The 241209-nt window shown below is 41.4% G+C and overlaps 2 protein-coding genes across 4 annotated transcripts; both read left to right on the forward strand.

Moving 5' to 3' along the window:
• The first annotated feature begins 25015 nt into the window (after positions 1–25015).
• SERTAD4 (SERTA domain containing 4) lies at positions 25016–29752 on the forward strand. Its single transcript, XM_086460972.1, has 3 exons — positions 25016–25196; positions 25749–25864; positions 29000–29752. Exons 1-3 carry the CDS (start codon positions 25016–25018, stop codon positions 29750–29752), a joined length of 1050 nt encoding a protein of 349 aa, XP_086317098.1.
• Positions 29753–81924: 52172 nt separating this feature from the next.
• HHAT (hedgehog acyltransferase) lies at positions 81925–240753 on the forward strand. Of its 3 annotated transcripts, XM_086460600.1 has the most exons (11): positions 81925–82018; positions 83368–83435; positions 85098–85211; positions 85857–86051; positions 87327–87539; positions 91656–91827; positions 102800–102950; positions 120703–120738; positions 161234–161435; positions 175586–175730; positions 240662–240753. In XM_086460600.1, exons 1-11 carry the CDS (start codon positions 81925–81927, stop codon positions 240751–240753), a joined length of 1482 nt encoding a protein of 493 aa, XP_086316726.1. The 3 variants fall into 3 exon arrangements, with proteins under 3 accessions (XP_086316726.1, XP_086316727.1, XP_086316728.1); XM_086460601.1 differs by lacking the exon at positions 85857–86051 and having other exon boundaries at positions 81934–82018; XM_086460602.1 differs by lacking the exons at positions 85857–86051; positions 87327–87539 and having other exon boundaries at positions 81934–82018.
• The last annotated feature ends 456 nt before the right edge of the window (positions 240754–241209 follow it).

The following is a 241209-nucleotide window of genomic DNA, read 5'->3' on the forward strand; positions in this document are numbered from 1 at the left end:
TTCTGATTCCAAAACCATTCAGATTTCTAAGACACTGAAATCTTAATTTAGACACAGCAGAGATTTCTAGTAGTCTGTGTTGGGCATATTAGGGAAGGGGAATCTCTTTCTACATTGTGTGACTTTTCCCAAGGTATCCAGGTCCAGTCTGCTTCTCAGAAGGAGGTTTGGCTTACTTGGATTTATACTGTACAAAGGCTGGGAACTGAATGTATAAAGAATGGAAATGAATGTTTAATTTTGAGGCAGTAGAATACAGGTTTGCCATGCAAAACCAGTCACACCAATAATTGGATTCACCCTGGGTTTCTTATGAATTAGTTATAGTATCAATAGCTGTCATGTTTTTTCTTCCTAGATCTCATTCTTATGATTTGTTTGTAATTTTTTCTTATTGCTTTATGCAAACCTCTACTTTTGTATTTGAAATCTGCCTTTAGATACTGGGGTTTTTAAAACCCTGTATAAGGGCTTAGACATACAGTGTGGTTTTGTGCTTTCAGTTAGGTGTTAAGCGTGGAACAGAATTTCTAAAGAACAAAGTATTGGAAACAAGTCAGAGGCATTTGTCTTTTCCTCAGAGATGTCTGTGCTTTTTTTTCATACCTTTTTGTTGTTTACCTTTGTCTAAAGTACAGTAAGTACTTGGAAGAGTTTATCAAATTAATTACTTTTCTGCGTGCCAATATACCACGTACAGATTACAGTTCTTGAATTGAATCTGTTTCCTGTCAGTGTAGCCTTAAATAATTATAGTACAGTGGCATTCTTACAGATTCTATTCTTGAAAAATATTGCATCCTTTTCTGCATATGATCTATTTGGCTCAATGTTTAGAACATTCCACATAGGTTGTCTTAAAGTATCATAAATATGAAAAAGTTAGTTAGTTCCTGTCTGTGGTGAGGGCAAGCTTGTGATGGGCAGTCCAGGCAAGCATGACATCACTGGGCAGAAGGATAAGAGGTTGTACAGCATCTGCAGGACATCGCTGTCTCCCACATACATGGAGGCAAGGAGTCAGCAGAGCCATGCTTCTGTTCTCCGTTCAGCCAGGTGGCACAGGGAAGGGTGGTACTGGTAAGATTCAAAGCTTGGTCCCCATGGTGCTGCCTCATGCTCAAGACTTAAGACACCCACGTTGTAACCATGCTGCGAGGTCTGACTGCAAAGGCAGAAGTTAGGCCAGGTGTAAGTTCTGCTACTGGAGAAATATGATATAATTCCCAAATCAAATTAAAATCTTCGCATTAATAATTAGATTTCAAAATATGGTGAGGCTTTGGAATGAATGTATGTGCTCTTGCTGGAGCTGAACATTGTTTATCGAGAGAATACTTGAGCTGAAAACAGATTTTATGGCATTTACTGCAGGAGATATTTTCACCTGTAAATTTTTGCAGCTATTCCTGATGGCAGATGCAGTGTCAGCATCAATATCTTCCCATCTTTCACACCTTTGGAGCAATTTTTTTGTTGTCTAAAATTTGTGTTTGTGTTACTGATTTATTCTCTTTTCTCCCTAATTACTTGCTCCTGCAAACTCCCCAGCACCCTGAGAAGCTGTCTATGGCAGTCACTGGACCTTAGAAGTCAAGGGCACTCTGCACCTCTTACAATAAGGTACTGGTGCAAAATTTCTGTGACCTGTCCAACTCCCTAAGATTTCTGAAATGCAAACCATCAGTTTTGATATAGTGAAGCAGAAGAAAACTTTTTTTTCCCCTTTGAAGGAGACATTTTAATGTAGGAATTGAATACAGATGGCTCTTACACATATAAGTTCTAACAAAAAGTCTGCAGTAAAATAAGAGAATGAAGTCTGAGGGGAAGCCTTTTGGCTTGAGTTGTTCCAACTTGAAACTAACAGCAGAATGCCCTTTCATTTAACTGAGAGTTGTATTGAGCACTTTACTTATTCATCACTTTTCTGGAGGAAAAAACCCTGTTCTGTTTAACGCAGTCTTTAAAATTATGGCTTGTCACTTGTAAGGCAGAGTGACTTCCTCCTGAAGCCAAATTCTCAGTAACAGCTAAACATCCCTTTAATTCTGCCACTGATGTGCATGCCTGCCCACCCTTAATGTTAACGAGAGGAGCCCATGGGCATTGACAGGAGAGTGGAGCTGACCCTGAAAGTGTGAAGTGCAATAGGATCGGTAGATTAGAGCAGCGGTACAGCATGGCACCTGCAACACAATCAAATGTGATTTCAATTATGAATGGAGGTAAAAAAAAAAAACCAAATCTCCGGATACTGTCACAAACTTATTATTTAATCATTATCTCCTATTTTTGTTCCTTCTTTTCCTCAGCTTCTGAAATGTTTTTAAAACTTAATATTGAAAATGTTGAAGCAATCCCTAAACATCTTGATCATTTTAACTGGAATATTCAGCAAAGTTTATTGTTAGAGTGAGCCATCAAGAATGTTCTGTATTTTTGGTCTATTTAACTCAACTGCCAAGTTTTGTGGTGCATCACAGCTGGATTTCAGACTGTTTTGTTACGATGGTAGTTTTTGAGGGGAAAGTCACAGGAGCGTTTGCTTATCAGTGAATCAACGCCTGATGAAGAGATGTCATCTGAGAGTGAGAGCGTTGAAATAAGAGACTGCTTCATAGAGTGGCAGCAACAGAGACTCAAATTCCACTCTTGGAGCCTTGTGGCCCTCAGAGAGCCTTACTCAGAAAAACTGTGATGTGTGAATTGTGGGAGTTCAAACATTCAGAGCAGCACAGGTCTGTGTGGGCATTCCGTGGCTTTTAACCTCGTGTGTCTTACAGATGTAAGCAGGATAGATGGTGGTTATTTGCCTAGGGTGAGTACCAGCTGGCCTACAGTGACATGATGTGTTTAGCCCGAAGAACTGCCCCTCCTTAAGTTCACGCAGGGTTTCTTCCTTTCTGCAGACTATGCAGAAATCTTAATGCATCTAATGATTCTGCTTGTATTATGCCTACCTGAATAAAGCACAATTATATTAATGCTAGCAAGCTTAGTTCATATTAATATGGTGTGACTGAATTAATAAATTGGTCTGGACCAGGTTTTGCTGTGCAGGCTTATGCTGGTATAATGCAGAAGTGAGATCCTTATGCAGATCCTTATCCAGGAGTCAGGAAAGTGGGTAGTATTGCTCCTGTAGGAATGAAAAACAGAAAACAGCTATGCCCAGAAAATGGGCAAGGCTGGCCAAATAGCAAGAGGAATTCGTTCACATCCTTGGAAGCATCTACTGGTCAAGCTGGCATAAAGCCTGCAAAAGCTGTCTGTCGCTGAGGACCCTACTCAGGAAAGCAGAAGCAGTAATACCATACCACTGAAGGAATACCTCATGGACATTCAGGGATGTAATTAATGTCATCCTTTTTTCTCTTACATCTGGGGACAGGAGTCTTGCCCATTGTATCAAATTAATTTTTGGACGTGTTTTTGCAAATCCTATGGATGTTCACTGCATGCCAAGGGTCTAAAGTGGATTGCGTTGTAACTTTTGGTTCGTTTCCAAAGCATGAGTTTGAATGAATTTACAGAATTAACTAGAAGCATTATTGTAGCTTCGAGATGTAATCTCTAGGCCATAGTGCAAGCAAGGAGCAGAGCTTTGAACAAGTTTTGATAGTAAATTTTGCAAATAGCTTATTATGACATTTTAAGAACATTTCTAAGCAGTTGAATGTATTAGGGAATATTTACAAAAAAAAGGAGATAGAGGAATGATCTTTTTTTACTATACAGCTAGTTTGCTGTCCTTTCCAGTAAACCACAAGGTTCATTAGTGCTCAGTACTGTTTTGTTTACAATAACTCTTTTTAATGTGATTTTCATGAAAAATGTAATTAGTGAAACCTTTTATTCAATTTTTCCCTTTCTTTGGTTTGTTATTTTTTTTTTTTTAGGAGAGATTTCTCCTTATATAGTATATATACTTTCTTACAGAGCTTTCTTACCTATTTTTATATAAGATGATCTAACAATGTAAAATGAAATGCTCTATGAGCAACCTGTATCACTGTTACACAATCTAAAGTGCTAATATAATGACTAAGGGCCTGAACCTACTGCCTTTTACTCAGGTCCTGGTTTAACCACATGTCTTTCATGTTGTGTAGTACCTTTCCCTATAGGCAGTTCCATCTGTTTCTCCGGGATGACTCGGAGAAAGGCACTATTAACATGAATAGCAGTGGTAAAACTGAGCCTCCTCTCCATTCTTAGCGGGACATCTGTCATGAGTAAAGGCTGCTGGCTCTGTCCCAAAAGTGTAGTTATAGATTATAGTTCCCTTGATCTTCAGTAATTTTGAACTTGTTTTCTGGTGACTATAAGCTAATAACTGATCTTAGTGAATACAAACATTGAATCGTGCTGTTATCAGCAAGATTATTAAAATATGTTTCACATTTTAATTCATTCTTTCATTGGGATATAAGGAGTTGGATTTGTGAAGCATTATGTTGCATAGACACAGCACACATTCGCTGCATTTTTAAAAAATATGAAGGATACAGTATGTAGCATTTTCTTGCATACTTTTATACTGCCTGTATGCCACCGATGCACTCGGTGCCTTCTTTCTTTTGTATAAAACTAATATGTAGGGAAACTAAAGTGATGGTGTGTAAGCAATGTCACTGCAGCTGAAGAGATGTCTTAACCTGATTATCCTAGTACAGGAGGTTTCAAATGGCAGTTCAGTTTAACACAATGCATTTCTTTGAATTTGAAGTTTTCCCCTTCCTCACCCCCCTTTCCAAGAAACCTCCTCATACGACTGTTTATTCTTAATTGATTCCGGTGTCTGATGTAAGTAAGTCACATGGTGTTAACCAAAGAACCAAGTCTGTTTCTAATTCTTTGGACAAATAATGTTTGGACTTGCTATTACTTAAAGACAGAAATGATATAATGGATCTCTTTGGACAAACATAAAATAGGCTTCTGTAAATGTGACTCACAGCTGAGAATTCAAGATACCTCCTTTCTGACTGCTTGTGCATTATTGTATCAGTAGGAAAGTGTTTGAGTTGTATTTCTTTGTGCATTTTAATCAAAATCCCACCACAAGCAAAAATATAAGTCAGTCAGTGCTGTCACATTAGCTTGTTTTACACCCATTTTATACCTATACTCTGAAGTGTGCAACTTTGAGAACAGGTTTGGCTTTTCTGTGTCTGATGTCCTGATACTATATGATAACTGTCTGGTGTATGCTGGTCTTACAGAAACAGACTGATGCTGCATCGTATGTACATTTCCTACCAGTGTCCCCTCCTTGTATAATTTATGTAATATAAATACAGTTTTCAACTACTGTTTCAACTTGAAATTCCTTAAATTTCAGTGCATGTATAGCCTTAAACATTTAAGACACCAAGCACAGTTTTAATGGGAATAGGTTATATTTGCAAGTCCTGTTTTGGCACAGAAGTCAGAGAATTATTTTTATATACCAATCAAAGACTGTAGAAAATGGGTATATTGCCTCCTAATTATATGCATTTAAAAAAAAAAGAATCTTTGCTAAAGTTTTTAGAGGTGAAATATCAGTGCTCATTTCCTTTCTTGAATTTGCTTATTTTGTTGTCATACTTTCATTTCTGTACAGAACCTTGGAGCCCCTAACTAATGTCTGTGACTGAATTTACCCCTATTTTCAAAATTCCTTGAGCTACTTTTCTTTTCAGCCACGTTTTTAAGTTGAATAAGCAGTAATTAAAATATTCTCTAAATTTTTTCATTTTCTTTTTACATTTTGACAGAAGCATAATTAGAGTGAATGACTGTTTGCAACTGTTTACGCAGTTTAGGACTTTGTTTGAAACTGTCATTATAATCCAGATGAAGACATACGTTTCATGGCATTTCGGTCTACTGAGGTGAAAACGGGAGTTCTGGAGATGGATGTGCAGATCTGCATATTGGGTGTCAGACTGTAAATCCCCAGAGGGATTTATAAATGTGTCACGTTTTATCTACAGTATGTCCCGTTGTGTGTGTCAGATACTTGTTTTGTTTTCTTTACTATTACCTAGCAGAAAACTACTTTTGTAATTTTTGTGCTACTGTATCTTAATCTTGGGGGTTTCCAGTGTGCAAGATTAGTTAATGTTGTCAGTTCTGTTTTTGTAAAAAAAAAAAAAAAAAAAAAAAAAAAAAAAGCTGGAGACTCAGCATACACATCTCCTTACTATTCTGATTTTGGGGAGAGGCAGAATGCCACCAGCTGTTTTGACTTATATTTACCTGTACAGCACAGGTAACTGTAATGCCATGTTAGTTTGATTAGAACATGCTATAGTATATTTTCAAACCATGGATCTGTCACAACATCAAAATAGTCATTTTGCGTAGTTGAAGCTTTGCAGCTGTGGATTTGTATTTTGTTTGCTCTCTCTATTTGTATTGATTACTCTGTGAAATGTATTTTTGTCAGTTTGAGGACTGGAATGGTTATCCGTTGGTTATTTCAAAGTATTTTCTGTATGTGGAATCAGTTTTTTGCATGTGAACATAATTGCTGGAAAGTATTTGGAAAAAAAAAAAAAAGGAAAAATCACTTTTAAAACCGGTTGTTGTCACTTTCCTTTGGAATTCACTAGACTGTAAACAAATGTAATAGACTTCCCTGTTCAGAAGATAGTAACACTTGGTCAACCATTGGAGCTGCTGTCTGTGTTAGAGAAGAACAACTTTTTAATTTTGGCGAGCTAACTAATCCTAGCCCTTACACACTTTCTGGCTCCATTTCCTAAGTTTCCCCAATTCCCTTTCTGTTCCTCACAGTCTTTGTTGATGTCATGAATCTTCTACTTGGAGAACTTTAAATTAACCAGTGTGATAACGTTCTGACAAATATGATGTGTATACTGGCAAATAAAGACACACTCAGGTAATCATTCTGTTCGACTTCAGACAGTTTTCTTCTGGGGTCATCTGTGATTCTCTCTGCTTCTTTGTCCCACATATGTATCTCAGAAAAGATCTCCTCTAACATATTTATGCTTAACTTCCCCTTTCTAAGGAATAAGTAGGCTGAAATAATTGAGGTTTGATTTAAACATGAAAGAACACTTTCCATAACTTAACAATTATAATTTTACTGTGACCCAGCTTAGAACTTCTATACTATCCTCCAATGATTTTTATGATACATATCAGGAAAAAAAAAAAAAGCTTTCTGGGCTCTCATGGCAGCTCTGCTTTAGGATGTGCCTGAATATATGTATGTTTTAATACGTATTAGCGTCATGAAAAAAAGCATTGTTACAACATAATATTAAAGCATTTTTTTCCTGTCCTAAAGGTAAGAAGACTTAGCTATAAAAAGCTTCTGTCATTTCTGCCCATTCCTGCAGACAAAAGGAGCATAGCCCAGCGACTTTTACCAGATGAAAGTGGATAGAGGGGTGCATCTTTTTGCTGTATGATCTGGACCCATCTTCATCCTCTATGCAAACCCTAGGACTTCTACAAATAAGATACTATGGTATTTGCCGCTGTTAAGGCTGGCATTTTCAAAAGGAGGCTGTACACTTAAAAATAACTTGTTGTTCCATATGGAGACTGGTACATATTTGGTACTTGAACAACTTCGAGAGGAGTGCTTATGTTGTCTCCATATTCTTTTGAAGATGTCACAAGACATTTGGTACCCTTGTCTATGAGAAAAAAACCCGCACAAATATTTTTCTCTAGATTATATGATAACTCCTAAAAGGTGATAATATGAATTATTAGATATTTGTTTTAAAAGTGAGGATTTATGAAGCTGTGAAAACATGGCAGAATAAGTGAAATAGGTACGTTGTCTGTATGGTGATAGTGGTTCACCATTTATGAACAGCCATTTTCTACTCAAAGATCACAGAAAAAGAAGAGTTAATGCACCTGTGAACCAAATTCAGCTTTCAGCTGCATGTGTGGCACCTTTCATGTTTCATGCATGTAGCTGAGCCAAATTACATGTAATGCTCATAGTTGTCAGTTGTCTGGGCAACAGTAATTGCTTCAGACAGGTAGAGCCAAGTTACATCACTTCTATGCAGATACACCTTTACCTGTCAAAGGTTTTCCCTGAATAGTTGTCTTCATGTGGCATATTCCACATCAGACAGTGTTGAAAATCACTTTGAAGTCACTAGTTTCTTGTTTCCAAAAACTCCTGTGGATGAGGGCTATTTAGAGGTTTTCCTGCTGAAATTTCTAGCATGCATTTTTTTTCTCTTAATATATTTGTTTTTACAGCCCAGCAGTGCAGTTCTAATTTAGTGGTTGATTCATATTAGACATTTCATTTTACTTATAAGTTACTTCCCCAAAATTAATGAGGCCATTACTAAGGCATTTTGTTACCTGCTAATCATTTTGAGTAGCTACATTTCAGCATAGGGATTCTAAAAAACAAGTTTGCTGTTGTATCGGCACTAAGAATAGTAAGGATAGAAGGAAGCAAAAAATGCAGCGATGAAATAAACTCTCATCAAGTAAGATCATGCAACAAATCAGCTGGGCTTTAGATAAATGATTTATTATTAAATTCAAAACCTAATAGGTTTGTGTGTTCTGAGTGTAGTTTACACTGGTTTGTTTTCCACTTAATTAGAAGCCTTACATTTCATCTTATTAATAATGAAAATCCTCTTGTCAAATTGTGTAAGATCATGTTGAACTAATATGTATATTTTAGAGGCAGAATAAAATCTCCCCTCATAGCCTTTCATGTTACTTCATTGCATTTTGCAAAAAAATGACGTTCTGCTTTTAATTTTGCTAGTGTGAAATACAAAAACTTCAAATCTTCTTTCATTTCTGTTTAAGAAAGTCCTGATTTCAAGAACTGCAATGTAGTTCAATCTCTAGAGCCCGCTGTTTACAATTAAAGGTTAACTGTGAAGAAAAATTCAGAATACCAGGCCAACTCAGCTTTATAAATGCAACAAATAAGAGTATAAAAGATAATAATCAGTCAGTAATCAAAGCTTAAGTTATATCCCGTCGTATCAGTTCTTGTTGCAGTGGTTCAACAGTTCAGAAAGGGAGCAGGCTCAAACACTCCAAAGGAGACAAGATTTGTACCCTGTTTGTTGATCAGAGTTAAGCACACATTCTCCATGATGTCACAGCGTTTTCATCTGCCTATGCAGAGACGTAAAGTACCAATAGCCTAAAATGTCAGTCACACAAGCCTTTGCTAATTAATGTCTTCAGCAGAAAATGTCTGGCATGCTTAGGAAATCAGGGAGGTATAGAACGTAGAGATCATTCGTATTTTTATGTATTTTTTTAAAAAAAGCAGGAAAAAGAAAAGGCATTTAATCAGCTCTTTTAAAAAGCTCCAAATCAGTCACCTAGGCTAAAGCTCATGAAAATGTAGCCAGATCAGCCTCAGTGGCAAATCATCGCACAAGCTCATTGCAGTTTTCTGAGATATAAAACACTTCAGAGCACACGAGCCGGGCCAATAGGGTAAGTAATAGCATTAACCGCTCAGCCTTCCCCATCTGTTATGCATACAGCCGAGCCGACAGTTGGGATGGAGCTGTTCTGTATGTTTCCTTATTTCCAAGTACATGGCTTTTTAACTTCGCTTCTTCACAGAAGGCTTGCCAGTGAATACAAACTACTGTCATCGACAGCACTGGTATGTGTTGTGAACTACTAGCGTTGATTGGGAAATGGCAGTTGGGCTGTTTCCAGACTCTTGAGCTGTACCTGTTTGTAAAGCAGGGCGAGGGCGTGGTGGTATTTGTTGGTCTAAGCCTGGGACTGGGAATCGGGAATACTCTTTAATTCCACTATTGATGCAGACTGGCTTTGTAGCCTTAGCTGAGTTACTTGGTGCTTATTCTCGTTGCCAGTCATAGGATCATAGAATGGTTTGGGTGGGGAAGGACCTTAAAGATAGTCTAGTTCCAACCCCCCCCTGCCAAAAGTCCCTCCCCACCTTCCCTGTAGGCCCCCTTTCAGTACTGGAAGGTCGCTATAAAGCCCCCCCAGAGCCTTCCCTTCTCCAGGCTGAACAACCCCAACTCTCTCAGCCTGTCCTCTCAGGGGAGGTGCTCCAGCCTCCTGATCATCTTCATGGCCCTCCTATGGACCTGCTCGAGCAGGTCCATGTCTGTCTTGTGTTGGGGGCCCCAGAGCTGAACGCAGCACTGCAGGTGGAGTAGAGGGGCAGAATCGCCTCCCTCAACCTGCTGGACACACTTGTCTTGATGCAGCCCAGGATGCCGTTGGCTTTCTGGGCTGTGAGCGCACACTGCTGGCTCAAACCCAGTTTTTCGTCCACCAGCACTGCCACGTCCTTCTCTGCAGGGCTGCTCTTAATCCATTCTCTGCCCAGCCTGTATTTGTGCTTGGGATTGTCCCGACCCAGGTGCAGGACCTTGCAGTTGGCCCTGTTCAAAAAAATCAATTACAAAATGCATAGCAATGTCATCATTTAAAATTCTGTAGTTTTAACACAGCTGATGTTAGTTTGGGGGTTCTCCTAAACCTCCAACAACACTCCCTCTGTTTTTTCCTTCTTCCGCCCCTAGAATGATTGTCCCACAGCAGGACCCTTGCAAGGACACAGGTTGCCCTTGTCAACTGACACAAGAGTCACTGTAAAAGGATTGCCACTGTCGGTGCTTGGACCCTAGGGGGTCCTTTGAGAGGGAGGGTGGCAGTACGTGACTAATGTGGGAGCACCAGCACCACTAGGAAGCTGGGAGAGAACAATTGCTGAAGGCAATTCAAAAGCAGGTGTTTCTAGACAATCTGTAAAGATCCAAGGATGCAGTACTCAAGCCACCGCACATCTCACCCATTTGCTCCTCCACTTCCTTCTTGGCTTTTCCATGGAATGGGGTGATCTGCCCTTAGGGAAGCATTTCACTGCCAGAAATATTTCAAGGAATTGTTCATCTCTGAGCGCATATCCCACTCTCTCTAATTATTCATAACGTTTCACTGCAAGCTTTCTCAAAAGGTAGACGTGTGGCATAAGATCTATTACATCAACAGCCTACAATGCAGAATACACTTAAGCTGTTTGTTGTCATTCTGGGCAATCCAAATGAAGCATTCCCAGTAAATGCTGCAATCAAAAGGAGAAAAGCTGTAAAATGATTCAATTAATTTATAGTCCATGTACCCACTAGACGACAAACATTTCTGCCTTGTACAAAACCTTAGAAATGTTGTCGTTTATGAGAGAGCTGGATCTGAAAAAATGTTAACACATCACAGTGATCTGCAGTTAGATCTTCAGCCTTCACTTGTATCCACTAACACTCTTTGTCATCCATTTGTCAGTGGATTTCTCAGCAAGTTATTGCACATGATCTTATCTGGTTTCTTCTCTGGATGCAATTTGGAGATATGCTTTTCACTGTAATATTTCCTTTTGTAAGTGGATATTGAAACATTTAACAAATACTGATTGCAGTGTAAAGTCCTGTGTCAAGTGAGTGTATTGATGTTTTTAACCTAACCCTGAAATGAGCCAGTTTGAGAATGAAGCCTAGAAAGCAGTTCAGGTCACTGCTGCTCACCAGTTTAAGGGAGGAGACAAATACATCAATCCTAATTTAATGGGAGAATTTTCAGGTAGATGGTAATTGAGTTGGAATTTGGCCAAAGCCTTGAGGTTAAAGAACCTACTCTTATGAAATGTGTTAGAGGACCTTTAATGAATGCAAACAATTGAGATCAGAGTTTCATCTCTTCTGCAATGGATAGCAGAAGATGCTCATTTCCCTCCAGAAACACTATGCTGCCTGTAATCAGGCTGGGGCAATGAAAAGAATATGCCACCTTCTGAAACACCAGAACCCTTTTCTCATCAACAAAGATCTCAGTGTGTTGACCTGTAGGAGGAGTAGCTGGCTCATGTATTTTAGCAGTAATCCTCACATCAATACGGAGAAATAGCCACTAAGCAAGCAAAGAAATCCTGAACTAAATTGAATTGAACTGCATTGAATTCAACTAAGTTGGGGTTGTTTTTTCCCTTTTTTGTCTCAAAAATCCTGCTGATTTGCAGAGTAATTTCAAACAAGTTTATTAAGCTCTTCATGGATGCTGGACAAGAGGAAGGTCTCCAGACCTGCTGCTTTCCATAGATAGCTATTTCCACATCCATCGGTTCTTTTGAATTTCTTATCTATTTATTTCTGATTATAGCTAATGGTTGGGGAAAAAAAAGAAGCATGACCGGAAGAGTCCTTTACAGCATAAAAATGAAGGAAAATTGGTGCTTTACAGATACTAGAACTGTTTGCCTTTGAAGCTCTCCAGGTGAAAAGAATTTTGTCAGCCTGCTGAACCCCAAAATGTAAGTTATTGTATGAACAGAAGGAATTATATGTTGTTATTTTAAACCACCTTTAGCGTGTGAAACTCTATCAGCTGCAATAGGAGTGCCTTTAAAAGCAACAACCTCTAAAATGCATATGAAGGTATTTACTTCAGAGATTAAAAAAAAAAAAAAACAAGTCAAACTTTATGTGAGTGCTTAAGTCTTTCAATATGGAATTTCATCACTGGTGCATTGTGCAGGACAGCCCTGGAGCAGCAACAATAGGTAACCAGCTTGATTGTTTTCATTGATGAGAATGAGAAAAGAGCAAGTCCATTCATTTAGATTTTTTTTAATGCTGTCTGTTAAAGTTAAATTTTTGCTAAACTGGCAGAGATAGTGTTTTGTTTGTTCCGTCTTTAACTATGCAGTTACTTTTGTTTTATCCTTAGTGGGTGTGTAGTGTGTAGCACACAGACATAGAAGGGCCTGACATACCAAGTATCATTATGTCCTGTGGAATTATTAAAAGCCTTAATGTTTATACCTGTGTGTGGAATTGCTAAAGTGGTACCAGGTGACTCAGACTGAGGCGAACCAGTAGCCTGCTGCAGAGTATAGTGGCCCTGAGAGTGAATCCCAATCCTAAAATCTGCATTCAAATTTATATATTTAACTTTGGGCTTTTATTAAAGTGGTTACTTCCTTTGTACAAGTATACTTTGAAACACAGTATGTGTTCCGTATTACCCGGATCAGATTTTGGGAGGCAAAACCAACTATATTTAAAAACATACACAGTATGTAAACTGAATAAGAAACTTAATTCTAGTGCCCTGCCTGAGTTTCCCTGCGTTCCCCTAATGCTTTCCTCTCCATCCTCTGTACTTAGAAACAAATAAAGAGCAAAACCTGGGTGAGTGGTTAATTCCTTCAAGATGTCATGGACTTGGAATCCAGATAAATAATATTCTTGCTTTTATATTTGATTTTTGGTTTGGATTATTCAGGGATATGTATCCTTCTCTCGGAATAATTTTGCTTTTGGAATAATGTCAGACAACAAACAGTCTATGGTTTAACTTACTGTGACCCACTCTGGCTCCCAGAATAATTTCTCCTACCAATTTATTTCTCAATCGTTGTCTATGCTCTGCTGGTTTTTAACTCCTTTTGTGCCTCTCAGATTAGGAATTGCTGCCAAGATATTTTTATTGAGGACCTTTTATTTTTGATTTACTGCGCTTCTCTAAGTAAAGAAATTGCTCTCATTGCTGTAAAGTAGTAGGAAGCTGCTAATGCTTTTTGAGAGCAGAACCACGCACAGGAGGCTCATATAATTTACTTTGTAATTGAATGGTACATTTCTCAGCATCCAGATTTTTAGCTCTCGGGATTTCTTTTTTAAGACGATATATCCTTCAGAGGTTGCAATGTACTCCTATTAAAGACAACTGGGGTGTCTTTCCCTAGCTCATAATAATAAATTGCTCAGGCAGACTATTGCCTTCAAATCACCCGTCCAGTTCTGCATAATCCTCCGGTAACTTTGCGCAAACTTCTCCCAGGCTGTAACAGAAACTTGGCACCTTGCTTCTGGGTGTCCTCAAGTTGGGCTGGTGCCGCTCAGAGCTGTACCCTGCAACGTTGCTGCGAGCTTGTTTTTGTCTTTGGGCTGATCTTTCTTCTCAGGGACAGGTTCTGCCAGCTTTATTCAGGCTGAGTAGTCCCACTGCACTCGGTGAAACTATTCATGGAGCGAGGTGAGCTTGAGGAACTGTTCAATGGGAGCTGGGCTGGCACCATCTGGTCCTTGGAAGCGGGGAGAGGAAAGTCTTTTCCTCCTTTTGTGAAAAGCAGAGAGCATGTGTAACTGAGAGAGATGACGAACAGGAATGTGTTGGGCAGAAGCAGACATGGAAGGAAATTAATCTTTAATTCATTATCATGGAACACCAGCTAAGCTGGAGCTAAAAAATACTTCAGAGATTTAACATGAGATCTGAATTTTATTTTAGAGTTCATATTGCAATTCCATTGCAATGACAAAAATGAATCAACTGAATAATTGAACTGAAGCTGATCATTATTCAGTTTTTCTTGGTGGTTTGATGGATGAACTGATAGTGAAGTTTAAAAATCTCTCTCCTTTTAGCAAAAAAAAAAAAAGTCACTGTTCAGCTCCCAAGTGTGTGCTCCAGAAGGACTGGGTATACAGTGACTTTGCTATTGCTGCTGGAGATGAAAGTGGATATGGGCTCTGGAGTGAGTATCCATATACTGTACACAGTGTGAAAATATAAAGGAATACACAAGTGCTTCCCTGTATCTCCCTCCTTCTGTTTTTTGAAATTTGGGGAATACTGCTTTCCATTGAAGTCATGAGTATTGCTGCACAGGTTTGTTTAAAGGAAACAAAGCAATTGCACGTCCCCAGCCGTTACTCATACCAGTTAGAAAACTTCATGGGACTTAGCTTGGGCATCTCCCCAGTCCCTGGAACTTAGATGTAGTCCAGGACATGCCATATGGATAAACAAGAGGGTTGACACAGCTGTGCAGTTGCTACATGGAGGTTTTGGAGCAGGCAAGCAGGAATGGCTTTGGGTAATTGCCATTGCACCAGATCCTGCTCTTAAAATGCTGTCCCTCCCACACATCAACACTGTCTTCCGTTCTGGACGTGAGAGACTACCCAGGTCCGTGACAGAGGAAAGAAGGTAAACCCTCTTCATCAGTGCTGCGTCCAGCATTTGGTTTTCTGTGCTCCTTCTGCCTGAATCTGCCTCTGCATACAGGAGGGGTTAATGTCCTGCGGAGCGCTGGGTCGCTCTAGATTGAATACGCCTGTGGTTTCCCCTTCTCCATACCCTTATCTGCCCCTTCTGCCAGGGGCGTGCACAGGAGACTCCACCAGGACACGTGGGCCTTCCTGGTCCCTGGGAACATCATCCACGTTGGAGAGCGCTATCCTTAGAAACAGTCCCTACTCGTGGCAGTAAAAGTGCTCCTGAAAAACGAAGTGTTAATAAAGACCAACTCCCAGTGCTTGAGGGAGAACCACTTGTGTGCATCAGAGAGCTACGAGTCCCAGCCTTGATGAGGACATATGCCTCAAACCAGTTCTCTAAATGAAAATTAATACTCAGAATAACTTCAAGTTTTTTATGCTACTGTTCAAGTAAAAGGAATAATCACTTTCTGTAGCACCAGCTAAATAATTGAATGCAGATCTTAGCGGAATATTATTGGTCCAAGGACAGTGGAAATCTGCGTCTCTGCTTTTGCAATGACAAATTGGGCAGAGGAATGCTTTTCTTATAAATGTCTGTGATCTGCTTATATTAACTCTCTCATTGCCTCAACTGCGTTTGTCACCTCGATTTTGTCTGTACAAGATTTCTTATTTTACCTCACTTTCCTTTATTGCATAATTATTTTTTATAAGTATTTTATGTTGCTTTTCCCTGGTTCTAAGAGATTACTTTTTCCTTAGCTATTAAATCAGTAGGTTGGACTTAATGAAAACTGAAATTTAATTGTTCTATTTTTTAAAAACTTAGTCTTTTTGGGTCTGCATTGTAAATTGAAATATATATAAAGTCTTTTAAATTTTGATAAAGTTAATCTTCTTTTGTTTGCTTGCTTTTATAGATCATAAATGCTGAAGTCTGAAAACACAGACAAGGAGACTGAGAAATGAACGGAGAAATTAATGAATACTGTTAAGTCTCAAAAAAAAAAAAAAAGATTCCAGTCAAAGTTCTACATCAAAATATGATATTTTCTCCTAACACTGTAATTTGTGATGCTACCCCAGAAAGCCTGATTTTGGGAAGATGTCCCCAGCACACAGAGGTGAATGACTAATCCATTCCTACCAAAAGTGTCTCTTACCAATCACAGGTCCTTTGTGCTGCCCAGTTGCCTCAGGAGCTACATCGTGCATAAAAAATGAACACTCAACAGCACTGGTATCATAATTTTATAATATTTTCATTATTTAGACATTTCTCTTTTTCTAATGCATTTTATGTGCATTTCAAGTATTTATTATGGAAAGAAAATGTTTTAAAATACATTTTTAAATCAATCCTTTAGATCCCATTCAACAGTGGGCTCTCCCCCATCTCTTCGCTTCCCAGCTCCTCACCGCAGACGTGCCGTGCTGTTGTGGCTGGGAGACCTTTAGCCTGTAACTAAGCTCGTTCTTCCTAACTTGCAAAACACGTGAGAGTGATTCCCAGTGTCTCTCCCTACGAACCCAGTATCTCTCCCTAGGAAGGTGCTTCCTGCGGGCGCCTCCTCCCAGACGGCGGGTCAGTGCCATTTCCCCTCGTGCAGCCTCGGCAGAGCAGCGAAGGGGAGACGCGGCGGTGCCCGGGTGGGATCAGATCCTGGCTGTCCTTGTGTGGCTGCAGCTGCTCTGGCCACTTCAGGGGGGGCTTCCAGAAAATGGGAAAAGCTGAGCACCGCGCCTCATGAGGCTGAGAATGGGTGTCGGCCAGTTGATTACCATGACTTTTGACCTGTGGATAACTACATGTTTTCTATCATGTGCCAGCATAATGAATTTATTCCTAGTGATGGGTCATTTCTTCTTCTTTATGAAGTCCATAGATTACAGCATGAAATGCCTGGGGAGTAACAAGACTCTGCTACCTTTTGCCTTTCTTCCCTCATCCACTCTTGTTCCTGTTTCTCCCCCTCCCAGGCTTGGTGTTTGTCCCTCTGCATCTTCTTCCCCACAGAAGCCGCCACTTCCCAGCTGATGCCTTCTTCATGTCACTAAAATAACTCACTGTGCAATTATGAATATTAAAATTCACCCATTAACACTGCAGTGAGACGGGTCTGAGGAGCTCCTACCTCCCAGCTTGCTGTGCCACCCTGCCAGCAGATTCGGGAAGGCAATACCACACTGGTTGATCCTGGTTTTCTTCCCAACCCTGACAGCTGGTTATAACTGGTTGAGCAATGGCTGGAGTTCAGCACAATTCAGATGTCTCAGACAGTCTACATAAACATCGTTCCTACTTAGAGGTCCTGTTGGAAGGAGTGTCTGTTGGGCACTTAGTGAATTACAGGCTTTAGAAACTACCTGGCAGTGCTGGAGACCTTGAACCAGACACAAAACTTCCACTAATGCAACCTTCAGCGTCTTAAGTAGGCACTTGGCTGCCATTCGGTTTTAGGCACACTGTAAAGGGACTTTCTAAAAAAAAAGCTGACTCTGGACCAGAGTCCCCATTTGTTTCATCTCGATTTGGAGCGGTTAAATAGGAATTTGCAAAGGAAATGAATAAGAGAACCAGCTTCTTTCATTTAAAAGGCTTGTCTAAGTAGAACCAAGCGACAAAGGAATTCAGTGTAAGGTTTGCAATTTTTTGTCGCTCTTGTCTAACCAGATTTACATCATCAAAAACAAAACAAACAAACAAACCCCCCCCCAACCAACATGAGAGAGCACGAGCGTTTTAGAACGTGTGCATTACAAGTGATACAGAATATGCATTTATGATTCAAAATTTTAAACAGCTGAGAAATAAATATGCAAAGTAGATTGTTCTGTTTGCAGATGGTAATCCTGCCACACTGATTTTGCTCAGCTGTCTGATTTTTCAATGTCTGCATTCCTGGTTCCTGGGGTTCCTGATTAAGAAATAAAATATGAGTCACGGTGCATGGTTACCTTCTGCACAGCTGAAAGGGTAGCTCGGTGACTGAAACGAGATTATTAGAGGCTGATCCTGCCCTGCTGAATTCAATGTAGTAATGTCAGGGAATTGGGAAAAAAAAAAAAAAAATCCCTTCCGCGCTCAGCCCCTCATTTTTGCTGCTGTAGGATAAAGGTTCCTGCCAGCTCTTGTAGGTCGGCTTGTAGTAAATCGTCTGCCTGGCCCAGCTCTCCCGGGGGTCTCCGCGGGCGGGGATGGCTGGCGGGCAGCACGCTGCTCGGCAAGGTGAGGCGCATCCCTTTCCCTCCCTCTCCCGAGGATGACTCAGTCGGTTATTAAAGATTTCCAGCTTCCAGCTAAAAATGGCATCAGAAGCGGTGCCCTGGAGGGAAGAGGGGGAGACGTGAGAAATGGGTTCTGTTCCTGTCTCCGCTTCCTAACACACGCACACACATGCGCGCACACACACGCAGAGCTGATGTGCAGCTCGTCTGGGAAAAGTTTATTTTGCAGTAAGAGGGGTTAGTATTCTGCTAAAGGCTTTTGGAAAGACTGGATCCAATTTTCGGAGCCTGTTGCCAATATTTGTGAGTCATTTCCTTGGAATCCTACCTTTGGTGTTTATTTCCCTTAGAAGGAAACTTGTAAAAGAATAATAATAGCTCTCATTCTTCGTGGAAAGTAGCACACAGCAAAGTGGGAGACAATTCGCTCTTTGTTCCAAAACACTTTTTTGTTTGTTTTGTTTACTTTCTTCGGCAGACAAAAAGTGAAGGCGGCAATATAATTAACCCCATAAACCATCTAATTTACGGTGCCAGTAACGTGTATGCGCTGCTGCACCAGAGGGAAAGTTAAGTGGGGAAGCAGTTTTAATTGGTACCTCTTTTAAAGAACGAGTGACGAGAACTGCCTTGTGATTTGGGAAGTCTCCTTATGTAACAGCAGAGCTTTGCTTTTCCTCAGCCCTGCCTGACGGCTGGGACCCCTTTTCCTCTCTGTCTTCAGTCCCAATAACAACATCTAGAACCTATTCAGTGCCAAAGCCCGTTACAAAGCTTAACTGATCAGAAATACTGCCAGTTAGGGCTTGCGGCAGTAGGAGCACCTTCTACCCTCAGGGTACCGAAGTGCTTTGCAAACTGAACTCCCACTGAGCTGAGCGGATCCCGGACGGAGCTTTGTGTGTCTAGCAGGGCCACGCAGCCATCAGCAGGGTGGAGGCAGAGAGCATATGAGACATTTTGGCTAAGGACACTGGAAAAAATATTTATGCTTACTGAAATAAATACCATGGGGCTTTATTGTTCTCTCAGAGCGGGCAGGCGAAGCAGCCTTCAGGAGATGGCTGCAGGAAACTTGATGTCACCTTTTCTCTTATCTGCCAGAGCTCTGTGGCAAAAAAAAAAAAAAAAAAAAAAAAAAAAAAAAATTAAAAAAAATGCAAATTTGCTTGCATTTTCATATATTTGCATGAAATCTGGAGCAAACTCTAACTCTTAGAACCACCATTCAAGAGTTCATTGCATATAGGCTACCGAGAGTACTGATAGGTGACATATACCTACAAAGAAATAAACCAGGAAAAGTCTTTTATGTTGGTATAGAACCTCCTCTAGTTCTGCTTCATAGAAAACAAGCAGGAGAAAGCCCAACTGTTAAGAATTGAAAAGAGCATTTTCTTTTTAATTTTTTTTTCTCTGAAGAAATGCTTGCTAAGAAAATCAGGGGACTCTGACAAACTGGGACAGAGTAACTCTGAAAAGTCTTTCTGGGAAAAAATCAACTGAAAAGTATGAAAAGAAAAAAAATTAGCATGTGGGAATTAGGAAAGTTAGAAAACTATTTACTTGAAAATCTGTCTTGAGAAAGAGACACTTGAGTTGTATAATCTAAATTAGGACAGAAGTGAAGTGAAGATACCTTTGAAATGGTTTCATAGAAGGGCTGTATCTTGACACAGAAATCAATTTCTGCTTTCAAGTTAATTCCTTTTCCAATGAACAGCAAGTCCAGCTCTAGAAAAAGAAGGGGGAAAAAAAAGGGCAAAAAGAAAAAAACAGTGGATTCCTTGAAATTCCCTGAAGTGAGGGCCAAGAAATACAGGGAAAAACACTAGACTTGGCAGGTCTATGGTTTATCTATACCTTCAAAGGATGGAGAGCTGAATTGACCCTGTTGGCACACAGACCTGTTGTTCTACCAGTCTAGTTATTTCAGCCAGTCTTAACCCTTTGCTTTCGCCCTTGTATCATGCTTATGTTAGACGGTGTTATACGCATTTCTGGTAGGAGGTGCAGCTGAAGAAACAGAAAATCATCATTGCCCAGGGCTCGCACTGTCTTGCTGCCACCTGTCCTTGTCTCCTTCTTCCCTCTGCCTCCTCCCTGCAGCCTCCGGCTTGTGGCTCAGCGTCTCCCTCACCACAGACCAGGGACCACTCTGTGCACTGGCACGATGAGATACTGCCGTTCTTCTGAGCTATTTTATACCGACAAGAGAAGGAGGAGATCTCTCTGGGTGCTCCCAACCTATGGCCTGTCTATTGGAAGTAAAATTTTCAGTTTAAATCCAGCACGGCCAATTCTAGATACTTTTCCACTTCTTGCAGCCTTGCTGCTCGCCTTGCCCTGAGTGCAGCCATTGCTTTTGACTCTTTGCTTTCGTTTCCTCGGATTGGATTGCCCCAGCGTGCTGCAATTCAGTGTCCCCAGCGTTTCCACTGCTCATTCATAACATTACTGCAACTCCATGCACATCTATCCAGACAATAAACCTTTTAATCAAGGCCCTCGTAATCTCCCGTCTCTGTTTGCAACTTCCTCCTCCTTGAACTTGTGACATATCAGCCAGTTTGATCTACTTAAACACAAGCTCCCAACATCCTCTTCCCTGTCCACTGCTGTGGTCAGAGCCAAACCACCTCCTGCCTTTCCTCTGTATTCACCTACATCTAGTCTTTTATTGTCACGTGCTAGGTTGTCACAGCTCCGCCTAAGCTGTCATCGCTCCACCATTGTCTCTACTGTATGGCTCTGCTCCCTTTGCCAGCGATTCTGGCGTCCTCGTGCGTTTATCTGCTGCTCCCAGGGGAGCCTTCATGCCCTCTTCCATGATGCTCTTGCCCACAGGATGCCCTGCCTCCCTCAGCTAAGCTGGCGATACCAAACTTTGTTGCAGCAACCATAAAGTCTATATGGTTTACAGTGAGCTTAGCCTGCAATGGTTTACACGTGATGTAGTCGGGGTTTGTTATTTTTGATGTACGTACACCAGTCCAGGTATGTGATTGTGCCTTTCCCCTTCCTCTCTCTGGCTGTCACTTGCCTTCTTAGACTGTGGGTCTGCACAGCCTGCGTGCAGTGCTCATGCAGTGGGATTTCTGATTGCCTCGGCAGCGTAAATTTTCTGTATCGCCAGCAAGGTAACAGCTACCAAAATGACGGCAAGTTTGTTTTCTAAGCACTGCAATCCAGATGTTAACAGTGGTATAGTACAGTTAAGAAATGTCTCCTCAAGTCATGTTGTTGTGCAATGGAAACGCTCCAGAATATATGATAAAGGCTGAAACCACTGCAGTACTTGGGTACAAACCTGGGAGTTGAGAAAGGAAGAGCCATCTTAGGTCTATTCCCTCATCTTTATTGATCTTGGTGAGACCTGCAGCATTATCGTCACAGGCATTTTATATTTAAGTTTGGGTTTTTAGAGGCATTCTGGAACTGTATAAAAAGCCCTTTTCACTGATATCGCATCAGGCTTGTTATAATGTGAATGGCATCATTACAGTTCTCTCATTAACATCATAATGGCTCTGGAGGAATAGTGAGTGAAAACCCGAGCAAATGGAGTAGCGTAGCAATGTGTAGTAGTCTTACTGTGTAAAAATGCATACGGAAAAAAGTTTGACATTTTAACCTTCAGGCTGCTGTAGATGCCTCGGGGTGTCCTCACGCTGCATGCATTTGGCTGACAAAATGGAAAAATTGTGGTAGCCTAAGGATGGAGGGCTGGGTTCAATAAAGAACCATGCCTGGCTTCCATGCCACTGAAGCCCACACAAGGCTCCCAAATGAATTTTTCAAAATTGAATCCAGCCCTAAGTGTCAACCTTTTGCTGTAATTTTGTATAGTAAATGTATTGTATGCTCAAATGTACATCTTTCATCCTTTATTTCCAGTGGCGTTAATGGAAATGTAACAATGCGTATGCTGTTCTGCAAAGTCTCATTGAAACGAACGGGATTTTGGATGAAATCCCTCCATTGCATACGATAATGTAATATAAATGGGTCGGGCTTACGGCTGGAGGACGATGAGGTCTGGTTCTATTTCTGGCTCTGACACTGATTTGCTGCGTGACTTCTGGCAAGAGAGTCAGGAGTGCATTTTGCCACCCTTAATGGGGAAAAAGAGTAGGTTGGCTCTTCAGGAGCAATGCCAGAGGCCCCGTTTATGGAGCTAGGTCCGGTAGTGCTTTTTCAGTAAATACCACCTCGTACTTCAGCCTTTCAGTTTTGCCGTGTCCAACTTTACCTTCGAGGGGGCTGACTTTTCCCATGTGCTGAGTACTCGCAGCTCCCTTCCCACTCAACTGCAGCAGCTGGAAATGAGTGCTTCTGAAAATCAAACGAGAACAAATAGCAAGCCCAGAGTCACAAGCCCTTTTAAAAGCCTGGTTCTCAGCTTCTGTGTGCTGAAGCAATTCCTTCACTACAAAATGGGGCTTATTTTGTAGCTGAGTGCCACCCATACATCTTTGTAACACATGCTGAGACCTACAAGCTTGGTTTGGGGCTTTGGTTTTCTACTTGTTTTTTTTTTTTTTTTTTTTTTTTTTTTTTTTTTTTTTCCTAGGGAAGCTCTATTATTTATGCCTTGGTTTCACGCAGTTTGGAAACATGGAGAATGTGCATGGGCAGTAGCTGTTTATAGAAGTTAACTGGCCTGCCTCTATTAATTTTGCATGTTGTAAATAGCAGAAGCAGTTCATTTACTTTACCGGCTGTCCAGAGAACTCAGTTTTTCAAGATAAATCAGCAGCATTGTGCAGAAGGCATCCCAACACTTCCCTCCTTCCTTCCCTCCTTCCTTCCTTCCTCTCTTCCTCCCTTCCCTCCTTCCGTCTTAAGCACAGAAAGACCTATTTGTGATGAAATATGGTTTAAAAAAATGCACAGTTGAAATCTCCAATTCTCATAAAAAAATTCCACAAAGAGATGCCGAATTCATTGCGAGCAAAGAAATCCTGACTTTCCAAGAGCAGCAGCCCGTTTCTTCCAACCCTTATTCTCTAAGGACAAACACTGAGTGTTGACATCATGCCAACATGGGAAGATTGATGTCTCCCCATGAGTGAGTCCTCGGTGCAGATTAATGAGAAGAGTCTATGGGTGCTTTCTAATGACGGCGTAATCTTTTCAGCCACAAAATACATGACTTTTTAGCTGGTTGTTGGGCCACTTTTTGGCCCTTAGCTCAGCAGGCTGACCCACTTCTTGTTTTGACCAGTCTTGCCATGTGTTGCTACTCAGCTGGTAATAAAAGGTGTGGGGAATAAATAATATATATTGTCCGTGTCAGGGATAACGTCCAGTGGGCCAGTCTAGTGGCTTGCCATTCCCTGTGTCATTGTTTCACTGCCCAGGAAAAGCAAAATGGCATTAATGGGCTACTGCAAGAAAATGACGGAGGGCCACGTGCAGCGCATGATCAGCAAATTGATCTGAGGAAGGGGTCTCAGGACCCTTCAGTACGACTGCAGCGGGGTCTGGAGGCCTTTACTCAGGCAAACTGCTGGGGGACTTCAGCTGAATTCCCCCTTCACCTCCCATTTTCTGCCCCGGTGAGGAGCGTCGGGCAGACCCACACATGTAAGGAACAGAAAGTCAGCGCACGCTGGAAGCCCGTTTCCTAATAAAGAGGCAGCCTTGCGCATTCTTCCAGGATTTAAGAAAACAACGGGCAGATGTGAATGATTTATTTTTCCTCCCTCTTCTGCTGCGGTTTATTTTTTCCTCTTGTCAGGGAGCGCTCAGCTGCTAACACAAACAATTGCTGAGATTCCACCTGCCCACCTGCGGCCCCTCCTTCCCGCTGCTTCCTCGGGCCCTCATCTTCCTCCGGGAGGGCTGCACCGAGGGGAAGCTGCATCCCGCTTTCTTAGAGAGAGGAGGAGGAAGGCGAGGGAGGGGCCGGGCCGCGTCTGGGCGCATTGTTCCGCGCTCCTCTGCCAAGAAGTAGGTGACTATGAACTCATCCCTTGCCCCTCGCAGAAAGTTTGCTCCCTCCCCTCCCCTCCCGCCTGCTGTCGCGGCAGGAGGCAGCTCGCAGCCTGGCGCTGGCCCTGGAGTCCCCGCTCCTGCTTAATATTCCGCCTGCTCCGCCGATGTTGTGCTTGGCTCCGGTGGGACCGCAACTCACGGCTTGAAACCGGAGCCAATTTTCTGTCTTAGTCTCGCAGTGTTTTGACTGGAGGCAGATCCAGTTCAGTCCGATCGGGGCTAGTGGAAACAACTACCTAAGTCTCCGCTGTCTGCTTCGTTTGGGAGGGAAGAGAGAAGAAAGAAACGCGATCCCCAACTGCTGGGCGCGCTCTCTCGCACACACACACACCCGCGCACACACACACGGACCCGCACCGCAGGCACACGGACCCGCACGCCCGTGGGTGCCGGGCGCGCCGTGCCAGCACCGCCGGGAGAGGATGGGAAGCGAGTGAGCGGATCCGCGCCGGTGTGTGAGCGCCGCCGGGGCGGGAGCGGGGCCGGGGGGCGGCGGGAGCGGCCCCGGGGGGGCGGCGCGGGGGGGAGCGCGCACAAACTCCCGGTGGCGGGGACCCCCGCGCCTTTTGTGGGAGCGGGCTGCGGTGGTTTTCCTGCCGTGTGAGGGGGGGGGAGGAAAAAAGCCCTACGCGCGTGTGTTTCCTATATACGTGTGTCTAGAGGTATGCCTGCCAAGGGGGCGGACCGCGGCGGGGCGGGGGGTCAGGTGAAGGGGGTGCCGGGCGCTCACCGCGCTGCTTCGCTTCCAGGTGCCGTCGCCCGCGATGACCCTGGTGCTGCCCATGCAGCGGCTGGGCCGCCCCATCGCCGCCGAGGGAGCCGCCGACCTCGCCGCCTACCGCGCCCTCTGGGAGCCGCCCTGCTGCGGCCGCCCCGCCGCCCCCGGCCCCGCCGCCGCAGCCCCGCCGCCACCGGCCCCGCCGGCCCCCGGGCCCCCCGCCGCAGGTAGGCAGCACCGCGCCGAGCCGCCGCCGCGGCGCCCGGCCGGACACCCGGCGGCGGCGGCGGGCGCGGGGACGGCGGTTCGGCCGCGGAGGGAGGCGCGGCGGCTCCGCCGGCTGCCTGCGGGAGGCGGCGGCGGCGGCGGGGGGCCCGGGGGCGCGGGCTGCAGGCGGGGGCCCGCCCGGGGGCGAGCGGGGCCGCAGGTGCGCGGGGCCGGGCGGGCGCCGTGGCCGCCGGGCGGCCGGAGCGGCGGGGAAGGCAGCTGCCCGCCGGGCCGCCGGAGGGAAAGTTTCTTTCCCCGGAGCCGAGCGTCCCGGGGACGGCGGCGGTTCGTCTCCCTCCGCTGCCCGAGAAATGAGCCCCCGGCCGCCCGGGGCGGCGCGCCTGGCGAGCGGCGTTGTTGGGCAGGTGAGGGGGTGTTTCTGGTCGCTGCGAGCGTATGTGAAAATATGCGGCGGAGTTCTCCTGTAGCGCGAAGGGAAATGAAAAGTATTTTGTTTGGAGAACCTCCGGCAAACCGCATGTCATTTGTCATATCTGATTTATTACCCACAGGATCACATTACAGGGGAATTTCAAATCCTGTAACAACATCCAAGATCACATACTTTAAAAGGAAATATGTGGAAGAAGAGGATTTTCATCCACCACTCAGCAGCTGTACACATAAAGTATGTTTTCTAATAGTCGTTATTTTTACTCCGAGTTTCAGATGCTTAGTAACACTCGATTGACCCATTTCCAGAAGGCTGAAATACTCTGCTGAAACGGGGAGAATGATCCAGCTGTTTGCTCAGAAACAAATAGTTGTCACTTGTTCGCATTTATTGTTTTATTGTCATCAGATTGCTTAAGAAGCAAAGGCATTTCTTCGTTTATAACAACTGTAAATGGGAATGCTGAGAATAACTTTTCTTTTCCAGATTATTTTGTTTGTAGCTAGTTTAGATCATGCTTACAGAAACAGCTCCGTAACAGCATTCAAACAGCAGAAGGGAAAAACATAAATAAAAAGGGCTCGTGATTCCCCACTCATTCACAACTTTTTCAAGGGGAGAAAATAGTAATAGGTTCCATGTACCCCAAATGGGTCACAGATCCTCTAGAAAACAGAATGGCTTGGAAAGTGAGTACAAGCTCCTTCAGTATTTAATCCTATTTATTAAAAAGCTAATAACTCCAAAAGAACAGATTAGTAAATGAAAGATTTTTTTTTTTTTTTTTTTTTTTTTTAATGAAAGCTGTCAGGGGAGGGATTAGAGCAAACATTTCCCAGGCCAGTGAATACATAAATTGAAATCTAACATTTTTTATGAGAGATTTTATGCTCTTGTTCATTAAGGGCTCAATCCTGTAGGGAACTGAATGCCTGGAGTGATGCCCTTAGGGATAGCTCGTGCCTTGAGACACCGTCCTTACCTGGCCCATGGCAGTCCAGTGCTACCCGTGTGCAATTGGCGACAGAGGGGACACAATATAATCTGATTGAAGCACAGCTTATGGGAGGCAATAGTCTACAAGAGCCCCAGAGATGGAAAGATAAAACAGATCAAGATGTGGAGCAAGTTCATATGTGATCTTTACCTGCCTCACAGAGGCAGCTTTCTGAGATGCGAGGAGAACAGAGTGCCTCGTCCCTGCCACGGGCACTGGCTGGGGATGTCTGCCCGGTGGGATCCTGTTTCCCTGGAGGGATTTCTGCAGTGGAGAAGTGAGCAGTAACGCTGAGCTCGCTTCCCAAGGACCTTACAGTAGCCGAAGGAATTTTCAGCTACAAGTAGTGTTGTCTGGAAATAAGTACCTGACTGGGAAGGTGAAAAACTGTCCTGCCCTTGATTCCAGAAAGTGTCCGGTCTGCTTCCAGAGCAATGAATAAATAGCACTGAGGGGATTGAAAAATATGCTCTGGTTGGTAAGCGTGTTTCCCACATGTCACATCACTCTCTGATTTCAGCCAGTTTTTTTCTTGGCTAGATTGTTGGGTATTTATCAGTCATTATTTTCCTCACGAATAGGAGGAATAGTTACTTATCCCTTCCTAACAGCATAAAACCCAATTGTAGCGGTATTGGTAAGATAGACCTCTCCCAGGCTTGGTTTTGTACTGTTGTAGAGGTGCATCACGTCAGAAACCCTGGGTCACCGGTTTCTTCTGTTCAGCACAAATGTGTTTTGCAACACTGAGTTCTGGGGAGGGACGATGTGCACCAGATTTCTTGGAATTTCTTACTTTCGCTGCCCAGTAAAGAAAGAGTTATGTTCTGAGATTCCTTGTCCCATGGAGGGTATGATGGTAGGGCCCAGAGCCCCTCTCCAGAGGGCTGTTGGCAAATGTTTGTAGTAGAAAGCCTTTGACAACTTGTTCTTGCTGGTGACCCTCCAGGACGTATCTCCAGGAGAATCCCAGTTCAAGGCTTACCGGGTTGCTCCAGGCTTTTATGGCTTCACTGACTATTGCTGCAGCAGGTATAAAGGATGCAAATTAACATACAGGCTTAATATGATTTAAAATGAGTCATTTATTATAGAAAATTACCCTCTCTAACAAAGAAGAGCTTCAGCTGTGAACTCACATGAAAACACGGCCAATTTTTGTTTTTACGAGGCACTGTGCTGCTTCTAAACCCTGCAGACAGGACCAGGCTGTGGAAAGAGCTAGAGGGCTGAGGAGCGCTGAATGGATGTGAAAAGCAGCTGTGCTTTAAGCTCTTTCAGTCCTCATAGCTACGACTTCCACTCTGCAAAAATGCTGTAACCATGTGGGAAAGGGAAGAATGATGAAGCCACAGATGGGGGGGATTTAGAGCAGTCTCTTTGTGCTGTGCTGCTCTCCTCCTACGCAAACCAAATTCTTACTAAAAATGAAAATTAGTTAATGGTGCTTACAGTAGCACGCGTTGCCCCCTCTCTTATTTTGATTCCCAGGGTAGCGATTACAGCGCAGAATCCGGGGCCTCCCAGGGGCAGTAACCTGCTCATGCTGCCAGTGCTGAGAAAGGGAGTCCTGGAAGGACCATGGAAGGGAGAACAAATCTGTGGGCATCGAGCCAGGATTTCTGCAAATCCCTATCCTCTCTTAGTTTCCTGACCTTGTCCCTGCCTATCTGCTTTCCCACTGGTCCCATAGAGTGCAGGGTGTAGTACGCAGGCCAACAGCTGCTCTCCAGATGCTGTGACGCTTTGAGATGGCTTTCTCCCTGCCTCCCTCCCTGCATGCACTTTTGTACGCAGGAGAAGTATAAGGGAGCTTGGCAAATGGAGACCTCCTCGCTGGAGGGCCTCTTCCACTGGCAGTGGCTGAAATGCGCCGACACTTGCTGCGTGAGGCGATGGCTGCTGGCTGCCTCTTGCAAACCTTGAGGCTGCAGGAGGGGACAGTGGCTTGGCTTCAGAGCTTTGTAGAAGCCCCAGAGGGGATGATCGAATTGGGTCCATTTGCATCAAAAAGCCCCTAGCCATTACTGGAGCAAAACTGCACAACAATTTTATGTTCTAACCCCAAATGCAAATAAAAAGCCAGATGTGTGCATCTGGATTTCACTCTCCCATCCTGGACTCGTGCCCTGCAATTGCCTCTGTGGTGTAACGCTCAGCTACTTACCTCCTAAACCGGGGTGAATGCTGTGGCCAAGAAAAAGCAGGTCTCCGCATGGGTGTGCAAAATGAATAGGCAGTTTTAGGTGCCTCAGAAAGAGAATGAGAAAAGTAGTGGCACAGGGGGAACACTTTGCTTCGTTTTCTTTCTCCTTGCCTGGAACAAAACTGGTTGCCTTCAGTTCCATATCTTCTGTCTTTCACATTTTCAGACGATCTCCGTGTTTGAGGAGCGGGCCCATATTCTTTACATGTCTTTGGAAAAGCTGAAATTCATTGATGATCCTGAAGTCTACCTGCGGAGATCCGTCCTCATCAACAATCTAATGAAGAGAATCCACGGAGAAATCATCATGCAGAACAACTGGTGCTTCTCTGCCTGCTCCTTCAGTGGCACCTCGCCACAAGAGTGGTTTGTGCCTCAGGACTGTCCTTACAGAAAACGCCTTCGGATGGCAAAGGAAGAGTACGAGAAGCTCCACACATGCTGCTTCTATCAAGAGTGTGGCAGTCACTATTTAAATCTACCCTACTCTGTTAATGCTAGTACAGAAAATACTTCCTCTTCTTCCTCCTCCTCCTCCTCCCCCTCTCCCCCCATTTCTTTGCCAAGCTGTTCCCAGCAGGTGGATTATGACATTGGCAGTGCCCCTTCTTACAGGAGTGATGACCAGATACCTGCTAATGAAATATTCATCACTAATGCCACGTCTCACAGTAATCAGGAAAAGGCAAAATTTAATGGCGAGAAAGGAAGTAATGAACCTGAGCGAGAGAGCGTCACCCTAAACTGTGAACCTGTGAGAAGCACCCATGCTCTCGAATGTAAAGGCAAATTTTATGACTATTTTGAGACTGGATGTAACGACAAGAGCAACATAAGTGAATCTTGGAAAAAGTCCTTAAGGAAAAAGGAATCTTTACCAAGTAATAAAATGTGCTGCAGCAAAGGAAGTAAAATATGAGGCATCGTTCTTGCTCTGCTGAAGCATGCGCAGCATGTTCGTTTGTCTATCGAATTTTTATTTTGAATGGATTTTTTATAGTTTTCTACAAATGATACAATCATGCCGCAGACATTACATGTAGTTTTAAATGACTGGAGAGCAGATTGCGTAAAGCGTCTCCATGATCTGCATCAGCGGGCTATTTATAAATATGGAGACTTCATAAAGAACGCAGTTGTGTTCCTGCTTAGCACTGTAGTCTGTGCAGCTATGGTGTAGCTTTTGTTACTGAAAATACCAATCAGCCAGATGGGGAAAACATATTGCTTTATATATCCCCGCCCCCAAGAAGTCTGCCATTAATTAAGAAGACCCTCCATTATGTTTACCAAGGAATTAGAAGTCTGGTAAACAAATTGATGCTACCAGCAAGGGTGATGCGCTCCTTGTAACTCAGTATTTGTTCTGACAAAGGACTGTCTTCATGGACTGGGAATAAACCATCCTTACATTTTGTACTGATACTCTTGAATTCCTGGATTCAGCGTCTTGTTCAACTGACAAAATAGGACATAGCGTAAAGAAATAACCTGTTTATGGGATGTTAATCAGAAACACAACATGCATCTCAAGTACTTGCATGTTTTCACCTCGGCTATAATAACTAATAAGGCTTGTTGTTATACAGGGCAGGTTTTTTTTTGGTGCCTTACTTTTTGTCTTAATTTTTGCCAGCGTGAAAATTAAGTATAAATCAGTGATACAGCAGGGATTTAACCTAAACAGAGAAAAAAAAATAACCCACAGGGTGGATCAATATTATTAGAAACCTTTAACCTTTGAAGTACTGAGTTCAACTTCCTATTCAAATATCTCTGTTCTTCCTTTTTGATGCTCAATTGCTTTTTGATTTGCCGTCCTTAGTAAGGGATTTAAGAAACAATAGAGAGATGTCTCTTGTAAACAAGCATTCGATGCTTGAGTGTTTCTATGGCAACTGTCTGTTGCTGGGGCTCTTTTTTTTCCTTCTTCGTATAATGAAGTTCATGAACCAGTGGCATGTTTTATACTTTATTCTGTTTTGCATAATTTCTCTCTTTTAGATTGCAAAAGCATGCGGGAGTTTTCTATGACTTTTGCCATTGATTTCAAAAAGACAAGAAAAGAAAGCAAAAAAGCACAATGGTTAATCAATAATGTGGCGATAAACACAATTTTATCTGAATGAATGTAAGGGGTTTAATTTTAAAAAAGAACGTTTTGGAGAAATGAGCTGGGATTTCAGTGGCTAAGGACAACATTTAGTCATCCCTAGGTAGACCGTTTGCAAAAGTGTGCTGTTTCAAGTGCCCAGGAGGCATTAGTCGGGGTTGGACCGAGAGTATTGGGAGCCTTAGATCCACCACATTAATTAGTTCCCACAGTCCCCATAACAACTGGCGGGATGTGCTCGGCAAAATACCCACGTCCAAGCCACGGCTGACTTACAATAGCTGCCTGTTCCCACAGCATCATGCACTCAAGTGACATCTTCTCCACTTGGTTCTTGTCCAAAGGGTGAAATTCACCTCGGTGCTGGGGGACCAGCCAGCTCGGCGCCGGGCACAAGGGTCCCCAGGGGAGGACACCGCCCTGCACTGCCCCCGGCTTGGCGCTGGAGTCAGCCGGGTCTCTGGGTCAGAGACCTCCTGCTCTGGGTTTCATGGGTTCAGGCTGAGTCCTCCTGGGCCATGGTTATTTTGGGGGGTGTGTGCACCCCACAGCCACCTTTGCAAACTGGGCAGTTTTTGTGACTAAGGCCGGTGGTCACAGGAGAAAGCTGTCCCCCAGCCAAAGTGACCACAAAGACAGTAGGACGTAAATCAATGATAACCTTTATGCGATCAGGTGAGTTGGAACTGATAAGTCTGTAAGGGTTATCATTGTGAAGAATGGCAAAGAAAGAAAGTATAAGTCCCACCTGATTTCTCCAAGACAGAAGCTTTTTTTATTAATAATAATAATATTAAATATAGATCTCATTCATACAGTGTATGAGTAGGATCATCGTTTAGACAATTGTCCAGAAGGACCAATTTTTTAAAAACCCTGATTTTTCTTCTGTTATACCCGGATAGTCTAGTAACATCTGCTCTTTTCCAATATTTGATAAACACTTGATGTTTTAAGCTTAAATATTAGATGCTTGTATACTAATGTGTTGTTGTAGTAAAGTGAAATTTCCTTGATATATATTTATTAAAATGACAAAATTCATTTTAATTTTACATCTCCAATGGCTACTGAGTCCTTTCCCCCATGTTTCCCTCCCTCGCCTAAGGAACTGCCCTTTAATCAAACTGCTCCCTGCTGAAGAGGTTACGCTGCAGCTGACTGTGCACCTCAGGCTGAGTCCATAATGGAGCTCAGCCTTCTCAGGTTTTCAGGAGCCTTTAGGACAGTCTGAAGCAACAGACTTCTCTGTGGACTTGCACGTACGGCCAAGGAAAACGCCTGGCCAAACGCTGTCCAAACCACAAATGAGGTAACGCTTCTGGTGGGGCTGAAAGCGTTTTGACCCCAAGGGGCTCCTTGGTCTTCAAGAACAAGCCTGCGCACATAACCTATTGCAGAGTCTTCTGAGATGAATTTGCACCAGCTGAAGTGATGGATCAGCAGAACACTGTCTACTTTGGCATCTCCAACAGCTTCTTTAGTTCCAGAGACACCTAGAAATTAACCTGTTGCAGCTCTGGACAGTCTTACTGCGTGTTGTCAGGGTCTGTAAGGGATGAAATGTTGTCTAATGAAGGTTGGCCTAAGGACAAGTGCTCTTTTATGCCTTTCTCTGGAACCTGCCTCACAAAATAATAGCAAATACTGAAAGTAGATGTATTGGACTCAGGAGTCCACTGAGTTATCCTGTTTGCTTCAGAAGAGACAGAGGTGTTTCATGTTAGAAAAGGGAGTTGGAAACACCCTTGTCCAGTTGTCAGAAATCCAATAGACTTTGATAGAATTTCTAACCTGGGCTAGGCTGGATGGATTTCGTGGTTTAAATTTGGTTTGATTTATGGCATGTGAAGAGTGTAAACCTGATAGGCCTCTTTACCATTACACACTCCAGTACTAAGGATGTTTTGCTAGTATCACAAATTTTCAAGAAATGGTTCAATTTCAAGATTACGCTATTGCCTTTCATCTGTGTGTCCCACACATCACTGCTAAATGAGTGCTCCTGAACTTGAGCGTGGCCTACCTGCCTGGAAGAACTGGACAGAAAAGCTTCTCTCTACAGAGATTTTCCCTCTCTGTCACAAGGTGCTTTGCCCCCTGAGTGTAAGACTATAAAGTACTGTGGCTTTCAGCAGGCTAATAATGGTACTTCAATAATACATGGAAAACAGCAACAGAACAAGATGTTTCTGTTGTCAGGTATATTTTACTGTCACTAAGAACAGAATTGTCATTTTCTCTTCAGGATCGCTTTCCACCAGATAATACATTTCCCTTGGAAATGCATAGTTCATTTATTTGGGTTGAAAAAATTATGTTCCTCTTTCAAAACACATGGCATAATATCATTGTGCTTCATACATACTTAATACTTCTGGTAAAATTTTACTGTTTTTACTGGATTAGCTAATCTGTTGAAACAGCTTAGCACGGTTACTTAAGCATCCCCAGCACTCAAATAGCCTCAGCTGGCACCGATTTGCAATGCCAGCGTAGCAGCTGGCTCCACAGAGAACACAAACGCAGGCTGAGCCGCAGAAATGAAGTGCTTCTTTCAGTCCTGGTGTTACACCCCAAAGCAAAGGTGTGGTAAAGAAACTTTTTTTCACATTTCATCTTCCTGTGCGCCCTCCATCCTCCTTTTACGCCTCTGATCTCCCGACTGTCCTTTCGCTGAAGACCACGACGCACCACCAGGGCAGTACGCTGGGTGCCACCACCCTTCGGGTTTGTGCCAGGGAAGCAGGGAGCTGGTTCAGAGGTGCAGCATGATCTGAAGGGGAATTTAAACAAACTAAGCAGGGTGCAGTGTGTCTCCACCACTTTGTGGCCCCTCTGGAGGTCCATGCCAGTTGTGACCCACCCAGCTAAATGGCCTTTCCAGCTGCTGGTAGCTCAGATTGCCGCCACAGTAGTGATCTGGTGATTAAAGGGCTATGGCCAAAGCAGAGACGTGAAGGTGATTTCTAGCTTGCGTTTGACTCGTGCCCTTTCATTGCCTCCTTGAGATAAAGGCTGTAGCCAGAGGTGTAGCAAATGCAATTGCTGCTTACGCCTGCCAGGAACTTTGATAAAAGAAGTTTCTTAAGTTGTATCATGAAAAGAGCAGGTCAGTCACATCACAGAAAGGTTTAAACTGCTGTGGGGTAAAGGATTTCAACTGGCATTTTATTCAGTGAATGTCATTCCCACAGGGAAGCCTCCCAAAGGGGCCTAACCTTTTTCTTTGCCTGTCCTTGGCTTTGCAACCTTGAAGAAAGGGGCTGCCCTCACTTTCTGGAGGTAACCTTTTGGCCTCCTCAGTGCTGGTATGAGTTTTTCTGCAGCTGCATGGAGCACCCCAGAGGCTTTTCCTGGCAGGGTGTGCAGAGCCTGCTAAAAGATCGCAGCCGGGGAAGCGCTGCGAAGGATCTCGCTGGAAATGTTAGGAGATGTGAATCTTCCACAAGGCATCCCATGTAACAGCCAAGCCGCTCAGTCACAACTACTTGGAATACACAGTAATTTCCTGTGTTTTTTCAATCTCACTTTAACTTCTCTGACAGATGGGGAAAGATGACTAAACCGAGGGAGTTTACAAAAGTTCGTCTTGTGGTGTTTGCAAACTGTCTCTGTGAGGTCCATTTTCTCTAATGTAAACACAGCGGTGGCAGGGTGCCGAGTGCCTTTGCAGCAGTTAATCCTGCTCAGCTGAAGGCTGCTAACGCGAGGTGTACCCAGCCGGCCGGGTCCGCGCTGGGGAGCTGAGCACAAACCAGCCCTGGGGCTGAGGGGTCTTAGGATAAGACCTTCACTCCTCTTGGCTCTTCACAGAGAGCGTGAAGCAAAGCAGCTGTGGCTATCAGACCAGACTGAATTTAACATTTGGGGTCAGTGGCTTTCTGTGTCAGGGGGCTTGGGGTCAGGTGTGGAAGGTTAGATTAAACTCCAGGGGAGTAATCATGTGAAAACTTGCATTTGGGGCTGTAGTTGGCCTGTTGTTGCTCTCCCTAGTCTTTAAGTCGTAGCAAGGAAGTGAGTGCATACTAGGGAAGGTGGTGTTTCAATTCCTCAGCTTTGCAAAAGTGGTGCAGACTGCAAGGTATGCAAAGCTTTCTCACCCGATCCAGCTGAAAGGCCAGGTAGGCGAGCACATTAGCTTCTTTTAATCTCTGTGTTGGAGTTCCTCTCTGAGGAATGCAGGGAGTGCAAGGAGAAGTTGTATGTGTATGGGTTGGGTTGTATGTGTGCACTCAGAAGCATGCACAATGAGCCAAAAAACTCCAAAGCCCAACAAACCCCCCAAAATAGGGAGATACTGAACTTGAAAAATAACTTTTATTCCATGGCTAATAATTCTTCTCAATTAATACAGAATTGTTCTTCAATTTACTGTAGAGAGCATCTAATCTGTCATACTGGGATTGCAGAATGGAGGTAAATTGTCTGCTCAAGGTCAGTCCATTAAGTGCTACCTTCTGCAGTGGCACTTTCCCTGTGGAGTACCCCACCGGGCTCATCTTTCTGTACTGCGGGCTGTGTCTGCCCTCTGAAACAACGAAAGGCCCTGGCTGTTGCAAAGGAGGGTGATGGAGTGGCAGTGGTCAGTGGCTGTGCCTCCTCCATGAGAAACTGGCCCGTAGCCATCATGGCTGCATGTCTCCAGCAAGCTCAGAGGGACCCCCCAACATTGCTTCCCCTGCCCCCTCGCCACCTTGCGTTTCTAATATAGAACTTTCACTCATAGGACGGGTGTCAGATGCTCACTGGCAGTTTGCTGGCTGATATTTCGGGGACTTTTTGTAGCCAGGTGACGTGACAGGCGATCAGACTTTCATACTGTGTTACTAATTTTTGGAGAAGTTGTGCCTGGTCGTATGAGCTGACCAACCTCTCCTTTGGTTATTGTTGGTTTTGTCTTCCCCCTCCCTGCCTCATTTTCTTAATCAGAACACATTTCAAATGGCAATCCCCCTCCTCCACCCCATACAGTGTGGGACCGGCTACTAAGTATTTGTCCCTTTAGTTAGGGAAAGCCTCTGCCAGGGGGAGTTGGAGACAAGCAGCAGATTATTTTCAAATCCAATTTTATTCTCCAACTCAAAAATCACTTCTGTCCTCAATATATGCATAAAATCTGTGCTCTATTCCTTCGTCAACCCTAAAAACCCTTGTAAATTTTTTTGCCTCCATCCATTGCTCTTTCAGGGTGAAGTCCTCTGTACTTATTTCTGTGAATAGGCCCCACTTACTAGCCACATCCTCTTAGCCGCACGGCTGCCATGGGGCCATTTATTCCTTCAAATAAAATAGTGTGGTTTTGGCTCAAAATGCAATTGCCCTTTATATTACAAATCATCAGACAGTGCACATACATTAAGTGTTGCTACCCTGTAAGTGTAATGTACTTTCAATGTTATGTTTTCCTCCAATTTATCTTCTATAAGTCTCAACAAGTATGACCAAAGCAACCTACATTTCTTGATTTCTATTAACATTATCACTATTATTATAATAAAAATACAGTTTGACTAATTTTTAAATCTTGAGCAGCCTACATTTCACCATTGGGGGCTGAATACATGTTATTCCTTCTTTGACCCCTTCCTCTGTGTGACAGATTGGATTCTGGTTTACCAGCAGACTAATTAGCATAATAGTGATGTTTTATTTTGTGTTTGCTATGAGAAGTAAGGTGCGTAGTGTTAACACAATCCTGAAATGCACCTTCGTTGCAGAATTGCTCCAATGCTGAAGCTTTAAAATAACCTCTGTAGTCATCACAGTCATGAAGAAAATCTTAAAATGTGAGTAGGGCATAAGCTACTGTCAGATCATTTTCCGTATTCTGCATGCAGGCTGAGACAAGGATTTTTATTGTATGAATTTATCCACCCGTTGAAAGCGCTTGTTTGCTAATTCTGAGGCTTAAAGATGACAGTGTAATGTCAGCTTTTGAGGTATTTCACTAGTGACCATTATGAATAAGACATTCGGCTAACAAGATTGCCCCACATTCCCAGTGGTCTTCTGAGCCTCTCAAGCTGCTGGTGGCCCCCAGTAGTCCCTTTCCAGCTGCCAAAGCTCCTTTTTCCCTTTGAATATTTCCATGTGCTATCAATAAAATATCTTTCAAGGCTCTAGAAATGCAGGGACAAGACAAACTCTCTTTTAACTGAATATCAACATAAATAATAGAAAGGCAACCAAGCTGATGATAGTTTTATTCTTTAATTTTGAATATATGAAACCTTTTTTAAAAATTATTATTTGGAAACTTTATTTAAATAATGCAACCACAGCATTTTCTGTCTATCATGAATCTGACACCCATGCACTAAAAATCCTCCATGATCACATAGCGCTATCCTGGTGGGTGCCAAAATCAGAACCTCAGCGGAGCCTCTGAGGTTTGACTGGAAATTTTCCCACACTGCCTCATTTTTCCCCTTTGCTCAGAAGTGCTGAGAAGATGCATGTGGAGGGGGAGGGGACCCAAGAGAAAAATGTAAATCATGGCAACCTGACTGTCAAGAGGGTATCACTTTTTAATTCCTAGCTCATGTTCCCAGCGGCAGTGGGGCTGCAATATTAAATTGTTTCCCTTTACCTCTTGGCTTCGTTTACAGGTGCCAGAAGAGATGCAGCCCCAGCCCTTCAAGCACAGCGGTAAGGGACCTTGCAGCAGAAAGCTTGCCTAGAGGTTTTGTTCCCCTTTGATAGGTCGGGCTGGTGCTTATTGCTGGAGCAGCTGGGAAGAAATAATTAGCATAACAAAGAGCTATATTATAGTATTGCATTGTGCATTTTGAGCCTTCAGATACCTTGACATGTTCGGTTGTATGTTACCTAAATCTGAATTCCAGGTAGAACTGGAAAAACACAAAATAAAATGAAAATAAATAGATCCTTCCACCTTTAAAGTTAAAACAATTTGAATACTCTAATTGCAAATATAGAGCAATGTTTTGAGTGTAGCCACACTGCAAGTGCATTCATCTAAAACCAGGTGCCTGTGGCCATCGGTGTGGCTGCCCGGCACGTGTGGTGAAGGAGCGCAGTTCTCCCCGCCTGTCAGGAGGGTCCAAGGGGATGTAGGGCGAATTCTTCCTGGTGTACAGGAGCTGATGGACTGGAGTGTGTGGGGCACGTGGGCTTAGACCAGCAGAGAGGAGGTGGATGGCCCCAGCCTCCCCCGCAGCCGCTTTCTGCCCCTCTTGGCCCAGAGGTGGAAGGGACATGCATAGACAGTGGGTTACCAAGGAGAAGGCTGTGGGTGCAAACACTTCATATTTTGCTCCGTTTTCATAATTTGCAAAGGGCAAAACCACGTTGTGGGTGGCGATTTGTACTGGTTTAGTTGCCCCAGAGGTTACAAACCCCACAGAAAGCTGCTCTCCCTGCCTGGGTGCCTTCCCCCGGGCGCTCCCAGGTGTGCTGCACTTCTCCACCTCGCTTGCAGCAAAGCTGTCCCACACGTCTGCCCTGTGGCAGAGGCTGGATGGAGCTGCTATGGCCTGTGGCGTTCGCAAAACCTCTGCTCCCTTCCCTGGCTCGTGTGAAATAAGCTGCTTTGTGCCACTTATGTGTGCCATGCCCACCTGCGGTCTGGCTGCCCACTCACTGCAGCATACCTCTCCCCTCCCTTTCCCCCCGTTTTGTCTGGTTTTTGGCTGCGGAAAATTCCCCACCCCAGGAGTTAGAGGAAATGCAGAGAATGAAGTAAAAGGAGCAAAAAATATCCTGGGGAAGGTTTTTCAAATCTGATCCTCCCCTGGGTCTAATGTCAGTCAGCCGCACTTGCAGCACAGAGCTGCATCATGTTGTCAGAAAGAGGGATTTAAAATCTAACCTGCATATGCAACTCTTTCTTTGCTCCCTTGGATTGAGATTCCCTGGCAGGGCAGGAGAGTAAATCCCAGCTTAGGAGGGCGGCTCTGTCAGCCCTGCAGGCAGTCTGTATTGCAGCGGGGAGCTGCGTAAGCTGTGTCATCTGTGATGGTGGCGACTTCTGCAAAACCTGAATATGCTTCACCCAGAAATTTGTATTCAGCACAACCTCATCAAGTAGGGAGATGCAAGTTGAGCAAAGAGCATGGAAGATCCTGGTGCTTTGTCCTGGTTGTGCATGGGATAGGAAGGCTGCTGAGCCTCTAACAGTGATAACTTGGGGCAAGAGCCGGAGGTAGGCTTTGGAGGAAGGACAAAACCCAGGGCATTGCAATAACTTGTTATGGTTCTTAAATGGTTGTGGTAGTTTTAGGAAGCCATTACTTTCAAACGGTTACTAAAAACACAATGTTGTTTAGGCTTTATGCCTCTGATAGTTATAATAAAATTTATCAGAGAAACATATTTGTCAAAACTAATGAGACATTTTACATTTAAAAACACACTGACATTGTGTTGCGCTTTCCTTCACAAGTAACGTCTAAAATAAGAGTTGTAGTTGAAAGAGATTCATGAGGAAAAATTACATAGATCTATTCTTTTGTTTACTTTGTGCACTTGACAGCCCCTGAACACACTCAGGTTCTCCGCTTTGCCTGTACAGTCTGTCAGTCAGTTTTCTGACATTTGTTTGAGCCTTTCACATAGCAGTGGGGAAGACGGAACTGTTTTTTGTAAGGAAAATATGTCCGTGAAAACACAAAGGGTGCCGATAGATTCAGCGGTAGGGAGTGTCACTGGGTGATGCTTTACATTCATTCATTTCAGGGGGAAAAAAAAAAAAAAGAAAAATATTTAAACAGACTGTTTCTTTCTGCAGCAGAGAATGCTTCTTTGCAGCCCGAGAGCATAAAACACCACATGAGCACTGCTGAAATTTTAAAGAGCAAGAGCTGAAAGAGCAAGAATCTCAGGTAAGCTTGCTGGAGGTTTGGGAGCGTGGGGCAGTGCCAGTCCATGGTGCTTTAATCCTGTCCTCACAGTGCACAGCCACAGACCCTGAGGCAGTCTCCTCTGTCGACAGTAGATGTGGTTCGCCCCATGTGTGAAGGGTATCTTTCTTGGGATCTGCAATAGCGCTTACTCTGGGTTGTGTGGAGACACCATCAGGTCTGTTCTCTCTGAGCCTGTTTCTGCCACAGCTTCAGAAAACTGGTTGTTCCTTTCTGTGACAACCGTATAGCTTCATCAACCATATCTATTGCCAGTGTCTGTTTTCTACAGAACACACTACTTACATGGGAAAACAGGCTCTACTACTTCTCTTATCCTAATTTCACTCTTTCATAAGAAGTGTGCCAGACTAAACAGAGGACAGGCACATAGCTAGTCTGGTACACCTCCAGTGAGACCAGTAACCCAGCTCAGTAACCTGGCGTAGGGGCAGACCCCTGGACAAGGCTTATCAGAGGAGATCTGCTGGGCCACATACCATAGCAGGACACCCATGTAGTAGTTATTTCCTCCTCCTCACAGATCTGGACTGAGGAAACAGAAATCAAGCAGGATTGTGAAGGTTTTGGGGTCAGCAAGAGCAGCTGGCTGCAGCACTTTAAACCCTTGATGCTTACCAGACCCACTTTACTTCCTTCAGGCCAAAAGTATACTACAGAGGTCTGTAAGACATAACCTTCCCTGAGAAACAGGAGAAGATTAGAAAGATCAGAGAGCTCTGTGTGTGGACTTTCTGTAGGTGTATGTGTATGCAACCTCTGACATCCATGAAGAATGGCAGATATTTGAAACTGTTTGGTGACAGCCAAATCTGCACAGTATGGAAGACCTCTGTGGCCCAGCCAGGGTGTGGCTAAGTGGTCTTCTCCGACTGTCCATTTGTCCTTGCATTTCTCCTGGATGCATGCAGATTCTGCTTGAAAGAGCTGCTGATGTTTGAGTGGGACTTATTGGGAAGAAACAGCTGCCTTACAGCTCTCATATCATTGTCTGGAAAAGAGCTGCAGTCTTGCTGAGGCTCCCGAAGCGTGGCTACATGCATTCAAAGGTGCTCCAACAGGAAGATGCATCTTGGGCGCAGTGCTCCACTGTAGGTGACCCCATAGGCCTTCCCTCCTGCCCCTGCTTTGTTCCCTCCTAAAGGCTCTCTGATGCTCAGAGGCTGTTGAAGGGATGTGAACACAGTATCTGCTGTGCCTTTGAACCTGGGAAGCTGGAGGTGATTTGGTGGTGTCTGAACTACAGCCTTAACTCTTTTTCTTTTTTTTTTTTTTTTTTTTCCTTTGCATCAACACCGCTTTGACTCAAATTCTTTCAAACTCCACACTCTTTGGGCAAGAACTGCTGCCAGACCCTCTGCTTTGAAGCAGAAGAGAAACACCTCCATAATTTCCCTAGCCAGTGCCAGAATATGGAGGAAGTCTGCCACGGTGCATGCCCCGATCCTGCTTTGGGGAATCACTTAGAGCTGTTCCTGTTTTGACAGAGCTCATTTACCTCTCCCTAACTGCTGTAATCTCTTAAGAGTGCAATTCAGGTTGTTAATATGAGTACCTTCATAAAGAATTTCCATATGCAAATTCCCAATCTGAACTTTGCTACAACAAAGTCTGTGTTGCTGGAATATATTTCTCTGCACCCACAACCATCTTATTTTAATCCTCTGTGAACCATACCCTCTGCGCACCATACCCTCTGCTACCTGCTCTGAGCTGCTTTCCGCAAGCTGGAAGTTGTAAGCGTGAGTCTAATTTCACCCTTCAGTAAGCAGGGAATTCAGAAAATTTAGAAGTGTTGGGATCAACACCAGTCGCTCGCATTTGTGATAGCTCTCGGAGTTGAAACTGTGTGTGTAGCCGTGTAGCTGCTACGCTGTCGTTTTCTCTGAACAGGAACGTGAAACCTCTCCGAAGTGGGCTGCCTGCAGGCAGCGGTAGGTAGGCTCTGTTCAGCGTGCCAGAGGGAGGCTGGGCGTAGCTTGTCGGAGGACACCCACATGTGCACACACATTCGCTGGGCTGTTTCCTGGAGCCCTGGCCTTGTTCTGTCTTGTCTCTGGGCCCTTTAAAGCAAGGGTCATTAGGACTGTTCACTCTGGCATTCGTTCATCTCACATCCTTCTCTGTATTAGACAATGTCTACCTTACAATGTTTGATCCTGGTCCAGCAGAAAATATTCCATTAACGTGACTTGAAGAGAGGAACGTATTTTTCCCGGCCTCACTCTGTGAAGTTAGTTGCGGTGTGCTGCTTTGTACATTACGACCAAGTCAAACGTCCTTTCATCGGCACCAGCTGCAGCGCTTTATGCCTGAACCCGGGACATGGAGTAAAAAAACTAGGGATCCAAGTCAGAGCAGGAGCTGACCTCAAGCTGTCCATGGGGCCTCAGGTCGAGTCTGCAGCTATCTCCTGTCATACTAAGCTGTGAAAAACAATTATCTCAAGAAAGCCTTTCTTATATCTTTACATCTCATTAGTTGGTGGGTCCTGCTCTCTGTCATGCTGGCACCTCATGAAGAGTCAAAAGCAGGAGCAGGAAATGACATGATGAGTCAAACCACAGAAATTCAATGTCATCTGTCCAAAGAAAGACTAGATTGGTTTAATGGTGGTTGGAAAGGGCATACATGGAAGTATGCTATTTACTCTCTGCTGATCTTCATCACAGGAAATGATGGCAAACAGAAAAATAGATGTGAATTTGCGAAGTGACGTAAGGGCAGAAAACAGCAACATGAAGCTACCAGTGGGAAAGAGGACTATTTAGGATGGCTCTTGGCTATAGACTGGAGCAAGGTGAAATTAAATGTCAAGTAAATATCAGTAACATCTGCTTGAGTGTGGAACAGCCTCCAGAAAGAAACTGGGAGAGCCTTTGCTTGAGCCACTCAAAACTAGCCTGAACAAGGCGTGGGGAGAGACACACTACAGAGAACAATTCTGCAACTGCCATAGGGCTGCAATGATCTAATAGTTCTTTCCCACCTTTAATCTCTGTGATCCTGCAGTTAATCATCACATATTCATTGTGAAATCTCTGCTCAGACCATTTGTTAAGCCTCTATCTAACTAGTGAAATTTTATATTCTCTAGAAGAGGACAAAGCTTGGAATTTTAATCCAAAGTTACACCAGCCAGTGGGCTTGGAGCCATAATTTTGCAGGCAGAAATTTGGATCTGGATCCAAACTTTGTACCTCTACAATGGGCAGATCTGAAACGCAGCTTCTTTGTTTCTGCCTTGTGCCGCTGTAGAAGCTGCTGCCAAGAGATATAGATAGTGAATCAGAGACAGGTTCTTTTCCAGAGCAGTGACAGTGACTAGCAATTATGAATAGCTTTGGACCTCTTGAATGTAAGGGTGTGAACGAACAGAGGCTGTTTTTCTCTCACGCTGTTTTTTCCCTTACATCCTCCCCTACCATTTCTTTACAAGTGCAGAGGTTGGGACTTGGGTGCGATGAAGACAGAGGTGGCCAGAAGAGAGTCCAGACCGTTTGTATGATAAAGCTGCCTTCCTGGAGCTACAGGGAGCGCTTCCTCCAGTTTGTGAGCTGCAAAGCATCAAGGTGGCAGGGGCAGCTGTGATCCAGAAATTTGTTTTTGTCACTCTGAAAGATGGTTGTAGATCCATTAGCAACCCCCTAGCACTATGTAGGCTTACACAGCAATTACTTCTACATCACCCTGCTGGTTGTAAACTTTAAGAATACCCCAGAAATAATACTGAGTTTTGGGCTGATTCCAAGCAATGATGAGCTGTAGCCTGTTGCTCTTCATTAGTTGTGGAGCCAGGTGCAAAGGAAACCAAATAGCACTGCTGTCCTCCCCCTAGTTGAAGGCTCATTGCTGGTTGTTGTCTGTAAATGGGAGAATGTGGTGATGGCAAAAGGCCCACCAACAATGAACTGGAAGGAGACAGAGAGGGGAGAGAAATGTTCTGTAACTGGCTCAGGAATTGAAACGTATTTCTCTGAAATTTGCTGCCTCCCTCCTCTGACTCCAGTCATGGACAAGTAGCTTCTCATTAGAGTTTCTGTCTCCCTCCTTTATTTCACTGCCAATTTCACATCATTCTTCTTTTGGTTTTCTTTGAGCTGGTCTTCTCCCTGATGGTACTTTTCCATATGTTCTTACCGTAACCACAATTTTCTGAACATCTTGATTAATAATTCCCTTTTCCTTGACACATTACCAGAGGGTCCTGACGAACAAACTGCGTAACTCTGACTTCCCTTGCAAGCTTAGTATTCCATGCTGTCACGGTCCACTTGGTGGACTTGTGATGGTTCATTTGCTGTGATCTTGAAGTGCAAAATTAAGGCGAACCACGCCAAAGGGGTTTGCTTCCATCAAACAGTGAGACTTTATTGTTTGCCCATAAAGTGGCATGTGATAGGTAAAGAGGGTGAAAGGAAAGGGAAAAAGTAAAAGTGAAAAGAGGAAAGAGATTGATAGCTACCACCACGGGTCCAAGGCGTCCCTATGGTCCCAGGTCCAGGCAGTGTCCTGCTGGTCTAACAATCGTTATGATCCTTGGTGGGGAAAGCTTCCAAAGTTCGGGTGCTGAGGAGCCATCTTTTACGCCAAGTAACACGCCTTGCTCCTCCTCTGTATCTCTGCCTCTTCTTATCTCCATCAATGCTGATCAGTCTTTCGTGATGGCAGTTATGCGGTCCACCTTATCAGCTCGGACTTGTCCCATCCCAGAGAACGGCACAGCACTCTTCATACCGTGCAGCTCTCCCTCCTGGGGTGTTCGTACCACATTTCATTCTCGGGATCAGCAACTGCGTCTCAGGCAGGCCGTTGTAGACTCATGTCAAGATGTTAGCCTAACTTTTGGGGTACCTTATTGTCCATATTCTTGATGACAATGTTGAGACAATGCTGTTTTCCGGACCAACTCTTACACATGCTCACTACATGCAGCGCAGATAAAAGAAGTCAGCTTTTTGCATAAAAGTTGATACTTTTTTTTTTCTGTGCTTCCTGCGATGAATATGACAGGATATGGTTCAAGAATGCACTAATGTCTTGATGATTTTTTGCATCTAGATTATGCACATTAGTAACATGAGCAGTTCCTGGGTATGAATAGATGAGCTTCTCAAGGGATTTTTTGCTGTGTCAAGCATGGGAAGCAGGTGAAGCTGGAGGAACTGGAAGGAAGCAGTTTTGCTTACAAAGGCTGTCATTCTGAGTTTGGATGGGTTTTCTTTCACCCAGAAACCTTTTCATGATCTGAAGTTTGCAAGTGGGTTTTGTATGTGAGTTCATTTTCTTCCCAGTGTTGCTTTTGGGGTGCAAAAGGGAGGCTTGGAGGAGCTGAGGCAGTTGGGTTTTGGAGACAGTGCAATGCTGGTAATACTGTCCACCATCCCCAGCCCCTGACTGATTGCTGGTGGCTCCAGGAGGGAGAACCAGCAGCTGGTTATCCACAGACTACTTCAGGAGAGGTACTGCATAACATTCTGCAGCTTCTGCAGATCAGCTGATAAAAGGCTAGAAAGAAACTCTGCAAAAAAGAAGACAAGAAGAAAAAATAACAGCGTTGCCTTACCCAGCCTTAATGATGGCCCAGAACTCTTACTGGGAAGGCCAGACGACCCATAAAAAACCCCACAGTTCAGTTATGCCTGGGAATAGAGTAAACTGAGATCAGCAATAAAGCAGCTTTTATACAAGTTGGGAGGATGCTGTAACATGCCAGGGTATTTTGCTAGTAGTGCCTTTCAGGGCTGTGTTATGGCAAGTTACGTTTTGCATGGGCTATGTCCAGAAATGATCTTCCTTTTGCGTTTCTTCTTTTTCCATTAATAAATTTTCTGCTGCATTCAGCCGTGGAGCAGAGGCGATATATTTGCTTGCCAGGCGTTCTTAAGCAGTGGAGTTGGAAGTCAGGCTAAAGGAGTCCTAGGTAGAAAGGGCAAAGGAGTGTGTTAGCATAGTAGTACTGCATCTGCCAACAGATACACTGGTTAGCAAAAGTTATGAGCTAAAATCCACCCCAATATTTTGTACTGGCTTTCTTAGTGGCCCTCAAAAGAGGGTCTTTTCACCATCTTTCCAGTTATGTGTGGATTACTGATGCGTGCCTTTCCTGACTTCTTTCATCATCCTTCCCTTCAGTGGACTTTTCCTGGACTGCTTCAGGAAAGATCCTGTCCTATTTAAGAACGCTGTCTCTGGGCAGGAAGCAGGGATAGCCTTGCCCTTGCACATAACTAACTTCCAAACCCACAAATTCAACCTCATGATGAGCGTGTGTTGAAGTGGAGCTCTGTGTCTGTCCTCAGATAATGGCCCAATTCATCAGGAAGCATCATGAGCACCAGGTCTGGACCACAGTGTTGGGTTAACTCTGTTTCCTTCTTGTCCTCCTCTCTCTTCTTTCTCCCCTGTGGTTGATCCAATTTATGATTGTGGTGGGTTGATGCCCACCCAGCCATATTCTCACTCCTCCTCTCAGCAGGTCAGGGGGAGAAAGCAAAATGAAGAAAAGCTCATGTGTCAGGATAAAGACAGGGAGATCGCTTCCCAATTATTGTTATGGGCAAAGCAAACTTGACTTGGGGAAGATTATTTTATAATCAATTAAAATAGATTGGATAGTGAGGGAAAAAAAAAAAAAAAAGACAAAACAGCACCTTCCTTCCCTCCTTTTTTTCAGACACATCTTCATTCCCAACTCCTCTACCTCTTCCTCCCACCGAGCAGAGTGGGGGATGGGAAATGGGGGTTGTGGTCAGTCCATAACGATTCCTTTCTGTCACTCCTTCCTCCTCACACTGTTCTGCTGCTCCAGCATGGGTCTTCTCCATGAGCTGCAGTCTTTCATGAACTTCACCATGGTCTCTCCACGGGCTGCAAGGGAACACCCTGCTCCACCATGGTCCTCTCCAGGGGAATCTCTGCTTTGGTGCCTGCAGCACCCACTTCTCCAACCTGGGTGTCTGCAGGGCTCTTTTGCACATTTTACCTCACATGCTTTCCCTGAGGCGCCACTGTCTTGGCTGCACGGCCCAGCTGTGCCCTGCAATGGGTCCACTGGAACCAGCTGTGTCTGTCATGGGGCAGCCCTGGCTTCTCCTCACAGAGGCCACCCCTGTAGCCCACCCGCCAGCACCTTGCCACAGACACCCAGTGCAATGACTTTCACTCAGATGGTCAGAAAGTCCTTTCCGAGGGGCTGAAGTCAAGTTTTTGCTCTCTATAACCCAGCAGTGATGTGTAGTGGGGGCCTGGGGATGTCTGCTGCTGCTGCCTCCAGCGAGTGCTGCCAAGGGCACTGTGGTTGGAGACACCAAGCACAGCATGTGGGCATGCGCCAGGGCAGACACTGCCAAGCAGGACTTGCGGCGGAGGCAGCCAGAGGTTCAGTAACAGGGTGTCTCTGGAGAAGGGAGAGGGATGTTTGAGGTGGGCCATTGGCGACGTGAACCCTGGGGCCGCAGCTCCCTCGTGGCGCAGGCACTGCTGCACGGGGCGCACCAAGATGTGGACACGAGGGCGTGCAGCGCGTACAAAATCATCATGGCCAAACCATTGCCTTGGCCTCCCAGTGCTTCAGTCCTGAATACTTTTTTTTTGCCTTTTAGGGCTTTTTTACAGGCTGGGGACCTTTGTCACTTGTGTGCATGGCCAGGATCAGAAGTATTCTTCCTTTAGAAGTCACCACTTGCCACTGAGTAAGTCCCTCTCTGGTACTTGCTGTTGGTCAAGTCTTGCCCATGCTGTTGCACCCCAGGGAAGGGTGATGCTCAGCGGGGATTTCTCAGAGCTGAGAGGAAGAAGGTGAAGGTGTTTGGGTTTTTGTTTGTTTTTTTTGTTTGTTTGTTTTTTTCCCCTGGCCTGAAAAGATGGCAGTGAGAGAGAAGCTCTTGAACAGGAGAAGTATTTCAGGGGAAGGCGGGGAGGAGGCATGTGCGGCTGGAGGAAGGCCGGGGCTGAGGCTTTTTGGATTTCCTGAAGCTGTGGGATGTGGGAAGCACCATGGGTGACAGACTTGGATGGAGGCGAGGAAACGGCCCAGCGCGCAGTGGGCACCAGCCCAGGAGGAGGGTTGGCTGCCCTTCTGCGGGAAGCGGTCCTCCCCTGCGCTGGGCAGGCACGGCTGAGGTGTGCTTCAGCTACCAGCTCCAGCAAAGCTAGCACCACGCTCTGCTGGCTTTGCAGGGCTGGACTGGTTGTTCTGGCACAGCGGGGCCCTGGCAGTCTCCTGTCCCCCGTTTGCAGCCCAGTGCAGCCTGTCCCGCAGAGCTGGGGGCTCCCACCCTCCTGCCGGGGAGTCCCGGGGGGCTGTGCAGCCCGGGGTTGGTGTGCACACCTGGGCAATGATGCTTTCACAGCTGCAGGAACCAAAATCACTAACTGTTCGCTGGCATGTCTTCTGACTGCGTTTTATGTAAGAAACCCAGAGCTTGAGCTCTTTTTCTTTCTAATCAAGAATTCATCAAGACAATTGCTGTTGAGCGTGGTTTAAAGTAACATGCTCCTGTTGAAGTTTTAGTTTTGCAGATGGTTGCATTTTGTTAACAGATACTGGCATGAACCAAGCTCCTGGATCCAAATACCTCCTAGGTTTTAGATCTGAATCCTGTATATTCAGAACCCTTCTACTTAGTAAACCAGAATATTAAATGGCATCAAAGTGTGGCCGTGAGCTAGAGATTTTGTCGGTGAGGTTTAACCTTTGCAGTTTCAGAGCCAAAGGTTTGCATAAAGGAGAAATTCTAGGGTAAATGTAAATAACACACAGGTCTGGAGGATTAGCTGTCTCTTGTCCAGAAATGCCACACCTCGTAATTAAAGAAGAGGCTGTTAGTATTCGACATAGGAATGCAGAGGGTGTGGACCATCTCAGATTTACAGGCTATCAAGTTTATGAAAGAGACTAAATGCTGTTTAGTGTTACAAAGGTGTTAAGACCTTTGTTCAGCATTGCCCCAAAATTCTGGCAAGCCTCTGATGGGAAAACACTTTGCAAGTAAGATCTTGCTGGAAAAAGAATCAGTAGGAAAAAATCAGTAGGGAAACTCCAGTAGCTTCTGAAATGACTGCTTTTCTTCATGCACTGCAACAGGATAATGGTGTATAGGCTGAATGTCAATGTGTGTGTGTAAGTTGCCTACTGTGAACTGGAAAGTTTGACTGAATATTTTAATTCAACTTTACAAGTGTCCATTAAAATAGAAGTACGTGAGTGAAATTTAGTACCAAAGTAAGCGCAACAAAAGCATTTCAGTATGTGAAAAACAATATCTGTGATGACGGTCTGACTATAAGCACAGGGCTGAGGAAATAATTTTGGTCGTGTCCTTTCCAGTGCTATACCTCAGGATATTTATAGCTTTGTAGAATAATGAATATTAACACTTGTCATCTCACATCCAAAGTGTCATGTTAAAAAAGGGATTTGAACTCTAGAGATTAATGCAGTGAAAATTATGACAACATTTGGCTCAATGAAAGAAAAGCTCTGAGTTAACCATAAAAGGCTCAAAATGGAAAGTTTTGGGTTTTTTTTTTGGCCAGACTGCCATGGTGACTCTGGGCTCCATGCCATTGTGTCCACATCTCGGGTCTGGCTAAGGCTGCCTCCAGGACTCTTCTACAGCTCAGTCATAACACCTGTCACTAAATTGAGTGAGTTTTATAGTCGGTTTGGTTCTCATGAATGGGCTATAGAAGGGAATAACATGCACTAACAGGGTACTAGAAACTGATCAAAGACCTACACTTCCACAGCCGTGCTCACTAGAAGTTTGCACCAGCTCTCCTGCAATGAAGGCAAACTAAAGAGACTTGATTGCCTGATGTTCCCGTCTGGTGAATATGCTCTTTTTCGTTCTTTTGCATGGGTGAAAGTTTCACTTTTCTGAAATCATTTCAGAAATCCCCTCCTCTCGAGGCAATTGGACTTTTAATGGGATGAGGAAACATTAGCTACAGTGCTCTGAGTGAAGGGGGAAGCAGCTGACTCAGATATCTCACCATTATAATTCAAAGCTTGACCTCCAGTTGGACGGTGTTTCACTTCCATGCTAGGACTGGATTTGGTTGTATCATTACAGACACACCATTGTAAGGCCAGATTTTGCCCAGCTGCTACACGGGTACACAAAGAGCTGAGAAAGCTGCAGGGAGCCTCTTCGTTGTGTGTTCCTGGACAGCGGCCAACCTCACGTCAAAGGTTGCTCATTCCTTGAAAAAGCACAGGGCTTGCTCCATCCCCCAGCAATGCTATGACAGAAAGGTGTCCCAAGGGAAATGGGAAGGGCATTTCCAATGTCCCAGTTTGTGTGACGGAGTGTACAAGGTAGGCTGGAGAGGGAAATCTGCAGTGACAGAGAAGATACACAATGTCTGAATGTGAGGGTGTGGAAAACCATCTCTCAGGGACAAGATGTAAGGTATGACAGAGCTTTTAATGGGTGAGCTGCCATCCAATTTCTAGTAATCTTTAGTAGTGTGTCTCAGTATGTTTCTGACTGATTTTTACATGCATTTGCAAAAACTCCTGAAACTCCTCTACAAGCTGGCCTGCCTCTGACCAGCACAATTCTTTGTGTGTGTGCGTTAGTTTGCATCAAATTCAGCCTAATTCTTATGTAAAAATTCCATGGGAAAATCCAGGAATGACTGCATAACTGATTTGGTATGGCACTGCGCTTTAATTGTTTTCAGATTTCAGTTTTCAAGGCCAAGAAACCAAAACCCTACATAATGTTTCATTTCTATCCCTTTGCAAACTGAGTCTCTGTGGAATGCACAACTGTAGCACTCAGCGCTGTATATAGAAAAGCACTTTCAGTGTCCTGCAGATGTCTGCTCAGTAGCTTCCATATGGCAAATTACTTGTTATTGGACCAGATTCTGCTCATGCTTGTGCAATTCTGTTGCAGTTGGCGAGGAGGTAAGGCAATCACAGCTCGATCTGGCCCGCTGGGTCAAATAAACTTTCTGCACACTCGAGTAGGGGTTTCAAGCTGAATAATGTTGCTGGAACAGTTTCCAGCCCTCACTTATGCTGGTGCAGCCCCGCCTTTCAGAGCACTTGAAAGCCTTATGGGTTTGGTAATAGATTGAGAGTTCTCTGCCACCTGAGCACTGGTCTAGGGTGGAAACTCTTGGATGTTCCTGGCACCTGAGAAGCCTTTATTGGCCCAATGCAGTAAACTGGTGGTCTCGGTGAGGCGAAGGACCAGATAATTATAGAAACAGAATCTTCCTCCAGAAACTGTTCTCCCTGTCAAGGCTGAAATATTTTGGCAGAGGCAGCTTCCTCAGTGTCTCTCAAGCTCTGTATTTTTTGTGGCTTAAGAGAACACTGCACTCGCTCAAGGTTTTGAGCCACCAAACTCCACTCTGTTTTCTATTTATAATATTTTCCATGTTGTTTTTTTTGGTGAACTTCTGTATGTATGTCTGACATGAAGACCAAATTTTGAATTTAGACTCTGCAACCCAGTCTTGCCAGTACCGGTGTCTGTGCAGCCTGGCACCACACCCATTTGGTTTCGTGCTGGTGGCACTACGATATGAGGAGAATATGTTTTGTGATGGTGTTGAGTGGTGGCTGGAAATTGTTACATTCAAAACATCATTTTGAGATATTTTTTGATGCAAATGTGCTGGCTTCAGGTGAGTTCAGCCTAACAAATGCAAGTTCATGAGAGGCCACCTGAGGATACCCTAAGCTTCAAAGGTCTTTTTTCTTGTTTAATCAAAATCTTAGCACTAATCAAAATTTTGTCCAATTATTGTCCAAATTTGTCCAATATTTTGTCCAAATGTGACCTAAAGTTTTTAGACAGGTACTGCAGTTAAAGATGAGTTCAAGCAAGGCATTAGGGCACTGGATAGGTAAGGCAGAGATCTAGTGATCCTAACTTGTCCACTTTTAAAATACAGACAGTGGGGACAAATAAATAAGAAGGTTTGTTCTTTTGGCTACCTTGTTTTAGTTTGCAATTTGCAAATCATATTTGTAGCTCAGCTAATTTGGAAATGGCAGGAAACTCCAGTCTACTTATGAAGAGACACTCGCCATCTGCAGTCTAGCAGTACTTGCCAACTGTATGTTTGGGACACAGCAGCCTAGGCAGAAGTGGTATCATCTGACCCCAGTACATCTATTTCTCTGTTTATGGTGTTGTAAGCATGTCAGCAGAGCAGCTCTCAAACATGGCACATTTTTAAACAAGTAAATTATAGCACTAATCTAATGGCTGATTTTGTTTTCCTGACCTACTTAATTAAAAAAGTGTCTAAAAATGGAAACACTGTTTAGCTTAACACGAAGACAGAGCTGGCTTTTTTTTCCTCCTAACATCTGTGTCCAGAAAGGAAGAAAAATCCTGTTTTGACTGGCCTTCCTCCACCAGTCTTTTTTTATTTTTTTTAATTTCTTGTCTAAAGCAAAGTAAGTTACATAAACATTCCACCTCTTTCCATAAATTGGCTGCAGTTTCTGAACAATAGAGTTACTGTGAAGAGAAGAAAACCACAGACACACCCCACAACTGTTGGTCACACAGCCAAAGAGAACTAAAGACGCATTCTTTGAAAGTACCAAAAAGGAAATCCATGGTCTTAAGGCAAGACCTTTTATGTTATGTTTGGAAATGTTTCTCATTTCTCTCTTTCTTCCCCCACCCCCGCTTCTTCTTTAGCTTTCTTAGTTCAACATGTTTGAGGGAGTGAAATGGCTCTAGACAGAACTTTATTCTTTGTCGAGATGTGTTGATAGTATTTGTCAGTACTCACTAACCTGAGACTGGATAGTGAAAGAAAACTGGAAAGTGAGATTTTAGAAAGAGGAAAGAAAACATGTTACTAATAATGCCTTTGAGGCTTCCTCAGTATAAAAAAACACTTCACTTACAAGAAGAGAGAGGCTAAGACAGAAATTTCTGTTTAAAGCTGATACTTCTCAGTTATAAAAGTAATAATTCTCTTCAGAGAACAATGACTCTATAGAAACAATTGTTTGCCTCTCTGAAGCATCTCAACACATTTTCCAAATGGGAATTCACACCCGTCATAGCCTGTGTTCCCTAGCTGGGCAAGCCAATGCACTGGGACGTTAGATGGTCTTGTCAGAGTCACGCTACAGCAATAAATACACCCTGAATTACTCTCCTCTGCTGTATCCACCAGCCTGCACAGCCTTCTAAACACTGAATACCAAGTGGTTTGGCACTGTCTGTTGATATTCCCTCTTGGAGGCTCCGGGATTATGATCTCAATGAAGGCAAAGTTGCTGCTGATCTTACTGGGAGTTAAGCAAGCGTAAAGTCAGCAGAATCCTGCAGGCACCAGGAACGCACAACAAAGAGATGCCTATAAATCAGCGACAAGGTGTCTACTCGCCTCCTGCTTACTGGTATGTGCTGCAGATATAACAGCAGCCCTGCACACAGCTGTAAAACCCAGCTGCTCTCTAGCCAGTGAGAGGGCACGGCGGAGTTTGCCGGCTCGCCTTTGCAGCAGCCCACGCTCTAGTCTCCCCCCGGCAGACCCAGCTGGGCTTGAGCAGCCGCCCCACTCTCCTGACGGCTGCCAGGGCTCCCTGCTGTATGCCAGCCCTGCTGTTGCAGCCCTCCTCGGTGGGGGCACTTCCCCTTGTGCCTCCATCTCTTGCTCCAGGGCAAGTTGGAAGCAACATTTCAAACTGCCTGCAAGGCATGTGCCTGTGTTTCTGAGCACACCTCTGTATATGTTATGGAACATGCTTTGTTGAGGAAAGCAGCAGAAGGGAGCAAATGTTACACCATTTAAGGAAGAAAACAATGAAAATAGCTGTTCTTCTATTAAGGCACCAGCAGAAAGCTTGTTCACTTTTCTTCCAAAAAAAAGAAAGAAGAAACATTCAGAATGAACTTCAAATGTGAGGAAACAAAGAAAAGTCTTCTGAAAACTGAAGATAGATTTTTAGAACCTCAGATGGTTCTCTGCAATTTTATTCTGTAGTCACAACTTGCAGTTGTTTGTGGCATGGCACTACTGAGGCATTTAGGCAGGATTGGGCCCCTCTGAGATCTACAGTGTACATAAGCTGATTCCAGGCCTCCAGCCTAAGACAGAACGCAAACCAAGGAGAAGAATAACGAAGAATTATAATCATTTGCATGCTATTAAACCCAGATATATACAGAAGCTAATCTTGTTTCAGACCCTGCAGTGGCTGGTAGGTGCAGTACACAGCATGTGGACTGAAAAAAAGGTTATTTTTTTCTCTTTGCCTGCCAAATCATTTCTCTACTCCACCCTTGGTGTCCAACTTTCCAATCCCTGAGTCAGTGTCTGAAGTCAAAACAACCAGCTGGGCCTCACTGAACCTTTCACTGTGGGAAAGCTCAGCTCAAAATGGCTGCATTGTTTCTCTGTAATCTTATCCTCAGTGTTTAATATCCTCAGCAATTCACAGAATTTTCAGGATTGTGCTTTGGCCCTATGGGAAATGCTGACCTAAATGGTGTGAAGTTTTTGCTCTTATGTTATACGGGAAAATATTATGAAAAAGTAAACTATCCATTTACTATCTCCATCAATATGTTTTACCTACCACTTTGAGCAGAAAGCTGCAGAATTGAACTACATACGCCTTTCTTCAGAATAATTTGTTCAACAGAATCTGATAACCTGCTAAGATGAAAGACATGACACTGGAAATGTACCTGTCATAAAGAATGTGTCATAGTAACATCTGCTAACAGAGAATAGTTGGTCCCAAGATTTTCAATCCGCCTTACAAAATTACTCATGGGCAAAGCATGCCGATTCTATTAATGTCTAAGGATCCTTATATAGCAAAAAAAAAAAAAAAAAAAGAAAAAATGTGATTAAGAGCAGGATTACAGGACACAGGAAGAATCTGAGAACAAGACGTATTAATTTTGAGGATGAAGCTGTGTTGTAGCAACACTTCCAAAATTTTTAATATTGAGGTAGAGCAAACAAGGGCCATGTTTGAAAAAACTCAGGAGGATCTCCAAATGTAAAAGAAATAGAAAATGTGGCACTTCAGTATGAGCGGTGTGTTACATTTTGAAGGTTGGAAAGAAAGCTCTGTGAATATTTGCTGTGTGTCGGACAAACAAGTGTGCCTCCCATTGAAGAGCCTGTTTTAGTGGTGCTACCTAGTCTCATGGGTGCACTTGTTGGAGCAGGCATCAAGGCAGGTCTTGGGGGGCTGACCTCAGCTTTGGCAAGGAAAACCCGATGAGAATCCTGTCAGTACAGTCTTATTCTCAGCTGTGAGCTGAAGGCCAGAAATCCTACCTTTGGTGGTGAGGTTTTAATATCAGGCCAATATTGTGACAACATCTTTGAAGCCAGTTGCATGGTGAGGACATGTTTGTGCACCTGTTGTACAAATTGCTCATGTGTACCTGGGATGGCAGTGGTCAGGCAGGCTGGGAAACAAAGGCAAGACTTTTCACAGCCAAGGTGGAGGATTAAGAAATGGATGTTAAGGCAGTATCTGTGATGATCGGCTTATGATGATGATAATATAGGAAAATCACATACTGGAGAAACTCTGAAAAGCTGAAGGTCTTCTCAGTTGTTACAGATGGGTAAGTACTGCTGGAGAGTAAATCTTACAGCAGACAGCTGCAGCCTTCTGCTGCTGGACCTTGATCCCCAGTCTATGCCTGTTTCCATCCCCTTCCATAGCCTCACTCCTATATATGGTCTTCTCTTAGTGGTAAGCATTTTTTTGGCTATGGGACATGTAAATGTTTTTTATTTGACAGTGCACATTTCTGATCTAGTCTTGGGGATGGGAGCCTAGGTCTTGAGATAGCTCATGACTGGGTATTGTTGTGTGTGTTCAACTTGGAGAATTAGGCAATAGCATCACTGATGCACAATGTATATACTCAAATATGTAAATTAGGTTCTTGCTGTTAAATATATGGCTTTGAAAGATTTGGTCTTCCCATTTAGGGTTTTTTCCTCCCTTAGGAAAGGAACCCATTTTAGAAAACATAGATATCAGATGTCCAGTTCAAGTTTTCACTGCTATTTAATTTACATGAAAACTCATCACTGCCTCATTCTTCTGTAATTCAATGTTTGCAGAGTTCTCTTCCCCATCGCTTTTGAGGGGATCCCTCCTCACCAGCCTGAAATTCCAAAAATCAGTTGTGTTACAATTGCATAAAAAAAAGAATGTTGCAATCGCGGCCACAGCAAATTATACCAAAAGGTCTGTGGCTGATCTGTACAAAGAATGTGAAAGCCCTTCCACAGCTATTTGCTTTGGCGTTGTCCATGCCACTGTCCTTGGGCACCGCGTGAGGAACTTGCAGGCGCCTTACAGGCGATACTTGGGCTTTTGGCTTTCTTAGGAGCAATCTGCCAGACAGATCACATGGATTGTGCAACTGAGAATTCAAACTGATTAGACATGTGTTTTTAAGTGAAATTGGAAATGAGGCGATCAGTAAAGACAGATGCTGCATTATGTATAAAAATCTGCAACTTGATTAAACTGAGTTTCACATGACAATAGGTCCTTATAGTGATGTTAACAGAGGAGGACTTGCCCTTCTATTGACTTTTCCTACTTCTCCTGTTCTATGTACTGCAATAGCCCTTAGCCTCCTTAATCTCCAAATCCAAGCCCTCATAGTTCATTAGAAGGCTTTATCAGTTATTGTGATCCTTAAATCTAAGTGGCCCACCATAAATATTACAGCAACAGTTAAACCCTTGAAATCTGTCTACTGGCACAGCTGACACAAAGTCACATCTCAAGGGCATGATCTGCCCTGGAGATATGTGAGGTAACCAGGCACACTGCAAGGTCTAGGAAGGACAGCGTGTGATGACCTTAGGCATCATGCTACTGCAAGAGACACTCGAGGTCACTGCTTACAGTCAAAGCAGATGGGTGTTTGTACTGCTTTACAGCTTCTAATTTCTAAAAAACCCCACCTTTCCTAGTGCAAAATTGCAGCCTGGTAGAGAAATATTCACATAGTCATAGGCGAACATCCCTACCTTTTCAAAAATCTCTGTATGTGTGATAGGCTGTGGGCCAGTCTAGTATAGCTACCCAAAATCCTGATACCAAAGCTGCAAGACATGTAGTCCTGAGAGAATCAGAAACATTCACTTTTTAAGCTAAATTACACACAAATATCCTAACACAGTTCATGATTCCATTAAATCTTTATTCCATTTCCTTGTTAGTTGGATGAGGCAAGTTTGTGATGCCCTCAGCTGTACTGTGGTGTGCTTGTATTCCTCACTGTGTTAATTTTTCTGCCAGGTATTTTATTTTCATTAGAGAGAGTTTATACTTTTACTTGTTTAGCTTTAGCCAGAAACGTCAGCTCTTTCTACTTGAAGTCTCCAGTCATGCACTTCTACTGTTTTTCCTCAGACCAAAACATAATCTTTGTAAACGTTACTAACTCCTACAGCAACAAAAACATGTTGTATTTTCCAGTAAAACATCTCAGGTGCCAAGCACAATCCAACTGGCAGTCTGAAGAAACTGTCTCCCAAAAAGGTTGGTGAATATGTGCAAACATGAGCTGTTTTTCTAAAGGCACTTGCCAGAGACCTTCTGACACACCAAGCTTAGAAAAATATTTGGCATCAAGCCCTTCCAGAATTTCTCCATTTGCAGACAGTGGAAAATGCCTTCTTTTCATGTATTCAGATCTTCTGGGTCAATGTGTAAGCAAAGTCTTCTATCTTTAGTTCAGCAATGGCTGGCAAACACACCCACTCTTTTAGCTTTTACTCATGACACAATTCTTTGTTTAGTTGGACCCTTTCAGTCTCCCAGCTTCTCCCTTGAGAGGATATTTTCTAGGGCAGGAGCTGTAGGATGGATGAGATCTTTGGGCTTTTTTCTTTACCCCGGGGGTAGTATGGTCCCCTGCACCTCTAGCTTGCCACTCCTCCTGTGACAAGGAACTGAGGGCATTCCATAACAGAGATCATATACCTCTGCATAAAAACCATATGGCACATACTGTGAACAGGTTCAAAGACTGCGAATGAGGATTTCTCAAAGCCAAGCAGACGTGAAGTGTCATGGAGCTAAGGGAAGAAATGAACTAAGGTTACTCTTTTGTAACTTTTGTATCTCAGCAATCTGTCTGTATTCTTGGATGTCTCTGTTCCTTCCCATCTGGCTTGCAGGTCTTCCTGTAGACTTCCTGTGAAATTTCATCAGTTACCTATTATACACTATATCACATGGCGTGGGCTTTCCTGTATTGCAAAGTGCGAATTTATTAAGTTAAGCATGGTACAAATTCTGAAGCAGGTCACGGAATGTCCACAGTAAGCTGGTAAGTAGGTCAACAGAGCAAGCCAAGTCCATAAAAAGGCTTCTCCAACTATGCTTTCCAGGCATATCTGCCACCCGGTTCTGAACTACAACAGAATATCGCTTGTTTTTACAACTGCTTCATGAAAAATGCAGTGTTGGTCTCTGTTAGAAGCCACTGACCCAGCATGCAGCCTCTCAGATTAGGCTGAGACTAGATAAACCCCAAATAATATTTAAACCCACTGGTTTATTTCTGCAGAAGCCAGAGTGCAGCATAAATAATCTTTTATTGCTAAAATCTTTATGCAAAGCAACACCTTTCTAGCACCTCATCAGATATTTTTTTTGCATAATTTCCTTATCCTGGCAACACAGGTGACCAAGAAATGCAAATTAAAAATAATTTAGGGTTAAATTCCAAAGAACAATTCCTTAAACAAGACATTTGTAATTCCAGTTATTGTAAATCATGTATGGTCATACATCCCACATGCACTGGGGGCAATTTATTCCATTGCTTAAACATCAATTAGTTTATAATTACAGCACTTGAATATTAACAACATCTGTAGGGTCAAGCGCAAATCCTGCAAATATTTCATCAAAATCCTTGATGTTGCAACTGTCTGGCTACTACATAAATAGGCCAAGGTCCAAAGGCTTTGCTACATCATTACCCACTTAACGAAACCAATGACCTTTTTCTGTACAGAAGGTAAATCTTCATACCCATTCATACCAGCTAATAGGGCTCCCTTATCAATTAGGCTCTCAAGGGTTCTCTCTTTTTTTTTTTTTTTTTTTTTTTCTTTTCCCCTCTTTGAATTGCTGTTATCACCCAGAGCCCTCAAGTGCTCAACTCTAGACTAGATGGAGGCCAGGTCTGCTGACATACATTACTCCAAAGTGAGCTACTACACAGGCAGGTAGCAGCATACTTTAATGTAGGCAAATTCTGGATGTAAAGTTTTCCCATGAACATAATTTCTCGGTAGCAGCAGAAATAATTACTCAAAGTCAGAGTTATTGCTGTGTGCTCTGACTGAGAGTAAATTAATAGAAAGTGGTTTTGGTTTTGTGTTTTTTTTTTTCCTTTCACTTGTGGCTGATAATGAAATGCAAAGTGTCTTCCCGAAGGGTCTCTTCATAGCTATGTAGAACCATAAGAGACTGAGAGATATGGTCCTTCCCTCCTTCTGATTTACACCCTCCTATCATTTCTGGCAGTTGTTTGTCTAATTTGTTCCTAAAAATCTACAAGGATGGGAATTGCACAGACTCCTTTGGTAACCTGTGGCAGTATTAAGCTACGTCTTTAGCAACTGCCTGCTCCCCACTGCTCTAAAGCAGGTTTGGCTCTTCAATTTGCTCACTCTCCAGACATAGCAGGACACTGGTGACTCATCTTAAAGCATGCAGATAGTACGTGCTTTTCAGGGAAGAACATATTTGGATGAACAATCTGTAAAACTGATGTTTCTTCCTTTTTCAATTAAACTGTTTGGCAAAAATAGATATTAACTTTGCTTTCCTGTTAAAAAAACTGTTCATGAACTCTGTGGGAACTGGTCCCACCCAGCTTGCGTTGACCAGCTGGTTGTCTATGACTCTAAGTTCTCCATGGGCCACTTATTTTTCATATCACTGCAACTGTCCTCCCTTGTGTGCTTGTGCTGCCTTGCACACAGGTTGCAGCCAAGCTGCGTGCTTCGTCCCTCCCATGCACTTGGGCTGAGTGCCCGTTAACCCTGGCCGGCTGTGAGGCCAGCAGTCCTTCTAGGGGTGCACGGACATTGGGTAGGTATGGACAGGATAGCCCTCTCAGACAAATAATTTCTTGCAATTCATAACAGAAACATAAAATAGAGCATAACAGAAAAAGCAGCAAAAATAAAGAGAAGTTCTAAATGCCTACCATTTTGTCTAGTGACAAACAGGGACTGGCTGTTTCACACGGCTCAGCTGGAGTCTGTGTTTCTCATCTGTTTCCCATAGTAGTTCCCTGTCAACTACCAGATCCTTAAAAAGAAAGTCACTTTTGTCCCTTTGTTTCAATTTCAGGGGCCTTTGTTATATCCTGAGTGTGGAAATGTGGATTTTTGGCTTGTAACTGGAAACTCAAAGGAAAAAAAAAAAATCCAGAAATTAAACCACCACAACTAAAGGATGTCTGGAATTTTTTTTTTAATATGGTCTTTATACATGAATTGTTTTGTGACCATACTTTAAAACTATTTTCTTTTAATAAGCTTACTTCTTTTTATATGGAAGGGAGACCCCAAAACTCTCAGTAGGCTAAAATTCACTCAGATATTTTTTCACAACTGCCTAAAGTAAAATTCAAGTTCCTGCAAAATACTGTTTTCCCTGGAGACTTCTCTCTGTCACTGGCAGCTAAATAAGTAATAGAGAAAACAAGTGCTTCAAATAAGCTTGTTTGGGGGCTCTCTCCACAGGCAATGTAAAATACAATGGGCTTGGGAATTTTGTGTTAATTCCACTTAGAATAACTATGATAAAACTGTGGGCCACTTAGCAAAGCAGGAATTTCCCTAAGTGCAAATACACTTCCAGACATCCCCCAGAGAAATTGAAAGTCACAGGAGCGAGAGAGAGAGTAGTGTGGTTGTTAGTGACAAGCTGGGCAGTACGTGGCCTCCATGGCCCCATGCAGCCACTCTGGAGGGGTGGCCCAGGGTAAGCGTGTCCAGTGGCCCCCAGCAGAATCATCTTCAGGGCCACAAAGACAGGACTTTGAGATGACACTTCAGGCACAGGAGTTGCCAGGAGGGGAGAGTCCACTTTGAAGACTGGAATGGAGAAACAAGAGAGGAAAGGAAAAAGAAATGTTTGGTACAAAATGGAGACAGTCTAGGCTAAGAGTGTCTCCTGTGAAAACGGGTAGTGTAATGAGAGAGGAGAGAGTCACTTTTACTGAACAAGCAGCTGGGACAAGGGTGTGATGAAAGACAATAAATCCAAACCAGAGGTCTGGCTGGCAAACTTTGATCCTCCTCAGAGATCTGGTCTTTTTTCTTTGCAGATCAGAGCACTGAAAAGCTTTGTGTAAAGAAAGAGCCATTTCCATTTTTCTGGAGATCAGGAGACTGTAGAATATTTGCAGGCAGAGAGACCTTTAAAAACATTTATGGTGGCATGTGTTTGTTCATTTGTTTTTCCCAGTGGGGTTACAGTTTCCATTGTTATGTGCTGCATTTAGGGTTTGTGATCTATGGCAGTTGTACAGTTTCACTCCGGCAGAGTTTTATTTAAATATCAGATAGTACTTTAACTTAATAGATACATTCAAAATCCTAGAAGTATTTTTCCCCCGCTATGTCTTGAATTGCCATTGCCATTGCCATGCATATGTGTATCCTGTGAATCCTGCCATGCGTATGCTTTTCCCGTTTCTTCATGCGTATTGTGATGATATGCTATGATAGCAAGTTCTGGTAATAAATTGGAATAATAAAAACACTTTTTTTTTTTTTCTTAGAAAGAACCACACTCCATTAGCAAAGATGGTGAGAGCTTATTCTTTACTACAGCTGGTCCTTTCATGCATTTATCTAACAACATCATCAGTTCTTGGATGACATTCCCTTCAGTCAAGCTACGTGCTTGCCTTTCTTAATTTAAAGCTTGCTCAGTGAACAGAGTCTCTGGTAGGAATCCATCAGTCGGCAAGTTTGTTAAAGGTGTGATGTTATCGGCAGTTCAGTTTCATGATTTTCCATGTGCTGCAGTACTGTACAAGAAAAGCAAAGCAGCAGGGGAAGCATACATGTTAGGGAAGATAATAGCATAGCAGAAAGCTTCCTGATTCTCAAACAAGTGGGAATGCCTTCTGATAACATGGGATTACAGTGGATTTGCAACCAGTACATTGGTTTTACTAAGTCACTGTATCGTAGCTTTTTCTCCCCATTGTCAGCTGGTTGAGTGATGTTTGCCTGCTCCATTTCAGATGGGAGGCTGGAAGTTGGCGTAGGACATTGCCTGCCAAATCTTGTAAAGCAACAGTGACTACAAGGCACGGAGCTAGATGAAGGGGGCTATATGCACACTCTTTTTGCACTGTGAAGTAGAGAGAGGCTCTGTGGGGAGAGTGACATGAGAGGCACAGCATAGGTATGCAGAATGCTGCTCCTAGCTTCATACTGCTGTGTTGGGGATGTACCTATACCATGAGGCCTCATATTAAAGCACAGACTGTTTATATTTGTGTGGCACAGTGCTCTGAAGTACACATCCACCATTATCCAGAAGGGAGATGTGGCTAGAGAGCACCCAGTCTTCCACCTACTCTGCCTAGGGTTTATGGTGAGATCTTCACCATCTGTTCAAGGAGCTCCCTGCACCTTTTTGTCCTCTGTTTCCCAGGACGGAACAGTCCTTTATATCCCATTGCTTAACTCTGCAAAGTTAAACTAAATGAACAATATGAAACTAAAATACAAAATGACGTTATTGCTAAGTTGTGCCTTTAGTTTCAGAGCTGCATGCTGTGGCAGACTGTGACTGCTCTTTCATCCAAAAACTTGGATTTAGGAGGCTAAATAGTGAGTGTGTGTCCAGGGGACCAAGGAGCTAGAGGTCAGCGGCATTGATGTCACATTCACTTTGCCTCTATAAGAGAATTAATTAAGCTTCTCACAGGCAGAAAAGTGAAGGACTGAAGTGGTGAATGAAACCAGAATGAAAGGCAATTGCGCATTTTCTCATGTTTGCTGCAAATACGACTGAGTAAAAGACGGGTCATGTTCTCTCCCCTTTGAACCTAAGAACAGCTAGCGAGTCAGACCAGAAATTTACGTGTTCCAATGTCTCATGCATGATATGGGCTAATAGTAGAGCCTTGGGTAAAAAGTTTAAATACTAGACAAGCATACAGTCTTGTTTCTCTCAATGTACCCTCCCAGTTTATGGCAATCTGCAGCTAGGGGTTTCTTCAGCCAGGGATTGTATCCACATCTTCATGCTGAATAGTTTTTCAGACTTTTGCAGGGCTCAAAGACACTTCATTTACAGACCTGTCTTTGCTCTTGAAGATGTGACAGGGAAAGGCTGTAGAAATACAAATGATCAGCCCACCAAGAGCTGGTACTTACCAACTCTGTGTTGTGGAAATGAGTTTCACTTCTTCGGTGTTACTCATGACTCTCACTTATTCAGTGTTACTCATGACTCCCACAGATGCAAGAAGAGAATTGGACCTTATTAGTGTATTATACATTGTTTAACAGGCAATGCCTGTGCACACAGCAAAACCTTTAGATTTATCATATGCTGTTTTCTCATCAGAAGACAGTAGCCTCAACCTGTTGACTATAAATTTTTTTCAGAAACAAAATTACAATGAAAAGCTCCTGAAGACTGCATACGAAGTCTGTAACTGGTATTAAATGAGGAGGAAGTGCACTTCACATCAATTCCTAAATGGCAGCTTCTGGTCCTTCTCCTGATTCAATGGAAGCAAAAATTTGCAAAGGGAACAACATTTTGCAGGAGTATCCAGGGTACTGAGTATGAACATACAAGACTTCTTACCAGAAGTACATCTGCTTAGTTCATTTACCCTTTCTAAAGGGAGGGACTCTAACCAATTTTGGTGGAATAGTCAAATAATTCCACCAAGCCAAATACTAGGAGAAGGATCATTTTATATTCCTCAATTATGCAAACTTTCCTTTTGGCCGCATGTTATACATAGTTCTGTATGTGCCCCAAAGCCTCCCCCCGCCTCTGATATGGGTCTTTTCCAGTTCATAAACTCTTCAGGTGACTCTTAGAGGACTGCTTGTACACTGTCATTATTATGGTATAGGAGCTCACTGTGCTGGTACCCTTGCCAAATTCCCAGAGATTTCCTTTGAAATCAGATTGTATGATCAGATTCCACTGAAAATCCTCAGCCTCTGTATTAGCATAAGCTCTGTTCAGGTTTGAAATATAATTTGGTCCTTTATAGAAAAGCAAAATTTTCAGAAGAAAAGTAATGCTATGATCTAATGATTTAGACTCACGGTTTTTGTAAAACATAAAAAATTGGCAATAATCTTTCTTTGGTAATCCTTTCTTGGAAAAACTAAGCTTCTTAATAAATCTTAGTAGTCATGGATGGAAATCCACCAACTGCAACAGTGTTTATTGACCTTTCCAAAGTGTTAGATTTAATTAGACTTTCATTAGTACAACTGTGCATAAATCAGTCAAGTCAGCTCTTTTCCATGTTTGCACTGATGAGGTTCTCAGCTTCTTTTGGCCTTCACTGGTTCTTCAATTTAAAGGATATGTTCGCACTTCAGTTTGCAGTGTGCTGTGGAAATACCTGAGCTGACTCAGATACTGGGATCAGTTTAGTTGCAGTGGCCTGGAGACGAGCAGAGGGCTTACCCCACTTCTTGGCAGGCTAGTCTGCAGTTTGGCTATGTCCAGCATTTGAGCAAGCCCATTTGACACCAGCTTAGCCATCTCTGCTCTGTGCTACAGTTGTAGTGCAGATGTGCTCCTCAGAGGTTTAGAGGTGCTTGATCCTTTACATATTCAGGAAGCCTGCTGAGGGAGCATCTTGCACCAAAGGAAGTATGAGTGGGGTCTTCATTATATACTTTTCTCCTTTCTTGCATGCTTTCAGTGTCATACCAAAAGCAGTCATAGTCAGGCCCAGGAGGTTGTCTGCTTTTCTGCAGCAGTATTATTAGAGCAGGACAGCTATGGAAACATAACTACAATATTTATGAAGTCTTTGTCTATCCATTTCAGTCCTATGGTGGACATATATCTTTCCATATGAAGGGGAGTTGGAGTGGGAATCAGAGAAAAATATCTGATGTCACATGAAACACAGGTATTCAAACCTTTAGTTACATCACGTTTATTATGAACATTTACCTATCAAATTGCTTATGGTGCCTTTTCAGGATTTTTTTTTCCCTTAGTAACACTGTCTGAAGTTGTAAGAATACCTTTCCATATTTAAAAATATCAGCTGTAGCCATATGCCCGTGCACTTAAATACATACAAATTAGTATTTCCACAATGGGTTATTTAATTCTAGTTATGCAAACATATAGTGTAGCAAGGGCTACCTACATTTACAAAGCACTCAAAATGTTTCTGTTAAATTATTTCTATTAGCAACACAGAACTACAGTGCTTTGACAGACATTTTCTTGCTACTGAAAATCTTTCTGTGTGCATGTTGGAGAGGATGTATATGTGTATATAAAAGTACTCATGGATGTATATAGTGCTCAGAACGGTAATGTAGAAGCCATTTGACATCTCTTTGCCCAGAAGACGATACTTAGAAAAGTGTTGGGATATAAGTTTGAAAATCCTCAGAAATTTCTCACTGCAATTTGTCACAAGCCAACCGTGAGAATGTGTACATACAGTGTAGATCCCCATGAGCCATTCAGCCTCCCTGGGTGCTCTTCACACACTATGAAACACTCATTTAGACTTTCCTAGCTTCTTTCTTGGAGGCTTTGATTAGCAAATTAACTAAATATGTTGGTATTTGGAATACCATTTTTCAGGTGGGACATTAGGAAAAACTCCATTAGGAGGGTATCGTATCTCTGCAATAGGTTACCCAGAGAGGTGCTGGAATCTGCTTACTTGAAACTTTTCAAGACTTGACTAGACAAAGCCATGGCTCTGCTGAAACACTGCCTTCCTTTCCGTTGGTGTCTTCTATTTTCTTATGCAAAATACTTTGCTTTGCCCTCGTTGTTTTTATACCATCATTTTTGGTATTTCATGTAGTTTAAGATCAGAATTGACCAGTGCAATAATTTAGTCTAATCATCTGCTTTACACAGACTAAAGAACTTTACCAGAATTTCCTGTCGACTGACAGTGTACACTGTAAGGAAGGAATTCAGTCTTGCTTTAAGGATTTTGGGTGGTAGTGTATGCCTCAGTAATGTGGAGCGTTGACCCAAGAGACAACTATCCTTATGGCTGCCAATTTGCAGTTCGATACCTGAATTTTTCCAGTTTCAACTTTTTTGCATTTGTTTCTCCAGTATCTGATATAATCTTCCTCTGCAATGTTTATGGCCAGAATTAAGACATGGTTTAGTACATTTAATTCCATTAATTTCTTACAAGAATCTTTATTTTTTAACCATATGGTTCTAAGGTGGGTACAGGGTCCGGGGCTCTGTTATGATCTGTATTGATGCAGGCCTGCAGAAAGGTAGTTAAGGGACATTTTTTTTCTGTCTGCTGTTCTGGTATGAAGCAGCAGAGCAGAATTATTGAAAAAGCATTTTTATATATGTATTTTAAACAGCTGTGGCCTCAACAGGAACTTCAGGGTACATTCTTCAGAACAAATCACCAGTGTAGTTCATTTTCTACTGCTCACATTGAAAAATGTCAATTTGTACTCCTCAGCTACTGACATTCCCTTTTTGACTGAAAACTCTTCATAGCAGAGAGTGTGAGTCTTGTATACTTACAAAATCACTTGCTGCCTTTTTGGGTGCTTACAAGATAATAAGAAGTATGGTTTGTAGAGGGAAATCTTCAGAATGATTCAGAAAACTATTGATTATTATTGATTAATAAAAGTATGCAATAAAAGTAACAGTAGAAAAAACATTTCAGAATGATAAAACAGATTTTTTCATTCCTTGTTTGCCCAGCCAGTTCAGAGGGGGGATCTTTTTTGTGGTGTTTCTTAATCTGCCTGAACCAAAATGTATGTAAACAGAATTCCTGATGTGATTTGAATGACATTCCCAAATATCACTATTGTGAGGACTACCATGGCCACATCTGAAAACTGGTCAGCTGCACAGTAGATTAATCCCCAGATTTCTTAAAGTAGCCTTAGGTTTACTGAGGGTGTCATCTCATGCATTTGTTCGCCTAACACTGAAGCTAAGGTGCAGGTCAAACCCAAGGCTACGCTACTGGAACCTTTTAAGATCCACAAGCCACAACAACGCAAACTGACAGGAATCAGCTGTGCCATGAGGAATACTGTAGTGCTGAGAGGGTAAGGACAAATCCACATATGGATGTGATACCTTGGTGGGGAGTGGGGGGAATTACACACTAGTTTTCAGAAGATCCCAGTGTTGTGTCACTGTACCATGGTGATATAATGAAAGCTTGATGTAATGCTTCTGATTAGTTTTTTCATTGATTAAGTGTGCTGTCATTTGATACCCTGATGGAGAGATTTCTGGAGGGAGGGGTTGAGCCCTGTGAAACCTCAAAGCACTTTCTTTCCATTGTGGGCAGCTCAGTTAGGCTCTTATTAAACTCAGCTTTTTCTAATTTGGTGATTCACCTCCAGACATTTGCTTTTGCTCCAAACACAATATTAGCTGTAGATGTTTGTCTGTGTTTGTGGTGTGGGTTGTTTCATTGCTCATTGTTGTCTGGATTATCCTTTTCTATTGTCAGGTATCAATTAAATATTTGATCCTTCTTTGGCTATAAAATAGCTTGTAATCATCAGACTAATGTTCTTGAATTCAGGACTTAATTAATTGAGGTTTACTGCTGAAAAAATATGTATTTAGATACGTTGGAAGTAATGTGTTCTTATAACTTCTGTTTACATACAATGATCCATAAGCTGTGTAAGTTTTCTGGCATTAAGACAAACTTAGTTGAAGTGAATTCACTTCAGTATTATTTCTTAATCCACCAGAATGTGCTTCCTTTTTCCTGGAAAAAACCCTTTTCAAGTCAGTTGCTCAAAATGTATCAAGTGACGAAATGCAGATAGCAAACTGAGCATTTGTTTGAGTTCATGCTTATTACAGCAGTGTTCTGGAAAGTGTTTGTGCTTAGGCTTTTAATAAACTCCCTCTAGAGATCAATTACCATGATTTGTCAAGTTACTATGGATAAGAGGTTTTGGGGGGGTTGTTGTTGTTGTTGAAATGTTTTGTTAAACTGAAAGAGTCTTGAATGCTTTATTCAGGCAGAATAAAAAGCGAATGGGAAGCAGAACACAGCATCTCTAAGGAAAAATAATAATTGAAATAGTCTTAGTAAAAGGACTCTGCAACATTACCAGGTCTTGTAGGACAATTTTGTGTGGGTGTTTTAAGCTTGTTCACAGGTAGCCCAGAATGTAGGTCAGCAGGAGGAGACATGTAAGAAGAAGGATAAGCACCGATAAGTTAATATTCTTGACAAAGTTTTCTCACTATAAGGTTTCAGTATAATCAAAACCAGTTTAGCATTTGAGGAAAAGCACCATGAAATGGAGTAATGGAATTAGCTTTTATGTTTTTCCAGGAACCTAAACCACATTTCCTGTCACAACTGTATATTATTAATACAAGGCATCTGCTAAATCGGAGCTGGCCTAAAATGTGCGCAAATATCATATGTCTGGTTTAAATCATTTATTTTTTGACGTTTGCGGTGAAAAACTAAAGCAAGATGCTGCCTCAACCCATCATAAAACAGAGTATGATTTGGAATACAGTAAGTTTGCAGCATGGTCTCGCAGACAGATAATATAATTCTGTTAGTTTAGCAGCCAGCACTGTTACTGCCTGCATTTTTATGTCTTGCTTCCCTTTCATTTTGTATTCTGTGGTTGCAGCAATTAGCTTCCAGTCACAGAGGGAAATGAAAAGCTCTCTTGAAACTCACTCACTTTCCCAGCTCCCTGTCCTTCAGAACTGGGAGTAGAAAGTTGTTTGTTTTCTGATTTTTGGGGCGTGTGTGTATGTGGATGAGACGTAAGTCTTTCTTATGTGGTAACCCACCTTCATAGGCTTAAGGCAAAGGGCCTAAAGTCTGATAATAAAATGGGATCATCTCAGGAATATAATGTCCGAAATATAATTTCCCAGGGGACTAATACCCTACCCAGACATTTTTCCACATTAATACCCACTCTGAAAAAAAATCTATTACTATATTTCCTTATAGATTACTTCAACATATATCAAGGATGACAGAGGCTTATTTGGGAGCCAGACAAGCCTGGAAGTCTGGCACTGAGTTCTCGACTGTGAATTAGGACAACAAGATACAGAAATTCCTGCGTAGTTTCTCCAGCCTTTTCCCAAAGGCCTTCATGGAAGGACTCTGGATAGTGTCACAGGTATCTGTGTCTGTGTGCTGCTTGTGTCACGTTAGGCTCATCAGTACGCATATTTCAGACAGCGTATGTGAAATCCCACTTGATTACACCAGATGACTTACCAGAGGCCTCGAAGACCAGCACAAACTTTGGCCAAATGTAGCTGTAAGCTGAGATAACATGAGAGCCCTGACATGGAGATCAGTTCCCTTGCAGAGCTGATCAGCCTGTTTTCCAGCCCTCACCGATACTTTTTATGTTGATGCCAACTGCATCTTCCTCCTCTCATGCCCACGGTGCCAGTGATGCTTGACCACCTTAGCCTCAGTTTTCACTCTGTCCCTCCTCCTGAACAGCTCCACTTGTTCCCACAGATTATGCCCTGAAAAAATCCCCTCAGCACCCTAAAGGATTTATTCTTAATGATAAATGAAAGCATACTGAAACAAACAGTGTGAGGAGCCTCTATTCTGCTTTTTTCATTATTATAACTGCATCTTTATTCATCCTTGGTCTGTCATGATCCATCCGCCATGTTATGTCTAATTGAAGGATTCTGAGATTAAAGGAGAAAAGTGTTAGCTAGTTCATGTCTGTAGTGCTGTGCAGGTTTATATCAGCTGAGCATCTGAATTTGTGTGTGCTAAAAATCCTTTTGCAGACTAATCAAGTGACATTTCACATACAGAGGGAGTAACTTGCCTATCCAGCTGTACAGCTGGTTTGAGCCCTGAATGTTTTGTCTGTAAAATAACAATGCTACCCAGAACCCAATAGTAAAAGGAGAATTTTTATAATTTTTATTCTATTTCTTAGAAGCAGATAGGAGGATCTGAAAGCCAAGCTGAGTGTTTTAAGGTTCACACATCTAGCAGGACAAAAATTTTGCAATTAGACTTAATTAATAATTTCCTTGGTTGGTGAACCAAAACCAAATGCTGCACACCCAGTTGAGATTGTGAAAATAGAAAATATTGTTTGGAGTTTACTCTCCAATGGGACTAATTACTCTCTATATTTCACCCATCACATTATAATCCTCTTCAGAGAAAAGAAAGAATAAATATTCTCATTAAATTCTGAAACAGGCATTTTTTTCTGACAAGTTGCTCTTCCTTTGAAGAGGCTAACATCCAATGATGGAAATCGTAAAGAATAAATAAAAAAGCTTTGTAGAGAGTGATTTACTTAAAATTACTGTCAAAGAGCTTTTCATGATAATTAAAAAATTCACAATGTTTGTGATGAAAACACTATTGAAACTGCAATCTGCTTACTCACCTGGTGGTATTTTCAGGTTCTTACTTAATGAACACACTCGGTGTTTTGTTATTGTAAAGCTGCCTGAGAGAGCTGGGCTGGTAGCATTGACTCTTTCCTGAAAGACAGAAGTCTCAATTGAGCAAATCAGTCCTATTCAGCAAACTACTTGAGCATGCTCTCAATTTCCATTAATTCGAATGATTTTCTGACCTGGGACTAGAAGGACCCTAGCAGCCACACAAGGCTTTTGCTCTCGTTCTTTGCAGTAGGACCAGGTGTTTTGGGTACAGTGTGTGTGTTGGGGTGAAACTGGATGGGAACACTCTCCTGTGTGTACACACAGTTCTGACTTCCCTGTGAGAGCAGCGTGTTTTGATATTCATGGGAGAACGGACTGCTGGGTGAATGAGAGTTACCTCTTACAGAGGACAGAGGACAGTTTAACACCTTCAAAATCAAATTGTTCTGCTACTATGCCAAGTTAAAAGCAAACTCCCTTAAGAAGGTAGACATGGTCAAATGAGGTTCCTGTGGACTGTTATGAACCTGGACTTTTTCTCTCTAAGAGCGATTTCATCATTCCTGGAAGACCATTGTATAAGTGTGCCTGATGAAACACACTTCTTGGCTGCCAGGTGAAGAAGTACTCTTTCCTTAGTTAAGGAGTGTCTGTCCAAATGAAAAAAAAAAACAGGTCCACACTTAGCAGATCTATTTATATATATGATACAGTGTAAGTCCGCTGAACAACATGTCAATGTTTTAAACATCCTTCCCTGCCCTGCTGCCGCTGGCTCATGCTATCTGCTGTCCCTCAGCTGCGGGACATCGCAGTAGCTCGTTCCACTCCCAGCCTCGGAGTTTGTCTCTGTGGATACCAAATCTGGATCCATGGAGTTGCTGCCATATCCTCTATGAGTTGTTCTGTGTTACAGCTAGTGTTACCCATCAAAACTGGAATCATTGCATTTCCTTTTGATCGACATTCTTTTTTAGGCTGACTTACTCTCAATCTAATTTTCTAATACAGATACTACCTAGTGTGAGTAAGGTATTAGAGACTCTGCCACTTTGAGATTCTCTGATTCAGATGCTTGAATCGCTACATGGCCAATACGTGCTGTCAGCCAACTCCTAAAACAACGTTAGAAAAGAACTGCATTGCCCTGGGAAAGTGGCATCATCCCATCCTAATTTTTAAAACTACACTGCACCTATTTCGTGTGCTGTTAACAGATAATATGCTGTGGGCCACACCAAAGAAATATGTATCCCACTGTTAAGTCCACATGATTTTTTTTTTTAACACACAAGTTCAGACATGGTTTTCAAGCATGATGAATAGAGAACAATGCCCTGTTTGTGTGGGTGTGTGCACTGTCAAGCAGGCGAGGTTTAAGTGACTGCAGATTTTTGAAAGGGAATCAAAAAAGGTCATTTGGAAATGGACATTTGCTCCTGCACTGTTTGTGACTAAACATCTGGGATTCACAGAGGACACTAGAAAAAGGTATTAGTTGTAAACAAGATTTCTTCCACAGAAAGAGCAATACCAAGAATAAAAATGGTAACAGAGTAGAAAATGATCAAAATTTGTGCTGTGTGTACTTAAGCTGCTTTTAACAATTATGCTCTTCTTTCTTTGTTGTTTTTTTTTTTTTTCCTCCCCACTCAGAGTCTCAAAAATCGACTAGTTCTAATGAAAAAGAAAAGACACTGATGTTATACAGTAGTGGAAAACAAACCAATTTGTTGAAGATTACTGTTGAAAAGTATTCTTTGCTAATAGGTCGCATTTATTCTCTTGAAACATTGTGCAAATTTTTAAATTCTTCTGAGGCTGTAGTGAATGTTTTACATCTTTACAATAATGTTTTGAGGAATCACAGATAGCAGGCATCTCAGAATGGGAATGTAAGTACCCTCCCGAAGCAGTTTTTACCATAATATCATACTTCTCCACCTATTTTCTCCCCTCTTCAGAAAATACAAAAAAAAATTTACTTGCTTTCAAGCTATAATAATTTAGCAATTTCTTCATTTATGCCCTTCAAGAAGGTATATATCATACTTACAGTTGTTTCATCTGCCTCTTTTCTGTTGATTCCCCCTGTTTCAGAAAATGGACATAAATGAGAGTAGCTGTTGATGTGAAGAATACTGGTGCATTATCTTAACATATTTATTCCCTGTAAACATTCATTAGTTAAAAAGGAACATTTTTCTCAAAGCACTTCCCAGCACATTCTTAAAACACAATTATCCAAATAGACTACTCCAAGGGCATTAATAACCCGGTAGCTGAAGGCTTGTTGGCTTTCTTACCAGAGCCATTCTCCTAGTTTCTTTCAGTCTGGGAAAGCAAATGTGCCTTGCATCATGCCCTGAAGGATGATAAAGTCAGACTATTGGCAATAGTTAGCCTTTAGAGGGGAAGCACGAAGTATTGTTCTGAGCACAAGACAAAACCTGAGACTCCCAGGCCTGGCTTTGACTGTGACTCTTTCCAAGGCTTTGGGTAAATCACTCGATCTCTTCACCTGTTTCTTTATCTGTAAAATGGTGATAATACCGCTTTGTTTTGCCAAGTAATTTTACAAGATGTTGAAAAATTAATGCTTGAAAAACACTTTGATTATAAAAAGAGCATTCCAAGTGTAAGATTTAATATAAACAGCTCATAAGAATGGTGTTCTGCACTCTGTTATAAAGTGATCGGGACAGGTTAAATGCTGAAGTCATACCGCAGGACCTACAACTGTGTTTTTAGAGCAATCTACAATAGCATTTCCTTAGAAAATGCTATAGAAAGTGGAAACCAAAAAAGCTCCCCACTGTTTCCTTGTCGTAAGAATGTTGCAATAGAAATGGTGAAGAGCGATATGGTTCAGAATATTTTACTCAAAATATTCACGGAGTATTTCAGCTGAAAACAAACCGAAAGCTCAGTGGAGAGTTGTACTGGGCATGCAGTTGCCTCTGAGTGTAGGTCAGCAGCAGTCCTGCAGCTCAAGTGTCTTTCTTTTGTATTGCAAAGTAACCATAGATCAGGTGGCAGCAAGTCTGGAGCAGAACAAAGCAGACCATGTGAGTAGCAAAAAATGGCATTAGACGGCAGGGTTTTCTCAAAGACCACACTAAAACAAAAAGCAATTTCAACCATGAATGGAATGAAAGATCTTTATTTTTTACTCTTGTTCTCTATGTAGGGGCTGCAGCTCTGAATGACGAGGCTAGTTGAGACAGGTCTATTATCTGACCCTTCCTCTAGAAAATCCCTACTGGCGAAAAGGCTGTGAACAGCCAGGTGAATGATGGGCTAATTCCAAAGAAGTACCGGCATCTAAACCAGAAATTGAGTAAACTGAAGGCACCTGACTGAACACTGCCACTTAAAACCACTTAATGCCAGTGGTGCCAAAATGCTCTAACATTTCCCTGTTTGACCCAAAATATCTTCAGGCACCTGGAGCTCTGCTTTATTTCTTGTGCAGACTCCCCATGTCCCAGGGAGCATGGTGAAAGCTTGTAGGGTGTCTCTGAGATTGGTGACGGTCCCTCTCTGTTTCCCAAGGGCTGCTAGGAGTATGCTTGCCCCAGCAGCCAGAGCAGGCCCTGCACTCCAAACCCTCAAGGCAGCCATCAACACTTTCTATTGAAAATACAAATGGATAGGCCCCTTTGGCACAACCTCAGAACTGCCAGTGACAGATCTTGTATTCTCTTCAGCCTCAGAGTTTCCACCTGCTTCCATAACAGAACTGAGCTCATGAAAAACAACATGGTGGGGAAGAGAGCTCTCCACTTTTCCGTGGAAAGGCTATCACGCAACAAAAAAAAAGATTACAGGACACCTAGTGACAAAAAGAGAAAAAAGTGCAAGTGTGGTGCTGTACCTAATACCCGGGACTCTCACGAGGAAAAGGTTTTTTCTGTTTTTCAGTCTTCCATAAAATTGTCTTTGTATTTTGCACTAAATCTCCATTGACTCAAATGTGTAAACCACTGTGCAGAAATGATGACCCTCAATTATCTCCTACATGCAGCCTAGAGGATGATCTATCTTGTAGGGCTTGCATCGTTCAGATGGGCTGGCCCTTACTCAATTAATTTTCCATGTCAGGGTGCTGTTTTAAAGAGGTGAATCCTCTTCTCATTTTCCAGTAAAAAGCTATCCATTTGGACTAAATAAGGCAGGAAGATTATGGCAGTTCATGGTAGATGTGATGTTTGAAACCTATTCCAAATCTACAGCACTCAATGAAGACATTGTGCACTGAAAGCAGCACCTTGTCCTGAGGCAGCAATTTGATGTATTTGCAAATCATTTTGCAGTTATAAGCCACAGTTGGCAATGACCCACTTTTTTATTGTACACAATGTTATTCAGTTGATTTGTGCTAGTCACAGAACAAAATTTTGGCATTTCAAATGGCTGTAAATATTTATGAGTTAAATGCAATTTTTGCTAATATTTTAGCACCATTACATGAAGAGATTATCCACAAAGTGTGAGATGTTGCTGGTGTTTTGCACAGGCACAAAAAGAGCTTTTAAATTCTTTTTCTTGTTGAAAGGCATCATTTCAAGAACAATCTAAAAAATACTTCCAGTATAACAGAGCGTTTCTTATAATTTATATATATTTATGGCCTGTTACGTAAACACAGAAGCAAAATAGAAGAGGTCTGCATCCTGAAGTCAGGGGTTTTATGTCTTGGAAGCCCAACCTGGAGTACTGCCCTCTCTTCACAGAAAGGTGAAACACAAAATGGAGACAAATTAGGGGGAAGTCAATGGACAAAGCAAGAAAGCTGCTCAGATAAAACATACAAAAGCATTTGTTTTCTGAAATATCCTTAGAGGAAGGCTCCTCCTGACCAGTAATATAATGTTACCTTAGTTCTTAAGATGCCATCCATGTACTTGGGTAGGAAACCAGCTATAAGCGTTTTATTTATGACACAATGTGGAGACAGGTACAGACTGACCTAAGTGTGTGTATGTGTAAAGGGAACGGGACCCTGCAGCCATAAGGCCACAAATGCACCAGGGAGCCAAGGAGCATGCATGACTGTGGCCACAAATATAACAACACTGACTTGAGTATTCAGTGAATTTTTAATATCTGTATTGTGGTAGAGCTCAGAAAGAACAATTGGCAAATAAGGCATCATTGACTAGGCCCCACACGCTCATGGAACAAAAAGACAGTCCCTGAAGATAGGGCAGCCTGAATATAATTTCCTAAATAAGGGAAATATTGGCATTGCTCATGAAATTAAGATGTAGAAAAATCTGTTCATAAAAGATAGCAGAACGTATCCAATCCACTTAGAAATGTTTGTAGGAAATAGTATTTCTACCAAAAAGTTGACATAAAAGACTGAGGTCTATATCTTTGCCTGATTGCTATGAGGGAGAAGTTTCTGAGTCCTCTGCTGGTTCTGTCTGAACAGCTGGCTACTCAACAGGGCTGTATTGGCTCCATTTGTGATGTTGTGAACTGTCAGCTCCACTGAGTCCTCTCAGTGTCCTTAAAAAGGCAAAAGAAAAATATTCTGCCAAATAGATATAATCAACCTGTAATACATTGCCGCTCTTTCACAAGGACAGGGCAAACAATAGGAAGTAAGGGATAAATCAGTAAAATACAGGTCATTGTGGTAGCTGAAATGATCTTTTAGTGGCTGTTTGTATAGCAAAGAGATGGAGAGTTCAGGAAATTTGCTCAGGAGGCAGTAAAAGGCCATTCTGTCTGAATATTTTTTGTCAATTATCATATAGTAATCTGAGATGTATTTTTTTGCTACATTTATTCCATTCACTGAACTGATTAAAAGGGCAATGTTTTCAGGAATGTAGCTATGGATTAAATATAGATGTGCACAGATAGGAGTAATTTCTTATGCCACTGAAAAAGATGTGTATAATGTGGTATAATAGAATGAGATTTGCATCTGATTTACAACCTCAGTATAACTAAATTTAAAACACCTTTGGATCACTTACTGATCATTTTGTCAGCTACTTGCCCTGTTGGAGGTCAGATGGGAGTCTCGCCATTATTTGTAATAATGTAAATTATAATTGAGTAATCTGGCTGTGATCTGGCCTTTTTTTCTGAATGTCATTCCTCTATTACTTAAAAATGGTAAGAAAAGTAATACCTAAAGTAAGAATTTTTTTGAAGAATCCTTTCTCCCATGTTCAGACTGGACCATCCATTCTGACCAAGGATGACTGAGATACTGAAATACTGAGGTGTTTAAATACTCCAGTAGTGGATTATCCACTTCCTAGCTACGAGTCACGGGATGTCTCAATATGAAGGCTAAGGTACGTAGGAGTTGACTCACCATCTCCTTAACTCCCATCATTTCACACTTAAAGCTGGACAATTCTAAGGAATATTGTGGGAAAAAGAAAAAAAAAACCAACAACCTTTGTGTTTAGTAGCTGACTACTTAAAACTAAGACTACAGCATGTTAACTAAGACTCATACTTAATCAAGGTAGCACAGTTGAACCTCACCTCAGCTACAGTAACCGTATGCAAGTGGACTCTACATCCATGGTGAGAGCAAGGCTGTATGACTTCGCTTACAGTACTGCTTTCATTGAAGGGAAGAATGGGTAATCAGTAAAGAAATCCATTAAAAGGCTCTGACCAAGAACCATAGTTTTCAGGGCTTTAGTTAATTTAAGCAAAGCAGATAGTGTATTGACGAGGAAGTCTCTGAGATGTTCAACATGAATCCAACAGTGAGCTGCTTAGTTACAATACTGTATTAATTTACTGTATTTTTTTCCAAAAGTAATTTTATGAATCCCCAGTCAGAAGCATGATGGTAATTTTCCAGCCTCAGAGCATGAAACAAGTTCTCAAAGGTGCAAGGGATTCATGAAAAGGACCCCAGGAAAATGATTATATCTGCATGCACAGAAATATGAACTTTGTGATTGCAAGGATCTCTTTATAAACAATGTTTACACAGATATGGCCAAAGGTGATGGGGGAAAAAAATGCTTGGCACTTCACAAAGAGCCAGTTTCAGGGCTGGGGGTCAGAGGAGAGAGGAACCTGTAAAGATAGGGCTATCGGCAATGCTGACCAACTTGGTGTAATGTTCGCTTTCCATCAAGCCAAGCCAAACAAGACGAAAAGGGCAAATTCGCACGTTGTCTCCCCAGAGTCTGTAACTCCATGCCGGAGATCTCTGGAGGGAGGGTTCATGTTAACCTCAGTTGTGTCATATTTAACTTGGCTATTGGAAGACTCACTTGGCTCTCTTCGTAAATAACACACCTTTTATATTTCTGACTCTCCTGATTTTAATACTGCTGTTTTGCTACGTGGAGATTTCTTGTCATACTTGTGATTTCTCAAAATATACATGGCTCATCCTCCTGTCTGCTGATGAACTTCTGATCTGCAGACTCTCAGTGGGTGCTGATTGTGTCCCATCATTCAGATGTTGCATGCAGGGGGCATTACTGTGAGATTTCCAGAGGGTGAATGAAAACAGGAGGCTTGGTTCATGCTGTGAGATATCAACCTGTGAGGGAAAGCTCTAGGGCACTGCTTGTAATTCTCAGGGGGACTTTATATTCAGAAAAGCAGTGACAAGCCCTATGCTTTAGCCTGCCTGAGAACTCTGCTGCTGGATTCGTAAATACTCATTCTGGCTTCTTAACCACATGCAAAACAATTGACAAGTTATAAAAAAGAGTTTCCCCGAAAACGTGAGTTTCGGTTTACTTTTGCAGCTGCAAAATGCCTCAGCTACCCATCTCATTGCCTTTTACACCCCCACCCTCCCTTGTCCCTGTGGCCATGACGAGGCCCTAAAAGTGAGGACTTCTGTAACGAGCTTATTTCAGAAGAACTTGCACAGAAAGGCAATAGTAAGGGACCTTTTCAAAAGCCTCCTCCTACTTCTGTCCTCCTTGATTCTGGAATTGTTTGCTTAAGTTTTTGATGTATCATGTAAGTGATCATCTATAGCTGATCACTTAGGAAAGGGAGGCTGTCATCAAACGGCATTTGAACTTTACAGTCAAAACCCAATGCTTCCAACTCAGATGCTGTACTAGCTTCAGAAGAGATAGAAATTAAAAAAGGGGACATGAACATCTGCTAGAGATGGACTCTCTTCTAGTGATGCTCGAACCCTTCTGCAAGAGGCTGGTACTGCACTCTCTGCTGTTCATCAAGACCGTGGTAGGGACTGGATGCCTTCCTGCTGTCTTCCAGTAGTGAAGACAGACATGGGCTTCTTTAGCAGGTTGTTGCCTCTGCACGCTGTAGCCATCCTGGAGGTGAGTAAGAGTGGTACAAACTTTCAAGCAGAAGTGATGCTCTCAATTTGTCCCAGAGAAACACCTCTACCATCACAAATCATCATTCTGCCCAAGGTGGATTGCTCTTCTTGGCTTCAGAGAAACCTGCTGCATGTGTACACAGCATCACATCACTTTCTTGCCAAAGGGCAGATGCGCTGACGAGGCTGGCAGGCCTGTGCAGCTGCTGGGACACAGGGCAAGAGACATTTAAAAAACTGTACCTTCTTGCTAGTCAAATGAGAAGTGGGGCTTTCTGCTGCCGCTTTTCCAGGGTTTTTGCTCTCAGGTTCCTCCACTGCCTGTCAGTGACTATAGCAGCAGCAGAACTTGCTTTTATTTGTGGCATCTAAAATGGTGAGGGCCATGTTGATGTTTATGTGTTTGTGCCAGTGATGTTCAGCAGCTTAGTTTACAGCTACTCTTGCAAAGTCATTCATTGAGATTCTTGTCACGTTTTACTGTATAAAATCCTTTGAATAAGGGTGGGGGAAAAAAATCATCTAACGCAGAAGTACAGCCAGTGTGATCTTCCAGCTGGGACTGTTGTCAGTCTGTCAGTGTTCCTGCTCCATGGCCTCGGCAGCAACCTTTGTGGAATGGTAGCTGCTCACCTGGCCACAGAGCATACATGAGCTCCTGGATGTCACCACATAACTAATGACAAAGGTGTTCTTTTCAGTGTAACCTGATGTAACTTGTTATACCTCTTCCCGTTTTGAAGCTGCAGTACCGCTCCTGCATGCATACTGTTTGTGTTATGCAGCCACCTAGAGGGCCTGCTGCCTGTACCGACTTCACGCTGTTGACCAGAAACCACAAAACTGCAGGAAAATATAAGCTCTGCTGACCCTTAGCGGCCATAACTTGGCTGTAGTACTGTGGGAATATGTTTTTAAATTCAGGACTGCTGTGTTTTCGTGCTGTTATGGAGGTGTCATATTTTTTTTTGGCGGTGGGGTGGTGGGTAAGGTACTGACTAACTGGCTGAGGGCAAAAATTGGGGAAGCCCTGTCAGCAGAGAAGACGATCTGTGTGTCATAGAGGAGAATGTACCTGACCTTGAGATTTTACAGCAGTTCCACAGAGCAAATGCAGTATCTTCAACCTAGGGGCTATCAGAATTGAGTCTGTAAGCTGAAGGTGGCAAAGAGAGAAGGGAAGAAAAAGTGGAGGCAAAAGGCAAAACGATTAAAGACCACCACGTGGCTCTGATGGGCAGATGTGATTCTTGGAGACACCAGGAGACACCAGGAGTTCACCTGGAGTATCAGACACAAGCCTGGCTTTCAAAGATCTGGAAACAGGAATTTGAATATGCAAAAGAAGGCCTCAAGTTGATCAGGGGAACTGAAATACTGTTTTATAAGAGGAACTTAAAGATGCAGCAAGACAACATCCAAAAGGATATGAAATGTTTCCCCCACTAAAAAATGACATCACTGATGTCAACAGCAGAGAGGGATAAAAGTCACGTGGTGCAAGATCAGATGAGCATAAATTGCCCAAACCTTTTGGGCTGGAAAGTCAGTGTGTTTTTAACACTAAGAGCAGTGTCTGAAGTGCCAGGAGGAGGGAACCCCTCTCCCCTTGCTAAAACCATGCAGGTTGATCCATGAAGTGGTTTTCAGCACCAGCACTTCCAGCCCGACGTTCTTGCTTTGGCGGTGCTCTGCAGACATGCTAATTTCTCAAAGTCGTGCCTTGAAGACTGTAAAAACCGTGTCCCTGCGTTACTGTACCTTGCACTCCGGTGGGGGGGAAAAAGTCTGAGAGGCTGTTACAGACAGCCTTTTGGTTTGAATACAGTCCTTCATTTTCACTTCACTGATTATTTACATGGCATGTCCTGGAATAACTTTTCAGAGGCTAATACGCTGAAGAAGATGTGTTTTCGCTCTTCCTTGCAGTATTTGACTGTCTCCCAGTGCCATCCCCAGCTCGTCCCAGCTCCTGTGGCACACCCAACCTGGCGCTGTCTTCCCAGCACGCCTTTACGCAAGCGGTACTCTCTTACGATCCCAGCATCCGCAGTCAGGCTGTGATAAACGCTGCAGAAACACAGACCAGAACGGTGACTTCGCACCCCGACAGCTCACGGGTTGGACACAAGCCAGCGCCCAGGCTCCCCGCAGGCCTAACCAGACCTGCCCCGCACGTTTCACGCACCAAGGCAAGGGCGCTTCTCAGCACACGAGTTCTGCCGCGGCTCTCCAGGCACGCGTCGGGCGGGCCGCAGCGGCAGCCGCAGCCGGCGCGGAGGCGGGAGCGGGGTCTGCCCGAGCCCCCGCATCGCGGAGAGCCCGGCGGGTCCCGTCACGGCGGCGGAACCGGCGCAGGCCGCGGGCTTCGCTCCGCCGCGGCGAGGAGGGCTGCGGCGCCGCCCGGCGGCCGGGAGAGGGCGCGCAGGGGCGGGGAGCTCCGCCCCGCTCCCGCCCGCCCTCCGCCGGGGGTGGCCGCAGCTGATAAGGGGGCGGGCGGGGCCGGGGGGGGGGGTTTGTGGAGCTACAGGGTCGTCTTGGCCTGGAGCTGCCTCTCGCCGGGGTTCCATCTGTCCTCTGCGGGGCTGGAGCCTCGGCTCGGCCCGCCGGCGTCGCGGCTGCTGCTCCTGCTGCTGGCGGCGGAGCCTTCCTCAGGTAGGGCGGGGAGCGGGGTCTCTCCTCTTACTCCACTCGGTCCCTGGTCGGCGAGAGCAGCCGGGGTCCGGCCCTGGCCCTAGTCTTGCCCCAAAGGCCCCGCCGGCCCCGGGCCGCACTGAACCATCGGCCGTGGGGCCTCCGCAGCCGTCGCGGCCAGGCAGGGCTCGCCTCCCCTCCCGGCAGCTGCCGGCGGAGCCCGGCCGCCTTCTTGCCCCAGCCCGCCCCGCCGCAGGGCCCCGGCAGCGCGGCGGCCTGAAGCGCGCTCGGTGGCCGCTGCTGGCCCGGCCCGGCCCGGGTCCCACGCCGAGGGCCCGGCGTGCGGTATCTGCGCCGCCGCGGTGACCGGTGCGGGTTGTCCCGCTGCTCGGTGCCCGTCCGTCTTCCGCGGGGAAACCTCTCCCGTCCTCTCTTTCCCCGCAGGAAGGCGGCCGGCGGGGTCTGCGAGGGAGCAGCTCCCAGGCCGATGCTGCTGCCGGCCTGGGAAATGTGTCTCTACGGGGTCCTCGCCGTGGGCTCTCACCTCTACGCTTTCTACGAAGCGCACCAAGTGTCTCAAAGTAAGTCTGTGTGGCGGCTGGGCTCGTTCCTGCAGCGCTGCCCGCCCGTGGCTGGTGAGGCAGCTCGGCTTGTCTTGTCCTCTCTGGGTTGGTTTCTACTTTGCTCTTCTGTGAGGAGCACCTCTGCTCTTTCTGGCTGCAAACCAGCCCTGTGTGCGGAAGCAGCAGCCCGGTGCCAGCTGGGCAGAGAGATTCATCCCAAGGCTTTCCTGCCTCGAGTGCTGGGTGTCCTGGCACTTGGCTGCTGGGAAGAGATGAGGGAGACCTCTGAAGCTGAGCTACTCGAATGAGGGCAGTTCAGGAAAGTTGGGTGTCAGTTGGTTTTTTTGCTGGCTAATCACTTGTAGACCCTTGGAGGGGGGTGGTTCAGGAGTACCTGTGCCTCATGATGGTTCTTGCTGGGGACTGAACCTGGGAAGGCCCTAGGGCAGGTAAGTGCTGACCTGCCCAGAGCTCTGGGGGTTCCTGTGCTGGGTTGTCTGCGCAGCTTTGTGGCCGCTTTGTTTCCAGACACCTGCCTGTGCCTTGTGTAACCTCTTGGTAGCTGCTACGGTGGCTTGGTTTTGATTCAGTGAGGCTGCGTAGTGCAGAGGAGGGGTGGCATTTTAAACAGTTTAAATACAATTCGTAGATGAAAAGAAGCTGTGCTCTTGCACATTGGTATTTTAAGGGAGATGGGATACTAATAAAAGTATAGGTAGTTAGAGGGACTTGCTAGGGAAATGTCTTGCATCTTGGTAGCCTTTAATCAGCAAGGTGTTCTACACTGGTGACCCTAGCTGGCTCTCGAGAGCTTAAGGGAAGAACAGGAGTGCCAGAAAGGCACTTGCAGGGCAGTGAAGGAAGTGCAGGGCTATGCACCCACGTGTACAGTACTTCTTCTGCGGAGGTGGCAAAAGGCTGCATAGGACCAGGCTCTGGAGGCAGCTTTTCTGAGTGGCTTTGCCCTGCTCTGGCTGTACTGGTCACTATCAGGTCTGTGTGTCCCTTCTGCTCCAGTGGGAGAAACCAGGTGGACCTGAAAGAAGGGAAATGAGGATTTTGAGGAACTGGAGGTCCTGTGTGGTAAAAAGTTGGTTACTGTCTGCTGCTGCCTGTGTTGCAAGGGGGAATCAAAGCATAGGTTCTGGGCAATTCGGTGGCTTTGCCTTTGCTGTGGGGCAAGCTGTGGCCTGGTCAGGCAGCTCTCCTGGTGAGCGGTGACATGGTGATGTGCCCTTCCATGGCTGAGTGTCCATGTTGGCAGAGGCGAGGCGGGAACGTGTTGCTCTTGAGCAGCAGAGGCCACATCCCCGATTCTCCCTGCTCTGGCTGCTGTGACCTTAGCAAAGGTTTCCTCCTCTTTGCAGGGTATGAAGCTGCGATGGACAGAAAGTTTGGGCTGGAACCAGGAACTCTCTTTCAGGGCCTCAAAAAGGTAGGATGGGTGACTGGTACCAGCATCTTTGGTTTTGTGGTAGTAGTGCAAACATCATGTGTCCGTGCTCTTTGCTCACCCAAGCTTCTGACTTAGGTTCAGAGGTTTGCTGTAACTTTGCAGATTTGGATATTCATAGGTAATTTCAATCCGTTTCTAATGAGGATGAGGGAATTGCTGAGTGTCTCTAGATCTAGCAATCATAACCAAAGCTTTCTTTTCTTGATCCCTGGCCTAAGTGTTTCTCCTTCATTACATCATTTAATAACCTTCTGTTTTACTGTTTGGCCTTAAAAGCTATGATCACCCTTGACATTTCCTGCAGTTTTTTGCTGTCACTGAGTACTTTGGTTAATGCTTTATGTCAGTTAACATGTATTTTCCTCTTGGTTGGCCTGTGGTCCAGCATGAAGAACAGATTTGAAGCTTAAGGGTTTAAAGAAACATGCTTGGTCTTTTAATAAAAAAACACCTAAGAAAACTAGCACCCATCTACCCCAAACAAAAAAACAACCAATGCTCCCCCTCCATCTGCCTTGTGCCCCTTCTTGCTTTTGACCTCACATCCTCTTGAAGAAGTGCAACTAATGCAGCTAATATTGAGGATGACTTACATAAGACCAGGAATGCATATCTGTGGAAGCATTTTCGTGGTTAGGCCCACCATCACTGCTGGTAAGGGACCTTTGACATGTGCTTTCAAGAAAGACATAAAACAGTTGTGGAGATGAACTTTTCATGGGGCTACCAGCTGTTCCACCTTGCCTAATTTAGATAACCTATGTTACAGGAATCTCCAGCTGACCTGACTTCATCTGATCCCACTTAAGCTTTGTTAAAACAGGGAGTGAAACTTCTCTTCTGGCAAGGTGCCTTTTCACCCAAACTCTTGGTTTCCCAAGGCAGAGCAGAGTTGCTCCCGGAGTCTCTCAGGAGAGGCGAGGGGCATGTGCAGGGAAGGCAGTGTTTTGTTTCTCTTGCCTTTCTTAAAAGCTCTTTCTTGGAAGACTGACAGAAGTTGAAAAAAAAATTCCTGGCTAAACTTTTCATGAGTTAAGTATACTCCAAAATGGTTTTGGTATTTTCTTTCTAAAGGAAAAAGTCCTAAAATTGAAAGGATCCAGGGCAACCAGAAGTGTGAATTTGTTGGATTTGAAGAGATGGTCAGGAACAGTAGTAGCAGACTAATTTGCCGTCTCCCAAGATGGGGAACTAACACAAGGACGTGTTGGACTGGGAAGCCCTGACAAATGGGACCCTTTTTCCCAGCTGTATCTCTGTAGTCACCCTCTTCCCTACATCCCGGGGAGGAGGTGTGTGTGCATGTGGGTGCCTCCCTGCCTGCTTTGTGGTTAGAAAACTCCAAGGGCCTTTGAAGGGAAAGGCAGTGATCGCTGCTCAGTCAGGTTCAGTGCTAGTGTGGGATTTAGGAGTTGTGACGCCATCTAAAGCTCTTTCTGAATTTCATGCCATTGGAAGTCAAAATGGAGCTGTTGGAGCTCACTGCTGTAAGTGATCAGACTGAAACAAGATGTTCCCCAGATGTTGAGTTCTGTGGTGTTGGGTAACAAACCTAGTGTGTTAAGGAGATGTTTCCTTGCCCTGTAAGAATGTGCTTTTATGGCTGGATATACATACTGACCAGTTCCCTTGATGTCTCAGGACCCCATGGACTTTGAGTGGAGCTACTGGATTGAATGGGGAAGGGAACGTATACTGTGGCTTCTGGCTGGTCATCTGCTGGTATCACAAGTGTCCAGGCTCTTGGTGGAGAAGGTATGTATGGATTTTCTTCACAGCAGGGAGTTTCTGTGGGTTTCAGTTTACTCTGGGCGTGGGAAACTTGGCACTGAGGCTACTGAGTGTGAGAAATCCCATTCTGTGTTGTGAATTGTATGAGTGGGTCTGTAACATTGCACAGGTGAGAGCAAGTAGGCCAGTTGCCTTAAGTCTGTGTTTGCAGACTTCATCCTCCAACCCTTGAAAGCCTGTGCTTTGTTGTGAACCATTAACCAGTGTCATTTGACCTGTACACAAAAGAAGGGTGTAGTTATTCCTTTCCAAGACTGTAAAGTGATGACTGCTTGGGTTTTGGCTTGATTGCTAAATGGTTGCATGATAGTGGGAAATAACTGGCTTGTGGTATCACACCTTGCTAGTTTGGGAAAGGAAAAGAGGAAGTTATGTTATCCCCCAGATCAGGGAGGCTCTGGATTTCACACGTAATGCTACAGAAATGCCTTTCCTTCAATCTTTATGGATACAGCTGGGTTTCCCTATATTGTTACATATGTGTTCTTAACCTTGTTGACAGCATTTGTTTCTACTATAGACCCTGTGTAAGACAGCACAGATGTTGAGTGCTTTTTTTTCTTTAGAAATAAACAAACTAAAAATTGTTAATTTTTCTTTTTCTAACAGTATAAACCATGGTGCTTGATGGTTTATGGAATGGCTGCCTGCTGGTTGTTACTGGGAATCAAGGGCTTTGCTGTCATTTTGTTACATGCAACCATTTCATTTGTGGTGGCTCAGTTTCAGCTGTCGCTCCTGACATGGTTGTGCTCCCTTATCCTGCTATCCACTTTACGCATACCAGCTGTGGAAGAAGCCAAGGTAACGTGAGAAGGACTGGTTGAGCATCAGATCAATTATGGTGGTGTTTGTCCATTGTAGTTGCTATCTTTGTAACAGAGTACTACCCCTTCAGTTGATGTGAGCAGAGGTTGGCTTGAAAAAACTTAGTAGAGCTGCAGTGACTTATGCTGGAGCTTCTCCAGTTAGAAAAGTCATATTTCTCAATCATGCTGGCCGGTGCATTGAGATGAGAGCATGTGCCTTAATGTGTAAGTGGTGTTCAGTAGAGCTGGAATATGATAACAATTTACTGGTGCTCTAGTAAACACACCCCTTGTTCTTTGGAGGTGTAATGATACCAACTTAAGGTCCTGGTTTTTGGTTTCATATCCAGGAGTTTAGTCAAGTGTGACTGTACTTGCATGGAAAGGGGGATTGTTTCTCCAGCTCTTTGATTCGTACTAAACGAGTTGCTTGCTCACAACTAGTTGGTGCAATCTCAGTTTTGCTCTTTCTCTAATGGCTTTTGCTGGGCAGTACAGAGTTTAGAGAAACTGCTGCTCAGTTGTGAGGGTATGTCCTTGTTGCATTTACTTGGACTGATGGGAAAAACTGGGTATATGTGGTAAGGCTTGTTGCCCTGATGTTCGGGGAAGGGCAGAGGGGAGATGAGTGGGTAGGGTCTCTTTGTGTGGTATAGACAGATTTGTGAGTTGCAGAGAGGATGAAAGGGCCCACTGCAATGCACATGTAGTCAGCCCAACTGTTTGCTGATGTTTGTTTTTTGTGATGTATTTTTTTTTTGGAAACAGGTGTGACAGTGAGTGTCACAAACTTGATAAAGGCTCAGTAACATCTTTCCAGACTCAAGCTTTCTCAGGAGAGTCTCATTCTCTTCAGGTCTGAACTGCAGCTGTGGCTTCAGACCTGGCAGTCCCTCTGCTGTCAGCAGTGTTGCCAACTGGTTTGGGTATTGTATTACTGGACCAAATCTGAGGGAGATAATGGTGTTCCTGTAAGAAAAGTTCTGCTGTCATAGTTCTTCACAACCTAATATGTTTCTGAAATCAAGCTGTTGCCTCTATGCTGGTTGCAGTAGCTCTAGAGGCCCTTTCTCCATCAACAGCCAGTGCTTTGTTGTTCATGTGTGAAGTAGTGCTTTTCACTTCAGATGCTTGTTCCAGCTGCTGTTTGCTTTAGTTGCTTCCTGCTGCTGGTGACCCTGAAAGTTAGGATCTGGGTGGACGTTGCTGTCCAACCATATAGAAAACACAGCATTGCAGCATCATGATCTGGCTTTGTTTTGTCTTGCAGAGAACGTGGTACGACACTGAAAATGAGTATTATCTGCTGCTCTTCACTGTGTCTGTCCGCTGCCTCTTCTGCACTAGCTTCAGCCTGGAGTACTGCTGGCATGGAGCTGCCCAGAAGTCATCCCACTCATTCCTGTGGATGCTGGCATACGTGTTTTATTATCCCACATTCCACAATGGGCCCCTTATGAATTTTGATGAATTCAGTAAGCAGGTAACAGTGGTTTTTAAGATCATGCAGTGTTAGATTTTCAGTGCATCTGTGCCTCAGGTGAATTGAGTGAAGAACTATTGAAGTAGATGGTGATCTCTTTTCAGCTGCCAAATCTAGACACAGACACTGTACTTCAAGGAATAGATTAAAGCATGATAGGTTGATTTTTTTTTCTTCATCTTGAGAGATTTTCATACCAGTTATGAGAAAATGTTAGGTAGATAACTTCATCCAGTTTTTCTTGATGCTCTTTTAATGGTGTTTCATAATGTAGTTTACAAATAACCCTGAGTTTCTATTTATTTTCTAGTTACCTACTTGTCAAAAACTGATACTGATGACTTTCAAACAGAAGGTGTTCTTAATGTTAGTCTGTATCTGTTGTTCTTTTCTGTCTAAGTTCTGAAGTATGCTGCATGTAAAAGGGAAGGCTGTAGTTAGAAACCAGTCTTGAGTATTAATGCTTGTATGTCAGCCATGGCACAATACTGAACACACCTAAGGTTGGTAACTAACATTGAGAATAAATTTAGTCAACGTACATTGTCACGGTAAGTCTCTGTGTAATGGGTGAGTGCAGAGAGGTTGATTAGACTCCAATGTTAGAGAAGGTGGAAAGAAAGCAAAATAGTTTTTGAGGGCTGGCTGATTAATCTTCTCTACCAGACTGATCTTTGTTTCCTTCTGAAATGTTTTTCCCTCAACCAGGTACTTTGGAGAGGGGGAAAAAACCCTACAGAAAAGGAGTTTTCATGCATGTTTTGACTTCAGTAAAATCTATAATGGATTCTGTAATGTTTTTCCTCCTTAGTGATTTGAAGGATTTCAATTTTTACTTGGTCTCTTTCAACATTAAGAATTGTTTGGGTATCTAAAGGTATTTTATTTTCCACGTGATGTTACAGGAATGTGAAGACTGGACAATTTTGAACATAGCATTAGGAATTTGACTTTAAGACAAATATTCCTCCTCCCTTCTACTTTACAGAATGGTTTGACATCAAATTCATCTCTTCAACTAGGGAGCCCATGACACAAGTTGCAACAGTTGGAGAGTGTTCATAATTTTAGCATCCGGCTATTGGACTTGGTTTTTGTTTTCCTCTCCCATCAGGCAGAATAACATCTTCAGCAGCAGCTATCTAACTCTGAAGTAGATTTCAGAGTCACAGAAAGCTGCTGGTTTGTGTTGGAAATTCCTGGAGACTCCAGTTTCCCTTCATGCTGGTGTGAAAACAGCTGATGACTGACTTCGATCACTTTCTTCAGACTTTAGCAAGCTGAGCAGCTCCTTCAGTGTGAAGGACCTACCTGTCTTAGTGAATGTTTTTCCTAGTGCCTTGCAGGCTGCATTTCAAGTCTGCTTCTATGTGACAGGGGAAAAACCTCACATTTACACGCTTTATTGCTTTCCTTGTTTTCTTGCACACTTGAGTAAGAAGTGAAATCACCACCTGTGATGTCTATAGCTAACATCATTGGGATAAAGTGGCTGAGTGGAAATTTCAAACCATAAAGCTGCTTTGGATAGAAGTGTAGGCATTGCTTGTTTCTGTTTGTATTTGGAAATCTTTCTGTTGAAGCCATAGCAAATAGGCTGGGCTTTATGAAAGTGAAAACTGAGATTCTGGTGGACCCTGGAGTGACAAGTCCTGTGCTCATTTGTCTTCAGTAGCTTTGGAAGATGCAAGGCTGGGTGTTGTTATCCTAGGCTGGATGTTGTAGGAAAAGTCTGCATAGACTTGCATAGACACTGAGGTAATTTGGGGTTTTTTTACTGTTTATTGTTTTGTAGCTTCTGAAGTGTGTGGAATTCCACCTGTATTCTATTACCCCTAGCAGAGGGAGAGTTTGTTTTTTCAAGGAATGTTTCAGACCACCTATGAAACTCCACCTTGAGAGCAGCTTGGGGGTAGCTGTTATGAAAAAATCAGGAGGGGTGTGTGTCTTGCATTGAAACTGAGCTCATCTGATATGGCTCAGTGAAGACCCATGCAAAGACCATTTGTATTCTTGCTGTGAAGGAGAAAGGTTGAGAATGCTATGCGTGTATCTGCAGCAGGTTCTCTTTTAAATATGCACAGACCTGTTTGGTTATAGCCATAAAGAAGATGGAACAAACTGAACAACCTTAATGTGTTTCTCGTTGATATTTGCTGACATGCGTTGTCAGAGCTCCTACCTGAGCAGAGGCTATTGCCTTGGCAGGTGAGGCTGAAGAAGGATTTCAAAGTTTGCAGTGCTCAGCAGTTGATTCAAAGTGCACAATACAAAGAGTGTATTTATTGCTACTATCAGAAGAGACCATCTGTAGACCCTCTTAACTGAAGCTGAGATAGAGATAAGGGCACACTGGAAAGCCAAAGTCCTGGAGATAGAGACAGAGAAATTGCTGTGTGGCCCGAAGACTGTAACACCAATGCTGGCAATTGTCATCCGTTGCCAGGCACAAACAAAGGACTGACGCTTCATCAATGGCCTTGTTGAATTTCTGGGTTGAAGCAGGGCATAGCGGTTCTAGTCATGAGTTTGAACGTCTGTTGCACAAAAATCCCTGTGATTAAATGGTAGTCTCCGAGCTTTCATCTAGCTGATGCAGATGAACCTTCAGCATGAGTGTCCTGCTTCATCTGTGAGTGAGCAGAGCTAACTGCATGTTAGCTGTACTATGTGCTTGCAATTATGAGGGGGTTTTGTCTGTGCAGATGGGTCAGTTGCTTATCTTGTGCCTGCATTTTTGGTGGCCAGTTAGAGACTGGAGAAGGAAATGTTGCGCACCCACAACAACAGATGTACAAAACATGACTATATTTTTAGGCAAGCCTATGTTTGTTATTTGATCATATTCTCTTTTACTGTAGAAAGAAGGTAGAATAATGGCAATAATAGTATACCAATGTGCTTACTGTAGTTAGCGGTGTCAGAGTTCGGGGCATCTTGAGAAGTCTGTCAACTGCAAACCCTGCCTTATCTGATATTTAACTTGCACTTAACTGCCATTTGCTCAGAATGTCATGTAGGTCTTGCTGGCCTTGGTAATGCTACAGGAGAAAAATAAAGACCTGTCCTCAACCAATCCTATGCAGCTGGTAGAAGTTGGAGGTATTTTAAGAGCAAGCAGTCATCGTTTGTGTTGGTAGGGCGGCTGCTTGGAAAACCTTCATAGCTGTAGTGTCTTTAAACTTATTTCTAGAGGTTGATCAAGTTACAGGAATCAAAGTCTCACATCTGGATTCTGTTCAGGTTAACAGCACTTGCCCTTTTCTACAACGGTTTGGTGCAGTATATGTTCACATTTGGCCTCTTGTTGATTTCTGCTGCTTACTGAGATTGGGAATGGAGAGACCAGTCTCCCTCAAGAGTATATCGGGAATTTCCAGATGGTGTAGTCATAGAATCATAGAATGTATTGGGTTGGAAGGGACCTCTAAAGGTCACCTAGTCTAACCCCCTTACAATAAGCAGGGACATCTCTAACTAGGTCAGGTTGCTCAGAGCTCCATCAAGCCTGACCTTAAATGTCTCCAGGGATGGGGCTTCCACCAACTCTCTAGGCAACCTGTTCCAGTCATCCACCACCCTCATATTAAAGAACTTTTTCCTAATGTCCAACCTAAATCTACCCTTTTCTAGCTTAAAACCATTACCCGTCGCCCTGTTGCTACAAGCCCTTGTGAACAGCTCTTCCCCTGCCTTCTTATAGGCCCACTTCAGGTACTAGAAGATTGCTATAAGGTCTCCCTGGAGTCTCCAGGCTTTACAACCCCAACTCTCTCAGCTTGTCTTCACAGGGGAGGTGCTCCAGCCCTTTGATCATCTTCATGGCCCTCTGAACTCACTCCAACAGGTCCATGTCCTTCTTGTGTTGGGAGCTCCAGAGCTGGACGCAGTACTCTTGGGGGCATGTGTGGGATGTCTTACCAGGGAAGAGTAGAGGGGCAGAATCACCTCTCAATCTGGTGCCCACACTTCTTTTGATGCAGCCCAGGATACATCAAATAGTCCCCTTAGTAACAGTACTGAATAGCAAATGGAATTTAAAAAAAAAAAAAGGATGAATATTTGAACAAACCAGTCAGTTATATGCCACATAACCTCTTTGGATTTCCCCTTTAGATGAGACAAGAAGAAGACTTCAGTTTGAAGACCAATCTCTGTGTCTTAATTGTGAGCATAATTCGGATTCTCTTTTGGTGGTGCCTGGCTGAGCTGATGATTCACCTCATGTATATCCATGCTCTCTACAGCAGTGCTCTGCCTTTGGAAGCTGCATCATACTGGGCCTTGGGTGAGTATAGAAACCATAGCAGAAATCTTCCTTCTCCCCCCCCACTTCTAGAAACCCCAGTCTACCTCTGTCAATCTGTAGGTACTTAGGAATAGTACATTATGGCCAGTTACTGTCAGAAGGGTGGCCTACAAACTCTTAATATAACATGTAGATCCTCTAAGAAGCTTACAGTTGAACGTACTGAACTGCTTCCTAAATTGGGAAAAATACAGAATATTTTTTAATGTATAGTGTGTGTCTAAACTTCAGTCCGAAGTATCCCCTCCCCAAGTCATAGAATCGGGCATTTAAAAAAAGATTGTTTAGTGTAGAGGTGAAGGAGGGGAGATGTTAAGAATTAAAGTGTTTGTTCATCATCTTTTGTGTTTGATGTTTCTGCTTTGTATTTGTGTTGAAAGGTAAAATGACAGTAGTCAGGGAAAGAGCAGAGGGAAGGAATTGCAAACAAAAGAGCAGTCAGTGCCTCTTAGCTCTGTTTTCATGCTTGATTTCCCCCTCCTCTGCTCCCTCCCAGCTCCCTGGTATTTCATTACAATGCCTAACTGGGGGGGGGGAAGCAAGTGCTGATGAATGCAGTGTAAAATGGCAAGAGCTTTGGGTGCTGATATGTAGATAGATGTAGGCTAACCTGTTAAGCAACTGGTGTATGTTGTTGGTCTGCTTTTTTTCCACTGTCCTGCTATGTGCATCACCAGGTAGGAGAAACAAAAGCAGAGAAACTTCAGGCCTTAAAATGAGGTTCTGAAAAAGCCTTGATGATTGCTGAATTGAAGGAGGTGTCTTACTGTATCAGCAAGTAACAGGAATCAATACACACTGGTATGGTCCTGTCAAGCATTCACTGGAGATCATGTACAATGCGCAGTGTATGTGTTGGAGGACACTTGTGTATTGGACTCTGGTCAGTAGAGGGCAATGTGTGCACTGTGTGTGTGTGCATATATACACACCTAATATGTATTTAAATATATAATTTTTATACACTAAAAAAGTAAGAGCAGATGGAATGCAGAAAGTGAGAGGTTTGCCTCCATGGTTCATTCTACCCCTCTTTACTCAGTCACTGTTTAGAAAGTGGATTCTGAGTGTTCTAGATGTCAGTTCATTGATGAATTACATCTGTTAGCTCCTGGTGTTGTCTGTATGTCTAACAAAGCTGGCTACTGGATAAGGCAGGCAAGGCTGCAGAACTAGGGATGAAATATTCCGGCTTTTGGCAGGTTACTATGTTGATTTTTAGGAAGGGGGGGGTGGGGGTGGGGGGAAGGTACTTTCCACGGAATAGCTAAGTAGGCTGTATATCTATTTGATAAAATAAAGTGTTATGTCCTAAGAATTAAAATGCGTTTTGAACAGATGATTAGAAAAGTCTAAAATGCCTCAAAGCAACAGGTGATGAAAGCCAGTGTTAAAGCAAGTTTGGATTGTAAAACTGACTGATTAAGATCATAGAATCATTAGGTTGGAAGATACCTCTAAGATCATAAAGTCCAACAGTCAACCCAACACCACCATGCCCACTAAACCATGTCGCAGATTGCCACATCTACATGTTTTTTGAATACCTCCGGGGATGGTGACTCCACCGCTTCCCTGGGCAGCCTGTTCCCGTGCTTGACAACCCTCTTTTTTTCCCCTAATTTTCCTCATATTGAATCTAAAGCTCCCCTGGTGCAACTTGAGGCCATTTCTTCCTGTCCTATCACTGGTTACTTGGGGGAAGAGACCAACACCCACCATGCTACAGCCTCTTTTCAGGTAGTTGTAGAGAGCAATAAGGTCTCCCCTCAGCCTCATCTTCTCCAGACTAAACAACCCCAGTTCTCTTAGCTGCTTCTCACAAGACCTGTTCTCCAGGCCTTTCACCTTCTTTGTTGCCCTTCTCTGGACACACTCCAGCACCTTAATGTCTGACTTGTAGTGAGGGCCCAAAACTGCACACTGTATTCAAGGTGCAGCCTCACCAGTGCCAAGTAGAGGGGCATGATCGCTTCCCTACTCCTGCTGGCCACACTATTTCTGACACAGGCCAGGATGCTGTTTGCCTTCAAGTCTTATGATCAAGTCCTTGAAACAAGTCTTGTGGAGACCCTCCTTTTAGGATAGGTGTGTACAAAGTGTAACCATACTCTCACTAAGCTTTGTCTTTGTAGTAGTGAAAGCAGGTGTTTAAATATTATGGTGCAAATTAGATTCTGGGTCACTTAAAGTGTTTTCTCTGCAGGTTTTATCACAGTGATTTTACAGGTCTCTTCAGAGTCCAACCAGTGACAGGCCACTGTTGTGACCTGCTTTAGAGAGCCACTGACATGAGTAAGGGTAGTGGTAATATTTTTCCATTGATCCTTACTGGATCCTTATGGATCTTACCATGCTTCTACACCAGTTCTTGTACAGAACCCAACACTCCCCTCTGTTTTGTCTTCTGTATTATTAAAACCAATTACATCAGATAACTGAGTCTTGAGACCAAGGAAGCAGCTTGTTGTTGACTCAGGAAGATTAACCACATGGTCTTAGCCTTTCTGCACTGCTGGGTTTTTTGTTCATGTTTCGTATTTAACCACAGCAGCTTCAAACCAGCATGGAGCATCTACTTAAATTATGATGCCTGGCTGCCCCAATAGCCTGGTAAACTTAGCAGAAGGGCTGTGAGACTAGTTTGCAATCAACTGTAATCAGTTCTAATTAGGGAGATTATAACTGCGCCTCCATCTTTTTTTTTCTGTGGTATCTTTGAATGATGGGCAATAAATGCCAGCAGTGCAGACAGACAAAAATGCTGTGAGATTTTGCTCTTGGCATTTTAAGGGTAATGATGATGGTCAATATACACCTCAGAACTGTGAAGCTACAGTGTTCTGCATCACTCTGTGGTGTTCCTGCAAAGAAATAAAAACCCAAACCAAACATTGAGTTGCAATCCTTGTTTAAAAATGCCAGTGTACAACATTAATAAATGTACATGGCCATAAATGACAAGGCAGAAATGCTAGTTACCTGAAGTAGCATTACTGAGTGCACACAGGTATAAACTTGAGAAAAAATAATACCTGGGAGAATGTGTTTCCCAGCAGTAAGAGAAGTATTTTTCCCATGTGTGGAAGGAATTAGACAAATAAGTTTCTAAAAGCAGTAATATACAAAATGGTGCATGCGTGGTTTTGATGCCTGAGTATTTAACTGTAACAAAAGTGCAAGCTGCCTTCAATATTACTGTTTGAGTGTATAAGCTACTGTTTATATATTCTGTGAATTGTATGGTTGTTTTAAACGTCTTGCACTTTTAAACTTGCGTCCTTTTGCAACTAAACTGAAGATACTATTAGATCAAATGTTCAGGTTCTTTTTTTCCGTGCCCTTTCCAAGCAGTATCTGCATTACTGCAACAGCACTCATGGCCTATAGGTTGTGTTGCCTCATTCCTTCCAATTCACTTACAAATGCCTGGTTCTGTGTGTTCTACTCTTCTGAATATGAGCATGTCGAAGTGCAGAGTTTCTCCCTTTCTGAAGGAAGTTACCTTCCATCCCAGATAACCCAGCTGGGCTGTGTTTCTTGTGACACATGCTATCAAGGTGTCTTAAAGGCTCAGAGGGCATTGTAGCCTTGCTTCACCCTTTCCTTGTTGAATATCCTACAGTTTCTTTATTTGCTATGTATCTGGGTATATGAAGCCTGTCTCTTGAGTAAAAAATGAAAATGATGTGGCACGTGCTTTTCTGCAGTTGTTGTACATGGATGGAAGAACTGCTGTAATTGAAGTATTTGTGCAATCTCTTTAATTGCTGCTGTATGCAGGTTATATTTGTAACTGGCAGGTTTCAGGGCCTTTACCTGAGGGAGATAGGAGTGTTGGGAAATGTGAGCAGAAGACTAAAACAGTGTATGTGTAGTTCATGTAGAGGTAGAACCTTCAGTTCTCTCCCAGTCACCACTGTTTTCCTGGATTACTGTTCTATGTTTCTGAACTTGTGCCTGGCAGCTGCCAGTAAAAGCAACTTATGTGCCTGACCTGTGGATCAATAAGCTATGGAAGTATACACAGTCAGCAACCTGTTCTGAGAGAGCGGGTTGCATCATCTGTGCATCAATCCTTTAGTGAGTTGTAAAGTGTCTTGTTGCACTATGGCTCCTGGATTTTGGGGGTTTAAATGAAAAATGGTTGAGTTCTAGCTGGAGGGTCCTCTGAAGAACAGCAGTTATGTTAAAACTATTCTTTGTAGTATTTAGAAGAACTTCTCTACTAAAAGGGAAAATGAACATTTATCATTTAAGCTTTTCAGCTAGACAGTACAAAATCTCATTTAAGTTTTTTCCATGTTGAAGATTTTTAGCTAGACTTATGTCTATGATATGAGAAAAATCTGGTTACATGTGTGTCTTTCACGGACTAAAGAAAATAGAAAAAATATTATGTATATGTTTTCAGGGTATCCCCTCCCCTGCTCAATACTACAGTCCCTACGTGCCACTTAGATGTTGAGTTTCTTTTGCCACATATTCCTCCGCACATTTAAATTGTTTCCTTTAGCATTCTGCACAGACTTCTTTAAACTGCATGCTCATATTGCAGCAAGCTGTGGCTGTGGTACTGGAAACCAAATGCCATGTGGATTAACAAAAAGCTGCATCATATGGGTCTGAAAAGTGTAATTTCATGCAGAGTACACAGCTGTATTCTGTTTACTCAGTGGCCTGTGTTTGGTAGCAAGAAAAACCTCCAAGAGGAAATGTCAGTCTCTGGTGTGGAGGAGGAGAAGATGAGAGTTAGCTTTGGGTAGAGGTGCTTTTAGATATCAAAATAACTATTTTGGGTAACTTTGGGTATAAATTATTTCCAGTCATCACCCATAGCTCCAGCCCCACAAAGACTTTATTCTTCTCTGTATAGGGCAGTAGGAATCTTGCTCCCTGTCTGGATGTTGGGGAAGGCATTTGGCCATATCCTCTGGGTAGTATGAGATGGAGAACACAAAATCCATGTGAAATCTTGCACTTGTTTCTCCAGTGACTCTTGTACTGGCTTGTGTATTCCTCCAATGCGATGGGCTCCAGTGGCACCCCACTCTCCCACCTTCTGATGTTACTGCTCTCCAAGACACACCAGGCATGATGAACACCTGACAGCACAGATTACTCATGGGCTGGGCTTTGCTGCTCTCTTCTGAATGGCTTGTTTCTCAGAACTGCTGATCCTGACACCCCTGTCCTCATACCAAACCTTGGCTTCAAATCCTTCTCAGCAATGCTGATGATCTGTGGTAGGAATTACAAATGAAAAGCCAGGTGATAGCAAGCAATATGGTTTTCCAGTGGCCAACTCTTAGGTCCCACATCAGGACCAGAATGAAGAATACAATGGGACTGTATCCATAGTGTTTGTTTTTTTGACTGTATGTACTTGTTTGCCATGTATGTGTGGCCCCTCAGTTTGTGGGAGGGATGTTTATGTCTGAACACAGAATTAAAGATGACATCTGGGCAGCACAGTACTGTTACTTATTGATACCAAGAAGCCATTGCTTAGAGAATCAGAGCATTTTCTGGAATTCACAAATCATTGTGTCTATAGTCAAAAATGTTTGTGTCTGATTAGTTAGCTATTGGTGCATTGAACAATATCTGGGCATTTGTGCTTATTTAACTCTGACCACCAAATGCAGTGTTTATAGCAATGCTGTGGTTTTGGTCAATGCTGCATCTCATTCTGGTAACATCGGTCAGATCTGAAAGAATTGGGTGCTTTCAGAATGACACAGCAGGAAGACCTGTGTTCCATGATAATGGAAACCCTGATAATTGATTCTTCTTCATTTTTAAAGTTAATTGGGGTTGACTTGCTGCCTTTACATTTTACACTGTAAAATGAAGATTTGCAGGCACTGATGATAAAAGCCACTATGGATTCCAGTAACTCAGTGTCCTGGTGAGCTGCAGTGTACCAGAATAGCCCCACTGGGTCAGATCAGAGGCTTATCTACTCTAGTGAGTAATGTTTGGATGTGGTATGTAATGAAGCCTGGGAAAAGAAATAAAAATTAACAGGCAAGTAGATTGGTGGCCCTTTCCAATGTATGTTCTTCAGGGTTCTGTAGCTGAATGACAAAGTCATTGACTTGAATAGTAACAGAGAATTCAACAGCACTAGTTGAAAGATCTTAAATTGAAGTAAGTGATTTTTTTTTTCTTTACTACGACAACATAGAATATCAATGGTAAAATTCACTCTGGGGTACATTCTGTTATAGAAACCGAAATGGATGTTGAGTGTTACTAATTCATTTGTGTGTGAAGTCCGATTCTGAAAATGCAGATATTAAAAACTCACTGCCTAGATTTTCCTTATGAGGCTTTGCATTTACCCTGTTGATTCAGCACCACTTACTCGTCTCTGCTCATCTGAATGGAACTTTAGTCTCACAAGCTATAGTGAATGATGAAAGCCGGAATTCTGCATGAAAATGTGTTGTCTAATACAACTGTTGCACTGGATTAGTCCAGGATACTAACAGATACTGTAACTGTGAAAATATATTTGACTAGGAATCTGTAAATGTGCTTTGTCAGAGGTGTGTGTCTGATGTATATCTTGACGTCTGAGATGTATGCATGTATGATACAATGTGGTTAGTGTTCTGTGGCTTAATGTATTGGTCTTAACCATGTGCTATTTGTTTGTTATAGTAAAGCATGCACAAGTTAGTGTCAATTAGCTATCATTGTTTTAATTATTAACTAGGCTCTAATACTCCAAAAGGTACTTATTTTCGCATGAGCAGCACATAAGTAAATCTAGAACGTGATCTGTTCAAAGGTGGAGCCACTTGTCTTAACCTGTAATTGGTGATTTCAAGTTTTGATTTGTTGGAAGAAGAAACATTAAGTAAGTTCCTCTTTGAAAGTGAGACCTACAGAGTAGTCGGTGTAAGCTGGATGGTAGGGTGCTGGTTTTGATGTGTTGCAGTTCTTTTTCTAATAAGCCCATAGATAAGAAATCAATTTCTGAATTCATTTTAAGAAGCACGTAGTGTTTTGCTATTGAAATTAGGGTGTCTGTGCATCCATCTAAATGGTAATGAAATACTAATGGAGTAATCTAAGGCTTTTTTCTTCCATTCTGCATGATAATGACAAGAAGAATCTGATAAAATATTTGACATCTTGATGTCTGTTTTGAAAACTGGAAATACAAATATGAGTTAGAATGCTTAGTAAGATTTTGTTCTCTAAAACTTTGGGTAGTTCACTGCTTTCTATAAAGAAGTATGTGTGTGTGGGAAGGCGAATTTTTTTATAAGCTTTCCTACATGCTAAACTTCCAGATAGTATTGACAACTAATCTACTTTTATGACTGCTTTTTTACTTGTGTGTTGTGGCTTAACGTCAGCTGGCAACTGAGCACCACGATGCTGCTCACTCGCTCCCCTAGTAGGTTTGGGGAGAGAGCTGAAAGGGTAAAAGTGAGAACTCATGGGTTGAGGTAAAGGCAGCTTAACAGGTAAAGCAAAATAAGGAATTCATCATCAGACAGATGTTCAGCCATCTCCAGGGAAGTGGGGCTCCATCATGTGTAACAGTTACTCAGGAAGGCAAACACCATCACTCTGAACACACTTCTCACTCCTTCTTATAAAGATATGCTGAGCATGATGTCATATGATATGGAATATCACTTGATGTGACCCCAAATTCTGAGCTGTTTTAAATGTCTGTTTCCTGTTAGATTTGTGCCATGAGTCACTAACCCTTTTGAAATATGACTGCATATTTATCTCTGATATGTATTTTCTGGTTGAACCTGGCCTGGTACTTGACAGAAACAAGCATCTACAATCATTAATGCCGTAGGGTCAATGTAGCTGCAAAAAGGTTAGAGTTGTGCTGTTGTGCTTGTAATAAAATTGCCTGCTAATTTACAATTCTTGACTATGAGTTTTGGTGTTGGTTTATGGACAGAATACCAAGTGTGGCTTCTAGTACCTGGATCCCAATATTTTGTTGCTTACTTATGAAAGTGTTCTGTTTGGTAACTTCTGTCAAAAAACATCAGGCAGAGTTTTAAGAATATGAAAACTAAAAAATAAAAGAATTCTGTGAATATTCTAAATTCTAGTTATCCTTGAAAAAAAGCTCTATGAAACTTACAAAATGCAGTTTTGGAGTAAATTCAAGGGAGGTAAATATTTGAAGGTCTATAAATGCTTTTTAAAGCATAGGAAAATTTAGAATGTTTTAAGGATTCCAAGATGTTAAATTGAAAATATAAATTTATGTAAAAGCCAATTTAATCTGGGATTTCAAACTGCTTGACTGTTGAAAAGCATGGGTTTAAGATTGTGTGAGTACTTTAACTTGTTTTTTTTTTTAATCCCTTAACACACTTCAGTTTTAAAAAAAGTTAACATTGATACTGAATCCTTTGAATTAACTTATTCTGGGGTAAAGATAGTATTTTTGCAATACTTTTTCCCTTAGGTGTGTTTTAATATACACTTGATATAGCTTGTTTAAAATTCAAGGTAATGCTTGTGTGAGAGTTCTTTTTAAGCTTTAAATTGAACACTAGAACAAATCATGTGATACTGTTAATTTGAGAAATTTAGCATTGATCTTATTTTTTTTTTATTTCATGGTTTTAAATTGCGTGAAGCAGTGTACTTCTGGCTGCTTTGTGCTGTAATGGAGCAAATACAAAGCAGCTGGAATGTCTCAGGTATGCCAGGAGGCTTAAAGCCTGTGCCTGTTGCTAGTGCAGCTCAGCTTTTGGGTGGCTGTGGTCTTGCCCTTAGTTTTTCATGTGTGGCCACTGCTCTTTCATAGCTGGGGTGAGAGTTGAAGACCAATGAGAACTTAATCTACATATTTTGATAGAGGCCTTCACGTTGTTGATGTTGAATCTTAAGAATTGCCACGTGTGGAGTAGCTAGTGTGTGCCAGGTAATGATCAGTGATGTGACATCTACATTTGTTTAAGATATGACTGCTGTTGAGCTGTCTGCTAGTTAACAGTAATAACAACTTAGATGTATGTTATTAGAGATGGTGAAAATGCCTTTTTTCTGCAACTTGCTCATAACTTTGTTTTGAGAACTGGGAATCTATCATCATTGTGCTTAAGATCAAATGTATTGATCTTCTGGTCTCTAGAGTGGTAGTGTATGTCTCTAAGTCTCTTTCCATCGTGCAGAGCCAAAGGATTTTGAATGTTACCAGTGCACAGACAGCTGTGATCTTCATAATGGGTTTGTGTGGGTGTCAGCATTTGGCTCTCCAATGAAATTTGTCAGAAGAGAACTGGGAAACTGAATGAGATGGGAATTAAAGCAGAAAGTTGGCTGTATAGATGATTTAGCAGTAATCTAGTGTGTAGCTAATTGGCTAGTATCCAAATCGTGCTTCTGATTGTTTGTTTTCCTCTGGGGAAGAATGTTATTGAATACTAGATGACTGTTTCCCTGAAGGAAAATACCATAAGCTTCATGTCTAGGTATTTTGTTCTAACATCAGTTTTTATCTTGTATAGCACAACTGTTTCTTAATATCATGATCCGTGTGCATGATATAAAACTAAAAATGTTGGGTTGTAGTAGTAAAATGCTGGCCATGTATAGGCCGGCAAGAGTTTTGCAGTTTACAGTATTGGTGCTAGAATTTCACCCTAGGTTGTTATATATTAGATGAATCTTTAATGTTTAACTTTTGGTTGTCATCCATAGCATACTCATTACTCAGCAGAATGCAAAAGGGATATTTTGCCAAAAAAAAAGCAGATTATTTAGGTGTTCCTGGACTTGTACTGCTGGAGTCAGATTGAAGACTCCAAGGAAAGTCTGCTGGAAGGTTTTAAAGTTAAACACTGCAGTCAAATCACAAATTAGTATTAGTGAGGGAAAGCAAAACACTGGAAAGAAAGAAGATGTAGCAATTGCATTTGATAATTTTTTTTTTACGCTTAGAAATTATAATTTACTTTTCCTCTTTTGGGATTAGATTTTACTTATGTCAACTGTCAGATGGAAAAGCTCACCAAAGACAGTGGAACTTTAGGAGTGAACTCTTACCAGTTTCTATAAAGGTGTTGGCATCTACTTTTTACTGAGTATTTTCTTATGACTGTTGGTCAAATACCAGTTTATTCAGCAGAAAACATTTAGAATATTAATGAATCATCTTGCTTTGTTTATAATGTATTCTAAGATTGTTACTCATATGCGTAATAACTCTGAGAACAGACAGTATGATTTTCATCTCGCCTTACAAGATGCTGCATTTTGTGCCATACCATGGGGTTAAGCTGTGAACAAATGCTGCCAAAATTTCTACTTTGGAAAACGGGCAGCTAAAGGACCTAAGGAGGCCTTTGTCCTGTGGGTTTAAAAGCTGAAATAATGCCTTAAGCATTATGCCATGTGGAGTTCCAGTCTTCTATGCCTCAGCTGCAGCAGGAGGGATCTTATAGGGGGTGTTTTTGGGGACACAAATAATCTGACAGTACATGGGACGTTTGTGGAGCTGTCAGGATAAGTTGCAAAGATAACCATTGTTTAAACCTATTCTAGAGGAACAAATGAAGAGTGGTTGGTTGTGGCTTTTTGCAAAGATAAAATTTGTCTGTAGTAAATGTTCATTGCTTATACTGGTATGTTCTGATTTTTAGCTCAGCCTAAGTGAGTATTTGTTTTTCATAGCAGTCAATACCCACTTTCTTGAAAGTAGAACTACAGATGCTTGCTTATGCCTTTGTATTGGAATGATGGTACTGTTTGCTCCGTGTCTGTGCCATAATTGCGTGTGCTTGTGTTCTATAGCTGTTGCAAAATTAAGTATGGTATATCTCATCAACCGATGATGCTTGCTTTTGTTCTTTGTATGACGACTGTTTAGAAGTAAGCAGTATTAACAGCTTTTAAAAGTATTTCAGGATTTGCTTAAGGTATGATTTTTAACCTTTATTTTTTCTTTTAGGTGGCTTGGCTTTAGCTCAAGTACTATTTTTTTATGTGAAATACCTGGTTCTATATGGTGTTCCTGCCCTCCTCCTTCAAATGGATGGACTCAAACCTCCAGCTCTGCCTTGCTGTGTGAGCCTGATGCACAGTTTCACTAAAATGTGGAGGTTAGTCATCATTGCTTTTCAGTTTTACTGATGTGACAGTCAGTGTATAAGAACATGCATGTGTGTGTGTACATGGTCGCATACATGTTTGCTTTCATGTTCTCATGCTTCTTCTCTTACCCCCATAACTCATCTTTAGCACCTTCTAAGTGAACTTCAATTTGATGGCTACTTTTTTCACACTGTGGAGGGTAGGGACAAGCATCCCTTCCAGCATTTTCATCCTCTTATTAGAATTAAGACTCTACTTAGCTTTACTAAAATAGCAATTATTTTTTCTACATATCTATTAAATGGTTCATTTTGCAGTCTTGGTCTAAAACCCCCATTGCAGCTAGATATTCTTCCACAGAAGGAAAGGAAATGCTTGATTAATCATGCTGTGGGGAAATTATATATGAATACTTTCATATGTAGAGTCATGTAGTAGAGAAAGTTAACACATTAAAAAATACTGTGAAAAATAGTACTTATTTATAATGTAGAATGAATTTCTGGATCCCCTTTGCTTTTAATGAGTTTCAGCACAACATTTCACAAAAACGTATCAGTATTGAATCTTATGGTTGCTTTAACTCAGTGTTCACTGAAGTATTTTCCCCAAAAACTGTCTCCCAGGTGGATTCTGCTTGCTGTTTAGCCTAACAGTGGATTCACTTGACTTCTCCCCTCCCTTGTGTTTTCCTCTGCACTATCTCTAGTTCCTTCAGTGGGATGCTGTGCCCCAGACTTCTAGAAACATTACCTGAAATCATTCAGACTTATCAGCTTTTTAGTGGAGAGACTTCTTTTGGGTTATGTTAGTGCAGAGCCTAGCCCAATGGTGCTTGCCCCATTTGGTCTCCGACTGCTTTGCAATATGAATAAAGCTTTATCATTTTAGTCACAAAAGCAGCAGGCCTGCTATTATCAGAGCTTTATTGGATGAGATTTTAATTTTGTTTTCAGCTTGAAGCTAATTGTAACAAGAAAGCTTTATAGTTGATAATAGTTGGCAACTGTAGATATGTAAGCATTCAAAGAAATGCAGCAGAAATAAGAGTGCAGAGAACAGATGAACTGTTAAAATTATTCAGCTATTAGCAAATACCTTGGTTTAAATTCTCTTTCAGAGTTTGAACTGAACTTATGACCTACAGAGTTAATGTAGAAATCTGTGGTTTTTACCAGGCACTCTCCTGAGAGCAGCCTCTCTTGGCCTGCTGGCCCTTGCAAGCGGAGTTCTAAACAGCAGTGGGTTTTTTCCTCCTCTCCCAGTTATTATTCCAGGGAATGTGTGTATTGCTCTGGAGGTGCCAAATAAAACTGAACTTCAGCACGAATACTAATGGCATTGCTGTGTCAGGTGGCTGTAACAGGCCGTGGAACTGTACTCTGCGCCTGCAAAGATGTGTGGTGTATCACAGTAAAAACATTGGGTATTCTTTAAAAAATATTCGTTAGACTTATGAGAAAATTGAAACTAGTATCTAAGCAGAAAGTGTTTAACACATATGAATGAAATACTTGAGCAAATGGTAAATAGCAGTTCACATTTTTTTCCTTCTGTAAAAAAATAAACTAACTGCCAGAAAGAAACAAATCCCATCTATGAGGTAATTTTATTATTTGCTTTGAAGGCTGAAAAAAACCCCCACGTACAGCTGACTTGATTTCCTGCTCTCATAGCTGTGTGGATGGGAGAATTTCCTATGGCTCCTAGAGAATTATGGGTCATTCTCAATTATCTAAGAAATCTCATGTAGGTTGCCCTCTGAATCCCTGAATTATGATGCCCTTACGCTTTTACAGTTAAACTCTTCAATCACTACTACCCAGAGGCTTTGCAGTCTTTTTATGTGTTTTGGTATTATATAGGAAAGTCAGTGTTAGAAGTGGGAATAGCCTTTGTTTCTAAACTGTATGACTGTCTGAACAGGACAGGAAGTGTGGAAATAATAAGTTTAGCAAAAAGCTAGCAAAACCAGAAACAGTAAATAGTTTGTGTTGTGAAGCCTTGTGAACAGTGCCCCTGTGTTTCCTTAAAGTGCTAAATACTCTTTGTAATTTGAATATGTGGACTTCTAAGTGAATGTTCCTAAAAACTTTATCAGAGCAGGTGAAATTAGTGTTGATAACACAGTGCCTAGTTTAAGCTGGTAGATTGAGGAGATCTGTACCAGCCTGTTTGAATAAAATGGCAGCCTGGTAAAGCTTATTAAAGGCTTCTAGGGCCAGGGTGGGAAATGAAGTGGGGTGGAATGAGCCAGATGACAATGGAGTGCACCACTGTTAGGTGCTGGCTGGCATTGGGGAGGCTGCTTGCGAGGGAGGCTGCTTGTATATGCTTGGCTTGCTCTTACCCTTCTTGCTGGTGTCTGCCTTAGAGTACTCTTGGAAACAAGGTATTATGCTAGGTGGGCTTTCAGAAGACCCAATATTGCTATTTCTATGTCTCAAAGGTATTATCAGTGCAGACTTTGAAGGAGAGAAGATAGCCTGAAGAGAAAGACAACATGAATGTCACAATGTAGGGAATGCAAATATGCTAGTAAGGAGTCTTCCACCACCACCTGGTGTCCTTTGAGTGTAACAACAAAGCTTTTGATCTGATACATCCAGACCAGTGTCACTTATAATCAGTGTGTGCAGACATAATTCCCTGTGATAGAGCAGGTGGGAGAGCTTTCAATCAGGAAGATAAGAAAGATACCACAGTGTGTCTAAAAATTTCTCAAGAGCTGAAAGGCAAAGCAGGTATTAGAAAAACAAATCAGATACTCTGCCTCCCTATTTATGGTACCGAACAATAAACCAAATTGTGTCCATTCAAACTTAAAAATAAAAGGCTTTAATCAAAAAGGAGTTATCTTTTATTAGATTCTGCCTAATTTGCATTTTATTTAATCAAGACGGTCTCTCGAGTCAGAAAATTAGCAATCTTGTTTACTGTCTCAAGACAAATACAGGTGTTGAATGTGTTACGTGGTTTCATTTTACCAGGATAGCGTTATCTGCCAGGACATCTTTATGCATGATAAATTTGTTACTATTCAAAAGCTTGATTATAGCTGTGAAAAGGAGTTTCTGAGCTTCTGGTTTCCAGATAGGGCAGCAGTTTGACATACCAACTTTGAGTTTTTAACGTTTGCTTTATCATGAGTCATGAGGAATTAAAACTTATTTTTTGTTACTGAGGTTAAAAGCAAGGTAATGAATGGTATGAGCAACCAATGTTGTTGGAAACTTAGAAGTGCTTTTAAAGAATTGGTCAAGGCTGATATCTGCCATACAGCTTCTCGGATGGGGGAGCAAATTGTGTGGTGCAACTGGAAAAAGTTGTGCTACTGCTGAAACATGCAAATTAATTCAATATGGAAAAATATCCTAGTGGAGGAGTAAGGGCATGGAAACTGCAGATACAATAGATAGCACAGAACTAAATCATACATCATATCGGTAAATGACTTTGGCAATGTATTAGAGAAACTTGTCAGTTCATAAATTAGGACAACATTTAGCACAGATGCTGTTCATGGAGAGAAAAAAAAATAATTGTGCTTCCATTTTTATTTTATGTTACTGAGTGTGGCAAATGCTCTTCTGCAAAGATGTTGGACACACTGATCAGATGTGTTCTGACATGCCAGAGGAACAGCATGGCATAAGAGACCAGTTATCTCTGGTCATGAGCTGGTATGAAATATGCAGAAGCACAACTCCTCTGCCTTTCCACCTTAAAATTTGCACAGTCCCAAGTACCTTATCCCAAAATAATTTGTAAACAAGTGTGTTGAGGACAAAATGTGCTAAAACTTTATGCATGTTTAATATAGGTTAGCCTCAGCAAGGGTAGAGGTTCTTCAGGAAGGCAGTAAGAAGTAGTATTTGAAAGGTACACTTCATAGGAAACAATTTCATCCAGATGAAGGCAATGGAGTTGAAGTGCTGCCAGATAAAAATAAAATAATGCAATCATGGAGAGAGGTCTGGCCATTTTCAGTTACCATGTTGTAAATTCTAGATTCCACCTTGTATTTAATGCTGTGATTCTTTAGACAGGAGTCTGACATAAGTCAATGCCTCCATTTTCTTGCATGCTAATAGGTGGACTAGGAGAGTTCTATTTTGCATGTGCAAGCACATACACATTTTTATGTGAACATATGTTAAGTTTATCCCATATATGTTTTGGTGACATCAAAAAATGGTGTCTAGGTTATAAAGAAATTGTCTGCAATTCAGTCCAGTTTACTTGTCTCGTTATTGCAAAAGCATTGCTTGCCTTTTATGAGAAAAGCAGTCCATATGCAAGGTCTTGGTGAATTGCTGCAAATTATAGGTTATAGATTTTGCTGTAGGCTAATAGCATTCTTGTCTATAACCATGCTACAGAAAATGCATCTACAATTGTAAATACCACATCTGCATCTGTATCTTCCTCATCCTAATACCTTTTGTCTGCCCTCACTTTTGTTCTTTGAAACCTTCCTCTCTCTGGAAACAGTTCCTTGTGTATGTCTAACAAAGGAGTGTACAGGGGATTTTCCCTTTCTTTCAGATTTCTTTCTGGGAAAAGACAAGTCTGATACTGATGATGTGTGAGTATGAGCATGAGAGATCACTGTGAACATATGCAGTAATTTTGGAGGGATGAATAGCAAGCAAAAAAAGTCTTATTTCTGGATTAAACACTTGATAGTATTTACATCTAATTGTCTATTCTTAGTTTGTGGTGAGGACTGGAATAGATTTTTGAACAAGTAAAATGAATTTTCTGACCTGTAGGCGAAAAAAGTAATTAAAGTCCATTTTCACCTACACTTCTCGTGGTCTCAGCCCAGTTTATCATGTACTTTCTTTCTTTGGGCTTCTTCCAATTTTCAAATTGGAATAAATAATTTTGGGAGTTAACTTATTTAATATATCAAGATGAGTAAGCTGCTGAAAGGCTTTATGTTAGGAGGTATCATTAAGGAAATAAACATGATTTCTGATCCTATTTAAGTCAATGGTTGACTTGGGAAGCTTGCCTCCTTAAATTCCCGAGTAGTCAATGTCTCGCACAAGTTACTGCAAACATAATTGTCCAACTGTAACTGTGCTACAGCCGTGTGTAGATCAGGATGACATCCCTGCCTCTGGGCTCAGAAGGTGCCTTTTCAAGTTTAGGGGCTTGTACTCTAACAAACTCCTGTGGAAGGCTCTTGCTTTCTCTTTGAATATTGTAGTGCTCTTTTGCTGCAATGTTTTTGGATAATTTGAGGTAGCAGATTTTGTCTAAATTTCTCCTTCTTAGGAATTTAGTTCTCTGATTATATACTAGTAATAACAGCAAATCACTGCTGTGGAACCCATCATTTGGGGGTCATTACAGGGGAGAAAGGAAGAATGCTAAATGATGGGTCATAAACTCCTTCCCATGGCAGGTATCCTCAGGAGTCAGGTTACAAATCCTTGAATAATTCACATGAGGGAAAGAGATAGGCAGTGAGAAGGAGCTCCACATCTCCACAGCAGTGTGAAGAAGGGATTCATCATGAATCACCCAGAGCCTGGTAGAAATTGGAATGGCATATCCAGGTTTGTGGCTCAGACCTGCTGCCCACCTTGCTGTGGAAGGGGTTGCAGTGGCAGCAACAGCTGCTGCCCAAAGCTGCATGAGGACCTGCTGGGGTTCTGTGCCTGGGGAGAGGATACTTTCTGGGGATCAGAGCAGGGGTGCTGGGCCAAGCCTACTTGTGCTGTGAACAGTGCTATAAAGGGCCTAGCAGTCAGTTTGAAGAGGATCAGGTATTTTGAGGTGATTTGTTTTGTATCTATCCTATGGTTCTAGCCAGCTGTGTTTTCGAAAGCTCTCTACTCTGTGCCTCTTGGGCTTACCCAGCAGAGCTGAAACTGAGACAAGAAAAAGAGGGACAGGCTTAGGCACATTTCTCTTTCCTCTGGAGATTAGGAGTGTCACTTCTGGTATATTTCCAGCTGTTGGTATTTTCAAAGAAAAAGTTGTCCAGTGTGTGTTAGTGTATCAGGTAAAACAAATGTCTCTTAATGATCTAGCTTCTCACTGGTTTTAATCTTAAAAAAAAGTTAATGCTGCAGCATTTATATTAAAAAATCAAGAGGCACCTTTTCCCCACCCTATAATTTGAGATGGTCTCTTAAATATGAAAAAAAATATTTTAAAAGATGGATTAAATAGAATTACACCCACAGTATTGAAATGGCCTAGTGTTCATGAGTAAGGGGAAATTGTACTGATATCTTAAGAACAAAAGAAATCAATATTGCCAAAGTGTGCAGAAGTCCAACTACATCAGTGCCCATGAGCCATGTTAAGCCTTGTTTTGCAAACTTTTAACAACCTGAAGTTACAAAATCTGATTTGTGTACTGTCCTGGATTGGAGCTCAAATCAGTAGTAAAAATAAGGTGCATAAGAGCAGTTTTGTCATGGAAAGTGTGTATTTCCATATATTTGTGGATGATCCTTGATGTCTGAATGGAGACCAGTGGCGAGTGGTGTTCCTCAGGGGTTAGTATTGGGACCGGTGCTGTTTAACATCTTTGTTGGTGACATGGACAGTGAGATTGAGTGCATCCTCAGCGAGTTTGTCGATGACTACACCACACAGCTTGGTGTCAATGTGCTGGAGGGAAGGGAGGCCATGCAGAGGGACCTGGACAGGCTGGAGAGGTGGGCCTGTGCAAACCTCATGAAGTTCAGCAAGGCCAAGTGCAAGGTCCTGCACCTGGGTTGGGACAATCCTGAGCACAAACACAGGCTGGGTGATGAGTGGATCGAGAGCAGCCCTGAGGAGTAGGACTTGGGGGTGCTGGTGGATGAAAAGCTGGGCGTGAGCCAGCAATGTGCGCTTGCAGCCCAGAAAGTCAATGGCATCCTGGGCTGCATCAAAAGAAATGTGTCCAGCAGGTTGAGGGAGGGGATTCTCCCTTTCTACTCCACTTTGGTGAGACCCCACCTGCAGTACTGTGTCCAGCTGTGGGCACCTCAGAGTAAGAAAGACATGGACCTGTTGGAGTGAGTCCGTAGGAGGACCATGAAGATGATCATAGGACTGGAGCACCTCCCCTATGAGGACAGGCTGAGAGAGTTGGGTTTATTCAGGCTGGAGAAGAGGAGGCTCCAGGGAGACCTTACAGCAGTCTTCCAGTACTTCAAGGGGGCCTACAGGAAAGGTGGGGAGGGACTCTTGATCAGGAAGTGTAGTGATAGGATTGAGGGGTAATGGTTTCAAACTGAAAGAGAGTAGAATTTCTTCCTAATATCTATTCTAATTCTTCACTGTGAGGGTGGTGAGGCACTGGCACAGGTTGCCCAGAGAAGCCGTGGCTGCCCCCTCCCTGGCAGTGTTCAAGGCCAGGCTGGATGGGGCTTTGAGCAACCTGGTCTAGTGGCAGGTGTCCCTGCCCATGGTGGAGTGGTTTGAACCAGATGATCTTTAAGGCCTTTTCCAACCCAAATGATTCTATTTGCTTTAAAAAGCTTAAAGAATATTAGTTTTCATTCTTGAGAAGCTTTATACATGGTCTTTGAAGATGCTGGGTGAGAGTCTCAGAAAAGAAAGGGCTCTTTTTTTTTTTCTTTCTGTTGGTATGTAAAGGCTAGTGTTGAGTGTAAGGCAGGTCTTGCTCTATGTCCTTTCCACCTACAATCTCTGTGGTACTTCTAAGCAGTGTGATCCTGTGCAAAGTACACAGCTGCTGTGTGGAGTAACTGCTGGAGTCAGGGTGGTCGTTCGAAGAGGAGAGCCCTCCTTAGGCTATGGAGTTATATGTAACCTTTAAATGTTACACCTGCTTGCAAATATTGGAGTACTTAGGCTGCTTGCCCAGAAGTTGGGCATTTAATCACAGAAATAATCCACATTTTAGTAGTGTAATAATTTGTTTCTACGTTGAAATGTAACACTTCGATTTACTTTTTGTATTTTTCATTAACTGTTGTGATGCTTAAAGCCGAGCATAGATCTGTGACATTCTTTTTAGCTAATATGTCACCTGAATATATGAAAAATGCTTTCGTTCTGGACTAGTTAGTCATTCTCTCACTGATGGAGACAAAAGATTTAACTGCTTTTGACGTCAGCCAAATTAGTGTATGCTACAGTTTTTATCTACAGTACAGCTCAATTTGCTGGTTATATTAAAGCTTTAAAAGGCTCCTTAAATCTCTTCAGTAGAGGGGAAAAAAATTATTACTTGTTTCTTTGGAGTGTAAAAAGAGGTAGTAATGAAGCACCCTAATCCTTTCTGGGTCTAAATTGCATAATTATTGGAAATTTATTTGCGTAGTGACTGCTTTGTTACTGTAATTTGAAATTGCTGAGCTTTTTTAACAAACAAGTTAATCCTACCTACTGCTGATCACCCGTGAAGTCTGTTCTCCACAGTATTTGACATGAGCTCTGCGTAGGCGCATACTATTACTGCTGCTCGCATTTGGCAAACAGCACTCTGCCTGCTTACAACCACTGCAGAAAATGAGTAATGGCTATTAATAAATATTTTTCCGTTTGCAGTAAGGGTAGGGATCTTATAGTAATTGGACAATCGTGCTGTATTACAAGAGTCTCACTTGAGGAAGACTGAAGGAAAACTTACCCTATGGGATTTTGCCCCTAATAGGTGTTAGGTCTCATCCACTTGCCATGAGTTACCATGATTTGAAAAATCAGGGAAGGTATAAATCTCAAGTAATATTTCTTTTGAAGGGTTCTAGGAGAGATTAAAAGAATACAAATGAGATTTGCTCTTTCTATGAAAGTGTCTGCTGAACTGTATCAGCAAGTTCCAGTGTGACAGATGTGTGAGAAACAGAACTAATTTTTTGTCTGTCTTGGTTTGAAAGACAGGTGTCTGTGGAGGAAGGCAGGAGCCTCCCTTGAAATGGAAAGTGCAACCCCCTTCCCTCCAAATTATTATAATTTTGAAATTAACGGGCCTTTAGGCAAAGATATGGGGAATAGGAATAACAGTTCTTTACTAATATATATATATATATATATATATAAAACACAAGGCAGGGAAAAAAAACCAAACAACCCACTGGTTTACACTGACAGAGTCAGGAATACAACCTGACACCCTGTTAGGGTGGCAGTAGCAGTCCGATAAGATGCTGGCTGCAGTCCTCCTGAAGCGATGGGTGTAGTTCTGTGGAAGCAGCGATCAGGTAAAAGGGTCTGGTCTTCCTCCGAAGGTCCAGTGGTAGGTAGGTAGCTCTTGTCCTCTGGAACTCCAGTGCGGGGAAAAGCTCCTCTGGGAATCCAGTGGAAGAAAGGCTGCTAGGGTGTTCAAAATCTCCGTTTTTATTTGGCATGGACTGCTTGGCTCCTTCCCCGCCCCCCCCCCGCCCCCCCCCCCCGGCGGAGCATCTCACAGTGGGATGGGGAGTCGTGAGGCAGTTCCTTGATGGGCCATTAACAGGAGATAGCCCAGGAGCGAGTTATCGATGGGTCAGGCGATAAGGCATTGTTGTGCCCATTAACAGGAGATAGTCCAGAGGGGGGAGGCAGGGAGCACCGCCCCACCTGGTCTCAACAGCTCCTGAAGATGGTAATAGAAGATTTTTTTTCCTTTTGGCACATTTTACACTGTAACCCAGGATATTGTCTTAAAGCCTCCTAAGTAGGCAGACCTGTGTGTAATCTTACATTAACACTGGCAATGACTGATGCCTGCTTAAAGTTCTGCTTGTCTTTCTGGCCAGGAGATTGCAGGGGTGGGGGAAGTCACTGTCTAGAATCATTAAAACTCCTCAGGCTTTCTGATATAATGTTCTGTGTTTAAATTGAAATGAAATAACAAAACATATTAGATCATGGATTCAGTTTGTGGGCTGGAGGCCACTAGTAGTTTATGAAGTCTTTTTATGTGGTCCACAAAAGAACTTTCTCCTTGTGGCTGTCTTACAGTAGATTATTTTTGCTATGCAGGTCTCCAGCCTGAACTCCCAGCTAATAACTGAAACTCTACATATGAGACTTTGGGACTTACTGGTATTTTCTACTTGGAGGTGAAGGTGTCTCTAACAAAACATATACCAGAGTTGGACTGTATCATGCATTAAACAGGCTAGTCAGAGTCAGTCCAGGTATTTCTGCTTCTGTTGAAGTCAGTGAGGGCTTTGCTGTTATTTTGACTGGGTTAGGATTTCATTGTGGAATTCCACTATTCTCATGGGTATGGGAAGCCCTAGCTTCTCCCTGCAATGCTATATGGGAAATGCTTTGCAAGCAAAATATTTAGGGTTTGCTCTGTTCAACCTTAATCACGTATTTACAAAGTACTCTTTTTGTGAAGTAAGGTGTTTATGCAGCAGCCATATTGGTGCTGAAGCTCTACAGCACTGAGCAGGAACTCTGGATGGAGGGAGGCCTGTGGCACAGGCTGAATGCAGTGGCAGATACTTTGGTTATTCTAATAAAGGAGGAAACCAAAAGGCAACTTGGTACTGTTGAATAATTCTAGGAAGAAACAGAACAGAAATTCGAAGTATTTTATCTAAGCATGAAGTGTTAAAATTCCAGCATGTCCTTAAGCAAGTGATATCTTATATCTTCATGCATATACAAGTCCTGCTTATTATTACTGTAACAAGAAATTGCTTGTCAAAGACATGATATAAAAACATTTGACAGCCTTCATATTTTTTCTTTCAAATAACATAGATTTTTCTTTTTTACTCTTAGCTGCATTTTTACATTGAGATGACAGAAAGCTGCTACTACTAGTTTGTTCCATTGCAGATAGTTAAAACTTAAAATCAAAGCTTGCAAACAAAAGACAGTCCATTGAAGCTTGAGATCTAGGCTTAAGCAGGTTCTTAAGATCTTTATATTAAAAGAACATGGAATTCACTTAAACAGGAATTTTCGCATTGGGTTGAGCAAGGGTTTGCTTCATATGTTGCATGGCAAGAACAGAGATGTTTTGGTTTTGCATAGGAAATGGTAGGATTTGTTATTGTTTATCTTGAAGGAATGCTAGAAGAGCTCCATATGTGTGTTTGTTCATGGTTACAATACCGTATCAGTGGGCAGACTGTCAAATCTGTATGTGGGTGGGATTCACTAAGTGCCTTGCACTAATTGAAAGGTTGAAGTGAAAAATGAGAGCTCCAAGAGCATACTTGTGTGTGGCAAGAGAGTCCCTGGAAAATGTTATAATGGGACTTTCTCAGTGTCTAAAGTTATATTCCATGGTTTGGGAACTAGATAAATCCAAATGGGTTGTTGGTTTGGATTGGATCTCATTTTTCATCATGTATCGTCCTATCTTAATTTTAAAAACTAAAAACACCTAAACAGTTTGGGCTTTTTAGATTAACATTTTTCAGTTTGCTTGCTATATTTCTACTGTAAAATACCTTCTGTGACAACTTAATTGTTGGGTTTTTTCTATTTTAAGTTGTGCATCTGCTTTCTAAATGGTGTATCCTAGCATGGTGGCAGTTATATTATTTAGGAAGAAGTATGCTAGTTGCCACTGAAGAGACAGGCTTTGCTATGAAGATGTACGTTTCAAGGAAACTTGCAGAAAATAGTATGTCTGAATTCATGCAAGCTATAGACAGGCAAAAGTGTCTTAAAAATATGGATCGCTTTCCCAGACCTTTATTTAATAATGAAGATGATGATGAATCAGTTGGTAGCAGTCATGACTTGAAAAATACTTATTCCACTTGGTAGGCATGCCCCTCTAGGGGATTTGCTTTAGCAAAGTTTTATAGTTCATTGAGACACTAAATAATAGCACTTACAGAACCTACATGTAGACTTTACTATCTGCTTTCCCTGTAGTACTCTTATTCTTCAGAGAAAACACAAAAACATGTTTCAGACTTACGTGACACGCTTGTAAATATTTGTAATTTGGAAGCTTTCATCTTTGAGGTATTGCCAGCTGGGGAGGTTGCCACAGGCAGCATTGGAAGAAAGATGAGCAGAGAAACAGGAGGATCCAGAGAAGTAGTTTAGAACTGCTAAATGGTGGAGCATCTGTCAGGGGAATCTCTCCTTTACACAGTCTTCGGGGCATCCCTGCTGTAAGACATTGCTTGAGAAAGAGGGTTAATGAAGCAACTTAAGGGTGTTGTGTCAGTGAAAGCAGCTGTCATTCAATGACCTGTCTCCAGTGCAAAATGTTCTGGTGTGGGAGAGACTTAGCAGCTCACCAGCAAAATACCAGATTTATTTGCAGTCTGCTAATGGAAGTGCTGGTCTTGCAAACACTGTTCTACAGTTCAATAGGATGGGCTACTCTAAGTATATGTGAATGAGTTGACTTCCTAATGTCAAGTTTAGCCACGTTTGTAAAAGAGCAGGCTGAGAACTGTTGTTGAAACACTGCAGTACAATGCTTTTTTTTTTTAAGAGATAGTGAATGCCTACAGGATAGGGAGTACTGAAGCTATAACAACTCACTTGTTGGATTTCAACACCACCATAAGTGATTTGAAGATACTTAAGTGCAATTATTACGTTGTTTGCTCCAGTGAAATGTGGGGTAGTGCTGCTGCTTGAACTCCTTTCCTGCTTATAGAAACTACAGTATTCCTTTCTGTGTTCAAAAGTGTTCGTGTTCCAGTGGCAACATGACTGTTTTTATGGTGCCTGAGATATTTCTGTCTACAATGCAATACAGTCTGTGGGCACATAGCATCACATTTACCTGTCTACATCTGTTACTGATTTTGAACTGTTTATAAATGACAAACTGTTGACCCAGTTCTCCCCTGAAGGCAGGGCCCAAAGTTAGAATCGTGCCACTCTGCTTTTCAGAGTGGTGATGTATCTGCTTGCAGTGGGCATCTTTGCTGAAGTGCATGGTTAGCCAAATGCTTCCCAGATTGTGCTACATGTTGCATGATTTCTTGTGCTTTGTTTCCAGGAATAGCATGCAGTCCAGCAGTCCTGGGGAGGAACTGACAGGAAACAAAGCTGTGCTGGTTTCTCTTCAGCACATTGTTTAAAAATACCAATATACAAAATCAAGGTTTGGCCACTCAAATTATTGCCATTAGTTTCATAAAAAATGGTTCTAGCAATAAGAACTTAACTTTAAATTGATTCATATGATCCTAGCACATGCTTGGCACTTACGGGTTTTTTTTTTATGCTGTAAATCATTGGGAATGAGGTGTTGCAGTCAGACCTTGCTGTGAGGTGGGGTCCTTTAGCTGTCATACTGGCACTGAATTGTAGTCCTTAACACAGGTAATGAGTAGAAGTTTGCATCTAGGTAGGTGGGGGGTGAGGTCCTTAAATAGCATAGGCGGGCATAACTTGCATTTAAAAGTTGTATACTAAAGGCTCACGTAACTCCTCTGTTGAGGAACCAGAGTTTAGACCTCAGTTAAAAAAAGGCAAAGCTTTATGGAAAGTGGGATCATAAACAATCCATTGGATAACAAGTGCTTACAGAGTGTGCTGACTGGGGTGGGCATTTGGATGGTGATGCTCAGGAAACAAGAGTCCATCACTGCATGTCAATCTGTAGCTCCACTGGGAGCCAACCTGTTATGAGCTCAGGGCATGTGGCCAGGAAAGCATGGCCCAGCTCCTAGGAGAAGGTCCTGACCAGTTTTTGATCCTGATTTCTATCAGTATGTGCCAGCCTGTAATAGGCAGGTACAGCTGAAGAACTGTGCGCTACAGTGCTCTTAAGGGGTAAGTGGTGGGCACAGGATTTCAAAATAAGGTCCAACTATAAGGAAATTAGACACATGGAAATCTCAGAGAATCTGAAGTGCCCATAACACAAGGGGGAAACAGATGTCTGGCTTCTCTAATACCCTAATTGCAGCATAAACAGAAACTTGTCAGTTTTGCTCATTTGGCATTCAGGTATCTGTATATATGCCTTTTTGCATCCTGGGGACAAAAAGAGGGGGTTTGTACTGTTGTTTTTTTTTCTGGGAATCAGGGTTACAATTTCAGTGCATGAACTATTGCTACTGACTGTGGTTCATGTTTCTGTCTTTTCACATCTTTTCTATATAAGAGGAGACTCTTCCCTGCCCACCCTACCCCCCTTCCTCCATCAGCTTTGTGCTGAATGCAAATTTGGAGGCAGCTTGTTGCATTATGCATTTAGCTTTCAAAGCAGAAACTGCACCTCTGAAATAATTTTGAAAATGTACCTTGAGCAGAGATGTGTGCTTGTAGGCTGAGATTTCAAAGATTGTATTTTAGAAAAGGTCCTTGTTGGTTTAGTATATGTATATTGTTGGTCACTGATTTCTAGTTGGTGTACTGGGAAAAGATGAATTTGATTAGGAAGGATTATATGTATAATATTCTGTTGAAATGTATCCGAAACTAGAACTTCCATGCTTAACAAAAGCATTAAAGTTGTGTACAGAAGTGATTCAAAACCGCCCTTCAGAGGAACAGGATTAGAGGCATTTTTATAAAGAAAATAGTTATCAAATTGTCTGCAATGAGTAATGTGATTATGAAATGGAGGTTAAATATATCTCCCCTTTAATGTTCCACTTACTAGTGAAGATTTTGCGCTGTTCAAGAACTACCATTACTATTTTGATAAACTAGATTTTACCCATTATTTCTCAGAAAACTAAACTATATTGCTAGTGACATTTGAGCAGTGTAGAGAATTTAACTGGCAAATAACTTACTTGTATTGCTATGGATGTCCTTTCCCTTGTTATTTTAGACTTTAAAACCTTCATGTCAGAAAATGGTGCTTGTTATAGGATTTCAAAAAGCATTTTATGTACCTGAGGCACCCTAAATGGCAAGAGCTACTAGATAAATCCTGTATTTTGCAGAGAAGCTCAGGACTGAACAAGCTGTATGAAGTTGATTATAAATTATGTTGTGATATCAAGTAAATATGGGTGTAATTTATAGGCAGTAGATAATCGTGTCTGTGCATATGGCAGGTGTAATTCTGACTTAATTGTGGGGAGTGCCCTGTCATGCCCGATAGGTAGATTCCTGTGATGTTGAAGGGATCACTATGAAATTTTTAATACAATCGGAGTGTGATTACTTGTTCTCTTTTTTCACTTAGTGAAGTTGCTTATTCCACCCCCAAGCTGCAGGCTGAACACTGCTATACAAACCCTCTTTACCCCTTGTTAACTTTTCTGTGTGAGAATGGAGGGATTAATTGCAACTACCAGATCTGTTTCCATTGCCACTTCGCTTGTAGACATAAATGCAGTATGCATTTGAATATGGACAAGCAGAATGGTTGAAAGTGTCTGTGGTATGTTTTGTCAAAACCAGCCTCCTGTAGTCCTAGCTTTTCAGTATTTTTGCCTTGCACAATGTCTCTGTTCATTATCCTTGGTGCTTAAAAGTGTATGTATCCAATATCCCTAGCCTTCAATAATGCAACTATTTCTCCCACTTACAGTTTGAAATTTTTTGGCTTTGTTGTTCTTGCTTTTGGAACTAATCAATGACCCTGTCCTGAGGCATCTTTAAAATCTGGGTGCACGCTCTGGTGCTACTGTATATTCTCATAATTTTGTTAGTCATAGTGTAGTTACATCTTTAAGTGACTGCTTACACTGTTGAGAACTCAGGATCTTAGGTACTCAATTGAAATGTATCAGTACAGCTTCAAACTGAGGAATAATGGGTCCTGTCTATCTATGCAGAGTTATATCTAGTGAGGCTCTGATCTTTTTTCCTTTTCATTTATTCTAATAAATTGGCTCTATGCATGTTCATTTTTAATACTTACTGAATATTTTGTGGAAATCTTCTAATAGCTAAAGCCTCTATGAAAAAGTTAAATCTTTTTTTTAATAGCAAGCGCGTTATGTTTTAGAGTGAAAAATGAGAGAAAAGATGGCATGTAAGTTCACAGCAAACTGTCTCATTTTCTCTCCCTGTCTGAACCCACTCTGCCTCAGCTTTGTCCACCTCAACCTCCTTCAGCTCTAATCATCTCAGGCTAGTAGGACCATTCAGCTTCCATGCCTGTTGTAGGCCAAGTCCTTTGGCTTTTTGTTCAGTGTCAAAAGTGGTGATGCTTTTGTGCTCCACATCTCTGTCCACAAGAAGCTCAGTTGTTGTGTCCCTTCAGACACGACATCAGATTTGGTCACTGCCATCAGAGAATAGCTAGGAGAACTTGAAAAGATGAGCTAGGCTGAAGATGTGCAAGATGGCTGTTTAGCATACAGCTGTTGCCTGGAACTGTACAAGTTTCTTCTCCCCCCACATCCCAGCACAAATATACTGAAGTGCTTCATCCTAGGAAGAAAAGGTTTTCAGAGCTATAAATACAGACTGTGGGGAGCTCTGATACAGAAGATTGTACAACACAGAATATGTTAGTGAAGAGGAAGAGCCCAATTACAGTATATGTCCAGACAGCAGGAATGCAGGTCGATAACTAGATACAATTAATGCAGTATGATTACACAGTAAGATCCAATAATGTAAAATGGGGAATGATTTTTTTGAAAGGAGTGTGAAAATATGGGTTTAATGATCACTGTGTACATCTACCTGGCAGAATATTTTTCTTGTTGCAAGGCAGCTTTTAAGTGAGAAATTTGCTCCCTGCCTCTCAACCCTGTTTAACCAGTGGACTTTACCTCCCTGTTAACTCCAGAATTTCTACAGCTCATTATCTCTGTTATCAGGATGCCATTAACTATCTAATGACTTCTCTTGCTGTTTCAGGTAGGAGGCAGCACACTGCAAGCAATACTGTTAAAATAAATCCATGTTGTACTCAAATCACCGATTAGGTTTTTTTTGGAATAGGATGCTCAAGTGCTTAGTATATGCCAGAATGTTTTCTGTGTACAAAATGTAAGCCCATTTCAGAGCAAGTCCAGCACTGGAAGTAAGAATTTGCGGTTTCCAATTATGCTGTTATGTGCACAGTTAATCTGGGATTATATTGATAGTCCCATAAAACCATCATATACTTCGATATCTGCTGATTTGAGATACTTACCTAATACTTTCCTGTAGTGTCAAGGATTTGCTAGTACATTGTTCATGAGCTTGAGTCTCCTGGGCTGGCTGAGGGATGGAAGAAACAGAAAAGCGAAAGACACACTGGCACTAACTGCCAGTGTATGTTGTTAGTACTGAAGTTTTTAGGCTTGGTTCTTGCAATTTGGTGTGATCTAACTTATACTTACTGTCAAAAGACTTCAGAGTTGTTTCCTTCACCAGGTCTGAGCAGAACATGCTTGCAAGGCCTACTTCTTGTTATATTCTATGTGTCTGAAGGAGACATAAGGGGGTTATTTGGTTATTCTGTATCATGGAGAGAATTCACAGCAATCCCTTGCATTTAAGTGCAGTACAGAGCAGAAAAGGGGGAAGAAAGGATTCCACAGTGGTTTTGCATAGAGCATCTACCTGCATATGACAGGAAACATGCAGACTCACTGGTCATCAGGATGGTTTAAAAAAAATTATTTCTAGTAACAGAATATATGCAATTTGTGCTTTATGTGGGTTATACTAATCTGAATGTTACTGCTTTATTGAAGAAATACTTAACAAGGAATTTGAGATTTTTAACATGAATCTAAATCTTTTGATATGATGATTATCTTCAATTTCACATGTTATTACAGAAAGGAAATTGGATATTACACTTTTGCTTCTGTTTTATCTATTCCAGCAAATTTTTATTTCTTCAGTATTATTGTTTTGAAATATTTTTAAGTTGTTTGTACAATACCCAACAGAATAGTGGTTTTCTTTCAATAATTAAAATATGGTAAATCTTCTTCCTTACAGAAGTTTCGACGTTGGGCTACATCGCTTTCTGGTCAGGTAAGCTAATACTTATTTGGAATTGCAATTCCATATTGAAAAGCATTTCTGTTATAAGTAGAGATAGCTATGTGAACTCAATACTACTTGATATTTTCTATGGCAAAATATGGCAAGATCCTCTTTTGTCTTCCATTGATATATTAGTTTGAGAAACTTTTAACTATTTGGTTTGGATATCTACACAATGTCCCTCCAAGGAACCTCTTTAGGAAAACCTTGACTCAGGAAATTAGTGGCAGTGTTCCACTCATTCCTGAGGAAATCTTAATTTTTCTTGTACTGAAAAAAAACTTGGAAATTTTTTTCCACTGGTAATTCAATACCTTTGTAACTCCTAATAAGGGCTTTAATTTTATAGAAAGCTGTGACTGTGGAGGGGAGTTTTATTTTCTAAATTGAAAACTTGATTGATTTGATGCATGGGATGCACTATGTTCTGAAGATAAGGGAAGTGCAGTAATTGTCTTTTCATTTGCTGACACTGAGAGGAATGCAGTGATTAAAGCAGGGCACTTCAACAAGAAGAGTGTTTAATGCATTTGAATGCTACACTGAGGAACTGTTTTTGCTGTTTGGAGTTCTTTTGTGTGAGCAAAGTCACAGGTGTTTAAGAATGTGTTTGCATTTGTTTTTAATAACATATATAACACAATCTACTGATCTTTACAAAGAAGTGTGATATGTACCATGAAAGATGGTTTGCCATGGTCTTCAGCCCCTTTGAGAATTCATTCTATCAGTTATCCCACTAAAATGTTGCAATAGCCATCTGTGAAGAAGTTTACCTTGGAAGAATTAACCCAGTATGTGAGCCAGAGCATGCTGTTTGGGTCCCACCATAAGGATGAGGTGATGTTAGGCTTCCCTTGATTTGGCCTTGCTACTGAACTCATTATTCTAGGCTACTTTGTCATATCTCCTGGATAAAGACTCTGAGTCCTTGTGGCCTTAATGCAGAGGCTTTTGGCACTGATTCACAGACTCCCAGAGCTCTAACAGGTTGGCAGCTCCTGGGTGCTTTTTGCTCCTCTGGTCATGCACTTGAAGCATGTATCTTCTAATGTTTTCAGAACCCTGCTGCTAGCTCTTGACTGTAGCTAGTAAAAGAAGCATACAGCTCCAGACAGAATGACAAATGCCTAGAAGCATTTATCTGTCTTAGACTCAGTATCGCTTGCAAGCATTCTTTTCACTTAGATAGTTCAGAGAATAAGTATCTAAGATCCTGTTTCAGATTCAGCTTCTCTAGATTATTGGTATTGCGGCTAAATCCAGGAAAAATTGTTAATTCCGTCAAAGGTGTGGGTGCCAATTGGACAATAATACTGAGGGTGTATCTTAAAGGGCAGAACACCAGGTAGTACCATATTGAACACTATGATTTTATGGTTTACACTTGTTACAAAAAACATGGAAGATACAAGATCACACAAAGCCTATGTCACAGGGAAAACTGGGTTTGTTTTAAGGTTGCACAGGCAAACCCCATCCTGACATCTCATAACCCTTGAGCAGTAGGCTTTGTAACATTAGAACATTAGGGTTATTTTACATATTTCTTTGCATATAACATGACAGCTTGTAACAGACAGCACTCTTCACTAAAGCCATAGTGTCAATGTTGCTGAAGATACATGTTTATCAATGTGTAGATGTATGTTTTAGACTACTGAATGTATTTAAGTTCTGGTATCAGTATTACAAATAACTTACATCTGTATTTTGACCAGCAGATTGATTTTTTTTTTTTAAATATGATGATTTCCAGTTGTTAGGATTATTAAGTGATTTAAAAATATGCTACTGTTGTAAAAGGAATATAGTGCACAGTAAAGTCTCCTGGCATTGCAGACAACTGCTTCAAGAATAGAATTATGGGAAGCATTGATGTGCTGAGTTGGAGCCCCTGCTAATGCTTCTACTGTAAAATACATTTTCACTTGCTTCATATGAAGGATGTGGTAAGACATTCTCTTATACTGCATTGTTTTACATCCTGTGGAGATGCAGTGTTGGAGTTATATGCTTGTGCAATCCCTGGACCGCAAATAGCCATTGAATTTGAGTTGAATGTCCTTTTTGACTACTGTGTCATTTTTTTTCAAAGCCAAGTGTGGGTTCTATGCAGTGTGGTGTTCTCTAACCTTAGACAGCTTTAATACTTCATTTGCAGTCTGTCACTTTCCCCTGTTTTAACAACTTGGGAACCATCAGATACTTTCTCTGTAACTGTACTACTAAGGAGAAAATATTGTTTCCTTCTGTCGTAGCAGTATGAGTTTTGCTTGCATTTCCTTAACAAAAAAAAATTTTAAAAATCCTTTGTTTGGTAGATAACATTTGGACTAGAAAACAGAGGACTTGGTGTTACATCTCTGCTGTTGGTCTGCCATGTGACCTTTAGAAATTTATTGCCTTTCTCTTTGCCTATTTAGACAGTCTCTGCTTCTGAGAACTTGCTCATCTTGTCCTTCTGTGTTCATATAGTATGTCCTAAATGGTCCCCTTCACATTTTGGGTTTCTATGTGTGAAATACAAACAGTGGGGGGGGGGAAACTCAAGCAAACCCAAACAAACCAGAGTTTCAGGAATTATAGAGAATCTATGAATTTAGATTTGTAATGTTCAAGACATACTACATGATTTGAAACATAAGGATATAAAGAGATACTATATCCTTTTAAATATAAGGATGCCACCCTGCATTAGAACAGGAAACCCAGTATGACACTTTCGGATATGAAATGTGGAGCCAACAAAAATAAGTTTCTGCTAAAAGGACAATCTGAGCCTAATTACTTATTAAGTTGATGATTGAATGGACTAGGACTGTATATAGCCTGGGTCAGTATTGGGACCAGTGCTGTTTAACCTCTTTGTTGGTGACAGGGACAGTGGGATTGAGTGCACTCCCAGCAAGTCTGCTGATGACACCAAGCTGTGTGGTGCAGTTGACACTCTGAGGGAAAGGAGGCCATCTGGAGGGGCCCGGAGAGGTGGGCCTGTGCAAACCTCATGAAGTTCAACAAGGTCAAGTGCAAGGTCCTGCACCTGGGTCGGGGCAATCCTGAGCACAAACACAGGCTGGGTGATGGGTGGATTGAGAACAGCCCTGAGGAGAAGGACTTGGGGGTGCTGGTGGATGAAAAGCTGGGCGTGAGCCAGCAATATGCCCTCGCAGTCCAGAAAGCCAACAGCATCCTGGGCTGTATCAAAAGAAATGTGTCCAGCAGGTTGAGGGAGGGGATTCTCTCTTTCTATTCCACCCTGGTGAGACCTCACCTGCAGTACTGTGTCCTGCTGTGGGCACCGCAGAGTAAGAAAGATGTAGACCTGTTGGAGTGAGTCCAGAGGAGGGCCACAAAGATGATCAAGGGGCTGGAGCACCTCCCCTATGAGGACAGGCTGAGAGAGTTGGGGTTGTTCAGGCTGGAGAAGAGGAGGCTCCAGGGAGACCTTATAGCAGCCTTCTAGTACTTCAAGGGGGCCCACAGGAAAGGTGGGGAGGGACTCTTGATCAGGAAGTGTAGTGATAGGCTTGAGGGGTAATGGTTTCAAACTGAAAGAGAGTAGAATTTCTTCCTAATATCTATTCTAATTATTCACTGTGAGGGTGGTGAGGCACTGGAAGAGGTTGCCCAGAGAAGCTGTGGCTGCCCCCTCCCTGGCAGTGTTCAAGGCCAGGTTGGATGGGGCTTTGAGCAACCTGGTCTAGTGGAAGGTGTCCCTGCCCATGGTGGGGTGGTTTGAACTGGATGATCTTTAAGGCCTTTTCCAACCCAAACCATTCTATGAATCTGTGATACACAGTCAATGGCTTGTCCAAGTGAAGCATGACATGATGTATGACAGAGAATTACAGCTACATAGCTGCTTGTATGTTCTTAACAAAAAAAAATATATAACTTCTGTCCTTCCTGCTAGCTACAGCTTGAACTGTGCTTCTGATACAGTTTTTAAGATAGCTCAGGTTTAAAAATCACATCTTTTAAAATGTATTTGTTGAAAAGTGTATATTATACTGAAATGGGTAATTATGTGGTGTTTAATAGCTTGAGCTGAACTGGATTGTAGGACTACATTTATTATTACTTGTATGCTGAAATATCATGGTGTCATGGAACTACTATTTGTGAAATTAAAGTGCAGTTGAGTATGTTGGGGTCTGGGCCTTGAACATTTGTTAGTTACACCATAGTGTTTGAAGTGGGGATCCTGGAAATTAATGGGGGAAAGATCAGTAATTTCATGATGAAAATTGGGTTTTGATACTACTTGTTAAAAATGTACTACCATACTTGGAAGGTCATTTGCCCACTGTTACCGCACAATGATATTAAAGAAAGTATTTATTACTGCTTTTAGGATCAGAGAAATTATTTTTCAATGTTATTTAAATCACACAAGTACTATACAAACATAGTATTTTTTCTTATTGTGACTGCAGGAAAAACAACACTTTTTCTTCTAAATCTAAGCATTCTCAGAATGGAGGAATGAGTATGTTTTCAGAGTTCAAAATACATAAAAATAGCCTTTGGGGTAGCAGTGTAGAAGGGAAAGAACAAGAGAGAGGCTGCCTGGTGCTGTTTTCTCACTAAAGCTATTTTATCCAGGCATTTAATCCAGCAGTGAGAACAGGGCACTGGATGAAATAAAATTGTGAACATATGAGAATATTTACTGTCCTAATGCTAAATAATGTTTCCTTTAGGGCAACACTGATGAGGGCAGTGGAGAAGAATGACGGTTCCTGGAGGCATGATCCTTTTGAAAAATCTCTATGCTTTCAGCTCTGATGTACCCTTGAAAAAGTGTGACTTGTACTCATTTCAGTACAGAACTGGTTTGAAAAGACCTGTAGGACCATGCATCCCCAGTGTCTCCCAAAGGTTTCCATCTATTGACAGTGCTCATATCTCACCCCATGGTTTGCAGTTACTTGAGCTTGTTTAGAGTTATTTAGGTTTAGCTTATTACCAAATACAAAACTTGAAAATCATCCCCTTTTCTAGGTTTTTTTTCAGGTGAAGCAAGGCATAGTTTAGCTCTGGGATCAAAATTTAGTATGTGTTCCCACCTCTATTGATTTTTTTTTTTGTAGTTATTAACAGGACACCTCCATGCAAGGGCAGAATGGTCACATGGTGAGAGAGGGATTATGGTCCTAAATAAGGTATACTTATGAGAAGATAAGGAAAAGTCTGTTTGTCAGCTGACTCAACTGCTGGTTTTGTTCTCTGTGGCTTCGCACATATTTCCATGCTACCCAAAAGAGTAACAGAATAATGATATTAATGAACTGTCTGATAACTTTTAAGTAAATTTTTCTAAAAAGTCACGTTTTTCCTTGTTACTCTACTCTGTTCAGAAAGGTACCACTGAGATCAGTTCCTGTAAGGTCACACTTCTTGAAAGTGCAGACATTTCTTCCCAAAAGACATCACAACTCTTTACTGAGATGGTGAAAAGTTGTTATCTAAGTGTAACCCCTATGTGAAGTGTAGACTCACTGAAAAGCTCAACAATATTCAAGCTGTCCTAAGCTGAAGAGATCTATGCCCTGATTAAAAAACCCAAGTAGTTCTTCCTATCACTGTTTCTGTTTTCTTAAAAAAAAACCAAAAACAAAAACAAAAAAACCACCCCAAAACAAAAACAAAAAACCAAACCCCAAACCACAGCAAACCTCCCTAACAAAAAATCAGCCAAACAAAAAAAAACACCCAACAACAACAGAAGCCAATGCTTGTGAGCTTTCCCCTTCTAATGCACCCAGGTCTTGGAAACTCAACATCCAATGCAACAGTCCTTTCCACTTTGTATTGCATCCCTCCTCTAGCTCCATTCCTAGATAAGATCAGAGGTGATTCTGGGCTCCAGCTGCTAGACCCAGATTCCTTGCTGGGTGCCACGTGGGATGCAGCATAAAGCATGGTGCTCTTTTGGGAGCCAAATACCAGTGGTAATGCTACGCTCTCTGCTGCTTTGAATGCAGCTCTGCATAAAGTACTACTGATGTTCTAATACACGGTAGCTGGGCTAGGCAGCACAGTATTAAAGAGATTCCACTTTTCTTGCAAAAAGATTGATAGAGGTATTTGGATAACCACCTCTGCCATTGAAATTGCTAGGTGTGAAGTCCTATGAGGATGAATCCTTTCTCTGCTCTGTCAAGAAGCTTGGCTTTTTAGTTCACTCTGTGTCCTGGTCACCTAGTCATCCTTACTGCATGCACAACAGTCATATGAATCATAGAACAGGGATCTTTAAAGGTCATCTAATCCAACCTGCCCTGGAATAAGCAGGGACCTCTTTAGCTAGATCAGGTTGCTCAGAGCCCTGTCCAACCTGACTTTGAATGTTTCCAGGGAGGGGGCATCTACCACCTCTCTGGGAAACCTGTTCCAGTGTTTCACCATTCTCATTGTAAAAAATTTCTTCCTTCTATCTAGTCTGAATCTACTTTCTTTTTGTTTAAAACCATTACTCCTTGTCTTATTGCAACAGACCTTACTGAAAAGTATGTCCCCAGCTTTCTCATGAGCCCCGTTTAGGTACTGGAAAGCTGCTATAAGGTCTCCCTGGTGCCTTCTCTTCTCCAGGCTGAACAATGCCAACTCTGACAACAATGTATGCCCAAACTGTCTTCTGGAGCAAACCAAATAATTTCCTCAAGAACAAAAATCTGACTGTAGTTCTGAGGATTGTTCACAGCACAGACCCTTTCCAACAGATGATGTGAGTACAAGTACACCAACTTTGCCTTCCTGTGCCCTATGCCCTCCCCTAGTATTTCCCCAGAAAGTTTTACTCTTGAGACTCCCCTTCTACTTTAAGGCAAGGTTTTAGTCAGCATGTAACCTTAGTCTTTTGCCATAAAAAAATGGCCACGTGCTGCCCTCACCTTCCTTCAGACACCTTGAGAAAAACATGGAACAATTTCTGCATTGTGTGGGTTTGGACAATCTATTCCAAATGAGGTTAATCCTACCTAGTTTTGTCAAATCTTCGTATTGCTTTGCCTGTCAGTCCTAGATGACTTGTTGGAGAGCAGATGTATTTGACTTTATGTGGCCTCTATGTCTATGGGAGACCCACTGAATAAGGAGTACTCTCTTCTTTAGAGTTACCTGCAGTATGTCTATGACAATTTTACATATCTCATTGTTCTCACTTGCATCAGTGCTGGCACAAAGGTGCTCTGCTGGTTAAGCAGCAATGTATCTGGATGTAGGAAAGCAATTTAAATCTATTTGTAATTATCAAAGTAATGTACAGGGTAAAAACTGCCAAAGATGCAAGTGATGCACTCACTGCATCATTCCACTTAAATCTACTGATAGGCTTCTTGGGGAAGGACACAGTGGGTCTGGTACTTAGTTTGTCATGTGCAGGTGGGACCTACTCTGTGTAGGATATGTGCAACTGCCGTACTTGCCTCCCATTTTGGGTCCTTTCTGCCTCCAATCCCCAGCCTTTAAACCAAGCGAGGACTAGCAAGGCACGAGGCTCTTGCAAGTATGCACCAGTCGTGACTCCCTTGGATCGCTGTGCTCTTCTGGAGTGGTGCAGATAAAGCCAGTGGAAGTAGCAGAAGCAGCATTTTCAGTCAAGGGTGTCCAGCTGTGAAACAAGCTTCTAGAGCTGACTAACACAGAAACAGGCTGTTTCCAAGTTAAATGACAAAAACATCCTTTTGGACAAAAAAGTGCCACTGTAACAATACCTTCTTAGCCAGGAGCTAAGAACAAAAGTGGTTCTTGCTGTCTTTTGTATGTCTTGTAATGTAGATGTGATGTGCTGGAGACAGCCCTTGTAGTGACTCATTTGAAATTTTGTGATTAAGTTGGCACATTGAAAACACAAGTATGTAGTCTTGTTGCTAATAAAAGCAGTTGTAGTAATCATGGGATGTGATTGAATGGCTTTGCCTCTAATTTGTAAGTGGTTTAAGGTTAAAGTATTATTACGGTGGAGAGGTAGTGGTATTAGCTTAGGAATTATTTCTTGTTTAAAATTACTTTCAATATGGGCCCTTAGGGTTTCTGCAAGAATTGTTTTAAAGTTCTAAAATACAGAAGAGAACAGCAATCGATCCATCTGTAGAGAGCCCTGCATGGAGGAGCTGAAAGATACAGCTCTTTTTATAAAATATTGCAGTTACATCCAGCCGCATTGCAGACTCCCGTGAGCTCTGCTTTCTGATGTGCTGGAAGTTTCGCAATGTTTGCTGGTGTTGGCAAATTTTGAAGGGGTCAGCGCTTGTCTAGCTGTGACCCTGTTGAAAGTAGTGATAACACTGAAGTGATGTTAAAAAAAGAAAATCAGACTGGACAGTGTTTGGAGGCTTTGAAAATTTTTTGATCTACAAGATCCAGCCTTACCACTGTTGAAGTACATAGCTAAACTCCTGTGGGTTGCAGTAGGAGGCTCTGTGAAGGTTCTGTGTACTGGGCCTAGGTGTGAACGGTGTGACCATGAGGTCCAAAATGGGTTGGGGTACTTTGCTTAGAGAGGGGCAGTGTCCAAAAAAAATTAAGGTTTGTGGTTTTTTTTTAAAAAAAAACCCCAACAACAAAACAAAACCAACGCAAGAAAACTTGATCACACAGTAATGAAGAATGATGCTAAATGGCTTTAGAGCAACTACAGTCTCTCAAACACCTTCTCAGAATTAAACCTTTTTTTTAATAGAGCAAACAATCTGTTGTTACATAATGAATTAGCATTGAGTATGTTGCAAAAACAAGGCTGGGTTTTGTATAAACAAACCCAAATCTTTATGTAAATGTTATGTAAATGTGACATTTAACTTAAACTGTTGGAGCGGGGAAGTCGGGATTAACAAGGTACAGATCTCATCGTGTTTATGTGTTGCAACTGTGAATTAAAACAGTTTGTTATTTTTGTTGCAGGGTGTTTGAGTTACTATCTCTGAGCAAGAAGTATGCTGCTGGTGGAATGTGAAATATTTTGAGATTCAGTTCAGGCTGCTTTTAAATAATTTTACTGAGTAGTTTAATGGAGCTGAATCAAAGGTTGTATTTCAGTATAATAGAAGAAAGTACATGCCCAGGATTCTTGAACCACCTGAGGCACTAAGGTTTCTGAACTTATTCTTTGCAAAGTCCTGGAAATTATATCACAGGAACACTTGTCCCTGGCTTTGACTGTAAGGGTCAGAATTTGTAAGGGCCCCTCTACTCTGCCCTGGTGAGACCGCATCTGGAATATTGTGTCCAGTTCTGGGCCCCTCAGTTCAAGAAGGACAGGGAACTGTTTGAAAGAGTCCAGCGCAGAGCCACAGGATGATTAAGGGGGTGGAACACCTCCCTTATGATGAAAGGCTGAAGGAGCTGGGTCCCTTTAGCTTGGAGGAGACTGAGGGGTGAACCCATTAATGTTTATAAATACGTAAAGGGCGAGTGTCAGGAGGATGAAGCCGGGCTCTTCTCAGTGATGGCCAGTGATAGGACAAGGGGTAACGGGTGGAAGCTGGAGCACAGGAGATTCCACATTAACATCAGGAAAAACTTTTTCACTGTGAGGGTGACAGAGCACAGGAACAGGCTGTCCAGAGAGGTTGTGGAGTCTCCTTCTCTGGAGACATTCAAAACGCACCTGGTTGCATTCCTGTGTGATCTACTCTAGGTGGCCCTGCGTTAGCAGGGGGTTTGGACTAGGTGATCTTTCGAGGTCCCTTCTAACCCCTAACATTCTGTGTGAATTTGGCTGGAGTTTACATGTGATTTCAGCCTGAGGGACTCTGTCTTTTAGAACTGCAGCGACCTGTATTTCGGAGTCACAAAGCTGAATATATAAGAAATTTTATTTACACTTAAAAAAAAAAAAATAAATTGTAGTGCTTGCAGTTCCACCGAGAGCTTGTAGTTAAAGCTAAACATGCATATAAAGATTTTTATATCACCTGGAGTATAAACTTACAGATTTCTGCTTAACTTGATTTTCTTTTTGATTAATTATTTCTTCTTTCTCACTTTGCTCCCGTGGCAGAGCACAAGCTCCAAAAGGACCTTCCACTTGCTCATCCCCACCGCGGGACCCCCGCCGCAGGCTTCCCGCCGCCGGACCCCCGCCGCCAAATGGCGGCGGGGGTCCGGCGGCGGGAAGCCTGCGGCGGGGGTCCCGCCGCTCCGCTAGGGGGCGGCCTTGCGCTGGCGCTGCCTGCCGGCGGGGCGGCTGGCACGCTGCGAGGCGGGCGGGAGGCATCGCCCGGTGGGTGTGCTGTAGTGTATTTTTTGCCTAAATGCAGGTGCAAAGAGATGCCCGGTAGAGCTGCGGTTTGGCTTTTATTTCGCGCGTAGGCGGTTGAGGTTGGGAATGGGTGTTGTTTTTGCGTGTTTTAGCTGTGCTTTCTCGCTAGCGGCTTTTCACGACGTGGTGGTGTTTCAGGGGAATGACCTGGGAGTCCGTCAAGCTGCCTTTGTGTGTGTTGGAAGACGGTCCGATTCTGGGAAAGAAGCTGCAGTCTGTAACGTGACTTCCTCTGCTTTTGTGCCGCCTTTTCCTGAAAGTACCAGTTGAGGCAGGAGGTAGTTCATATGACATATGGGATTCTAGGAACACCTGCTCAGAACAACCTATCTGGGTTAACACAGTGGAAGATGACTCCCTTCATCCCTCTGGGCAGGAAAGCTTGCATGCTTCTCTCTTCCTTGGCTACTGTGTGGAGCGTTCTGGGGATTGAAGTGTTCTGAAGCCTCTCCTGAAGATCCCGGCTCTTTGGCTCATCTTGGTGCTTGGGGTCAGCTCGCTTGACTTTGCTTGGATCCAAAGTATTTTTGAGGTGGTTGTGATACAGCGTGTCAATACAATAACCCCTTAGCTTTAATCTGAAGTCATAAATTACCAAGTTCTCTCAGATCATCGTGTCTGAATTGCATCACGTTATCAGATGTGTTACTGGAGTAGATAGCATTACTGCTTATTTTATGGCTGTGCAATAGCATGGAGCGGTTTCAATCAGATCAGTACCCCTGGTAACATAGTCTGCCTTCAAGTCCCTGCCCCTGCAAGCTCCAATACTTGGTTCTAAATTCTCTGAATAGTCCAGGAGAGTGTATAGTTAATTTATATGGAGTATCTGAGTTTAAACATTTACCTTTAAGCAAGGTGCAAAGAGTGGGCATGAGAAACAAATCTAAAAGAGTGGAGGAAAGGATGAAGGTAGGAGGCTTGATTACTCACATCTAGTTACCCACGGATCAGGTGATTTGAGCGTTTCAGTGTGGAGGTGAAAATACTTTGGGAGACCTGAGTGACAGCATTAGACCTTGATATCTGTGTATCTGTCTGCAGCAGTAGCAAAGCCTGAGTAGAGGATTCAACTGCAGTTATTTACAGCACTGATGGCAATGGTAGTGTGTTCAGAGCTGTAAGTAGGATACCTGGGAGAAGGTAGAGTACACTGTTAAAAAGTGCTGCCTGTGCAGGATGGGAGGCATTTTAGTGCATGTCGAGCTGAATACGATACCATACTGAAAGCCCTGTTCTCTCTGGATTGATCCCTAAGTGGCCTGTGGAATTGCTGAGTGCAGATCACAGGCCACCAGTGTTACAGAAGGCTCGGGGATCTGTCTGCTGATACGGATGACCGGTGGTACTGCGATGTAAAGTGCAATCTGCTTCACTGTGGACAGAATTCAGTGAGGTCTGAATTTCACCCTGAAGATCTCCATGTTTTTTCTTTTCATAGATGAAGCAGGATAATGATCATCCTTTGTAAAATGCTTTCAGATCTATGGATTAAGAATGCTGTATAAGAGCTCAAAGTTGATATTTATTATAAGCTTTTTATGTAACACGGAGAACAGATGATAAAACAGGACAGGAAGTAACTATTGGATTTGGAATCATTCTATCGCAAATATAAATTTAGGATAAAAAAGGAAATAATATGCTTGTTTGCAGTCTATATGTGCTCTTAATTGCGTTTACTTGCGTTGATTATAAATGTAATGGGGAACTGCAGTAAAAAGTGGTATTTAAGAAGCTGTGGTAAAATCAATAAAGCACATATAAACTATGTCAGTTAACATCTTTGCAAATATATGTTGTTTATGATATGCAGTTTAAGGGGAAACGCTCCTTTCCTTGCTCCTAAAGAAGTTGGGCCATGTGAATCAAAATCTCATGCAGCCTTCCATCTTAAAGGTCAGGAATAAATAACTGGGTAGGATTCATATTTTTGAAGGAATGAGGGGTCAAAACCTTCAGACGTCTGTTTATCTTACTGTCTGAAATAAGAGAGTAAAGTAACATGCTGTAGGATTCCTAGTACATCACAGAAATGTAATTGCAGTACCTCCTTGCAGCGCTGAAGAATGAGCTAAGGTCATGGCGACCAATGGATAATACTTTTTATCACCTGTCATACAGTTTTTGTTTGCTTCCTCCTGGAGAAGATTTAGCATTTTCTTTCAAGCAACATAGCTGGACCCTTGAAAAGTAACTCTGCGTTCCAGCCAGCCTCTACCGTTCTGTTCTATGTGAATAGCAAAATGCAGTTTGCTTGCCTGGGTTATGTGGTGTTTCCCCAAACTTAAAAAGTATTAAATAAAGCAGAATTCCACCTTGACTGGTGTAAAGAGAGTCAGGATGTACAAGTAATAAGTATTGCTCTACTATTTTTTGTGAATACTGATATTATATAATGAACCTTATCTCCTGTAGCTATAAGGATAATGGCATTCCATGTGCTAGTGCTTTTCAGAGGCAGTTCTGGTAGATTTAGAGATTATTTCAAAGTGTATCTGGCATTTTGGGACAATAAATTGCTTTTTGAATCTGGATTAGACTATTGCTCTGAAAATATTAAGTATTAGACATTTACAACTTGTTAGTGAGGCAGAGTAGTTTTAAATACTGACAATTTTTTGACCAGTGATTAACCAGGGAGTTAACATTAGAATGTAAAATTCAGTAGTGTTTTTCTTTGAGTTCTGCTGAACTCAAATCACATATATATTTATATTAAAAATATATATATATAATAGCTTTTCTGGATGGTTGGAAAAGGGGAGCCAAAACAGGCCATGAGTTGCTCAGGTAAATTTTCTCATTTGGATGCCATCAGAGTGTAGCAACAACTCAGGAGCAAATGTTGTTCAAGAATAACCTAAGTAGAGTTGATCCTGCTGTGAAGGAGGGATTAGCTGACCTCTGCAGGATTCACGGATTGTCTTAAAAAAAAAAAAAAGTGTTCACTGGTAGAAACTTTTGCAAACACATAGCATGAAATTCAGAAGTTTGCCTGTAGGATGGTGGACAGGCTGATAGTGTTCAAGCTGTACAGCAGCTTTCAGGAGAGTTTCTGGCTGGGACACAGCAGGAAAAATGTTGCTTCTTGGAAAAATATTTCTCTATCAGTCTTTATATGCTACTTAAATAGACTGTACCTGTACTTGAGTCACCATGCCTGGAGGTATTTAAAAGACGTGTAGAGTGGCGCTTAGGGACATGGTTTAGTGGTGGTCTTGGCAGTGTTAGCTTAACGGTTGGACTCTGATATTAAAGGTCTTCTCAAACTGGAATGATTCTATGATTCTACTTACTATCTTTTGCTGAAATCAGTACTGCAAGACTGCTTTCAGTATTGGAGTTAGCTTTGTTGCTGTGTGATGACTGTGCATACAGGATCTAAGGTTAAGTGCCACCTCTTCACTGAGTGAAGCTGATATCAAATACTGAGGACTCCAAAATACCTACAGGCTTTCCTGCACTGAGGACTCTGTATAGAACTTCTGGGCTTTCAGTGTGAGTCTGGAATCTTCCCAGTACTAGTGGCATCACGGAGTTACTTGTCATTCCTCCCCCAAACGATAAGAAGCCTAGCTAAGATAAAAGTTTCCAGGAAATCAAAAAATGACCTGATTTAGATGACATTTTTGCTGAAAAGCGCTGTTATACAGAACTAACCTTTCATTTAGGATGATGACTCAAGATAAGAGGAACTTCTTTTGCATTAGAAGTAAATGATTAAACCTGCAGCTCTTGAAATGGATAGAGCTTGAGAGCAGCCTTTGGTGGTCAGTTAGTTATAGCTGACAGCCAAGCGAGAGCTTTCGCTTGTTAGACACCTGCAATTTTATCATTGGACTCAAGGCAAGGGATCATCTTCTGCTGCAATAAATTACAGATGAAATATTAGTAAATCAACTTCAGTCAAGGGCTTCCTCTGTGAATGTTCAATAAGAGTTTGTCCAATAGAATGTACTTGATAGCACCAGAACTAGTAGATGTTGGTGTGTCTTTTAAAGCTTCATTGGACAGTCAGCTGTTGAAACAGGTGTGATTATGGTAGGAGCTTTCTGTAATGTAGATCTTAATGAATACTTCATTTCTTTTTGTTTATAGTGTCTTATAGTTTTTAAACTATGTAAACAGCAAAGTGGAGGTGGTTTGCAAAGTAATCATGGAAACTTGCTTTATTCTCTCTCTCCCTTTCTCTGTGGAAATGATTTTTGATGATATTTGTGATTTCTTTCCCTCACTGTGATTTGAATGGAACCAATGAAATAACCCATAAAATTTGTATTTTAAATTGTTGGTTATGTCGCCACAACTAGTAGAGCAATATTTGTGTGATCAGTGTAAAGAGAGTTTGCATTTATTCTCTTTATTTGGGCTAGCACTGCGAGAATTAAGCGGTACCAAAAAACTGTATGTAATGCTAGTCCGCTACAGTGGACAAAATGCATTTCTGAAGAATGGGATCTTCAGATTTGCAATGGCTTTTTTCCATAGTGAAATACTGGATAAGAAAAACAGAAAAACAATTATTTGAGGTTTTTTATTGATATTTCAAGTATATGAGTGCTAACTTGCATAAGATCAAAGCATCATTATGCAAAATTATGGTATCTTTTGGGGTTAGATTCTTAAACTGGAGACAGTGTCTTCACTTTGAAGAAATGAAGGTCAACCTGAAGTTTTGTTTAGTTCCTCAGATTTTGGGAGACTTTCCTATGGGAAACCTGGTAGGTTAGAGCAAAAGTTGAACTACAAGTGTAAGAGCAACTGTGTGGGGTCAGAGCAGAGCTGACTCTGGCCAAGCACTCTGTTTTTGCTAGCAGTCAGCAGTGAACACCTGGCGAGGAGGTGTGTACAGTCGGGTCAAGCCTTGTTGGTAAACTGTCTTCAGCAATTTGTGGTTCATGAAGTTTTGGAGTCAAGAGTGGCATCTTCATGTGTGATGGTTTGTAGTGTATGCTGACTTTTCGACTCCATGGGTTTAGATTGGAATTACCGCTGTGTATGTGAAACGCCCTCTGAGGAGGGGGCTACCTGCAGTGCTTTGTTCTTTTTGAACTCTCAGAGTAGGAGCTGCCCTGTTTTGGCACTTGCAGTCACTTCACAGTTTTTAAATTGGAGAGTGTTGCTTACATTTTGGATCATATAGCCTATTGTCAAAATACGGGAAGGTTTTGCAGAGCTGATCATCCCTGAATCTACAGTACTGACAATTTCCAGGATTCCCTTCGCTTTTTGTCCTTGTTTTTATGGTCAACAGTTCTAGTTCGTTGAGATACCCACCTTTGCAAGATTTTCCCTGTCTTCTCTGATTCCAGAACTAAAGATTTGTGATGTTTTGAACTGTCTGATCAGAGCTTTGCACGAGTCAAGAGCAGTGGTTAAGGAGCAAAAGTTATAACGAGTAGTTTTGCAATTTCTTATTCATGGTTTTGATTCTGGTTTTGATTTGTGGTACTGCAGACCATTCTGTCTTATGCAGGTTTCCAGTTGCCTACAGGGGAGTAGTTGTGACAGGTAGGAATTGAGCCTTGACTTCAAGTAAAGAAATTGTATAGAAACCATCAGCATTTCACTTCTGTATTAAAAAAAAATAGCCTTAATATGAACAGAGCGTTGAATACACCAGGCAGAAATTGCTCCTGCAGGCCAAACTTCTGTTATTTGTACTTTTCTGTAGATGTGATATCAAGCTCTTCTGGTTTTTGATTCTCGAAAGTTAATAGTGGCAAGTTAGCATAGCTGTATCTAAGTGAAAAGTTGTGATTGAATTGTCTGTGGTTGAATTTCTGGGCACAATCTGTGAAGAAGAGTTAACGGTATGTGCCGACAAAACTGCAGATGTGGTACAGTGATACATAGGTTGCTCAAAGTAGACATAGCCTTATTTGCTTAATGTTACCAAGTTAAAAGACATTTCAGTGCTAGGAGGCAAGCATCTGTATTACAGAACGTTAACCTTTGTTGCTTTTTGGACAGCGCTTAAAGAAGGGTGTGCAGGTCAGAGGCATAGTGCTTGAAAGTGAGTTTCAAGGTGTCTAGTACCATACATGCCCTTAGTTCATCTCCAAATTATTTTTGTGCCTCACATTGCTGTTTTAAATGTTTTCCTCCTCTTCTGTTGAACTAAGGAAAAATGAAAACCTGATCCACCTCAAACAAGGAGCAGTGACACAAGGTTTTTATAAAGTGTTGTCAAGTGCACAGACCAAATCAGTGGGGAAAGCCTGAAATTATTTTTCTCAAATTTCTTTCACCTTAAGCATGGCTTATAACAATAGGCTCAGAGAGCAGTATTCAGGCAGAAGTGTCTCGCTTCAGCTGATGGTGTCTCTGTAGAGTTCAGAAGTAAATTACAAAAATAATGACTTCTTTCATTAAGATGTTTCAGCTGTGAAAGCAAATGTGTTGGAGTTACATGCTTTTGCTAGAGCTGTAGATACACAAATTGTTTTTAGGCTCAGACTGACAGATCATTTAATCACAGAAAGCCGACATATCTTTGTGCTGATTATGATCAGTGTCTCAGAGGCAGCTTACATCTTGACTGGATGATTATCATTTCACTGAATTAGCATAGACCAACCAGAACCTGTGCAGAACAGTCACAGCATGCCAACTCCTCTCATGTATCCTATGGAATCTCTTGAGGGCAGTACGTAGGAAACATATTTTAGTGACTTACAGATATTAAATATATAAACCTGACATTTTATGCCAGCTTATAGTAAGAGAACTTTTTTAAATGTAGTAACATGTGAATAACTGTGCATATGTGTGAATAAATGTTAGGCCACTTTCCACAGGAGTAAAGTGATTTTTTTTTTCTCTTCCTCATTATTAACTAGAAAGTTATTCATGCCATGATGTTGGGTCAGCATTTTGTGCTTTGCTGTGTCCTCATAACCTACAGCTTCAGACCTTGAAAATACATACAATTTTCTTCAAAAAGATCCTCATGTTTGTGTTGAGATTAACAGACTTTTTGTTCTGTTCTTGTTTGTTCTTCTCTCTGAAGAACTATGTGGCTTCAGGTTCTGATGCTGCCCCCAAGAACTGCTGATGCAAAAGTCTGCCCAGAGGTGCATGCAGTAGGTCCTAGTTTTGTCGGGAGGATCAATTTAAAAAATCAGCAGTCCAAATGTCCTATAGTTCAGACTCATAAGGCTGAAGAGCAACAGTGAAATTAGTGCTTCCACCTCTTGTACCTTTCCTTTTGATGTCTGAGTTCAGTTAGGAGCTCCTTGCTCATCCATGCCCGCCTCTTGCTACCTCTGCTTGATTTCTTATTTGTCAGGATGGGCCTGTCTTGAGCTTGGAGGAGGTGATACCTGAGTATCCATCAGCTTTCCTGGACCCCTCTTCTCTCCAGAGCCGTATCCCTTGGGATTCTCTTAAATAGATCTCTGGAGAGGATGGTGTCTGCTCTCTTGAAATCCAAGGCTGAGGTCCTCCTTTCTGCCCTGCTCCCTTCTCTCAGTATCCCGAAGCCCATCATCTCATGGCTACTACAGCTAAGGCTGCCTCTGACCTGCCCGTCCCTGGCCAGTTCTTCGTTGTTTGCAAGTACAAGGTCCAGCGGAGCACCTTCCTTGTTTGTTCCTTGATCATCTGTGTTGGGAAGTTGTCATCAGTGCACTCCAGAAGTCTTCTAGATTACTTGAGGGTTACTGTGTTGTTCTTCTAGCAGATATCAGGGTGGTTGAAGTCCCCCATGAGGACCAGTGTCTGTGAACATAAGGCTTATTCTGTTTGTTTGAAGAAGGCCTTATCTTCTTAATGATCAGGAGGTCTATAGCAGATACCCAGTACAGTGACACCCATCCCCAGGCAGAGCTCCATGCACTTCAGCTGCTCCCTTGCGTATTGGGCAAGTCTCCCTCCTGGCCTTCCCATCCTGTCCTTCCTGAAGAGCCCATATCTGTCTGTCACAGCACTCCAGTCACGTAACTGCACAGAGACTTCTAGCTCCTCCTGTTTGTTCCCCATGCTGCCTGCATGAGTGCAGAGGTGTTTCAGAGAGCCACCCAAGCATGCTGAGCCCCCAGAGCAGGCTTGAGAGTTTTCCCTGTAAGACCATTCCGTGGTGTTGAATGTACTGTAAGGTATACAGAGATGTACTTTAGTAGTCCTGAAACAAATTACAGAAGTGTTTTAAGCCAATATCCTTTGTTGGGCATGTTTATTTTTCCCACATTTTGATTTGGTTTTAATTTATGATCAGTATTGAGGGGGTATGGGTTCTTTTTCTGTGTAATCAATTTAGTACTAGCTCTTACAAAATTATATTAACTAAGGAAGCTCCAAATTATTCCATTTAGATGTACACTGGGTGATGAACGTGGCTTCCTATTCTTTGTTGGCTTATCTTGGTTGCAATTTTCAAAGAGCAGTGTGATTATTTTTTTGAAAGATGTCTAATTATTCGTATTTTCTAATACAAAGAAGTGAAAAGAAGCTCTAGAGAGAGATGGTTTATTTGCATTCATTTATATGTAATAAAACAGTTTGTAATCTGTCTGTATTAATTTATTCTGGGTTTAATATCATTCCATCTGTGCTTTTTTGAGGTGATGCTACTAAACAAAAAGGTATCAATGAAATATTTATATATGAGTGCCTGGCAACTATTTGTGCAGTCCACAGTTCTGCTGTGACTTTGTGAGAAATCTCAGGTTGGAAAAGTTATTAGTGGCAGCTTGCAAGGAGGGAAGCACTGAGACGGCAGTGCCAATGATCTTTCAGTCCTGCTAGGAATGGATAATACATGTTGTCAATCACTAGACCTAGAAAAGGAATTATGGAATACATAATGGGGGAACAATAAGGGAGAACGAACATAGGACAGTAGCACAGTTTTACTTGTCTTATATGTAGTACTGGCAATACAATTGTGCTGGAAAATGCTCCTGTATTTTTGATAACTTTGTGATTAATGATTTTTTGTAGTCTTCATAGAAGCACTCCGATCTCACAACTGATGTAACTAGAATCAGGATTTAGTTCATTGGTTTTAAAATCACTGTTTACCACACGTAGGGACACAAGTGTTGTCTCCTTGTTTCTGCACGTTTACCTGTACATGCTCAGTGTACAGCGCACAATCCCAGCTCTGCTGAAAAGCCTGAACATAGGGGAAAATACTGTTTAGTGACTGTAACTCTTTCCTAAATACTGTTAAATGTCTGAAATGTAAAGCCATGCTGTTTAGACTTCTCAAATAGGTGGTGGGGGGGGGGGGGGAATAAAATCTGCTCCTACTATGCAAGTTGTCCGAGACAAGACTGTCACTGTGTTGTATGTGCTTGTTTCTTTTTCCTTTTTTATTGTACGCAAGGTAATGTTGCCCATGTTTAAGATAGTGGAAAGATAAGAGCCTCAAGTAGTCCCATCTGACTTGTCGTACCTGCCCCCTCACTGATTTAAGGAAGGTGACGCTAGAGGAGGTTTTTTTCCTCCATTGCCATGGGTTGAGGAGAAGGAAGAAACAGGTCTGTTCGTTATTTCTGTTGCATACACAAATGCCTCAGAAGACATGATCTAGAGGCAGTTGGTGCTTCCAAGAGCAATGGACTTTGATTCCTCTTCACTTTATAGAAGCGGTAGCCACAAAATGTACAAATAGGCTGAAAATCACTGTCATTTGCTTTTGATAGTGACTTCTACCCATGCTGCCAAAGGGTAAATAGTAATACTGGGCATTCTGTGTTCAGAGGAAGAGTGAAATGATGGGGAGTGGGAAGATGGTGCATGGACTGAGTTCTGACAGCGCAGCAGGCTGGGCTTCTTGGCGGCAGATGGCATTAAAATGTCAGAGCATTAAAATATGCATGTCAGGAATAGGATTGGGCATGTAAGAGGTAATTATTCCACAGAAAAGTGATATTTCTATGAAACAGATTCTGAGAGGATTTAGGATGGTTGCTGCTGTAATTAGCTGTGTTAGGCTTATCTCCCTGTCTTTCAGCTCTGGTAGGAGACTGCCACAACCACTTTAGTGAACAGACTCAGTTATTTAAATAAAGGCAGAAATGGATGAATCTTCCAATCCTACCTTTCTGCTCTGGGAAAGAAAAACCTTCTTTGCTTGGAAAAGGTCTCCAGAAAGTCTCTTTCCAAGTTGCTTGAGAGCTGCTCTGAAATAGGTTCCTGTTGATCATTTTAGGTAAGAGTGTTCTTCCTCAGCTGATGTCCAGCATCTTTGCACCATTTGCTGTTACAGCAGGAGTATCTCTTTTCCTGGTTCTTAAACATAAAAACCCCACTTCCTAAGAATGGTGTTCATATATTTTGCTGTAAGTATTTTTCTAATAATCTGAATTCTGCAATCCTAGTAAATTAGAGGCTGGCCAATAAAGCACTTTATTACTAGGGGAATGTGTTGTTTTTATCTTATAAAACTAGCAGATGAGCAGTGTGTGCCGAGTCCTGTGCACTGTCTGTGATCCTGGATGTATTATTTACGTATTGCCCAAACTGATGGGCCTACTGAATATTATAGTAATAGATGTCTGTATGTGAAGGTAAAAGTACTCTGGAATACGTTGTCTATAGATGCAATATCTACTGTACTTAGTTGCTTATAGATGTTCTTTGTTCTAACGCAATACACCGAAGGACATGACTTTGCATCTGAATCTAAACCAGTTTTTTGGCTGTGAATCCTTGTCTCAGGTGCCATGGGGCAGTTTTGTGTCAGGAACACTTGGCTCTGATGTCCATTTTTCAGCAGTCTGACTGTTAAAAAATTCTGTTCCTCCCCCTGGCGCTTAATTCGACCTATGTATTATGATGGTTCTTTAGGCCATCTTGTACATCTCCTCCCTAAACCCTTGTTTTGAGCAAGAATTCCTGTACGACAAGGTCAGTGCGCTGGCATGCATAACTATCTTCTGGACAAAGAAACATGAAAAGCTGATGAAGTCTCCTTGTCCCTATATTCCCAGCTACTGTGGATGCTCAGATTCATGAGTTGATTAAGGAATTTTTCTCAGATCTTGTATTATTTTGTTATTTTTAGTATTAGGATCTCGATCCATTAATTACTCGTAACATTAGTCGTTTAAAACCTCTCATTGTATCCGAAAGGAGATAGCTTCTAAGCAGATTACTGCATTAGCCAGTGTTACTTTAACTCAGTGTTCATACCAGTCGCTTCTGCTGTGACTATATACATATATACATATATATATATAACTGAAGCTGAGAGTGAAACTGTCATCGTCTTCCAGTTCCTTTACAGCTGTTTGTCTTAAACTATCTGGGAAGTTCTCCAATGACCAGTTTTCCTTTGGTCATCTGTGCATCCTCTCCTTGTTTGCCCAGCAACTTGCACAAAAAGGGAAGTTCAGTCACTACAGTGCAGCAACCACCGTGGGAAAAGGTGAAGAAATCAGTAATGTGATCTTTGCCTGATCCCTAGATAATTACACTGAATTCAAGCTCAGAGTGCTCTGGCTTGGCCCTTGAAGTTTTTGTGGTATATATCAAAGACTGTGATGAAAGATATCTGTCTTTAAGGTGAAGGACACTTTGAATGTGACTGTGTTGTGAAGCACATACGTAAGTTCGATACTTTTTTTTTGTAATTATCCTTCCCTTTATTAGACTTTTCAAAAAAACTGCTATGCATACTGTGAATGGAGATACCTGTTAAGTACCTTACCCTGGTTTTAGGAACTGCAGGTTCAGTATCCTACTTTTTGATGTGTTTACATAAAACAAATATCTGAAATTCTTAATGTTGAAAAAGGTAGGCTATTTTCACTTACACATGTACTAGCTACACAAAATTTTGTTCAAATAATATTTTTCTTGTGCAACACCAAAATTTGTAATATCTTATTTTCAGTGTGTGTATCTAATGAGTAGAAATGAAATGTGGTAGGTTTTCATTGTGAAAAAAAAAAATAGCATTACACCGTGTTTACATGATATATGATAGAGAATTCTAGACAGCCAAACGATATCATCTTATGCCTCCTTGCTGTCAATCCCAAATTTTGCATGAGATTTTTCACAGGTTTTGAGGCTTTTTGCCTCAAAAATGAAAACTGCTCATGAAAATTACTGGAGAGTGCTGAAAATTAGTTTTGTATTGTTGCACCTAAGCTGACTTTTCTGGTGCAGCTTAATCTCTCTTTAAGTTGTCTTTGTAGCTTGTGTTCTTCTGGTAGCTGCTTTCTCTCTGCCTCTTAAATTTTAAAATTTTTGCATAACCTTTTCCATTCAGTGCGTTTAAGGGTTTGGAATTTTGAGGGTGACATCTCCATGTTATCTCTGCCTTTCTCTTTTTCTAATTCTCAGTCAGCTGGGTTTTTTTCCTAGTCTTTATCATTTCTGTGACTCAACTTTCGGGTTTGCCCCTTCAGCTGGCCTGCTTAGGTGATGTGGTGCCCTTACCTAGCCACTGTCTCAAAGTAGTTCTTGATGATGATAAAAAAAAATCAACAGTAGCAAGGATGACAATTCCAGCTAATTACAGTGTCTGCTCCCTGTCAATCAGCCCTACACCGCATTCTCCCCAGTCTGTTTTCTTACTTTCTAAAATTCCCTCTCGTTAACTCCCATGTAGGTGGCCGAAACAGACGTAGCACTGATGGACGGCGTACGGGGCATTGTGGCTGTCCTGGAAGCACTTGTTATGTCTCTGCATTTCCATGACATCCTATGGGACATGTTCCTGTATCTTGATGACAGTTCAGGGTTTCTCTAAAAATATCTGTGAGTGACGTATATACATCCAATGCATACAGAGACACTGCTAGGCTCCATATGGTTCCTGCAGGTTGTTCACTGTTACTCTGTGCAGTGGCTTGTTTGGGTGGGATAATGGGGGCAAGCTCTGCTCATTTTGACAGAAGAAGGTGTTTCGTGAGTTTCCCTGCCTCCAGAGTAAGTATTTTAGATCCAGCTACAAATTGTGAACAATTGGCTTTAAGCCTGGAAGGGTGACTTTGAGGATGGTTCTTATTATCCCTGCAACAGATTGATTTAGGTTGTTTACAACCTCCTTGTCATCTTTGTTTTTTCCTCTGGTGACATAGTATGTTTGTAGGCTGTCATTATGCAATGTTTCAATCTATAGATGGCATCCCTATTTTCATACATAGTTACAGAAGTATAATGGGTAATATAATAAGCAATTTCCTCCTTTGGTGCAGTCAAGTACTAGCTCATACAACTGAAGTGTCAGGGGAGGACAGCACAGGATTTGGCACTGGATTCTAGGGCAATGCTGATTGATTTTTCTATAGGTTTTTTTTTTTCACTGATTGCTTTTTATACCATGCAGATAGTCCCTAGCTTAGCTATCTTCAGCAGCACAATGTAGTGTGCCCTTGAAACAGTATTGTTATGTTCAGAGGGTGTGCTGTCTCTTATAATTTTCATTGCTGAGAAACTTTTGTTGTTCCTAGATAGAGTGCCATGGTGATGATGTACATCAAGCAGTCCACTTGGCACTGGATACTGTAGTGCATATTTTCACTACCATGGGCTACTACTAAGACATGAAAGCTGATCTGCAATCTCTACACTTCTGCCGTATGAAGTACTAATCACGTTCAAGGTTTGAGCCTTGTGGGGCTGAGAGACCCCGAAGATTTAATTGTAAAGATCTAGAAGGCAGCCCAGGGTCAGCAACCCTAACCCTCAAAGGTAATGAGTCCTACATGCAGGTGAAGGATTGTCTCTTCAGGAGTTTATTCTGTCTGGTAATAGAGCCCATGGTTTTGTAGTGAGCACCTACCCAAACTAAGAGCCATGGTATTGCCTATTAGTCCATAGGCAGAACAGAGTTCTCAAACCTTGCTTCATTTCTAAATGCACTTTGGAAAATGGATGCATGGTCTCCCTCCACGCCATATTGCTATGCTGTATTGCACACGTTTTCCTCTGCAGTGAGTGAATAAACCACGGAGTATGGTCAGTCTGTTTTGGGGTTTTTTAATACGGTACCAGAATGTCTTCAGATACTGTAGTGATGGGGATAAGATAAGCGTTCTTATAGAACAAGCAAGAATGTGGTTTGACAAGCACAGACTGTTTCAAATAAAATACGGAACACTTACCAGTGCCTGAAAGTAACTTTGGAACAAACAGGAATCTTTTGAGTATTGTTTTGAGTAGATATCCTATCCTGGAACACACATGACATGCAGAGAATGAACAGTGTGTTAAGATGACATTCAGTGTAACTTTCTTGTCTGAGAGAGCTAAGTGGAAAGAATGGAATCTGCATTTTTAACTGCTACAGTTATGATAAATCTTCTTTTGTTTACCTTTTAATCTGACTTAATATATGGCTCTCCATGTGTCTCTTTCATGCAGACAGTGTATGGGAAGCTCTAGTGAACCCTATTGAGAGAATATGGACCAGCTGAACCCCATTAGATCAGATTTCATATTTTAAAGGTATTTTCCTTATGCATATTAAGAATGATTGCCACATGATAATTTACCTACCTTGAAAGCAACTCTCCCTTTCCAGGTACACAGAAGGAAAGAATATCTTTTCTAAAAAAGTTACGAGAAACTTTTAAAAATACTCTTTAGCATCAGACACATCAATACAGAATTCATGTGTAAGCTAAAGGGTCTAGAGAAAAAAAGACTACTAGCTGTGTTCTGTCTATATATTCTTTCAGCCATGAAGAGATATGTATTTGTACATTGATAATAATGACACTTCATTCTTAAATCACTTGATATTTTCCAGGCGCTGCACAAATTTTAATTAGCATCTCACCTTGCTTCCAGTCAGCTCATTCTCACTGAGTCAGAACACATTAATCCTTAGTATGCAATGTTTCAGTGTAATCAACTTCCAGCTTGCAACAGTCTAAAAATCTGTTCTTTCTAGTGTACAAGCAGTTCGTAAGACTTATACATGGCAAGGTCACTTGCATTTGAATAATTATGATATAATTTGAAAACGTAATTACCATCTGAGCAGTAAAACCATTTCCATCATTATTGGTCAAATGGCAAATTTCTAAGATATGCTTAATTTCTATCTCTCATTCCTTCTTCAGCTCTGCTTTAATTTCCATAAATTGAGTCTTGTATTTTAGTTGCATAGGAAGAAAAAGATGCTGAAAAGGAACAAAAAGCCTGGTGTTTTTTTTCCTTTCTGCAGTTCAATTCCACATAGACTTCTTTTCATGATCTTTTCTGCAATTCTGCAAACCTGCTGATGAAAACAGGTAGGGTACTTGCAAGTGGTGCCAACACAGTTAGCTAGATCCTTATCTGTGTTTGCTTTGAAGCGTGTGTCTTCAACCACTTAGCTATTGGATGAAGCCAATCCTAATGCAGTATAGTAGGGGTTAAAACTTTGGGTCTATATGAAATGATTTGGGGAGTTTATTCATGTTTTATCTGTTGTTAAACTCTGAATCGTAATAACTTAAAGTGTAGAATTTGAGGGTGAAAATGTCATGCAATTATTTTCTTATTATAATACAGCTCTTGGTCATGTTTGACAACTTGAATATTTTCACACTGGATCATCTCTTGCCAGCAGCAAACATAAATGAGAGATACTGATTCATGCCTACCTGTGGACTGGTCAAGTGCTGTCGGTAAAACATTCTCTTCTTTCTCTTGACCCTTTTTCTCACATGTGCATGCAAAAATCTTCGTTGAGTTAGCTGAATGGTAGCTGGGGGGGTACAGACCTGGCTGTGCTCCTTAGTGCTCTAATAAGCCCAGTACAGCGTTACCTGACAGTAAGCTATTAAAAATTGTAAAATCCTGCCCAGGGCTTACTGGTTTCCTGCCAGAGCATGTGAGATAGGGTGAATGTTGAGCCAGGGACACTGGATATTGTGTTGAGGATGATGGAGCTTCACTGTGCAAGTCACGATACTGTCGTAGTTTGTGGCCTTTTGAGGAGGCAGAGATGGGATAGTTGAATGCTTTGTGCTAACTCTTGGATCAGTCTGTGTGCTTTCTATTTGGTGACTGGCAATCCTAAGGGGGTTTGTTTTCTGAGAGAATTCTCTAGACATAGTACCTATGAGACAGATTTGCAGCATGGAAAATGTTGGAAAAAATACTCCTGCCATCCAGGAGCCTGTAAGAAATGGAAAAAGCGGTCACTGTTTGTTACTGTTGGTTTAAGAGGATGAATATATAAATTGAAAGCTTTCTGGATCACTTTAAAAGTGATATAAGTACATGCCTGATGTTAAGCATGTACATACTGTCCCAGTTAAGCAAGACAGTTAGGTCTATGCCCAACATGAGATCAGTAGAGTTTAAATATGCCATCACTATGTAATTACATCACTTGCCTTGCCTTGTTCATTCATAATGGCTTTCTGAGCCAGTAACAGCAGAACAGTTTTTGTACTATAATTTTGTCTGAACTGGCAAAATGTTAAATCTAAGTAGTGTTATCAGCTAGAAAATTCTGAAACAGAGACAGGACAGGCTTGTCTTATATGTCAAGCACTCTGTAGAGGCTGCTGCCTGATGGTGGTTGCTATCTGCAGCCAGTCTTCCTCAGTCTGACCTGGCTGTGTGGTATCATTGATTCTTGCAGGATTATGTACAGAAAAGATAAAATACTTGGATTCAGAAAAAGGTTCTTTGCTGCTTTATTTCTTGCTGTAAGGAATGTGGAAAGAAAGCGCTTTCTTACTGAATTGCAATGACTAGACTAGAAGTGGTACTGAAATAATGCTGGAATGTTGATTTTTTTTTTTTTTTTTTTTTTAGTATTGCACTTTAGTTTTAACTAAAACAGGGCTGGAGCGGGTCGGTTGCTGTTAATAGAATACCCAGTAAATATGTGATGCAGTCCATTTCTTTCTTGTTTGCACCCAGTGCAAAAAACTCTGAGAGGCAGGAATTCAGATTGCATTGTGTAAGACTTCTCTGCCTTTTTCCCAGCAGAGTAACATAAAATAATCAATGTCTTTGTGTCATGCTGCCAACCAGACTCTTTCCTGCAATGGTCTGAGTGGTGTTAGAGTTTGTCAAGCACCAGTCGTTGGTACTTCTGTTTTCCTTCTCTCTCTCTTTCTTGAATAGGCAGCTCAGCCTTTACTACTTTTGTTTTTGAAGCAGACAAAAAGTATTTGATAACATATTTTGCTCACAAAACCAAAGATTGATCATAAAGACATTATCTTGATAATCTTACCTTTCAAAAATTCTGAGTTAAAATGGAACAGCATGGTGTTTTTCAGTGTTGCTCCTCTCCTTCAGAAAGTGAAAAAGAATAGCAAAGGTGGCTGAAGGTAGAAGATGGAGAAGAATGCCCTTGCTATTGATTTAAACTCTACCTGCTCTGCAAAACAAGAGCCATAGGAATCACAGCTAGGCTTCCTTCACAGAATGTACTGATATTTAATATTGAACTCTATTAACAAGGTTAAAAAATGCTGTATGATAGAACTAAGACCAGGTTTTCTTGCTTGATACAGCTAGCAAAGAAAAATATCAATCCTGTGCAGAGAACCTGTTGATAAAAGGGGTTATCATTGTTAAGAAATGTGTATTTTAGATCTAGAATTAGGTTTAAATCTCAATTTACAAGTTAAATGTTGCTTGTGTCGACTTTTGTCCACTCTTTGTTCTTGTTACAATAGGAGCTAAAATTTACCTCCAGTTCTGAATGGCAGCAGCCCCACCTAAAATCCTCAACCTTCTGCCAGCAGTGGATGCTTTAAAGGTTTTAACACCAACTGTTACAGTTGGCTTTATACTGTCCCCTATAGCTTTAAAGGGATGTTGGAGCTCACGTACTTTGAGTCTGTGATCGGTTCCCTTGACTTCCAACCTTCCTGCTTTCTCATCACACCAGGCAAGAGTAGAAAAGCCATTACCTGTTGGGATCTCAGGAGTAGCCCCAGCAGCTTGTGCTTTCCGGCTCAGAGGAGAGGTGATGAGGAAGCAAGGGAACAATGGCTGTTCAACAGGAGTTACCTCAGGAGGCTGTGTCATACGCTGAGCTTATCCCAGAAAGGCACAGAAAAGAGTCTGAGATACAGAGAACAGTATTTGTGTGTTTGTTCTTTAAATAAAATTTGAGCTTAATGCTGACACCTCACAGCTTAGCTGCAAAGTTAGTGCTGTGCATGTGCTCAGAAAAGGATTTAGCTGGCAGGCTTGATGTTAAGGACTGCTGATCAGTTTGCATTATATTTTCTTGATGGTTTCTCCAACTTGCAGAGATAATTACTTGTTGATCAATATGCAAGTAAAAATATCAATGGATCATGGAAGCATGGTAAGAGTTCTCATACATGAATGCTTAGAAGATTAAAACTGGACAGCCAGGTCATAATTACGTATGGCTATTCTGCCCAGCATATAAGACAAAATCATTGTATCCTGCATGTAGTATCAGGTTTTTCTAATAAAGAATTTTTAATGTAGGAAACATTGTTTTTAACATTGAAGTGGAAATCCTTTAATGCGTATACTCTGGAAATTGAACAAACTGAAATAACATTCAAATTGGAAGAAGTATCTGTCAAGTTCACTTTGCTAAATCCAATCTCCAGACTTAGTGGTTAAAGAAGTTATTGTTGTCTTACTGCTCTAAATGTGTGCTCTGCTTAATGAACCCCACCCCTGCATCCACAAAACCCACAAAACATGCAAGCATCCAGCCAAAGCATTTGTGTGAATACATGCAGAAAAAGAAATATAAACACACAATTACTCAATACTTTTTTTTTCTCTTGAAATAGCAATGAGTTGTAGCATCATCCCTTTAACTATGGAAGGGTCAAGTAATCTTTCTGATTCTGCAGTCCTCAAATTTTGAAAAGGTTTGCTTTGGCTAATTTTAGGGGTAGAACAGAGGAGGCTTGGTGCAAAAGGTACTTGGCAGTGAAAATGAGCACAGAACCCAGATGCCTATCCATCTGAAACTGATGGAAAAAGTCACACTGGCAATAAAAGAAAATGTGGTCTGGCCTTTTCCCTTAGGAGCAAATAAACTGATCTTATTTACCACAATCCAAGAAATCCAGTGCTCACCTTGGTAATAATTTGGTGCATATTCATAAACAGACGCGTTTTCCCTTTGTCTTAGGAATAACCTAGCACTCTGGACTAATGATTTGAGTATCTGGTGAAGTGTTTGTAGCCGTCACTTCATGGTTTTTAGCCAGCAGTTTCAGACTGTCACTGTCTCTATGCTAGTGAATCTGCTATAAACTGTCACATTACTCTATTTAATTCCTTTTCAACAATGTTAAAGCGTACAGGATAGAATGGAGACTGAGGCAATCATAGACTTGCCAGATGGTCATGAAGAGAGGATGGAGTGGGCTGCTGCTGTGGGACTGGGGGCTCTTTAGTTCATAGAAAAAGGTGCGAAACACAAGTGAAGAAGGCTAGCGTCACTAATAATCAACTGGATGAGCAAGTAAAAATGAGAAAGTATCATTTTATGGGCACTAAGCTTCACATTAATTCTCACTTGAACATCAGTAAACAGTACTGTGGATATACATCATCATTACTAATCTCTGCAGTGGTGCTGTTAAAACATTTGCAATGTAAATGGAAGATGTTCCAGGACATTGTCAACACACTTGACCCCAGAAAATTATATTTGGCTTTTTGGTACGCATGGATTCTGTCCATATGGCTATGCTCTGCTACTGTATGAGCTCATAATTGAGAATCATAAGTTTTAGGTAAAAGCTGGAGAGAATGGGAGACTCCTTAACCTAGCTGAGCATTTCTAGTGTACTTCAGGGCAAACAGTCAAATCACTGGTAAGGGTGCAGTTGAAATACAAGTTCCTTTTCATTGCCTCTTAGCTTTCGGTCTCAGCCAGGAGCTGATGGATGCCTTCTAGCCATGTCAATGCTGTACCCCTGCACCCTTCCTTCTGAACTTTCACAACTAAACCGTAGCTATCCTACCGTGATGTTCTTTAGATTCGTGTTTAGACTTAACTGACTGATTTGGTTTTAGAGGTTTTTCAGGAAAAAACATGCTAGTCTGGTGTTGCTGGTGTTGTTTAACCCTCTGAAGTTATGTGCTGTTTCTTAGCTTGTTAACCCCGACTGCTAAGGATGCTGTGAGTGCAAGCTGCTGTTTCATAGTCTGTTCCCAAGCACCACCAGGAATTTGTTAGGCAGTTCCCAAGCTGGGTGGGGTTTTCTTGCTCCTGCTTAGTTCCTGCCACTTTTGAGGAAAGAAAAGGAGTTTGTTTACTTTTCACAGTCTGTTGAAATCTCAAGAAGCAGAAAACAGGAAAAACCGTCACTGGTGACCCAATGTGTAAACCAGGTACTTACTTGAATACCTTTCAGAGAATTTCATGAAAACACACCAGCTGAAATGCTGCTGACAGTCTTAATGGTCTTTAACCCGTTTCCTACCTTTTCTGGCCTATGTTTGTATTTCACAATTAAAACCAGTTTTGTTGATTCATCATCTTGGGGCTTTTAATGAAGATCAGTGCAGAGAAGTCATTCTTTTATCAGCCATTATTTGTTCTCTCTTTCTAACAAACAGACTACGCTTAGACAAGTGGATGGTTATACAGCTAAGTGTTGTAGGAGGAAAAGATTTATGGTATATTTTCTAACTACCTTTCTGTGATACCCTAACTGATGTTTTTTTCCTGACAGGCTTTTACCATTCCTTTTTCCTTGAGCATGTACCTCTTCCCCCCCCCCCCCATTTCTTTCCCCTCCTTTCATATATATTTAAATTTCTGGCTGTAGCTACAACATTTCTTACTGGAGTGTTACCTTTGCATTGGGATAATTTGTTGCTGTGTATTTAAAACTTACTGGTTTATTTAGCTCTGGTCTCCTGTTGCTGCTGTCTTCAGAGGAACGACATTTCCCACTTAAGGTTTTTATCTGGATTGAGCCATGTTCCTGACTGGTGTTAGGAGAGTGTGTCTGTGCTTCCTTTACAAATGAGAAAAAAACCTAGTTCATTGTTATTTAAAGTTGCTGCTTCAAGAAAAGTAAATGTTTTGCTTCACTTTGCTTAATTAAATTCTGTATCCATTCTCACTTATATAACAATTAGGCAATGACAATTTGGGCTGATAAGTAGGGATTGTACTCTACATCAGAGAAGATTGAACTCTGCTGGTTTTTGAAGGGTTTTTGACACAGTCTGGAGAGGGTATAAAAGTTCTTTAGTGTGGAAGGTGCTGTATAATCTTAATTTAAGTCATCCCAGCTTTGCCTAGACATCTCAGTGCCTTGACTGTATTTTATGGATAGTCTTTTCCCAGAACTGTAGGCAGTATATTCTAAGAAATGTGAACTCAGGAGAGGTGAGTGAATTACTCAGCTTGGAATAGTGTCAGGAGTCTAACTCTTAAAACTTTGTGCACATGCAACTTAAAGGAATATGTAATGCTACTCAATATTTAAGCATATACATTGATATTCTTCAAGTTTCCTGCAGTATTTGAGCAATGTCTCTTCTATATTTCTGTTTTTCATTAATTACAGGCCTTCACTTTGTTTCAGAGATGCATTTGAAGTACGTTTTGTTGACATTGATTTATAATCTGAAGGTTGTAACACCAAGTCTTCACTGACTTTGGAACTTCGGATCTTGAACATTATTCTGGTCTCACAAAAATTTTTATTTCTGATGTACCAGGTGAAAGTCTCCTGACGCCTTGGTTTCTGCTTGTCTGTGGAACGATACAGCCCGGTGAGGTGAAGGTATTGCATGGTTTGGTGAAACTGCTGCGTGATATGTGGATACTAACAAAGCCCTTTCACATGCATGTGCACAAAGCGATATATAAATGCAAAGGAATCATCAAGCTCTCCACAAAGGCATCTGTGAAGATTAAACAATCTTTTCTGCTACCTAGCAAATTGCAGAGGGCTGTTTAATTCTATCACCTTTTCTCTAAGCAAAAATATTTTAATAAGGAAAATAATGTAAGTTCTGTTGTAGTTGCTACTTTTCATGCCCTCCTTTGGCAGAGGTGTGCTGTGTGCTGGAGAAGGTAGCTGTTAAGTGCACGGTGATGAGTGTATTTTAAACACCTGCATTCACAGATGTGGATGGATCTGCGTTTTGTCTGGTGTACCTGGTATACTAAGATTAGCAAGATGGCTAAATAGCTTGTGCTTGCACCTATGGAATTTAAAATGGCTTTCTAAGAGGGATGAGAAAATGTAGTACTTTATTCTTTGCATGGTCAAACCACAAATGACACATAGTACTTAACAGTTTTTCACTAACTGAACCACAAATAGTTCAGTATGTGCAGTCACATGCACAGGAAGAGTTGTTCTCTTAGCTGTATTTGAAAACTGCTGTAAGATGTGCTGCTGTGAATGCACACTTAGAATGAGAGGGGAGATGGCAAGGGAAGAGATTTGCTGCAAAGGGTTTATTTGTGTGGGAAAATTATGCCTATGCAGCCTCCAGTGCAGATATGCAGAGCTCTGAATTTTGAGCTCTCCAGTGTAAGAGTCAGAAGAAGTGAAGAAAAAAAAAAAGTATTTTGTTCAAGGTGTTGCTTATGCATTTTGTCTAATGATTGTTTAGGGCACAGTAAGCAATTCCTGGTGCGGAAAGCAGGACTGAGATCTCTGTCTGGGTAATGCTCTAGCCACAGACTTGTTTTTTCTTGCATATTCACTCTCTGAATCTCATTTTCTTTTCTGCCTGGTGGCAGCCTGGTAACAGACAGCTGGAGCACTCCTCTGGGAGACAAGATATGACGGTCTCCTTGGCAAAGAGCCTGACCTCTACCATTTTATAAGCAAAGAGTGGCAGTGCTATTAATAGATCCCTCCTCCAGCCAGGTTTTCAAAGGAGTATAGCCTGATTGCTGTACTTCGTGCTGAGCTTAGATATTATCAGCACATGGTAGGTGTGTTGTGAGTATCAGGAATGAATTGGGCCCCTGAGGGGAGTGAAGTTCACAACAGCTTCAGGGAGTTCTGCAAACTCTACATGGGAGGAGGCACAGTTTCCCGGCTCCATTAGCCAGCTGGGGACACAGCCCCCTCCGGCCCAGTAGCTGAGCTGTAGGCACTTAACTCTAGGCTGTTTGGGCAATAACTTATAGGCTTCTACCATCAGCAAAATAGTTGGGCACTGGTTTGGACTTAAGTGATTTAACCAGTCTTTTGGCGTTCTGGTCATTTGGAACCTCTCTCATTTCCATTGCGATCAAAGGTAGTTGACTGGTAGTCTTGCGTTTGACTGCAAACAGGTGGTAGGCAGTGTTTCTTTCTTTCCTAGATGTGGCTGGGAGAAAACTAAACACAGCAGTCCTTCAGTAATGAAACTTGTTCCTTTTAATAAAGGAAGCATTATGATTTAGATTAAAATTTCATTTGAAATAAATGAATCTATTTGAAAACATGAACTTCCTTGGAAGAGTGAATTCAAAATTATTTGTTCAATATTCCCCAGTTGTCTGCCCTTTGACATACAGACTTGACTCAGATCGTTTTCGGTGTTGAATGCAAGGGAAGAAAAATACATTAAATACTTTCCAGTTTTTCAGTAGGAAACTGCACACTGAGTCTTTGCCGGGAAACAAGTTAACAACTGGAACATGAACCAAAATTCAGGTCATAGTTGTAAAGCTGAGTGTTCTTGCATATGAATATTCTCATTAATGCTTTGTAACCCAAATGGACTTAATTTCTCATTAAACATTTTTGTGGTCATTTAACAAGGCTTGCCTGGAGCCACCATTAGCTTAAATAGTTTAAGGGGTCTGCATTTGTCAAGGTCTCTCTAAACATCACATTAAGCTGGTGAGGTGAGAGAATCTTACAGAGCTTTAAAAAGCTTTCCCAGCAGCCCAGCAAAATTATTAGACCGTGTAAGAAAACCCCTGAGTTTCACAGTAAGAACAAGGCTTACCTCTCCTAATGGAAATTTTGCCAAATGGTATTCCAAATACCTCTGGTTATTTTTTTTTTTTATTTCACCTGCAAATATGTGGGGCTCAGCCTTCAAAGTCTTATTTACAGGAGATGTTTCTGTGATTTGAAACAGATTTATTCATGTAGAACCCAGTCTTGCAAAGACTTACAGGTATGCTTTACTTATGTGCTCTGTGTAGCTCCATCCAAGTCAGTGACAGCTTGAACTGATGAAATAGGAATTGTAAGAGCTCACCCAGAACTGGGCCTCAAATGATTTTATTATGCAGTAGAGAAAAAGCTTGAAATCAATGATCTAAGGTCACAAAAAGAAAACACCGGGTTAAAAATAAATAAATAAAGGAAGCCCAACCCCAGTTCCAGAGAGATTTCCCCTGTAGTTCTCACCCCATGTCCTGCCACACTTTTTATTTCAATCGAATCTCTTTTGTGGTGACAATCCTTAGATAAATTAGAAGCGAAATGAATGGTAACTTGGCTGTTTAAGTTTATCCTTAAAATTGTTCAGGCTCACATTGAGCATTGATTTCATAACTAATTATGAAGAACTTTTTTATTGACTTGAAGGGTCAAATTCTCCAGGCATAATGCTGCGCAGATGAAACTTTGTATACATGTCCACAAGTGGACACACACACTGTGCAGAACCCCAAGCAATTTCTGTTGTTGGGCGAGGTAAGATAGAAGGTTTTATTATTCCTGTTTTAACTTCTACTGTATTGGCTATGTAACTGTCCCACTCTAACCAGTATGAATGCTTTGAAATTTAGAGAGGCGTTGGAATTTTTAGCATCAAACGTTCCCTGAAGTAAACCACAAAAAAATAATAAATTAATTGTATTTACAAGAAGTTTGCCATTACAAGCAAATTAACAATTTTTTCAAAATTTACATTTCACTTGGTTCTGGATAAGACGTTCCAAGACCAATAGCTGAGGAGAGGGGAAGAAAAATCATGAATAGCATGGATCTGGCTGTGTGGCCTTACTTCAGGAAGAAATTTAAACACGTGTTGAAGAAAATCCCTGGACAGAACGGCATTTGAACAGGTGCTTTACTTGCACTTCAAGATTTAAATATGTTTCAAATTACATGCATGTGGAAGTAAAAGCAGTGTATTGAGGCCTCAAGGAATTAAAGACCTTCAGAGTGATTCTTAACTGCTTTCAAATGCTCCTCTTATTGGTTTTCTAGAGTTATCAGAATAAAAACTTTACAATGTGGATGTCATTAAAAGAAAAGAAACAATGTGTTTTCCAAGGGAATGATTGTCAGATCTGTTATGATTGCTCTGTAGATTACCACTTCAAGAAAACTAACAAAATGGTTACTGGATTTAAAAGTTACTCTCTGTAAGTAAATGTGGCCTTTAAATACCTCAGCTATTATGTTTGTGTTTTCATTACTTTAGAGATTTAAATGGTACAATCTACATATTTTATCCAATTCTCTAATGTTCACTTAGTGAGTTAAAATTAAGGTAAGTTGTGTAAATGGAACAGCTTGCTCGCTGTAGATATGCTGATTTAACCTACTGTAAGTGGGACTAAAAGTAAGGCACTTGGTTAGTCAGAAGACGCATACACAGTTACGCTTCATTTGTGAAAGTAACATGTTTAATGGTATGTAAGTTTTGGGTTAAAATCAAAACAGAGTTTATGAAAATACAGTGAAGACTGACAGCATCTTTGCCTTGGGAGGGGAAGACTAAGACTGACCGTATGTTTAGTTGTCAGGTGTGTGTTTAAATAATTTTTACTATATAACATTCTCTCAGTATTTATGTGCCTCAATTCCCCCCCCCCCCCCCCGATGTTTTGAGGTATTTAATCTACCATGGAGTTCTCTTCCCCCTTCTCTTGATGTAATATGGACATCTTTTTCTTCTGACGACATGAAGGGCCTCTCCTTGTGAAGTGCCTTTTCCTTGTTGTCATGTGGCATTCACGAGCTCCTCTTTGACAGCCTGCCTAGAAATCTTTGGGTTTTCACCTTCAAATTTCACCTTTGAAGTTTTGGCAGGGATTGACTTTTGATCCCCTAAGTCGATGTTTTATTTTTGAATACTTGCCTAGCCAGCATTTTTTTTATAGCAAGCACCTTCCAGAGGTCTAATCTTCCTGTCTGTAATTTTCTTGGATCCTAAAGGTGACCAGCATTACCCATTCCTCTCAAATAACCTGGAGGGACATGACCAATTACCATCCTTAAATCTACTTGCCTCAACATCCTTTTCTCTTTGAAAAATACTTTGTTGCTTTCCTTTGTTTATCTGGCTTTGGCCCATTGACCACCAAATAATTGTTGAGTTTTGTTTTTCTGCAAATATGGGAACTAAGATAAAGTTGTTGCACATTGGCACCACGTTTTTCAGCTGACTCTGCAATCCTTGCACGTCTATGTTAAATGTGTAATCTGCTTATGAGCTGTTAAGAAATTCTGCTACGAGGGTGTTCAAGTTACGTTAGTCTGCCATGAGGACCTATGATTACTTTTATGTGCTAATATTCCCCGAACTGGGGGTTTTGAGCTTCTCTGTGGATTTTCTGTGATTAGAGATGGAAATAGTCTTAAAAACTGCGTGGGAGCTTAAGATGAGATATTTATGTAATACTGTTCTGCATATGGCACAGCAGATCAGCGTGCTCCACAGCAACCTCTCCATTTGTGTAAACCCTGAGTTTCTAATCAAGTACAGAAGGACCATAGGATAGATGGAAGGTAGACAGTAGTATTGGTAAGAAGGAAAAGAGTTGGGAAGCATGCAGATACATGACATGAAATTGTAGTAGCCATTGCCCCTTAATATCATGCTCTCTCTCCCTGCCTCTCTCCTTCCCTCCTCACAGGTTTTGTTAGTGAACTGGAGGACAGAACAAATTTCCTAATGTGCTCTAAGAGCCTCCTTTTCCCCATCACACTGAAGGGGAATGAGCAAGGGGCTGTGTGGGGCTTAGCTGCTGGCTGGGTTTAAACCACAACAAATTGTTAGCTACAAAGCATGTGTTCTGTCATAAATGATAATACAGAAGTAACATGTTCCTTCTATCTTCTGGCTTAATAATAGTATTCACTGGTTTGTTCTCCTTCACGCTTCAGTTCAAATGTAGCTTTCTGTAATCAAATGAGTACTTTTCTGCGTAAACACACAGGGAAGGTATTGAGAAGTTAGATTCTAAACTACCATGATGCTCAAAAATAAGCAAAATGCATTTTTGTAACAACAAGGGTTCTTGCAGTAGTTCTTTTTCAAGACAGTTTTGGTTCTATCAGAGAGCACAGTGGCTGGTGTGGAGCCAGGATCTGGCCCTGGCTGTATGCTGAGTTGCCTATTGCTTGCAGGCAAGCCTGCCAGTGTAAGGGTGTTAGCACAAGAACATGGCATGGATATGATGTGCATGGATAATAAGGTAGCAAATTTTTTTTCTTGATGTGTTCTGTAATGTAATAATGGATTTTTTGTGAATTTTTCTGCATAAAAACACAGGAACATACAAAATCTCTCTTCAAACTCCTTGAGAGAAATAACTCAACATCCATCAATCCTTTATGCCTACTTTAAAATTGCCAGTGGGAATGCCCTGACAAGGGAAGGCAAGACCATGCAGTCTGAGGGCAGTTAGTGCCCTTGTGACAAGAAATGGCAGCCAGCCTTCCTTCTGTTTTCTTATGGTAGCTAGCAGGGAAGGAGACAGGCGTTGCTCTCTGCTTTGCGTTTCTCCTCCGGGCAAGGAGACAGATTCTCCACAGTGCTGGAGGGGAAAGTTGAAGTGTTGGTAAAGATTATGTGACTCCTTTTGGCTTCTGTCCTTCTTCAGACAGATCTTCACAAAGATAGCGCAAGCGAATTTTCAGTTGCACAATTGCCGTGAACCTCACTAGGAGCTAAAATCTCACTGACCTTGAACATTCATCAGAACTGACTTACTGCTGCTCAATTATCTAGCTGCTGGTGTTAAATACTAAAAGCAGAAAATAGCCTATTTTTGTCTGCACAGTAATCTGAAAACTGTTCAGGCCAACCTAAACTGAGCTGTGATTGTTAATGAACAAGCTGGTGCTGCCAGGCCGTTCCTGGCGATGCAAGTGCCAGCAGAAGCTGCATGTGCTGACAAGATGGCTGGTGCCTACACGACAGCTCTGTCTCAGTGCAGGGAAAGGGACTGTACGGAAACCCAGAGCTGCTTCTGCCGTAAAAGGTACCTTTTGTGCCATGGATTTAACTCAGCACCCTGTGAGGTTAGCCAAAAGGTTTCCTTCAGGCTGAGAGTAAGGTCTCCACAAAGATGTGTCTCTTTGACGGTGTCTGGGTTACTTCGAGATGCTGTGTTTCAGTAAACAAACAACAGAGAGTGAGCTTTGCTGAGGGTGGCAGAGCTGTCAATGTCCTGTTTTGGGCTCCTCTGGGTGAAGCTCTGCGGAACAAGGTACTGCTGTGTGCTGCCATGCTGCAGGGCCACAGGGGCATGGGGGTGCCGCTCTCAGGGTTGAGGTTTCTCAGCTGCGGAGCTGGGCTGCCAGCCTTCCTCCAGCCCCCCTGTGAGGGGAACTGGTCATGACAATGGGCCCTGCCTAAAAAATGAAACAATCAGCCTTTAAAAAGGGAGAGGGAAGGTGTTGGGGAAGTATGCCGTAAGAGGGGATGGGCTGCTTTGGTCTTTCATTTCTGTAGTCCTTTGCGTAGAAGTAATTTGTCTGAAGCAGCAGAGGGCTGTGGCTCACCTCTCTTCGCCCTCTGTGCCAGAGCCCTGCAGGGGAGCCCCTGGTTACACAGTGCTAAGCTGCCCCTCTCTGCTATTAGACTAATTGATTGCAATTGCAAGTGTCTGTTATTGCCACACTGTTTCTTTATATATGTGGTAAGACTAGACTTGAGAAAAACATAGGAGGGGAGAGAGAAGAAAACCACAACATAAATAAAAACTATTGATCTCAATTTCTATTTATTTTCATAAGCTTAGTAAAAAGCACTCTTATACTGAAAATCACTGTACATTTAATCAGATGTTCCCTGTAGCAGGTTGAAGCAAAAAGGTGTGTTGCTGTTCTGCTTAGAGAGAATTTGGAGCGTTTGACAGTTGTTTTTCTAATGACTTTTCTGTTTACCTTTTAATTACTCTCATCACTTTCTTTTACCCCATTACTGTATTTTCTTACTTCGTAAGATTAGGAATAAAGCACTATGTTAATTTCCCTTTTAAATTTTTAAACTAGTATTTATCTCTGAATGTCAAAACTGATAACAAGTGATAAAAATTTCACTGCAAAAAATTTCCTTTAATTAGCTTAGCAAGTACAAATAGTCTCAAATATGAGTACAGGGCGTCGTGCTGAAGGAATGACAGCTGAGGAGAACTGTCACCAACAGTTCTCATATACCGCATCTCTTCACCGGTACCCATGAGCTGGATGGTGACTCTGTTGCCTGATGAGCTACTTCAAAGTGGTGACAGAAGTATTTTCCAGATAAAGACTGGCCAGTGGCCATGCCTTACTTGGAGAATGGAAGGGAGTGGAGGTAGCTCTCTAGGCAGGAAGGAAGTGAAGTGACCCAGAAAACGGAGTCAGCTTTCAGAGTCCCATTGCTTCTGGTATTGTTACTGAATGAGCACTGCTTTCTGGACACTTGTAAGCATCAATTAAAGACTAAGGTCCTGACTCCTGGATTCAGTTTCAATATAGAATATAATTGCATGCAGGCTGCTTCATATAGGTTTTTGGGAGTTTTTTGGTACACATGCTCTGAAGGTCATTAGGCGGACATGATCCTGAGAGCATAGTACAAGAACCAGATAGGAAATATTTTCAGTTCCTGTAATTTTTAATGAAAGAACTAAAAAGAAAGAAATTGCCAGCTTTTAAAAATAAAACATGTTTGCGTGTTTCTACATTTCTGAGAACTGGAAAACATTCTATGGGTTATGATTATATATGACTTTATGTAATGTTTTAAATTTTTTTGTTAAGTCGTACAATTTAAATTCACATGAAGATTACATGTAATTTTTTTATGTAAAAGATGACTTGCAACTACTGCAGTTTAAAAATCCTGAACATTTGCCTTTTGCAATTTTGAGAATATAGTTTATGCTATATATTTGCCTAATGCAGAGTTCCCGTGACCACAAAATTGTCTTTTTGCCAAGTAGTAAATGCGTGTATTTCATTAAGTGGTCTATAGCTTTGCAGAAACTAGGGCAAGCTCTGTAAGTAGAGAATGTCAGGTAATTATTCAAATTCTTTTTTCGTGCCACAAAGTAACAAATTTGCTCTGTAGTGGATGTTTTTCTGAGATTTCTGTGAGATCTCTAATAACATTGCTTATCTGTCATTTCACCTACAGGTACATTTATGTTCCGATGGGAGGATCTCAGTCCAGTCTGCTGGGAATGTTCTTTTCCACAGCCCTCACTTTTGCTTTTGTAAGCTATTGGCACGGAGGACAGAGTTACCTGTGGTACTGGGGTGTGCTTAATTGGCTTGGAGTAATTGTGGAAAATGGTGTCAAGAGGATACTTTCTATTTCACTTATTCAAGATTTAATTGTAAGTTGAATCTCTCTTCATTTCATGCTCTCGTTTCCTGGCTCCATGCTTATCTGAAGTTCCTGGTTACTACTTTGCCTAAATCTAGATTAAAAGTCATGGATAACAGATAAAAGACTTAGCATTCCCATACCCACCCAGTGTTTGAGGTAAGCTATATAACTAGAATTTTGCAAAGTATCAGCAAAGCAGACACTGAAATATGCGTGGTCTTAAAAGCTTCCTCTGCAGTCCTAGAGTAAGCAACTGCTTGTCACGTTGTATGTAACTGAACAGAAGCCAGTTTTAACATTTGTATTCCGATTTCACTCAGGATGGCCTTAAAATATTCATCTTCACTAAAATTAGGAGCGTATATTTCTAACCATGTGTTTCCTGAACAAATGTGGGCGTAGCAGCTGCTTGCATCTGGGAACAAGTTTACACTAGGAAATGTTATGCCACTGAACAACTAAGTGAAGAAAATATTATTTTTCTTTGAAGATCTCTGATATTTTCACTTTAGATATACTTTTGACCTTCATGCTGTCGTTTCCAAAAGACAAGATTGTCTCTGACATGCAATCCATATGCAAAAAGCAGTAGTTTAATTTTGATGTCTGCAGGTTTGCTCACTATTAAATCCCAAATCCTCTAATAAGTGTTTGAAAGAATAAATAATTGTTATGTTTTGCTTCCTTAGTAGTGATAAGTACACAGAATTTGTACTCCTATATAATGTGGTGGTGGTGGTGACTCACTCAGCAGCCTGATGAAGTCCTGGTGCTCAAGTAATTATGCTTGTTCTCCATCCCACCCATCTCTTTTTACTGTTGTGGCATCCCATCTGTGGCAACTGATACAGCTAAGTAATTTAGTAGCCAATAGCAGCGGTGCTTCCTTATATAATCCAACTGTCCATCACTGCAAATTCAGTGACAGTCAGGAAGCAGCTTTTTTCCTTCCTAGAGAATGAGTTTATCAGATCCATTAATCCTCCCTCTAGGGTGAAACTGAGCTTCACTGTCTGACCAGCTGCACACGTTTGTCTCTGGACTGGAAGACAACATAGTTTTTTTTAGGCATCCAGCTGTATGAGGAAATATAAGTGTGGGGGCTTTTTGTATTTGTTGTCATTGTATTAGAAATTTTAAAAGAACTCTTAAGGAATTAAGTGCTTAAATACCATAGAAATGATAAGGACATGGCATTATGAAGGTGGAGTTATATGTGTTGCATTAATTTCTAACACCTAATTCTAATTACAGTTAACCGATGCTGGCAGTAGGGTTCTTTTTTGTATAAATTAACTCCCTCACAATGAATCGAGTGCATTTTACCCCTTTCCTCCCCTTTGTTTTCATCCAGTGAAAGGCCTGTCCAATGTCTTCCACATCTCTCTTGTTTTCCATTTCTGTTTGGAAACATGGCTGTAGACCTTCCTTAGAAGACACTTTCACATCTTTCCCTGAAATATTTCTGGAGCAAACATTTTTAATACAACTAGTTTTGGCATCTGAATTAGTGGATTAGGCAGATCTTGCTGCATTTGGTTGTGGCTGAGTCTTACTTTGCCTTGTGCCTTGAAGGTTTCTCTACAACAACATGAGCCACACTCTTTGAGAACTACCCCTCATGGCGCTCTCCTCCCTCTTCTAACAAACTCCCATTTTCTTGTTGAATGCTGAGGCTGGGAAACAGATGAGTAGTTGGACTTTGACCTTTCTTTATCAAGGGGTGGAGTGATGTGACATTCTCTAAGAAGTAGTACATTTAAAATGAACTGCAAATTTCCTAATGCCCTGTATAAATTTCTTTTTTTCCCCTTGTAATTTGGATTTTGGAAGCATTTCCATAATCTTGTGTCAGCAAGAGGTGTGCTGCAAGCCTAGTCACTGTGGGATGGATTTTTCATTTAATCCTTTGCATTCTTGTGCTTCGCTCACTTGCTGTGTTGGCTCTTGAAGGCTATTTTTGAAAAGGAAAGTTTATTTTTGTCCCCACAATAGCAGATGAGTTTCTGGAAGAAATACAAAGCACAGGTTTATGCTTTTTTTTAACCCATTCTATTTACCGAACCTACTCATATATTGTTGTTGAAGTTGATTTACGTAATTCAGTTGAGCAGAAGGTGTTTAATCAGTAAAATAAAAAAAAAGTAAAATCCTTGAGTAAGTTTAATTTTTATTTTGCTTTGGTTTTGAAATTGAATTGATGACAAAGAATAACACAAATGATATCAAAGCTGCTTCCCTTTCCCCCCCCACTATATTGTCTCAATTCTCTTGCAAAAGAAAGCTTTAGGAATCTAAATAAAGCACATTTGAGTCTTGTCCTTCACTGAATCCTTGTGCTGACTAAGAATATATATAAAAAGAATTGGACCCTGTATTTATGCAGATTTTGTGGTAGTTTAAATCTCAGCACTTGAAACCTAGCACAATATGAGTAAATAACACTTTTGTAGCAGTCTGACAGGTTTTAAATGTCATGTCAGGCATATTGAACTAGAATGAGCAAAGAAACATGGGCATTATTTGTGAGACTATAAATCATATAAATCAGCATATGAACAAATATTTACTAAAAATAGTAAATTTCTTGACCCAGAAAATTGTATCTGAGACTTTTAATCTGAACTGGTTGCAAACCAGTGCCTGGCTTCCTGATTTCAACTTTAAAAGAGCTGATCCTTTTTCTTACGTACTTTTCAGCTTCCACTGCTCTGAACTGCTGCGTTTCAGTGAGTTATGTTGTGAGAAGTTATCTACGTATGTCTTTTTCCTATAGAGATTACTTTTTAGATATCACTAAATTAGAGCTGAATTAAGTAATATTGTCTTTTCATTAAAACATTGTATATAAACCAACAATAAACACTATGCATCATAAGCTAGGGTATATCGGGGAACTTCATATTAAACTGGAGAAGTTTCGTTGTGTTTTTGTCAGTTTGTTTTTGGTGGTGTTTTTTTTTTTTTACTTTTTCAGGAGATATTTAGAATAATACTGACCAGAGTAGTGCTTTATTTCACTGATTCTATATTAATTTCTTACAGATGAACAGAGACTCCAGTAGTAACTCATTCAAAATCAATGACAGAATTGGTATTGACTTTTAATAAATAACGTGTCAGATTTCTGAAGGGAAATGTTAATGGCTATCATTCTTGCAGTGATTTGAATTTTTTTCCTCCTATTTTTCCATAAGGAAAACAAGATTTAGATCTATACAAGAAACTAGATCTTGGTATAAAAATGGATTTAGAATTATTTAAACCTTAGAATAGCTGACAGCATCTTTAAATCAATAGATTTTTAGAAAAGAAATATTTGGAAATCATCCAGAAGATGTAGCAAGGGGACTGAAGTTGGCAGATTGTTAAAATTAATGTTTTAATCTCAATTGAAACAGCAACATTTATCATCTTAGTTCTTTTGTGAAGTGAAAACATGTCATTCAGTCTAGTAAGAATTTTTTAAATTGAGACATAAATATCTCTCCTAGAAATCGTGCTATGATGAATTTCTAGTTTAGATCTCATTTCTAGCTTTAGTAAGAAACTAAATACACCATAAACAATTCAATTAGAGAAACCAACTAATTTTAAGCATGGCTTATTTTAAAGTAGTTTATACTATCCTTGCAAGTATTTTGTTTTTTTGAAGTATAAAATACTTTGATTTCTACATTTTCATTTATGGCTGTAAAGAGGTGCACTAGTTAAGTCCATTTCAGTACACTGTAATTGCATTCCCAACCCCCTTTTTGCACAAGGGGAAATATTTTGTTTTCTGTCTATATTTTTTAGTGTGTCAGATTAGATTTGGTTAGTGTGGTAGCTTTTTTTTTTCGCCCAGAAGAATGAACTCCATACATTTGTCTCTATAGTTAAAATATAACCATTGTTTTGGGTATCAGAGATGTGGTTGATGACAGTGGCAACCTCAGTTGGGTGTGGTGAGGTGTTTTTGTCTGTGTTGTTTTTTTTTCCTGTTTACCCTATTTCTGCCAGGTGCATTAAAATTTCTACAGTTACTCATAATAAATTATGCATTATGCAATGATCCTGCAGACAGCTGGTGTGGAGCATGGGAAGTACTGACTGGTGAGCCTGACCACTGGGCTGTGGTTCGACAGGGAATTAAGCTGATCTAACAGCTCACCGCTATTGAAGGGGGAGAGGTTTAATTTCCCTTTCCTCCCTTCCTTGCAGCCTCACCACTTCCTCCTCTGCATGCCTTCCTGCTAGAATCTTTTCTGAGCTGGCCTAGCTCTTTATCTCAGCAGAAAGCTTTACACTTCCTCTGGTTATTTCATTGCTAGACAATTTGTCTCATGGAGAGGAATCTGAAAAGCACTCAGAGCAGTACAATGTAAGAGACAAAAGCCAAGGAAAGGAAGTGGAAGAGGAGGAGCTTGACTACTTGGAGCCTCCCCCTTGCAAATGTACATAAGCAGTATGGGGTAGTAGGCTGAGCCTCTGTATTTAAAGTCAGTGGGACAAAGAAACCAGTTGGGTTCTGCTGCAGTAATTACTCTTAGTTAGGGCCCATATTCAGCCTAGCCAAGATAAAGATTCCTGTGAATTTCATGACCATGTCCTGTATACATTGAGCAAATATATAGCTGTCTCCTTTAATGATAGAATTTCTTTTTGCAAGTATAACTCACTTTAAACTTCTGTGAGATAACTGTAAAGAGCTTTGATCTTCATTTTGCTTCATTTGGTGGAAAGACTATTTATATCACTAGTTTACTAATGTCAAGCCTGTGGCCTTTTTTTTTTACTAATGGTTTTGTGAAATCCGTACATACTTTTATTGCAACATGGTGATTCAATTAAGTGGCAAGCATTGCCGATGATACTTTCCCCATAACCTTTTTATGCGCTTGCTGTAGACTTCTGTTGGGTTTGTCACTTTGTTCTCTGAGAATGTAAGGTGGGGTAGTTGAACAAAGTCCCTTAATCAGACTCTTCTTCTCTAGTACAGAATTGGATTTTGAGATACAGGTATCACCCATGATGTCAAAACCGAGACCAGTGGATGGAACTTGTACCTGCCTGCCCCTTGAGTTCAGCCACATCATTGCTCTAACCAGAAATCTCTGCTATTCAAAGTAGATGTACTCTGACTCAAATCAATAGAAGCTCCTTTCCCTAGATGTGAACATTAGCCAGGGCAGACTTGTAACATCTTTGCAGATAGTACCTAGCAGCAGCAAGTTGAGTTACCAAGGTGCTGTTTTGTACCAGACAGCCGAATGACCATCAAAGGTGAATGTGGTCTGGCTGATGCATCCTAAGTGTTTTCCACTGACTTTTAGCTTTGCCAACTTTCTCGGTCAAGTAATTCTTGCAATGTTTCTGCTTTTGCTTGACTTTTTTTTTCCCCTCTCTCTTCTCCACCCTCTTGTAAAGGTTCATTTGTCTTCGTGGAAGTGGATCCCAAAACATTTTGAGAGCCTTGCTAAAAATACACTCACACAGACATACACTTGCACTTTGACTCTGGTTTTCTTTAGTGAGGGAACATCTTGCTTCAGACTTAGTAAAAAAGACTGAAAATCTATTAGGTGGTGTTTTGTGTGAGGGACAAGCATATGCAATATGATACAGGCTTTTATATGGTGAATGACAAAAATGGCTGCAGTAAGATTTCAGAGATAACATTCTATTGCTTGCTACCTTTTGAGTACAAGAATCCTTTTTTTTTTTGTCAAATATGTGCAAGAAGTATTATTTCTGATGCCAGAAGTGGAGAAACTGTTGTGATTTTCTATCTGTCTTTAATCAGATGATTGCTGCTCTGCTTCAGACTGGATGTGAGCTGGGAAGCTCCTTGCTTAGCTATTCAGTTGTCATAACAAAAAAATGTTTCTCCCACCTGCCAGCATTATTTACTTCCTCTTCTGTTTTGGAGATGTCAGTCAGTTTTCTGGTACTTGGGCCATAATGCAGTTTAAAAACCAAGTAAATCATGCTACAGGGTGAAAACAAGGCAGAGTGATTCTGGTTATGTGCTTCTTTGTTAACTGTTACATGAATACAGCCTCCCTCTGTTGCTTACTTCAAAAGTTAGTCCAGAGAGTAGATGTCAGCAATTATGGAAATACAAGTTAAAGTACTGAGGAGTGGTCACATTCATGTCTTTCTGCTGTGCCTTGAGCTACAGAAACTTGCCCCAGGGAAACTGTGTTTGTTGAGAGTGTTTATCAGACATCTCCATGGGAATTATTACTGTGTTTTCTTTATTTGTTAAGTTTCACAGCAGCAGTGTGGGATGGCCATAAGGGCAGGACAAAAGCTCAGCACTAATGATTAGTGAAGTTAGATCCTTTCCCAGTTTGATTACAGTTTAAAAGGTAAAAATGTTGAAACGTGGATGAGGCAACTGAGAGAACCAGAATGGGAACCAGAAGAATAAAATTAAGGATATCGGGCACCTGGACACAGAGGAGAGTGCATGGCTCCATTGACCTGTCCTTGATGAGAGCCGAGACGTGTATATAGGATTATGCATGCTGCCATTACTTGGTTAAATTCCCTGCTTTACACGTAAAACAGAAAAGAGGATGGTGCATTTCAATGCTGTTCATTTCGCATTTTTCGCAAGCTGCTACTTAAAAAAAAAAAGTTTGGGCAGGTTCTTAGAGGATGAAGAGTAAGTGTAGGAGCAAGTACAGAAATTTACTTCTGTGTATGTCAAACTTTCACACATGCATCTGTAAGTGTAGTGCATACATACGAGCTGGTAGGAGGCTTTCTCAAACAGAAGTGGAGGTTGGCTGTTTCAGAGATGCTATAAATGTAGATCTTTCGGAAAATCTAAAAATGAACTGGTGCTAGTGCAAGACAGGGTTTTGTTGAGTGAATGTTTAGTAAGACATCAATAGAGAAGATGAGTATCTTCTCAAATACTATATATAGCATTTATTCCTAAATTCAGAAACAAGTTCTATTTGTGAAAATAGATCTTAACTGACAGCTGCTTGATTTTAATTGTATGGTCCTCTTTTTGTAGGAGTGATGTAGGGAATTACATGTCATTTGCATCATCCTGTCTCTTGGAAAAATGTTGTCAGTTCCCGCCTTCATGTGTGAACCTTCCAGGAGCTAATTTTTACCTTTGGTTTGGAAGGAAAGTATATACCTTGAAAAGAAACAGGAGATGACCTCAGGCTACAGTTCAGCTCGGGGAGAAGGGAGGGAACAACTGCAAGCAAAATGCCAGAAAAATAAGGTAAAGGTTATGGGTTTGAACTAAATGAAGAACAGAGCAAACAGGAATGATTGCCATGAGTACTGAAGGGTACAGTATATGTTGATGGGAAGTTAAATTTATTCTTCCGTTTGGTCTGGCAGTTGTTAATGGATAAGGTCTGGTAGCATAACTCGTTCACTTTCCACATGGAGGCCTGTCCCTTATCTCATTACTCTTTTAGCTCTGGGGATTCCACAATTTCTTTTGAACTATTTCATAAATGGATATTTTGCATGTGTATTCAACTAGAATTCTTTATTTTTGTTTCTTTTCTGTTCTGTGGTACCGTCTCTGTTCTTATCCTATTCAACATCTTTCCCTCAGCTTCAATAGTGCGGGAGTAGGTATTATATTGACCTGTCAGCCTCTCATCAGATGCCTTTCCCTTGCTGCTGCTTCTGGAGCCTTACTTCTACCAACATTAATGAGCACATGTAGTCCCTCCCTTCATTTCTGCAGTCTCCCAAACACACGTTTGTCACTATTACCCCTTGACAGTGTGTATTAACAAACATTTTTAGAAGTTGTCCCACTGCTTGGACCCAACCCATCTTTACTTCTACTGCTCACTTTAAAAATTAAATAAATTGACATTCTGTTTGGCAGAGCTTTGTCACAATTTTCAGCCTTTCCTCCATCCCATCTGCTCCCCCAGCTGCTCAGTCGCACCCTGCCCTCCATTTTCAGTGTGCCTAACTGCAGATAGATAAAATAGCCGGTAACTGTTAGTCAGGATGTGTCGCTTCCCTTCCCACCGTTCCATCTGCTCCTCACTCTCTTTCAGCTTTTCGCTGTGCTCTTGTTTTTATGCTGTCCTGTTATTTTTGGCAAATGTGGCTGCATTGCGGATGACCCAGATTCAAGGGATGCATTGAAGTGTTCACTCTCGTGGTAATGGGGTGATTACCAGGGTTCAGGGATAGACACTGAAGTGTTGGCGTATCATTTGTCTAAGAACATTTCCTAAAGGAAAGCACTCGGAAGAGATTTTAAGATTGACTGGGTGGTCTGTGTTGCTTCTGTAGAGAAGTACACAAATTTGGGCCTTACTCTTCAGTTGTGATGCAATGGAGGGTAAAAACTGAAGTTCAGATCCTTAAATTGTACTGGTAAGAGGAACCCCAGCAAGCGATCTGAGGGTTTTTTCCAAGCATTTTCCTGGTATGTGTAATGGTACCACCTGTGTCCCTCCTGTGTTCAGCAACTTTACCCACATTTTACCCATTCGTCCCCCCAAAAATCCTTGCAAACCCTATGTAAGAGACCATTGCAAAGAATATTTCATTTTGTTTTTCTGACATAAGTATAAGTTAACATTACTTTAGCGTTTAAATATTGCTTGTCTAGTAAAAACCTTCAGGAAATTGAAAGGATAGAGCTTTAATAACTGTAGGACACACACTCCCTGCTCATACACTAGAAAAGACAGTGAAAGATAGTGCAGGACTAGGTGTTATATTCATGGTAGTTAATTTGCTTGATTTCTTCAGCACATCAATTAGTGCAGTTGTGTGTCTTATTTTAAAATTATTAGGGTAAGTTGGCTGATAGGTTTAAGTGGGAGAGGATGAAATCTGTAGAACAGGTAGTAACTTTAAAACTCTTTAAAAACCAAAGGCAGATGAAAATAGTGTAATCTGTAGTGTTTCAGTTTGTAGTATCAACCACATGTTTTATGTCACTCTGGCCATAGTGTCTCAGTCTTATTCCACAGTGTGTATGTTCCCATAAGAAATATTCAACTGCTTATCTAATTTTACCATGCACTCTTATTTTGCCATGTGCATGGGTTGTCAAGTCTCTGTAAGGGTAGTTCAGAAAGAAGTAAATGTTGTGAATCTCTGTTTTACTCCATGAAGATGAATGCTTGTTTAAATTGCAGCAAATTTAATTCCGTTACATGGGACTTGTTAAAGTATTTTTAGTATGAGCAAGCCCGATATCATCACTGACTTTACACGGAATTTTCTTTAATCTGTCCCAGAGCAGCTATATAAATGAGATGCGTTGTGAATGCAGCGTGCATAGATGTTTTCCATATTCTGAGCACTTGCAAAGAAGTTACCAGCTAATATCTATCAGGGGAGGCTTCGTGCCACATGTCACCCTGTCATCAGGCTGGGTTTGCAGTGTGGTGAAAAACATGCACCCCAGTTCCTAGGCCCTCCCTAAAACAGCATGATGCATGTCACCTGCTCCCAGAACAAGCTACTGCAAGTGGGTTCAGCAGCCCTCTGAATAATGAGTATTTGGGACATGCCAAATCACCATGGTACCACCTCTGTTGCTAGAAAAAGTTTAAGAATGGTTGCTGTAGGTAGATATAGGATTGGGTCCCTGATAAAATACTGGGGAATATATTTCTGTAAAGGACAGCTTCAGCATGATATTTTGTATAGGACTGCCTAATTTTGACTGCTATACAGATTTTGGTCTTGGGTGTCTCCTCAACTTCCACATGGGAGAGTGGATGACTTCTTCTGGTCACCATTCCTCAAAGTATCTTTTCTGTGGTTAGCTAGCTAGGAGATGTAAATGCATTTAGGAAAAACACTTCCGGACTCTGTTTCATTTCCTCATGCCATTCAGTAATTTCAGTGAAAATGCAAATTTATTGTTGATTAGCTCTAACTCACCTTAGAGAGAAGTTCTTTTAAATGATGCTCTCCTGTCAGAAGCCACTTCTGCCATTTTTGTTTGTTTCGCACTCATAATGGTGTAATTACCTTGCAAAGCAAATGAAATTAGTATTTTCTCTCGCATCCTCTCTGACTTCAAAATTTTACCATATCCTTTAACTTGACTCTTAATTCCAACCTAAATGATCTATCCTGGTGTGTGTTGTCCTTCATGAGCTATCTTTCTCAAGAAACAACCGTTATAGAAGCTTCCTGTTTCTGACTTGGTTTTCACTTAAAGACTAAATGCAACGTTCATGTGCAGTTGGAAATGAAACATTTGGAACGTGCAAATCTTTTTCATGCCTGCCTTCTTCCATCCCCCTCAAACGTATACTCAGATTTACTTTTCAAGGTACCCTACTACATGATAGTATCATTTATTTTTGTAAGATGACTGAGAAGGCCCAGTTGAGAGCGATCTGATGGTAGCCAATTTTGCTAGACCCAACAATAAGCAGAAAGAGGTTTTCCCCAACATCTGGCAAAAATGTCTGAGCCTGATCTTCATTTACAGCAGGAATTGGCTTGGAATAGTAACCCAAACTCCATTCAGTTGCAGTAAAGGTGGCCTGAGACAGCCTTTGTAAGTCACCTCCTATGTCATGCCACATGCCTTTGGACTGAGTATCTTGACAATACGTCTCTTTTTTGTGAAGTTTTAATGCCCGTTTATTTCACAGTGTGGGGTGGTGGGGGTGATTTCTAAAAGTAAAATATGGTGAAGTATTGATGCAAGAGTACACGTTAAGATGGAGCATTGAGGAATGATGCAAATATAAGGGTTTCAGCAAGGCAGCCATGGCTTCATTGTCACTTTAACACTAGATGCTCTTTGGCCACTCTTACCTTCTGGCCATATTTCCAACATGAAAAGAGGAGAGAGAAAGAGACAGCAGTAAAATCTAGAGGAACACCACAAATCCATAGCAGCTGCTTGTATTGTTGCAATGGAACATACTGTTAAAAGCATTAAATAACATAGAGAAGAGTTGTGGGTGTGGAGCTGTTTTTTTAGTTTTGTCTGCTTTGATGAAAACAACTTGCTGTATATTCAGAAAAATCCATATGCTGGCAGATTTTTAAATCACAAATGTTATAACAGATTATCTAGACCAGCCTCATTCCTTTATCATGGGTGAATTAATGCTTCCAGTGTATTAATGTGTGCAGAACAGCTGCTCAGGTACTTTAGTAGTTAGCCTTTTCTAGACAACATGAGATGTTTAAAGAATGTTTTCTTTTTTTAGCTTCATTGCAGCTGAGTAAAAGCTGCATTGACATCAAAGACTCTCAGGAAAATGTGTACTGCTTTTTGGATCAATGCCTAGCAAAGTTAATGGAAATTAGCTACAGCAAAACTCAGAAAGGGTTCAGTGTTTGTCTAAACTCTTTCTGTCTTAAACTACTCCCTTAGACCTTATAAATGACCAAAGGCTTTTATGGTCTGTGCTACAGTTAACTTGTATTGTTTAACATATAGCACTTTTGTAGAGAGTGATGTCATATATGACAGCTTTATTTTTTTAGTAACTGTATTTTTTTTTAAGTGGCAGAGCTTTTTTAGGTATTCATGTTATTTGTCTTAGTCGTACTGCTTTGGGTTGTAAAACAGGCAGACCTCACAAACTTACCAGGTCTAATAGGTGCCTTGGTAGAAAATGAAGTCCAACAGCAGCTGTTTGATGGGTTGTCCATCTCTGACTCTTTCTACAGCTTTACTGGAAGATTGTGGGGGTTTTTTTTCCATTTCTACTTAAAGCCATTTCTCTATAGAGTGGACAAATACGTTTGATAGACAAGGGGAGAGTGAAAGGTAGATCTAATGATAGACCGTGCTCTATAGATAAGCTACAACTCAATCAGAATTGATTAGCATGTGTAAGAAGAGGGGAAGTTTGGTGACTTAACAAAAAAGTTCGATCTAGCACGATCATAACTGCTGCTTTTTTAAACTTGACTGTTAATTTGATGGGAAGTTTTAGAACATTTTCTCTGTTTGTATGCACTTATGCATTCTGAAAAGGCGTATTTTTTCATATATGGGACTACGCATTCATAGCGTGCGTTTCAGGAGGAGACAAACTTAAGATGTCCTCTACGTGTGTGTGAACTGAAGGAGAATGTTTTGGAAGTCTTTGGGCAGCTTTGGAGATACAGACTACTGAAAAGGAAAAAAGTTGTTTCACTTAAGTAACTGTTGGTGTCTGTGAATATTTATATAATTATCTTATATTCTCTGCCCTTCTCCTATGATGCCCTAGTTTTCATCCAGAAACTTCAGAGGAAAAATCTCAGTCTCTGTTTTCGTACATTAATGGTTTTCACAGCATTGTATGGAAGATTGACTATTGCTGTATTGCGCATACAGCTGATACAGAGTACTTTTCCTTCAAGCTTATCTAGCCCCGTTTTTGTGCTCACTTAGACTGACTCATACACTAGATATAGTTCTGACTGAAGCTAACATTCAATTTACCAGAGATCTACTTTGCAGTAATATGTTTAAATTGTATTTTTATGCTTGTAACTGTCATTTGTTTGAAGATTTGTCGCTTTATAATCTAGCGGTTGAAACATTTGTTTTGATGCTTATAAAACTGGCAATTCAATTGTCTAGGAATGTCTTTTTAGGTCTCTTTTGAGCAGGTGTTTATGTTGTTTCAGGTATCTCAGCATGAATTCTGATCTGCAGCTATTAAAGATTAATTACTGCTCTTTTTCTGATGCTGCAGTCACAAGACTGTTTTCTGCAACATCAGCATTTATGACGTGAAAGCTGAGCAGCTCCTGATATTTTTCTTAGTTCCCATGCACTTGCAAATGCTTATCACTTCGCACAAAGCGTTCAGTCTTTTGCAGATTCAGGCACTACGTAAAGAGGCTTTCAGCCTGGGGCCATGATGAACAAGATATTTTTCCTTTATGCAGTAATAAGACAATATTTCCTTGTGATGTGCTATAATGCTTTTTAAAATTTGTTCTAACAACTGAATTTTGGAGGAAGCTAAAACTTTCTCATCCTTCTTTTACCATCTTCTTGCAGTCTTCATGCTGCACTTGCACCTGAGGTGATAATGCAAAATACAAATACAGATTCAGAAAAACGTAAACTACTATGCGGTGGAGAGAGACCTACTTTATTTGTATCATAAGAACAACAGTACCAAAAACTTTACAACAGATATTTATACTTCTCGAACATAAGCAGTAATATTTGCACAGAAAAAAAAATTGGAAATGCATGTGTGTTTATATCGTTTTTTATATGGAAGTATCTGTTTATTAAGACCCATTGCAATTACCAGTTCTGATCTGACTTTAGAATCTTTCAGTGAAGTCTTAGTAATCAACCAAAGTTATTAATGACTTCTGAAGTTGTTTGATCTTTTTGTACTGTTTGTTTTGTACTGGAGTGCTTTACTCCATTTTGGAACACATTGGATAGTATTATCCACCCCAGGAGCATGTTGTTACAGTTTACGTCCATCAGCAAAAAAATCACCAAGGAGTACATTTAATAAGAGAAGAATAAAGAGATAGAATATATAGAACCATGTCCAGTTCTGCACTTCCCACTACAAGACAGACATGGACATACTGAAGTGAGTCCAGCAAAGGGCCACAAAGATGGTGAAGGATACCATAAGAGGAGCGGCTGAGAGAGCTGGGACTGTTCAGCCCAGAGAAAGCTCAGGAGGGATCTTATCCATGTGTATAAATACTTAATTGTAGGGTGGAAGAAGGCAAAGTCAGGCTCTTCTCAGTGGTATTTAGTGACAGGACAAAAGGCAATGGGCACAAACTGAGATTCAAGAAATTCCATTTAAACGTAGGAAAATGTTACTGTGAGGATGGTCAAACACTGACACAGGTCACCCAGCAAGATTGTACAGTCTACGTCATTGAAGATATTCAAAACCTGATGGGACACTGTCCTGAGCTGCCTGCTCTAGCTGACCCTGCTTTGATGAGCTTTCTAGGTAACATCCAGAAGTTGCTTCCAACCTCAACTAGGACTCAACCCTGCTTTGTAATGTGAAGTCTACCCAAACTTAAATGGCATTGATGGGAGTTCTGCTAGATATTTTAAAAGCTTTGAGATCTGTTCCATAAGGATTTAAGCTTCTGTATAAAAGTGGTTTGATGTAACTACAATGTCTTTTTCTAATGTTGCTTGAAAATTTGTAGGGGTAACTTCATTTGCACCTTTGTTTTCCCCCTCAGGAGCGTTTCTTCTCGCCAAGAATTCGTCGTCGACTTCATGCTGTCCTAGCATCTGTTAGCACTTCAATGTTGATTTTATCAAATCTAATATTTCTTGGAGGAAATCACATTGGAAAAATCTACTGGAACAGGATCTTTATGGAAGGCAAGTTTATTTTTATGTGCTTTCTAGATAACAAAACTTTCCAAATATTGTCTTGGGTGGGCTCAGCCAGGTTCTTCTCTCAGTGCAGTAACTGGGAGTAACTTTTTTCTGTTCCTGGTCAAAACCATCAAATATCTGTCTGACAAAATCTGCGTAACTGTGCAAGCTGCGTGACTACAAAGAAACACTGAGTTTCTCCCATCAAATCTGGAGAGTTACCAGGCTGCTTTGTCAGTGAAATCACTGAAGATGAAATAATACATCTGTGACAAGTTAGCCAGGTTGGATTCTTTTTTTCTGCTCTGCATTTCATGTACATCAGTAAGCACAGGCGTACTAAAGCCAACCCCACAGACTCTGTGAAAGGTTAGTGAATAAGATCTGCATAATACAGCACAATCGAGCAATTAAGATTTTTTTGTAGTAGATCTGTTGTCAGGGTAGGAACCTTCTGACTATTGAGGACAAGGTTTGAGGACAGAGGAACTTGTGACAGTATCAGCCTGTGGTGTTACTGAATAAGCAGTATGCAGCACTGTGCTGTGAGCTGACTCAGGAGACAAATCTGGCTTTGATTTTTATTTTTTTTTTTTTTTGCCAGTGCTCAATGTAAGCAGGACCAGTTTTTTTCTTAGGTTCTTATTGCTGCCAGAGCCCCACATTGTCAAGTAAAGGTCTTGTAGAAGAATATTTCTTCTTTATGGGGGAAGTACTAATAGGTTTCTGTGCCTAGAAGCACTCTCCTATGAAGACCACTGCTGTCTATTGCTCCTTCATGCACTGTTTTCTCCTCTTGTTCATTGCAATGATTTAGAGGTCAGCTCTGGAGTTCCAAGGTCCTACTTAAGCACCTCAAAATGGAGAAAGTATGTCTTTCTCTTCAGAAGGGTTAGCAGTTGGCAGAATGCTGGGGTTTGCGTCTGATGGAGTATGATGTTTTAGCAAGTAGAACAGCATTTAATTAAACCAGATCAATTACTGATTGTTTTTCTAGGTTTGGTTTGGTGGGGTTTTTCTAATAGTTCTTTGATCTATTGCTCTGGATATAACTTGAGTACATATAGTTACTTCAGTATGATGTACCAGGTGTCTAAGATAGAAATAGCAAATTAATTTAGTAATTCACAGCTTTGTTTCCATGATGTGTTAATCAAATTAACTTTATTTTTAGAACGTAAAAGCTTTTGCTTAGTGCAGCTCATATTCACTAGTAGAAATCTCAGTGTAAGGCTTTGTATGTCTGTATCCTTAGATTACACAGATGATTGTGAGCATATCCTATTACTGAATTATCGTTCTGACAATTCACATGTACAAACCGAAACATCCATTAAGATTTTATTGCATCAATACTCCTGCTCTGTTGTGATTTTCCTACTGTGGAACGAATGCTGACCACTGAAGGCCAGTCAAATCCAGAAGGACTGTTCCAAACTGTGGTCTCTAATTTAAAGTAACTTTAAGTGCTGCTCTGTAGGAGATGTAATAAAAATCTACACATATATTTGGAGAATGTAATGCTAAAAGACAGATAAATAAGTTTATGTATAGTCTGCACTGTTATGGTGAATCCAGTTCATCAATATATTAAGACCAAACTGTATACTACAGTATATACTCTTTGATCATTCCTTTGTCAGGCCAAGGACAGATGAGATGATCTAGCTGCTTGTCTTCAATTCCAAGTTTTTGTCACTACCTTCATAAAAAATTAAACAGGGATATGTTTGACTTGTTCAAAGAAGTAAGGGTGGTAGTAGTGGGTGAGTGTTCTGTGAGGCAGGAGAGCATTTGGTTTGGGTTTTAATTTTGACGCTCTCTTTGTAGTGCGATGCAAGGAATATAAAGTTCCCATGCATTAAGATTTTCTGTTCTGTACTATGATGTTGAAGAGCTTTGAATAGAACAGATGTTGACCTCTCATCAGTGTTTTGTGAAGAGTACTCAAGCAATCTGGCAAGGGACCCCCAAACCTCTTCTCTATGTAATATCCAAATCTGTGTCCTTGCACTTGGTAGACAAAGTGATGTTGTAATGTCCAGTACATTACTAAGATCTGCTAGATGTGTATCTGGTTACTTTGAGTCAATAATTGTTAGCTTTGGGTCAAAAAGAGAGGATACTTGGTGAATTTCAGGTTAAAATTTTCAAAATAACATTCTTGCTCTATTTCAAGCCTTTTTGATCTGTTTGAAATTAATCTTACTTTGGTGCAAAACCCTGCTTACGTTTTCCACTCTTAAACCAAATCTAGAGAGTAGACATCTACATTTGGAGGACAACTCTAGGTTCTCAACAACCTGGGCAGCAGGACTTGAGGTGGGTTGACTGAGGTGGCAGAGGGCTCTGCAGAAATAGTGTGACACATAAAATCCCTCTGAGGTAAGGAATAGAGATCAAATAAGGAATAGAGAACTGGAAACAAAGCTGTCCACCTGCACATCAGCTGCAAAGAATAGTCAGTTCATTTCCTTTGTTCAAATCCCACAGAATTACGTCTACAAAGATTTGTACGTTTATGGATAGGAAGAAAATAGGAGAATAGATGCACATTTCACAGTTTGTAAATATAGTTGGCATTTGTGGATGACTAACAAAATTAGTCAAGAACATATGTGCTAAACTCAAGCGATAACATACATCTCAGAGCAGCAATCAGATCTCCAGGTTTAGGTACAGCTTTAGGTGGTGTGCATGGCATTTCCAGGTCTAGCAGGTAAAAGAACCTCAGAATATCAGTATTTTAAAACCCTAAATGCCCAGCATGTAGCACTTTCTGGTCAGTAATTATGAGGTCTAAAAACAGTGCTTGGAGAGCAGCTTCCCATTAGTATGTATGTGACTGTAATAAAAATTTAAAATGGCTAACTCTTAAAAGGAAGTTTTACTGAAGCTGAAGATGTACGAAATGCACTTCTAGTTTTGCTCTTTGGTTACTGAAGAGGATCTACTGTGTTCTTTTGTAAAGACTGAGTATTATAAAAAAAATCTATACAGTTGTCCGAGGGTGGGGAGGAACAGACATGGCTATGAAAGTGGTTAAACCCCGGAACAATATAGTCAGTGCAAGGAGGACCATGCAAGTGAGCTACCTTTGTTATCAAAGCTTGGTGGGTTGCTTTCTAGGATTTAGATGAAGTTGTTTCTCACTCATGGTAAGCTTTGGATGCTGCAATGCCACTTGCCATGACATAGTTATCTCTTCTCTTTTCCTGGAATTAGTGCTTGACTGATATTCAAGCTGTTTTGCAGCGCCTTAGCAATGCTTTATGCAGCTCCCGTACCATTGACAAGGAAAGCTTGAATTTGAGCATGCCAGGTAGCAGTATCTTTTAGCATTTGCTTTTCTCTTGTGAAAGATAAATTAAATTTATCTGGCTTTAAAATGAATTTCTGTGCATCATTAAAATCACTATTGTCAAAATTATGAGAGCTGGGGCGGGGGTGTCTTGTATGTATATTTGTTCTTAAATTTGTTCTCAGTGTTCAGATCAGCCTTAGTGCTTGTTTTTAAAACTTAACTTGGCCCCAGAAGTTATTTACAAAGAAAAAAGTTTCTACAACAAGTATTGGCTGTGACTTTTTTAGTAAGGTTTTTTCTTATATGAGACAGTGTCATTCTAATAAGAAGGCAGAAGAAATGTCTTCTACATAACAAATTGGTTTTAATCCTGTATTCAGAATAATTAATCAATACTTCAAAAATGAGAGGCTCCAACGAGGGGGTTTCTTTTTGGAAGGGCTCTCTCCTATGACTGGCACTGTGCAGTGATTTTGGTTAAGAGGCTGAATTATCTTAGCAAGCATGGCCAAAGGCATTAAGCTGGGAGGGGACACAAGTATATTGGGTGATAAAAGTATAAGATGCTTCCTGCTTTTTCTCTGGTTTGCAAGAGCCCAGATCAATGAGGAAGGTGCACATTGCATGTCAGGTATATTTTATTTTGAATAGCTGTCTGAAAATTGGACAGCAATCGTTTAGCTTAACTATAAACCAGTACTTTAACTGTCCAGTTTACCTTGCTAAATTGAGGAGTGCTTCTCTTGAGGGCAGTTCATCACACATACATCTGTCTTGGCATGGAGTGAGATTTATTGTCACTTGTCATTGGGTTCAGAGGCATTTGGTGCAGGTTAGTTTAGATTAGATTAGAAATCCAACCTTTGAGAAGATGTCCTTTAGTAGACATCCAGCTAAAAGTGAATTTCACCCCTAGTTAGAAATTATTTACTGCAGGACTACAGAACAGCTGGCTGGGCAGAAGTCCTGCGATAAAGGGTATCTTATCTGACTGCTCTACCAGATTGCAAACTTTGTGCATCAACAGCATCATACCACTTACAACAAAAATAGACTGTACACCGAGGTGCACTGACAGCAGTGTAAAATGCATAAAATAACCTCTTCTACATGATGTTCTGAAGGTTAAAGTTAAAATATGTCCAGTTTCAGTTACTACAGTTTAAAAAAAGTAATAATGATCTAACAATTAGGCAGAGGGAAACTGGCAACATGATTGGAAGTTTAGGAGCCATGACCCTGAAATAAATAGTATTGATTTGCTTTGAGAGGAAAGTATTGAGGGGAGAAACAGGTACATAGAAGTTTCTGCAAAGATGTTAAGCTGTTCTGTGTTGCCAGTGAGGTCAAGAGAAGAAGAAAAACTGTAAAATGTAGCAAGGAAGCTTTAGTTGAAGTGAGAGAAACTTTCAAACCGTAAGGCATGGAGTGTATTGAAACTCATTACCTAGGTAAGATGTTGGATTGCCATCTTTAGAGGACAGCCTCCATGTAGACAAAAATCTGTCAAGCAATGTAGAAAATAATGATTTCATTGTGCTGTAGGAGGAACCTCTGAATGGCCTCCAGACTCATTCCAAGACCTGTTTTCTCTAGGTGGTTTATCAGCAGATATAGCTGTTTACATGGAAGAGAAATCTGTGTACAGGGAAGCAGGATTTCACTTTATATTTATATCTTTCTTCAGTAAGTTAAGGACCGTGCTAATGTACAAAAATGCAGTTTCAGTAACATTTTGTAATGGTTTCTTTTTGAAATTTGATAATCTGTTGGGGGAAAAAAGCCCATAGTGCTGTGGCTGAGGTGCAACTTAGTGGAAGTCACGGTGCCATTTTAAACTATCGACAAATACTCTTATGGAGAAGTCTGAAATTATTTGCTCTTTCATACTTGCTGTTTTCTTCTAGCGTTTAGGATGAAATGCATGGTGTTGTTCATGAATATTTCATTAAATAAATTTCTGAGAGCATCTAAAACCGATTGTACTATGCAAAACTACAGCTGATTCCTCAATACCTAATATTTGTTCACTAACTGAAGATGGTGAAGCCTTTATTTTGCCTCCAGTTTTCTCTTTCGGCTTGCTTTGAAGCAAAACTAGGCTTTATGCTGATCAGGATTCAGTTATTTTAATTTATAGGGAAAAGACATTTTCTTGTCACTACTAGGCGATTGCCTGACCTGCTTTATGGAGGCAGAAAACCTTTGGACTTCTTCACAGCTGTGCAGCACTACCTCACATTGTGTTTCACAGGACATCTTAGACATTGATTGGCAAGTGGGAATTTCCATGATAATAGCATACAAGATTCAGAGGTTTGAGTGAAGCAAAGAGTTTGGTGTAACATGTTTGGTGTAACATGCATAAATGTGGAATTTTTGGCAGATAAAGTAGACCATTATCTTAGGACATGAAATTAAAATGATGGTGTTTGCTAGTTACGCTATATCACGGTATTGAAGATTATTCTCAGAATTTTATGTAAATCACATAGTGAATGAATTGAGAATTGAAAGGGTATCAAGATCCTTCAAGGCATCGTCCTGGACTGCTGTTACCTTTAGAGGTTTTGCCATTGATTTTGGAGACAGTGAAATTAGGTCCCTTTTCTACAAAAAAAAAAAATCACTTGTATATTAGTGGTTGAGATGCCTTTCTACATTGAACAACTAAATCATTCAAAATCTGCAAGTTACTTACTGTTTAGCTCCATGGCTGTGCCAGAGGTCAATAACGAAAAAAAAAAAGAGATTCCTATAATGGTTCTTTTATGCTCTAGTCTGGCTCGTGTAAGATGTTGTCTACCCCTTAGATATGTTTCTGATCGTATGCCTCATTTGTTGCAATAATATGTTGGAAAAATGTCTCAGGATGATCCGCAGTTAATATGACAGCACCTGTCCTTTCTGAAACCGTCTAAATATTGCTAGTTAGCTTAGTTAACAGATTTAACAAATTTTAAGAGCTAAAGGAAGCTAACAAAAAGAGTCGGAGCAAAGTAGTTAGAACTTAGTATTAAGCAGGGTTTTGTTGGACTTTTTAACTCTGAGGTGTTGCCAGATAACATACAATGATGTATTAGGAGCCATATTGCACTTGAACAACTTCTGAGACTGGTAGCAGCAATATTGGTAAATATCTAGATATGAAGGGGTTTATAGGTGCAGGAGGAATGAAATCATGTAGCGAAGGACCTGGAAGGAACCCGCAAGACCTGTCAGCTGAGGCCTCCCTGTGACTGTGTAATATTTCGCTGTCCATTGTGTGCATCTGTTGCAAAGCCTTCATTCAAATTTCTTTGCAACTGAAAGAAAAAGGAAGGCTGCTTCAGTGACTGACTGTTCTGAGTTATCGTTTGTGTTTTCTGATGGCCCTTGTTTTGACTTGGAGGCTTCTTCTGTAGGGTAGCTGGCATATGGTCTTCCAGTGTTCCCATTCCTCCAGATTTACACCTTCACTGAGAAATCTCACTTGGTACTGATATGCATTAAGGTCTTTTTTTCCAAAAATACATTTATGAATGCTCTATTGATGGATTGCGTCATTTAGACAAATATTGCATAGTGGCAGGAATAGTACTGAAGATGTCACATTTTTCCAAATGATTCATTGCACAATGATTCTTCATGCACAAAGGAAACTTGTTTTTATAATCATTAGTGTGACCTTGCTTGGTGGGTGCAGTTCACTTTTTTTTGCAACTCCTTCACCTCCCAAAGGATGAGAGCTGTATAAAAGCAAGTATTCACACGTTTTTGGAGGGCTTTCTTCAGAGTTGAAATAATAAAGCGTGTTCTGCCATTTTGTGTTGAAGCGCGTTGGTTTGAGCCTCCATTCCGTGTGAAAACTATTGGAGCATTGCCATGTTTAAATTCAGCTGTTGCTGTTGAATCTCCGTAGTTTACCATTTGCCTTTACAATCTTAGGACCTGATCCTGCAATCATATCGATGCAGAAAGATCCTTCTGTCTAGAAAGTCCCAGAACATGTGCAGACATGTCTGCCAGGATTAATAGGATTGCAGGGTCAGAATCAGTCACAAAGAACCTGTCTCATGTACAATGTTAAAGCCTTTATTGTACATATGACATGTACAAGAACAAAAACTGCAGGGAAGTCTACACTATGGCTGCGTGTGCAGAGTTCACTGTTGTGCATTACGTTGCACGTGACTTACAGAACAAGTAAACTACACTGCACACAAAAAACAGGGGTGTCGCTCATGGATCGCGCTGCCTTCTTGGCAGTCTACAGCTCTTTTTATAAAGACAAGAAGTTTGCTACTTAAGGAACTTTGCTGATCACAGCAAAATGCCCCCAGATTTGCAATGACTTGAGCAAGGTTCATACAACCTTTTTTTTTTTATTATTTTTTATATGACTGAAATGATGCCAGTAAAGTGTGGGATGGTATGATGAGCAGTTGGTGTGGTGGCTTGGCCAAGTCCTTCCTTACAGATGTAACCCTGCTGGTAGGTAGCAATGAGCTTAGTGTGGGAGCTGGAATGAATGATATCACTAGACATGCATGTTCTGCTGGTGCAGCAGGTATGTGCTGTTTTAGTGTAGTCTTTCAGAGGCTAAAGAGGAATGTGTAGACAAACTCTTTGTCTTAAACTTAACATGAACATAAAAAATAAAACTAGTTTTTTATTCATGAAGCTTAAAATTACCATGACTTCATGACTGCTTGTCAACACGTAATTCAGCTTGTAATTCCTATAGCAGAGCTCAAGTAAAAGGGTGGGAATGGTTTTAAAATTCATGGGAGAACTTTTTTCTTAAAAATATTCTTGTAGCACCTCTAAAAGAATCTTTCTCGTTTGGGTCCTCATGAACATAACGTACAATGACAGACGTGTAAAAGGCCATGTGGGAATTCCCCTGGGAACCACATTTTCTTGAAAGTGTGCTTTGGAAATTGCTAACAAGACATGAACTGTGCTTCTCATTTCCCCTGTGAGTTGTGTCTTAACTGGTTGGGACTGGGGCTGAGGGCTGCCAGTGTTGTTGCTTCCAGAAGCAATACTGGAAGATGGGAGTGTGGTTATGCCAGATGTTTTTTGTCATGCATGAACATCAGTAGTAATTTTTGAGGACCATTAGCTTGCTTTTCCACTCCAGGCCCTACTTATCCTCAGTGTTAAGGAGAGAGGTGTGATTTTGGCCATACCTTGCAGAGGAAGAAGTGTAGGGACCCACACTGACCATGACTGTTTCTCTTCCCTGCCATTGCACTTGCTAGTTCTTGCCATGCAAAATAGCCCCGCCAAGAACCTCAGGAGGGCACGGGATGCTCGTAGTTTTTCCTTCTCGTTCCCCTGGGGGTTTTTTGCCATACATAGCAATGTATAAATTACAGCAGTGTGAAATACTTGAACTGCTGTTTTATACTTTCTGTGTCACTGTGCTTATTGAGAAATTTATACATCAAGGAACTCATGGATGTGGTGGCATGTATGTAACTGATTAGTAAAAGCCGTAACTTCAGCTAAGACTTGCAATCATCGAGAAAAGTTCTCTGAAGAATGATGCAATCTTTTTCTTTTCTCTTATTCAGAAATTTCCAGGAGTCTTGTAGCTGCTACTTCTTTCTCATCATTGAATCCCATTTCTTCCTTCTGTCAGCTCCTTACATCTGTCTTCAGATTTGAACTAGTTCTGACTCTTTCACTTTTTTCAAATGCTCATTGAGAGAACAGTTCCCAAATACCAAAAGTAACTATCTAACGGCAGGAACTGGAACACCAGCTGTATTTAGCTTTGCAATCATTGAGACTTTCATGACAACTTTCTATGTTGTTTATTTCCTGAAAAGTGATGTTAAAACAGCATTGTGGGGTTCCACAATTACTGCCACTTGGAGCCTGCTAGATCAAATTTTCTCATCTTATAGGGGAAAAAAAAAAAGACACTTTTTTACCAAATGCCAGCCCTGCGTGTCAGCTTGAGATCAGAAAATCAAACTGTGTTCATTCTGGCTTTTGCATCTCTAGCAGCAAAGTCAGAGAAGTTCTTAACAATTCTGTTGTGAGGGTTCATGGGCCACAGAGGAGGCAGATTGTCTTCTAAAAGTTGTTGCCTGTGCAACAGGAATGAAAAACAGGTGAGAGCTTATTTTTCTAACAGAGGAAACTTGACAGGAGATTTTACTACACTGTAGCACAGTTCTGCTGCAGAAGTAGGCAACAATGTTGTTTTGTTCATAATTCTGTTCTAGGTTCATAAGCAAAGATAGTTGCCTCAGACTATTTTAGCACCTTTCTTTTTGTCTCTGGATGTGTTTATTTCAATCATCCTTAAACAGCAACTACTTTAAAAAACAGAAAAATGAAAAGAGTCCTGCAAAAAATTGACTGATTTGATTAGGCCTTGTCTCATTGTCTTGACTGTTGGCTTTTTGGGTAGGGTTTTGGTTTGGGGTTTATTGGGGGTTTTTTTGAGATGGAGAGAGCAAAACATTGTACCCATATTTGATAAAATTTAGACTTACACCCTCATGAATGCTGGCAGAAATGTCTTCTAGCTTCTGATATTAATGTTTCTTATTAAACTCCATGCTGTGGCGTGTTTTGTTAGTGCACTTGGCCCCAGCCTACAAGGATCTGAAACTGCAGAGTTGGGATTTAGTTTCATGCCCCGCTTGGAATATATGCAACTTTAGGTGGACTTGATCAAACCCCTATGAGAAACCGCTCCATATGGTGGAGCAAACTTAGCTCTGATGTCCCTGTGGAAGCACCATGAGGGCAGAAGTGTCTCTTCTTCCTAAAGAGCTGGGATTTTTTGCTCGGTGTTAGACCACTCCGTTGATAATCTTGCTGTTTAGTGTGGCACCTGTAAAGGATGGATGAGCAGGGAAGCATGTGTCTCTGCTGCTACTTTGGTCTCTTTGGGCACTGCCTTCCCCTGAGAAAATGGAGAGCTATCTGCCTCTGACTCCTAAAAGCTCGGTTCTGTCTGCTGCAGAGGCTGCACCCCTGGGCACAGTGCTCTCCAGTGCTGTCATGTGTGTGCCTTCTGATGACAGTTTGAATACATGGGTTTGAAGTGCATGGCGCAGGTCTGCTGAAGCTCTGCGAGACCAGATCGAATTAGGGTGCTAAATGGCACGGTTCCCAGACTTAACTTCAATAATCCTAGAAACGTTACATTTTTCTGTTAGTACACGTACGTGTGTGTCTACGTAACAGAATGTAGCTGAGATAATAGACTAAATAAATGCAAGAATTATAATGTCTTAAATCCAGTTGTGAAGTCAGAGATCATCATAAGTGTTCCCAGTTATTGTTACAAATGACATCTGATGCTTGCTTTTCATTCCATAGTGAAATAATTATAAATTTCAGAGCAGGGAAGTTCCTCAAGAATGTTTCTTCCGAGAAAGTAATGGACTTCTAATATTAGGGTAGTTTTTATTTAATAAAGTGTCTTTATCTTTCCATATACTCACTTATTGTTTCTAAATTTCCTAATTTAAGAAACCCAGTTGTGACTTGTTATGTTGCAGATGTCTTCCTAGGTGTTGAATTTTCACTGTTAGTAGATTGGCTTAAAAGCCAAATACAAATGTCTTAGCCCTCCATGCTTTAACAAGATCTGTTTTATTTCTGATAGTTGATGAGATACGCGTCTTTTTTCCACAAATCTCTTGTCAAAGCAGCCAGACCTGTGAATTCCTGCCCACTCTACTAGTTAGCAGTAAATGGTGTGAATCATTTGTAGCTACAGAGTAGCACGCCAGTGTTTAAGCATTGTAAGCAGAAAATGTGCTTTGTTAATAACTGATTTAGACTTTTTTTAAAGCTACTTATTTTTCCAGCTTACATGCAAAAATCGATAACGTGATAGGGTTTTTTGTACTGTTAACATCTGTGCTCCTAACCATATAACAACATTGGACTATAGATTTTTATTACTTCTGCCCTCTTTCATTTGTGTTTTATTAGACCCACAGCTAAGCCTTCTATCAAATATAATAATCCTTCTGCAAATTCTAACCTAGGCTTTGAAGCAATCCTGGGAGAAGAGTGACTTGTGTATTATAATACAAATTATCCATGAGAATACTCCCGAGGGTAGGACTTTCATGTCTGAATGAAGATTTATCTTGCATCTAGATTGGACAAAACTTCAAATCTTGCTACTTGTTTGGAGTGTTGTTGTAGGAGAGGATTGTTTGTCTCTTTAGAAATAGTAGTAAAGTGTTCCTGATGTAGTTGCATTGTTCAGAAGGAAAAATATCATCTTTAGTACTACTTAACATAGAAACCTGCAGGTTAATGTGCATCCTGCAGTGAGGAATAGTTTGCAAATAACTGAAAATGTTTTAAACTTGATTCTTGTGACCATAATGCTGTGCCAGCCCCTCTGTCTGTTAGTACTATTTATAGGGAAGGCACCTTCTATATAACAAATAGTTTATATGTAAATAGTTGAAAACGAGTTTATCAGAGAATCTTAATGTTGTCCAGTTGCTATTGCTTTGATTTAAAATGCTTAAATCAGTGATCCTTGTTCTAGCGTGTCTGTTCCATGTGGCTGGGAATGTTTTATCTGTTCCTTCATTGCCGTATATAAAAACTGCCTCAGTTATGTTTTTAGTGTAGCAAGTCAGAAATTAAAAACATGTGTGGAACAAGGTAATCTTAAAGACACGGGCTCTGTTCATTACAGCTGAAGTCTAACATATGGGTATCTTACTTTTTTACTCCACTACTGAGACAGGAGACTATTTGCTTATTCCTGCCCAAATAGCATGTTAAATGTTTAACAGTCAACCTGTAAAATGAGGAAGATGAAATGGCTGAAAAACTCTAGAGAATTGCTGGTGGCATGTACAGTCTTTCACCTTAGCTTAAGTTTGAATTTTTTCCAGGTCAGGAGGAACTGAGAGTTTGTACTATCCAATGTTTTTGTCTTTTTTTTTCTGTGCCTCTGGTGCATGAACTGGGAAGAAAGGTTTGGATAAAGTTGCTGTTGTTTAGCAGGAGCTCAGTATCAAGGGGGGTCTGCACAGTGCTGTAGCAGTGGAATAAGCCTGGAGACTGAACTCTTTCTCTTGTTGGTAGTTTAGCCATTTGAGACTGCAGCTATTGCATAAAAGCTACGAAAGAAATCGGGGATTCATTTTTTTGTCACACCCCAGATGTGCTAGAAGGAGTATTTGCATGGCGGTTTGGATATTACTTCCAGTAGCAAAAGCAGTCTCACTGTAGCTGATCTTATTGCTAGCCTTACTGAAGATGTCCTAGCAGAATGAGATTTTTTCCAGCTTTTTCTTACACAGATTGGTTACTGCTTCATCAGAAATAACAGAACTGCATGACAAATACAGGAAAGTGACCCTGTGAGTCACCACATAGAGCCAAAAGAAGGCTCATAGAGACCCTCAGGGGAAAACCATCACTAAAGCCCTGATGTAAAACCATCAGTATCCCCCAAAGAGCCTTCTAACATTACTTGACTCATAATTCTGAGAGCAGATTACTGATTTGAGCAACTTCTTTTTGTCCGTATGCCAAAAGCCCTCATAGTGCTTACTGAGGTGTATAAACAGTGTTGTGCCCAGTTTAATACAACTCTCATAGTGTGATTTGGTGAATGTTGAATATTAAGTCAGAGGCACAAGGAGATGGAGAAATTGTGAATCTGAGTCCTATTCACTGAATCGTCCTTCCATGAAAACATAGTGGTTATAACTTGGGCTGTATAATTAATACCTTGTTGCAGGCCAGCCATGTGATACACTGCTTATGGCTAACCTTGCCAGTGGAGAGGAGGGGGTTCGTGCTAGACTTGGAGCATCTGTCTTCATTTTTCTTGGGTGACCATGTAGGAGAAACAGAGAAAGCAATATTTGTTAGTTAGTTGGGACTAATTCAGCTATTGCAAGCAAGCTGTGGCTACAGACCCTCAAAAGTATTTTGAAAGATGCAAATATTCTTTCAGCATTGTGGCAGACTGTCATGTGGACTGAGTTTCAGTACATTGGCCAGTCCTGGCACACTTGAGGGTCTGTCTTCTGTGGTATCATGTGTCTTTCTAGCTCTCAATACCAGATGCTTGGGGGGGTGGGGGGAGGAAAATGCGCAAGGAACAGGCCAGGTCCGGAGAGTGCAGGACAGGAAAAGCTTTTGTTGCAGTGAGACCCAGTACACACCTCAGTCTGAGCAGTGCGAGCTAGGAGGGACAAGGTTGTATAAACATGGTCCTTTTGCTTCTCCTTTAGTAGGACTGTGGAAGCTCTTGGCAGGCATGAAAGCTACTGGTGCCTCATTGAAAATCTGGTCAGTGAATGTGTTGCTGACTTTGACTACAGTGAATATCCTCATGCATAGGGCAGGACGTAATTGCTGGGCAATACTGCATAATTGCATAGGGCAGTACATAATCTACACCCCCCCTGGAACAGCAGGTTTTAATTTCTCTTATGGAATTGTGGAAGCAGTCATTATTTCATTATCTTACAAATATGTGTTTGGACTCTACACTCCTCTGCTATTGACAGAGGAGTCAGATACTTTGGCTTAACTACAACTGAAGTGATAGAACAACAAAAGACAAAAGCTAATTAGTATTCTTTTGACTGCTGCTCTGAAGGAATGGAGCTGTATTCTCAGCTCCTTCTTAAGCTCCAGTGGAGATTAGAAGACAATGAGTACGAGTGAAGGCAGAAAAGAAGAAATGGAAAAAAGGCAGATCCAGCCAAGAAAAAGGTCTGGTCTAAGTATTTCTCCACACTGCAAATTCATACAAAATAAACCTCAAAGAGAGAACTGAATTGAAGCTTACTCTTGTCTTTGCAGATTTCTTCCATGGCTTTTTCATAGGCTGTCACACTTTCTTTGCTTGGAGAAATGCTCTCATCCAGTTACTTTTACTGGACTGGTTTGTGGAGCAGACAGTCCCACTGCAAAGTAGCACAAAGAACATGGATGGTGTATTGTGTAGTGCAAGATACCAGTGGGATCAGCAACTCACTGCAAGAGCACATTCTGCTGAATGAATAAGTTATACCTACTTAAAAATGTAATGTGAACCAACACTTTCAATCTCTAAAAGCAGAGTGCAGAGTCACATCTCATGGGTGGCTGCTTTAGCTTGTGTGGCTGGCACTGACACAGCTGCCAAGGGTAACCTGAGCAAGGGGACTGACCTTGCCACTGTAGTGCAGCTAGTACGAACTGTAGAGTTAGGGGCAATTTTTTTTCTTTTTTTTAATGCTGTGTAAAAGCTTCTGTAGCACCAGGAGCAGTTCGGAGCCTCTGATGAAGATCTAAACCTGTGAAATTATTGACATGTGCCATCTGAGGTACTAATATATCCAAGGCAGTGCTGTTCTGACTTTGTCCAAATTCTTGTTCATCCCTTCTCCTCCAAGTTTTAAAAGGATTCTTTTTTCTTTTTCTGTTTTTCTTTTCTTCTTCAACACTTTCAATCATTGTGGCTATTCTAATGGGCTTTGCTGGCAGTTGTCTCTGTAGTTGACAGTCATCTGGAAAAGACATCTCCTGAGGCTGCAGGATCATGAGGCAAGTGTTAAGGAAGTGCATCAAGGCAGTTAATAGTTTAATTCTTTTCAATATGTATAATAGCATGTAACCATGAATTCCACTTACCAAATCCAATAGATATCCAAGAACACTTTGTTTGAAAGACCGCTTTTTATGGTAAAAGCTTCAGTTCAGCTTAATACTGGGTTTGATGTTAGACTATAGCCCTTGTTTATTTGTAGATACTGAGATGCCAGAGCACAGGGTCCATTAATGCAGCTCATGAACTGCATGCATGCTGATTTTTATTTGAAATGTAAACTGAATCTTTTCTGATCACCGTTAATGTCACCTAGAGAAATCTACCCAGCCTGCAAAAGTTGCTTCAGCTGGAAACGGATAGGGTTTTTTCTTATCAAAGTTGGTTCTCTCAAAAGAAGTTGGGTGGACAGGAGAGAAACAATATATACTGTCTGTGGCAATATCCCTCTCTGTATGTTCTTTCTCCAATTCCCTCAAAAACAAACCAAACAACTAGTGGAGTGAGCCTTTCTTATCATTATTATTAGCAGAGCTGGCTTCAGAAAAACATACATGAGTTTGACATTTTGCTGAAATACTGTAAGACATTAGTGAGGCTTTGTGTTTAGCAGACGGTGTACTTGCAAGGCACGAAAGCAGGCACGTTGCCCTAATTTTGTTCTTTTGTTCATATTGTAATCCTTTTAAATCCTTTTTTTAATCTTTTCCAGGGAAGAATTAAATGCTTGACTATTTTTGTGACTGCTTTTATTTTTGTTAATTCTTTGTTAGATTGTTCTTTTTCACAGTTTCAGATTTTACTGGTTGGTCATTGGAAGACATCAGAATTTACTCTGGGCTAGAGGATGTGTGATGGGTGGCCTGTCACTCTTGGCTGGCTGGCAGACTGACAGTGATATTGCTCTGCAATAATTGTCACAGATCAGTGATCATTTAGGATATCATGGATTTTGTGGGTCACTCCCCCCTCAATCCCACTATCACCCTGAATGTGTCTTGATATAGGAGAATAAGAATAGTTTGAGGATGTCAAAGAGCAGACAACTGCCTAAGGAGACTGAGTAGCATACAAGTGATTAAGGAAGTGATGTATTTGGCATTGCTATCATTATGGTTTGGATAACATATTCAGGAGGAAGTAAATCAGTAATAGGATTTAAGCAGCACAAAAGGAGATTTCAGTATAATAAATTACATTCAGAAAGGTGTTAGCAAATATCTATAATATTACAGGAGCAGGAGGATTTTTGTGTGAACTACAAACAACACAAATTTTTAACTCTGAGCACTGGATTGGTGCAGTATCTGTTGAAGATGGCATTAGTGCTTTGCATTACTTTCATCATTCAATCTACTCCTGTAAGGAACTGCGTAGGTTTTCCCACTGTGTAAGAAATACCAGTTATTCATCAGTCCTTTGCTGGCTCCATGGAGAAGCTGATAACTTCATGGCACCTGAAATTATCTATATCACTCCTCACCAAATTTGCTGATTGTTTCATTGAAGCAAAGAGCACCAATGTGAAATCTTCAAGCCCCACAACTTGCTAGTTTTCACAGAAAGGAACTGATTTTCCCTCTTGGCATTCTGTCTCTGCACAGTTCCTTCTGTTTTCAAAATATTTTGGTTTTCTAGTGAACTACTTGGTGTTCTTCAATACCTTCTTGTGAATCACCTTACTAAAAGGCTACTGGAAGCCTATGCATGTGAAGCATGATATTTGGGGTTCCTTCATTCCCTGTCTTGGTGTTGCAATAATTATGACAATTTTCCTGTGTGGAACTGTGCAGCCTTAATCATTGAAGATGTCTGGAAATCAGTGAACCAATAGGATCATTTTCACATGTTTGCTGGGTACATATATAGGATTTACCAGTCTGTGACATGTGCTATTTTCCTCCTTGTTATACATGAACGTATTGGTTGAGGAGAAGGAGACCTGAATTGAGTGCAGACACTCCATCATGCACTAGAAAACGTGATTGAAAACATGCATTGAGTAGATGGTTGTAACTGCGTGTGCTCTCTCTGTGTCACATGTGGAGTTGGCTAATTAGGCCCAGGACCTAAGGCAGGACCTTCAAGCAGATGTTCTTGCTATTTTTTCCATGTGACTTTCCATCAGTCTTTATTTTATGTTGTCTCCAGGTCTCTTATAATTCTTACTGGATGCTTTCCAGTATGCCCACATGCTCAGGTTAGGTAACCTAGTGATGCTGCAGAAATGCAGTATTTATATTTCATTAAAATCTCAGTCTGGCTTCAGTTAGAATGGAGTGATTTCAAGTTCAAAGCTTCGATTTCAAATTCATTGAAATACCTACCCACGCAGAATTGGTTTGACTGCAATGATATTCCTGTTGCCTAAGAGAGAAGGGTAAAATGCCTACCTGGCATCATTCTACCATAGGCTAATTTCAGGTAATGAAGATAAACCAGGTTTATTTTATGAGTATAGTCAGGTGCTTGGTCAAAAAAGTTCTAATCACAGTCCCAGAGCTGTTGTAAAGAGAGGCTGACTGAGTATTTCAGTTTACCCTGAACAGATTAGAAACAGGTTTGCTTATGCCATTGCTGGCATCAATTTTACTGAGATAGAGTAGGAGTGCTCACATGGTCATTACTGCATTTGCTTAATTAAAATGAGCTGAAAACATACCTTTTCATTAGACCAATATTAAGCTACAGTTTAGGTAAAAGCAGAACAGAATAAGTATTGAATATTAGCACCACTGTAAATATGATCCAAATAGATACATGTGTTTATAACTACACAAAACACTAAACTCAAATGGCACTGCCACTTTTCCTTTTACTTAAATGATGGAAAACATGAGATAACTATCACAGATAATTAATTGCTAATTTATACAAAGCAGCTTCTAAGGGTGATCAAGTCAGGTAGAAGTTTGCTTTTAATCTTGTCCGACATTTCTTAATGTTCAAGTCCTCAAACAGGATGAGGAGCGTTAAAATGGTAAATGTGTTTTATGAGGTGCTCTGAAGTAACTTTCTTACACGTAACTTTGCTTGAATTTGCTGTGCTGGCATTGCTTTTTACATTTTGTAATTTTTGTTTGGTTTCTTTGTGGTAGCAATAACCTCCTGCCTTATTGGTACTCTCCAGGTCTTACAGGGAGTAGTGGCCAATGATGAATTCACTGTGCTTCTTGCTGTTTCCATGTAACTCATCTGAAATGTTATCGATGTGCTCCAGGATTTAATCTTTTTCCTTTTGCAACAGTAATTAGTTTTCTGCGTTTGTCTCTAAATTTGTTCTGCTACAAATTTCTGTTTCTTAAAATAATCTTTCTGTTGCAATGTTTTAAATTTTGATGGTTTTTACAGCTTGTCTGTGTAGAAAAGTAATGACAAAATTCCAAACTAAGGAGTCCTCAATTTAAAGTGCTAGAGTTTCTACAGAATAGCATATTCCTGGTGAGTGCTACTTAGCAGATAGCCTCTCCATTCTTTATTATATTTCTAGTGAAGCGCAGACATTGTTTGGCCTCCAGATCATAAATGTAAACTGCTTGTCTGGCAATTGAGCTCTGGTTTCTTTTAATCTGGTTCTAATAGCATGGCATTTTTCTCTTGAAAAAGGAGGAAAAAACAGTTTTCTGGAGACATGGCATGGAGTTTTTTATCCCAACAAAGGGTTTGATACCCCATGACACTGAAGGACACACAGAACTAATATGTCTTAGACAACCTGGATTATGGCAAGTGAAAAAATAGCTCAACAATGTTGGATGTGAATGAGGGGCAGGTGAGTGGGAATTTGTGGGGACTCGAGTGAGTTTTCTGCTAAAAAACGTATATTTTTAAATATATTTCATTAGAAATATTGTCATCTTTGTCACCTCAGACAGGCGGCAAGTACATTTTTCTTGTAAAACAGTTCTATTCTGACTTTTGGCGCAATATTGAAGAATTCCTATAACTACACCATGAATAGATACCCATGCTAATGCAGCAGGTTGGTTTGATTTGTTGTTTTTATTTTTCTCTAGACTTGCAAGCATATGGGAATTCTTTTCAGAATATGAGTTTAACATGAAAATAACCACAGAGGGTTTGTTCTTTTTTCAAATAGTTTGTGTCTGTCTGGCACATCTGTCAGGTGTGTAGACAATCAAGAGTAGAACCTTAAGGCATTGAAACTGCTCCCCGCTAGTTGTGGTTTGAACTTCAGGTACAGTCTTTCCTTGTAGTGCAGGAAGAAAAACTTGCTAGGGGATGAGGTAGTGTATTTGGGTCATTATGCTGAATATATGTTAAGCAAATGACTCTACACAAGAGTGTGTATGTGGAAGTCATTCACTGAGGCCGTGCTTTCTCTGCGTCTTCATATTTGCAATCCAGTCTGTGTGGTTGCAAAAAAAGGCAGGAAGCTCATAGCAAACATACTGTCCTGTGGTGGTTTTGTTGGGGTTTTTGTTGGCTTTTTTATTTTTTTCTTTTTTTTCTCCTTTTAAAGCAGGCAACAGTTAGTGTTAGACCATTTCAAAAAGTTGCTATGTACAAACCTTTATTTTTTTTCCCTGGTGATTCAAATTAAAATGCATAAATGAAATTGAATTGAAGCTGAAGTAGAATGTGCATTGAAGAAAAAGGCTTTATTCCATAACTTAAAAGAAGAAGCTGTCAGTTGTATAGCTTTGCATACTGATATGATCATTACCATGTTTGGATTGCTCCAGAATGCTGTATTAGGATCTCAATTTTGGGGTGCCTGTCATTTAGCTATTTTGCTTAATGGCAAAGTTTAAGAGGCAAAATCCGCTTTCCTTCTGCTCTTGTCACCATCCTGCTATTTGGTATAGTTTTGACCTGCAATAACTAATTACGGTTCTTCAAGGACACTTAGGAATTCTTCTTCCAAGTTTCTGTTGTTTGCGTTTCTCCCAGAATGTCAAGTATAACCTTGTGAGGATAGTTTGACATTTCTGCAGCTGCACTCCATCCCACTATGTTTTGCTCATGACCAGATTTAGTAAATTTCCTGTGTTCCTTATCCAGAAAGAGAATAGATTTATTGGACATAATTAGTTTGTTTTAAATCATGGCTGCTTATCACTCTTACCTTTGTCATCACAGAGGTTGTTTGTAGCTTTAGTTATCTAAATATTTGCAGCATTCTTTTACTAATTATGTATGCCATCACTTACAGCTGTTCTCCATTGAAATGAGCCTAATGCTCTGCAGTTACCTTTCCATCATTTAAGAAAAGTTGGTTTGTGATTTGGAAGGGGCATTGTCTCACTTGACACCTGAGCGCCTGGTGTATTGTCTAGCTCTTTGGAAACTCTGGGCTAGTGTCAATGAGAATCGTTCGGGTATGTTAGTGAGGGTATGTCTGTTGGATGACCGACTGGGTCAAGCAAAGAAAGGAGGGCTGCTTTTTACTGTTTCCTGTCTTACTAATCATGAGTGCATCTAAGTAATGCAGTATCTGATGGATGGTGGGTTGTCTGAATACCGAAAATGTAAAGTTGAGCAGATTCAGACTTCCTGATTTACAGACGTTTTTCCCCATATATCTCTCTGCTCATGATATTTATCAGTACAAAGAATGCCCTGCAAATGCAGCCCATTCTGTGAATCTCTTAACTTTATTGCAAAGGTAAATAAATCTGGAACAGGCATTGTAAAGGATTAGCAATGGAGTGGATTGCAGTTATAAATAGTCAGCAGGATCATGACTGTGAGCTGCATTTACACACCTTTCCTCCCAAGAAGAGTGACAGAAATAAATTGAAGGATGACAGGAAGGTGGTGGGTGGAGAGTTGATGGATGCAATTGTCCCCTCTCGGTTGCTTTAAAAAATGGGAAAGAATTGGTTTATGTTATCGTCTTGCACAAAGCCAGTACCTTTCCCGAGTACCAGGGAAAAGGTAGCACAGAACTCAGCTTCATATTTGCAGCTCTGGAGCTGGGGGGTCAGTCACTGCTTCATTAGTTCATGTGCAGAAGTGACAGTTCAGGGCAGAAAGCAGATTAGCTTCTGTTAATTACTGTAAATCCCTTACAGCATCTTCTATGGTGGAATTAATAAACAATTAGTTGCTGCTGGAAGCAACTGAGATTTTAAACATATAAAAAAGTAGCGATGACTCAGAACTGTATCACATTAGCTTTGTATTAGCATTGAGGTTGAGGATGACCATGAAATTGTGACGGTGTCAAAATCCCACCGGCCATCTAGAAAACTGCTTTTTCAGACTGACATTTAGAAGATCTGAAATATTTTTAATTCCCCTTAATTCCTAGCCAGAACCAATACTGAAGGGATGAGTTTGTATTCAAGGGTGTGTTTGTTGGCCGCCTGCTGGAAAGGGTTTGCTGAATGACTTATTTGGGCTAATGTAATTAAGCTTCTTAGGGCTTATAGCCAAGCCAACAAAATACCTGTTTAAGTGTGCTGCAGTGCTCCCGAGCATGCTGTCCTTGCGCTCGCTGTATGCAAGCTGCTGGGGTATGGCTGTGTCTGCATCAGCAAGTAGCTTTGTACGGCAGGAGCAGATCTGTACAAGCAGCAGTCAACGCTGAGGGTCTGCTGATTACAGAGTGCCTTTGACAAGAAAAATGAAAATGTTAACATGGTGTAATAGTCTCAGAGTGGATGCTGTAACTTAGGTGCACGTTACAAATTTGAGGCTTAAGGAGGGAAGACTGAAGGGGATCTTCCTGCTCTCTTCACCTGTCTAAGGGGAGGGTATGGAGAAGACAGGAACGGAGTCATCTTTGAGTTGCATGGTAACAGGGCAAGAGGCAGCAGTCATAAGTTGCAACAAAGGAGTATCAATTAAATATTATCGAAAAAATATATATTTAAAAACTGGAACAGACTGGGCAGAGGTTGTGGAGCTTAGCTGGACAAAGCCCTGAGCAACCAAAGCTGGTGTTGCTGGCATCTGGAGCAGATGACCTCTTGAGGTCCCTTCTGACCTAAATTAGACTATAGGCCTAGCCTACATCTACATGTCCATGCACAGTGCACTTCATGAAGAGAAGAGGTTACTTCAGACTGGTTTTGTTGGATAGTATTTTTTATGGCTTTAATTTCAGCAGAGAGTAATCCAGTTCATGTAGATCGTGTCGCTCTGTGATGCAAATCAACATGTTGTAAACAGAGACAATCATAGGATTCACTTCCAGATTGTATCTTTTCTTTTTTAAAGTGATTTTTAAAATACTATTTTTTTTTTACCTCTCCTTAATGCACTGTGTCAGGAACATCCAGCACAAACTAGATAAGTAACACTTACGATCAGATCTATTGTTTAAAATGAATCACAGGTGAAAAACTATTGTTGCAGAACCACTCTGTGTAACAGTCTGGAAGAGTCTGCAGTCTGCAGCACATTGGAAAAGCTCCAGCTCTCTTCTCATATTCATATGCTTTCATGCTCTCTGGTACTGTGATAGATTCTTGGTTTCTGAAATTTCAGTTTAGCTTTTAGATTTACTCGAGCTGCTGTAACAGTGAAATGTGATTGTTCTTTGGTGAGGCTTGCAGCTGAGTATGGCAGATAAAACGCTTATCTCTCTTCTGCTGTGTTGTTCAACATTTTTTAAAGTTGCTTTTAGTTTCAAATGGGAACAATTCAGAGAGACTAGCTTTGTCTTAACAAATACAACAAAACAGTACAAATGAGATGCAGAGGCATCCAGGCTGAAACTCTTACTATTTGAGGTACCTTATAGATGCGTGCAGTGTAAGGATGCTGATGCTCAGTTCAATGTTTCTCTTTATTCTGGACCAGATATCTGCTCTTTTGGGTTTTTATTTCACTTTTTTTTTTGTCCCCTATTTCCATTCTTATTTTCCTTTTCCCTTCGCACATACTGTTTTCTCATGCCCTGTCCCCAAAATTTCTGGTTTGCTCTGTTGTTATCGACTTATCCTGCAGGTCGGTCTTCCTTTCCCTTATTTCTTTTTTGCCACTGTTTTCCTGATAACTTATCTGCCAGTTTTTTTAACCATCCTCAGCATTAGCTGTGCACCAGCCCAGTTTGATTTATACCATTAGTTGTTGTTGTACAATTGTGTATTCTCTTCCTTATTCCGTTATCGAGCATGGAACGATGTGATTTTACTTCTGCAGAAAAGTGAAATCCCTGGCAGTCTACTGAAATGGCAGTTTTCTAACAGGAAGCATCACACAGACCTCAGGCCTCCTGACTCCAGGTTAGTACTGAAATAGCAGCAAGGACATGACTGGGTGCAGGTTCTGGGGGGTCTGCAGAGATTGAGGGATCTTTGGAGCAGGGAATGACCTGTGAGATTTGTGTTGCTGAGCATTCCTGAGCATGCCCTTGCCACGAGCAAAGTGCTGTGCTGTTGCCTCTGTAGGGTTTCTCTTGTGGCCATCAATGGTAACCTGTTCCAGGAGTCCTTTCCAAAGCAGGTTTCTCTTCTTTGTCACCTCTGGTTAGCCTGATATGAAAAGTTGTTTATTCACTCTTCTGACTACCACTAAGGGAAAAACTGTGGCTGATAAATTTGTTGGCATTCTACAATGGGTTTGCAGTATTGGTGGATAAGGGAAGAGCAACTGACATCATCTCCATGGACTTGTGAAAAGCATTTGACAATATCCCACACAACATCCTCGTCTCTAAGTGGGAAAGATGTGGATTTGATGGATGGATCGTTTGATGGATAAGGAATTGGCTGGATGTTTGTACTCAAGAGCTACAGTCAATGGCTCAATGTCCAAGTGGAGACCAGTGGCAAGTGTCATTCCTCAGGGCTTAGTATTGGGACCAGTGCTGTTTAACATCTTTGTTGGTGACATGGACAGTGGGATTGAGTGCACCCTCAGCAAGTTTGCTGATGACACCAAGCTGTGTGGTGCATTGACATGCTGGAGGCAAAGGAGGCCATCTGGAGGAACACAAATACAGGCTGGGCAATGAGTGAATTGAGATCAGCCCCGTGAAGAAGGGCTTGGGGGTGTTGGTGGGTGAAAAACCACATATGAACCAGCAATCTGTCCTCACAGCCCAGAAGGCCAACTGTATCCTGGGCTGCATCAAAATAAGCGTGGCCAGAAGGTTGAGGGAGGTGATTCTTCTCTACTCTGCTCTGGTAAGACCCCACCTGGAGTGCTGTGTCCAGCTGTGGGACCTCCAACGTGGTCCTGCTTGATAAGTCCGGAGGAGGTCCATGAAGATGATCAGGGGGCTGGGGCACCTCCCCTATGAGGACAGGCTGAGAGATTTGGGGTTGTTCAGCCTGGAGAAGAGAAGGCTCCAGGGAGACCTTGCAGCAGCCTGCCAGTACCTGAAGGGGCCTACAGGAAAGGTGGGGAGGGACTTTTTACAAGGGCCTACTGTGATAGGAAAAGGGGTAATAGTTTCAGACTGAGAGGGCGTAGATTTTGACTAGACATGAGGAAGAAGTTCTTTACGGTGAGGGTGGTGAGGCACTGGCACAGGTTGCCCAGAGAAGCCGTGGCTGCCCCCTCCCTGGCAGTGTTCAAGGCCAGGCTGGATGGGGCTTTGAGCAACCTGGTCTAGTGGGAGGTGTCCCTGCCCATGGCAAGGGGTTGGAACTAGATAATCTTTAAGGTCCCTTCCAACCCAAACCGTTCTATGATTCCTTCTATGATTCTGTGATTGATTCTGATCAGTGGCAGCCTGTTTAAAGTTTAATTGCTCAGCTTCATTTTGCACACTAACTCAGTTCTATAAATTACTGCTTCCCCCCAACAATTTTTCATTATCTGATGCTCTTGTATGGATTTGCTTGGAGAAGCCATCTAAATGACAGGTCATTGGTAGACTTTAAATGAGTTACAGCTTTGGCTCCTGAACCTGGTACTTAGAAAGATGGAAGCAGAGAAGCATAGCCTGTTCCACTCCTGGTTTTACTGGCTGTAGCTTCAGCCACAGTATGGGCTGAGTCAGTGTAAGGTCCAAAGCCAATACAGTGATATTGAAAGTTGTGAGTCCTATTGCCAACAATGCTCATCATCTTCACTGTGAGTTATATGGCTTTGTATGCTAGAAAACCTAATAGCTTTTGACTGAATTTCGCATATTAAAAGGAGACATTGAGGAAATGTTTTTATTTCTGAAGTTGCCTTTTTTTTTTTTACAGTAAAATCGGTGACAGAATGAACACAATCTACCTGCCTTTTTCATTTGTTGTCTGTCAGTGATGCATCAAGTTATAGAGGATGAAATTGAGAGCAGCTTGTGGTGGCATCCAGCCAGCTCACAGTGAGAGGGGCTGCCTCCAGAGCTCGCTGCTAATGAAATGGCTCATTTCATTGATGGGTATTGATCAGCATTGGTGTGTATTCCTGGGGCTTGTTGCACAGACAGGGTTCTAGGGAAGAAAACAAACTGTACACTGTGGTGGGTTGACCCTGGCTGGATGCCAGGTGCCCCTCAGAGCCACTCTATCATTCCCCCTGTCCAGATGACAGAAAATATAATGAAGGGTTTGTGGATCGAGATAAGGGCAGGGAGATAACTCAGCAATTGCTGACATGGGCAAAACAGACTTGGGGAAAAATGAATTTAACTTATTACCAATCAAATCAGAGTAGGGTGATGAGAAATAAAACCAAATCTTAAAAACACCTTCCTCCCACCCCTCCCTTCTTCCCGAGCTCATCTCTACCTCCTCCCCCTCAGCAGCACAGGAGGACAGGGAATGGGGGTTATGGTCAGTTCATCACACATTTCTGCCACTCCTTCCTTCTTGGTGGGAAGACTCCGCACACTCCTCTCTGCTCCAGCATGGGGTCCCTCCCATGGTAGACAGTCCTCCACGGACTTCAACGTGAGTCCTTCCCACAGGCTGCAGTTCTTCATGAGCTGCTCCAATGTGGACCCCTTCCACGGGGTGCAGTCCTTCAGGAACAGACTGCTCCATCATGGATCCCCCATGGAGTCACAAGTCCTGCCAGCAAATCTGCTTTGGTGTGGGCTTGTGTCTCCATGGGTCTGCAGGTCCTGGCAGGAGCCTGTTCCAGCACAGGCTTCCCATGGGGTCACAGCCGCCTTTGAGCACATATACCTGCTCCAGCGTGGGGTCCTTCAGGGCCTGCAGACAGATATCTGCTCCACTGTTAACAGCCATGGGCTGCAGGGGGACAGCCTGCCTCACCGTGGTCTTCAACATGGGCTGCAGGGGAATCTCTGCTCTGGTGCCTGGAGCATCTCCTCCCCCTCCTTCTTCACTGACCTTGGTGTCTGCAGAGTTGTCTCACATATTCTCACTACTCTCTCTGTCTGCAATTGCACAGGTTGGGTTTTTTTTTCCCCTTCTTAAATATGTTATCCCAGAGGTGCAACCACCATTGCAGGTGGGCTTGGCCTTGGCCAGTGGTGGGTCTGTCTTAGAGCCAGCTGGCGTTGGCTTTATCAGACGTAGGGGAGGCTTCTAGCAGCTTCTCACAGAAGCTGCCACGGTAGCCCCCCCCCCCCCCCCATCAAAACCTTGCTGAGCAAACCCGATACATACACCTTTGGTTTGCATCCTGAGCTTGTGCAGACTTGCTGTAAGGGTTGAATTAGTTGTAAGGAGTTGTGAGAGATGAGGTGGATGAGCTAAATGGAGGTCCTGTTATGCCAGGCAGTGCCAGCTCCTGATGGTCATATTAAGTCAAGTGCTGAGGACAGGCAGAGAAATGGTGGCATGCTGGAAGGTGCAAGCAGGAAAGTGGACCTGGTGTCCTATAAAAGAAGGAGCTGAGGAAGAGTCGTGATGCCGTGTGTCTCAACGCTATATGTCTGTACTGTTGTAAGTAATTGGTTGGAATGTTGTGTTTCTGTGCTTGGAGTCAGCAGAATGGATGATCACTGGACTGGAGGACTGCAGTGCGTGGTATCTCCCTGGAAACATTTCTTTGAGAAGCTCTTTGTCCCTGTGTCAGTTGTGTTTTGCCCACGAGACACAACTGCAGGGTCATAAGGGCTGTTCCATAGTTCTGAGTCTTATGGAGGAAATGAGCCTTGTAAAAATTGTTCCTTCTTTGTAGAAAAGCAAACAAAAAGATTTATTGACGGTGTGCACACAGCACATTGAATGTCTTCCTTCTCTGTCCCTAGCTAGATAGGGGACTGGCACTGTCATCCCCAAATGAGACTCAAACTGCAGAAGCTACAGATGAGGAGAAACTGAATACCTGGAAACACTGGCAAGTGTTGTAGTGGCTGGCACCTAGGTGGAAGAGTTAGACCCATAAAACTCAGAGTGCAGAGAGTTACTTATTTATTACAGAATTCAACAAGTTACTGGGTAAAATGGAACAAGGCCACCCAATATTCAGGATGCTGAACCCAAATTAAACAGGTAATAAAAGGCAAGGAACAGGAGACTTCACCTCAGCACCTAACTAATAAATCTACTCTGAGAGAAAGAGCAGGAGCCACAGGAGTTTTGTTGCTGAGAGTCACTGGATTTGCTGCATGGAAATTAGTGGAATTCTGCTCACGCTGCTATCAAGTGACAAAAATCTGTCTTTCATGTAGGTAAAATAAAGCCATGCTTTGTAGTTTTTCTGTAATAATGGGCTCCCTGCTTCTTTTTACTCATTCGTATTTGAACTAGTTATAATTAGTAGTGGCATACATTTGGCAGGCAGCGATGGGCAGGTGGCCGTGCCACTTAGCAGAACTGGAGCTTAGGAAGCAGTGACTGCTGTCCTAGTGCTTTTCTGCGAACTCAGGTATAGCAGCTGACCCTCCTGAAACCCCTGCTTCAGTAGCATTTGATTTTTTTGGATGTGAATTAGTGAGCCAAACTTCATATCTTATTTTATCATGTTTGACAATGGCTTTCCAATAACATTCAGCACATCTCCCAGTTCATCCCTAATTGAGCAAAATCAGGCGTTGGGAAAAAAATAGCTGTATCATGATGCACAGATGAGTTTATCAGCTTGTCTAGTTCTATTTTCATGATGTCCCCCATTAACTCCATTACTTCTTGTTGCCATGCAGCTTTGTTAAAGGGCAGTAGGGAACAGAGTAGTTTATTAAATCCAGTAAAGGCCAAATTTGAATAAATTGTAGCTAATTATAAATTCATCACATGATGTGATGTAAACCAAAATTATACAATTTTCCTTCCTCTGTTGTTGTTGGGTGTTTTGCCTGCTAAATGTACTAGCCTAGTTTTCCTGAAGAACCACCATTCCTTTTTTTGTTGTATTAACTTTCCAAAGTAGCTACTTTGACTTTTTAGAGTAGTGACTGAAAATAAAGACTAAAATTGCAGGAATTATTTCAAATGGCTGATGCAGTCACCATCTACCTTCCCCTCCTTACCTGAGCAAGCACTATTAAATGTTAAAGGAAAAATTCCCCAAAAGAACTAATGTGGCCACAGATTAAGTCAGTCTCATTTTACAGTGGACTGTGAACTGGTGTCACTTGGATCTCCTCAGCAGCGTTGCCAAATATGAATATAGAAATATCAGAAGTCTGGTCACAAAATATGTGTTAATGCCTTAAAAATAATTTTAGAGCTTTTTTTTCGTTTTCATTTTCTATCATAATTTTGATTTCCTGGCCTTTGGCTGCAGTCCAGTTGTGTTTCAGGTAGCTTTCAACAAACATGAAGGCTGAATACAAACTCTTAGTTTCAATGAAAAGCTGAAATTTGTATGCAACTCCAGCATCTGGGGCTTTCAAAAAAAAAAAAAAAATCTAGTTTTCCCAAGGTAGGAATTGTGGTTCTGATAGCTTCAGCTGGAAGTGGAGCATTACTATTTCTTTTTGTCTCCATCTTGGAGGTGATTTCCAGCTCAAGAAAGAAAAAGCAAATATGATGTTGAAAGTGGGAGTAATCATATCAGAAGCCCTCAAATGGACTTGCAGAGGCCATGGGGGAAATTTATTCCTTTCTATGTGTCAGTGCTAAGTTCTCTCTTTCCTAAGTACATAATTTTTTAGTTGATTCCCAGTGCAATGGTTTCAAGAGCAATAGGGTTTCTTTGTTTTGTTGGGATTTTTTTAATGACATATGTCCTGCAAATTTTACTTTGACAAAAATGTTTTGGGATTTTTAGTCTGGTCACTTCATGAGATGAGAAAAAATATTTAATGAAGGTGGGCTCTGGCTATCACCTTTATTTATTTGAAAGGCTGAGAGCCTTTAGCCCATTACCTACCTGCATTTTGCAGATGTTACTTATGTGAACTCTCTGTTTTTCTCCATTCCTGCAGAAAGTCCTGCTTTCAGTAGACTTCACACAGAGGTAAATGATTTGTCTTGTGTTGCCTGTTGAGACTGTGGTGGAGCCACAAATGGAAATCAGATACTCTGATTCTTGATATGCTCCGTCCTTTTACCTCTGTTTGAATTTTGCAGTTAAAGTAGTACATGCACAGTACAGCACAATAGCTTTTGCTGATTATGTAAGCTGTTGATTCTGATGAGACCTTGTTGTAGAATGTCATGGTTTAACCCCAGACAGCAACCAAGCACTACAGCTGCTCGCTCACTCCTCCTCCCACCCACCAGCCTGGTGGGATGGGGAGGAGAATCGGGGGGTAAAAAAAAAAAGTAAAACCTGTGGGTGGACATAAGAGCAGCTTAATTTTAATAAAATATAATAATAATAATGAAAACAAAGATTACAGAGAGAGAATAAAACACAGGAAAGACAAGTGATGCACAGTGCAATTGCTCACCACCTGCTGACTGATGCCCAGCCAGTCCCTGAGCAGCGATCAGCACCCCACCCCAGCCAGCTCCACCAGTTTACATACTGAGCGTGATGTCCTAGGGTATGGAATATCCCTTTGGCTAGTTCAGGTCAGCTGTCCTGGCCATGCTCCCTCCCAGCTTCTTGTGCACCTCCTTGGTGGCGGAGCATGGGAAACTGAAAAGTCCCTGACTTAAGAAAAGCGCTGCTCAGCAGCAATTAAAATGTCAGTGTGTTGTCAACATTATTCTCATCCAAAACACAGCACTGTACCAGCTACTAGGAAGAAAAATAATTCCATCCCAGCTGAAATGAGGACACAGAATCATAAAACAGTTTGGGTTGGAAGGGACCTTTAAAGGTCATCTAGTCCAACCCCCCTGCAGTGAGCAGGGACCTCTTTAGCTAGACCAGGTTGCTCAGAGCCCCGTCCAAGCTGACCTTGAATGTTTCCAGGGATGGAACATCTACCACCTCTCTGAGCAGCCTGTTCCAGTGCTTTACCACCTCCATTGTAAAAAATTTCTGGCTTATATCTAGTGTAAATTTACCCTCTTTTAGTTTAATACCATTACCCTTTGTCCTATTGCAACCAGCCCTACTAAAAAGTCTGTCCCCATCTTTCTTATAAGCCCCCTTTAAGTACTGAAAGGCCACAATAAGGTCCCCCCAGAGCCTTCTCCAGGCTGAGCAACCCCAAGTCTCTGAGCCTTTCTTCATAGGAGAGGTGCTCCACCCCTCTGATTATTTTTGTGGCCCTCCTCTGGACTTGCTCCACAGGGCCATGTCTTCCTGTGCTCTTTTGTCCACATAGTCTGTGTACAGAGTAGCAAACATGACCATATGCTGTATTGTTGAGTTCTAATAAGGTTCTCACTGAGATGAAGTACTTTAAGCAGCAATAATGGATGCACTAAATAAATAAATGGGGTTTTAACAAAATTATCTTATGCTACTTCCATATGCATGTATCTGTGTGAATTCAAAGGAAAGAAATAAGTAAACGTGACATCCTAGCATCCAAAGCTTGTGCCAGATGTCTTATGCTTGGAGTCAAGTCTTACATGAATCGAGAAAAGCTGTTGAGTTTAACTGAAAGTCGACTGGTCTGCTTTGCTTGATCTCCTGTTCAATAGAGAGCTTGTCAAATAAAGACCACATCTGTGAAAGAATAGCTTCTTAGAGAATGGGAAAACCTCTGTTGTGTTCTCTTTAGCGTATGGTTCCCAGTATTTCAATCCTACTGCACTTAATGAGGCAGAGGACAAGAATAGGCACAATTTTAGTTTTCTCTAATTCCTACTGGTATACAAGGAGTTCTCTATGCTGCAGAACCTAAATTTTCTAATCCTTAGAAATGAGAATTAGGAAGCCATCACTGGAGCAGTGAGGGAGCTGTTGCGTACCTGACACCTCACACTTAACCTTTTGAATAGAAAAGGAGACTTCCAGGGCTGGTCTGCAAAGTGGTGTTGCGAACAGGGCAAGTTAAAATGCCAATGTACTGCCATACAAATGAGAACGATAGTGAAGTCTGCTTTTTATTATGCACATTGTCAATGTTTTGTGATTGTTGCCATTTTTAACTCTAGGAAGAGGGCTCTGGAACAAAAATCAAATTAGAGCCATCAAAGTGAATAGGAGCAATGGTAAATTGGGAAGTCTTCCGGAAACAGCAATCTGTGTATAGACCACAGCATATGTGACTGACTGTAGTGTGATGTTTATATCTTAAATTTCCATTCATTCTCTATACCAAGAAGACAAAACTTGTGGCCAGAACAGAAATTCTTACAATATCTGGTGAAACAGATAACTTTTTAATTTCACAGAAGAGGAAACAATGAGGTATCGGAAGGTTTCTGCTCCTTAATGTGGCTGCTACAGAGACAGAAAGAGGACATGGATTGCCTGTTCTGGTTTTCCTCTTTGCAGTACTCAAATTCTGCAGGGCAACTTTGAAACAAATGAAGTTAAGAGGTCAGTACTTACTTGGTTTCAATTTTGCTTTAAAGTTGTGCAGGTGTAGTCTAGGTCAAACTGGATACACAAGCATCTGACTCTGTCCACAGGTCAGGCAGGTAGATACCTCATTTGTGCTACTGTGCCTAAAGTTATGAGGTTGAATGATGGGGATGAGAGAAATGTCCACTGTTTTCAGTGATGTCAGGATTCCACCTAAAACTACAGTCTCCAAAATAGGCAAATATGAAGTCAGTTTAAAAAAAAAGTCAAGACCAGTATCTCCACTATGAAATACAGTGATATCCAGCGGAGTCACTTCACATTAAAAGGCAAAGTTACTTTTGAGGTTGGGGGCTCAGCTATGGCTTTGTTGGTACACTATAGACAGGGAATGACTTTGGGGAGGGCTGTGCAGGGGTGGGAGGGTTTCCTTCAGTCACCCAAGACAACTTTCTTAGACCATCCCGCATCCTGTGGTGAAGGAAGGAAAACCTCACAGTGCCAGAACAAATATGCCAAAGTTAGATGCAGGGATGTGTTTTGCTCAATGCTGCATTCAGCAATCCTGCTCCCTTTGCTCAGTGCGAGGTGTTGTAAACTCTGCAGCCGCTTGTTACAGCAAATAAGCAGGATGGCAGGAAGTAGCTTGCTGTGCATTTCTCTCCTGCCTAAATGGCTTGTTGAGCTGTTAATTAGTAAGCAACAAGACATTAGGTTTATCATAACTTTACCAGATGGATCGTAAATTACCTTTCGCTGGAGGTAGTCAGAAAGTACAGTGTGATAGCTGTCAAGACTTTTCACATCTATAGGAATTCCAGCCATTGATGTATGGAATAGAGCACTCTGTAAGAGCTGTAATATGCACATGAATTATTGTGTGGAAATCCCACATGGGATTCTTAAATTATTCCCATTTGCTTCAGCTGAACACCAGGAACAATAGTGTTATGTGGTCTTACAGTCAAAATATGAGAAACTTTTGGGTTGAATAGCAGAGTTGTATGTGGTTTCTGTGTATGCACCTTCACAGAGATGCACTTAAACTGAAACAATCGTTCAGGACTACATAGAGATTAAGTATTACCTACTGAATCCTTAAAAACTAACAATTCCTAAAGTATCCTCAAAGTTTTCTTTACTAATTCTCCTCAAATCTGATTCTGTTTAGACATGATGTTCTAGTGAGGTAACTGTTCAGTGTCTCCTGCACATATAGCAAAATGAATAGTATAGTCATTAGTATAAGTCATGCTTATATTTAGCAGGGCATACTGGCTGACATGCAGTATGTATCCTGTGGGCTATATCCTACCACAAACAACTGGGTGCTGAAGAGGGCTGCTGAGCAAGGTGCTACTGTGTTATGTATCTTCCAGGAAGGTGATGGGGAGCAGGTGATGCTGACTCACGAGCCGATGAGAGTGCTGATGCTCACCGTAAGCAGCTGGCTATGAGTAACACTTGCCGCACAGGAAGCTTTTGTGTGCCTGTGGCTGTCTTTCATAGCAGTTTCTGTTCTTGTCTTCTCTTAAGGTCAGCTCTTCTATTAAGGTGGTCAAAGTGCATCTTCAAGACAGGAATGAGAAAAGCTTCGGATGATGAACACATTGATCGTGCACACACCTGCACGCTTGTGGATTGCAGCACCAGGCCTGTACTTTAATAAAGGACTGTATCGGCAGTTCCCTAATGTGCTGGCACCCACCTGTCCATCAGAGCTCAGTTCAGTGTGCACGTAGGTGATTACTCATACAGTTAATCATGCCGTGCAGCGAGGCAGCCTCACTTTCTGGAAACAAAGTAAAGCTGGGAGTTAGTGTATTGCCTTGTTGCTCTGTTTTTGTCACTGCACTGCATCTAGTGGGAGCAAGTCCTCCTAAGTCTTGTCCCCACTGAAAATACGGTGCTAGAGTCTAAAGGTCTATAAAATAAAAGACCTGTTAAAGGTGCAAGACTCTACACCTATTGTAAATCTTCTTTTTATTATTATTCTTTTTTCTTTTTGCTACTGTAGCTATGTCAACGTACTTGAAGGATTCAGTCCTTTGTGAGGAATCCTCACTCCCAAGCTTCTGCTGGGGAGTGGAGTGGAAATGGCATAGCTGCAAGCTGAAGGCCTTTTTCAAGTGTTGTGAACGTCACTAAGCAGGAATTAAATTCTTGTATTTGAACAGTTTAGTTCTTTGAAGGGGCACTTCTTAGTTCATCTTTAAAAGCTTGAGGTTATTTCTTCATGATAGTCTGCTAATGCAAGGACAGTGCTAACAGGTTGCTTCTAAAAGCTTGTCACATTTATTTATATCCTTGATGGATGCAAGCACTGCAAAAGCTTCTCTATTAGGGCTGCAATGTAAGAGAAGTGAGTAAGGAACAGCTTTGAAAGAGCTGCATGATCAATCAGATAGGACAGTTGCAACACTTCATTCTCTCTGCTTCGGCAAGCACTGACTGCTTGGCTTCTTGGAGCCACCTTTGCAGCAACAGCAAATGTTTTGGCCTGGACGCAGTCAGCCAGATTCGTAGCAGTTATCGGGGCTTTTCAGGGTAGCATAAGGCTGGAGGTAACAGTCCTGCATTTTCCACCTCCTGATAGGCAGCGGGCACACTTTCAATTCAAATGGACGATCTTTGTCCAGCATCCTGTGTTAGATTTGTCCTAATCCAGCAAAGTCTTTCTTGGAAACCAGAGCAGGATGGGAAATGGTTTTCCTGTCTTGGGGAGATATTGAACCTCCAAAAAGTTTCCTGTCGTAATATGGGATAAAACCAGTCAAAAGCCAGTTAGTTTTCCTGACCTGTCAGATAAGGTCCAGGGAGCTGTGCTTACCTTAGGTTTAAATTTCCTTTAGACTTGATTTTTTTTAATTGAAAAATAAAATAGCTTGTATTTCAAAGCAGGATTTTTTGGGCAGGGATTATATTTTTTTTCCTCCTGTAGGCAATGGTAAAAGGTTCTGTTTCAGCAGGGTTTTTTAATGAGAAACTACATAAAAGTTGTCTATAAATTCAGCTCTCCCTGTCTTAAGTTGCAGAGTCAGTGTGACAGTATATTTTGTGTCAGAAAAGTTCTCAGCCAGCTACTGGTATCCAAATACCTTGTGTTGAATTCGGGACATTTCAGTGGGCTCCTACTGCAACATACTTGTGCATGTTAAGTTTGAACATTTCTTCCTGCAAGTTCAGCATCAGATTCTTCAAAGAGAGAGAAGTTTGGTCAGGATTACAAAGAATTAGAAGTCCTGGATGGAGACAGTAGACTGCAAAAACAGCAGGTCACCGGTAGTCCTCTTCCAATTGCAGTCCTTCAGCAATCTTTGCCTCTTTAGCCATTGGCAAACAATTCAGTGTTTTACAGCTGGTTGTATTCAGTCTATAACAAAATGTACCCATTTCTAGTAGCTCTGTAGGAGACACAAGATTAGACATTGGTCCAGTTACAGGCATATAGCGTAATATCTGTCTGTAATTGGTTTCTTACTATCTCATGGTCTGCAGTGCTGCATGTGGCTGGTGGGTGTTTCCATTGTGTGCCTTCAGCTCTGATTCAAGTAGCTGGATGATTTCTTACTTGCTTAAGGCATTAAAGGATCAACCGATGAGGAAGGATTTCAGCAGGTCTGAGGCTCACTGCACTCTCTCTGATTCTTCTGTCTTGTTATTCTCACTTTGCAAAGTTTCTAGCAGACAGATGTGTTCTTTTGTTGCTGTCACATACAAATATTTGATTAAAATAGGAAATGGTAATGCTTCTCAGAGGCAGCTGTTGTCCCCACTTCCAAATGCCAACAGTCCGTTTAGCAATGGCTTCAAAATGCTGCAAAACAAGCAGTGACCTGGTCAGTAAGTCCATGCTGGCAGCAGGTGCATGTGCAGCAGATCAAGGAAAGATCATGAGCAGCATGTGTCCATCAGTGCATTTGGCAGCGCGGCTGGCTGCAGCCTGCCTCAGGGTCACACAGCAGCAGCCAGAGCTGTGCCTGTGGGAGAGCAAAATGTTCATGAAGGCATCAGGCTTTTAATGAAACAAAGGACTTGGAGATTCCAAGTAATAACTGCGAAGCTGGCCAGGCTTGAGTCTCCAAGCAGAGGAGCTGTGGTCACTCACTAGTGAGTATTTCAGGGTGCAAAATCAGTCTGCTGGCTCTGCTGCAGGCCTCAGCTGCTCTCCAGGCCCCTTTGATGTACCAGCACACTCACCAGCACCATGGTGCTAACTGGCATTAAAGTGCAATTTTTCTTTACCAGAAAGCAGCACGCTGAAAACCATAGCTAAAAATGTCAATTTTTTTGTGATGCAGCAGAAGCCGTTTTGGTGTGTTAAGGTGACGGCATTGCGCTGACTGCTGCCTTTCTCATTAAAATGTCTCGGTAGAGGATGTTGAGCTGCTTCCTCAACCTGTTCCCCCCACAAGCATCCAGGCAGGATGATCAGAATTAGGACGTTTAAAAAAAAAACACATGGTGTATTTTTATTTAATAATGAGATACATTTTCTCCGAGTTATAATCAAAACTTGGTGTGTTTGTACATGAAAAAGATTAGTGTAATTATCAGAGAAAAAATTGAAAATATACAGCTGCAGAGAGGAACGCGTTGGAAAAAAAAGCCTTCAGCATTGTCTTCCTGTTTTGATCTTGGTTTTTTTTGATCACAAGAAGTGTCCCAGTTAAAAGCAGGTATTCCCTAGTAAATGTATATATGCTGATTCATTAATTTGCCAGTAGATGAACAAGAACGATAGCTGGAGAATGAATTGCCAGTTCACTAATTAATCTGTTGTCTTTACCAGAATACAGTGTCCCTGACAATGACATAGAAGAATGGTAGTTCTTTTTGGGACAATCTGTTCCATGCAGCAGATTTAATAAAATAAAATAAAATAAAATTGAAAGGAAAAAGAAAATAGAGAGAGAGAGAAACCCACAGTCATTGAGGACTAAGGGACAAGTATGTGGAAATCAGTTTCATCATTCCTGTTTGTCATTTTTTATATGTAGCTTTGAAGGAAAACTAATTAAAGTAATTGAAGTGATTTCTCTTGGTCTGGCATCCATTAAAATCCCCTTGAATATGTAATGAATGTGGTTAATATAACAAAAGATCTAAACCGAGAAGGAGGGTGCTCTTTTATCCTGTCTCTCGCCTTACCATTTCACCCTGCTGTTGTGTGTTTGAGCGTATGTTTTTGTTAATCTAGTAGTGAATACACAGAATATTTTTGTTACAGTTTTCCCTTTCAAATATAGTGTCTTACCTTATCAGAGAAGGAAGAGCAAGACTGTTTCACTGTTCAGGATCACTGGGTGCCTTTTAAAATCAGTAAACATGGTTAAATGCTGCCTTGTAACAGCATCTATCTAGCTGTTCAGGTTTAAAAGAAAATCTCCACGCGCAAGTGTACGCACGCGCATGCACACACTTGAATGAATTTGATGCTATGGCAAATTAGATGCAGCATCTGATTTGGAGATGGAAAAGCTGTTTGTCAACCCAAGAGGTGAAACAGTGCAGGCACATGCTCACCTGTTTCAAACTCAGCTGGCAGAGGCTTTCTCCACTAATGAGAAAGCAGCTCATTTTTGTTCTTTCAGCTGTTATTTGTGATGAGATCTCATTTCAAGTAATAAATACTAGGTAGACCTTTCCTTTAAGAACTGGAGAGCACCCCTAGCTTGTTCCCTACAAAAACACCTGGTGGATAGTAACAAGCTTTTGCAGAAGCTCATAAGAGAAAAAAGAAAGAAGGAAAAGTTCTTTATCCAGCTGCTTTTTTCTTTATTTTCTTTTTTTTTTTTTTTTTCATCAGATAGAAATATGGAACACAGTTTTATCTAGAGAATGGTGCAAGGGAGGAAATGCAAGTGTATGTAGCATCGCAAGGTTGTGCCCTTTTTTCCTTCTGTGTGTGCTAGTGCTGAAGGTCAGAGCATCAGCACCTCTCTCGCTTCTGTTCCTGTCCTTTTTTCAGTAGTTAATTTCTAATGGTGTTAATGAAACTCTTGGTTTAAATAGATGGACTAAAGTAATAAAAAGCTCAGCATTTCAAGTGCATAATAACTAGAAATGAGTACAGTACATTGCTTCTCAAACAGGACAGAAATGAGTTGCATGTCTATTTACCAATAATATTTTTTTTTAATCAACTTTAAGGCCAATAACCCCTTGATTTGATTCCTGAAAAAGAGAAAAAAATTATAATACTGATTCTATTTGTTGTTATGTAAACAATATCCACTCATTAAGAGCTCTACTGTTATATGTGGCTGTAAAGTGTCTGTGAAAATTAAGCACCAGGACAACGCTGCCTCAAGCAAATATTATATTAAAAGTGCCTTAAGAGAATGAGAACAGCTGGAATAACTTATCCTTTTATAATCCTTTCAAATCCACATAATTTATGTTCAGGGAGGCAATTTAACTACCAGTATTCTATGAAGTTTGACATTCTAGTCACACAAATAACTAGTTGCAGTAGTATTTATCAGTTGCTTATGTTTATTATAAACAGAATTCTACAGGTTTGCTTCAGACCTTCTGTCTCTTCCTCCAAAGGAACTTGGGCTCTTGGAAATAAAATGCTAAAATTCAGCTTTCTAGCTGAACTTTTCTCACAAGCTGGTTTCATGCGTTTCATGCAGAGACTGTGTTAAATTATATGGATTTTGTCAAACAAACATAGGCAATAAGCATTGATTGTGGAGACTCATTATTGAAGAAAATAATCTTTGCTAAGTTTAATTAAAAGTATTTTGAAGCAAAGTTCTTAAAAGTTCTGGGTATCTGAGCGCTGCATTTCAATTCTTGGGCTGTTTAATCACAATCTGATTATGAGTTTTAAATAAACTAAACAGTACGCTTCCATAACTGAATTGAGAAATACCACCTATCACCTCCTGGAAGACAGATAAACAGGTTGTATTTTGTCAAATTTTTACCTCCTCACTGAAACAAAACTTCTGTTTGAAATTATTTTACAAAAAAGCTTCAAGTGTTTTGTAAGAAAACTTGAGCAATCACACAAAAAAGGCACAAGTTTTACATCATCTAATGTTGTTGTTATGAACACTTAGGTAAATGTGAAGTCTGAACAGTATTTATATTTAAACCATCTTCTAATCACCTTCGTTACATTATAACGTTACTTACGTAATTTTAATGTTACGCTATCCTTGTGCCAGAGGTCTGTACACTGAAAGGAGGGTTTGCTTATCTTCAGGATTTTGACATCATCTTTTTTACCTGCTAAAATAATCTTGAAATTCTAATGTAGTGATGAGCAGAGATCAGATGTTAAAGACTGTGTGATTTTTATTGTTTAGCATCTTGTATGCTGATAGGAGTAGGACAGATGCTTTTTATCACTGGGAAGAGAATATTAGCTTTTTGATTTTTTGTAGCTTCAAGGTTAAAACAATGTTTGGACATTGCTTCTGATCTGAATATAGAAAGATCACTACACCCGTGCAAGTCATAAGACAGATTGCATGAAGATAACAAATATTTTGCTTAATGTCAACACTCAGAGCTTTGTTACTCTTTCTTGAAATCAGAAATGAAAAAGGTGTATTAAAAATTTAGGAAATTATTTACTTAAGTGTTTTTCCCAGATTATGGGAAGGAGGGGGAGGCAATTCATATTTTTAGTTATGGTTCTTACGTTTGGCAAGAGGAAGTATGGGTTAATTCTATGAAAATCTTCAGATATTTTAAACCTCTGTAAATATGAATACTGTTGTATTAGGAAATCAACTTATTGTTTTCAAATATGCTGTAGGAGAATATAAAAATCTGCTGTTCAGTACTGACATGCTGCACACACCTTTCTCTCAGATTTAAATTATGCAGCTTTCTGCCTGATGCTGTAGCTCTGCCTGTTCCCTAAACATAACCTTCTGATACTATCAAGCAACTGGGTTGCTGTTCCTTGGTATGAATAAAACCATGTTTCTTTTCTCTATACATAGATTACTGACTTTGGTTTTCAGTGCTTTTGTTGCATTACTTTTCACACAAAATTTAGACGAAAATGTAGTGCATCCTTTTGTCATGAATGGATTTAGTTGAACAGTGGGGCACAGTAACAGTAGATTGTAAGTTTTTACGCCATTTACGGTCTGTGGCAGAACCAGTTTGATAGAGAAGTTTCTGAGTACAATATACAGTAAAGACAGCACTGAGGTCCCATTTTTTTTAAATAAAAAAAGGAGGCCTGGATATACCCCCAAAGGCTGGGTTTTTAAATGGACTTAGTGTTGCTCTGCATTGCCATTGTAGTAGTGATTTGGCCCATTGGCTGTACATGTAGGCAGGGTGCAGAAAAGGCTGCCTTCAGGCAGCCCCTGGAAAGTCGTAGGAAATGCTACATTTTGGCAGCACAGGGCTGCTGTGATCTTGGTTTATTTGATGCAATCACCTGGGCAAAGGTGGGGAGGTCCTGGGACACAGCAGACCTGGCAGGAAGGAGAAGACCTCAGCAGGGAGCAGGACAGGGCTAGGCTGAGGTGCCTCGAAGACATGTACTAGCAATGAGTGGTAAGTGGGCTCTGCTCAGGATGAAGAGTGTGAAATTCAGAGAGATTTCTTTGAAATGTGAATGTTTCTAGAGTACTGTTAGGTTTAATAGGCATTAAGTTTTCATGGGTTTTAACAAGAGTAGGAAAACAAAGGGAGAGTGGTAAGTCTACTTTAGTCCAAAGTGAATTAATTAAAATCAGAGCATTTCTACATCCTTGCTTGACCTTATGCTTACAGTAGATGAGGAAGAAACTTGAGGGAATTAATTTCAATTTTATATTTTTGTTGCATTTGTTATTTTCCTAAAAAAAAAAAAAATTCTGATGGTTAGTACGAAAATTCATGTTTTTCTTCCCAAACAAATAATAATGTAATGACAGTAGAAGACTTGGGGATTAGGAGAATTTTCAGTAGCACCAAAGAACCGGTCAGCACCTTTGGATATCTAAGACCTTCAGAAAGTCTGGCCCACACTGAGTCCTTTAGTACTGAACTCTTACACTCTCTGCCAGTTTTTGTTTCTGGATGAGAAGAGGACGATAAAGAATACTGATTTTAGATTCACATTGTACTGATGACTTTTAGCTACTTTAAAGAAAATCTTGCTGTGTAGTTAGGACAAAACTTCCTCGTTTTCGTGCTCAAAATAAAAAAATACTTGCATTTGTGGTAGAAAAGTACTTAAAAACGGGGCAGGAATTCACTCAGATACTTCTGTCACATGTTAGTTGCTGCATTATTTATAGAACTTGAATTGACATCCACAGCCACAGCTCTTATTTATTCCATTTCTACATTCATATCAAATTGTCACCTTTTAACTTATTAAACTTTACAGCATGATTTGGTAATGCCATATTTCTTAGATAAATTATTTGAATAGATTACAGAAAATGCAAATATTCAAGAAAGTCATCATTGGTTCTTATTAAATTTTAAACAAGTTTGTTTAAAAAGCAAAATGCATTAGAATGTAATTTACATGCTAAAAATTAATTTGCAATAAATTCCTTAATCTCTGTCCTATTACAAATAACTTTGAGTGTGGGACTGTCTCTTTCCTCTTACCAGCTGTGCCCCAGCTCCCAAGTCTAACCCTGCCCTGTGCCACACCATTTACACCAGCATATGCTGATGTCCACTGTTTTTGCTCCATTGGCATCTCCAGTCCTAAGTCTGAACTGCTCGTCCTTTGTGTCTCCTTCCACCACTCTAAGTCTTCTGCTGCATTACACCTTGTGCCTGCATCTCCTCTTTCCCTCTACAAGTTCCTTCATATCTACCATGGAAGCAAATTTCAGTGAGCATGTCTGGCTGCTTTCTGCCAATGGATCTTTATATTATATGTGTTCATTGTCTGTTTGGATGCTCTGTCTAAATCTGTGTGATGCTAAGTTTCACACACAAAACTTGCTTAATTAGTTACAGAATCTGGAAGATTTTTACAGGGATATCTGTGAGATTAGGAGTAAGCCCTCAGGGAAGCTGGTGGAAGTCTCCTGGCATGGTGTATTTAAACCAGAATTACTGACACGGTCGTCCTGACAGAGGAACATTTTATATTCCCCGAGCCTTTTATTGCAGTGTACGTGGGGTCTGTAAAATGCTTTGATGTTGGAGTTGTATTTAACTGCCAGGCATTAGTGTTTCAAATGTTTCAGGTTAAGAGTTCTCATGGACATGGGGAGGCTGGTTTTTGTTAAGCTTTCCATTTATCTTCACACATGGTCTCCTGCTGGATGGACTTGGCTTAAAATTATAAAATGCAGAATTAAGTATTAAAGAGGATTTTGGAAAGGTGACTATCAGCTGTGGGTGGCTGATGAACAATCTGGTCTACCATGTAATTTTACATGGAAGAAAAATCTTCCTGATGTGAAACTGGAAGAACTCCTCTTCCTTGTTCTGCACCGGCATTCCATGTGCCAGGCTGCAGAGTCCATCCAAGGTGGGGCTGAACTGACGCATACCTGAATTCATAAAACTAACAGAAATTACCTCTTTTTCTCAGGAATAGAAAATACAGTTTCCATTTTGACTGTTACATTATTATTGCAATGTTAAATCTCAGGAAACAATCTTGAGTAGAGGTTGTTTTGTACACTTTTGTGGTATTTCCAGAAAATCCCTTTTTTCTTTGCTAAGAGCCATCTTTTAGTTCTGTCTGCCTTCCCAGGGCTGTTTGTGTTGGTGTATTTCTGTGTTCAGCAAAACCCCGAAAGCCTGGGGCTGCTCATTTAGGAGAGTCTGATGGTGATTGCTCCTGCCACCTCCAGAGATGTTTTAAAGTGGAAAGAAGATTGGAAAGATCAGGAAAGAAAATAGGTCTTAATGGAAATTCCAAGAGCATATTGGAGAAGCAAGTCTGTGGCACTCTGAGTTGTGTGTTTTGCATACACAATGAAGGGAAAGCTGGGTTCACAGTACCATGAGTGTGGTTGTTTTTTCAAGGCTGGCCAATCTTCTCCATTTCTATTTCATAATCGGTAACTGATACAAGCTATAAAAAGAATTCTAAAGAGGCTGCAGGTTATGGTTCTTGAAGAACTAATTTTTGTTATTTTTTTCCAAATTGAAAGTACCTCAAATGCCTGAAAGATACTCACTAAGGCAAAACGCCATGTACAGGTGAGTTGATGCCTAAATGGCGGGCAACATCAAGGAGTCAGGCTTACTTCTAACGCGTCTCGCTGACTCAATGAGTTCTGCTTTGGTGTCCTGGGACAGCCTTCCCTTTTGCTATATGAAAAAAGTTACCCAGGCCTATTAGGAACTGTGAGGCTTTCAAATTACTCTAGTGGGATGAGCTGGAAGATAACTGTGAGCAGTTTTCCCACCTGCTAATTAAAAACAGGTACTGAATAAGACCTGAGAGGCGGAATAACTTAGAGTATGTTTAAGTATCTACCTAAATATTTCTATGCATTTGCACCCTGAGCACTTTTTCATGCTAAAATAAGACTGCATGCTTTTGGTTTTTTCTAACAGTGAAATTGGAGGATTGAAGACTAATATTAACATTTCTGTATTATATTAATCCTGAAAGAAATTTAGTTGACGTATTACAAATAGGGTTAGGAGCATCTCAGATTTCTCACTACAAGACCATTAATTCTTTTTTGAGTTTTTATTTCTACTTTCCTGCAGGCCAATTCCTAAAAAAAAAAAAAAGACTCAGACAAAACACTTCAGGCATCTCCAAGTGTTGGGCTGAAGTACATACATCCAGGTTGGCAGTTTTCTTTGAAAGGCTAGAGGCAAGACTTGGCATTTGGTCAGAGATGTGGAAAAGGAGAAGGGAAGTATGGGAATGACTTAGGTTTGTGCCCCAGAGGTGAGGAACAACTGCCTCTGTCAGGATTTGGCTTTTTGTCATATGGGAATTGACTAGTCACTCTTTTCCTACTCAAGTTAATGAGGGCATTTGTGCTTTTTTAATATGTAAATGTTATTTATTTGTGGAGTCTGATCTGAAAGTGTGTCAGGACTGCAGGACAGACTCTTAACGTTGGTGTATGCTGTGGCTTCTTTGCATCCTTCTGTCTTGCTTGTGTGCTCTGGTCTAGGCAGAGATGCAGCCTGGAGCAGGTGCCACTGGGCTTCCCCAAGAGCTGAACTGGACTCCAAAGGAAATGTGGCTCTGACTTTGTCCTGTTCTCTCTCTGCTTCTGGGGAAGAAGAAATCTTTGCCTCATGCCTGGGATACATGTATTACCCGTCTGCTCACATCCTGTGCTAGGTGGTCAACTCTGCTGGTAATACGGAGTATTAATGACAAAAAAGACATGGGGCAAGCAGATGGATCTTACAAGGCTTCAGTGGTATAGCCATAAAATGGCAGATGAAATTTAGTTCACTTATATGTTATCTACAGTTCACTTGCACTTTAACTGTATGTTGACAGAGGAGAGGGAGAGAACAAAAGCCAGTCTTCATATCTCTGAGATGACTGTTACCATCTAGGAGAGAGCCTGGAATTGTCTTAATGACAGTTCAATGAAAACATCAGCTCAGCAGCAGAAAAAAAACCCAAACGTGAGCATTGTCCTTTCTTGGGAACGCCATTTTCCCATGGTACGAGGCTGTGCTGTGTGCACATCCTGACAGATGCAAACTTGTCTATGACTTGATTTGGACGGAGGTGCAAAAAGCTCCAAAGCAGCATCTGGCTTGGAGACATCTAGTTCTAGGTTGGGTTTCTGCAGTGCTTGAGCCTACCATATGCAAATTCGTAAATGCATTGCATATAAGCATTTATCAGTCGTAAGCATAAGGTTCAAGCATATATGGATTTATTGCATAAGTCTGAGTCAGCATAGCAGACTTCTGTCTGCACAATATGGAAAGTAGTGTTTGCCCTTCTGCTCTCCCCGCTCTGATGTTGTGTTATTTTGTACCAGTCTTTCTCATTGATTTCAACGTGACAACTTTTCTATATGGTCCTCCTTTTCAGACAGTTGTTCCACTTGTGGTATCTGCTCTATGGACAGTTCCATCTGCATTTGCTCCTATCCCTGCCACAATTTGTTCCTTTTACAGCCTTTGACTTTATTTGGACTTCCTTATTTTGCTTTATCCTGCCGTGTTTGTCAGTCCTGGATGGGACGACTTTTACATGCCACAGTATTCACATACAAGTAGTTGTTAAACCCTCTGGTATTTACATTCAGACTGCTCCTGAGCTCTGCAGTCCCTGCAACCTCTCCCCCATATGAGGAAACATATAGCAGCACTTGACAGGCTTTGGAGAACAGTGGGGATGATGAAAAGGTGGGACAGTTTCCATGCACAGAATGATCATGTAGGTAAATAAGTTGGTTAGCTGTAAGGTAAACAAATGCCGCAGTGAAAATTTGATAGATGGAGGAATTATAATAAAATTTGTTCAAGTGAAATTTACAGATTCAGAGCAAACACAAGTGTCATTTTCTGTTTTCTAAATGCTTTTCATGCAAGTTAGAGTAGGAGATATAACACTTTACAGAAGTCTGGTAATTATTTGTTCAATTTCATTTGACAGAAGTATTTTGATCTGTCTATGCAAAATTGTGTCTTCTTTTTTCACTGAAGTAGATTAAAAAGTTGTGCTTATTTTCCTGTCTTCTAACTATTTTACTAGAGAGATACATAGTTTCAATACTTAAGTGCTGCTGTTTATTAAAATATTAAATGTACTCCTTTTCTCAGGTGGGAAGGTGTGGGGGATAGTTTGGGGGGGCAGGACAGAAGGAGGGGATTGTGAGAGAAGGTTCTGTCATGTATTCATAGATGTGAAGTCCCCCAATAACAGTCACAAGCAAATGGTATATTTCCAAGGTGAGGTAGGAATCAATATTTCAGCTACTTTCAAGCCAAGTCCCCCAAATTATTGAGTGCTTTTAAATTCTGCCTGAATTGCTGGCAGTGTTGTCACCATACGACAAAGAGCATCATGCCCTGGCAACCCAGTCCTATTTCCTTTAAGGTTGGTGGCAAAATCCCCACCATTTTGTCAGTACCAGATTTAAATGTCTGGGTCTTCTTTTCTTAGGTAAACCTATTTTCTACAAAGACCACAGTATTTAAATCTGAGTCTTATGTCATATGAAAATTTTAGTAGGAGCTTATCTCAGATACGTTAAACCTTATATTTACTGCAGTTGGCCTTGTTTCTTTCACATATGCTTTCATAGCCTTAGAAAACACCATCAAGGTGTTGTTCTTAAGAAATCTTCTCCAAGCATTGAGGCCATCTCACAAAAACCTAATCTGGGGTAAGCTACATGCTGAATTTTACACAGCCTGTATTCGATACGCTTGCTGCACTGTACTGGGCTGAAGATCTATTGCCTGACTCAAAAAAATGAGTCCAAGTTTTGTCACATCAATTCTGTGCAGGAAGGGGCTGTTTTCAGCTATTGAGCTGCTTCAACTTGTGTAGTGGCAGTCATGCCTTTTATCACATAAACAGTTCGATGCACTTTGTCTTTCATTCTGTGTCATGCTGCAAAACAAAACAAAAATATCTAAAGGAGCCAAAAGCTATTTTATACTTGACAGCAGCATATAATGAACTGTGCTTCCTAGAGGGAAATTACTAATGGCTCTCTCTTGGTGTAAGGGACAGAGGCTAGCTCTAGTTAGAGTGAGAGCCATAGTAATTAAGCTCTAGTCCACTGCCTTTAGGAGAGGTTAGCCCCGAGGGATGCACAGTAACTTCAAGATGCCAAATTTCTCAAGGACTAATGACTTCCTAAAGAATGTCTGGAGTTAGTCTGGGATTTCTTTGGAGGACCTCTTTTCAAAGAAGGAGAAACCACAAAGGGATTTCTGTCTAGCTGATGCTTGATTCTGTATTCCCAGTTCATACGCTTGGGGCCATACCTATGCAGAGGGCACCGTTGCAAGTACAGGAATACCCACAGGCTGTACCAGTAGGACATCTCACATAAATCCATGCCTGGTACCAGTTCAGTAAAACTCTTCCCTGGGCTGAAACAACATATAATGGCAGGAATACTCTTGTAACTTCTACCAGCAAAACTATGTAGAACAGGGATTGAACCTTATTACACCATTACCCGATGTGCGCTGCTTAGTTGTAAGGGACACAGAGCTTTGCTAGGGCATTTGATATCAACCTGCTGCTTAATGCCCAACAGTAAAATCCCAGACCCTATCACAGAAGCCAGGGTTAAAGGCCTTTCCTAGCAGCAGCAAGATCATTCTGTTGTTTCTAAGGCATCCTTTCCACTGAGCCTGATGGTGACACTGCCATGGAGCTCTCTACACATCTCTGTATAAGCTAACCTGTTTGATAAGATACAAATTTTACATCATGATGTCGTTTACTAAAATAAAATAGCACCTGTCTTTATTGCATTAAAACCTGTGTTGCAGCTGCAACATGCTTGCCAAAATTGTCAAAAATTACTCAAAACACCTATGCTTATAAACCTGCCTTGTTTCTAATTGCCACTGCTGAAGAGAGAGCATGGTTTCTTCCCCTGACATCATTTGAATCTGCTTTGGCCAACTGTAAGGTTGCAGTAGGTTGCCAGGCTTCTGAGCAGAGAAATATGACAATAGGCAAGTGCATCCATTTGTTGTCCTGTATTGTATTGTTGATTTAAACATTCAAAGAATTTTGTGATTTCAGTTGCTTTACAATTAACAAATGAAAACAGAGGCACAGAGAGAAGCAAGTCAGTGGCAGAAATGGGAATAGATTTTGGCTGTTACGGCTGCTGTCAGTCAGTAGTAGTGGTTCGGCATTTATTCCTCCCTGTAATGTGCTTTTTCACAGCCCTGCTTAGACACCAAGTTCTTTGGCGTTTGTGAAGGGAGCTCAGTAGCACAGAAGGAAGAGCCAGAAGTGATCATGAAACAGAAACACAGTCATGTTAGAAGATGCTTTCAGTGCATCGGTTTCTGTGCTTCTTGAGCTGACAGTAAAGTATTCAGTGATAGCAGTGCATGAAAAAGCTACTGTGTTGTATATAGAAGGGGTTGTCGTGAATTAGGCACATCTCAATTTTTTTGACCTATGCCAAGTTTAGAAAGGTCAAGTCTTTGTTTAAAAAGTCATGATCGCTCACTAACGCAAATGTGGCGTCTTTACATTGCAATAAGCATTGCTGATTTGTCTCTGTGAAACTGGCTTCTGCATTACGGTCAAATACACAAGCTTTATCTCGTGCTTCTTTTTTAAGTAATATTATTGCTGATGAAAGGTTGTGAGGACAGGAGTAACTAGGAGAGAGAGTCAGCATTTACCTGCTTTGACAGAAATGGCAAAATGTATCTTCTGAGACAAAATAGCACTTTCTGCCTCATCCCCCTTTTTTCCTCCAGGATTGTCTGTCTCAGGGTATGTGTCTGTCATGCATAGGTTAGGGGTCCTTTATGATGCTCTCATCTTTATTTGGGGGGGTTCTTCCTTTGAAAATCTGCCCTCACCTTTACTGCCTGCTGCTCAGGTAAAGTGGAGTAGTGAGATGTCCTCCGCATGGTCTGGGCTTTTGATATCTCCTAGGGAACACTAAATACAAGCTGGAAGCATCTATAGAATGTGTTTCGTTTAGTTTCGGCCAGTTTGGGCGTACTGGAAAGTCTAATTTACCTTAAACAGTTACTGGATAGAAACAAAATCCAGTCTGTGGAGCAGGGAGGGGACCTTTCTCTTGCATTCTGCTGTAGCGGAGTAAATGAGCCACAAGGATACAGAAAATCCTGGGGTTTTTATGTGGTGACTCTCTGACTGAGCCATGGAGCAGCTTCCAAAGGAGGCAGAGAGCTGAGCCCAGCATCAGGGAAAGCGCCAGTGTGAGCCTCCAGCAGAAGTTTCCTGGGGGGAAGCATGCTTCCCTTTGGGAATCTAGTGCAATATAAATATTACCCCAGCAAATGTAATAGGTATTGTTGCTACAACATGGCACGCAGGTGCTGCTATGAGCATGGCCACGAACAAAGTAAAAAAACCACACCCAGATGTCACATCTTAAAATGCTGAGTCTTCGGTGATTGTGAAAAAATAAGGGTGGATTTGGGGTGGGGGTTTTTTGTCCTTCTTACACTTTGGACTATCTGTATCTTCACACTGCCTGTGGTGTTACACAAAATATCTATGATTTAATTTCAGCGCAGGCACAGTAGTGTATAAAACAACCGTAACGGTCTGCCTACAGTAACCTTCCTGTAATTCTGTTACAATAGCAAGTGCTGACCCATCAATTCTCTTGAAACTGAGACCATGGCAGTGCTGTTCTTGGCCAAGGACACACACTTTATAAGCATTTTAGTCACTGAAGTTAAGTATATCAAGACACTGTATTACACGTAGTGCTTTGCCAAGTTTGTACTGGTTTTGAAAGATGAGACAAATTGCTTCCATGACAATATAGAGATGATTCAAAATTAATGTATAGTCTCATTAGATCTCCATTAATCAAAGGCAGTGGTTATTTTGTTAGAAAATGTTAACGTTTACTCAACACTTTTTACAGAGTGTTTCTACCATCATGTGAGTTCTGCAGAAGTAATTTCATTAATAATTCAGCTTTATGTACTGCTGCCTTCATTAAAGAATCTGGCTACTGACAGCACTTGTATTTAATATTCTGTTAAGCTTGATTGAGATACAAGTTTAAGTCCACTTATATTTCAAAGAGGGAAGACAATAAAATTTTTCTGCATTAGTAAGATTACAGCTGTAATTAAGCAGCTGGTGAACCTGTACCAAGCCTACAGCTCTTTACTGTAGACTAAGTTAAGTCTTCAGTCTGAAACAAAATTGGCATAATTAGCTCTGAAAGAACGTCGAAAGACTGGACCCATTTATGCCAGGTAAAGACCAACGTAGTTAGTAGTAACCACAGTTTACAAATTGATCACTTTTGGGGATGTCTTTGACCTTCGGTATCCATTCTGCATGTACAGGATGCATGTACGCATCAAAGGAACGAGGCAAGTTGAGCTAGCTAGTGTCACTGCTGAGGCACACTCGTGAACAGTGGGGAAAGTTTATGTTGACATATAAGCTTTGTTTGCTTTTGCTTGTAAGACTAAAAATAACTACCTAAGATTTGAAAAAAATATATTATCGAATCTCTAACAAGAGAACTTGAATGATTTACTTTCATAACATACTTGATTAAGACCATTTGTTGTCTGTTGTAGTGTCTAGTGCCCATTCTTTGCCCATTTTCTAACTGGACTGTTAGATCAATATTGATGAGTTGAGAAAGCCTCTTATGGCTTCTATTTGAATGAAGAATTAATTTTTTCAAATCTGTGAGTTTGACTCGTTTCCCATTTTTTTCTTTGTCACTCTTCCCCTAGTTTTGTTCTCAGTCTACCTCTGACAGTTCTTCCTTCTTACTGGAGATTCACTTGATCACTTTCACCCTTTGATCTTGGTTTTTTTTTTTTTTTCAGAGTCTTTGTCTAGAGTGATGCCAATGCATTTGAGTCACCCTTCTGTTTCTGTCCTTCTTTGTACTTTTATTTGTTGTGCTTTGAGGCCTCCAACACTAAATCAAAATGGAGACATGCCATAGCCTCTCAAGTATTCCACCCAACAATTATAACATCTGTTGCAGTTTGGGTTAGGATTTAAAACTAATTAAGCTACATCACTCTCTGAAGAATAAATAATGTATTATTCTAAAGCCATAGAAGATACAGGGGCTTCAGTAAAAGGGAAGGTAGAGATGTTAGTAAATTGGTAATGACCTTGGTCCATCTGCCAGGGTAATTTTCCTGCCTTGGTAATTGAAATGTATTCAAATGCAATTTAAAGGTCATCAAGCATGCAAGTCAAAGACCTAAGCAGAGTTTCTGATCAAAACATTAAGTATTGTATTTGACTTTTATGAATGGCCGAAGGATTCTGCCAAATGGTAAATTTCTCTTATTTAATCAGGCTGCTTTGTTACGATAAACTTTGACTGCAGCTGAGCTCTTCACTTGAGTCCAGTTCTCACTGAAACACCAGAGGGCAGAGGAAGGTCTTTTATCCATATTTATCACGCGGTTCTGCAGTAAAGTGAACACTGAGACAAATCCTAGTGCAAAGTAATTCTTCAAAGGGGAAGGAGAGGGTCAGCTGCGCAGCCTTGGCCCACATGATGAATACAGCGTGAGCAGACATGAAGGATGCTGACACTTGTGTCAGAAAATTTGATCCAAAAAGCAGACCTTTCAGAATCAATACTGGGTGTGCCAGTATCCATTCAAAAGATTTTTTTGAAAGAAATGAGTAAGGCAATATATGGTGGTTGGACAACCAGATTGTGCATTTAAGATTTCCAAATACAGTAAAGAACTAATAAAATAAATGGATACTTTGCTTTTTAAATGTCCCTTTCCCTGTGTAAAAATCAGCTTCATTCAGTGACCATGCATAAATTTTTGAGATGCTCTTCCACTTCATCCAGAACATGTAGTTCAACATGAGGCATTGACTTTTAGTAATAATTCATGTAGAACCAATAGAAGATCCAACTGAAAATAAAGGGGAAGGGAAGAAGATGAACCCTCTATCCTCTCTATTAGGTATCCTAATTATTGCCGAAGAAAGTGGTATTAATTTCTTTATCAAGATCAGGGGTAATACTGCCTTCAGAAGACAAATAGACTGTTTCAGCAGGGTGAGCCATATTCCCTGTCTCCTCACCCCACCTCACCCAAAAAAGGCAATCTTTTGGATCTTCTCCAGTGAATCAGTATAAATGCTGGACACCTTGACATCTTCATTTGGCAATATGATTTCACCAGCATACCAAGGGTTGCCAGCCACTAGCTTTGGCAATCCTAACTAAAATGAAGCCACTCACAGTCCAATTAACCCCATTCATATTTTTACAGAATCATAGAATCATTAGGTTGGAATAGATGTCTGAGATCATCAAGTCCAACTGTTGACCTAATACCACCATGCCCACTAAACTGTGTCCCAAAGGGCCACATCTACACGTTTTTTGAACACCTCCAGGGACAGTGATTCCACCGCTTCCCTGGGCAGCCTGTTCCAATGTTTGACCACTCTTTCAGTAAAGAAATTTCTCCTAATGTCCAATCTAAACCTCCCCTGGCACAACTTGAGGCCATTTCTTCTTGTCCTATCACTTGTTACTTGGGAGAACAGAGCTGTTCCTCATGTCTTGTTCTTCCCAGAGCATGCTCCATCCTGTGCCAAGGCACTGCATGCCCACACAGACAGGCTTGGTGCCGTTCTGCAAGCCCAGCACTCCATTCTGCTCCAACACTGGCTTTGCCCGTGCGCGGCCAGCCCTCTGTAGCCACCATGCTCTCTTCCTGAGGCAGGTTACTTCTCCACCTTGGTGTTTTACTTTAAAAATGGGGATATGAGAAAGTGTTGTTTTGACGTGTAGTGATTGTAAACAAAGATGTTTGGTCGTGGTCTGGGCCCGCTTGAGATGCAGCATCCATTAATTAGCTCCAAATTATATTTAATATGACTAATCTGTGTAGCCCCACCGTTGCATGTGAACTGTGATCTTTGAAATAAACCAAATCAGATCCAGCTCTGTTATATCAGATCCTCTGAGCCGATGTGATGGTGCCTAGATTAATTAATTATTCTGGATGTGTGGCTGATCCCCTAAAGAAGGCAGCATGCACCACGCACGCTGTGGAGAGGTTCACAGAGATGATTGTTTAGCAGGGACTGTACATATGGAAATTTGTTCTCATTTCTTCCTTTGTGCTGTCCCATTCACAAATGGAAATGACTGCTTCATAGCCAGTTCTCATTATATTTCTCTCCCGTGAGATGTGAAATTAGCACTAGGAGAAATCCGATGGTGGTTGGGGCTGAAGCCTAGTCTCGGCTGTGGAGGCCGCTCCGCCAGGAAGGGGGAGGAGGGAGGTAGCAAGACCAGCAGGACCCTACCCTTGCCTACATGCCTCAGCAAGGGGCAGGGACAGTCCACCAGCATGAACCAGGGCCAACCAAGGGGCCAGCCAGGGCTGGGCAAGGCAGTGGTGACAAGGGTGGAGCTGGGAAGTCAGGTTGCAAACGATATGTGCATAAGCAATATACTTTTATACAGATAAATACAAGGGTAATGTGGAGGCCCCAGCTAAGTCTGGTCAGGACAATGAGAGCCTGCCGGTGCCCTCGTGTCACCGACATCCACGTAGGGCCCAGCCATCTTCTGGTGAGGGAGCTGAGCAAATCCACCCTCGCTGTCCTCGGGGCTCATGCCTTGTCGCTTAGTCTGGGGTTGTACGGCTGACTTCAGTTAGTATGTTCCTAATTTACATCAACAGCAAACACAATCAGGGCTGTGAATCACTGAAGTGTCACTTCATTGCACACCTGGGCAAGGAGACAAGAAACTAGCTGGACACTACAGAGCTGATGTATATAAATGGATCACTAGTTTCCTCTGGAAAGGCGGGGGTGTGTGTGTTGGTTTTGAGCAAGATGTGTACGTTGGCGCTATTAGCAGTCTTGTTAAAGGTTTGCAGCACTGTTTTTATTACACTGAATAGCAGAGCACAGGTGGGACAGTGGGTATAACAGCCATGCATCAGATCATGCTCCTTGCTAATTTTAGTGGGCCAGGGAAGCACATGGAAAGATTATATCTCATTGTACTAAGCTGCACTTCATTAAATAAGAAAATTTAAATACAGGCACTATCTTTCTGGCAAGGCGTAGTAATACTGTTTTACTTGTTTGTAGTTTGATGTAATGTACAGGAGGTGGTGGCTGTGAGGGTTTTTTTTCTTCTAGAAAAGGGAATATGCTGCTAAAGATATAAAAAATGTGATTTTTTTTTTAAAACCTTTTTTTAGTCACAGGCTTGTCCCTGTATATGCTTAGCTCTACCAGTGCAGCCATCTTACCCGAAAGGGGCGTTGTGAGTGATCCCATTCAGCAGCCACTCAGGAAGCTTTCTTAAAACAGGCAAGCAAGCAGAGCAGCTCTGTGTGCATTCCTCTGAGCCACCTACAAGGCATCCAGGTGTTGTTACCCTCAGTGTACAGATGAAGGGGCTCAGGCTCACAGAATCCTTTTGATGTCGGTTACCACACAGGTAGGTAACTCAATCAGATTTGCACTGATCAAACTCTCTTCCCTTGGGTGGCTGCTTGCTGGCCTGAGACCAGATCCCAAGAAAGCTGAGCAGAGCTCAGGAGACAAGCTCCCTGTACTTGGCAATGCTGGCAGATTTTGCGTGTTGATGTAGCTGCCTGGGTAATTCTGACATAGGTGATATAGGGTTTGCTGGCTTTTGTTTCAGATGAGCTCCACGCTTACACAACTCACACAGGTAGACCTGTATTTTCAGGTTTTCTCTGGGCTCTGTGTTGCAGAGAGTGCACTTCCAACTCACACAGAAAGCCGGGAATAAGATATTCCTCCCCAAACACAGTAGATTGAAATCCAGAAGATGTTTTCTGAGAATATACAAGCAAATTGTCTAATATTGACCTTGAAGTCAATTAAATATTGATCTCCTGTAATTTTAAGTTATTTTTTTCTTCATTTCAGATGGTCTTGATGGTAGACTAACAGACTCCTTTTCCCCCCCCAAATTAAACTGAATTTAATCTTACCCACAAACTATCTGTAATTGAACTATTTTACTAATAATGTTTCCATTTAGTATCTATGATTATATGGGCTGTAGCAGGGTCAGGTCAGCTTGCATAGGTGAGAAGTAAAACAATTATTTTATCAAAAACTGGTCAACCAAACTGTATGGCCCTTTTCCTCCAGATAACTTGCATGCAACAATTACATTTCATATGATATACTACCAGTGCGATGGAGATCGTTTGCTGTCAACTTTTTCTGTTGGCTGATCGCCGCCTTCGGGCACCACTGGCCTTCCAGGGCTGCCTGCCCTAACTCCGCATCAGCCCTTTTCTGTGCCCTTTGGTGACGCTGTGGAAACACAACACAAGAGGAAGGGGAGTAACTTCGTACAACTCAAGACCAGCAGCATTAAAAATGCCTTAGTCCTGAACGGATTGCTACAGCTTGGTAAGCGATTGCAAGATTGCCTGGTTACCTTATCCACGCACCTCCATCCCTCAAGAAGTTTGGATTTCTGTTGAGAACTTGGTTCAATGGCCTCACTTGTAGTGCCAGCTTTACGCTGAACAGCAGTTCTCCCAAATGCAGTGTTCCTGTAAATTGCCGATATGCTCTCAGCCCTTCTCTTACTGCATTAAGCTCTAACAGGTTATATAATTGTCATTATGCAGAGCATTTCTGGTAAAAGTGCTCTGTGATAAGAAGTTGCGGTTTGTTTATTGCTAGCATAGCTGGTTGTAAGTAGTTGTTAAATTTGTCACACTGCTTTTTTTTTATTATTAACACTGTGAAGGGGCAAGGTAGCACCATCGAATTGCTGCAATGGTCTGGGAACTTAAGTGTTTTTGAGAATGACAAGGAAAAATTGTAGATTAAAAACTGTGTTGCAGGTAGGAAGGGGACTGTGAATAATTCATCCTTAAATAATTCTTCACATTTAAAAATTAATTATTTTATGGTCATTTAAGCATCTTATATTCATGACCATTCCAGGGTAGCTTAGCCAGAAATTGGGTTGGGGAAATAAATGATAGTACTTCACATTTTTACCCAAATGTTTGCTTGCTGGTGATTGATGATACCTGTCTGAATCCCTCATTTAAATCCTCTGCTTTTGAGAGTTAGCCTTGATTTCTCAAGAGCTCCCTAGCACTAAGTCTAGAGAAGGAATTGCGTTGTATGCAAAAAGGCTGACATACAAACCTAAATCCAAGGACCCCAATTAGATTGATACAGAAATCTTCCTGAAATTCCTGCTCTAGTAGAGGGGAAGTTAATTCACCCTTCTGCTCAGCATGTCTTTCTGTATATGACGTGGGTATCTCTCTGCTCAAAAAGAGACGGATGCTAACCTCAGGATCCTGCCGGGCAGCAGCAGCACTCCCAGCTCTGCCTTTGGGATGCTCATTTCTCTTGGGGAGTTAGCTCTTTATTCTCCTGTTTTATCTTGCAACTGTAACGAAAGGAGGCTCCTGGCTCTGATGTTTTCATTGGTGTCTATAATGCTCTCAGCAAACAATTACAAGTGGAAAATGCCCTAAAATCTTTGCAATTGTTATCTTGCTGTAATTGTTCACACCATATTTAAGGAGATTGTGCTGGGAATACCTGAGTAGACATTTAGTGATAAGGATAGTGCTGTCCTTATGCATATCAAGCCAGATATATTACTTTAAAATGTTTTGTTTGCATAACCCTTTGAAGAAGTAGCTCTTTTGCATTGCTTCCAGGTGAAGATGCATCTTTATTTACAATAACGCTTTTGGAAGCTTTTGTCTAAAAACAAATGAACAAACATTGAGACTTCATAATTTGTGGGCTTTGGTTTCACGTTTTCTGTGTGTAGCTCTCAACTAAAGACCTGGGAGAAGAAGGAAGGTTGCTTCTGATTTACAGATTCACCCTTTCTTAATCTGAAAACTAAAGCCATTTGGTTTTATTTTCCATTTCTATTAGCAGTTGTGGCAGAAAGATTCTGCCAGGCAGTTTTAAGCAATCTTCCTTACTATTAATTCAAATCCAGTAGCAGCACGAATATGGTTCGTTTGATTTTAGTTGAATTACTCCAGAGTCAACTTGGTATGCATGAGACCAGGATTACTGCCTAAAATCTCAGCTTTTTTTTTCACTGACTAGCTCTGCTGGAAAAACTAGTAAAGGGTGAAGCTTCACTTTAAAACATGAAGCAGAAGACATAATTCTATGGTTCTTTTGTGCTTTATCCCATGTTTAGAAGTAAAAATACTTAAGGTAGAATTATGGTTTGATAACACCACAAAAGAAAAAACCCAAGAAATATAAAGTGAGGTTACCAGCATCATCCTGCTCACATCATGTGATACATACAGGGGAAAATAGTGCTTCTGATCTACATTGCACAGCATCTGGAGGGCTGCCAGTGTCATGGCCAGGTAGCATTAAATAACATTCTGGCTCCAAAGACAAAACGGAGAATTGGTGCAGGCAGGCATATCCTGTATGGATACCTGCATCCACGGAGCGTTTACCAGCATTTGAAAATAACACGGCAGGTGTTTGTTTTTTTTTTCTTTCAGGTACTTACCTACATACTTACCGCAATGCAAATGGTTTTGGCATCATCACTGAATTGTGTCAAGGGGTGCTTTATAAAAGCTATAAGATAGGCCTGTCTTTTGAGCTCTACATATGAAATTGTTTATTTGCAGCTTATCTAATCAATAGGAAAAATTACGTTCAGCGTCCTTAGCTCTGACATAGGTTGAATTGATTTCTTGTCATTTAAGAAAGTCCTTGTCAGCATGTAACTTTCTTCAGTGCCGTCAAACATAAAAGTAAAATGATTTTAGCTATGATAAAGTGTGGTTCCGTGCGCAGTAAGAACACAGAAGAGCCACAACTTTTGTGACCTCTCTCTGCTAAATAAAACTTGTTTGCATTATGAAAACACTTAGGAGACTATGGCTTTCTGCTCTCCGTAATGCTAATCTGGGCGAGTTGCAGTCATCCTGCACTGCAGATGATGGTCTTGGACTGTTATCTATCCATTTTCAGTTTTTCTCAGCAGTGATAAGTACCCCTCAGAAAGCCACAGATATAAGCATTCTCCAGGATGGTATAATTTAAAATTCATGTAAGCAGACTACTGTGTTACACATTTTTTAATATCTCTAGCTGGAAACTACTTCATGTGTACTGAAGAGGAAGCTTTTGCAGTTACTGCCAGCATACCTGGCTGAGGTTCAGGTCTAGACCTGGCAGCTAAGGCCTTTGTCCTTTTCAGTCTTGTTTCCCAGATGCTGCATGGGACAGCTTCTGAGTTATCCTTACACCATTTCCCTGGTTTTCCTTTGAAATACCTCCTATTGTACGGTAAACTTTTTTTTTCTGAGTATTTGAACCTTACCCACACTTGAAGCTTAAGTATCTTCAACAACTGGAAATTTATAGCAATAAGTAAGGTCAGCCGGTAGTCTCCCAGGCTGGTTCACCTTGGCTAAGCCTGTGCTGCTCTGCTCCCAGGCAACACAGTGGATGGAGGGGAAAGATGTGGGTGCTGTTTGTGGGGACTAATAATGGGACGAGGTGGTATCTTGAATGTACAGACCCTGTGAATCTGTGTGCGACATTACACAAGGTGGGAGGATGGAGATGTCCAGCTGGCACTTCAGGGGCTGTTTGCTGGCAGAATTTATTGCCTGTCCTTCACCATGGCACTGGTGGGCCTCTGTCTTCTTGCAGCCCAGCAGGGAGGAGCAACATGTGCAACGTGGAAGCCAAAAGTAGCAGCAAAAAACCCTGCCATGGCTTAGGTTAGGGCTTTGCTTGCCATATGTATTCTTTCGCAACTGAGATCACTATCGGCCGTGTACTGCATCTTACCTCACCATCCTTGCAGTTATCCCTGAATGCACAGCTGGAGGTGATTTGATAACCCTGGTTTGGCTGCTCCCATGCAACAGCCAAGAAGCCAGTGGAATTCACTGCATCACAGGTTTTTTCCAGGCCCATTTGTAAGCACCAGAAGGTTATGCATCAGTAGCTAAAGTGGAAGCATGCAAAAATAAAATGCTTATTAGTAAAAGCTCCTACACAAGGATACAGGCTGTTTGCAGACAGTAATGCCTACATTTGCCATTACTGTAGAAAAGCACCATAGTTTAATTTAAGCACTTGAATAATACAAACTAGTAGCCTCTTCATTGTACATTTTAAACCCAGGAACTGGGAGCCTTAGTAAGCCTTTAGGCTAAGATTTCAAGTATTAAAAATTCTGCTGGATTCGAAGAGGCGCAGCTAGAGCAACTGATATACACACTTGTATTTTGGAGCCTATCCTCAAATAAGGATTATAAAAAAAAGAAAATTGATCACCAATGCCAGGAGATTAGGATGAATTTAAATAATTAGGAGACGGCTTCCCTGACCAAAGTTTTTTGACTTGATGCAGACAGAAAAAATCTTTTAATAGCACTGCTCAAGAAAATAAAGACTGGTGAGATACTGCATTTCTAATGAAACTCTTGAGGTGGTATACAGCTTGCAGAGCAGTGGGAGGATAAATTGGGGAAAAATTCTTTAAATCAGGTTTAGATCACTGCCTACTCTCATCAGCTCAAGCAGAGTATACAGAGATCAGTGGAGATGGGGAGATGTGGTTGGGATGGGGTACAGCTGAGTGATTTAGATACATTAGTATATTTTCTGTTGATCTAATTGTGTTGCTGTACCTACAGTATAGCAAATTATGCAGATATGCTGCAGCTACACAAAAAGGGAATTACATGTCTACATTTAATATTTTACATGATTATTCTTCTCTGCTTTTGTCCCTACTAGATGATACTGCAGTAAGTTTAATTCATTCTAGAGGGGATATAATTCAACATATACAAGAGCTTTTCCCAGCTTCCTGCCAGCTCTGCTTGCATCTTCTCATCTCTAAATTTTGTTCTTGGAATGAGCTGTAACAGAGAAGTGCTTAGGGCAATGCTGTCAGCCACTAATAAACCACTCCAGAGCTTGCTAAGGGTGAGTCCAGCAATGTGAGGCAATGACAGAATTTGATTAGAAACTGAAGAAGTGGATGATAGAGATATAGAGAGAGACAGATATAGATATATATAAAAGTATGAAAGCTAAATTTACTGAATTTCAAATAGGTCTAATACTTCTATAATTGCTTCTGTTTTGCTTCTTTACCCCTGGGAAGAGAGTTGTTTACTATTATAGGTTCCAGTTTCATAGAGATTTCTTAAATGTTTGTCTTTACTTAATGAATGGTAATATTACTTAAGCTAGAAAATGAAGGCTGTGCTTGGCTCTTTTTCTTCACACGATAACTGAAAATACCCAGTTTCCTGACTGGGTTAGTTATAAGTGAGTAAAGGGAGGCAGACAGGAAGGGATTAGCATGTAAAGGCACTTGAAAAGTTTGTAGGAAACCCCTCTCTATAAAGGGTGATTTTGCTATTTATTGTATGAATCCTGTATTTTGAAGGGTGTATTATAAGGACAAGAATACCCTTCAGAAATAACTTCTAAAACCAAGATTTGAAAATTTTAATTTCTTTCATACTCTGCTTTAGTACCTTCTGAAGAGGAATGAACTCCAGGAGGAACAGAAGTCCCTTCCATTTCTCTTCATTGAAACACGGAGCTTGGTCTGTTGGAAGGAGAACAGTATCTGTGAAAAGATAGGACAGTGAATGTTAGGTTTCTGTTCGGCTGTGCAAATACAGTGCATACTGCATATTGCAGTGTTACCCAGACCCAGCATTAAGTAGGGCTGCGTGTATCACGTCTGTGTGTACGGAGCAGCTGGAAAACACGATGCACAACACATGGAAAAATTTTGTATTTTGTATAAACCAATTAGATCACCTCTAACGTGCTTTGAAGTTATCCAGTCCCACATCTGCATGCTGAATGCTAACACAGCTGAAAATATATATGGTTTCCTTTTCCAAGTATCTAAACAGCCATACTGGGTATCAGACTGCACGGCGTTTGTAATGCGTGCTGTTGGACATGCCCCACCATAATGGTCCGCAGCAGTCCACCTGGAAGTGATGAGCAGACCTGAAATTAAAATTAAAGAATCCAGAGTTTATCCTCTGCTTCAAATATTGGGCTAGGCAATAGGTTTCTTTCAACTAATCTTCAGTTTTTAATGTGTTATTTTTCCTGAAAATGTGGCAGTTTTACTGTTCTTGTAAGGCTGTTAGTAACTGTAGGTGAGGCAGGTCTTGGCCTCGAATGCTGGTTTGCTTTGGTTTTTTATTCTGCTTGACTAATCAGTGCCTGTTCCTCCTTCTCCCCACAGTTGAATCTTCTTAATTCTGCTTTGCAAGGGAGATGCTTCTGTGTCCTGTCACATGTGAGGTTTTGTTTAAGTATAAATTTTTCTGAGTGCTAAGTCTTGTAGCAACTTAAGTGCTTCCAAATCAAAGTCAGAATAAGGTGTACACTCCTGAAGTCAAGCTTTTCAAAGAGATGACTTTTTCTGACTTCTGTTGATTTAATAACTAGTCTATACTTGAAGACTTCGGAGGACTGTGCAGCCAAGTCACATCTGCAAATAGCATTAAGGTCCTAAAGGTACTAAGGCAGTTTTGGAAAATGCAAAATGCAACTACAATCCCTTTCTCTTACATCTCACAGGTTGAGGGAACATAGGGCTGTTTCCTAGTGTTTGGATGATGATGTGAAACCTGGGTATGCCCAAAACATTGGTGGTATGATTCTTTTTCACTGCTGTAGGTGATTAGGAAATTTGAAATAGCTTCCCTATGGATAAGTGATTAAATGTTGGTTCAGAGGATTTGAACTGAGGTAATGAGGACATAACTGGTCTTTTGGGAGCTGTGATCCAGGCTGTTACTTTTTGGTTGAAAGCTTAGTTTTACCCCACTCCCTTCCATTCAAAATCCAGAGTGTGCCAGAAACATGACTTTTTCTAGGTGTTTGCAAAGTATCCAGAAGCATTCTTGAAGAGGAGATAGGAAGTTCAAAGGAAGGAGCAATTCCAAAAGCTGTTTGTGTTGCAGTTAGTGTTAATTCTGTTTTCACTAATGAAAACAAGTCTCCTATTCATTATGCTGAAAGCTGAGATCATAATATATTAAAATACGGTTTTAAACCAGGAAGATTACTGGACAGTAGGTCAGCTGTGTGCAACAGAGTGTTGCCTCCTGCCTGGTTGGGACTGGAGACTTCTGTGGGAGGAGGTTGTGCGACAGACAGATAAAGTGCTGCTGCTACCCTGCCACAGAATTCAGTCCTCTTCACAAAGGAGTTTGTGTTTGATTTTTGTGGAGCAGCATACCTATATAAGCAGAGAATTTGGTCATGATTCCATTAATGTTTCTCACCCAGTGTTCCTTTGTTAAAAGGGAAGTCCAGCTGCCTTAAAAAGAAATTTTTGCAGGTCAAGCTCACAAATATTGCTGGATTTGCAAATAGCATATGAATTTGTTCTTGGATTTGCAAATAGCACATGTTAATGAATACTAATTCATCTTTCCAGAAAAAAAAGATTATGAAAGTCTCAGTTGCCTCATGAAACTTGGCCTTCAAGCCTAAAATCAAATTACTGAAGACAGTCAAGAAGTTGTAAGATTTAAGGTAGTATGTGACATGTTTCTGAATAGACAAACTTAACTCAGTCATGTCCAAACAGTTTAGTGTTTGATTTGACCCTAGTAATGTTTCTAGGAGTGTTTTATGTATATGACTTTGTAGGGTGATAAGATAAAGCTGGGAAGCCACCAGAAAGAAAAGCCCCTTGAATGGTGCTTGAGAGTAGGTGCAGAATGGGAGTCGGCAAAAGGCCTGAAGATACCTTACGCCGCTGGCCCAGGACAAAAAGAGGGATTTCCTTGGAACTGCAGATCTGAGGCCATCAGTACTGTTTGGTTGCTTGAGTTTACAAGGAGGAACTGTTTAAGCAAGGAAAAGGCTCCTGTGAACTTACCTTGCAAGAAAGCAGCTCATGCTGCTGTTGGTTACAGACATCACATACAAGGACGACACACAGGTCATGTGCATGCTAGGCAGAATTTGAAATTGCATCCTTGCTGGATCAGCATTGCTTTATGTGTCCTTCCCTACAACATCACCTTCTGGAAAACAAGTTTTTCAGTCTTTTCCACAAGTTTATTGTATATCCAATCCTAAAATGGAATTTCACATGAGTGAAACCGGTTTAAAGATCCCCTGCTTGCTTGGGCCACTTCTCAGGTGTGCAGGCACTTGTGCAAATCTGCCTTGAGTGGACTGGAGCTAATCTGGGATTGCGGAGGAGCAGATCGTGATGCCTTTGCTTCTTCGCTCATGTACAGCGGGAGCCCCATGTGCGTTTCCCCATGCCCAGCAGCAGTGTGCATGGTTCCTGTATGGCAAGAAATGGCCAGCAAGGAACAGGTGCCCTCTCTTTCACCCCCGTTCGGAGCTGGCTACCTCCTGTCTGTGCAGCAAGTAATGCCTTGGGATCTGTGCAGGTCCTCCTAAAATAGCTGTATTCCTCTTTTCCCTCACCCATAGTGGGTCACTTTGTCTTCCCCATTCCTTTTCGTCTTAATTAGATCAGGAGGAGGTTATCTGCTGAATGCAACCCCTGACAGCTGCTGTCGTACAGGAGAGACTCCCTGCCTTCGAGGAGGATTACCACAAGCCTGATTATAGCGGCCTGAGAGCCCCGTGAACCCAGGTCATGGGCACAGAGGAATCTTACCATAAATCTAAGGCATCTAGAAAAGATTTCCAGTGCATATTCTGACGAGATCTCTTATACATTGGCTGGGGATAACAAGCAAGTCAGACTAAAGGCTACTCTTGGCACATTTTCTGTGTGCCGGAGCTTTCAAGTATTTAACAATGCAAAATATGTGTCTAGCAAGATTTCCAAAAATGCCCTTTTTTAAAACAAAACAAAACAATTCTAGACTCAGTCCTTTTTTAACTTTCTGGTTCTGTCTGTATAAAGCAGCCACCACAATATTGCTGCTAGAAGAGGTATGTTTTCATTACATCTATTGACATACTTTTATATGCAGTTTTATCAAAGACAAAGCACAGCTGGGCTTTCGCTTGCTATTGAAGGTGAAACCAAATCTGCAGTAGCCCAGTTTCACGAAGAAAAATCGAGACTATTTTATTGTTAAAAATCCCTTTGGAAATACCTCAGCAATTTTGTTTTGTGAAACAAATAATTAAAGAAAAAGTATAATTTTGCTTTAGGGTGTTGTGAGGACAGGTGATTAATATTTGTCAATGTCTCCATGAAAATCATTCCAGTTACAAGACTGTATTTCACCGCAAAACAAGGCCAGAACAATTAGAGATTCATGAAGCAAACACACACACAGGGGAAAAAAGATTAACTTTCTCTGGACCTGTTCGAGGTTGGAGTGTTACACTGCCTGGGCTCTCGAAGCACAGAGGAAGGGTCCCAGCACGTGCGGTCCCCAGAAGGGCAGGAGTGCTGAGGGCAGGCTGTTAAGCTAAGGCCCAACTGGGCATCAGCACAATTAAACAGTCTCCAGACTGGCATCAGTTTGAAGCCTGCACAAAGCCAGCCTGCAAAATGCCTTGCCAACATACCTTCAGAAAGAGCTCTTCCTGGAATACTGTGTTGTGGAGAGGTTACGTCTTCTCTCCATCCCTTCTCCAGGCCAATGGGGAATCTCATTTCTGCCAGCAGGTTCCTTCAGACCAGAGTCTTCGCCATGAGGGAATGGCGTCCTTTCCCTCATGGAAGTGTAGAAGCCCGTCTTTCAGAAACAGCTGCTGGTAGTTCAAGGATGACATGCAGAAAACCAATCATACACATAACCAAAATTCTTATGTCAACAATGGCAACAGAAAAGCCACCAAAAACCCTTGAACACCTTCCTCCCTGCCCCCTTCCCCCAGGCAAAACATCCTGAAAAACATTAGGGCCCAATGCTGAGGATTTCAACCTATAAACTCTAAATTTCATAAATTGTAAGGAGAGGAGGAAGATGAAGAAAGGGAACAGAGGTGCCAGGAAAGGTATCAAGAAGAGCAAAATCATTTTCCTGATTCAGAAGTCTACTGATACGGATTTTTCAAGTGATCTGCAACTCCACTGGAAAGCAATAGACCTTTTGGCTTGTGACCTCCTGCTTACTGCTTTTAGCTGATAGGAGTTCAAGTGAAAAGATGGTGACTTTCACTAAAAAGAATTTCAAATAATAACGAAGCATGTCATTTCCCCAGCAAAAGTTTTGTATATTGGAGGAGTCAATCTTTTTAGTGAAAAAATAATCTAGCAGGAACACGTCAGGCAAACAGGGCTGTCTGTTCTGCACCGGCACAATGGTGTTCTGACCCCATTAGCTGTTACAGGGCTATAGAGTGCATGCATCAACTTTTACACACAGCTGCAGGATATCCAAAACAGCCTTAATCAGAGGTTTCCCCAGACCCTTTTGCAGAACAGGTAGCTGGATTTGTTCTGATTTTTAATAACCTCCATTGTGGCTATGCATCCCTTTATGCCTAGGAAGCACCGTAGCCAGCTTCAAGCGTCAGGGTTCATTCGGGGAATCTGCTTGATAGACAAACTCACTACAAAGGAGAGGATTGAAACAGACCTCTAATTCGGCAAGTATTGTTTGATGGTGCAGAGCAGGAATGAACCTGGTCCGGTTCCCTGAAAATGGAAAAGACTGGGGCTGCGGGGGGTCAGGCATCCCTGAAGCTTAGACAATCCAGATTTCCCCTTTCAAATCTTGTGGGCTGGCTCTACTTACTTATGAGACTGAATTACTAATGAAATTAATTAGAAGCATCATAAGTTGGTCATCCCAAGAGTGTTTCTACTTGAAACAGTCATTAATTATTCTGACTAGGAATGTCTGTCTTTCTATTTATAGGCTGGCCATGGGCGACACTGACTGTTCTCGGGTTCCTGTACTGCTATTCTCACGTTGGAATTGAATGGGAGCAAACGTATGCTGTGAATTAGGAACGACACAAAACATGATTTTTGAGATGGGTTGATGGCTTTTCTACACTGGATATCCTATCAGCGGAAGGATGTGCCAGACCAAGTCTTTGGTCAGTACGTTAAAACCAAAAGCTCATTGAATTGATTCTGGATTGTGAATGCAGGAATTGAGAGAAACACTGATGGGCTATGGCTCGGGGCAGGGAGAAAATACGAAGCATTTTGTATTACGTTGTTTTTATAAAACAGCGTCTCTGTGGCTCTACGTACATTGGAAGCATGCATCTCAGAATAGGTATTTTATATATGTTGACAATTGGTTTTGTTTCTTCCAATGTTTTGCTGCCTATTTTGAGATCCTGAAGAAAAAAAAAATTCCTACCTTGTAGAATTCAAAAAGCCCAATCTCTTACAGCCTCTATCTAGGGGCACACAGGGCTGTGCCTGCACTTATGCTACTCCATGAAGGGCATG

This window comes from Leptosomus discolor, chromosome 2 (genome assembly GCF_034619465.1).
Source record: "Leptosomus discolor isolate bLepDis1 chromosome 2, bLepDis1.hap2, whole genome shotgun sequence".
NCBI classification, from domain to species: domain Eukaryota; kingdom Metazoa; phylum Chordata; class Aves; order Leptosomiformes; family Leptosomidae; genus Leptosomus; species Leptosomus discolor.

Bases quoted from the DNA above. Each gene is read 5' to 3' on its own strand.
- HHAT (XM_086460600.1), top strand. From the start codon at position 81,925: ATGCTGCTGCCGGCCTGGGAAATGTGTCTCTACGGGGTCCTCGCCGTG. The intron at 91,828-102,799 runs GTGAGTATAGAA...TTTTTCTTTTAG, and splicing joins TGCATCATACTGGGCCTTGG to GTGGCTTGGCTTTAGCTCAA. The intron at 102,951-120,702 runs GTTAGTCATCAT...TCTTCCTTACAG, and splicing joins AGTTTCACTAAAATGTGGAG to AAGTTTCGACGTTGGGCTAC.
- SERTAD4 (XM_086460972.1), top strand. From the start codon at position 25,016: ATGACCCTGGTGCTGCCCATGCAGCGGCTGGGCCGCCCCATCGCCGCC. The intron at 25,197-25,748 runs GTAGGCAGCACC...TATTACCCACAG, and splicing joins CCCCGGGCCCCCCGCCGCAG to GATCACATTACAGGGGAATT. The intron at 25,865-28,999 runs GTATGTTTTCTA...TCACATTTTCAG, and splicing joins TCAGCAGCTGTACACATAAA to ACGATCTCCGTGTTTGAGGA.